General features: G+C 41.8%; 15 protein-coding genes and 1 non-coding gene across 30 annotated transcripts; 7 read left to right on the plus strand and 9 right to left on the minus strand.

Annotated features, from left to right (window-relative positions):
- Positions 1-22,872: 22,872 nt before the first annotated feature.
- LOC105394699 (cytochrome P450 6B5-like) lies at positions 22,873-24,789 on the plus strand. Its single transcript, XM_048622629.1, has 2 exons — positions 22,873-24,326; positions 24,559-24,789. The coding sequence occupies exons 1-2, from the start codon at positions 22,919-22,921 to the stop codon at positions 24,783-24,785; spliced, it is 1,635 nt and encodes a 544-aa protein (XP_048478586.1). The 5' UTR covers positions 22,873-22,918; the 3' UTR covers positions 24,786-24,789.
- Positions 24,790-24,980: 191 nt separating this feature from the next.
- Positions 24,981-31,425, minus strand: LOC105394698 (ecdysone oxidase). Of its 2 annotated transcripts, none has more exons than XM_038115232.2 (4): positions 31,275-31,425; positions 27,224-27,402; positions 26,890-27,020; positions 24,981-26,785 (listed from the first exon to the last, which is right to left on the minus strand). In XM_038115232.2, exons 2-4 carry the CDS (start codon positions 27,396-27,398, stop codon positions 25,163-25,165), a joined length of 1,929 nt encoding a protein of 642 aa, XP_037971160.2. In that variant the 5' UTR covers positions 27,399-27,402; positions 31,275-31,425; the 3' UTR covers positions 24,981-25,162. The 2 variants fall into 2 exon arrangements, with proteins under 2 accessions (XP_037971160.2, XP_037971159.2); XM_038115231.2 differs by lacking the exon at positions 31,275-31,425 and adding an exon at positions 29,623-29,718.
- A 2,435-nt stretch (positions 31,426-33,860) lies between these two features.
- On the minus strand, positions 33,861-38,157 carry LOC105394695 (ras-related protein M-Ras). The gene is made up of 6 exons (XM_011566602.3): positions 38,017-38,157; positions 37,812-37,891; positions 36,534-36,687; positions 35,920-36,073; positions 35,281-35,443; positions 33,861-34,733 (listed from the first exon to the last, which is right to left on the minus strand). The coding sequence occupies exons 2-6, from the start codon at positions 37,848-37,850 to the stop codon at positions 34,653-34,655; spliced, it is 591 nt and encodes a 196-aa protein (XP_011564904.1). The 5' UTR covers positions 37,851-37,891; positions 38,017-38,157; the 3' UTR covers positions 33,861-34,652.
- On the plus strand, positions 38,127-72,020 carry LOC119693023. 2 transcript variants are annotated; one of them, XM_048622622.1, is made up of 7 exons: positions 38,127-38,259; positions 64,420-64,572; positions 65,462-65,616; positions 65,968-66,169; positions 66,434-66,580; positions 66,987-67,139; positions 70,873-72,020. In XM_048622622.1, the coding sequence occupies exons 1-7, from the start codon at positions 38,193-38,195 to the stop codon at positions 71,823-71,825; spliced, it is 1,830 nt and encodes a 609-aa protein (XP_048478579.1). In that variant the 5' UTR covers positions 38,127-38,192; the 3' UTR covers positions 71,826-72,020. The 2 variants fall into 2 exon arrangements, with proteins under 2 accessions (XP_048478579.1, XP_048478580.1); XM_048622623.1 differs by lacking the exon at positions 38,127-38,259 and adding an exon at positions 45,299-45,582 and having other exon boundaries at positions 70,873-72,019.
- Positions 53,203-54,556, minus strand: LOC105394694 (acyl-coenzyme A thioesterase 13). Its single transcript, XM_011566601.3, has 3 exons — positions 54,383-54,556; positions 53,975-54,162; positions 53,203-53,652 (listed from the first exon to the last, which is right to left on the minus strand). Exons 1-3 carry the CDS (start codon positions 54,464-54,466, stop codon positions 53,496-53,498), a joined length of 429 nt encoding a protein of 142 aa, XP_011564903.2. The 5' UTR covers positions 54,467-54,556; the 3' UTR covers positions 53,203-53,495.
- LOC105394697 (beta-mannosidase) lies at positions 54,945-60,674 on the minus strand. Its single transcript, XM_038115230.2, has 12 exons — positions 60,473-60,674; positions 59,984-60,130; positions 59,559-59,707; positions 59,218-59,411; positions 58,759-59,011; positions 58,267-58,429; positions 57,663-57,788; positions 57,148-57,322; positions 56,159-56,732; positions 55,949-56,078; positions 55,360-55,745; positions 54,945-55,233 (listed from the first exon to the last, which is right to left on the minus strand). Exons 1-12 carry the CDS (start codon positions 60,624-60,626, stop codon positions 54,991-54,993), a joined length of 2,694 nt encoding a protein of 897 aa, XP_037971158.2. The 5' UTR covers positions 60,627-60,674; the 3' UTR covers positions 54,945-54,990.
- A 718-nt stretch (positions 72,021-72,738) lies between the features above and the next one.
- On the minus strand, positions 72,739-78,799 carry LOC119693052. Of its 3 annotated transcripts, XM_048622625.1 has the most exons (13): positions 78,641-78,799; positions 78,187-78,242; positions 78,071-78,096; positions 77,390-77,399; positions 77,117-77,215; positions 76,788-76,902; positions 76,343-76,464; positions 75,785-75,887; positions 75,266-75,358; positions 74,719-74,864; positions 74,291-74,383; positions 73,923-74,082; positions 72,739-73,572 (listed from the first exon to the last, which is right to left on the minus strand). In XM_048622625.1, exons 1-13 carry the CDS (start codon positions 78,660-78,662, stop codon positions 73,466-73,468), a joined length of 1,152 nt encoding a protein of 383 aa, XP_048478582.1. In that variant the 5' UTR covers positions 78,663-78,799; the 3' UTR covers positions 72,739-73,465. The 3 variants fall into 3 exon arrangements, with proteins under 3 accessions (XP_048478582.1, XP_048478581.1, XP_048478583.1); XM_048622624.1 differs by lacking the exon at positions 78,071-78,096 and having other exon boundaries at positions 77,390-77,452; XM_048622626.1 differs by lacking the exons at positions 77,390-77,399; positions 78,071-78,096.
- Positions 78,800-79,200: 401 nt separating this feature from the next.
- LOC105388383 (protein deltex) lies at positions 79,201-88,659 on the plus strand. Its single transcript, XM_048622768.1, has 11 exons — positions 79,201-79,434; positions 79,656-79,878; positions 80,862-81,010; positions 81,591-81,792; positions 82,044-82,361; positions 82,518-82,657; positions 83,961-84,063; positions 84,567-84,781; positions 85,096-85,304; positions 85,766-85,874; positions 88,374-88,659. The coding sequence occupies exons 2-11, from the start codon at positions 79,680-79,682 to the stop codon at positions 88,584-88,586; spliced, it is 1,857 nt and encodes a 618-aa protein (XP_048478725.1). The 5' UTR covers positions 79,201-79,434; positions 79,656-79,679; the 3' UTR covers positions 88,587-88,659.
- Positions 88,660-91,421: 2,762 nt separating this feature from the next.
- Positions 91,422-91,494, minus strand: Trnak-uuu. The gene has a single exon. It is a non-coding gene; the product is annotated as a tRNA-Lys (tRNA).
- A 7,538-nt stretch (positions 91,495-99,032) lies between these two features.
- LOC105393750 (microtubule-associated protein futsch) lies at positions 99,033-163,237 on the plus strand. Of its 7 annotated transcripts, none has more exons than XM_048622638.1 (20): positions 99,033-99,088; positions 118,704-118,758; positions 119,610-119,721; positions 120,292-120,399; positions 120,848-127,056; positions 127,134-128,166; positions 130,258-130,475; positions 130,905-131,247; positions 131,840-131,932; positions 132,618-132,802; positions 133,178-133,283; positions 133,733-133,851; positions 153,391-153,495; positions 155,409-155,484; positions 155,902-155,949; positions 159,202-159,297; positions 159,387-159,480; positions 160,321-160,453; positions 161,859-162,010; positions 162,413-163,237. In XM_048622638.1, exons 1-20 carry the CDS (start codon positions 99,057-99,059, stop codon positions 162,534-162,536), a joined length of 9,441 nt encoding a protein of 3,146 aa, XP_048478595.1. In that variant the 5' UTR covers positions 99,033-99,056; the 3' UTR covers positions 162,537-163,237. The 7 variants fall into 7 exon arrangements, with proteins under 7 accessions (XP_048478595.1, XP_048478597.1, XP_048478598.1 ...); XM_048622639.1 differs by lacking the exon at positions 99,033-99,088 and adding an exon at positions 102,629-102,939; XM_048622640.1 differs by lacking the exon at positions 155,902-155,949.
- A 125-nt stretch (positions 163,238-163,362) lies between these two features.
- On the minus strand, positions 163,363-166,478 carry LOC105393319 (E3 ubiquitin-protein ligase MARCHF2). Of its 3 annotated transcripts, none has more exons than XM_048622645.1 (7): positions 166,199-166,478; positions 165,961-166,068; positions 165,705-165,801; positions 165,419-165,516; positions 164,955-165,175; positions 164,190-164,420; positions 163,363-163,857 (listed from the first exon to the last, which is right to left on the minus strand). In XM_048622645.1, the coding sequence occupies exons 1-7, from the start codon at positions 166,292-166,294 to the stop codon at positions 163,569-163,571; spliced, it is 1,140 nt and encodes a 379-aa protein (XP_048478602.1). In that variant the 5' UTR covers positions 166,295-166,478; the 3' UTR covers positions 163,363-163,568. The 3 variants fall into 3 exon arrangements, with proteins under 3 accessions (XP_048478602.1, XP_037971127.2, XP_037971128.1); XM_038115199.2 differs by having other exon boundaries at positions 164,200-164,420; positions 166,199-166,476; XM_038115200.2 differs by having other exon boundaries at positions 163,691-163,857; positions 164,195-164,420; positions 166,199-166,475.
- A 142-nt stretch (positions 166,479-166,620) lies between these two features.
- LOC105393330 (eukaryotic translation initiation factor 6) lies at positions 166,621-167,906 on the plus strand. Its single transcript, XM_011565069.3, has one exon. The coding sequence runs from the start codon at positions 166,731-166,733 to the stop codon at positions 167,466-167,468; it is 738 nt and encodes a 245-aa protein (XP_011563371.1). The 5' UTR covers positions 166,621-166,730; the 3' UTR covers positions 167,469-167,906.
- A 4,180-nt stretch (positions 167,907-172,086) lies between these two features.
- Positions 172,087-191,026, minus strand: LOC105393339 (ubiquitin carboxyl-terminal hydrolase 30 homolog). Its single transcript, XM_048622350.1, has 9 exons — positions 190,578-191,026; positions 190,198-190,370; positions 181,983-182,154; positions 180,835-181,010; positions 180,001-180,082; positions 177,541-177,689; positions 175,947-176,081; positions 172,726-172,901; positions 172,087-172,320 (listed from the first exon to the last, which is right to left on the minus strand). The coding sequence occupies exons 1-9, from the start codon at positions 190,846-190,848 to the stop codon at positions 172,173-172,175; spliced, it is 1,482 nt and encodes a 493-aa protein (XP_048478307.1). The 5' UTR covers positions 190,849-191,026; the 3' UTR covers positions 172,087-172,172.
- Positions 191,027-191,037: 11 nt separating this feature from the next.
- On the plus strand, positions 191,038-203,563 carry LOC105393761 (GATOR complex protein WDR24). Its single transcript, XM_048622349.1, has 18 exons — positions 191,038-191,662; positions 191,779-191,895; positions 191,998-192,113; positions 192,379-192,485; positions 193,066-193,279; positions 195,060-195,148; positions 195,607-195,766; positions 196,850-197,025; positions 197,454-197,594; positions 198,057-198,129; positions 198,616-198,767; positions 199,128-199,264; positions 199,789-199,941; positions 200,351-200,439; positions 201,346-201,503; positions 202,315-202,417; positions 202,730-202,870; positions 203,407-203,563. The coding sequence occupies exons 1-18, from the start codon at positions 191,563-191,565 to the stop codon at positions 203,533-203,535; spliced, it is 2,355 nt and encodes a 784-aa protein (XP_048478306.1). The 5' UTR covers positions 191,038-191,562; the 3' UTR covers positions 203,536-203,563.
- Positions 203,564-204,443: 880 nt separating this feature from the next.
- Positions 204,444-224,531, minus strand: LOC105395308 (ras-related protein Ral-a). Of its 3 annotated transcripts, none has more exons than XM_048622348.1 (5): positions 224,374-224,531; positions 212,777-212,962; positions 209,185-209,345; positions 208,157-208,331; positions 204,444-205,027 (listed from the first exon to the last, which is right to left on the minus strand). In XM_048622348.1, the coding sequence occupies exons 2-5, from the start codon at positions 212,927-212,929 to the stop codon at positions 204,908-204,910; spliced, it is 609 nt and encodes a 202-aa protein (XP_048478305.1). In that variant the 5' UTR covers positions 212,930-212,962; positions 224,374-224,531; the 3' UTR covers positions 204,444-204,907. The 3 variants fall into 3 exon arrangements, with proteins under 3 accessions (XP_048478305.1, XP_048478303.1, XP_048478304.1); XM_048622346.1 differs by lacking the exon at positions 224,374-224,531 and adding an exon at positions 223,830-224,322; XM_048622347.1 differs by lacking the exons at positions 204,444-205,027; positions 224,374-224,531 and adding exons at positions 205,400-207,310; positions 223,830-224,320.
- Positions 224,532-227,792: 3,261 nt separating this feature from the next.
- On the plus strand, positions 227,793-243,304 carry LOC105395311 (GATOR complex protein MIOS). Its single transcript, XM_048622782.1, has 18 exons — positions 227,793-228,061; positions 228,341-228,535; positions 229,129-229,278; positions 229,613-229,762; positions 230,192-230,387; positions 230,957-231,065; positions 231,432-231,588; positions 234,287-234,444; positions 235,431-235,524; positions 238,843-238,975; positions 239,445-239,653; positions 240,254-240,405; positions 240,547-240,685; positions 241,366-241,504; positions 241,940-242,054; positions 242,393-242,500; positions 242,794-242,972; positions 243,191-243,304. Exons 1-18 carry the CDS (start codon positions 227,935-227,937, stop codon positions 243,261-243,263), a joined length of 2,583 nt encoding a protein of 860 aa, XP_048478739.1. The 5' UTR covers positions 227,793-227,934; the 3' UTR covers positions 243,264-243,304.
- The last annotated feature ends 489 nt before the right edge of the window (positions 243,305-243,793 follow it).

Below are 243,793 nucleotides of genomic sequence, written 5' to 3' on the forward strand. Positions count from 1 at the left end.
GAGACCTCGCAAATAGCTGTCCTACACCAGGCCTTAGGGCACAAGGCTATTCAAGCCCAAACCGCTCTAGATGTAGCTCAAGAAAAAAGTGACCTGGTAAAAACAATTGAAGACCTTAAATCCTCCATAAATGAGTCCTCCAGACCTCATCCTTCCACCACCACCGTCCTTTGCCGATATGCCCAAATGAAATGAAGCTTCACGTGACAGGGCTAAGGAAAACCAGGAATGGTGGTGTAATAATTAGCACTAACTCGAAGGAAGACATTGAAAAGCTGAAACAGTCCAAGCAGTTGACGACCTCTGGTCTTACCATTGATGAGCCCCATAAACGCAAGCCCAGAGTTGTTATCATCGGAGTTCCAGTGAAGATGCAGGACTCAGACGTCTTCAAATACCTGTACCACCAAAACCTCGCCGACAAACTCCAGGACACTTCACTTGAGTCTTTCCTGAGCAGCATCCGTATTAAACCCTTTTTGCAACAACCTGTATAAATATCGGCACGGGTACGACTTTATATATAATTAATTATTAAATATTAAAAATACTTTCAAATAAAAATAAATATTTTCGTATCACAAAACAATATTACTTACTTAGTATATTTTTAACAAAGTGGCATGTCTTCACTTTTATGTTTTCGAGTACTATGTTAAAATTTCATGTCATTGTCCGTAGAACGCCCCGCATACCTCAACCCCCCCTCACTAGATTTGACAGATTCTGATTTTCTTCCAGCTTTAGTGACAGCCTTAACGATATTTAATGAACATATAATACCTCTCTTTTAGCATGAAAGGAAAAGAGACGCGCGAATGCGAGCGCAGTAAAATATAACGCTAAAGACTGAAATAAAAACTGTTCCACCCGCGAGTTGCAAATGAACTGGAAAGTGATTGAGTGTAAAGTACCCACATACAGTGAATAGTGAAGTGATGAGACTCTCCACGGACCAGGGGTCACTCTATATTATTATGACGAATAACGAAGTTTTGGAGCGCGAGCCACGACTTTATCTCGTTTATCGCGTACAGACCGGCCCAACGAAGGCCAACGAACGGGTTTCGTTAGCCTTCGTTGCTGCAATCTGCCCTATATTATGTATGATAAATATCCATCGTTGGGATAACCATTGGCGTTCATTGGGCGTTCGTTGGCCCGGTGTGTACGCAGCTTTAAACGACAGCTCTCGTTCGTTCGTTTTTGTCAGTATAGAGTAACCTTCCCGACAGAGACGGCAGTCGGCTGTCCCGCTCCCACGCTCGTTAAGTTTCACAATCACTATTATAATTTTTAATGGATCCAAGAATTTTTAATTGGATCTTGAGCTGGAATGATGAGTTTTATAATCGAAGCATATTTTAATGGCGTGTCAATGGAACATTTTATATTACTTACGTAACTTCAGTGACAATCGATATGTCTAATGTCTGGGCAAGTGTAAGATAAGATAAGATAAGATAGCCATTTATTTTAACTCATTTTTTACATTTACATGCACATACATTAAAAGAAATCCTAATATAATAATTTATACATTTTTTCCATTTCATTCCAAATACAAATTAAATTATATAAGAAAATAAAAAGTTACGTAAGTAAGGGCAAGTGTACGTAAGTATAATTATGTAACTACTTCAAAAATATTAATTATTTGTCCTCAATCCTAAATACTATATTTGTTGCAGTAAACAGGGTGGAAAAGATTGATGGGATAGCATAGATAAAATAGCCTCTTCTAGCTAAAGAACTTTCGAAAATAAATCTTGGCAGAAGGTGTCGGAGATGTAATATAAGTTGTAACATGTTGTTACAAAATATACCCATGTTTACATCTGATCCCACAAAAAACACTTCTCAATAACTGAATGACCGCGAAAAATTGCAATAATGTCTAAAACGTTAAATTTAAGTAAATTAAAAAATATATAGCTAACTATATCGTGGCCCTTTACGGTTACTAGTTGATAAGGTATTAAATATAAAAATAAATTAAAAGTATTTACGTCAACCTAATAAATATTTGCGTTGTTTTATTATGTTGTAATATAGCTACGCCGCCGTAGCGGGCCGGTGACTCGTGGCGCTGCGGAGGCTCCACGCAGCCGGGCTGAGCAACTACACACGTCGGCGTTCGTTTGTACGGATTGTATCGTATGTAATAAACTCCATCGTATTAACCATGGTAAATACGATGGGCTTTATCTGTTGTTCATGTATGAATAATGAAATACAATATAATTATAAACGGTAAGCCAAGCGATATTCAATATGCCACTGCGAAAGATAATAGTTTCCTGTTGTGGACATCCAGGGTGGACCCGCGCTCCTGTAGTGGGGCGTGATGGGTCGTGATGATAATAATGTCAGTGCAGCCAGTAAGTTTAGTGACAAAAACTATTCGGAATATCACCGCCGGTGTCGTGTTTTATTCGGTAAAACTAAAATGAACTCCCCCGGTCGCCGCGTCCGTGTGGTCCTTGTCGGGTACCAAACTGACTGTGACAAAGAAACACTAGCATTTTATCTGGACGCAATATTTTTGTAGAATAACAATTGGTCATCAGATAACGTGTCACGTGTCGGAAACAAAAAAAAACATTTGCTTTTATTTATAAAGTAAACGACAATGTTGCAAAGAAAAGCTGAAACTGTAAGAAAAAATATATAATATACAACGAAACGTAGATATATGTAATAATATTATTGATCTTGTTGCTTCTCTCGGATCATGTAATAAACTACTCCCTCAGGGCGCGTCTTTGAGATCACAATTTTCATTAAAATTCCAATGTTAGACAAATTCTCTGTAAGTAAATTTTGCTTTATTTTCTTAACAGACTCGAGGATAAGAATCTTAAAGAGTAACAGATTAGGGTTGGAGCAGCTATGGTCGTTAACACATGCATTAGAGAAATAAACACATAAATACGTTTCAGACAATACCTACGTACTCAATCTACAGCCAATAAATTATGCGCAATTCAATCAAATCAGCTGCTATAATAATATTAAATTCAAAGTTAGAATGTAACATCTTCCCTTCAGTGAAGCATTGTTATAATGATCGCCACGCATGGCTGGACCGAGCGCTCAATATTATTCTAGAGAGTATTGTTGTTATTGGAAATTCAAATATTCCATTTGAATAGACTCGTATTCGTTAACTTGTTATTTCCATAACAGTATTTTATAGAGACCTCTGCGTGTGCTGTGTAATCAAGACATGGACGAAGCGGCCCGACACCCAGCAGGCGAGCCCCAGGTGCAGAAAAATAATTACAGACAGATGAACACACATAATAATTATAAATACATCCATTTAATTATTGTTATGAATAACTAATACTTTATAATACCTTCATAGGCTGCTATTACACGACGCAGAATGAAGGTGCTGCGGACAATCCTGCGAGGACTACGTAGTCTGTAGTATCGATCTAGTATATTTAACATTGCTCTAATCTGTTAATTATTATGTATAATTCAATACATAAAAAATAAAAATTTATAATAATACACAAAAACCACACTAAACTAAGCTTAAAATATTTCCTTGATTTGTTGTTTCTGTTTGGTAAGTATTTGTCTCACAATGGCAAACTAAGTAGGCGTTCTGCTGAAACCTCCCGAGTTTAGCCTGAATAATGGATCGCTCGTACTAAATTGAAACCTTTTTCTTGCGATCAAATAAAAGTGCTTCTGATTTCTTCAAACAATCGTTCACAATTTTCAAAGAAAAGCTATCAAATATGTATTAGACTCTTACCCTTCTATCGATACCGAGAAAGTATTCCTTATTCCGCTTCTGTTAGAGATCTACCAAACTGTGATTTATACAAGGAGCCATAACCGAGCCGTGAGCCGGCGTGAGCTGTAGCATTTAAGCTAAGTCAATAATCACGAGATACTCAGCACTGGGTGGACCATAATTAGAAACGAGCGATCAAGCCAGCACCATTTAAACAACATACATAATTTTATTACAACAATCAGTGCAAAATAAACGTATCGATAAACAACACCACTACTAAAATAACACCTCTTCTACCATAGAGCGCTTATTTCGAATTAGTGTATTATAACATGTACTGTTGATGTGCCATATTAAATAAATAAATAAATAAATAAATTAGAATGCCATTATTTTTGCTATTGGGAACTTAATATTCCTTCGTCATTGAACTTAATCGTATTAGCTTTATACACAGTGTTGCAAAAGTGGTACTTAGCCGAAAAGGGGTGACTCATGGGGCTGAACAACTTTTTATACGGTTTTTGGAAGTTCGAAAATTATAAAATCTTGCGTAGGTATTTTGTGAAAACTTGAAAAATAAAATGGTTTGGTAGGTGTTCATAAAATTGTAGGTATTGCTGTTCGTTAGTCTCGAATTATTCGTGAAAGTCCAGGGAAGGTTTAAAATGTCAAAGCCGCTGTAAAATGTCCGGTAATTCCACGGGAAACCTTTTAAGGCGAAGCGAGGCACGCGGTTAAAATATAATAAAAAAGGGAATTCAGACTGGACACAGACATAAATTTGATTTTATCGAAGCGCGCCTCACTGGGCACTCTCTGTCGCCCGGCGGCGGCGGCGGCGGCGGCGGCGGCGGCGGCGGCGGCGGCGGCGGCGGCGGCGGCGCGGCGGACGCGATCACTCGATCCATCAGCCACTCACTCGCACGGAGCAGAGCCACTACAATAAAATATAACGAGATATTTCAAATGCAATCACGCAAAATGTTAAATCTGAAACTGCAAAACGGGAACTCTATTATGTTGTTATTTACGGTTTTGCGAAATTGGAAGTATTGATATCGGCCGAAAAATGTACACAGCTCGTCACACAAAACACCATAGCTAGCAGGTAGGCCGTAGGTACATCAACATTACTAAATAATCATTTAAATTATTTTGATAATGATCATAATATTATTGTTTTATTATGAAGGGAAGGCTTAATCATGGCTAGGTCCTCTGCTTCTAACAGTGGCTAAGCTCATCTCAAAAATACTAGATGAATAAAAACATCGTGATATCGGTCCACGCAATGTACCAACTGTATACGTATGTCGACCAGAGACGAAACCATACCGCGATGTAGAAACCGGCCCCACCACGACATCTATCGGTGGGAATGCGCCACTTTTACAAATGAGCTCCGGGTACAGCTTTTGTTACAAGAGTAATAAAATAATAATTAAAAAAATTAAAAAACCGACTTCAAAAAAACCACTAAAATGTAAGAAATAATTTAAGGTTTACACAAATTCTACTCGTATGAGACAGTACAAATATACCTAAGCAGGAACTGTTCTTTTTTGATGTTGGTGCGGTGACAAAGTAATCTGAAGAAATATGGCACCAACTTCAAAAAAGAACAGTTCCTGCTTAGGTATATTTGTACTGTCTCATACGAGTAGAATTTGTGTAAAGCTTAAATTATTTCTTACATTTTAGTGGTTTTTTTGAAGTCGGTTTTTTAATTTTTTTAATTATTATTTTATTTAATAGTTTTTAGTTTATTTGTAATAATTTTCAATCAAAAGTAAGGTGCAAATGATACCAAAAAGTCCTACTAATCAATACGAATCATTCAAGCCTAAACACGAAGTAGTTGCTATATACCGTTGAGGAGTTCCCCTGACTGCCTTCCGTTTCCATCATCAGATCAGCTCAAGGTCACCATCATATTTTTTTTGTTATAAGAACTATATTTACGTTCTTAATTTCATTAGAATCGGTTAATATGTGCCCAAAATGGAAATTCATACCCTGTTTTTACCCCTTTACCCACCCTTGGGGGTGAGATAAAATTCTGAAAAAAAAATGGGACCACTTGGGAGCTCAACCCAATACAACAAAAAAAGAATTTTCAAAATCGGTTCATAAACGGCGGAGTAATCGGTGAACATACATAAAAAAAAATATAAAAAAAAAAAAAAAAAAAGATCCCGACGAATTGAGAACCTCCTCCTTTTTTTGAAGTCGGTTAAAAAAACGATAAGTATAAGTAGGTAAATTTTAAATGAGCTAAATTCTATAACTATAAGTGTCAGGGCAAATTTTAGAATGGTTTCTTCAGAATGGCACTCAAAATACTCTACATGTCTTAATTTATTTAAATTAGAGGAAATATTACAATATATTATTATGAGATAGTAACTTAAGCCTAATAATAAAGAATGTTACAAACTAAACTACCTATATAATTATATATTATTAAATTTAAAATTACTGATATTAAAGAAATTCATTGTGTGAGCGCGGGCGACATACATACATTATTTAAATAATTAATGAAGTTAACATTCTGTCAAAAGTAGCGTTAATTGGGTCTTTTCCACGTCGTCACTGGGCGTCGGCGTCGCACTCATCGCGCGCTGATTAAGGCTTTTACGGCCGCGTAATGAGCTAATGAATTACTTTACATATGGCGGGTATTCGCGATCAGAGTATGCTCGGTCCGAGTCCTGTTCGAGTGTTCTCAGACAACGTCTGAGATCAGGGTTCCCCTCATCTCGCCTAATCTTTATTGCCCTAAACTCGTTTCGCATAACTCGTAAGGTCTAAACTTTTTTGGTAGAATCATCGATTCGCCAAGACTTATGTGGCATAAGACTCGTTTCGTCTAAAACTCTTTTGGCACAAACTTGAAACACCTAAGTCTCGTTTGGTCACATTGTTCGTATTGGTATAATATTGTTACTCCTAATATTATCTTAATCAATAAATATTAAGTATGTTGTAAATGTACAAATTGTGGTATTTTTCTCCTACATCCCGAAAATCACGATATTGAATGATCAAAATATCGAAAGTGAATGACCATTATAATGATTACAAACGCCATTAAACCCCATGGGATCGAAACCTAAAGATAGGTGCGACGACGAGCAAAGCGAGGAGGAGCGTGTTAGGTGCACATTATCGTCAAAAGCAAAGCGGAGCGCAGCGAAGCAGAGCGGAGCGTTTCCCACATAGCGGCCACAATACAAGGCACCAGTTTGCGCTATGTAGGGAGGCGCTCCGTCAAAGTTAAGGCCAAACGAATATTATTACTTTGTATAACCTATGCCATAGCATTATTAGGCTATTCAAGATTTGGCCATACCATTATTAGGCTTAACAAGATTATGCGAAATAACTTTTTACTAAAAGAGATTTATGCCATACGATTTTCGGCGAAACGAGACTTTGACCAAACGTTACTATGCAATATGAGATTAGGCAAATAAATCTTAGGCCAAAAAAGGTAGAACCCTGAGATCAGCTATAGCTACACGATCGCGGCCACTCCGAGCATATTCTATTGTATTCTCTGTGGAGGTGTTGGTACCTGCACCTGGCTCTCTCGAATGGAACCTTTGTGCATACCTATCCCCAAGGTCTAAACTACCTTCTTAAGATTGGACCATTTCCCACCACGCTGGTCCACTGTACTTCCTTCACCGTAAGAGAGAGCGCTCAGCGAGCATAATTTAAGTTTGGTCCACTGTTATCCTGAAGCTTCACAACAATATTCTTTTGTTTTTGAATAGGTTGGCCTTTGCATCAATATTATGGCATGGAGTATTATCAGAGTAGTAATGTCACGGTTACTCCCAAGTAGTCCCAACCCAAGCTCCCACTAACCACACCGTTGCATTTCTCATTGCTCGTGAGTGTAGTCATAATACAAATTTCTATCCGAATATTTAAATAAAGAGTGGAATGGCACCTCGATTCTCGACACAAGGGTTTTATAACCAAAATATAAACGCTTTATACTGCCAAATAACTTTTTATCCTCATTTTATGTAAGTAGGTATGAAGGTTTTTACGACAGGGCGGAAGTTTCCCCCATCATCCTAGTTTGAAATGAAAAATATTTTTTTTACATTGTAAGACCTTGACCCCTGAACGGTAAGTTAATTCAGCTTCACTCACGGATGATCCAGTTCAGTTCAGTTCAGTTCAGTTTCTTTATTGCCATAAATTACATGTAGGTTGCTTAGATGTATGTACAAAACAGTGTAAATTAGTTTCAATGTAATTTTACCGCTTAGGGTGTAGCACAATATATTATTTATATTACATATTTTGAAAAAAATAAAATTAAGTTTGTAAATAAGTACATAAATTTTAGCACCATAAATAAACTAATTAATTTACAATTACATCATCTAGTTGTCTGAAAAGGTCAGACAAAAGACAAACACTGAATAAATATTAAAGTTTAAAATATAGCTTACAATGCGACATAATTTCATAGATGCATTTACATTTTAATAATAATATAATCATGTTAAATAATGAAATAATTATTTGTATTTACAATTTACATTACATTACATCAATTTATACAATAAAATCAATAAAAAAATTATATATACTTAATGGACAACATTTCATTTTCTTTACCCTATATTTTTATTAGCTATTCGTAAAGTTTATTAAAAATTAGAGGACCCGTATTTTTTTATTTTGTATATACATTAATTTTTGCATGTTATTTTTAACTTTAAAGTTAATTATTTTAAAACCGGAAGTGTCGTCACATATTAGGCTCAATTTTTATTTTTGTCTATTGCCTTAGTCTCGAAAAAAAAACATAAATGGGCAGTTCTTCTTTTTAACCTACATAACTGTGTCTCCACCAGTTGTGAGGAAAATATCATGAGTTTTACAAATATTTATTTATTTATTTATATTTCAACGTGCATTGTACTAAAAACACAACGGCTGTGCGACGTTTACAAAAATATAAATTTATATTTTTGTATTTAAAATTACGTTACAGAGTGGTAAATCCGCGTGACAGAGGTGTATTTCATACGAATCTTGGCTGTCTCCTGCCACTTCATCCTGCGTATATTTCATAATGTTATAAAAAAAATATATGACGAGATAAGATATAAAATTTTATTTAAACTCCAGAAGATATTACTTATTTAGTAAAACAAAATATATATTTTTAAAATATTTCTGAAATATTTAAAAAAATTGTTGAAAAATTGTCTCTCACTACCCAATGTTTTAGTAGTTACACTCTGTCACGTAGGTTGCCATTTAAAATATTTGTTTGAGCCACTCGTCCTTATTGCCATCGATCAGAGTTTAAGATCTCCTTTTCCCCCTTGGTAAGATTTCCCCTTAGAGATCCAGACACCGCGTATCGGCCACCCGCAAAGTGTGATAGGAGGTGCGTGTGTTTATTCGGCGACAGCTTCGTCACGTAGGTAATTGTTAAAATAAAATATATTTAAATTATTATTTTGTTATTTACTCATTGGTAATAACGATTACTTTGCAATCAACATGTGAATAATACATTTTATGTTACTGTTTAAATACTATTCGACTTTGCAATACATTTTACCCCTCTTTCACACGACAAATCTGTCACATTCTTACCAAACACTCCAACCTGAGGATATTCATCAACGAAAAATTGAAGAGAAACTACACGTTTTGGTTAAAGTACGAAGCGAAAGGAACGTCCAATACACTTGCGCTGCAGTAATAAAAAGTTTCGTTAGTGAAAAAGGTGATTTCGTGCTATTGTTCTCAAGAACAGACGATGAATGTGGTAGACTGTTTAATATGGTGGAGATTGATTTATCGGATGTTTGATGATTACATTAAAGTCCTTCCAGCTTCTAAGGTAATTAAAAAAGGAAAAAAAATAGTTTTTCAAGTTCTAAGAGCCACTTCTGTACTTTCGAAATATGGCTGATTAAAACTTTATGAAATTACGTAATTTTTCGTTATATTACTTAAATTTTAGGTTGTCGAAAATATTATTTGTGCAGATAAACATTAATGTATGTAGTTGGAACAAATTTGTCCTTTAAGTTCCTGAAATACGGATATTTCAGTCTCCAGAGGTTCTCAAGTTTGATTTTAATTAGTTATACTAATTATAAAGATATCTCCAGTTAATTCTTTGACTAAATTGAAACCATAATGATTTATATGTAAGTTACTAAATTATTCTTATTAAATAAAACTGTTTTATTCCAAAACCCTGCCTAATATTTAATAGAATAACAACTCTGTCACATCGTTTACCACTTTGTAACGATTGGTGTCTCCTGGTAGTCAACTTATTTTTGGTCGTTTATATATTATGTTATAAATAGTACAACTTTGGAAAAATCATATTAAATTTAGTCATTGATGTTAACGTCTATGCTGTAAATTTTTTACTGTAATTAGCAGCGAAAAAATATTTATAACAAAAACAAGCTTCATTTTAGCTGAAATTGTGACAGAGTGGTAATAACTACTTAATAAATATTTTGTTATTACTAAAAATCCATTCCTTCATATGTTTTTTAAAATGGTATTTTGTTTATTAGCGTATCAAAAAAGTTTCATTTCAAACGACGAAGACTATCTCGTTAAAAAAAAATAAAAGATAATGTGACGAAGGTGTAATTTTTTGTGCCTTATCCACGTATTATGTCCTTAAAATATTGAAAAAATTGGTAAACTACGCGGCCAACCACCTTTTTCGATAGAATAGACATGAAGCTATCATATAAATGATAAGAGTTCACCAATAAGCTATAGTTTTTTTTTTCGAATTTGGGATAATTTTTTACTCATTATGTAGGTTAAAAAGAAGAACTGCCCAAATGACACTGACAAGTGACATTTAAACTTTGTTTACATGCCAACCAACAAATGGGTCATTTTCAAATGACATTGATATTTCTGATAATACAAAGTACCTACTTATCATGAAAAAAAATAAGCAGAAGCATTTTTTCAGCTGTGTAGGCGGTGGCATGCTCTGGGACATATTATATAGAGGTCATATCTTAATACGAACTAACCATTTTATATGATAAATAAAAAAATAGTCCGAAAGTGTCAGGACAGAATTTGTGAAAATGACCCAAATAAACAACAACATCACGATAAAACGTCAACGTCAATCAAAAATGAAAGTGACAGTTACTTTGTTTTTAAATCTATAGGCTTTGATCATCAAAATGCATCGCACCTGATGCATGACGTCATCTGCACTTTTTTACTATTTTATGATTTTCTCGAAAATGATTCATCCAAAAAATACAAAAACATTTTTTTTGTGGCCTTTAGAGCTAAATCTCGAAATGGTTTTCGATTTATAGCAGCTTTAGTTTTTTGAAATTTTTTTGATCCTTTCAAAGAGTTCGAGCACCCCCTATAACCTGAATTTCATACCGAAGTTTGTAACGGTTTCCCACTTAGAGAGCTGGATAGTAACTAAATGTATTTCGTTATAGTACTTACCTACCTAGGTAGACATATTTTAAAAGATATATAGGTATCTAGGTACTCAATATGGGAAAGGATACAGTCGCCTCCGCGAGCTGGCACATTCATCAAACATCTCTGCGACAGACAGACGACGGCGCGCGCTGTCTCGAGCTCCTCAACACTTTGCATTTCATTACACCATCCGAGATATCGCTTTCACATTCAAACACATGCCAGTACAAGATTGAATACCTACATAGTTACGGAAGACGGCGAAAATGAGTACTTATCTAAAACGTGCTATCGATTCTCTGACAGCGTAGATGCACATTTTGAAGTTGTGGCAAATAGTTTCAACGTAAATAACAAAATTAAGTACTCAAATAACAATTTTATTTCCTCTTTGCATATAAGTTATGTTGGTACTTAACTTATTTACTTGTTGTGTACAGATAAAGAATATCCTATCTATCGATTCTCATTTTATTCATCGGTTCTTTATAATAGATAGGTACTTACATACTCGTATTACAATGTAATTTTCCTATCAATCATGTGTCTGTCTCTGGGCGGGGAACTCCGCAACTACCTACATACTAGTACCTACCACTAGGTACCTCCTGTATACAGCCTCCCTCCAGCCGCGGCGTCACTCTCAGTTACAAGACCATCAACTTAATGAAAATATTTATTGTTTTAATTTAAACTTGAGGATAGAAACTTACATTAAAGTTTAATTTGTGTTTTTTTTTAAATTTATTTAGTAATCGAATTTTCCAGAATAAGTTACAAGGTATATTTTTTATTTCTATAATAATTGTGCTCTACTTCTACAGTGACGACATCTGAGTATTAGTTATGCGCAATCTATGTCTATTCATCCTTTATCCTATTATGAAGCCTGAAAGTCGTTAATTTTAGAAGGACTGTAGCCACTTGTCTGTACAACACTTCAATATGTCCGCCACAAGCGACAACTTGCGGCTAACGACTTCGCTACTGTGTGACACAGTTCCACTAGCAAACAGTCATACGGGTAAGTTAATTTTAATTTATTTGGCATGCTAGAAAAAGCTTTATTTATGATTTAAAATTTTATTACAAAGATGCTGCAGGAGTATCACGAACTAATTAATACCAACCAGAGATAGTGGTTTACTTCTCTAAGATACCAACGGACGAACGAAATGATTGACTCTCGCTCGTGTAGGGCGGACAATTTGGCTGATAAATATATTAAATAATACTTTGTATACCTATGTATTTTTATACTAAATAGAAAAATACTGTTAAAATGTTATCAAAATATAGGTGATGAGCCTACAAGGTGAAACTCGTATCTATTGTCTATGTGTGTATTTTATGAATAAAATAGTCTGTTTAAAAACGTCAACCAACGACTTTCATTAGAGGTTATGGGCCACCAAATTTTGCAAAGAAAATTAAAGTTATAATGTTAATTGAAGAGTTATTGTTAGATTGTCGGTTTATTTTACGCGTGTGACATCAGAGAATCAAGATGAGCTCAAGTTTTCTCGCTAGTGTACCAAAGCTCAAGGGTCGTGAAAATTATGACGACTGGGCGTTCGCCGTTCAAAACTTGCTAGTTCTTGAGGACACGGACAAGTACCTCAAGCAAGAAGGAGCGACGACAGATGAAGCACAGATAGCAGCAGATGCCAGAGCACGCGCTAAATTGATCCTGACTATTGACGCATCATTGTTTGTGCATATAAAGGAGACGAAGACAACAAAGGAGTTATGGACAAAACTAAAGGCTCTGTTTGATGATTCGGGCTTTTCAAGAAGAATAACCTTGTTACGTCATTTAATCTCCATTAGACTAGAAAAATGTGAAAATATGACCAGTTACGTTACACAAATTGTAGAAACTTCGCAACGATTAAGTGGAACTGGATTCACAATAAGCGATGATTGGGTTGGGTCATTGTTACTGGCCGGTTTACCAGATATGTTTATGCCAATGATCATGGCAATCGAGCATTCCGGGATGAAGATCACCGCAGATTCCATAAAAACTAAATTGTTAGATATGGAAAATGGCGACTCATTCGAAGTGAACGGAAATGAAAACTCAGCATTCATGGCGCCAAGTTGGCAAAAGAAGAAACATGGTAAGGTTGGCAACAATAGCAAACATGGCGGACCGACTCCGAATGTCTATGGCCCGAATACGTTAGTGTCAAACTCAAATGACAGAACCAACAAAACAATAACATGTTACAAATGTAAACAAACTGGACATTACATGTCTCAATGTCCACTGAAAAACGACAAAACAGAGAAGAAAAAGCAAACAAATACATTCAGTGTTGTTTTTCTGAGCGGAAACTTTAATAAGTGCGACTGGTATGTTGATTCTGGAGCCAGCACACACATGACTGCAAACGAAAGTTGGTTGACAAAACGAATGGACTCGAGAAGTTTACCTGAAATCACAGTAGCAGACAATACAACAGTGCCAGTGTTATGTGCCGGCGAAGTAGAAATCACGACGAGTTACGGTTACGAGGTCACTGTGAAGAATGTATTGTGCGTACCGACACTTGCGACGAACTTGTTATCAGTTAGTGAATTGATAAAGAATGGAAATAGTGTTGTGTTTGAACCCGACCGATGCCTGATAAGAAACAGTTTAGGTGATATAGTTGCTGAGGCGGAACTTGTCAATAATGTATACAAGTTAACCGTGCAAAATAAAGCCTGTTTGTTATCATCACCAACAACAGATGGAGAGACATGGCATAGACGGCTTGGGCACTTAAACAGTACAGACATGAACAAGATGAAGCAAGGTTTAGTCAGTGGAATGAATTATCCAGACAAATTTGTGACAAGTAAGACTAGCTGTCAAGTATGCTGTGAAGGAAAACAGACAAGATTACCATTTTCCACTGGTACACGAGCCACAGAAATGTTACAGATTGTGCATTCAGACATCTGTGGACCGATGGAATGCAAATCAATAGGTGGTGCAAGATATTTTTTACTATTTGTTGACGACTACACCAGAATGACCTTTATATACTTCCTGAAGTGCAAAAGTGAAACACTGACTTGTTTCAAAGAGTTTAAGTCAATGGTGGAGAACTATCAAAACAAAAGAATAAAAATATTGCGAACAGACAATGGGTGTGAATATTGTAGCAAGGAATTTCGAGATTTTCTGAAGCATGAAGGGATTATTCATCAGAAAACGAATCCATACACACCAGAACAGAACGGGCTTAGTGAAAGGAACAACCGGACCATCGTGGAGAGAGCTAGATACTTACTTTTCGAAGCAGAATTGGACAAGAAGTTCTGGGCGGAAGCGGCTAACACTGCCGTATACCTTAAGAACAGGTCTATAGCTTCAGGTATTGAAAAGACTCCATATGAGATGTGGTTTAGTAGGAAACCTGATCTGCAACATTTGCGTGTATTTGGGAGTACTGTGATGGTGCATATTCCTAAAGAAAAGAGAACAAAGTGGGATAAGAAATCCACGAGACACATACTTGTTGGTTATTGTGACAATGTCAAGGGCTATCGAATTTATAACCCAGTAAATAACCAAGTTTCTACAAGTAGAGATGTTGTTATCCAAGAGAAACCCAAGCGACCAGAGACAGTGACTGTTTCCCTAGAGTGCACAGATTCAGTGGGGGAATTAGAAGAGGAATCTGTGGTGAAACTGGGACCTTTGAATGACTCAAGTTCTTCTGAATCAGATAACTTGAATGTTGAGGCAGAAAACATAGAGTCAGAATCTTGTGGAGAAGATCTGAACATAAGACAAGACAGTTCAGTGCCGCAGGATACAGAAAAAGCTTCAGAGATACCCGCTACACCGGTTCAAGAAGTACCAGTAGTAGAGAAGCGACAAAGGAGAAAGCCAGATAGATATGGTTTCGCTAACATGTGTGCTACAACAGGAGATGACGAACTGACATATGCAGAGGCTATCAGTGGGCCAGAGCGACAGATGTGGTTGCAGGCCATGGCAGAGGAGCTGCAGTCATTTGAAGACAATCAAGCGTGGGAAGTTGTTGATACTCCCAGCAAAGCGAGTGTAGTGCAGTGCAAGTGGGTGTTTAAAAAGAAATATGATTCAGACAATAAAGTGAGATATCGTGCACGGCTTGTGGCCAAGGGTTTTACCCAGAAGGCTTGTATTGATTACCAAGAGACCTTCAGTCCAGTAATTAGGCATTCAAAGAAGCGATATATTTACAGAAATTAAAACTTGAAATAATTGGTTCTAGTACTAAAATTGTTATGTATAATGATAGCCAGAGTGCATTAAAGTTGGCAAACAATGATCAGTCACATAAGCGGTCCAAAACATATAGATGTTAGGTACCATTTCATAAGAGATGTTCTAAGAAATGAATTAATTGAAGCTAGGTATTTGTCAACAGCTAACATGCCCGCTGACTTGCTAACTAAAGGTTTGCCAGGTATTAAACATTATAAATTTATGAAAGATCTTGGAATTGTTAATTTAGGATAGCCAAGACAGAGCTGAATACTTTGTTTATCATTATATGTTGAAATGTTAAGTTTATGTGTAGTTTTGCCTCCCCACTGTTTGTAATTTGCTGAAAATTTAGTTGTTTTGATAAAGTGGGGGTGTTAAAATGTTATCAAAATATAGGTGATGAGCCTACAAGGTGAAACTCGTATCTATTGTCTATGTGTGTACTTTATGAATAAAATAGTCTGTTTAAAAACGTCAACCAACGACTTTCATTAGAAATACATTATATCACGACTTATCCATGTTTAGAAGAATGAGGCCACGGGTTACATTATTCAAATATTCATAAACCCAGTATAATAAATGTAAAAGTCACTTAGCGGTTTTTAATTGCTTGGAAAACTCTTGCAGTAATTCCACCAAGTCTCCGGGAGGAAGCTACTTACCTTAATTGCTTAATTAGTCAAATTAGTGTCTTACAATCTGAATAAATTCCCAAAGAGAGATATTGATGGATCATCGCACTGGAACGGGGAAAGTTTGATTGATTACATTAAAGAACGGTGGTGTGATGACGAGTGTGGAAAGTGGCTATTACAGTTTCGTAGCTTTCCGCGTTTACACTCCACTATTATACTGCCACTGGTGAAAAAAGTTAAGGATTTTTTTTAAATGAGAAGCGAACTTCACTACAATTGACCCACTTCTACACTGAAATACTTATTAGGTTCATAACTAAATAAGTAGGTACTTAGTGAAAGAAACCTTTCATGTTGAAGGGTGCCACTTCGCAGGCTCATTTAAGTACGCAATTAATATTGTATCAACAATCTAAATGAAAAGCGGCTCATCCGCGCCGCCGCCGCCGCCGCCGCCGCCGCCGCCGCCTCGTGAATAGTTCAAAACTCCGGGCACACGGTGACGCAGCTCAGGTAAATATTTGCCCGCCCGGAGATTATATTTGGCAACTACTACATCTTATTACTTATGTATGCGTGCGGTTCACTCAGACACTCTGCGGAGACCTGGCAGATAGGAAATGACAAAGGAAACATATTGTGCCGTCTATAACTACCTACATTTTTGTATAATTTTATTATAAGCCTGATTTCTGCACTGGTGACTGCAACTGATTATTAGTAACTACCTATGTATGTTATGTAGAAGGCTTACATTGCTGAGCTTGCTGTATAGTACACATTTACATAACTTTTGAATATATCTATTTATACAAAAGTACATGAGACTATGCTGCCGACACCACTCGGGTATATTATCATAAATACGAGGAGGAGATTGAGTAATCAGATTCTCTATATTATTTGAACTCGATATCTCTTTAATAAAACGCTGAAAAGTAATTTAACGAAATTCGATCTGAACCCTTCTTCCCCTCCCCGCTCCCCCCACACGGGGGCATATTTACGGGTTTATTTCATACGCTTTAAAAGGGAAATAAAATAAAGCCGTACGAGTGCGCAAATTATACTGTAGGTAGGCGGAACAGTAATTATCGAAATAGTCTTTTATTACCCTGAAAACGTAGGTACATGTAGACGTGTATACTTACATATTATTTTAAGGACCTCTCTTAGACGTGTGAACAATTATTATACCTATTTAATAATTTGACGGGTCTTAAATATTAAGTAGAGGGAGATTTCTTCGGGAGAGCCTCACTCCTAGGAGACGCGTCCCCAGGTGGCGGATAGGGGCACGCCCGTCTACTTCTGTAGCAGGGTAGGAATGAAATAAAATAGTTCCCGCGGACCAACAGGCCGGAGAGGGACACTCCGTATGAAACCACTCAGGCTGCCAGAAGCCTTGGGGTACCCCCTAAACATACTGGCTCTGCGGGCACGGACGCACAGATGGCAGCCCCATCGCCGTGATCGGGGTGCTGTGGGCTAATCACCTGCACACCTTTAAACATGAATTGATTATGAAACCTGAAACGAGAAGTGAAGATAACCGGACTCCCTTAACGACGACTTTTGGCATGAAACAACGGACACGGATTGGATGTTGGAATGTCAGAACCATGACACGCCCTGAAGCACTACCACAAGTGGTCAAAGTTATGAGGGACTACAACATCCAAATCTTAGGTTTAAGCGAAACGAGATGGAACGGCTTCGGAGAAGAGTCTGCAGACAATGGAACTACACTTCTCTACAGCGGCAAGGAAGACGAGGGCGCGAGCAAGGAGTATGGAGTTGGTCTACTCCTGAGCCGCAGTGCGAGGAACAGTCTACTTGATTGGAAACCCGTTTCTGAAAGGATAATACTGGCAAGATTTGCCTCACGGGTGCGCAAGATAACTGTAGTCCAGTGTTATGCTCCGACGAACGCAGCGTCAAGCGAAACCAAATTAGAGTTCTATGACCTACTGGAAGCAACTCTGAAATGTGTGCGTAAGCAGGACATCGTCGTTGTCATGGGCGACCTGAACGCGAAAATGGGCTCAAACTGTGTTGATCGCACACACTATATGGGCCCTTTCGGAGCCATCGGAGAAATAAACGAAAACGGAGAACTCTTCGGTGAGCTATGTTCAAACCACGGTCTTGTTATCGGCGGAACGCTGTTCCAACACAAGGAGTGTCACAAAGTCACCTGGATATCCCCAGACGGTGTAACACGCAATCAGATTGATCACATTGCGATCAGCCGCACCTGGAGATCATCTCTGTTGGATGTTGGTAACCGCCGAGGAGCTGACATCGACAGCGACCACCATCTTGTTCTGGGCGAGGTGCGACTCAAGCTGGCTACTCCGTGTCGCAAGTCTGAAAAAGCCTCCAGACGTTTCGAAGTAGAAAAACTGAGAAATCCTGTACACAGAGAGCAGTTTCGGATATCTCTTCGAAACCAATTTGAGCTACTGGAAGAACTCGAAGACGAACAGATGGAGGAGTCCTGGAGTCGTATCCGCACGGCGTTCACAAAAGCTGGCGAGGAAGTGCTTGGGTACTCAAATCGGAGGAGAGAAGAGTGGATGTCTGCAGAACTGTGGCAAGCCATCGAAAGCAGACAGCTCACAAAAGCCGAGATGTTGTCCCGTCCTGGAGCATGTTCTGCAGAGCTGCAGGAACGTTACCGAACACTCCGTTCGACCATACGGAAGCTGGCACGACGCGACCGTAGAAGAGCAGTCGATGAACTAGCCGACCGTGCGAACTCTGCTGCAAATCGGAAGGACATGCGAGAACTGTACGAAATTACAAAACGCATCAACGGACAAGGCACCCGTAAGTCAAAAAGGCCGCTTAAGGACAGTAATGGCAGACTCCTATGCACATCTGAAGAGCAATTGGGGCGATGGACGGAGCACTTTAAAGCAGTGTTGGACCGCACCCAGGCAGAACCTACACCTACTGGAGATGTCAGTGGAAGCGACAAACTGCTGGATATTGAGACGACTCCGCCTAGCTTTGCTGAAATAGTCACTGCAGTTAAACAGCTGAAGAACGGTAAAGCTCCTGGTATAGATAATATCCATGTGGACATGCTAAAAGCTGACGCCCCAACAACTGCCACCTTACTTTATCCCCTTCTTACCCGAATTTGGGAAACTGGACTGGTGCCTGCCGAGTGGAAGCAAGGCCTTCTAGTGAAAGTCCCTAAAAAAGGGGATCTATCTCAGTGCGATAACTGGCGCGGCATAACTCTACTCCCGTCTGCCGCCAAAGTTTTAGCAAAGCTATTGCTCAACCGCATACTGAATAAAGTAGCACCCACTCTTAGAGAAGAGCAAGCCGGATTCCGCCCCGGCCGCTCCTGCGCCGACCACACCAACACCCTGCGCATCCTGATAGAACAGTGTGTCGAATGGCAATCCGAACTTTATCTCGCGTTCGTAGATTTTGAGAAAGCCTTCGACACCGTGAAGTGGAGCGCGCTGTGGTCCAGCCTGTACCGCAGAGGAATACCGAGCGCCATAGTCAGGATAATCCAGTCGCTATACGAGGGTAGCACTTGTAGGGTTATCCACGATAAAGAGCTTGGCGCACCTATAAATATTACCGCTGGCGTAAAACAGGGTTGCCTTCTTTCTCCACTACTGTTTATAATTGTGCTGGATGATGTTATGCGGGATGTGACCACCAATGTCCAAGGAATCAGTTGGGGAGCAAGTGTTCTGGAGGACCTCGATTACGCGGATGACATAGTGTTGATATCGCCAACACTAGCCCAGTTGGAAGGAAAGCTAGAGAAACTACAAACTGCTGCTGGCCAGATGGGCTTGCGAATCAACCGACAAAAAATTGTGGACATGCGCGTAAACCCGACCGAGACCGATCCACTTGTACTGGATAACGAGAGCCTGCAGTCTGTCCCTCGCTTTGTGTACCTTGGCAGCACGATCACAAGCCAGGGTGGGGCAGACGAAGATGTCGCAGCTAGAATAAATAAGGCGAAAGCTGCCTTCGCACAATTAAGATCGGTGTGGGACTCCAACGTACTCAAGCGTCGCGTGAAAATCTCCCTCTTCAACTCCGTGGTGAAGTCGGTTCTGCTGTTCGGTTGTGAAACGTGGAGAGTGACTAAGGGATTGATGAACCAAATACAAGTGTTCGTCAACAAATCCCTGAGGTCGATCCTCCGCATCTTCTGGCCGAACACAATCCGCAACGCTGACCTGTGGAAAGTGTGCAAACAGTCGCCCATAGAGCAAGAAATCGCATTGCGAAAATGGAGATGGATCGGTCACACTATAAGAAGGGGAGCCGATAACATGGCAAGCATCGCTTTCGAGTGGAAACCGCTAGGAGGCCATCGGAGACGCGGTCGCCCCGTGCACACATGGCGGCGCACAGTGGACGGCGAGCTGCGAGCGCAAGGCCTGAGCTGGACGGAGGCCAGAGTGGTTGCTGAGGACAGGACGGCGTGGCGCACTCTCGTGAAGGCCCTCTGTACCACTGGGGTACCTTAGGACGACAACAAATATTAAGTACGGCTCATTGTTTACAAGTGGGCCCCGGCCGCGGGCTGCACTACACCGCGCCTCCGGGCCCACACTCCCCGCGCTGGGACCTCAACCCAAGGGTTTGTGTACATTGCACTTACACGCCGTATTTATTTTAACACTTACCTAAACACAAATAATTTGGCACGTATATTATGTACTTATATATTTAACATTTAACTGGTAATTTCACAGGATTCTTTTAATTTTAAGACTGAAGTAAAAGCTATAGTCAAGCCTCGACCCTTTCACACTCCACATTCACACAAAGACTGCGCCGCGCGGAGTAGAAAATAATCAAACCCAGAAAATTACAATTTCTTTTCATAAAAGCGACAAAGCGGCTATATGAGAAAAACCATTATCATGGGCTTAAAGTTCTACTATAACCATATGTTTTAAGTATATACTATTTAACAGTAACTAATAAAAAATATAACTTTAAACTTTCATGCTCTTCATAAGTATATGAAATTTCTTGGTTACGTAAGATTGAAAATGTCTGGCCAGTCTTAGGTCACTAAGCTGTGTGCTAAGTCGGGGCTCAGGTCCGCCGGCACTAATCCCGGCCGGGAACCGACCCGCACGTCCGCGCCGCGGCCGCCGGGGTCGCCGCTGCACCGACGAGCTGTGTTCATGTGATAGGGTACAGTGATTTCAGCGAGTAACGGTGTTTAGTTATGTATGCATACCTTCTTATAGATAGATATAATCCCCAGAGGAGTAGTCAGAAGTGACTCACAAGCGAGCCACCCGCTTTTTGCTGTACATTTTACTCAGGTGATAGAGGTCGCGAGCCGTATCACCGCATTTCATTTCTTTTAAGCAGTTTCTATGTAAGATCATAGCTTTATGTTGGTTTAATTTAGTGACTGAATATACTTACATACCTACCTAATATAATTTTCCTATTCCAGGAACATGTCAGCGAACTACAGAGGCAGTCAGAGCGGCGGGGGCTGGGGGCACGCAGGGGCACGTGAATCGGCCGGAAATCTGATCGGAAACGAGCGACGACGCCAAACAACGGGACCAGGTTAAGGAAACAAATTATACCGGTAAATAAATACTGATAAGTTTTCTTTTTGTAGTATTAGTGATAGTTAGTAATTAGTGTTAGTTGCTCTGTAAATAATGAATTGCTTATTATTTCGTTCCGGTTATCTTCACCAGTCATCCGGTGACAGCTACCGGCATCGTCGGAGCGCTCACAAACAAGGAAGGCAGCGCAGCTAGGTCACGGTAGGTACTCGAAGGTACTTCGCCACAAATCACTGTCGTGGGTTGACAAAGGATAATCTCGGGACAATCGCATAAGAAATAAAGGAGCTCAAAGGAAATATAGACGCGAATATATGAAGCAATTTGAGGGAATGGCGCAGACATGTGTCACGATCCAACGACCCGATAGTTTAGTGTAGTGGTTAGCGGCCTGACTACCGTGCCGAATGCCGGGTTCGATCCATGGGGCAGATATAACTTCAAATGCTACTTTCAGGTGTTAAATATTTGTGCTTTGTGTATCTCCAACCGGTCTACCTAACATGTAGAGTATATTATGGCAATATGCGTTGTCATGCAGTGGATTATTACGGGCATTTGCGTTTTATATCCGAGTTTCAGTCCGTTGTTTACACATTAGTATGATTTGCCTACAGGACTTTCTTATTACAAACATTGATATAAAATTTCGCCAGTAAGTATATCTATCAACCTGTGTACTGTAGCTATAGGTAGGCACTTAAATAAGCAAAACGCATTTATCGAAGTACTATGATAAAACGCATATTTATCGCAAAGATTATGCAAAATCTTTAACCTCTATCACGTTTCAAGACATATAATCAGATTTTCTTATTTATTATTATCTAAATAAAATTATGCATAATAGGGAAATTTTTAGTGATGGGCCATGATAGGACCCTTGGAGTGGACTCATTCAAGAGTTCGAGAGACCATATCGGTACCAATCCAGGCATGTACCGCGACCATCATTTGAGTACAAATGTACCGGTCGGGGAGTAGGTACATGGTCGGTCGGGAAAATGTGTTCATATAACTATTTATATTGCATGGATGATTCCTATCGGGGCTTTAGGCTAATATATCAACGTAAACAACAGCCACAAACATATCTTTAAATGCCTACTTACGAAGTACCTACACAAAGGAATATAAAAATAATCACGTTTGAAGACTGCGTTCATATAGTCAGTCCTGCTGCGGCTGTAGCATGGCGATCCTGACGGCCCTGCTGGCGGTGGCGGCGGCGCTGGTCGCACTGTACGGCTGGGCCACGCGGCACCACCGCTACTGGGCGCGGCGTGGCGTGCCCTGCTCCCCGCCGCTGCCGCTGCTGGGCCACTACCGGGACTTCGTGCTTCAGCGGCGTGACCTGGGCGGCCTCACGCTGGACCTGTGCCGGCAGCACCCCGCCGCGCCCGCGCTGGGGGCCCTCCTCGCCACCGAGCCCGTGCTCATCGTGCAGGACCCCGCGCTGCTGCGGCTCATCACCACCGAGTACTTCTACCACTTCAGCGCGCGCGAGCTGGCCGACTTCACGCACCACGAGGTCCTCACCCGGAGCCTGTTCTTCACGGCCGGTGACGCCTGGAGGGTGCTGCGCCAGAACATGACGCCGCTCTTCACCTCCAGCAAGATGAGGAACATGTTCCCGCTCGTCCAGAGATGCACGTATGTGTTCGAGAAAATGCTGGACGAGGAGATCGCGAAGTCGCCACTCCAAGAAGTGGGGTCCTTGGCGTACCGGTTCACGATGGACTCGATCTGTGCCTGTGCTTTCGGGGTCGAGTCGAATGTTATGGGCGATAATCCAGAAAAAAATCCTTTCACTAAAATCGGAGATGATATCTTAGAATTTCCGAAATGGAGAGGGTTAAAGCTCGCCATAAGGGCGGCCTGGCCTTCCTTCTTTTACGGTATGGGTCTGAAACTGTTTCCCACCTCTATCGACGAGTTCTTCCGGTCAATGCTACAGCGCGTGTGCATTGAGCGCGGCGCCGGGCCCTCGCCGCGGCAAGACTACGTGGACCTGCTGCTCTCTCTCAGGAAGAACAACAGCATCCGCGGAGACAGCCTCGACAACATGAAGGACGCCTCCAACAAGATCCGCCTGAACCTGGAGGCGGAGGAGGAGCTGCTGATGTCGCAGGCCATCGTCCTGTTCGCCGCTGGCTACGAGACCACGTCGCGGACTATGTCGTTTCTTCTGTACGAGCTGGCGAAAAACCCCGACATCCAGGAGAAGTGCCTGGCAGAGGTGGACGCGTACTTGTCTACCCGAGGCGAGGTGCAGTTCGACGTGACGACGGCGCTGCCGTACCTGTCGCAGTGCGTGGACGAGGCGCTGCGGCTGTACCCGGTGTTCGCGGTGCTGACGCGCGAGGTGGCGGCCCCGCTGCGCCTGCCGCTGGGCGGGCGGGGAGCGGGGGGCGCGGGGGGCGGGGTGCTGCTGCCGCGCGGGCTGCGCGTGCACATCCCCGTGCTTCACTTACACACGCATCCCGACTACTTCCCGGAGCCCGAGCGGTTCCGTCCAGAGCGCTTCTCCTCCGAGGAGCGCAGAAACATCCGCTCGCACACTTACTTCCCCTTCGGCGAGGGACCCCGCCTCTGCATTGGTGAGTTATGTTGCTTTGTTTTGTATCATAACATAAATCATATAAATTTACATTGCATCGCATATCAAAAACGTTCGTGGAATCCTGTAATCTGTTACGGGTGGCCTGATTTAATCCTATAGCCTATCATTTCATTATCATGCACGTGATACCTACTTATCGGTCACCATTCATTATCATCACTTTTGTTTATGAATTAATTTTTATTTGTTCGACGGTTGTCTGTCGTCAGGCAAGCGGTTTGCGTTGCTGCAGCTGCTGGCGGGGCTGGTGACGGTGCTGAAGTCGTACCGCGTGTCCCCCGCGCCCCCCGCGTCCCCCGCGGCCCCCGCGCCCCCCGCCCCGCTGCGCATGAAGCCCGTGTCTCTGACGCAGCAGGCGGAGGGCGGGGTCCCGCTGGTGTTCACGCGCCGCGCCGGCTGGCGGGGTCGGGCATTCAGTAAGATGGGGGCGGCCTGAAGTGCTGGAGATAGCACTGAAGCTTTGCTAGCTAGTGTGTTCGGAATAAGTAATTGTCATTTATGTGACCAATACCAATAAAACAATGTAATCAATGCCAAAACCTATACTTGTACCGACGCTTAGGTACTTCCAACAATGAATAATGGTTATGTTAGGTAGGTATTAAAATGTGTGATAGTGAATTAAACAATATTTTGTATCTGATTATTTCCAAACTTATTTTATTATTGAACCATTCACTGTTTCACGAGGTAGGTACCTGCTTACGATGATGCAACAGGAAAAGCAATACTTAGATATTTTATTTTATAAATTCGGTAATTCTCCAAAACTAGTTCAAATTGTACACTTACTTTTATACGAAACATGGGTACCTAAACAGTCTCATTCGCATCATCTTCAAGAACGAGATCAGCTATTTTCTCCGCGATGGCGAGCACCATGGCCTCGGTGTTCCCGCGGGGCAGCCGCGGCGCCAGCGAGGCGTCGGCCACCCGCGCCCCGCGCACCCCGCGCACCCGCCCGCGCGCGTCCAGCGGACCGCCCAGCGCCGCCGACCCCACCGCGTGGTACACCGAGTACGTCATGTGCCGCGCGTAGCAGCGCCAGTACCCCGCCCCCCCCTCCCCCGCCGGGTCCGGGCAGCCCGGCAGCCGCAGCCGCAGCAGCCGCGCCCCCCGCGCCGCCCAGGCCGCCGTCTCCGTCAGCTGCTCCACCACGGCGATGGCGCGCAGCATCTCCTCCACGTCGCGCTCGTCGCTCAGGTAGTTAGGATAGATGAGCGGCCGGTCCCGCGGGTCGGCGCTGGCGAGGCGCACGCGGCCCGCGGAGCGCGGCTGCAGCAGCACCGGGCTCACCACCAGCAGCGCGTGCTCCACGTTGGCGTCGCTGAGCTGCTCCACGACGTCGTCGTTGAACCCGATGGCGTTCTTGACGACAGGCTCGATGCCGGGGAGCAGCCCGCGGTCGATGTACGCGTGGATGAGCTGCGTGGTGGGCAGGTCGCAGCCGGGGCCGGGGAGCAGCCGCCGCCGCTCCACGTCGTAGCAGCTGGTGTTGAGGAAGGCGGTGACGTCGGTGACGCCGTTAGTGGCGAGCTCCCCCGTGCGGCTCGCGAGCCACTGCGCCCCCTGCGCGCCCTTGGCGGCGAACACGAAGGGGTTGGGCGCGGGCAGGCCGGGGCCGGGGTCCACCTGCACCAGCAGCAGCGGCAGCACGTGGTCGCGCAGCCCCTCACCCACCGGCAGGTCCGCGCGCACCGGCACGCCCAGCGCCGCGAGGTGCTCCGCCGGACCGATACCCGATAACTGTAGGATCTGCGGAGTCCCCACGGCGCCCGCGCTTAGAATCACCTCCTTGCTCGCGTACAGTTTGAGCTGCCGGGGGGCGAGCGCGCCGCTGATGACGTTGATGCCGCGCACCACGTTGTCGTCGTCTATGACTAGGGCGCCGGCGAGCGTGTGCTTGGCCACCTTCAGCTCCTTCTTGACTTCCTCGTCAGCGAGGTACCCCCGTGCGGTGCTCATGCGCTCCCCGCCCAGCACGTAGCCCGCCACGCGCGACACGCCGATCTGGGACTCTGCGTTCACGTCGGGGTTAAATGGAAAGTTCAAAGATTGTAGTCCCTCGAATATCCTGTCGTGCCAGGTGTTCTTCGTCTCCGGGAAGAAGTCTACCTGCATGATGCCGGTGGTGTTGTGGAAGGGCCTGGAGGCGGGCGGCAGGCGGGCCAGCGCGGCCTCCTGCAGCCCCTCGTACTTCAGGTAGTAGGGCTGCATGTCCCGCGCGCCCCACCCGGGGACCCCCCACGCGTCGTGGTCGGCGCGGCCCCCCCGCACGAACATCATGTAGTTGATGGACGAGGAGCCCCCAAGGCAGCGGCCGCGGCTGAAGCGGCACTGCTGCCCGGTGGAGGACAGGCACGACACGTAGTTGGGCACCGTGGGGTACGCCCAGTCCACGTCCGAGCCCAGCAGACCCATCGCCGCGCCCGGGATCTGTGCAGAAATAACGCCGAAGTTGATCATTCCTTTGTCAAATTGTTCATCTTGATAGTAATTTTCTAGCAATAGGTTCGTTTACAAGCAGTGGTATGTGTTACCCGGGTGAGCAGCGTGGGGTCCCCGCCGGCCTCCAGCAGCAGCACGTCTCTCCCCGCCAGCGCTAGCCGCGCCGCCACCGCCGCCCCGCCCGCGCCCGCGCCCACCACGATGTACTCGAACTCATCGCCGTCTGGAACAACATTGTGATTCTGATCATAATCGCTACGCCTCGTTTACCTTCCGTATCTCTATTTTTAAGCTTATATACAGACCTTTGAGTCTGATATGGAGCGTTGAATACCTACGTGGAGCCTGTATTCTGTCACGTCACTTTAATGAAACACTTATGGTAAAATTAGGCACTTAATATAAGTCTGGCATCATTCAGCGTACCTGTGAGCTTGGGAGCGTAGTCGTCGGGCCAGGCGGGGCCCTGCGTGAGGTCGTCGGCGACTCCGCTGACCACCTGGTCCACGGCGCCCAGCAGCGGCCCCGCCGCCCCCGCCCGCGCCCCCGTCCCCGCCCCCGCCGCCGCCCAGCACCACGCCAGGCACAGCAGTAGCTGCATGCTCCTGCAACACGCATAGGTACGTATAAATACATTATTATGTCGGTCTTAAAAATAAAATGCAGACTGATAATCTCTGCTTCATTTGTTATGATCCATTTCCGTTTTCATGACTTTAATAGATGGACTGTACCTAACTCTATCAGGCACTTTCTAGTGCACTCTCGAATAAAACTAAAGTCCAACTTATTCTTTATGTAAAGCTGTCAGTAGGCACAAGTGTTAGTCCGCAACTGCGAGAGATTCAACCACAGCTAGCTAACTATATAGAGTAACTAGCCAAGTACCACACAGCCTTGGGCTTGAAATTAATTAAATCGTCATGATTTACTTAGGTATGTTTAGGGTTCCTTGGTATACGAATCTCTCAGAAACTTATAAGTTCCTACCGTAGCCAGGCGGGCCTGAGGGCGTCCCAAAATATATGTACCATAACTATTAACATTTGGCATAACAAAATGGCCTCAGTCTAACAATTAAAAATACAGACTTAAGTGCACCAATGCATGCTCATGCTACCCACTCGTACAACAAAATAACAAGACAGTAGGTACCTATTTACAAATAAAAATGTTTTTCTGAAAAATATGTTAAGTAATTATAGGATTTTAAATATTTATGTATATTTACTTCCTCATTAATATTATAATTAAAAATAAAAATCTCCTTACACGTGTACCTAAATGTTAATTAAAATACGAGTTAGGTTATAGGCATGCGGACTCGCATTAGGCAACTCGACACGCATCTTTGTTTCAGATAAATAATCGTACCAACTGAATAATCTCATTAGAAGTAGGTATTTCATCGATATGTCGTAAATATACATTATAATTCGGCATATTACAAAACAACGAGCGTTTTTAAACTGACGACGCCGTATGTAAACGGCGAGATCTTACAAATTGCCTGCGACTGATACATTAAATAATAACTTTTCAATGTAAAATTATTCATGAATTTTCACTTGGTATAATAATTATTCCAAATATTTAAATCTGTGTTTAGCTAACTATCAAATATATTCTTGGAGTAAGATGGCAAAAGCCTCTCGAGTCTTTAGAACCTAAACCTGAAAAGATTCCTAGCTGAATGTTGTTAGTACTTACTACTTTTACCTAAAGAGAGAATATCTGTAAGTATTCCTGCAACTTTAGAAATAAGTACTTTCTTGAATTTTCTTATCATCTTACAGTTTCTTCAGCAGTTATCTACCTGGGTACTATAATATAAGTTTTTATATTTTCTTACTTTTAATTGAAAATTTTATTGAACAGGGAAAATGAACTCTTCTGCGATCTTGAAGAAAAGTTTTTAGAGGAATAGCTTTACAATTAGTACCTATCTAAGTATAACTAAAGCATAATTACTTAAAAGATTTTTAGGTACTTATTAAAAAGCACTAAGGAATTTCTTGCCATAAAATAGGTAGGTACCTGCATATCAAGATTCAAATCTTCTAACAGGAAGCCACTCATCAGCCACACTCACTGATCAGGAGGCTACTAACTAATGTAAAATTTTCTGAAATACAAAAAAGCACCAAAATACTTACATTTTTATTAGTAGGTATTTAGATAGTTTTCTAATGTAACCTACCTCTAGATAAGTATATACCTACTTGCTACGTGGCCAAGTGTTGTTCCCCGGTGCAGCCGCGGCGTTCATTTTTCATTTGCGCCCATTGTCTGTAATTATCCGGCCTGGCTCCCCCCCCCCCTCCCGCGGGGACTTTTCCCCTAATTGTTTTCTGTTCTGGATGCCTAATTGGAATTTCAAACTTGGGAAAGCACCTTAGAAGCGTAAAAAATAATCCAAAGACGGTATTACTTGTAAAGTATAATTGGAAAAGTTAATTTTCCTGAGTCGATTCTTTATAAATAACCGCTATTTTACGAGGCACCTCACCGCACAAGAACAACACCGATATTATCTAGAACAATTGTGATGTAGATAAGTACCTGGACAGGTACAGTGGAATTGTGCACTAACTGAAGTCATTCTCATCAGTCAGCACTTCAGCAGCCAACAACACGTTTATCAAATAAGATCAGAGGTATCGGTACCTACTCTGCTGACTGCTAGACGAGGCATATCCCGAGGACTATAAGTAGGTACATCCAACCATTTAGAAACTGACGCAAGACTAAAGCAATACTGTGAACTGCAAACGACCACATAAAATGCAGATAGCGTAATTAGTGAAACCATTGAAACCACTCACTTCATTCAGGTGGCGCCATCTAGCGAGTTTTCCCAGAGACGACGCTGTCGGGACTCTACCTTGCGAATAACGAAGTTATGTAGTCGTTGTTGTTGTGTTGTTCCCACTTACTCTAAACAAAGATTTATTTTACAACATAGAAAGAATGTGTAAAATTCGGTGTATCGTTTTAGACACAGTAGAGAAAACTATGATTGCACGGCAGCTTTCGTTTATTTATTTATGCCAAACTATATATAAGTAGAGTAACCCTCTACCCACGGGCGGGTCCCGCGCATTGTCCGGGCCTACGAAGCTGAGAATAATAGTTACGCCTCCTCTGCTGTTCTATGACTTAATTATGCTTGCAATGGTTGCATATTAGGCACATTGCTGCTGTTCTCATTTGATTGTCGATCACACACACACAACAGTGTGTGTAAGCTATATTTTAAACTTAAATATTTATTCAGTGTTTGTCTTTTGTCTGACCTTTTCAGACAACTAGATGATGTAATTGTAAATTAATTAGTTTATTTATAGTGCTAAAATTTATGTACTTATTTACAAACTTAATTTTATTTTTTTCAAAATATGTAATATAAATAATATATTGTGCTACACCCTAAGCGGTAAAATTACATTGAAACTAATTTACACTGTTTTGTACATACATCTAAGCAACCTACATGTAGGTAATTTATGGCAATAAAGAAACTGAACTGAACAGTGTTTCTTATATCGTTTGCATAATGTATCAACCGTACACATTTATATATTTTTGCCATGTTTCACTGTTATTAATGCGCCCATTATCAGCAAAGGTGCAATGAACGCAATTGTTGGTAAGATTATTTCATTATTTTGCTGCGCAGGTAATTTTCTTATTTGTTTTTTGCATCATCAGCACATGATACTAAATGTTATTTAGGATAGACTTTCTGAGAACATGTACATAAGAAGGCACTTAGGACTTACTTAATGGATTTTTGTTTCCTAATCACGTAGGTACCTCTACACCTACCTAAGTACACAAACAGTTTATTATCCCAGCGTTCCTCCCCTCTCCCCTCATCGCGCTCACGTCCCGAAATCACCGGACTAAAGAGTGATTACTTACCTGGGGCCTGGGCATACATTGTGGAATGTATAGGATACATATCTGTGTATGTATTATAAGTTCAAAAGTTACACAAATATTACACAACACCGGCTTATTAAATAACATCAACTAATCACCCGCACTAACAGGACTTGCACAACGCAACACAGCAACAAGGATTTAACTGTAAGTGTCTATTTAATTCAAATAAAAATTCAAATGAAATTTCAGATTATTCAAATCAGTACCTAATGATAATGAACACTTGGTGTAGGTATGTAGATGTGGTTTCACGATTTTGTAGAGGTGGTCGAGACCGTGAGGTTTTATTCCCCGCTACAAGTGTTATCTATTGTCTAGTAATATAAACATATTATTATGAACAGGTGAAACGTTAATGACGTAGAAGATATACTCGGTACAAATTATAAAACATATTTTGTGCCTACAGTAAAAAATTACTGAAATTAATAAGAATTTACCTAAGTATAAGGTATACAATTTGTGTTCCTTGGTTATTTTTGTTTTATGACATTTTCATTTTGTGTGTGTAATATGTAAATTAACTCACCAAGAAACCACACGTCAGAACTTCAGCATTGTATGGGAAATACTTCCAGAAGTAGGTGCCTGCTAACTCAATGATAACAAACTTTACATCACTCGTGTAAATAAAAAATAAAATATATCTAAAGAAAGCTAATTTACATTAAGTAGGTATAAGTACTGAGTTATCAGTATTTATAAAAGTATTAGTTTAGGTATTTATTGCTGCCTGCACATTTGTATGACGCATAAGTGGCGACATCTAGCGGCACCAATCTACACTGCAGTAGCCGCAGCGCCATAAAACCCGTTTTGTTTTCACTGAGAAAAGACGATGACATAAACAAGACCCAAGATAAATAATAAAAATAATACCTCACCTCAGAGGTATTTTTGAGAGGCAACTACACTGCACTCTCTCCCAAGCACTAATTTTCCTACAAAATGATTTGAGCTCACATTCTGGAAGTTAATATACCATTCTGTATGTTGTGATCGTACTCATTTAATAGGAAATAACTTGTTTCAATGAGGATTTATCAAATAATACACACATTTCATTCTACATTTTATTGTATGTTACATTTACATACAACATATAAAACATACATTCAACAACAATACATCTATTTAATATTATAATAGTATCTCATACTATCTTTGGTAGACTATGTTTTGAGGAATGACAATAATAATATAATATAAAAATCTCACTTTACTTTCTAATTGTAAATACTCTCTTTGGAGCCATCTTTGATGCGGATCAAAATATAATTTGTAGTACATAGCAATACTGAGCTGAACAATACAATCTCTTTTTAATACGGGCTTCGGTGGGTGGTGGTGCTTCATCCATCTCTACCGGCTACATCTTACACATAGATTAATCTAAATAAATTAGTAGAAGAGACCCCTTGCAAGAGACTAGACAGAGAATGTTCATTCTAAACATGTTCTTACCACAAAAAACTAGGTACACGCTAAACAAAATGTTTAACAGTGTCAAATACTGTATAGATCCATTTGTCAAATACCGTTACAGTGGTTACACCTCCTTTATTTTTTGTGGTAATAAATACTAAAACATACATAAGATTATTCTTTAGCAAATAAAGGGCTAATAATCAAATAACATCGCTGCCAATGTTAGAAAAGCTAGCGAATAGTGAAGCCATACATATTACGTATTTCTAAGATAGAAATTATTTATTTTAAAGCTACACATAATTTTCATTGTGCCGGTATGGGGTCATTTGTTGCCACTTATAAGTAAATTTAAATAAACTAGAAGCTAAACGAGCGACGAAATTATTCGTAGGTGAGAGCAGAGTGCTACAGTGCAAGTGTCGGGGCACCGCCATCTTGTGGCCACTTTTTGTACCTCGAGGAGAAAGTTTTGCGTTTTGATCCATTTACTTCTAACTAGTATTCTGCTTTTTGTTTCTCACAGTGACCACTTGAGGCGCTGTTCCTGCACGTAAGAACATACTATTTAAATAATCAACACAATTTAATAAATCAGGTGATTTCAGAATTCAATTCAATCATTAATTTCGCCTGTTGTTGTCTAGCTCAACTCATTCCTTACTTTTCTCTACTACACTAGGTACTTTGACTTTAGCATTTTCCACTGAGTGCATCCTTGCGATACATTTCTAATAGAAGCTTAACTGCAATGTAAAGTAATCTATCGATTATTTAGACAGTCGGGGCACGCCTCCCGTGCCCCCATAGTTAGGCCAAGCGCCAACTAACTACAATATAATTTACTCCACAATAACACTGACACATTATATTTATATAATTTCAATTCCTTTCAATTTCGTTAAAACTTACCCTTGTATCGAGTTGCAAGTAGCGATCGCAGATCACTCATCAAATGGACAACATTTCATTTTCTTTACCCTATATTTTTATTAGCTATTCGGAAAGTTTATAGAAAATTAGTGGACCCGTATTTTTTTATTTTGTATATACATTAATTTTTGCATGTTATTTTTAACTTTAAAGTTAATTATTTTAAAACCGGAAGTGACGTTACATATTAGGCTCAATTTTTATTTTTGTCTATTGCCTGAGTCTCGAAAAAAACATAAATGACACTGACAAGTGACATTTAAACTTTGTTTACATGCCAACCAACAAATGGGTCATTTTCAAGTGACATTGATATATCTGATGATGGAAAGTAGGTACTTATCATGTAAAAAAATAAGCAGAAGCATTTTTTCAACTGTGTAGGCGGTGGCATGCTCTGGGACATATTATATAGAGGTCATCTCTTAATAATAAATAAAAAAAATAGTCAGAAAGTGTCAGAACAGAATTAATGAAAATGACCCAAATAAACAACAACGTCACGATAAAACGTAAACGTCAATCAAAAATGAAAGTGACAGTTACTTTGTTTTTAAATCTATGGGCTTTGATCATCAAAATGCATCGCACCTGATGCATGACGTCATCAGCACTTTTTTACTATTTTATGATTTTCTCGAAAATGATACATCCAAAAAATACAAAAACATTTTTTTTGTGCCCTTTAGAGCTAAATCTCGAAATGGTTTTCGATTTATAGCAGCTTTAGTTTTTTGAAATGTTGTCCATTGCATACTAAATTACAATTTGTTCATTTATCATCGGCCAACAATGAAATTAATTCGTCGTTCACATTAATCTCAAAATAATTTTATAATCTCTAGTATTTTTTTGTAGGTACATATCTTTGTATATTGTCTTTGCTAAAACAAAATACATTAAAGCTTTATTATTCCTACACTACATTCAGATCAAGGTATGATTTACGTATATTTGTTTAATAATTCTTACATGGGCATAAAAATATAATTATGAATAATATAATATTTGTGCAACATTTATAATACTTCTGTAAGCTTCTCTATAATATATTTTTGTATAATTATAATGTAAATGACTTTGGTTCTGCATCTAGCGTTCTATAGTAACAAAACGATGTTAGTTACAGCTTGTACTTACAATACATGGCTACTGCACAGCGGCTGTGGTCTGACTCGCACAGTCGTGTCTCACACTACTGCAACACAGATCTACGCCTACAAACTATAAATACGTTAAATAAATGCTTCGCATTGGTAAATGTTTCCTATAAATAAACACGTATTATGCCTAAATCTAAAAGTGCAGATACGACAAATCAAGAACCATGTATTATAATGCATGTTTTCCATGGTATTCTTTGAACAATTTATAGTTGTGCCTTCAAAATCAACTCACGTTGGACGAGTACGATCGCCTGGTCGGTATGAACACGATGTTGTTCACAATCGGAAAAGATTTAAAAACCGTAGCGCCACATTTGACACTCGTCTTGTCTTGCATCGCACGTGTGCACCGTGTGGTGGGCAGTAAGAGCGGTGGTCGCTCACAGGATGCTGCACGTGTGGCACTTCATGCGCGGCTTCTTCACCTCCTGCTGCGGGTGCGTGCGGATGATGCGCACCAGCTGGAGACACAGACAAATATAATTAAATTATATTTTATATCTTTGTACCAAGAAATTCAAAGGTACGTGTCGCTAGATATCTTGAATCTGAGATATAATTTTATTTATAGCTGTTAGTTTATAAATTATACATAATATTGTTAGTAAATGAGTAAGAATTGAATTTGAAACGCGTAATATCCGTAATAATGCTTTTCAATCAGTTTATGTGAAGTCCCCCGACCTGACTTACAGCGCCATCGATTATTTATAAGAGGCAACTGTACAATGCAAGGTTTAATATGACAATGTCAGTCACGCCGCACAGAGGGCAGCACATGTCACGAATTCAACACCCACCGGAACTTCGCAGATTTTCACAAAATTCGCTTTTTGGGCGCTCTCGCTCACCACTACAGCGCTCACCCTTACTTTACGAAATCTGTATGTATCCTACTTGTATCATAGTTTCGGTCGCGAACCACGGCTCTATCTCGTTACATGCGTCGGATGGCCGTGTGTAAGATGTCCCCACACATAAGTAGTATCATACGATAAGTGTCTGTACCTCGTGGAAGGCGGCGTCGACGTTGAGCGGCGGCTCCTTGGCGCTGGTCTCGAGGTAGGGCGCGTGCAGGGCGCGGGCCAGCGCGCGGCCCTGCTCCGCCGACACCGCGCGCGCGCCCACCAGGTCCACCTTGTTGCCCACCACCAGCATCGGGTATGTGTCGCTGGGGAGGACAGGTTTACAATATTTACAATTTGCATAATAATAGGAAATAATAAAAAACACAACTAATACATTTAAAAAAACAGTACAAAATACAGCACAAGGCCTAATTGCTTTAAGCAATCTCTACCAGATAACCATTGGATGGAAGATATACCTAATATGGTATTTAGAAAGAAAAAATAATAATTGATAGCTTCTATACGTTCTGCACTTCAGAACATTGCTAGCAGCATTTAGAACAGTTCACGTCACGTCGAGCCACAGATTAGGCTTTTTCGCCGTGGTGAAAGAATTGGCCAGTTACATTAGCTACCATTGCTCACAGAGCTGAGGGTGCGCCAAATGTATATGTATAAGAAGCTGGTGAAATGTCATGATGTCACTAGAGGAAGCTTGCTTACTTCTTAATGATACAAAACCAACTTGTGTAGGTTATTAACGAAGTACAGAGAAACTAGAACTAGGTGTTCATACCGGTCCTTAACGCGCAGTATCTGCGTGTGGAAGTGCCTCACGTTGTCGAAGCTCTGGCGGTCGGCCACGCTGAACACGAGTAGGAACCCGTCGCCCTTGCGCATGTACTGCTCGCGCATCGCGCTGAACTCTTCCTGCCCCGCCGTGTCCAGCACTGGGGAGAGAGAGACAACAGTCTGTTTGTTACACAGGTCGTTTACATAGGTCGTGCGGCTAGTCGCTGATAGAGAACAGTCTTTTACACAGGTTGTTAATGTCGAGAGACTAGTCGCTTCACAGATTGTCTCAGATGGAAGAATGTAACGCTATGTTTACCTACCTACATAGCGCTTTGCAGTAGCTGGCCAACCACATCCAATAATAGCTATAAGTTCTTTATTCAAAAGATAATAATAATACATTAAAACCTTATTATACATCAAAATAAAAACATAAATAATAAGTTCTATGTATAATACACTTGAGATCAATGGAAATGTTCCAGTGACATAGCGTGAAGTTGGTTGTTTAGTAGAGCCAGGTGCAGGAACTTGAGGTGTCCTGTGTGAACATGGAGTATGGAATAGTTGGTTTTATAAATAACACACAATTTATAACAACAGATATAACAGTACCATCAAGTATGCACCATTGTCCGTCGACCTCCGTGTGCTGTATGTAGGAGTCCTCGATGGTGGGGTCGTAGTCCGTCACAAACAGCTTCTGGAAGAACTGGATAGTGAGCGCGGACTTGCCCACGCCACCGTCGCCCACCACCACCAGCTTTACCTGCAGGACCACAGCACCGCATGAGTACCATTCACAACACAACATGGTAAGTAAATTATAAGTACATGCTAAAAATTTATAATGTACTACAGAAGTTAGTACTTGTTATATTGGGTTTAGAATAATTCCAGAAAAGAATAATTATAATTATTTTATTATGATTGATTCAAGCAGGAGCAAGTTACTAAGTTGAGTAGTACCTATATATTTATTATGAGAAGTACTCTTGCACAATTTGTAATAATGGAAAATAATTTGTGTTTATTTAGTCTCTAAATGATTGATTTACCACATTGAAGACAAAATTAACCAATGATGAATTGTTGTGGATGCAAATAAAGAATGAAAATGGATATCTCTATGCATTGCAGACATTCAAATTTATGATTACAATTATTACACTTAGGAAAAACATTCAAGTTATCTCATGCGTTTATGGGATGGAGTGTCTACAATAAAACTTCTATAAATCAGACGTACAGCATCACAATCTTTGAATATGGACATTTCACATCAATGCTGAAATAATAAAAAAAGCACTTAATGCAACTTGATAAATTATTATTTTTATAATGCAGAATATTAAATTATTATTTTTTTCTTAATAACTTAAACCTAGCTGTGAAGTATGACTTGTCTATTCTGAATGATATTCAATACAGTTACCATTGCCATGTGGGTGTCCTAAAACCATTGCCCATTATAAAGTAATGGCTGCACATTCACTAGACCACCTTAGCACTTACTGCATCCTGTCTCATTGCCTAACATAATTTGATATTGCATGACAACAGTTATTGGTTTGTGGCTAAATTTGTACCAACACAAGGTCTATAATTTATCCACTGTCATCCAGTCATTCATCACCAATGTAACTAATTATTTAAGTATCCAATAAAGAAATTTGAAACACTAAACAAGAACATCATAGTACAGAGAGATTAATTAGTCTCTACATAGAGCATTTATCAACTGCTGGTTTCTTCACTCACTGTCTACTATACTCATCCTCCAATCAGCTGTTACCATACGCAAAGGTCTCTTGAAGCTATAGCAGCAGGATATAATAAACATAAGCATAAATGGCAATAAATGTAGTGAGTAGGTGAGTGTGTGTGGGGTACCGTGGGCAGGTTCTCGTTGGGAGGCCCGGGGCGCGTCATGGCGCCGCCCGCCGCTCCGCGCGCTGCTCATCCGATACTATCTGCAACAACCGCCATCACGTCAACACACATCCTGCTGTTGGTATGCCCAGTCTTTCCGAGCTGCTCCCGCGAGCACCATTGTGCGCGATTTCTCACCAGTTCACACCGTCAAATCACAACTTACCTCATTGTAAGATATCTCTGGTTTATTGTTTAATGCACAGGGACGGATAGGTTGTGTTGTAAATGCGAAAATCAATGAAAACCAACAAAAACATGAAAAATCCCCACCCAGTTCCGTCGTTTGACTGACGCCGTGAAGTTGCCGCACTTGCTAGCTGTCACGTAGACGTCAACGCCATGGCTGCCAACTGCGCAGATGTAAAGTGCGCGAAAATGCAGGAATATGATTTGCCGGGGGATTGGGGTAAGTTTATTTTTATTTTTCCCCTTGACTTGACTTCATCTGCTTAAAGTGCTGAATGGTAGCATTTTTACAATATTAATTAATGTCGACGACGAGTCCGATGCTGAATAACTGGTGTTGTACCTTTATGTTTAGTTGCTCTTTCTGTTAAACACCATATAGAAATTTCATGTGCAGAGCTAAATAAGTATATAATAGTATGTACGTACAGGCCACCTACTGGTGATTTTATTACCTTTGAGACTGTCATGGAGGATGTTCTAAGGTTAGCTTCTAATAGTAAAAAGGAAGTAAGTAATAGTGTGTGGTGACTTTAATGTTGACCTATTAGGTGACTCTCCTAATAGGTCGAAATTATTGTTACTTTTTAAATCATTTAATCTTTTTAATGTTTTTCTGGAACCAACTAGAATTACACCCACGTCAGCCACTTGTCTAGATAACATATTCTGTAACTGTGAGTTTAAAGACAGTAGTGTGATTAATTGTCTGAGGTCAGACCACAGTGGCAGACCATTACCTTAGTAAACACTGACAAGACAAATAAAACTAAGGTGAGATGCAGACCGATTACTACAAAGAAAATTGACAATTACTTGAAGAAACTAGACGAAAAACTTCCGAATGTTAAATTAGATTGCAATTCTAATGAGATGTATAGTAACTTGTTTAAGATAATAGCTGATGAGTTTGAGAGTAATTTTGAAACGAAGGAAGTTTTGATTGACAATAAAATTAAATTTTGTGACTGGGCTACAGAGGGTATTCGCAAAAGCAGGGCGACATTATATGATCTGTATGAGATGAAAACATTCATACTCCGACCTGACTTTCAATCTTATGTGAAGAAATATAGCAATATGTATAAATGTGTCTGTCACTGTGCGAAGACAATTTTTATTAATAACAAGATTAAGGGCGCCTTCAAATTAGTCGCTAAGTGTCGCGCGGCTGCAGCGCTGCTGCAGCGCTGCAGCCGCGCTGCTGTCAAAATCCATATGAATTTTGTAATTTAAAAGATGCGCGACTGCAGCGCCGCAGCAGCGCTGCAGTCGCGCGTTAATAATTTATATGGAATTTAGACAGCAGCGCGGCTGCAGCGCTGCAGCCGCGCGACACTTAGCGACTAATTTGAAGGCGCCCTAAAGACTCTGCTAACAAATCTAAGGCCGTTTGGACTATCCTTACTAATATTATAAATGCGAAAGTAACTGTGTCTGTCTGTCTGTCTGTCTGTCTGTTACGCTTTCACGCCAAAACTACCGAACGGATTTGAATGAAATTTGGTATACATATGGTCTAGACCCTGGGAAAGAACATAGGCTACTTTTTATCCCGAAATTCCCACGGGAAAACTTTTTAAGGCGAAGCGAAGCGCGCGGGAACAGCTAGTTATTAATAACGAAACGGGGAAGAATCGAACACGCGAGACAAATTTATCTTTGAAGGTAGGCAATTACATTATAACATCGAATGACGCGGTGGCGAGGGTCTTTGAAGAGTTTTTTACGAACATTCCTTTAGAGACTACGTGTAACCTGGATTCTTCGGCTGCAGCAGCTGAAACCCTGACGAAGGAGAACGCACCTTCAACCGATAAGGAATTTAAATTCAGATATATTAATACATTAACTATTATAAAAACATTTAAGTCATTAAATATGAAGAAAACTGAAGACTTGTGGGGAATGTCAGTTAAATTTGTTCTTTCTATTATTAATAAAATCGCCCCAATTTTGGCTAACATCTTTAATAAATGTATCGCTGAAGGTGTGTTCGCAGATCTTATGAAATTTAGTAAAATTATACCTCTATTCAAAAGTGGGGATATGGAGGACCCTGCAAATTTCAGGCCTGTCTCGGTTCTTCCAGTTTTGAGTAAAATATTTGAGAGGGTCATACTCAGTCAGATGCTTTTGCATTTCAATGAAGCTCGATTGTTTCATTGCCAGCAGTATGGTTTTACAAAAGGCAAATCAACAGCCGATGCCGGTACTGCGTTGATTAAGCACATATTTGACGTCTGGGAAGACCATCACGATGCTATTGGAGTCTTCTGTGATCTGTCGAAGGCGTTTGATTGTGTAGACCATCAGACTTTAATTTCGAAACTTAGATACTATGGAATAGGAGGAAAGGCTTTAGATTTGATATCTTCATATTTAGACAAGAGACAACAAAGGGTCGATATTAACAATACTAAATCACAGGGGGCTCATGTAAAAATAGGCGTCCCTCAAGGATCTATTCTAGGACCATTTTTATTCCTCATTTAAATTAATGACTTGCCTTTTATGGTTGAAAAATTGACTAATATAGTTTTATTTGCTGACGATACTTCTTTGCTTTTTAAAGTTAAAAGAAGAGAAAATAATTTTAATGAAATTAATTCAATTCTATCTGACATACACGATTGGTTTACCGTTAATAATCTTCTATTGAATTCTAAGAAAACGAAATGTATTAAATTTACACTACCGAATGTTAGACAATGCGATACTAACATTATTCTAGATGGGAATAAATTGGACCTAGTTAATGATACTGTCTTTCTTGGGATGACTATAGATTCAAAGTTACAGTGGGGACCTCACATTGAAAAATTGGCTGGAAGGTTGAGCTCCGCAGCTTTTGCTGTACGGAAAATTAGACAACTGACCGACGTTGAAACCGCCAGATTAGTTTACTTTAGTTATTTCCACAGCTTATTATCGTATGGCATTTTGCTTTGGGGTAGAGCAGCTGATATTGAAACTATATTTGTATTACAGAAAAGAGCCATCCGCTCTATATACAAACTTGGTTCCAGGGATTCATTGAGAGAACTATTTAAAGAAATTAACATCCTTACAGTTCCATGTCAGTTCATTTTTTTCAATTTAATGTATATGTACGAAAGAATATTTCAACTTTTGATACAATTGGCAGTAATCATGACATTAATACTAGGAACAAGCACAAGCTGGCTTTTCCAGCGATGCGTCTAGCGAAAGTTAATAAATCGTTTTTAGGATACTGTATTAGATTTTATAATAAGCTTCCAACAGAAGTTACTCAAATGCCAGAGAATAAGTTTAAGTGTTACATTAAAGAGAAACTCTTTAAAAAAGCTTATTATAAAATTGATGATTACTTAGAGGACGTTAATGCATGGCTGTGATAAATAGTTAGCTCTGCTCATATTATTATAATTACTAAGCTTATAAGTATTGTATACTAACTAGTATTAAGTCTTTTTTTGAAAAGATGGCTCAGGAGTTTCTTGCCTCCGTTTTTCTCCTTAGACAGAAAGAGCCCCCCTTATCCGAACGGAGAGTAGTTTGTAAAAATTGACGTTCATCAGAAAATTTTATATTTTTACGATGAATAAAAAATTTTGAGTTTGAGTTTGAGTTTTATGGCCAATCTCCGCACTTAGCTTTGCCGGTTATCGGCTGTGTTAAGAGGCAACGCGACCGCCATGGTATTTTATATATTCCAGGTAGGTATTTTCTGCGTCGGTGTAAGTGCCTGCAATAGTTCAATGATCGACCGAATGGCGTAGTGGTTAGTGACCCTGACTACTGAGCCGAAGGTCCCGGGTTCGATTCCCGGCTGGGGCAGATATTTGTTTAAAGACAGATATTTGTACTCGGGTCTTGGGTGTTGATATTTATATTTAGTATATATCTATCTATCTATGTATTTGTGTAGATATATCAGCTGCTGTCCGACACCCATAACACAGGTTCTGCCTAGCTTGGGGTCGGATGGCCGTGTGTGAGATGTCCCCACATATTTATTTATTTATAATGGAACTTCGTAACCTAGAAAAAGTTACATAAATCTATCCCTGTTTCCATGTCCGTTAATCTAATACCTCTACATGATGTTAGTGGTAATCGACTAATCCCTGTCGTGATCCGGGCTGGGCGCTCCTCGCTCGGGGGTTGCGATGATCGGCGACGGGTGCCGTGGATCATTCCCGACTCGGAGGCTGTTTATCACAACCCCATCCATACTGCCTCACCCCTCGCTGGCTGCGCTTGTAGAGCATCACGCGATGTAGAGGGATCAGGCTGGTATTTCGTCACTTTGGTGGTTCTAGCTTTCAGATTACCTACGTTAGCTCGTGATTCGGAGATTGCATGATTTCTAGGCTTTTCAAATAATACTTAAGTAGGTACTTAGTTACTTAATCTGATAATAATTATGAAAATGTAATAATGTTAGGTAGTTACTTAGGTTGGTAACTAATAGGTACTTACCTACCACTTAGCGCTTAGATGAAAATTGGGTACATACTTAATACCTACTTACCTTAATTTGTGTTTTATCTGTAGCCACTGTATTTTTACCAAATCTGGTAATACCTTTCACATATCTCACCTACGGCAGGCCCCCACAGACGGGGCTGTCCATAAATAAGTTTGTCACTCCGTCCCATGAAACATGCATCTACACGAGCCTCACCTGCCCCTCGGGCACAAATAAAACTCCAATTTGTTCACAACATGCGGGAATATTTCAAAACATCTTGAAAAATCTCCCGCGATTTTCGTGATAAATTTGACGTTTTCCGCGAGGCGTGAAATGGGGCTTCCGTTTAAACCGATGTTTGAATTAGGAATGAATTTCAATTTGTTTGAACGAACCGGAATCGGATTAGGAAAGAGCGCTTTCTGTTTCAGTGCCATTATTATGAATGAACATACAGGGTGAGAATTATTAAAGATCCAGGCACTAAAATGTTTTCTAATTTTATCTAAATAGAACCATAATGACATAAGTAGAATCTTAAAAGAAAACATAAACACCTTGACATACCTTGTGTCTAGTGTCAGCGACTCTATAGTAGTAAGTATTTAAGATTTTAAGTACAGTGCCACAAACTTATCTGTTCCGGTGACAGCTCACGTAAATGTCTAATATTTCTTCATTCCATAACTTTTTATGTTTGCCAGTAGTGGTAATTCGCTCTTGCGGTTTTATGGAACCCATCTAATCTTTATCAATATGTAATTCATTAGTAAGTAATCAGATATAAATCAATTTAGTTCGCTCTCACCGGAACAGATAAGTTTGTGACACTGTAACTGGGTACCTAAGTACATAAATAACACAGAAAAGTCACCAAAAAGTAGTCAGTAAGTTAGTTTTAATTATCGACCAAACCCATAATAATATTTAATGAAAACGTTGGCTTGTGGAAAAGCTCCCCCTTAGGCATCAGGTACCTACTAGTACCAGTGGCTACCAGTGGGCACTCTGATAGCATTAATCCATTTCGTCGCCCCCGATCAAAGCGAGCCGCGCCTCGTACGGTTCTATTCAAATGATTTCTATAAGTAGGTACGGAACTTGCACAGTCATTTGGCAAACTAAAGCTTTCAATAGTTTCAATAGACAACAATTACAAATAGGAATACACGGACCTACTATCGCCCAACCTATCGAGTTTATTACTATTTCCTGATATATTTTTTTATTTAAAATACCCATGTAACCCACCAAAGCAAGCAGTCACCATAGGACTGCAACAACAACAAAAAATATACTTAGGTAAAATTGGAAGAATATAAGGGATCCAGACCTCAATATCTTGTAAGTTTGTACCAGTAAAGCTATCTTCGTCATTGTATAAGCATGTAGGTTTATACCGTGGGTCTATAAATGCTGTCGGAAGTAAAAAGCTCGACTTCGCAAGCTGCACGCACCCGCTGACCCACATACCGCGTGGAGCCGCGGCGAGCAGGGAGCAGCACGGAAGCTTTCACTACTGCAGTAACCTGGTTTAGGTAAGACTTATTTACTACTCACAGAGTGAAGTTATCGGACGGGGTACTGAAGCACACTGAAGGCTCCCAGCTTTGTTATTTCTACTTGTCTTTCAGTTATTATAATATAAAGGGTGATTTCCAATTTGGAATATTAATCATGAGGCGAACAACCGTAAAAGGTCTGGGAAAGGCACAACCGTAGCACTCGTAGTTAGGTGGGTACCACAGGTCTATCCATTATTGTGCAATTTGCTCAGTACTACAGGTATTGCTCAATTAAGTATAAGTATGTTGTATTGCAATGTTTTTATTTCACTAACTTTTCATTATGCAAATCTAATATTTTTAGCTATCGATGCAGCCCTGGAACTTCCATAGCGTGACTTCGCGTGGTTATAGGGGCCATTGCATTTCGCGTAACAACTCGCGAATACAACCCCAGAGGGTGAAGCTTTCACCGCAAAGCCCGGGCTTTTATAACAACCTCCCTTATTGTAACCTTGTACTTAATAACGTACTTTTGTTAACGCTTCGGCAGTCACACAGGTGGCGCATAAATAAGGAATGCCTGGACGGAGCTCCCCTCAGCATTCAAGAGCTCGTAAATTCACGCTAAGCAGAATAAGCAGGGCAGATTTACCAAGAAATATGTAGGTACCTACCTGCCTACGTAGTGTAGTACGGTCGGTCATTTTAACTTTTTACGCAGGTATGTAGGTAGGTATCATTACCTAGATAGATAATTTAACACGTAGTTAAAAGTTAATTTTATAACTACCCGAAATTCTACTTAAGTAGGATTAACTTTTTAATCTAATGAAAATTATTCCCCTTCGGAGAAGAAAACTATATGTGAAAAAATATTCAACACACATAAGACTTTAGAGTGAGTTTAGAGGTACATTTTCTCGTATCACCCGTAGCAACGCGGGACGCGTGTCGGGAAATCAAGATGGCGAATTGGCGGGATTTTCCGAGGCTGTGTTTCCCGCGCTATTGATCGACGTCCGTCCGTTCTGAAACGCTATTTATCGGATCCTTTCGAACGTGCCTAGTTTGCAGTGTTTACTATTGAAATTTATAATATTTGTATTTATTATGTAGTTATTATGTAAGAATTATAACTATTTACCTAACTGCAATCTAGGTTTCTCAATAGTCTTTTCACATGAGACGGAAATCTGAACTAACAAAAGATGTATAAGTACTTTAACTTGAATGAATAAATTTTCTAACCGGCACAGTATCTGCTTGACAGGTCGCCAGCTAGGGACCAGCCGGGCCGGTGACTCGTAATTTGCAGTGCGTTCTGAAACTGAAACTGCGCATGTTTCCCGTGAGCCGGCGGCGGCAGTCGGCGGCGTGGGTCGTTGCCGGCGTCAGTCCGCGCCGTCCCGCCAACGCCACGCACCGTGCGTCGCCAAATTCTACAACCTTCCAAAAACAAACAATCAGATAAATCCCCACCCTGCTTCCGTGTTTATTGTGTATTTTTTTGTGCTGTGAGGTGGTCGGTGGCTGTGCAATCAGCGTCGTGTTGACAAGCGGAGATGCTGAGGGGCCGGTGAGTGTTGTGATGGTGGTGTTAGTTAGGCGGCGCGTGTCGCGGTTTACTTACCATTGTGTCGCTTTGTGAAGGGAGAAGCTAATTCGTTTTTATTATTCTACTTTTGGTATTCAATTAGGTAGGTATGCAGTGGATCTTTGTAGCTGTGTTGTGGGAGGCTGTAGTGTAGATGTATAATAGATACCGTGCGTTACATAAAATCCTGCGGTAGATGTTGGCCTGATAAATGTGGAGGTGTAAATAAAGACTACAATGTTTCTTATTTTCACTATAAGTATATCCAGGAATTAATGTAAGTACCTAGTTACCTACAGATTTATACATTCCATACCCAGTTGTAAATAAAGTTAGCCCAAATAGGAAAAAATTACAAAAAAAATCCCTTTTAACTGTTATTACTTTTTGTAAACAGTGCGTTATTAAATCACGCAAAGTAATAATTACCGTTATGCCTATAGGTACCTAGACTACCTAGTTGTACTAATACAGCTATAGGAAGGAACTATATTACTATTGGGATGGAATTATTCAAAGAAAACAATACAAGTTCTCATCATTTAAACTCCAACGTATACCTAATAACCTCTGCCCGTGTGACCGACTGCGTTCCACATCCCAGACATATTCATTAACAGTTAATACTACATAATATAATAAGGAGGCTGATGGGTGTTCGCTGTGGTCCATAGATAAATATTTAACAAACTACTGACACCCTAACTGCATCACAAATCCGAACCGCCAATACTACTGATTGGTAATGAGAGTGGCGCCCACCGTGGGGCCGGACCGCGCTCCCATTACATTGATATATCGTGTCGTGTCTCTCTCTGCTCGCTGCAGCCACTTCATCCCCTCGCCACTGACGAACAAATACACCAAACACCAGTATTTGTTACATTTCCGGTCAATCCACGTAAGTTATATTGATGGATTAACTAACTACTTAACTAACACCGGTTTTAGAGAATTTGATACAAATCGATACGCGACTAGTTATTTGATGCAAAATCCTAACTTACATATAATATTATATCCCGGAATTCCCACGGGAATTTTTTTTAAGGCGAAGCGAAGCTCGCGGGCACTGCTAGTACATAATTATTAATGTATTCGTATTTTATGTCCTTTGTTATGCAACATGGTTAGCTTTTGGCACAGTTCTGAATGAAAATCGATGTTGAAGCCTGTTGAATAAATGTAAAGCGAAGAGCTTCTTCTCCTTCGTGTTTTGCCGAATCCCGTGGTTAGTAATATTGCGCTAAAATAAAACGAAAAGCTGTCTTTTTTGTTTCAATCTATACCAAAGGAGTAGCTTATGAGTTATTATATAAAATCTATACATTACACGGAGCTACACTGCAATGAACAGACAGACAGACTACCTACTACCTACCTAGGCACTCGTACGTAGATAGCTATAGCATCCTTATACTCGAACTCTCGTCTCAAAATTGAGTAACTAACTGCAGCATCCGCTCGATCATAGCCAGATTCCAGGAATCCTATTGTGTAGTAACGAGTACCTAGGTACATCTGCAAGTAACTATGTACCTACTCGTATATAGGCTAAGTCAGTAAATAGGTATCATTTTGTGCTACGGCGCACTTAGGGTTACTCGGGTAGGGGCTACGGTAACTCTACAAACCATTATCCTTTTAGTTGATGAGTGGTTTCATCCTAACTAGCTGTTCCTGCGCGCTTCGCTTCGCCTTAAAAAGTTTTCCCGTGGGAATTCCGGGATAAAAAGTAGCCTATGTTCTTTCCCAGGGTCTAGACCGTATAATGTATACCAAATTTCCGTATAATGTATTATTATTATTTATGTAAGTTAAATAGGTTAAAGTCCAATCACAATAACATCCATCTACTGCTCGCCAAAACAAAAGAGAAACCCGGAGACTACAGAAGAGGATTTCAATAGATTCTTCGAGTCACTTGGTCATAGATTTATTGTCGGAGGGGACTGGAATGCAATAAGAACCTACAATGGGGATCACGCCTCACCACAACACGAGGACGTAACTTAAAAAGGAGCATGGACTACCACAAGCTTAACGCCCTGACAACTTGTGAACCAACATACTGGCCCACTGACCCACAAAAACTCCCAGATCTGTTGGACTTCTTCATCTACAAAGGCGTGCAGACTCACTTTCTGTCAGTAGAAAGCTGCCATGACTCATCCTCGGATCATACACCAGTCATAGCGACTCTGAGCTATACCATTATTGAACGTCCCGTCAATCCGTACCTGTGCAACAATCACACAGATTGGGAAAACTTCAGGAGACATCTTAATGATAACTTAAATCTCAAACTTTGTCTGAAAAGTGAAGATGATATAGATACTGCCACCGAACATATCATAACATCCATTCAAAGAGCAGCATGGGCAAGTACTCCATCCCAGAAGGAATCATCTAATAATAAAGCACACTCCAATCTTCCGTTTATTGTAAAGCAGAAAGTTTTAGAAAAACGTAGACTTCGACGCATTTGGCAGAATAGCCGGCATCCAGCAGATAAACGGGAATACAACAAGTCAGCTGCAAGCCTCAAAAGGTTTCTTGTGGAAATAGAAAATGAAACATTGCAACAGCGCTTGGAAAACTTGACAGCCAAAACTCCAGCAAAAGTTGAAAACTCCCTGTGGCAAACTGTCAAATCAAGAAACAAACCACAACTGGCTCAACATCCCCTAAAAACGGATCGTGGCACGTGGGCAAAAACGGACCCCGAAAGAGCTGAAGCCTATGGCTTATTCCTAAGTGATGTGTTCCAACCGAACAGCAGCATGGGAACAGAGACATTAGATGAAGAAGTTAGAAAGTTTCTTGAATCTGACCTACAACTCAGTCTGCCCTTACAACACTGCACACCGACAGAGGTCCGGAATACAATAAAACTACTGGAACTAAAAAAGGCACCAGGATTTGATCTTATAACAGCAGAGATACTAAAACAACTTCCTAAAAAGGCAATAGTATTCATAACCACACCGTTCAATGCTATATTGAGAATGTCATACTTTCCTCGTGTATGGAAAGTTTCCCAGATAAAAATGGTACCTAAACCTGGGAAGCCTCCGCACCTGACTTCCTCGTACCGGCCAATCAGCTTGCTACCAGTGCTATCAAAAGTACTAGAAAAAATTATCAGTGCTCGATTAAATCAAAGCCTTAAAGACGCCAGTACTATCCCTGACCACCAGTTTGGGTTTAGAAAAAACCATGCCACTGTTGAACAAGTACACAGGGTCTGTGAACACATTAGGGAAGCTCTGGAATGTAAGAAGTACTGCTCAGGAGTATTTTTGGATGTTCAACAAGCCTTTGACAAGGTTTGGCATAATGGCCTGCTGTACAAGTTGAAAAAGTCACTGCCCCACAACTTGTACCTACTACTAAAGTCATACTTAGAACATCGCATATTTTATGTCAAGATTAATGACTCAGTCTCAGAGTTCTACGAGATCAATGCAGGAGTTCCTCAAGGCTCAGTGCTGGGACCGTCGCTGTACCTACTCTATACTGCTGATGTGCCTGAATCAGACAATGTGATGACCGCTACCTTTGCAGACGATACCGCTGTTCTTGCTTCGGATGAAAATAACAATTTGGCATCTGAAATTTTACAGAGCCATTTAGATAAAGTTAATGAATGGATGAAAGATTGGCGAATAAAGGCTAGCGCAACTAAGTCGAATCATGTCACATTTACCTTGAGGAAACAAGACTGCCCTCCAGTGAAACTTGGAAACGAAGTGCTCCCCCATCAATCTACTGTAAAGTACCTGGGCTTCCACTTAGACAGGAAACAAACTTGGAAATGCCATATTCAGAAGAAAAGAGACGAGCTAAATCAGAGATACCGATCACTGGAGTGGCTTATGGGTAGGAAATCTAGACTATCACTCGAAAATAAATTGTTGATTTACAAAACAGTCCTGAAACCCGTGTGGACCTACGGTATTCAACTGTGGGGATTTCAAAACGGAGTACTCAAAGCCATAGTAAATGCACCCTGGTTCACCAGAATGGATGAGGTGCATGAATATTTGAAAATGCCTACCGTGAGAGAGGAGGTTGCAAAACTTACAAGAACCTACCGAGACAGGATTGTAAATCACCCAAACAAACTGGCCACTGACCTTACCAGTAATGTACCCACCAGAAGACTAAAAAGAAAAAATATCTGGGATAACATAGACCTATAATACATTAAGAAGGCAACCTGACAATGGGAGGGTATGCCTGCAAAGCCAAATAAACAATGAAATGAACTGCTTATGGTTATATTAAACCGATCGCAAGTTGGCAAACAAAATATGAAAAAAAAAAAAAAAAAGTTAAATAGGTAGTTAGTTTGTATTTTTCGTTTTTATCTTAGATATGTTTTAGTTTAGGTACTTTCCACATTGTTTTTTGTTTAAATTGTTTCAAGTAGGTACTTATAGCTTTTTATTGTATTATAGGAGTTTAAAAACTTTAGTTTTCCACCAAACAAAGGTTGGTTGGAAGAAATTGCTTCTTGGCAATAAGCCCGCCTCTGTATATACTTACTACTTTTAAGTCCATTTTTGTAACTATTTCTATTATTATACAATAAAGTGTTTATAATTAAATAAATTTCATTCAAATCCGTTCAGTAGTTTTGGCGTGAAAGAGTAACAGACAGACAGAAAGACAGACACAGTTACTTTCGCATTTATAATATTAGTTAGGCTAGGATGGTATATAAGGTATGATAGGATAGGTGGTTAGAATTTTTATTTGATTGTATGAGAACCACTCCCATGTTTACATACATTTCTCACTAATGTCTCCTTTACTGATATGAGGCTAAACGTTTCGTAGCCCAGGTCTAGGGACTTCCTATACTGGGGGTGAACGACCCGTGCCGTGCCTGGGGAAGCTTCGTATTTGCGAAATGCTGCCCTAATATTAGGGCACTAATGTCTTTATTTCAATGCACTTGCTTTTGCTATTTGGCAAGGGGACCGATCATTAAAATCGTTTGCTAACAGTACTTTGAGTCACCGTAATAATGTCTGTTTTCCTATAACCAGAGGAAGTCAGGAACAATTTGCTGACGCGGAAGGGAAACGTGAAAAGTGTTTTGAGTCGTGCGGACAGCGGCCCGGCCTGCGCCCGGCCTGCGGACAGGGATATGAAAAATATTAAATTATTATTTTACCATAACGGGATTTCCGGTAGACATGTTGGTTTTAATAATGGCTTATAGTTTCGGTTGGTCATGCATGCAGACCATTTAATTTTAATTGGTGGTAGTAGGTACCAGGAATAAGGATATGTATTGTAAGTACCTACCTAACTATATGTAAGTACTTATAACACCAACTCCAAACTGTAAATAAACGAAGCCAAACTCTGATGCTTTTGTTTCTCAATACAAGTGAGTATTCATTTGTGCAATGCACATTATAGGGGAAGATGACTCCTAGATCTGCAACAAATCGTCACAAAGCAAGACGTATAGCCGCGCGCGTCGACACGGGCGCTGAGCTCGATCCAATTTGCACCCCCGCGCCCTCTGCAGCCCTGGTACCTCATCCGCACCAGCCGACACGATTCATTCAATTTTAAACTTTAACGGAATTGCGTTGCTATTGCTAGATTCCTGTCCCACCCCTCCGTTAGCGGAGTTTTCGTTGTGAATTTAAAATACAAGTGTGTTTGTTTGAGGGAACTCCGACAGGACCTACAACACGATTGTAAATTACAGTGACTTTTCCGGTTCAATGAAATGTAAATAAACAATGCCCGCCAGCACCGTCGCTTCAGAGCTTTTCATCACAGCCGCTCACTGAAAACTTTCAAGTGATAATTCAGTTTTTCTCGAGAGATTAATGGGAATTCTTGGACAGTTTGAAGATGAAAAATTCATTAAAACCGTCAAGAAACGAGGCACGGGCGGGATAAATTCTGCTTTCATCTCCGCACACAATAACTCTCGAGAGCGCTATCAAGTCAAACGCTTTTTGGTGAGCTAGGTAGGTAGCACGCGCGAAGCATTTGTGAATACAAATGGACGAATCTGCAGTGTATTAAGACGAAAATAGACGCGGTGGAATTTCTGTTTAGATTTTGAGTGATTCAATCTGTTCAACCTTCCTATAGGATAGGTTACTATTACTAGCACTACACATCAGTCAGTTGCTTGAAGCAACAGCACTGGGCGTATCTACATAAGTACTTTTACCTATCTACTATACAGTGGTAGTTCCGAGTCACTTATCTGATTCCCTTGGGATTCCAATCGAAGCTAAAATTTTTACTTTCTAAGTTCAGATCCGAAATTTCGACATAAAGTAGGTACCTAACCTATATGAAAACCCAAGTTTAAGATGCTGTACCCAAGCATTTCCTATCTCTTACATTTCTATACGTATGTAGGGAGGTAGCTTTGATAACGTAACAAAAGTTTCCTCTCCGTGCCGCAGCGACTGTCTGTAGTCTGTCTGAGCGCGGCGCGTGACGAGACTCACAATGTCTTCTGCCATCCTAGTACCCGCTAGTAGCTACTCAAACTTTACTTCTTTCTTGTTCTTTACTTCCTTGACAAACAGTAGAGTTTTCTGGCGAAATTCCTACCTACGAACAAAAAGGCCCTTTCATATTATTACGGTATCTCTCTAAACCAAACTGAAATCATTCATGGATGTTACTTACCTGTAAGTATAAAATTTCCATAATCATTGACACAATACTTTTTATTCCTGATGTGAACTAGGTACTCCTATTTTAATTAAAATGAATGAACTGCGACTACAGACTACAGAGTCTGCAGACATCTGTACAACGAATGAAACGTCCGGAAAAAAGTAAACAGCGATTTTAATTGAGTTTGAGAGAGTTAATTAAAGTGCAGCGCCCGGAGTGGCTCGCTCCTGCCGACAGGTAGCCGGGCCACAGCTGGGTTCTATATGCTGTGTTATTGGCTTATTGCGTCATTTGAGAAATGTTTACATGAATACGTAAGATTTGGGATCCAAGTCGGGCATAGAAAACTTGCAAATGATAGGTCTGGAAAAGATTAATCACATCTAACAATCTTATTTTTGCTGAAGTTTCATAAGACTAATGGTACCTACCTCTACTCGTGAGCCCGTGATCTGTCGAGCACCATCTGAGGAGATAACTGCCCCCCCCCCCCCCCACGCTCACCCCTTCCACCTACCACCCATCCCTCCCCGCGCTCACTATTCATATTACGTAACCCCAGCACAGAGATCCTGCTACACGATTATAAAACCACACTCGAAGCAGAAAAGGTCGTTTCAATTCAACGCGTAATAGCAGTGGTCAGGTTGTAATTGCTGTGGCAAAATACGCGTTACGTGTTTACGTTAGGGTCCAAAATTACTAGTTTTATACAAGGCTGCCCGGTGTTAGCTATAATACCTGAAAATGCATGCAATATTTCATATTTATGGCGTTTGAGGGGCTGAATAATGGTCAGCCGCGTCTTATTAACATTCTGTGTATAAATATATACATATAGTGCGGCCCTACTAGGTGCTACTTATACTAGCATGTAGAAATTATAAGCATACCTTTAGATTTTTAGATTAATAACAGGCTTTTCATACAAAAGATATTTTACATCAATTCAGTTAAATGAGCTTTAATATGCACATTTAAAAAATAAATACTCACTAAATTATAAATAATATAAAGTTTAAATATCATGTTAAATCTTAACTTAATCATCACAAAATATTTGACTAACTATCACTATGGTTTCTTATGTAAGTACTTACCTACATCATCAGTAGGTAATATTTTTAAAATCATTCACATATTTAAAAATTAGGTAATGGAGGATCCTACAACATACTTAAAAATCTTTGTTATTTGTTTTCTAATAGAATTAATAAGTAAAATTAGATACCAATGTACTTGGTGTGCCGGCCGGCCGCTAGCACTTTGTTGTTGTCCTTATTTCTGACTTCAACTTCTAGGAAAGCTATTTTCTTCCCAGTTTTCTTGGTGATTGCTTCCACCTCTATGTTGTCGCCTTCCCGCGCCGCTGTGTAGTAACTGAAATTATATTATAGTATAAAGAATATATTTAAATATTAATTTTCCAGCAAAACACCAACTATAACATTTAAAAGTTTTAATATTTAGAATGGTACACATAATATTTATTTTTCTAAAGCTACAGCCTGTTTAATATGTATTAGATTTTGCCAAGCTCAAGATACAAAAGCTTTTCTTTCATAAAAATGATTTTAAAAATATATTTAGTTAGATGTGTAGGCAATAAGTCCAATTTGAGTGAAAATCTAGGTACTTTCCCTTTTTAGTTCAGAGGAAAAGATAATAATTTAGTGAAATGCTCCATCTCTCTCACTCTCACCTGACACTGAGGTCGACGGAGACACCCCGGGTGTCCACAGTCTGGTTGGTGGTGAGTGCGTATGTGGACACAGCATCCACGATGTGCGCAATGAACCCCCCGTGCAGGGTGCCCCGCTGGTTCAGGTGCTCCGGGCCCACGCGGAATTCTGTCACCATCCTGCCCTCCCCACAGTGAAGCACTTTCAGCTGGAATATACGAACTCAGATATAGTTTAGTTACCCTTGTGGTATCGGGAGGAATAATATATAAGCACATAGTTGAATACACGTGAAAAGCTTTCTATATGTATAGCTATACTATATGTACACATATATAAGGAATTGAAGGTGAAGTTCATAGAACAACTTGGTATGGTTATGTAAATGAAGCACCCTGATAAACCCTAAATAAATAAGCATTGATTACCTTTCTCAAATGTTGATCAAAGCATTTCGTAGTTGCGATAGCTTTTGTGAACAACTCGGCCACTTTAGCACCTTTGTCGACCATTTCTCACACTTCCTATGTCCGCATTCACTGATCTTTTCAAAATTTGTTTACCGCAGCGGCAAAGCAAAGATGTACGAAAATCTGACGAAAAATCGGAAAATTTTGACACAAATCAGCTGTGCACTGTGATATGATGTCATTTTGACGTATCAAATGTCAACGGTGTTGCGTAAACGTCAGAAAAATTTCATTTGTGTTATCTGTGTCACAACCAAATCATTATTCTGAGCTCTAAAATGGTGTGATTTCGGGAGTCGGGACTTCGGGACGGGTTCCTTGTAAGTCGTGCACACTTGGCAGACTTCCATGCGCCAGATGTGTATACAGCGCAGCGCGCTTCTGGAAATGGGAAAATACTCACCGCTTGCCTAGACGAATCGTGTTTTTCACATCATAATCTCTAGGTTCTCAACATTTATTTCGCCCTACACTATTTAATATCTGTAATATGTATTAATTAAAATCAAACATAAAAACCGTAACAAAACACTTTATTCCCATTCACACTAGCCAACATCATAAAACTACGAAATCTCGTTCAAATAATACTGGTACGTGATAGCCTTCTGTAGCTCACTCGTGGTGATATTCCCCGTGGTGAGGAAGGCGGTGCGCAGGTAGGGCTGCGTGAGGATGAACCCGTTGTCCCGGAAGCGGCCCGGAGCCGGCGCCTCCAGCCACAGGAACAGCACCACGCGGTCTGTGACGATGTGCACGATGTGCTGCGTCTCGCCAGAGTGGAGGCGGATGCGGTGGGATACCGTTATCTGGGAAAAGATAGAATGGTTCAAGTTTCAAATTGTGCGACCGTTTCTGGTCAATATTTTACGTTTAATTCGATTTTTATTTGATAAAAAGGCGTTAACTATCTGCAATCATGTTTAGGTACTTACCTGTATAGTTGGCTTTTGCAACCCCACAACATCCTTCAGCGGCACCGGGAAGACATAGTTCATGGGAGACCACGCGACGCCTTCGGCCTTCAACGAGAACCTCAGAAACACCTCCTTCTTATTCTGCTTCCAGAGGTCCAGGGTTATGTCCTGTTTCTGAGCGCTCAGCGGCTTAGCGCTTACGGTATAGGTCTTTGAGTCTACAGGGGTGAGGCTGGTCCAGTTGAAGACCTCGACCAGCAGCTGCCCCGCCAGGAGGGGCACGAGGCGGTCGTTGAGGAGGTACACGTCCACTTTCCCGGTCAAATGGAGACGCGGGGAGACCAGGACAGGAGCGAAGAATGACTTCGCGAAGTAATGCAGCATCTTCCACTTGCCTCCGTATTCTGGAAGGAGTTGGGGTTTATAGATTTTTCAGTCTTGAATCACTATATATATTTTATATCAGTGCTATGCTCTATAATCAGAACTATAATGTTACGTGTCATAAAACATGTAAGTAATTAACTAATGGATGGAAAAATCTCGGATCGTCATTTGTTTTTATGTGCGGGATAGCTAATCGATTGAATAGTTATTCAGTCCTCACCGATGCCGGACCAGGAGGGCGCCTGCCACACGTCGTTGAGCTGCCAGTACAGCGCGCCCATCGTGAACCACGTGGCCTGGCTCTGCCGGTAGAACTCCGTCTCCGTCTTTATGGACATGGCTTGCGATATCTGCAAGAAGTCATGGTGGTTTACTACAAGGACGAATGAATGAACCTGGTGAAATACAATGATGGTTGTAAATGCCTTACCTGACTGTAAAAAATGAACTTCTCGAAATACTTGGTGTCGTTTTTAAACAGCTGCAAGTGTCTGTTCATCTCGCTCTCGATAAAGCTGTAGCCATTCGGGCTGTGTTGTCGGTGCGCCATGAACTCACTGTCTAGGCTCAAATCCTCGGACTTATTCGTTGCCGTCTTTAGCGTTGTGAGAGACGGGAGGGACTGGAATCCGTATTCCGAGGCAAAGCGTGTAAGAGGGTAGATGTCGAAGCTCCAGCCATCCGCTAAATAGTTGTAGTAGTGAGTGTCTCCGTAGTTAGGGCTGTAAGGGTTGGCCGCGATATACCCTTCTCTTTCCGACTCGAGGCCGTTCGAGGGGCTAGAAACGACATATCTTCTGCTCGGGTCTAATGAATGGACTATGGGCTTGATGGTGTCGACGTACAGCTTGATGTACTCCGCCTTGTATTTGTCGAACTCGCTGGGGTGCGTGTACCAGCTACCGCGCAGGGCCACTTCGTTCTCGTTGTTGCCGCCCCACAGGGCCAGGGAAGGGTGGTGCTGTAGGCTTAGCACATTCTGTTCAATTTCCACTCGGACTGTGCTGTAAAAAGGAAGGACACTCTTGAATGCTATCGAGACATTTCAGTCATTATTAGTTGAGCTGAGCGTAGTGTACCTACACGAAATCTGAATAATTTGTGAGGGTTCTTTCGATAAGATAGTCCGACCACTTGATCCAATTTAACTTTACGATACGAATAAGTACTATTGCCAAATCTAAAGTGAAACAACCGCAGTTAACAGATAAAAATGCCAGATTATCATAATAAAGATTTACTTATAGAGATCTCGAATCCATAATAAATAACAGCCTTAGGTATTATCGAAATCACTAGGAAAACGAAATCAAACTGCTTAGGCCCTCTAGCGCAACAACCCATACAGGAGAAAGATTAAACAGAAAGTTCTTTAGCACATAGACAAACAGGTTAGCAGGCAACTTGTACAACACTCACTCTAAAAACTCCTTGTCAGTGGGGTACATGGAGCAGGCGAACATGAGGTCCTGCCACACCAGCAGCCCGAGCTTGTCGCAGCGTTGGTAGAACCGCTCGCGCTCGTACACGCCGCCGCCCCACACGCGGACCATGTTCATGTGCGCCTCCACTGCCGCCTGGAGCAGGTTGTCCACTGCCGGGGGATATGGAGCACATTAGAATACATTGTGAATTTATCTGCTTCATCATTAGCTCGTAGTTGGTCACTGCTAAACATAGGTTTCTCCGCTGAAGCGCCACAAGACTTTATAGTTGGCTATAAGTGTATTCCGTCACTCACTACCGAGTCTACCAACTACCTTATAGTCAGGGCGTCCCAAGCCGCATTTCATCTGCACCCGCCTTACTTTAAAATATAATCGTGTATAAGACCATAAGATATGGTAAAATGTACCTATATAAAATAAAGTTCTTTAAACATTTTCGTGTACACATGGGACCCTCGAGTAGGTACAATAAAAGTAGGCTGATACCTCTATCCTCATCTCCGCCGAGCTCGGGCAGGATGTGCGCGGGGATCCAGTTGGAGCCCTTCATGAACAGCGGGTAGCCGTTCACCCTCAGGTAGAACGTCAGCCCCGTCGACTGCGTCATGTTGCCTGGAACATAACACTCCGTTAAACAATACCCCGTCAGAATACCCGTGAAATTACCCAGTCTGATAAAGTCCCTCCCTTCCGAAGGGTCCTAAAACCCTAAATAATAAATTATTTTCCTTTTATTCTTTTGGCCCGAGTGACCTAATAAAAAAGGGATGACCTTTTCGTGTAAATGAACAAAGTCATTGTTTATTAATAGGTCATTACATTAGGTACCTGAGCAGCACTCGACTCGATGCAGAGTCCAGTCATTAGACTGAGTAGCTAATTTGGCGGTAACTAGCTAATTGCTTGTTATGGGCAGAAATACCTGTGGCCTTCACCTATCTGCATTTAACCTTTTTTTTCGTAGACAATTTTTTCATAATTATTAGGTACTCATACAACCTTCCCTTAACCTTCCAGATGTAAATTTAGTTGCGAGATGAACTTAGCTGATAAAATTCCACTGTATTCACTTAAAGATGTGAGTACCTACCCAGCACTTCAGCGATATCCTGCTCCACGACCTCCACCGTCCTAAACCCGACGCGGACGCTCTTGGAGCTGGTCTCTTGTGAGGAGTTGCTGCTGAAGGTCACGGTCAGGTTGTACAGCGGCTGCGCGCCGTAGCCGTTGGGCCACCACAGGCTCACTACGTTCTGTATAAGAGGGAATTTTAGCAGTGAAAGTCTAAAAAGTTGTTAAGAAACTGTTTCAAATTGACCTATGGATATATAAGTAGTTGTGCTATCTTTGTAAGAACAGACGGCCTCAAAATTTAATTGTCCAACGATTTGATGACCTGCCTTTGTTTAAACAACCCACAGTTATTGTTAATCTTAAAAATAACAAGGGCCGGCTTACATTTTGATATAGACGTTCAAAGTCTAAACCAAAACATAGGCCGGCACATCAAAATTTGATGATACCTAACTCTAACCACCGATCACCTCGAGTTAGGCTACATACTACATAGTCACTACCTCACCTCACTGACGATCATGTCGATCTCCGCATTAGCCGTCCCGTCACCCCTGGCGACGAGCGTCACTTCCTTCGCCACAGTGACCGCCCCCTGCGCGCCCAGCGCCAGCCGCGCCAAAAGCTCGCCTGTTTCTTGCCGCCCAGCCAGCTCCAAGTAGACCTTCACCCGCAGCCTCCACTGCTTGTCTTCTCTAGTGATCTGGGTGGTGACGGTGCGGATGATCGCGCTGTCGTAGAACTCGATAAACGCTGATTTCCTGTTGTTTGGAATGAAAGGATAGGTACTCAAATGAAAACATACATCACATCGGTACCTAACTAGCTATGTCACTGTTAATCGTTATCATTAACCTTTGGCAGGTTATGTCGGCACCTCGGTTACCTCGCAATTTACCTAGGCCTTATATCTCCCATATTCATTCTCTACCCTAAGCTAATCAGCCTCCACGTGACCGGTCCTCACCAGAGTCCCTGTCCGGGCGCGGCGGGCCCCCAGTCCCAGGCGAAGGAGGCCTGCATCTTGCGCAGCTGGTTGGCGTGGCACTCGCCGCGGTACACTCCGGGCACGCACGCCGGCGCCGCGTAGTGCCGCGCCGAGCGCCGCGCCGCCGCCAGCACTGCTGACGCGAATGATACGCGGAGCGTGTTCAGGCCTTCCTGCAGATGCACTGGTGGTAAGGAGACTAGAAGACGCTATAGTTACAAGCGAAAAATACCAGGATCATAAGAGATTAATGGTCAGGATTGCAATCAAATAGGGTCAATTTAAAACCTTGGACGTTGATTATGATTAGATGTACTTACCTTCAAATAAGGCTTGACGTCGAACACGTATCTGACGAACATGTTGTTAGTGGCGCCCACGGGCCGGCCGTTCAGCTCCACGAAGGCCACGGTGTCCACGCCCCCCAGCACCAGGTTAGCTGCACGAGTCGCCAGGTGCTCGGCATGCACTGCGGACACGCGTCATGATGAACATGTTATGGAATACTAGTGCCATGTACTACTGAGACTCTTGATTTCTATGATTCTTAGAACTTTGATATTACCCTTAGGTGATAGCTACCCTTATGTATGCTCTCATCTCAACACCCTACGACCGACTGTGTTAAAGTCATAAGGCGAGAGCATACCTATATAGAGGTAGGTAGCTGACACCTGGCAGTAAAATTCAAATAAGTTTTGATACTTTGATTCTGAATCGTATCTTTGTATAAGGATGCTCATACCTTGGAAGTTGGTGCTATATGTGAAGTTATCGTAGCTGACCCATCTGGTGGCGACGTCATTGTCCTGCCACAGCAGGTCGGGGAGCACCCCCGCGCGGCGCAGGTCGGAGTACACGCCGCCCGGGACGCGCCCCGGGACCGAGATCGCTGGAATGTGGAACTGGTTGAGGTTACAGGCTAACGTGGCGTGGGACGCCCGCGGCACCGACAGGACAGGACGGATTGTGACGCTTCTTGGGTAGATGAAATGATGATGATGTAACATTTGTTTATCTACACCTACCTACATCTGTTAGTACACTAAGCTTTAGTCCCATCATTTCTTCGCCAGGCTAATTAACTAGGTCATCATCACATAACTATCTGATTTCTCACAGAAAGCCATTTAAAAAAACAAGTAAGGTAATACTTAGTTAGTTACTGTTTTATTTTATCGCAACCCAACAAAAACAAAAATCCCTGAGCTAATAAAATATAGTAAATACTTACACCCATTCTGATTCTCGACCACCCACTGCACATTCCCACTATCCGAGTCCAGACTCAGTTCGAGCATCGAGCCGTGCCCGGCCGAGCACGCCGCAAGCACCAGCACGAACCAGCGCATGGCTGATGCGGCTCCGAGCGAGGAGTGTGGTCCCATCAGCAAAGCCGAGGTGTCTCTCCCTTGCGAGGAGTGCGGTCCCTAGCGCCGCGCACTGGACACTGCCCGCGTTTGTTTACAACAGCCGCGCCGTGATCGCGATATCACTGTCTCTACATGGCTATAAGCAGTTACTTAATGACACATTGTTATGAAGCCACACACACACATTGAAAGAGATAGGATAGAAACAAAACCATACCTACAAAGTTAATAAACTTGTGGTAGTATCGTAAACTTCAGCGGTTACTAATCTATTCATTAGCCGAATCGAATTGTTTCCCATACTTTACGGTACAATACGAGTATCACGAAGGAGTTGAGATTTCTCGGCGGGCCTGAAGGAGCGATAAAGCAGATTTATGTTCCCGTATCGACCGTCTATCCAAGTTCTAATCCAGTTAGTGCTCGGAACTAAGCATGTGGGGAAGTTGTTGGGAAATCTCTGTTTATATTAGTTATGTTCTGCTATAAAACAAGAAGTTTATCTAAGGTAGAAACGAAATAAGTTACTACCTGACTAGGTACTTAATTATTATCTATCCACTGAGCAAGTCATTCCCTCCCCACAACATAGTGCCTAATTGGACATTTCTTTTCGCTTAAATAATATTTACATGTTGTACGAAAGATAGTTTGTACAAATAGACCCCTCGAAGTACGGGAGGGCCGCAAATACTCAATAAGCAATACTTATAGCGCAGGAAGAGGGGCGGCGCAAGGAGCGTGCCCTGGGGAGCCCCGCATTTGATTACGGTACATATGCAGCAGTCGGCGACGGCGCTCCGAGGGGAGCCTTTATGGCTAAAATGCATTTCTCCGGCGAAAAGTCTTTGATGCTGAAAGTTAGTGGGGTGACGACGCTGTTAGGCGGGGAGATTATTGTTTACGATGCATTGGTTATGCGGAGAGCGTTCTACAAGACTCTTGATATTTTGGATTTTTAATTTACTCCGCTGTGGTATTTATACAATACAATACTCTTTATTTGCACCAAAATAGAACAACATACAAAAAAAACTTTTAAATAAAAAGTTATACCTTAAACATTTCGAATTTTAAATTCAACTGTAGCAAGTATGCATATAATGGAACGCAACTACACACATGGATGCCCCACTACGCCTACACAGCCGCACGCACACTACTACACGCGACGAGCGTATATAAACCGGCTGCGCGGCCGCAGTATTTCATTCGATAGCCAGCTGGCATTGAGTACGATAGCTCCGCAGTCTGCTCATTGTCAGGTCGCTTCATCTGTGCGATAGCTCCGCCGTCCTCAGATGTTAGCAAGCTAGGAGAGCATCAGGGTGCGATAGCTCCGCAGTCCGCCCTAGGTTCTATGCTAGGTTACCTATCTAATACTTATACCTACTCATGTTATTTAAGTTTAGTGTGTTATCATACAATAAATCTACAAGTCCTATGATATTGGAGTTTTCATTCATAACCACACTACAACTGGCGCCCAACGTAAATATCAAGCTGTAAGATTATAATCCGGAGAATAACGAAAATATCTAAGAACCAGATCACACTACAACTGGCGCCCAACGTAAATATCTAAGAGCCAGCAGAGGACACTACAATCTGGTACATAAGGAAATCATCACGCCAGATTACACAATCTGGTGCCCAACGGAAATATCTAAGCCAGGTTACATCACAACCTGACTGTCAAGAAAATTCAAGCAAAATACAATCTGGCGGTAAAAGGAAATAAATCGCCAGACTAATAAACGCCAAACGATTTCTACATACTTAAGTATTTGGAAATCACAACTATACAGACTACAATCGTCAGCGACCACCGATTATAACATAGTTGAAACGAACAACTATACGGAATACAATCGTTAGCGTCCACCGATTACTACATAGTTGAAAAGCACAACTATACAGAATACAATCGTCAGCGACCACCGATTACTACATAGTTGAAAGGAACAACTATACGGAATACAATCGTCAGCGTCCACCGATTACTACATAGTTGAAAAGCTAACCGCAGAAAGAAAATCAAACTACCCTCAAATCTAGAATATCAGTCATCATGACAGAAGATTAGTCATTTACCGTCGACAGTTAATTTTGAAAACTGACGCTAGACAATACAAAATAGGAGTAGCTTTACTCCAGGGGGAGGGTGACAATCAAAACCCAGTAGAATATGCAAGTAGGCTACTTACTAACGCTGAACGCAACAATTCTGTCACATTACTCACAGAGAAAGAAGCCCTAGAATCATATGAGCTATATCGAGAGTCCGTGGATGAAGGAACAAAAATTGTCACCACAACTGACCACCAAACCTAAAAAGGCTAAAGACTCCAAAATGCAATTACAAAAGTCAAGAAAAGAGCTAGCGATGACAAACTACCAAGCCCATGAATGCAATCAACCGCACGGCAAGACCAAAGGAATCTACCAACTGATTCTGGTACTCTCTCGGGACGATATACGAGTACCAGAGGGGGAGAATGTAGCAAGTATGCATATAATGGAACGCAACTACACACATGGATGCCCCACTACGCCTACACAGCCGCACGCACACTACTACACGCGACGAGCGTATATAAACCGGCTGCGCGGCCGCAGTATTTCATTCGATAGCCAGCTGGCATTGAGTACGATAGCTCCGCAGTCTGCTCATTGTCAGGTCGCTTCATCTGTGCGATAGCTCCGCCGTCCTCAGATGTTAGCAAGCTAGGAGAGCATCAGGGTGCGATAGCTCCGCAGTCCGCCCTAGGTTCTATGCTAGGTTACCTATCTAATACTTATACCTACTCATGTTATTTAAGTTTAGTGTGTTATCATACAATAAATCTACAAGTCCTATGATATTGGAGTTTTCATTCATAACCACACTACACAACTATTTTTTACTTAAGTATATAAATTAATTCAGAAACTAGATCCATAGTTATTAAATATTTTTTCACAATAGATAGGTATAAGTATGCATTGTTAGATGCTCTACAGATTATTGATTTGATTGTACCTGGCCAGCCTTCCTCCGTGGCCCCTCGTTGTCTAATGAGCGCAGTTGGTTTTTAATTAGAGGGGTCTGGAGTCTGGCGGCGGCGGCGGGTGCACGCAATTGACTGTAATTTACCGATGCACCTGTCTGTACGCATTAGCAGGACAAGCCAAATAGCAAATAGCGCTTAGCCGGAGCCGATACAGACAGTTTCACCACTTTTATGGATACGTAACGGATTACCTACGACTAGAAGTCAGGTTTTCCTCCATTTTCAAACGTATCAGTAGACTTACGTTACGTGGGATTTGTTTTTCAATTGTTTTGTTTGGCTGGTGGTTTCTATTCTATTCTCTGTGGGGATGTAGGTACCTGCACCTGGCTCTCTCGAGTGGAACCTTTGTGCATATCCCCTAGGTCTAAACTGCCTTCCTAAGATTGGACCATTTCCCACCACGCTGGTCCACTGCGGGTTGGTGGGTTCACATATCTAGAAGTGCTAGATCTAGATATGCAGGTTTCCTCACGATGTTTTCCTTCACCGTCAGAGCGATGGTATACATACATTGTACTTAACTTAAAAGTTGTTGTTTTGCTTTAGTTGGCTGGTGGTTAGAAAGTAGCATATAAATGTGTTAGAGATAAATGTAGATGACATACCTACATGTCTGTCTAAAAGAACCTTTCTACGAAAAGACTACGTCCTACGTCCAGTTTTCCTTCAATACGCACGATAAGTTCGCCTGATAATAATGATCTAATAAGCCCTGGAGCACATCCCCTAAACATGTCTTTCTTTGGTTCCAGGTGAGATGTGGCAGTGGATGGAGGGCGGCGGCGCGGCGCCGTGCGCGCGCGGGAAGCACGCGGCGTGCGTGCTGGGCAGCGCGGTGTACGTGCTGGGCGGGCGGGGCGCCGGCGGGAACCTGCCGCTTAGGGACTTCTGGCGGTATCATCTGGGTTAGTACAATATGAGCTACTACTGCAGGGTCAGCCAGTGGCACCATGCAGCCATCTCTTCGTAAATATAAAATGCGTGATAAGTAATATAAGTATTTTCTATTTAGATTCATTGCTAAAATAAACTCAGACTGTAGCTGCTCTCAAAATACAATCGTCTAACTACCTAGCTAAATATAATATTTGCCGAACACACAATGACCCGCAGCCCGCAGCGTGTTATCTAACAATGCGGTGGTAATCTGTCAGTTTACAAACAATTAGCTCTCAACTCTTCACTCGCGCGTTTCAACGTCACAGCGACCGACAGGCTCGAGGGTGCTTCACAACCAAGGGTTCTCCCAGCCCGCCAGGCCAGATGACACGAATTCACTCAGCAATTAGGTCGAGAGTCCATCGATCACTGCCTACACCGCACATTGGATGAGGCATTATTGGGTCGTGCCTTATCTCTGATACTAGGTTTCTGTTTATTGGCTCGAGATGTCATGAACTTTGCGAATATTGGAATATTATTTATGTTCACATACGTAACTTGTGACCTCTTTCTCTCTTAGCACACACAGTCCTCATTATTTTATAACTTGACTATTCCTACTATACAGGGTATTGCAAAAAGGGTATACTAACCCGAAACCTACATGTGCAGCATTTTATATCTAAGCCCGAAAATGAAATCAGAATTTGCTGCACATGTAGGTTTCGGCTTAGTATACCCTTTTTGCAATACCCTGTAGAAATAGGATGAAAGTAACTAGTTACCTACCTACCAAAATCTAATGTTATCTGCTTACAATAATAATCTAATGTCCACGAACTGCACGAGTTAACGTCACATCCAGACATGCATTCCGTATAATACGTAACGTATTCCCCTCGCCGTCCGCAGCATCAGGCGTGTGGGAGCGGCTGGACGGCGGGCCGGCGGCGCCGCCCGCGCTGCAGGAGCACTCGGCGACCCCGCACGAGGCCTCGCTCTACGTGTTCGGCGGGGAGGTGGGCGCGCTCGCCACCGAGACGCCGTTGTGGGTCTACAACACTGAGGTGAGACACTGGATGAAGGATGGTAATGTGGGAATTGGGAGACAGGAACCGATGGGAAATATGTATACCTATAGGAACTTTTGGGTCTAAATAAACACGCTTAAATGGACTTCTGGAGCAAAGATTACATAGATAGGTTGCCAAAATTGTCTAGAAGAGAAGAAACGCTGAGGACAGTATCGTAGCACTTCTCCGTGTTCTTGTTCAGTTGTGGATACTTATTTAAGTATAACTAGGTACATAATAATGCTCTTCATTCAAGAATATCGGTGATGCATGTTTCAATAATCTGACAAATCGTTCCTGTACTTGGTGCAACCCTATCTAACCCATCTGACCAATGTTCCTCAGACTCGTCTCTGGCGCAAGCTGGCGGGGTCGCCCGCGCCGGTACCGCGACGGGGGCGGCGCGCAGGGGGCGGCAAGCCGGCGGGGGGCGGGCCGCGGGGGCGCCGCGGACACTCCGCGCACGCGCTCAAGGACTGCCTGCTCGTGTATGGAGGCTACATGGACCTGAAGGGCTCCACTAATGAGCTATGGGCTTTTCACTATGGTGAGGATCGCAGAAATTTGATTAAACGTATTGGTTACTGTAATACATATAAATGATATTGTTTGATACGCCTCTAAAGTGGGCCCCATAATCCAGGGACTATCTTACTATATACAGCTTTCTGCTGGAAACCAGCTCTTGGGCCTTGAAAACCTCTCTGAAAACTAGCATCACACCATGAAGAGAAACCAGAGCTCGAGAACCATTACCGTTTCTAAATCTTCCCAACTTCCCCTATGTTACTAACTCCCTTCTCCTCCCCAGAGTCAGAGTCGTGGCACCAGGTGCGCACGGCGGGGCCGGGCCCGGCGCGGCACCGGCACGCCGCCGCGCTGCACGACAACAAGCTGTACGTGCACGGCGGCCAGTGCGACCTGCGGGAGTGCGCCGACCTGTGGCACTATGACACCAGTGAGTCTTGCAGCTGTGATATAATCATACCATAAAATGGCTCAACAGAACTCTACGATAGTAGTCACGCTGCCGTTGACACCATGCAGCAAGTCTTACACTCGAGGGAAATAAGAACTCCATGCCTAATTGTTAGGAATTAGGAATTCATGACAGCAATGAGTGATATCACCAGGGGACAGTAATTGAAGCCAATAGTGCCAAATTACACATCTCTCTTCTTCGCTCCAGCAATCCTACGAGTATTAAGACCTACACACTAGCCCTCCGTCCCATGTTAAAGCCCAGAATTTCATTTTGAAGTTGACAAAGATGTTTGCCATATAAATAAATGTGCTCCTAGGGGTTGACTTGTGTGACAGTCTATACGAATATACTGACCCAGCACCCCTTCACCTTCCCCCAGTGTCCCGCGTGTGGAGCCAGGTGCGCACGCCGGCCAAGCTGTCCCCGGGCCCCCGCTCGGGCCACGCGGCGCTTCGGGCCGGTGCGCACCTCTACATCTTCGGCGGGGAGAGCGCCGCCGTGCCCACTAATGAGCTCTGGAGGTTCCACTTCGGTGAGTAGGCTGATGGTGCTTAGAGCAGAGCTTAACATGGTAGTTTTTCTTGCAAGCTTTTTTGCGAGGTTTCCATTACTAGTTATTATTCTGTGCCATTGGTCCAAAACTGTTTTTCCGTTAAAGAGTAACAAAACATCCATAACTAGTTGCAAATTTCACAGTTGGTAATAGTATTGTGCAACTTCTAAAAATATTACTTACATTTTTGTTTTGTTTGTTTACAGTGCCAAAAACTTGTCTGTTCCGGTGAGAGTTCACGTAAATGTCTAATATTTCTTTAAGTAATTCACTCTTGTGGTTTTAATAAACCTATCTAATCTATATCAATATATAGGTAATTCATTAGTAAGTAATAAGATATCGATCAATTTAGTTCGCTCCCACCAGAACAGATAAGTTTGTCGCACTGTAGTATCTACCTGTATGATTCACTCAAAAGTTGACGTCACCTTGATAACCCACTGTGGGTACTCCCTACATTCTGATCTACCCATCCGATTGTACCTAATTAACCACCTGCGCAGTACCTACATTATCTTTCCTGATAAGTACTGCGAAATACAGTTGTAAACAAAACAACTTACTGAGTAACAGAGGTATAATAAGGATATCGTGATATTTGTTATCACTGTTTGTTAGCGCTTGTTGTGGGATCTATAACTACAATTAAATACGTGTGTTAAAATGGGTGTTATGTGTAATATACTGGTTAATCGAACACGAGATTTTTACACACCCGGTGAACCAGTTACTGGCATAGTTAAATATGCCGTGGACGAAGAGACAACGATTGAAGACATCGTCTTGTCATATGTCGGGAAAGGACACTGTAGCTTTAGCAACGACAGCAGCAAGTACTACGGCACAGAAGAAATATTCAGAATGAATATCAGTATCCTGCCGAAGGACAAAGCCCAAGACGATACAGTAGCCCTGCCCGCCGGCGCCTACGAGGCTCCCTTCCAGTTCACCACGCCGCACCACATACCACCCACCTACAAGGACTTCAACGGAGAAATAAGCTATAAACTGAAAGTGAAATTCATAAGGCCAGGCACATTTAAGACCAACAAAATGTTCTACATCTCCATTAATATTAAAAGCCAAGCGAACCCAGTAGTGCCTCAGGAACCCATAGTTTACGGAATAGACAAGACATTAGTCACAATGTTTTCGTCGGAGAAAACCCGAATAAATGTACAGGCTGAGATACAGAAGTGTTATTTGCGAGCCGGCGACGCCGCCGAGCTGAGGCTGGCGGTCACCAACGACTCCCGAGTGATACCACGAGTGCAGGCCGGCATTTATGCAAAACGCACCTATACGGCAAACGGTGGTCAAACTAAAAATTATGACGAATACTTTAAGGCATGTACAATAAGACCACTGACTATACCTGATCGCGGTGTGTCAAACTTCACCCTGAGCGTGCCTTCTACGGCGGACCTGTTCACGGTACAGAACTCCAGGGTCGTAGCTAAAGAATACTTCGTGAAAGTGCTTCTGAGACTTCCAATGCCCTACATCAATGCATCAGTAGATATCCCAGTAGTGATTTCTGGAGCTGAGTTGGCAGAAGACAATGAGCTGTCGGCAAGCATGCCTTCAACGTCGGCCGGGCCGTCGACTGAAGCACCGCCGACGTATGAAGACACTATTCATGACACCGTACCGACTTGCATGAAGAAAATGCCTCTGTAATTGTAAAGAGTTTAATTACGATTTTATACTGAAAATAACAATTGACGAATAAATTTATATTTTTTGTACTTTTTCTCGTGTGTTTCATTCTCATCCATCCGCAGTATCCGCACCCATCCTCTCATAATATTGGAGTTTTACCAACCATTAAAACTCTTCTTATGTTTCCAATGACGTCTTAAATCCATTTAGGAGAGAGGAAAGAAAGAAAGAAAATACATTTATTTAGTGCTGCAAAAATACACCACGCACACAAAAATACAATTAAACAAAGAAACAAAAGAAAAAAATACACACCATATAAATACAGTATTGTGCAAATTAATGTGAACACAAGTGAAAATTTGAAAAAAATACATTTATTAGTTCTAAAATAAAAAAACCAGAGATATATTAATACAATTTAAGTTGTTTTAACAGAAAATGTGTCTTCCTTGGCTTTTATAACTTCTTCAAAACGTTTTGGCATAGAATCGACATGATTTTAACAGTTTTCTGATATTTTCTGGTCTAAAAAACTTGTATGGATTACAGCCTCTATCATTTTAGTTTTTCTTGTGCAATCCGTTTTATGGAGCCTAACTTTCACGATGGCCCACTTATTTTCAATGGGATTAAGTGCCGGTGAGTTCTCTGGCCATCCAAAGGCATGATATCTAGTTGTCCTTGAAATATTTAAATATAATATTGGACACGTGGCATGGAACCCAATTTTGTTGAAAAACTTATTGACCGTTAGCATCAACTTTTCTTAGTTTGGGTCTGTTATTCTTATATAGGTACCGGATGACTTGTGCCCATCGAAGGGATGATGTACTCGCTAAAATACAGTGACTTGCTAGAACAGAGATTAGAAGTTGAACTAAGAATATTTTATGATAACGGTCAATAAGATTTTCAACAAAATTCGGCTCCATACCACGTGTTTTTGATGATGATGATTATGCTTAAATATTTCAAGGACAACAAGATATCATGCCTTTAGATGGCCAGAGAACTCACCGGCATTTAATCCCATTGAAAATAAGAGGGTCATCGTGAAAGTTAGACTTTGTAAAACGGATTGCACAAGAAAAACTAAAATGATAGAGGCTGTAATCCATACAAGTTTTTTAGACCAGTAAATATCAGAAAACTGTTAAAATCATGTCGATTCTATGCCAAAACGTGTTGAAGAAGTAATAAAAGCCAGGAAGGACACATTTTCTATTAAAATAACTTAAATTGTATTAATATATCTCTGTTTTTTTTATTTTAGAACTAATAAATGTATTTTTTTTAAATTTTCACTCGTGTTCACATTAATTTGCACAATACTGTAAATAAAAAAAGAAATCCGATATATAATAGCTGGCCAGTCTGTGTTGGTGGTGCACCAGTGCAGCGCCAAATAGGTACATGCAGCGCTGATTTTCAGCAGGGACCCTTTACGTGACATAAATACAAAATAAGTTAATAAATTAAGTATGTAGTATTACTGTAGGGAAGGATATAAAATAGTAGTAGGATAGCGCACCGATACAAACGACACCGAAAATTACCTACCAAGAAATAATCTTATTTCTATCACAATGCCAAAGTAAAAGTTTTACGAGTCATAAAGCTAGTCCGATATCATTCCGATACATAAAAGATTCAGTAAGTTTTACGAGTGCCGTAAACGGAGAACATCCATTCATATCTTACGAGCTTCGGGATGCGATTTACGAACTTCAGACGCACATCAATCATTCAGACAGACAAATCTAGGTCACACGAACTTAGTTTTGCCAGATTGAATCCGAATCGGATTGTTATTATCTCCTGTTGTATCTTGTTTCATCTGGACTTCGCTGTTTACATAGCGTGCCGTAAACGTTATGGTATTAAATAACGATTAGAGAGATTAGATTTAGAATATCAATGTATGAACTCGCCAACCAAGCTATAAAGGCAGTCGAGAGTTTCGAGTAGGTCACGTGCAGGCCCCCTATCATGGCCGATAATAGAATACCACAATTTATCATGTACTATTGTTTCTCGGTTGCAGCGACGGAGAGCTGGGAGCGCATCCACCAGAACCTGTCGTGGCCGTCGCCGCGCGTGGACTGCCGCCTGCTGCTGGTGCCGGGGGCGGCGCCGGGGCCGCGGGGGCGCGCGGGGGGGCCGGGGGCGGTGGCCCCGCGCCCCGCGCGCCCCGACCCGCCCTCCTCGCTGCTGCGCGAGATCTCCAAGCTGTCGTCGTTCCACATGCGGCGCAACAACCGTGCGTCCTACTCCGTGCTGGACCAGGACTCCACCGAGAGCCTGCACGCGCCGCCGCCGCCGCTGCCCAAGAGCCTGTCCGCCTACGTCATCGACAAGCGGCAGCCGGGGGACGGCTCCGAGCGGGGCGCGGGGGGCGGCGGCGGGGGCGGGGGGCGCGGGGAGCTGGCCCGGGAGCGCATCTCGGTGCCGGACTTCGCGGACATGGTGCTGCCCGCGCCGGCGCTGTCACCCGCCGCCGCCGCCAAGCTCGTGTACCTCGACTCCGACGAGGAGGAGGACATGAAGCGCGAGCTGCGCGAGATGGAGCTGCTCAAGCGGCAGGAGGGCCGCCTCAACGAGTACACGAAGGTCGAGCGAGTCATCGTCGCGATCCCTAAATCCGCTTCCGTAAGATTCACGAAGGAGCCGACAGTGGTGACCGCGGAGGACGAGAGCGAGCTGTCCACGTCGGACTACGCGAGTGCGGAGCGCGTGAACCGGCTGTCCGGCACCTCGTCCCTCGGGTTCTGCAACCCGCACTACCTGGGCGGGGACGTGCGGCGGCTGGGCGCGGCGCTCACGCCGGACTCGGGCGTGGCGGGCGACATCGAGCTGCAGGACCTGAGCGAGCGGGCGCGCGGGGGCGGGGGCGCGGGGGGCGGGGCGCTGGTGTTGCTGCTGGTGGGCGGGCGCGAGCCGGCGCACCCCGCGCTGCTGCAGCGCCCGCTGTCCATGTGGACCTACCGCCTGCTGTAGGGGACACTATAGGGCTAATTTCGAATGTAACTTCAGACACAGACCGCATAACCGAGGCATACTTCGATGAAAAACAAATCGCTGAAAAGAGGAAGGTTGCGGGTGAAGTAGTCTTGTTTTCATTGGCTCGTTCAAAGCCTAGATATATGGTCGGTGCCTTGAGATGAGCCAATAAGAAAGCCAGTCCAGTCCAAACTATCGATTCGTATCGTATCTATCTACCGTAATCCAATATGATTGACTCAAACTAATCAGTCAAGATGATTGGGGACGGCCATTAGAAGCCGGGTACTCCCGAGCGTTTGTAGGATCGTTCCAAGATCTCGTAAACATAGGTCCAGCTATAGATATTATAGGTATAGTATAGTGTTAGGTGTTAGTGTGGGGGGACTACGGCGGGGTTCCGTCCAGTGCGGGCATGTGCAGTGCGAGTGATTCTGTCCAGAGTACAAGGGGGAGGGGGGGAGGTACGCAGAGTGCCAACTACTCAAGTATTCACTAGGTACTTGTATCGTTCATTAACCTCATGTTTTAAGACTCTTGTCATGTGTTTTTTATACTTAAGTATTAAGTTGACCTGTTTTGTAATAATTGTTTTGTTACAAGTTACCAATCACTGCTATCTTTCGCTAAGACTGATTACTGTAGTATTAACTGTAACTGTTTTTAATACTTTTGTGTTATTTGTTAATAGATGTTCTTATTTTGTTATTGACAGTAGACTATTCCGAACGTTTTTGATAATTTATTGAACTTCTTTTACGTTCTATCAAATAACCTACACAGTACAATGCTCGAGATTAATTAAAAGTATTTCTGTGGCTTTCCTTGTTTTACTGCCGACCTTACACACATACCTTTACATTATGTTACTGTTACAAAGGTTAGGGATTGATATTTGAAACACAGTAAGTACTTGTCTATAATATTTTATTATCAGACATTTACGTCGTAACTTATTCCAGAGGTTGGAACAACCCTCCGGGTATATTAAAAAGGAACAAACCCTCTATTCTTACATCTATCTGAACCAGATTAGTGATAGTCAAAAAAACTATAAATTTTTGTCAGTACTTAATATACTTAATCATTTCATTAGATGTATTTCATGTAGTCAGTGTATAAGTAATAATTTAATTTGATGTAGTTCATATAGTTAGTGTATAAGTAATAATTTCATTAGATGTTATTAGGTGTTAATTCGAATAATTTAATGATGATGCAACCATAAAGTACAGCATCTAACCCATCAAACACTTTACTACAGTCAAATATCACTTTACTAAAAATAGCCAAATATAATTATAATTTTCTGATTACTATACCATGATTTTCTACAATAATTTAGAAAGGGACATCAACACCCATCCGATTTATTACAGGATGAGTGTCAAGTTAGTCAAATAGGGCGTATTTGGCGCAACCAAGCGGTGTCAAAACGCAAGTGCGTCAGCACACTATCGCTTTGAAGATCACCTAATAATATATTATAAATCTAAAATATTATTGCTATACATGATGTGTGCAATACAACTCTTCTCTGGGACCTAACTAATACGTGTGAGTGTTACCTCGGTGCCGCGTGCCTACACCCGGGTACACTACAGGGTGGTGTGTAGGTGTGCCCTACAGGGTGGTGCCTACAGCTCGGGCGCGTTGGCGGTGGCGACGGGCTCGAACTTGACGCTGAACAGCGCCTCGCAAGCCGCGCGCGCCGCCATCTTGCGCGCCTCCTTCTTGTTGGTCGCTGCAACGGAAAGTAGCACATTCATACTTTGTAAAATGTAGCATGCGTTCTAAGATGTTTCATTGACAGATCCTTAAGTCTGGTAAGTATAGTTGGTATTCCCTTGAAAATGAACAAATTAAAAGTATGGATTTGACAGCTGTCATAGGGATCATTCAATATATTACAAACTATAGGGTTCTTGGCCATAGTGAAAGGATGGCCCCAGTCAGACTAGCGTCAGTTGTGCACTTGGGAATCCGATTATTTTAGAATAAGTATGCAATACTCTGGAGCAGTGGAAATCCCTTCTTCGAGCCCAACGTCCCCGGTGTGGGGTAACAGAATTTCATCATCATCATCCAACTCACCTTTCCCAATATACGTGACGCTGTCCACATCGACGGCCACGGTGTAGATCATGTTCTGCGGCTTGTCTCCCTCGGCGGACAGCTCGCGGTAGTCGAGGCGCGGCCGCATGTACGTCAGCAGCATGCACGGGTGCATGCGCGCCGCGTTCGACGGCAGCACCTGGCGACATGGTGTAGTGGTTAATAGTCACTCTGACTGATATGACGAAGGTCCCGGGTTCGATTTTCGACCGGGCAGATATTTGTTTAGGGGCAGATTGTTGTCCACGAAATACTGTATCTACGTATTATATATAAGACCTATTACAGGCCCTAGTTTGGGGTCTGATGGCCATGTGTGAGATGTCTCCACATATTATTATTATTACCTTGGGCTTGGAGACCTTGGGCGGGCGCGCGCGGGCGGGCGCCGCGGCGGGGCCGGCGCCGCTGTCCCCCGAGGCGGCCAGCTGTTCGGATACCTGGGAGAAAGCAATAAAAGGTTTATTTCATGTTCACATCGGTTTTAGAACTCCTTCTGTGCCCGTGTTGTTGTCCTAAGTGTACAACGCGTGTGGAGCTTAACTATTTTGCCAATTTTATTGGCTGGAGCTATAAAATACCCATAAGCAAGTAAACATAAGCATACAAATAAGCATGCCGTAAATTTATCAGGATAGTAATCATCTGCTCCTTATGCACTAAATGGATTTTAATGGCAACACTAGGTACTCTGCAAGCTAGACGGCAGAATTGCTCGTGACTTGGCTCTCATGTGAGTATTGTCTCTAGTGCAGTAAAGTAGCTGTGTACTCACGGAGGTGTTGGCGGGCTTGAAGAGCGGCACCTTGTGTCCCTCGTACTCCCACTCCGCGAACAGCTTGTGCAGCGCGAACGACGCCAGCTGGATCATGGGCAGCGCCTCGTCGTCGTCGCCCTCCGCCGCGCCCGTCGTCGAGCCCGCTGTGGACCGGATATTAATTTGGAACGTTTCTTTCAAAGTAAATGAATAGTTTATCAGTGTCGAGATTAATTAAATAGAAATCACAAGCAGTCTATGTATCTACCCTAGGATATTTGAGAACGACGCTAGACATATCGTACGATATATTGTTATGTGGATAAATACAAAACAATTCATTTTGTCCAAATGGATAACTCCGCATTTGCTACAAAGCTAATATAAAAGATACATAAGCGATCATTATTTATTAAAACGTTTGGTCTGGTGGAGCCTAAAGGTAGCTATTTTATGAGACTTGCACTTTTGCAGGTTAAATAGTATTAGTCATTGGTGCAAATAAATCAAATGTAGTTATTATAATAATGGGCGTAGTGTACTAATACTATGTTGTAGGTCTCACCGTCGGCGCCGAGCGCCTTGGTCATGCGCTTGATGATGAGGTCGCGGATGGCCTGCTCCGCCGCCGCGTTGCGCGCGGACAGTTTGTTCTCACCTGCCGACCGACATAGCTACATAAACTTTACATTTATATAGGTAATTAAAGTAATTATCATTAGAAGAATCATGAAGGTAGATAGAAATGGCGGCCATTTGCATCTGCATTTTGGAAAGAATCATAGTACGTCATTTCCTCAATAGACGAAAACGAGCAAGCGATATAAAGCGCGTCAGAAAAACCCAGCCAGGGTTTCACTCGAGGAGACTCCTATCGTGCATAATGTACAGGTTGTTGCGAAAGTGGTATAGTAAGCCCAAAAGGCGGTGACTGAAATGGTCATTCTGAACAAATTTTGTTAAGGTTTGTTTATCTCGAATTTTCAAAAGTTGTAGAAGAAAAGTTATTCTGAATGAACCTCTGAGCTCTTTCGGCTTCCTATTCTATTTTTTTATGGAACACCCTGTGGTAAGTGAGTCTCACCGTATCCCTTGTAGGTGCTCCCCTCGAGCGTGAGGTCCGCGCAGAAGCCGGGCGCCGCCTGCGGCCCGTAGTACTGCTGCTGCGCCGCCTCCACCTTGAATTGCTGGAACATGACACGACACGTCAAAGTGAGGCTATTCAGGTGGTCAGCTATCTATCTCAGCAACGGTAATGTGATGGCTGTTGGAGGGCATTTATAACTGGGGATTACGCGCCACGTTCTAAAGTTTGTATGAATGAAAACAGTTACCGTTTTACTTCTATCATAACCTTACTTTGACTGCAAGTCAAAAGTTTTATTATAGTTCCACTTTGAATGCGAGAAAAACCGAGATTGGGTAAGGCCGTCGGACACAGTGTTGCGGCGTTCCTAGGGAGGGCCACTGCCCATCATTGGGCGACTATTGTTTGATGATGAGGCTGATACTAATAAATCCTGTTCCATTATGAAGCCCAAGATTATGTATAATATGACGAGCAATTCTGGATTTAAAATGCAGAGGAGTAAGAGTGCCGTCAAAAGACTTCCTCTGTGCCACTAGGCACGGTGGTGCTTACGTTGGCGAGCTGGTCGCCGCGGATCATCTCGTTGAGCACCATGAGCGCGTTCTTGGGCGACAGCAGCTTGCGCAGGCTCTCGTTCTGCCGCCGCCGCCGCTCCTTGTTCGAGATCTTCTTCACTGCAGGACCAGGGGAGAACAGTCAGGGAGGTGGCCGGAAGCAGGGGGTGGGATGAAATGAAACGGCACAAATGTGGCCCTGCTTAAGTTTAATAGACAGTGGTGTTCAATTATAGTTTTTTGACAGCATGACGATAATAGGCTACTTAAACACATTGCACTATACTTGAATTTTAGTTACATTTGCTGCAGTTCCTATTGCATCTGATTCTCTTGCACCCTAAAAACAGTCAATATTTGTGGGGTTTACTTATAAATATTGTACTCATTACACCTAGAGCCTAGATAATCAATTTATAGATGTATGTGTACGTGGTGCGTACCTCCCATTAGCTTGTTCTTCATCCAGGCGGGGCGCGGGGCGTCCTCCCCCCCCGCGCCCGCGCCCGCCTCCAGCCCCGCCGGCCCCACCGCCGGCTTCATGTCCATGTCCTGATCCTGAACAACATATAACACATTACATAATGTTGGGTACACACAAACTTGCACCAATGAACAAATGCCAATGAAATCAGTTCGGTGAACACCAATAATAATACATTCCTTCAATTTCCTTTTATGTTGCTAACTCAGGATTACTACAAATATTGACATCAAATCGTGTGTTCCCAGCAAAGTGTGGAATATAAATTATTTCCTTAGTAATTCTGACCTGGAGGAAGTTATTCTGTGTCTGCTGCTGCGGCGTGGGCGGCGCGATGGGCGCCGGCTGCTGCTGCGGGGTGTACATCTGCCCATACTGCTTGGTTTGCTGGACAACAGACAACTTGCATATTTCTTCACAATATTTAGCAAAGAACAACATAACAAAACATGTGGAAGTCTACAATTCACTAGCAATGTGTTATATTCAAGCTTGGTAGAAACTTGTCTAACTACTCAACTGTACTGGCCAAGTAATATTAGACAAATTAATGGGACTTACATTGTTGTAGCTGGTGGTATGAATGCGCAGTGTGGCCGGGGACGCCGCCGAAGACGCCCCGAGCTGCGAGGTGAGCCTTGTGGAACTGCGCGCTCACTCACATACACACACACTCTCACTTTTACTACATTCACACATCATGTCATTCATGCTATGGGAGAGAGCTCGCAATTTCCATTACAATCCGTTTTCCTGACATGTTGCTTACCCAGTACAAATGTTTTCAATAAATTAGTATTAAATTTTTCATGGACTTGCTGGATATAAAACTAACATGTAAAATTTATTTTCAGTCTAAACCTATTGCTGAACTTATGCTGGGATATGACAATTGTACTGAACTCACACCTGCCAGGAATCCAGAGTAACTTACTGTCTACTTAAGTCTAGAGAACCCCTTATGTGCAAGAGGCAGGGCTGGCCTCAGGACCATAAATTATTCTCAAAGAGCAGCTACCCTCTGAGAGGCGCCCACCCACAACTACAGCACCACAGGCAGAGGACATTAACAATTTAGATCTGAGTGCATCAATTTACAATGCCTTTGGTGGAAGCCCAACATCGTGAGAGGCAACAAGCTCTGGAGTCAGTGCTCCGGTGCAACACCCCTCCCGATGTCAGTCACTAGTTGTCAAGGTGTTGGCACAGTCAGAAGGTATCTGGTGACTTTGCTGCCAGTACCAGGGCTCACGGGGGTCCCCATTGCGCTGTGATAACATATACAGTTCATTAACAACATTGTTAGAACATACTTATTAGGTTGGGAAGCATAATTACAATTTATATGAATTGTTTACCTCTCCCGCCGACACGAACTGGCCTGAGTTGAAGCGGCCAGAGTTGCGTGTGTTGTCTGAAACATGAGAAACATCATGAAAACAGCCTCTGAGCATAAGTAGGACTTGGCATGGACAGGTCAACAGTTACCTATCATAAAAATAAAAAATCTATAAAAACAAACATTGTCCCAGCTTGACCAGCTTTTGCCGGCTAACAGTCATGCATGATTGACAAAAGTTGAATGCACTGAGTTATAGCGAAAATCAATAATGAAAGCCGCAATCTAATAATAACGAACGAATTTATGACGAAAATTCGTTGTATATAGGTTGGTCCTATGAAAATTACTTGATAAACTTAAAACTTGCCAAGCATCACGGTGGAAATCGAAGGAAATACTATTACAAATGACTAAAACAAGAGTTGAGTTGATGGCAAATCAATAGCCGACAAGAATAATTATGTACTTACAGTTTCTGTTATTAAAAGACATTATCCCAAATAGTATCTAAAACTTGATCCTGAAATCCAAGTATAGCGAAGTCGTGGTAAATTTTCTTTCTGTTTTTGATCACAAAACACAAACAAAAAATTGAAATTCCTGTCGGTCAAAACAAAATGGCCGCAATGCCACAGCCCACAGATTAAGGTAGTAATGACAAAATTGACAAATAAACATGCCAATAATCAGTGTTGCCAGTGTTGCCACCCAGTGTTGGTTTTAAGGCGCCGACACATTAGCGGACGCGGCTGTCAGCCGCGACTGATAGTTTGCATGGTCTTTTGGGACAGTTCGTGCCAGATCGCTCTCGGACGCTACACTACGCTGTTCAAACTATCGGACGTGGGTCGCGGACGTAACCTTGGCCTGACCTTAAGATCTGGCACGAGGCACGAACCGTCCGTCCCGAAAGACCGTGCACACTTATCAGTCGCGGAAGACAGCCGCGTCCGAAAATGTGTCGGCATTTTACTCACTCACAGACCAACTCGATTAGTTTTGAAGATTTTCATTTTAAGTCTGTGGTAAAGTTTGCTCTGTTTTTTTTTACAAATGCTAATTATTTTCAACAAGTGGTTTATTTTATTTAAAGTAAAGTTTTCTAGCTTTATTTATTAATTATTACTGAATTAGATTGAATGTAGTAGTTGCTAAAGTAAAACATGCAGCCTGCAAGTTGAAACCCTACTAGAAGAAGGATGAAATTCATACAAGAGAATATGTGTGAACTACTGGTTTTGAGTTGTTATCATCGTTTAAACATGTAAGTAAATAGTTATTAGTTACACTGTCTTTAGTCTTACTATATCCATCATTAGCTAAATAAGGTCATGTTTGCTGTTATTAGCGGATGTAAACAGTCGAACACGACTCCAATTCTAAAGTAAACATGGACACAATGCTATCATTAAGTCACTTGTTTCTGACCATTATGTAGCAGTGGCAGTTCATGTGATTCACTATCCTTGCTTGTGTTACTTACAGGTGACAGTATAGAGTTGGGCAGCGATGTCGTCCGTGCACTGCGTGGTGGTGTGGGAGTGGCAGTGCGGGGGGCAGTGGCTGCCGCACTCGCCGGGCGTGTCCCGCACGCTAGAACGCGCGCACGCCAAGAAGCTGACCCGCGTGGTGCTGGCGGACGCCGAGCCCGCGCTGCGCGGACACTACGTCAACCTGCGGACACTCACACAGTCCTCCGACAATCCAGGTTTGTTTCTACACTTTTCCGCAGCTCTTGAGATCTGAAATGTAAATTTTGAGACAAATGTGTGATTATTTGTCTCCAAATCTGCTAGAAAATGACTATTCCCTAGAATCATGTCAGAACATGTTAGAAGCGTCCGTAGTCGAGCGGATCTCTGTGATCGTAACTGATCACTGAGGTTAAGCTAAATCTGGCACGGTCAGCCATTGGATGGGTGACCGATTTCAAGTGGTTCTTTTCTGGACGTTTCTGTGCTTCGGACGGCACGTTAAGCCGTGGGTCCCGGTTGCTGCTTCGGCAGCAGTCGTTAAGCCTAGTCAGAGGCCTTCGGGCAGCTTGAAAACATCTGACCATTGGGTTGCCCACTTACCGGACAACTCTCTCAGCACAAGCTTGCTTGTGTTGGGGTCCACCAACCCACACTTGGCCAGCGTGGTGGACTAGGCCTAAACCCTTCCTTCATTGGAAGGAGACCCGTGCCCCAGCAGTGGGAACGTGATGGGTCAATGATGATGTCAGAATTTTACATTGATAGTCCTATGATTGTTAAGCACTTCTACAGTAAAGTTTGCTTGCAATTATTTAGTAACTACAATGACCAAACTTTTATTAATTGGATTTAGATCTCATTTCTACAATCATATAATACAACATTTGGTCAGGCTGACAAACATGCTTGTGTAAAACATTCTGTCAATTCAATTCTCATTGTTCCATTGCATGGATTGTTATTTACCACAGATATAGCATACTACAAGCCAGTGCTGGCTGAGAAATCTTCTTCTCTCTTCTTTCTAATGAGCTGGCGACATACACTAGAGCTAGACTAGACTAGGGTATGGTTTGTCACCATGATGAAAGTATTAGCCAGCTTGATTAGATTAAAACTAGTAAGAATAGTTATTGGAACTGTGTATTATATTACCCCTAACAGCTCTTCCGTCTCACCATCTATTCCATCTAACTTCCACACATGTATTATCTAGACGGTGGCGAGGGTGAGTCGGAGTGCGCGGTGCGGCGCGCGTGCTACAGCGTGCAGTCGGCGGCGGGGCGCGGCGCGGGCTGGGCGTGGAGCGCCGTCGCGCCGCCCCCGAGGCGGGCCGACCTGCACTATGAACCACTCTCCATGGAGGTAAGCACTTGGATATTAAACACTACACTATAGAGACTGACAACTCCGTTAGTGCCAATCTCGCCATAGTGGGTTAGAGCATAACCAGGGATTATTGGTTGACTTTTGACACATTGGTTAAGAATTTAATATGGAGATGATGTGTGTTAGTCACACACAGTCAGAGAGCCACAAAAACAAAATTGTGTGTGTAACTATAATTGATGAATTGATCATTCCCTGGCTACTACATATCTAACTTGTGTATCTAACCAACTTTGGCGAAATTAGAGCTAAACGTTATAACTCACAAAGAAGGTAGCTTTGGTACAATAATATTGATAATGTATGGTATGTCCATGTAATGGTAAATTTTCTAAATTGTTCTATTAGTTTGATTCTCCAGTTTTCCCATAGGATTTGTGTAAGAAAAAGTAGCCTTATGTCTAGTCAATCTCTTGTCTAACACTCCATCAACCAATTAGATCAATATTGGTTCATTGGTTAATTCACAAAGAGCTACAGAGTTACTTTCCCATTATCAAAAAATTTTGAATGCTTGACTCCAAGTACTATTTTGTTATCACACCTCCCCCCTCAGATCCAGTGCCACCTAGAAGAAGCATGGTCGATCGGCAGCGACGCAGTTTCCTTCGAGGGGTGGTCGGCGTCGCTGCAGCACATGACGGCGCGGCGCGGCGGCGCGGTGCGGCTGCTGAGGCGCGCGCCGCAGCCGCCCTACCCGCTGGCCCGGTCGGCCGCGCCGCCGCCGCCCGTGCGGAGGCCGCAGGAGCATGTTGAAGGTATGGATAGATTTGCAGACCATACTTACACTGTTTTTTATGGGGAAAAAAACCAAGTGAAACTTTGAGAGCACCAGCGAGTGTGTCTTTCTTGTTCTGACCAAGTACATTGTTGGGGAAAAAAAAATTGCGACTGAACCAACAAATTGTCGCCTAAGGCGCCATCTGTAATTAGCTTTTAGTTTTTCTCCCCATTTTTACTACATTCAACTATTGCAAATAAAATTCATGTCAATTATTCTTTTCTACAGCTCGTCGCGTCCACATTCCACAACAGCACACCGGCTCCAGTGTGCACTCTATCCAATCTGTCCGTTCTGTGCAATCTGGACATTCCATACAATCGGCTCACTCCATTCAATCGGGACACTCGATACAATCTGGCCATTCCATCCACTCTGCACACTCTATGCAGTCTGGTCACTCTGTACATTCTCAACAATCTGGGCACTCGGTGCAGTCGGCCCCGGCTGCTACAGTGAGGAGTAACAACACGCATCGCAGCGAGTCTCCCAAGGACAGGAAGCCCGGGCTCGCTAGACAGATACTTCACAACTTGAACATATTCAGTAAGTAGTCTTCAGGACGCGCGATTTGATTAATAAGCGTACATCCTGATGATATATGAAAATAATAATATTTGCCAACCTCCAGTAGTGGAGAGGCACTTGAAGAAGAAGAAGAAGAACCGAAATCACATTTATCCAACTACCCCCCCTCCCCAGACCACACGAAGGCGTCGGCGAGCTCGGGCGTGTCGGACGGCGCGTCGGGCGACGAGCTGTCGGACGAGCCGCGCGCGCGCCGCCACAGCGTCGACACGGTCTCCACCTACCTGAGCCACGAGAGCACCCACACTGACCAGGTGACTAGCCGTGTACCATACACTTAGTATATACTACGCCAGTATATACTAACCCCCTTATTCATAGAAAAGTTACAATACGTTTTAACTAATAAACTGTTTTGTCCCTCTCTGTCATAGAACAAATTGTTCGTTGTCGGAGAGGGACAAAACAGTTTATTAGTTAAAACGTTGTGTAACTTTTCTATGAATAAGGGGGTAAGTCTATGCCGTGTACTAGTATACTACAGGGTGTTGCAAAAGTGGTATACTGACTCAAAAGGTTGTGCATGGGATGACCCCCGAGCAACCTTTTTTCGGCTTAGTATACCAATTTTGCAACAGCCTATACATTTGCCAGCGAGCTAAGCTCTCCAACATTTCAACATACTCAACACCTCAACATCATGCGAAAAAATAGAATGCTATTATCCGATAGTGTTCATAAATACAAGAGGCAAATGCCCTTTGTTATTAAAACCTATTGTTAATAGTTAGAACAATGCCTGTTAAAATACAGCAAAAGTTTTAGAATAAACAAATCTAAACATCCAAAACATCTATAAAATATAAGTTTAAGCACCCAAATATTACATTCACTTATTTATTGTATTTCGATAGTCGTAAACGTGTCAATAGCTCGCCCAATAATTATATTATCAGTAAAGAATATACTGGGCAATAAAAATGAAGTGTCTGGAGTGCGGGGAGGGCTCCAAGTGTCGTTGTCACAAGAAATACGAGTCCAAAGCCATCAGCATCAAAGAGCCAAGCGCACGGAAACCTAAGAAAGTCACTTGGAAATGTAATCTATGCAGTCAGAGTCAGGTCTCGCTGCCTCCGAAGCTAGAGATATCTGTCGATGAGATTCTGAATCGATTCAACTCGCTGACGGAGGAAGTATCGGAGTTGGTCCGAGACATTCGCTCGATCTCGAGTGGGTTGGACGAGTTGAAGGTGACGTGCCGGTTCATGAACAACCAGCTGAGAGAGTTCACGTATGATCTGACGGGAGTGTGCGTCAGTAAGGATGACGTCGTAGTCGCTGACGAGGTATTGTGATTTCTGCCCCCATAGATAAGTGAAATAAATGTATTTACGTAAAGGGTTCAAATTCTGTAACTCTTTACACTGCCACTGGATAGGTACATAGTTTACTATGTTTACTATGTACCTATCCAGTGGCAGTGGAATAATTTAATTTTGTGTGTATATGACAGATTTGATGCTACAAAGCTAATTGCTACTTCCATTTTGTTATCCAATTAAAAGACGTTTGCGTATCGTTAGTACAGTATTTAACCATAACTCTCGCCCCCTACAGACGGCATCAGTGGGGTCTCTCCTGAACTGCAGCGCGGGGTCGGACGACGTGTTCGAGTGCCGCGACGAGGACCAGCCCGGCGACGAGGACGGGGCCATCGTCGGTGAGTCCCTTCATCATCACCAGCCGGCGTCATCTACTGCTGGATATAGGCGTCGGCCAAGGAGCGCCACAGCAGTCGGTCTTTTTCCTTCAGAGTCTAGCTAGATGCTACGGGCAGTTGCGGATCTAAGGTAGTCGGTTCAACGGGCCAGAAGACGTTTCAACTAACGTATACGTAGTTACGTAGTACTCGCACGTACATACTAGTAGTAGTAGTAGTGTACGTACTAGTAGTACAATAAATGTGGTTGGATATGATTGTTCATTGGATTGATTCAGGAATCCGAAACGTTCGCGATATCACAGCATGGTGAAGTTACATACCTACGCATTAAGTTTCGAAGGAATGTGCTATTGATTCATTACCATTAGACTCCTGCGGCAGTCCGATGTTGAAGAACATGATCCTGAAGCAATTTGAAAGTGGTGTTGTTGGGCATTGATTTTTTACTCTGTTACTTTTACCAATTCTGATCCTATCTAACATGAAAACATCTCCCCCAGGTATCGACTCGGCCTCAGCCTCCCTCTCCGTCTTCGTCCGTTCCGTCTCCTGCGTGCAGTGGGGCGCGCTGTGCCCCGCGTGCCTGGCCCCCCTCGCGCCCCCCGCGCCCCCCGGCCCCGCCCCCGCGCCGCCCCCCGCCGTCGCGCTAAGATGCACGCACACGCTGCATCTGCATTGTTTGAATAGGCTGTTGCAGCAACAGAGGGCTAACCAGGTTAGTGGCATCGACATATTTGCCTAAATTAGCGGTATTTTTCATGTTAAATCGAATGGTCTATACCTTGTTTCACGGGGAAAGTCATCTTACAAGACCCTTATTACATTCGAATAAGGGTAGTTTTTGTTTGTATCAGATGTCTTTCCCCGTGAAACAAGGTACATATAAGTAATTCATACATTAAAATGGTTGAAACATGTTACAGCTTTCTTTATTGATAGGTACTATAGGTCCCTAAAATTGCATTTATTCCCTATTTTTTCCATTCATTGGCATAATTATATTTTCTAAAACCTTCCTACCATCACCAGGAGCCGCTCCGCATCGAGTGCCTAGTCTGCGGGCGCGTGTACCGCTCGTCCCCTCCCCCCGCGGCCCCTTCGCCCCCCTCCCCGGCGCCGGCGGGGGCGGCGGGGGGCGCGGGGGGCGAGCAGCCGGCCGGCAGCATGGCCTGGGCGCTGCAGCCGGGCGCGCTGCCGGTGCAGCCGCCGCACCATCATCACATACTCGTCACTTACAAGTAAGTTGCAGTGAAGAAGATAATAGTAACTCGCTACTTTGTAAAATATAGCAAAATTTTATTAAAAAATTTATAGTTTTAAAACGTAAACCAATTTTATTTACCAGGAATAAAGATCTGTCAATGAAAAGTCATAGGGCTCAACATATGCCAAATTTTACGTCTTATGACTCTCATAGCTAGGGCATATTTCCACTGCTGCTGGTATAAACTATGTCTTGCATGTGAATTCTTACTCTCCTGCAGCTATTGCGCGTGACGCTCGACAAGACGCTATAAAAGTTACTGTCAACTTAGTCACACTTGGCCAGAAAAGCGAGTTCGATCTCATTTTTTATGCCGCTGCTATTTTTTGTCAATTTACTAATAATATTCTGTCGACAGCATCCAGTTTCCTAAGTAGACGTTAGAGTTTTTTTTACTATAACTATACATAACTAACGTGCACATGTATGTGTCAGTTTCCAGTCGGGCGTGCAAGGCGCGCGGCACCCGGCGCCGGGGGCTCCGTACTACGCCGTGGGCTTCCCGAGACACTCGCTGCTGCCAGACACGCCGCAGGGGCGACAGGTGAGGGGGTACACAACACATGTACAGTTCTCCCATATTAATAATGCACATGCAAATCTTCGCAAACTGTCGTATTCCCGGAAACACCCGAATCATTGAATCGTAAGAGCCTTAAACAATGCACTTGGATTTTGCACCTTATTCGAAAGAAATAGGAGTCAATATCATGTGTCACATAATCGAAAACAATTCGGGCTGTCGGCGGCTGTCACCAATCAGTCAAAGGTCCTTCAGTTCTTTGGAATTATATGTATAGAGCTGTTATTACACATCGTTTTTGGTTTTGTTTTCAAATGTGAATTTCATTGAAACTTTAATAAAATTATTTTTGATGACGCCTTATTATGAAACAAATTAAAGAATAAAATATAATGTCACATTGATAGACTTCACTATGTAAATAAAGCCACACCCAAAAGACCAAGTTTGTAATTTTAATATTAATGTGAAATGATCAGTGCTGTAAATACTTTTGAACTGAGATTCATCCATCTTTACAAATCAGCTTCAGCACTTGGAAAGTGCTGTAACATTTTCGAAGTAAATTTTAAATTATGACAATATTATGAATTATCGAATCAGATTTCGTTATTGATAAATCAATATATCTTTTAGCACCAAATACACAATTCTACTAAAATTGCATGAAGAAAATGCACTTAACCACTCTAAATACATATAGTTTGCTAACGCTCGGGAATACGACCGTTACCGAACAATGACGAAGATTTCTATGCGCATTATCAATTTTGGGGAACCGAACTACTGGACTGTCTGTGCTAGCCGTGGGCTTCCCCAGACACTCACAGGTGAGAATAATAGACCCCTAGTTTATTACGGGGAATTATAAAATGAGCGAACAAAAAAAAAACTTTGCGACTGATGATGACATACTGTTTTAATAACTTGAGCGGTATGAATTTGAGTAAGCGAAAAATTAACTAAACTGACGACGAATATTGGTTTATAATAAAATCCAGAACGAGCTTACAAAAAGTGGATTGTGATAAATCCATTTCAGATATAAAAAAATTATCCGAGTGACTTCATTACTAAGTGAGCGACTGGAAATACAGAGAGGGCAACTTCAATATTAAGATAGATTCGATTTTTCTAAGTGAGGTTATACTTAGCGAACTACTAAAAAGTTCACTTTGAGCAAAGTTTTGTATGCTGCTTTATTAATGATTATTGGTTACTGATATTCTGTTTGAGGGCTTATGTTTTTTATTTTGATACGCTTTTTAATGAAAACTACAGATTTTTAAATGCGCGTTTGGACTGCCAAAAATTATCGTGCGACTGTCCCGAATTTTTCAATAGATATGTATGCAAACACGTTTTGGAGCTAGCATTTCGGCTCAAACTAACAACACCGCCACTGGAACCTCTCTCATACTCTGGCTCCTCATACCTATCAATGTTTCTTAGGCCGAGTTTTTTGATGCGTGGTCATCTTTAACCATTAGTCAAGTCACTTGACCATGGATCAAAAAACTCGGCCTTAGTATTAATAAGAAGTTTTTTTTTAGTTGACTGAGGCGTCTTATTTTATTTTTTGTTCATTTGATTGAAATAAATGCATGCATATTACTTTATTTTTACGGAGTACATTGTTTTATTTAATTACCCTTATATTTCAATACTAAAATTTCTCAACTAATAGAATAGTGTTTCTTCAAATAGTTATGTCATATTATTTTTATTTTTTAAATGTGAGCTCATTATACTCTGCTCATTAGTGTATTTTTCAAAGTGGTTATTGTATTCGAAACACTTCATTTAAGATAAAATGCCGCTCAGTATAAAAAATACATTTGCCAAATATTGAAAAAAATGCAGGACGTAACGTTGACACTCAAACAAATATTAGGTCGCTCAAATATTATGAAGCTGCTCATTTTGTATTTTAAGTAACTCAAATTAATGTTTGTAAGTTGCTGTTCTGTTGATTTCTCGTCACTCACAGTCAGTCGCTCACTTAGTAATTCTATAACCCAAATTAATTAATTTTGACACTTAGAACTGTAATTTACAGTCACTCGTTTTATTACTACCCGTTTATTACTGGACTGTCTACGCTAGTAATAATAATACTAAGCAAGAAAGATTTTAATGTTTATTTGTGTCGAATAGGCTTAGAAACTGCTGGAGCGTTTTCTCTTTGATAATTATCCCCGAGTGCTAGAGCTTAGACTCTAAGCTCTAGCGGGCAACCGCATCTCTATAACTGTAAACTGCAAGAAAGAATGTCTGTAAACGGTTTCCTGTACGAACAAAGGCCTAGCTCTAAGGTTTACAGACATTCTTTCTTGCAGTTTACAGTTATAGAGGAGGGGCTATATTTGGCGTCCTCATAATAATAACACACTGGCGCTCTCCTAATTTTTTGCAGTCCTGAAATTAATATTCACCAGCTTGGTAATATATAAATGCTTCTGGACCTACATCCATGTTTAAACCATCCATATCCCACATATAACCCATCTCCACCCCCAGGTCCTCTCCCTGCTCCGGCGCGCATGGGAGGCCCGCCTCCTCTTCACGGTGACTCGCTCGCAGACCACCGGCCGGGAACACGTGGTGTCGTGGCGCGCGCCGCCGCCGCCCGCCTGTCGCCAGCATTACGAGCCGCCGCGACGCCCCGCAACACATCTAGCCACGACGATTGATGCGCTGAGGAGCCTGCTGGAGACTAATGGGAACTGTTAGTATGGATACCCATCTTGCGACCACGATTGATGCGCTGAGGAGTTTGTTGGAGACCAATGGGAACTGTTAGTACGGATACTACGGATATGTTCTTGATAAATTGTAAAGACCTTGCGGTTGCCCGCTCTAATTAGACGTGCCTTAATTTACCCTATAAGCACAGCACTACGAGCCGCCGCGACGCCCCGCCCCCCATCTGGCTACTACTATAGATGCGCTGAGGAGCCTGTTGGAGACCAATGGGAACTGTTAGTACGGATATGCTCTTGATCAATTGTAAAGATGCGGTTGGTTGCCCGCTCTAATTAGACGTACCTTAATTTAACCTATAAGCACAGCACCGAGCCGCCGCGACGCCCCGCAGCACACCTGGCTACTACCATAGATGCACTGAGAAGCCTGTTGGAGAGTAATGGGAACTGTTAGTACGGATACCCATCTTGCGACCACGATAGATGCGCTGAGGAGCCTGTTGGAGACCAATGGGAACTGTTAGTACGGATATGTTCTTGATCAATTGTAAAGACCTTGCGGTTGCCCGCTTTAATTGGACGTACCTTAATTTACCCTATAAGCACAGCACTATGAACCGCCGCGACGCCCCGCCGCCCATCTGGCTACTACGATAGATGCGCTGAGGAGCCTGTTGGAGACCAATGGGAACTGTTAGTACGAATATGTTGTTGATATATTGTGAAGACGCGTTTGAAGAACCGTTCGGCCCGCCTTATTTAGACGTATCTTAATTTACCCTATAAGCCACTTGTAATGAAATAAATAAATAACGCCGGGAAATGAGACACAATTAAACTGTATCCTATTTTGGTTAAAGAACCAGTAGCAAGCTTTACGGACGTCTCAAAACATCAATACAAATCAGTTTGTTCAAAAGGTTAGTGGCGTCACTTATAAAAGCTAATCGAGGTCTGCGATTTGCGGTTTCAAAATTTTATTGATCTAGATTTAATAATTTGCTATAGAATAGCGCCATCTATCGGAGCTAGCGTTAGCTTAAAGCAAACTCATACTAAATGTATCACTCCCGCGCCAGAGATTAGTTGCGATATCAACTCCATCTTGCGGACAGCTATTTTCATTGACATTGCAGATCAATATTTACATTTATTATTATTGCCCCTAAACAACGTGAGGGTAAATCAGAAATACAAAAGGATTGTATTTCTTTACACCATAGAGCTCATTATTAATCTCGAAAGTATAAAGATTTAAATGACTCGAATAGTGCATTTTTGCTTATATCGAAAAGCAAGTTTTTTACATGATAACGGTATTAGTGAGTAATTATTATGTACTTGGTACATTCCTTAACAAAGACTGGGTCAGTAGTATCTGCATTTATATGCATTATATACTTGTATGAACGGGAACGAAATGTTCGTAGAGTAATTATATTGATACGGTGATATGAAGGAGTCGTAGAACGCCGAGTCTTCCTTAAATCTGCAATCAAATATCACAAAAGTTGATTATAGCGTCTTCCTAATTATTATTTATAAATTACGTGATAATTATAAGAGTTAAACTGTATGGGTAAAGCATGACAAATTATTTACTATAGTACTTAGTGGTACATATTTAGTTTATAATATATTATTATGTATTGAAGGGGCCAATTCAGCATCGTCTACCAAATATATTTTAGTAAATTGCAGAATTGACCCCTCCGTCGCGTAGTTATATTTTAATTTGTTCATTGAGGCTTTGTTAGACTTGTCCTTTTTCATTGTTTATGTAATTTGTATTGAAAACAATAAAATAAACTTATTCAAGTATTCATATAAATATAGAATACGTGACTCCAATATTGGTCGCTTTCCATCCTTTGACAGTGGAGCGTATGTGACAGTGCTTTATGAGGCGCTATGCCAATATGCCATAGACCTACTACATGCGCTATGCATAATATTAATAATCCACGTAAGATCTCGATTCAAAATGACATTTATAAAGGTAGCTAGAGTTTTGTATATAACAGACTGAGTACCGAATGTATTATACAACTGTTTAAACAAGTATTATATTTATTGTTTACTTTATACAGTTATTTTAGAGTAATTAATTAATAGTATCTCTTGTTGTGTCACAAAGGTTATGTTAATATAGTGAAGGTTGCTGGGGATAGCCCACATTTGTGCCAAAAGGGAAGGTGTGATGTTCGTGGAGTAATCCCCAGCTAACCACGAGTATGTCTTGCCAGTACTAATTTTAAATTATACTGTTGATATTATTATTATTATGTAGTTGTATTTAGATAGATTAATTCTGAAGATGGCATAGAGACGATTGAATTGTCTAATCTAATCTGATTGAATCTATTGAGTAACGAATGTGGACACCTCAGTTCCTCATTCATCGTTGTCTTTGTGTCTCATCTTCAGATCTCTAGATTAGTTTAGTTATATGTAAATATATTATTATAGTTAAATATTATCATGTGCCTTACTATAAGTGGTCTTCCAACGAGTAAAATGAACTTCCATTTGTTAGTTGTATAAGTAGAGGTATTTAGTAGTAAATTTAAATATTTGTTAAGATATTAAATATATTGATATATTTATAGCATTGTTTTTATGATAGTAATAAGTAACCTAACTTATAATAGTGGCCTTACATTTTTTTTCGCAAAATGATACAAACCGAGCCACGATTATCGAATAGAGATGTTATATTTTAAAACAGACTTCATAACCTCCTTAATTAAACTCATATAGGTACTTAAACAATATTTCCTTAATTTTTATCAGGGCAAGAGTAATTTACTCCGACACTTATGATGATTCTAAACTTAAAAACATTCTGAAACAAAATGAGCGCCGCCCGAACAGGGACTTGAACCCTGGACCCTTGGATTAAAAGTCCAATGCTCTACCGACTGAGCTATCCGGGCTCATGTACTTCCGTCTCAAATTATCAGTCGCGTTCCGTGGCTGGAGTCTTGACCTTGTGCCAACACGTGTGGCGATAAAAAACCAATATTTAATTTACCAATATGTAACCAAAATTTGTATTTACATTCGTCAGTTACGGTATCGATAACACGGTTCCTATTGGAGGGCATGTTTAAATCTTATGTGAACTAGGTACCAATATCTTAGGTATTTCGTCAGAACTTTTTCCTAAAATATAAACCGAAACTAATTAGTCATAGGTCATGATGAGTGTGATCTATAAATAACGTATAGTCAGCTTCATTATCATATTCACTGTTAGACCAAGTCTAACTAAAAAACGAATCCACTATTAACCAAGTTATTTCTGAGTCAAGTCATCATACATTTTAAACCAAATACTCTTTTCGTGAAGTCTAATCGTACATGTTATGAGTACTGTTATTCATCAGAGGACATTAGTCCATTCAGTTCAAATAACGAACTTTGTAAACTAAGATTTCTGAGACACCTCTGTCCCCAACCCTCCTTTAAGAAGGATCCTTATGCTTTTTAGTTTGATACTAACTGACAAGCCAGCTAGAATTAGTTCCACTGATTGCACATGACCACTTTCACACATCTACTCCTCATGATGAGGCAACAGGTCGCCATCTGTGCCGCATCTGGCCGCGCCGTGACGCGCCAGATATGGCGGTGACCACTGCGGCCGGTCCGAGAGCCTTATTCAGACACATTAGGCACAAATTAGCCAACGAACGTAGCTAGACACGCTAGTTGATATGACAGTACAAAGCACTTGCTTTCTGTTATTTGTCGTAATGTCGTGGCTAGAGTCCGACAACGGTAACCTTGCAACTGAAACAAGAGGCAACACCAAAAAAAATATTATTAAGTACGACAACTATTGATCTTAGTAAGTTCTGCTACTCTCTCACTGTCGTCGTACGTCTTATTCTTCTTCATTCATGTTATTAGTTTTAAAACTCCCATATTTTACTGGTTGCAAAGTTATCGTTGTCAGACTGTAATGAGTGACGTGAGCTCTGTCTGCTCTTCGTCCTACGTGCGTGTGAGTCGGCTGAAGTGAAAATCAGCGACATTATCACTGTAGTTACCATTTTGGTTGCGAATGCGGTAACTAGAAGCGCCCTAGAAGGAATACCTGCAATGTACAAGTGTTGTAGTATAATAACATCACATGCCTGCGTGCGTTTCCTTTTTGCTGATGCTTTAGGTAATGCCGAATGTCCTGCATGGAGGGAAATCTATCGCTATCTTTCAAATGGGTGCGTATTGAGACGTATAAAAACGAAATGTATAATTTCACATTAATAACGTTCACAACATATAATGAACGTTACGTATAACAACAAAATCTATATTTTCATAAGGTATAAGATTCAATTGGTATAACGTACATTTTATATAATATCAAAATATATAATACTTACGAGGACTAATATCAATTCGTATAACATACATTACGTATATCGTTTAAAATATATACTATCATTTAGTATAAAGTTCATAAAACATACTAACATACAATAACATAATCTGTGTTTAATTACCAAACACCGTCAAACCCCCTAGCACCAAAACCTAAAGATAGGTGCGACGACGAGCAAAGCGAGGAGGAGCGTGTTAGGTGCACATGTTCGTCGAAACCAAAGCGGAGCGCAGCGAAGCGGAGCGGAGCGTCTCCCCACATAGCGTCAATAATAATAATAATGCCAAAACCCCTAGTACCAAAACCTAAAGATAGGTGCGACGACGAGCAAAGCGAGGAGGAGCGTGTTAGGTGCACATGTTCGTCGAAACCAAAGCGGAGCGCAGCGAAGCGGAGCGGAGCGTTCCCCCCACATAACATCAATAATAATGAAAATACGATACAATACAATATTATATACTTTTTGTGCATTATACATTATGATAATTATGTCCGTTGTAGAATATATGTTATAAACGTTATGCATTTTAATCGTTATATCAATTGAAATTATACTTTTTGAACGTTATTCTTTACGAAATTATGTATTTAGTAATTATGCCTTTCGTTTGTTATGCACAGTGATCGTTATACTTAATAAATTTATATCATATGGGCGTATACCTTGTGAATGTTATACCATTCGTTTTTATACCTCGTATTACTTACCCCTTTCAAATACATTCAAATTCCAACTGATTAGATTATGAAAGTTGAAGGACTAAGTCTTGTTAAGATCATCAGGCAACAATAAGAAGAAAGAAGTGTATAGACTTCCAGAATTGAGGTTCTTTGGACTAGTCTCGGCACCGGGCGACACCCGAGCGCGATGTGAAGGCGAGCCGGCACATCGCACCCGCCAACCGTGACATGTACCCACTGGCTGTGACATGAGCATCACACCACCCCGCTTAATGTAGCTTTAGGTACAACATACAGTATGTATGGTATAGAGTACACTGGAAACTCCCTTTTAGGGACAGTATAAAGTGAAAGGCATAGTCAAACTTTTTTATATGTATGGGACAACCTACATAACATACCTATAGGTATGCATAAGTTGCTTAGATGTTTGCATCTTCGATCATGATCGAAGGATTGCATTCATAGCCCACTGCCTCCTCAGCTACAACCTCGGTGGTTATCTCGTTTGCTGTAGGTAACTTAAGTAAATTAAGTATAGCCGCTTGAATCTCTTCAAATCAGACGAAATAGAAATTTGTTGTCGTTAGCCGCGATATCGCGACTTCGGGACACAAGATTCAGGAAGCATAGCTCGTTGCCATATACGTCTCTAAATGGCAGGAAAGATGATTGTATAGATATGGCTATGAATACGTAAATGCCCAACATTGGCACAGATACGTCATATAACATAAGTGCTCATGGAACAAGAAGATAAATGCAGTTATGGCACATGCAGTTTATTAAGATAAATATGTCTGCAATCACGCGAGGGGCAGTCGGCATGAGACAAGCATTAAGTAATTAAAGCGCAGTTAGCGGATGATCACCCTGATGCCGCGCCGCCATCATCAATCACTCCACGCTGCCTGCATGGTCACCAGTACTTGATTGCAGCAAAAATACCTAACTACTTAGTGTATGTAAGGTAGGGTCCCTAAATACCTAATTGCCATCCCCTATCGCAGGTTCAATATCATCGGGCTAATTTCCGTCTAAAGACATGGTAATACGGATACATAGGTGTTCAGTAACGCAAGGATTCCATTCCCTTATTGTGGTATCAGGTCCTTTTGCTCTAACCCTCCACCACTGAGCCGCACCTGAGTTCGGCCAATGCGTAACTAAATGAAGTAATTAACACTGTAAATTAATTTAACAAAGATTGAGATCTCAGCGTATATCACGCCGCAAACCAGGCCGATAACACGAAAGCTACATGAGCGCTTTGATATAAATCAGTCAACACAAATTAATTTACCCTGTACGAATACTCACGTATCTTAATTACGATCGACAAGTGCAGCCTATCGAATCGGTCCCTTGACATCTACATAACTCCCGATAAGAGGGAATGAATGTAGTTGATGTAGGTTGTGTTGTGTTTTTTCATTAAATTCGTATCTGGCAATGACCGGTCCCTTGTGTGGCGACAAACCGCCCTTGTGCCAGTAACGGCGAGGGTCGCGCCACACTCGCGCGCACTCACAGCCGGCTCTACTGTGCAGAATCAAAGTAAGTACAATATGCATCTAAGCAGGACAGAAATCATGGCATGAATGTACCTACATCTATTGCATCTTCATGTATTGACAAGTGTGAAAATAATTAAATCTCTTCCCAATTAGGTACCTCCTAAGTGTGGTGTCAGCTGCAGTGAGTGTTCGGCGCAGTGAGTGCGGGGCGCAGGGTGGTCGCGGCGAGGCCTCCCGGATTCCTGCCGCCGCTCAATCTGTGATTCATATTTAAGGTATTGTTCGCATGCTGCTTTTAATGTGTCCACTAAATTTTACATTCTTAAAGTTTATATGTGAAGGCTTTCAGTCGGCACTCCTTCAATTTATGGAGATGCGTAGATATTCATCATTATTTGAGTGGAATATATTGCGTTTATTGGCTTGCGGCCGCGGCCTGTCGCAAGCTGCGGTGTCGCTGTCAGTGGTTGTCAGTGCTAATGTGTACTCCATATAGAGTGAGACGTAGAAGATTTACCGAGTAAATCTGCCCTTTTAAACCCGCATGAAACATTCATGCGAGGCCGCCGCGCCGCGCAAAAACCGCCGCATAATCTAACACGATCTCGCTTTACATTCTTAATGGAAACCCTCCAGCTAGACCAGACCAGCTCACTCCATTGATGAACACATTTACATATCTAATTCTGAATTAACACATAATCCGATGCAAATACATACGAACAAACGTGTAATTACAACAAGGTATAGTTTTTAAATGTAGTTGATTGCATACAGTGCGAGATCAACTGTTTTTTATGGAATAGTTGGAGAATTGTCCATTGAATTGAAGCCAGGCTCGAGTGTTGACTTGGATTATATTTAAATCTGGTACTAATTGTGCCTGTATAAGAAGTGAGTAGACGCCTCCACCCCCACTGGCACGTGGAAGCTAAGTTAACTACTATATGTACATTTGCGGTATTTATCTTCAAATACCGGTAGACTTCCCGATTGACTGAGAAATTATTATTCTCTGTACTGTATTGATTTTCATGCATATTATTTACTTGCTGCATTCCTTAATTATCCTAATGTATGCTGGCTGATGATTAATTAATTACTTACTGGAGTATTTAATAATTAGAAACACTGAAATCATGACTAAACCATCTGTGTTCTCGGTCCCAAACGCTATCAAAGCTATAAGTATTCATTACAACCATATTAGTACATAACTCGCTTGTTTTACCTTATGTAACGAGACTAAGGAGAACAGGAAAACTTATTTGTAGAAATATTAGCTGTTTTTGGTGTAATTTAGCGTTCATCTGTCATGGAGTCCGACTGTGGCTTCTGGCCTTGTTTTACATTTCCAAGAACCGAGACTACTACTGATGACTGACCTTTAACTCGTATAATTGATGTAAAGAAAGTAAACTTTTAGTATTTTATCTCAAAAGCGTTTTTACCAATTCGGTTGCTATTTATTTACAAGGACTGTCGCCAGTGATAAATAATTCAGAGTAGTAATTAGTAGCTCTCTCTCAGCACGCTGTGTTCTATTGAATTGTTAACAGTTTCCCAGCGGTTACCCTGATAACAGCAACAGTGAAATATTGCCCAAAACCATTAGCGGATTATTAAATAATAAATCACTTTCTATTAATCGGTGAGGGCAATTCTGCTACATATCGTTACAATTGATAGTTGCAGATGTGTTGTGTGTAGCTCTCATCCACAACCTTCCCTTCGCCTTAACTATTTGTCTGGCTTGGACCCTCTAAGATGAAGAAAGGTTTGACCAAACCCTATGCAGCTTTCCGAATACCAACAATCCCCACACAAACACATCATTAAAATGCGACACGAATAATATTAAAATCTATTCTATCATCAAAGGTTGTTCCTCAAGTCACTAAATTTATTGATTAGCAGAATAAGCCCTCGGGACGAAGCTCGCAAGAAGGCTCCAAACAAAAGTGAGAGTGGACGAAATGCTACTTGACAGGAAATAATTGTAGCAGCGGCCGCTCCACCGCGCTGACGGCGATTAATTGCTAAAACCACCTTTATCCTTTGAAGATAGAACCTACCTTATAAATACTTTCGCGTTTTTAGCAGACAAAACTAGACGGATTATTCAAAAAGTATATTAATTTCTATTGCGTTATGGCTTGTATTTTATGTAGCGTGATCTCGTCGTGCGATGGTCGATCTGGCGGTCACGAGGGCGCCGCAGTGACAAATGGTCCTGTGATGGACCGTTCTGTTCCGTGAATGAAATCTTATCTATTGTTTTGTGCCGCGCCGTGCCGTAACTTGGCGATGTCTAACTGCTTTCATCAGTTTAAGAAGTTCATAAGTCATTTAGAAATCGAGAGGTTTGTAATTCATGTTCATATAATTAGAGGTGATGAGTGGAGGAGGTATTTATTGGCTCTGCCCATAGCTCGTGTATCACCAGGGATATGCAGTGGTCTTCAGTAGAACCTCGAGGGGCTCCAACTGCAGAAGGAGTTAGGGATACTCCAATATATAGATATCGATGTAGCTACTCCAGGTGATGACGCAGCAGATGTTTGACAGGGGCCAGATATTTCATGAAAATGGGTTCAGCTGTTTAATAATAGTCATGTCATTTGTCTTTATCTACTGGTAGTTTTATTACCTTTGTAGTATAGACCATATTATTATACAGTTAGTTGTAAATGTGGTACTTACAGTAAAGCCTACGCCCGAATTACCCTTTGAGCTTACTATTCGCCCTCTATCGGCCTTTTTGCAACACCCTGTAGATCCTAATCTTGTTCGTCCTAGTTAATGCAACGTCACTTGACACCAGCGAGGATTTCCCGAAGCTGCGGTCGCCCGGCGTCCCGAGTGTAAGTGATATTGCTTACACTTTGCGCAACGCTTTGTGGTACCTACGTTCCAAAATTACGACATTGCGATTGAAATGTTTGGCTAGTCCAAGTTTTCCAGGTTTACTGCTGGTGGTGAAATGAACTTACATTTACAATACAATACAATATAACTTTATTGAACAAAACACACAACATACATTAAATAACAAAAGAAGTAATCTCAATAGGCGGCCTTATCGCTACAAGCGATCTCTTTCAGGCAACCTTTGGGTGAATTATAAGTACTTACAATGTTTGTGTCTATAGATTTTTCTTCATCTTTTCAACTACCATTTCCTTTCAACACGTTTTTCTTTCGTAAATGGCACTATCAAACAAATCTATGTCGTCCCTCTGTTAGCCACCTGTAGTAAATATAAATATCTACCTACTTTTATACCCAGTACCTATCAGGTAAGTAAATAATGTATGATACATGGCGATTGTTTACTAGTACGGTCATGGTGCGCCCACGCCGCGCCGCCATTATACGAATCAGCGCGGCTCATTGTGTCGTATTGTATACAGAATATTGCTTATAGCCAATTCTAAAATAATCGTAATTACTTCGCATCTACGACGTATTCGGTTTTTAATGATTGCCTTGATTTTTTTCCATGTTTCTTGCGTTTTATTGACAAGATGGCTGATGAAGAAGATTCTGAAATAAACAATTTTATTAGTCATTCTCAAAATTATGTGTATATTTCTTAACAGTATGTATTCTTCAGCATTGTAGTAAGTATTTCTGCAGATAATTATGTGCATCCGAAAAAGTCGACCCACCCATTAAAATATAAAATTATGATAAACGTAATGTGTTTTTAATAATTACAATATAAGGCTGTGAATGCATGGTTAGATCCAGGGAGCTGATAACTAAATATCGGCGTGAATTTAATCCAGACGCTTTATTAGCTGTAAATACTCTTAAATATGTTGTAAATTTTCATATTTTATGTGTTTATAGGGTCACGGTTCTAGCGTTGTGCCGCTGCCGGCCGCCGCCACGGCTGCCGCCACTGATGCCGGGACGACCGACAGTTAGAACTGAGCGGTAAGCGAATAAAGATTTTATATGTGTTGTAGTCTAAATACTACTTATACTTAGTTTTTTAGGTTTACTACTTACTGGAAGTGCTCATCGCGCACCTACCTAACGTACCTACCTATCTCCCGCGTGATAAACTTAGGAAAGAAAGCAGGTTGCAGTTGATTTACAAATATGGTAGAAGCCGCAACTACTCTTGGATTAATATTAAGTAGTAAAAACTCCTGCCATAACTAAATACCACACCATAATATTTATTATAGCAAAATCACCTAATACGAAATTGAACAATTAAGTTATCCTTGACTAGTTGGTCTCAAAGTGACAAAGTTAAGGTAATGAGTGGTGCGTGGGCGCGGTGACGTCACCACGCCGCCGCCGCCGCCGCCCCGCTCCGTACAAGGCGAGACTCCTCGCGGCCAGGTAAATGATCATGTACCGCAGTATCAATAATCCGCCTTATTGGATTCATTTTGTATAGGATGGTGCGCCAAGATGTGTGTTTTCGTGCCACCATATACATAATAAAATACATAACATAACATAAATCACTTATAAAAAGGAAATATTTGTCTGTAAAAAATATTTGTAAGGAATAATTTCAGTGCTATAACTGCCACTGGAAACCTGATAAAGATGATGCGGATATACCGCATTCGTTCAGAATATGACAGGAGCTATGATTGGACCAGCTAGTTGTGTTATCCGCTTGGGCAGTCTTCCAGTCTAATAAGAATCAGGGTGATCGCTACAGCTGTTAAAAGTACTTGATGAGGCTCCAGGTTTATGGTGACCCTCCCTGTCCGCTGAATTAATGTCTGCAATTATGATTTTAATGAATGTCGACTGTTGACTGGCGGCGCGGTTCGAGTCCTTTTCGGATTTTGGCAAGACCGGTGTTTATTTTGGTGTTGAATTTTCAAGGGCTACGTAAATTAATTCGCGTAAATTTTCATGCAAGTACACTTTTATTTTCGTAATAATATGTACAATATACATACATACCTATATGTATGTATTTATACAAAGTACGTATCTACAATATACATATGATGGAGAAGGAGTTAGTAATTTAGTGGGACATTTACGAGCTGTAGTGTTAAGGCTTGTTGCGCGTGGGCCCGTGTGATGTAGAGGTGATACAATAGGACGCGTGATGTATAGGACATGCTGGCTGACGGATGCTCCCTGGCTGGCTGCTACATAATGTGCAGCGGTGCAGCCATATTGTCTTAGCTGTGGGCTCTACCGCTGCCGCTGTCGAGCAAAAAAATATCGAATAATACTTTATTTTGGTAGGCCTGTTCGTAGACGACGGCGATAGTAAAATAGTTACCTACTCAAATCCATTTACCAAAACTACCTGTCTTGTCTATAATTATTATTCCCACCAAGTTTATATTGCAGGAAGTAGTTTTTTAATATTTTTCAAAAGTCGCAATGAAAAGGGTCAGCTATTTCGCACCTACACCGCAACGACCAGGCTAGTTTGTGTTATGTTTCGACGAGGGCTTTTTTGAGCTTTTTATCAACAAAATGCGTCAGTTTGCCGCGTGCCCCTTCATATCAAGTCTACAACATCGTTTTATAAAAAAAATAAGAATATCGTTTTGAATTTATATCAATAAGTAATGAAACATAATATTTTGATTACAAATATTTTTATTTCAAAGTTTTGGGCGCGCGTTGAATTCTTTACTATGAAAAATCTGACCGCTGCCGCCGCCGTCGCCGCCGCCGCGCCCGAAAACAAAGATAACGGAACAGGCTAGGATATAGATATAGATATATCCAACTTTGTGCATTAAATTGGTACAATTTAGTCCAAATGTAATGAACTAATGACTCAACGGCCGAGATTTAGTCGGAATGTTTATATTATGAATCACCCTGTAGATGGCTATCGATTTCTTTGGCTTCAATAATGTTTAGATAGTCAGTACGTTTGAGTCACTGCTTTCATTGTCTTAGCGTTGTGGTAATATGTATTTATTCATAATTTATTCGCTTTTTCGTATACCGTAGTTCGGCGTTGATCATTACAATCACTACACGATTGAGTGTCTCTATGCAGTAAACTTTTTGGCTCAACCTGTATAATAGATTTTTGTTTTGTCTATAATATTAATTACCAACAAATAAAAAAAAATATTGAACATACCTTACTTTAAAACCAAATTGTGTATCTAAATAAATTTTCTACAATTTTACATACGAAATATTATATCCCGCGAAAGGGCGTGAAAACTATGACGTCACTTCTCACCCAGCGACATCACGACTACAGCCAATGTAAATAAGTGTGCAGCAAGAAGTGTAGTTATGGCAGTGAATGAAGTCATGAGCGTAGGAGCCCGGTGGCCGGCAGAGGAGGCGTCATGCGAGCCTGGGGGTCACTCTAAATTACGAAAAACTAAGTTTCCGAGCGATACTGCGCGGGCCACGACTCTATCTCTTTGCAATAAACCTGTCGATTGCACGACAGTTCTTGTTCGTTCGTTTTTCCTCAGTATAGATTAACCCTCCTGATGCATCGGCCGCGACTATTTTAGGAATAGACGATATTATTCTCCTTATTGCGGATATCGATGCGAGCAGTGAAGTTGTGACGGTGAATGTAGGTGGAAAAGTATTGGGATGATTAGATTTGGTCATATTGGGATTGTTAGTGTTAATTCAAGAGGCTAGACTTGTGTGTGCTATTTTTCTAATGAATTTGTTTTGTTTTCTTGTGTTGTTTGATGATTTTTGCTAGTCTTCTGACTTCTTGTTTTTATCCACCTTGGAAGTTAAGAAACACAGCTTGCATGTATACCTACTTAACTTTTAATGCACCATCTCGTGAAATGGCCCAATAATCCGAGGCTATAACTACAGTCTCGTCTTTAATAACAATGGTATAATTTCGCCTTGTAATAAATTTTAAGGTAACCCGTTATGCATGTGACCCATTTCGCATTTCGAGATCGGTTTTCCTCATCGTCTACGGTGATTCAACCATGGAGTTGCATTACATTTTGTTTTGACAATATTATCCATCCGGAAGTTATTTAGGTTATTCTAGTATATATACTAATGAATTAATTAGATACTATTGATTTCTACTAGAATATTAGATAAATGGCTTAGTTCCAGATTTGAAAGGTTGTATTTGGGGTTCGTAATCCAGTCGTTATGTTAAGTGTGTTCCTGTAATATCATCGAATGCTTTTAGAGTGCGATGTAACAATCCTAACGGAATTCTCTAAGTGAGCGCGGCGAGATCATAAAACTCTCGATTAGATAATAAATTCTCATAATGTCACCTCCCGTCGCTGTCGAATTTAATGGTCAATCTTGTGAAAGTAAGTAAACGGGTAAGCAGGCGTTATCGGAGATAAATAAATAAAATATACTTAGGCAGTTTAATTAGAAGCGTAGGAATACTTTCTCGGAATGCAGGCGATAAATGTAAATGTTTGTAGATGTGCGCCGGCGCAGGGAGGGCGCAGGAGGAGGCTGCGGCGGCGGCGGCGGCGGCGCGCGCGCAGGCTGCGGCACCGGCAGTGCTCGCCCGCCAGCCACCCGCGCCGCACGCCACCGTGCTCGAGACACACGCAAGTCACCGCGCGCGACCACTACGAAACGAAACGACCTGCAACTATTAACACCCCTACAACAATAACAACTTATTTAATCATACAAAAATAATAACTAACGCTTCGCTATAACACGTGTGAGACGCTTCCTAACAGTTAAGTTTATTTAAAGGTGATACAAAAACGAACGATAACAAACGAACTGTGCACTGGAAGAAAGTAAAGGTTCCGAGAGTTTTAAATGTTAACGGGCTCGTGACGCCGCCGAGGGACCCGCAGGTGAGTCACCCGATCCTCCTCGTGTCGAGCCTCCGGGAGATAAACTGATAATTTATGGTCCCGCGCCGCCGCCGCCGCCGCCGCCGCCGCCGCTCAGCTGACCGTTGCGCGAGAAGAATGTAATTTTTTGACAGCTACATTCCCGGCCTCCGTGGGCGCACATAAATTAAGCTTATGAACCGTTCTCGGCATAAAATTAAAGGAATGTTATTTTTGTTGGTACTCGTCTTTGTCCGTACTAGCGGCTCGGGGCTGGTGTGAATAACCCGCTCCGGCGCCTCGGCCGCTAGCTGCGAGCTCGCTGTTTGCACACCTGGTGCCTGGTACAGATTCCTATGAGAAGCCACTCCGAACACCTCTCCACTATTGTCTCAGCCTTCACTCCCATTATCACCTCCAACGACATTAATTAAACATTCTTGCCGAAGCAAATACATATAGTTTAGTATTTGATTTAACACCGTTCACATAACAGAAATTTGTTTTTACTACTTGGTGGCTTTAGTAAAATGCTATTTGCATCAGGTAAAGAGTTTAGATTATTATTATTAGCCACATCATCTTTGTTTTCATAATATGTTTGTGTTTCTGCATTGATATCATTAACACTACATTCAGCCTAGTTAGTTTGTTATTGAAAGGGTCGTCCATGTTTTATTCCATTTAATCTAAACATAAGCTGATTCATCGAATTCATTCAATGATTTAAATTTCAATAACTGCAAGTCTGCAATGCTTTCCTTTACATGCAACTTTTCATGTTTTGTTTCGATCACTCTGAAGTTTTTCCTATTTGAACCATATTTGAACTATCTTAATTTCTAAGTTTCTTATCATTAATCTTGTTATACTGTCTAGGTCTAAAGTATATACAATCAGTAGGTATGCGTGCCGTATCCTCCGTCGCTTGGCCTGCTGCTGCTGTTATCTCACGCGCTGGTTTGGGCAACCAGCCGCGTTGCCTCATGCTGATACCGCGGCCGCGACCACGGCACGTTATTTACTGTCCACCACGAGCCGTGAGAAGGCATTGATTTCATTTCTACACAGTTTACACATTTTAGGATGAAATATATGATGTTTCAATATGCCTATGTTTCAATTTGAATTTTTGTGATTATTGTATCATCTGCCGTGTTTTTATAGCACTTTTTACACTAGATGTATATTCTCTCAACATTAATTTTCTTTTAGATTCACAAATTCATGACGTTCATTTCCGTATATCAGAATCTCTATGTTTGTATTACTTCGAGTACTTATGTAAGCCTTCTTGATAAGTATACCTAGTATGATATTATATTGTATTTATCTGAATTACCTACGCATTTCTAGGTTTAGGTGTCTAATTAAATATGTAGCTTTATAGCTCAATAAATATTTCCACTTTTATGTTGTGCACCTACGCAGCCATTATTGAGATGACATCAACTAATAGCCTCCTCGCCGCGACTTCACTCGCGCCACTGATCTATACTGCGCTTATCTTCTCTTATTCATCAGTAGCTGAGTGAGCGAGTAATTCTCCATATCCTTTGACATTACATTCTTCACCTTCAGGTTGCTGAGTCAAGCTTCCAATACTAATGTATGTGGGCAGATATTTGCACTTACGATGCTCCTGGAGGCCAATATTTCAGTTGCGGTTTTGTAGCCTTGTTCGTTTTCAAATGAACCCAGGCTCGTAGGTGTCGCGTGTTGTGTCTGTTCCATTAGCGAGGCATGTCGTAGGTTTCGCAGTTAAATCTATTTTGGATATCGCGGAAGCACTATGGGCTCTCATTCCTAGATCTAGAAGGTTCTAGTGGGCTGTTTGGTCTTATTCGCGCTTTATGTTGCTCAATGTCTTCCGTGTTGCTGTGAGATCCACCTGCACAGTGCATCTAGAATAATCTAGATTGCATGCTGTTCCTGAAATAAAGGTTACCTCATGTTGCAACGCAAGGTTTACTGCATTAGAGCGATAGTGTTAAATCGGTCGGTGATGTTTATCTGTGGCTAGAGTTTGCATGAACTATACATTATTACCTTCATTCATATTTACATGTTCCTGCTCTAGATAAGTATTAGGTAAAAACAATGAAAGTATGTTTATGTTTAGTGTTTAATTTCGTTTAATAACATCCATACGTATGACACAACATAGTACTAGTAACGGGACAGTCTGTACAGATTTATAAGTACTGTTGAATCAAACCATTATAATTAACGATCGTTTGTAAGAGCGGCACAAAGCCAGCTGATGCACCAGATAACATTATCTCAGCGCGGAGATGCACCGGAGATACTCGGAATGACATTACTGATACTGATTGTTTGGTATGTATGTACCTTTGTATATCAACAACTATTACTATACTAGGCTAGTAGGAGTTCATATTAATAAATATAATTATCTTAGAAGTAGCTGTAAGTATCGGAGAATACCACTGCTATGTCCCCTGTTGTGTATCAAAATGCCTCTTCTTGGTTAATCATATTGTGTGTCCCTTGATATCTGCTTCCTACAAAATAATACCACTTCCTAAAAAAACTCTTGTTGAACGAGTCTGTAGAAAAGTCGCAGTCAGTATTTTTGGTGTGTGCTGGTGCTGGACACCGAATAAAGAATTTTTATCTTTTATCTTTATCTTTATCAGAGGTAGCAGGCTGCAGCGGTCACCACAAGAGAAGCTCTTCTAAGCTTATCTGTGACAAACACTAGGTAGTCCCGACTGCCCATGGCGAGGTTCCTTTCGTGCCTCCGAGCCCTCCTCGGCCGACAGTCGTGACCGCGGGGGCTGCGTGCGGCACGTCTCCCATGTCACTTGTTGGTTTGGCTTTACTATTGTTGTTGCTGACTCGATCGTGGTCTGGCCTAGTCATCGAAAAATACACGCATATACAGTTCTCCCATATTAATAATGCGCATGCAAATCTTCGCAAACTGTCGTATTCCCGGAAACACCCGAATCATTGAATCGTAAGAGCACTTGCATTTTGATCCTTGTTCGAAAGAAATAGTAGTCAATATCATGTGACACATAATCGAAAACAATTTGGGCGGTCGGTGGCTGTCACCGATCAGTCAAGGGTCTCAAGGTCAAGATCAGTATTACTTTTGTGGAATTATAAAGAGCTGCAATTACACATCGTTCTTGTTATTTTTTTCAAATGTGAATTTAATTTCAACTTTGATTATTTTTGACGATGCCATATTATGAGGCACATTTAAGAATAAAATATACGTCACATTGATAGACTTCACTTTGCCAATAAAGCTACACCCAAAAGACCAAGTTTGTAATTGTAATATTATTGTGAATGATCAGCGCTGTAAATACTTTTGAACTGAGATTTTAATGTAAACATTTTTATTTATGTGAAATAATCAGTGCTGTAAATACTTTTGAACTATGATTTAAATTTTTTAATGTAAACCTGTATTTGAAATCCATTTCTCCTTATAATATAAATCTTGTGTTACTCAAACCTTCTTTCATCCATCTTTACATCAGCTTCAGTAAGACACTTGAAAAGTACCTACTGTAACATTTTCGAAGTAAATTTTAATATTATGGAATATTATGAATTATCGAATCAAATTTCGTTACTGATAAATCAATTATCTCTTTTAGCACCAATTACATAATTCTACTAAAATTTCATGAAGAAAATGTACTTAACCACTCTAAATACATAATAGTTTTCTAACGCTCGGGAATACGACCGTTGCCGAACAATGACGAAGATTTCTATGTGCATTATCAATTTTGGGGAACTGTACTTTAATGGCATGTATGTAAATCATTCGAGTTTAGCGGTTTAGGTACTGCTAGTCATAAGTCATTGATATTATTGTGGATCCAGAGCCTTCTTGCAAACTTTAAATGATATCTGAGGACTATATAGCTAGTAAAATTCGTCTAAAACACAGAAAAAAGTTCTTAAATTATTTATTGCTGGAAATCAGCATGCGCTGGCATAATTAACCTCGATCTCCAAACATTTACCTACTTTTAATTGCTTACTTTCAAATGATGTCTCGCTACTTACTCATCCTACCGTTTGAATGTAATGTTGTAAAAAAATTGTCTTACCTTCTCAAGAAGTACGTAGATATGAAGTAGATCTACTATTGAAGTTTCTATTATTGAAGACAGCTGAAGACATAATATATAATCATCATCAGCATCCTTCACTGCTGGACATAGGCGTCTCCAAAACTTGATGGGTTAGGCTCTAATTTTCTGTTTGTTTACGTGCTCGGTCTCAGATTATCCATTAACAATGTTTACAAAGAAAAGGATTCGCTCCGTTTGTTTTGGGTGATTCATGAATTCTGTTTACCCCGAAAAGTGATTGTCTTCTAATTAGCAAACTCCAATATGAATAATTTTAGCGAATGAGTGTATTGTTCTCGTCCAACGTTTATGTTTGCTTATTATTGTTTATAATTATATTTATTGTACCTATAGGCTTACTAGTTTATTTAATCAATAAGCGTTGCATCGTCAAACGCTGGCATTGGCTGCGATTTGTTTACATATTTTATGCTATGTATTCATGTACCTATAACTAGCGACAAATAAATACACTACTTGATTATTTGCCACCCGACTACATTTATGTTAGATTTGTCGCAATAAGTTACTACTGTTACGCTTATTGCGACTCTTATTGTTTGATCTTTGCTTCTGGGATTATAAGTAATATGTGCCACATCAACATCCCATCCCACACTCTGCACTTTGTTGTGATGTGAGGAAAAACAAAAAAATAAACGTTGCGCAAAAATGAATAAATAATAATTATATATAATTATATACCAAATATAGGGTGTGCATAATATCTGTTAATGTAGCATGGGCGACAATGAATATACCTAATTATTATAGGAACACGTAACTTCCTGGAAGCCCATGCTCAGAACAAGCCACTCCTCACAGAGGACAGCCTCACACACGCACTGCAGTGATAAGGAGCCGGGACAAACAGCTTATCTTTACGATGTACTTAATTACATTCTTACATACACACACACACTTGTTTATGAAGTCTACGTCTGTCTATCTAACACTCGTTTGTATTCTGTTTACATGCTATTAGTATTGGGATGGGTTTTATGAATATATATTTTCCGATGGCATGTATTAATGCCTGATTAGCATGTTAGTCTCTGTTTCGTATTTACAATTCTAACGCTGTGTTATCATGTCATGGAAGACTCTGTCATGAGTTACCTAGCAGCAAAAACATATCAGCAATTAAAACTATTACTATAACATAACAGAAGCTAAAGTTACCGTGTTTTGAGAATTGTACCAGGAAGGCATGGAGTGGCGGGTGTGGGGGAGACGCTACAATAACAATAGTGATGGAACTTGCTGCTTCATCAGTCCTGCTTCCCTGCAGCTTCCCAGAAGCGGTCTCAGCGACCTTTGATTTGCTAGGGCAGGGCAGGCTATTCTCATCATTGTAGCAGTGTATAGTTTCTACGGAACTCCAAGCCACAACGTGAGAGTATACCGTTTAAAAAAGTTAGGTATTAACGAGAGTGAGAGTGATAAAAGTATTGGCGTAGGTACTTAAATATTAATTAGGTATTACGGAATATTCTAGTTTGATCGGTGTAAGCTGTCTCTTCTTGACGATTTATATATTTTTATATCTTTTGGCAAAATTAAGACATTGAAACATCTCTAATTAAGGTTTTATTTGTATACTGATTTACGAGAGAAATCTTCAAATATCGCGTTCATAAAATCTCGGCTTTAGAGGATTGCCGTATTTAGGAGGAAGACCATCTAACTATATTATTTTTACACTTTATAATTATTTACCTAGCACTGCCCACACGCAGCCTACCTACCTAGTACTTACTAGGCAGGTATAGGTGCCTCTAGCTAGACCAACATGGGAACTGGATTCACACTCCGCTCATCGAGCGTGACCGTGATAACTATTAAATTCACTAAAATAGGTTTTTATTGTTGCATAGCCACGGTCTGCCACTACTCATGAGAAAAACAATTATTTTAATTTTGATATCAAAACTAACTTTTCGTATAAAATTACAAAGGTAAGAATGAATGGTAATAAACAGCATTCTTTGCTTTAGTATACAATGGTCATCAAATTAACAATGATTATCATGCTGGTTTAGAGAGTTTAGTATTCAAAACAAGTGAATAATCAAACAAAGCGGCGGTTTAACGGCGGAGCGGCGCGGTTGGTACAAAAAAGAGCTCATTTCTCAGCATCCATAGTGCCCTCGCCGGCCGCAAACCAGTTCCCTATCATATACAATATGCACTGTATAATATACATAATATACACTAAACATGGCGATTATACAGCCTGCGACCACAGCGCGGCAGTCCGCAGTGTTGTCGATCGATATTTGCCAGCTGTTTTAGACGAACATCGTTTATAGCGTTGTAATGAAATTACTCGTAATCTCTGTTTCCTTTCTCCAAAACTCGTAGCTCTCATTTTTGCGGGTGGCATTATTGCGCGCTGTATATGTATATTTGCCATTTCGTGACCATCCATATAGTCCTTCAACCTTTCAGCCATCGCTACACAACGTTGCTACGTTAAATCAAGTGCATATGATAGTTTGTATGCAATGCACTGCACTTCTTGATGAAGCTCTTCCCCCATCGCTACTACACCCCCCCTCCTGTGTAGTCAGTGCCCGCGCGCCGCCGGCCACGAGTTCGTTGATACTGCGCCGGCGCATCCTCGCTGCATGCGCGGAGACCCCTGTGAGGCCTGTGTACACTGTACAGGGTGCTCTTTCTATGATGCATAGAGCTTATTGTTTCGATTTTTAGGTGCATCACTAGGTGTAGCGCTATGTTATGTGATTCAATCTGTCATTGGTGCCTATGGACGGAAAAATATTGTTAATTTCTTCTTAAGGCTGTCGGTGACGAAGACTAGAGCTGGACCGATTAGCCACTCAGCTTAGCATGATCCGCTGACATCCCAGGTTGCATTGCAAATATCGTATACGTTTGATACGTCAGTCGTCACTCGGGCAGGCGCCAGGGGTCCACCCCATTTTATTTATGATAATGCAGAATTACCCAAAGACAACATTATGACACTACCAACTCTGAAGCAGAGAAGACAACCATAAATTATAAATATTCGTAGACTCGGAGTGGGTGGGGTTGGGGTATCTATGTACCTAGTGTGTACTTTCAGCTTCATTTGTGTGATGTTCTTTTCTCGTTCCTATGCTACGATTAGCTCTACGCTTATTGGAATTTAATTGGTAGGTAACTAATGTCGATTTGATTGGAAAATCATTCGTCGACAGTGCGCCTAATTTTAATTATCAACTAATTGTTCTTGACCTCAAAAAGATTAGTCTGGTGAATTCATATAAAGTTTCTTTCAATTGAGTAGAATTTATCCTATCTTTGTTCAATATATACCTTTCCAAGTTTCCATGTGTAACAGTCCAAGATTTTGCCTTTAGTTTATAATCTCAGTTAAACTTCTGCGGTTTATTATTATTTTCTGCCAGGAACTTACTGGGCAACCTCGACTTAGTGTCGCGGCATGGACAGGTTCCAGTTATTGTTGAGTAAAGTTGAGTTGCAATTAATTAAGGCTTCCATTTATTCATGTAAACTTTAAACTCTGTTATTTAGTGTCAATTCGTGATTTACCGACCGCGGCCTCTATAATCTGGTTTGCATTTACAAGATCTTAATTTACGAAATTAAAAGGCCGTATTTTTGGGTAAATTTTCCTCAGCTGTCGAATTTCCAAGAAATTGATGTTTGAGTAATTTGAGAAATATTGACTTGATAAACCGCAGTCGGGCAGCGACCCCACAAGAATTTGTAGAGACATGCTGGAGGCGCGACATTCTTTCCGTAAAACTGTCGTATTCGCAGAAATATTGTCTTATTCAATAATCAATTGGTATTAGCTTGGCAAGGATATGATTCAGCCCGGGAACTCTTGGAAGTTCTTCTATATACTAATTATTATTGAAACAATTTTTTACCATTCTCAATAGCATTATTGCTATTATGATGATTTGATGAATGTAACAGTTGTTTATGGCAACAAGTGCAGGGCTCGCTGTCCCACATAGCTGTTCCATTTCCGTCAGTATTGTCTCGCGCCAACTCATCGAAGCAAACAATTGATCAATCAATGCATAAACAATCATATTTATCATAACATAATGTTCGGCGACGAACCCGAACGACTTGACGGATTAGACCTTTTAGTTATATTTTTGTGCATTGGTATCCTGCAATACTAAGATACCTTTCACAATCACAATGAAAAACCTTTGAAAGCTATAGAAAAAGCATAGAAACATTTCCAAATAAAATATCACTCCCAATTTCAATCGAACATCCACCCAAAATAACTCACGTGATTTATTAACTTCTGCATCTGGAAATGCAAATGAGGCAGAGAACACGGCTCCATAAATCTCTTATCGAATATTAGAAGCACCAGCAAGTGTGTCTGATGAGCCCCGGCAGCCATTGATCACATGGAGCAGCAGGTGACACCGGGCCGCGTGGGCGGTGCTGGTGACTCAAACCCGGCAAGCCTCAAGCCGCTACCACTGTCAGTTGCCGTATGCTGGGTTTGTGAAGCCTGTCGCATTGTGATTGACAGAAATTGATCGATTTCTCAAGAGGTCATGGTTATAACTCCGTTAGGCTATGATGCTTTGCTTATTTAATAAACGGAATCAGATATGGTTTTCTTAGACAATTTCATTGAGATTTCATCCATCCAAATGTTAGCTATAAATCTATTGGATTCCTCCACCTTCTACTCTCCATGTGTTAGCTTATGCATGCGCATATCTTAAATAACCTTCAAGTCAAATGAGATGCTCCTCTTTCATTCAAAGGACCTCTCAGCAATTATATCTGTGGGCCGCGACAGTGTTTATGTCACCCAGTAGGTGCCTTGATATCAGCTGCTTATTCAATCAATATTTTAAATTGATTACAAACCTGCAGTTGATCAATCAATAAATGTATAATTACAATGCTTTTCTCAGTTAAATTATGTCATCTGATTTTAATATCTGCTTGCAAAACAGTATGTCATCCATATAAATGGACTCAACTACAGTTGTTTGTCATTTTGTTTAGTAATTGGTTGGTTTTTAAGCTAGAACGGTTTGGTATTTATTTTTGGACTAGTTACCTCATCCTTTCGTCTTTTTGGTGTGTCCTCGAGCTTATTGGAAGTAAGCAAATCACAGTAGAACCTGTAGTTGGTTGCTGTATTATATTGAATTAGAAATTAATTGTATTTTTAAAGAACTCTCTTTTTCTTCTTTTGTTATTGCTTTGTGATTACGAATTATCGGTACGCTACATACACCTGTTTTCTATCAATGCCAACCTTGTAAACACGAGCCTACACAATCATCAATCTAAAATGCACTGCCGCAAAGTATTGCATACAACAATAAGCTCTTCAGGCTCTACAGCCCTTGAAAGCTGTCTTAGTGATGTTGGACACGTATCATTAACTGAGTCAAGTAATGGATGGCACGGAGTGACTCAGCCAGGGCTCCCCAGTAGTGGAGGTTTACTCTATACTGACAAAAGCGAACGAACGAAAGCTGTCGTGCAATCGGCACGTTTAATACAACGAGATAGAGTCGTGGCTCCCGCAGCAGTGCTACGAAATTTAGTTTTTCGTCATATAGAGTGACCCCCTGGAACCAGTCAGGCCGGGGTCAGGGCGCGTGAAGTGGACAGGTTCCCGCTCATTCATGGGTATTGTGTTGCGAGGGACCTTGACTTGTGGAGCTATTTGTGGCACCGCATCATGTGCACTTCTGGACCTTAAGACGCTTAAGATATGCCTTTGTTATTAATAATACATATAAAATCCTAACTAATATTATAAATGCGAAAGTAACTGTGTCTGTCTGTCTGTCTGTCTGTCTGTCTGTTACTCTTTCACGCCAAAACTACTGAACGGATTTGAATGAAATTTGGTATACATATGGTCTAGACCCTGAGAAAGAACATAGGCTACTTTTTATCCCGGAATTCCCACGGGAAAACTTTTTAAGGCGAAGCGAAGCTCGCGGGAACAGCTAGTATATAATATATAATAAAACCTAGCCCAAAAAAAATTAATCAAACAAATCATCAACGTTCAACTCATCTGCAGGATGTTAAGTGCTTTCAAATATCTACCTTATGCATCTATGGAATACCGTGTGAAGTACCTAATACAGTTTATGTTTAAATGTGGCTGACGTCACCTAGACCTCTTCTGCTGCCTCTTCTCATTGATGACGTCACGTGCCAGCTGTTCGCTGCAAGGGCATCAGTCAATATTGATAGTCAAATATTTCGCACGACGAGCGACGAGGGAGCGCACCGTGTCACTAGGTCGTTCATTTGTTTCAACAACTTGCGATTTTCTTCGGTAATCTCTGGAAAGGATAACCTTGTTAAGAATGCAATGTATGTGTATTGGTTGACCTTTAATAAAGGTAGACGTTTAACTTTAAATACTCCCGCAGGTGGTATAAAAGTTCACGCTATGTTTGTTTATTTTTACTTTGTTATGGGCTTTTACAGCCATTATGTTCGTTGTGCTGTGGTTCCTTGTCGTTTTAATGTATTTTCTCTGCTGGAGATTATACATTTAACGTTGTCTGCGGGCCTTTTAAATGCCTTTCAATCTGCAGAGAAAGCTGATTGTTTTCATTCACCTTAGATTTAGCCTTCACAACCGTAAAGATGACCAGGATTTGTATGTAGCGATAACTTTCATTTACTTTCTCACATCCTGTCCGCAAAATCAGCCAACTTTTCCGCAAATAGTAAGTTAATCTTCACGAGCATCTCGCTGGTTCCGTGCGTTGAATATCAACATGAGATTACTGCCGTGTTGAATTGAAATCCTTCCTTAAAACATTGAATAGTAAAAGTTTTGACCGGGTTCCAACAAGGCATTGATATGTATTGTATCTGGCTGGTGTAGGCCAGTTTGTTTACAGCCTCATTTGTAAGTCGGAAGAACTCATTGACAGTGGGCACGCGTGATTAGGATGGACAAACATACGCGCTGTAGATGTACTCTGTTTGTGTATGTTTTCTCACGCATGTTCTTTGTTTCTCTTTGATAAAGTTATTGTTTTATATTAGATTATAGTAGGTAGGTAAATCAAATTTCTAAGAACAAATTGGGTATACTTGCTGGATTTTTAACTTAGGTACAAAAATGTACTTTACTTAGACATAAAACACTTTAATACTTTAAATGTATTCTATGTCTAAGTAAAAACCTTTTTGAATCGCTATCGGTGGTCATTGATCACATGCAAAGATTTATGATTATCTTAAAAATACAGAAACATATTTATTTAAACCAAGATTTATGTCTTGCCGATGCCTCTAAGGGCGCCTTCAAATTAGTCGCTAAGTGTCGCGCGACTGCAGCGCTGCTGCAGCGCTGCAGCCGCGCTGCTGTCAAAATCCATATAAATTTTGTAATTTTAAAGATGCGCGACTGCAGCGCCGCAGCAGCGCTGCAGTCGCGCGTTAATAATTTATATGGAATTTAGACAGCAGCGCGGCTGCAGCGCTGCAGTCGCGCGACACTTAGCGACTAATTTGAAGGCGCCCTAATTCAACATTTTGCATTTCATCTTCCCATATACAGCGATAGACACAAAATTGAATGCAAATCCAAGCGATTAATCTATGGAAATCAGCCATTTAAATTCGTCTAAGTTATATAACGCCAAACCTGTCCGATGTAGTTAGAATTTTTGTATGTTTAGTCATAGAGTATATTCATTTTTGATGCAGACATATTGTTATGATGTATGTTTGCAAACCAGCTACTGTTCCTTGGTACTGTGCTATAGCTGTTTTCTACAATAAATAACAATTAGTTATAACAGGTTTAACAATTATCCGCATTGTAATTGATCTTGTTCCTCCCCCATGTATTTACACCGACGAGCATGTAATTTGCCACATTGTGGACGCGAGGCGGCCTCTGCCTGAGCACCTGACACAATGTCATTCCCTGCGGACACAAAAACTCCCCCAGGTATTCCCATAGTGGAGCCACTCAAGCACGGCTTTGAGACACGGGCCCGCACTTTGAATATACAAAGTATAGGATCGGCTATGCTGAAAACGATTCTATTACGTTTCGCTAGGGTTGGGGACAGGAGGATATTCTTGAAACCAGAGTGATACCACTCTAATGGGCCAGGACGCATTCCGTGCATACCCGCGATACCCCTTTATCGACGGTGTGTGACTCACGGCCCGACTATTCGCTATTCTCAGGACAGACATCAAAAGTTGGAAACACAATTTCAAGGGTCCTTGGATAGGTTTGATATTTTGCCTCAGTTTGCTTGATAGTCCTGAACCATTGATGATGACATGAAATAAGTAAATTAACTAAGTATTGTTACTATCATTGAGTAATGCTGTATATGCCTCATAGAATCCATTTACACACATGTCTGATAATCCTATCGTTTAAATTTGTTGTAATGTCTACAAGGCAGCGCCTAAGTGTCTGTAAGTATTCACAAATCACATGCTACGTTAAGTAACGTGAAAAAAGCCTGCTGATAATCTTCGGCTAATCTCCATTTCGTCACAGCCTAGTCCAGTCCGTGTCACTTATCTCCTCCACATGGGGCAACGTCTCCGCCGGTGGTCAGATAAGCAACAATACGGCAACGTGAGCCGCTTCCTATTAGCGTCTGATAAAAACTGGCGTGTTGATGTTTCTCGTGCCATTTATTGGGTCCGAAATATTTTGGCCATATTTGAATGATGGCATGATTGATTTATTTAACCCTGTTAGGTGCTTATGGCTAAAATTTATTTTTATGTTTACAGATATGGGTTAGACTCTTATTTAAAAAAAAAACTTGATTCTAAAATAAACAACTCAAGTGGTTACAACAAAGCCATAAATTGAAAGGAAACTATTATTGCGTCCTAAAGTTCGTCGTCTATCTCCAAATAATTAACTTATCTCCCACCATTATAGCTATCCTACTAACCCATTTCTTTCTTGGTTCTAAACCCACTCTTTTAAAAACCATTTTCCTTTGTCACTTGTGATCATTGCACGTATGTAGTCTTTTGAAATTTGGTTATCCTGGCAAATGGCATCCATTAGATGACGTCATGTGTTTTGGTCATCTTGCCCAAAAACGAGTAACTATGTTTAAACTTTGTGATTCTACTGAAATTGCTCCATTGTTTAGGTAAAGTGATCAAAGTTTTATAAGTGGTATTTTGGGGATCATATTTGGCGTTAGGGGAGGTACTAGTTACTAACGGGAGGTGTACTGTGAAACAAAATAGCTTGCTAATCTTGTTTCCCTATACAAAACGTTTGATTGAATTGTTAATCCATTGCTGGTTCCTGCCGGCAGTAGACTAGACACGCTTCAGATTGTGTTCACCAATTTACTTACACGTCGTATCACATCAATTTCAATTAACAGTAATTGATGCATATTTAATACCCCTAAATCGACGTGTCAATTTAAATTTAACCAACCTTCAGACGGCGGTCACCGAGAGAAAAATAATTTCGAACCAGTCGGTAAAAATGACATCATAAGCACCTGAATTTCTCGTAATGCCAATAACAGGCAAGGTGGAAGTCCAGCTCCTTTTAAGGCTCGTTGGTCGATGGGGGGCAAGGGCGGCGGGTCCGGTCTGCCCATACACGGAGCGACCTCTCCCGCAAGGCCTCCGCAGATGGTCACCAGATGGCGCGGTGATCCTGGACGATTGATTTGAACCTCGCTCTATGAGCTTATTTATTTATAGTGCTCGTTATTGATACGCCAATTACCAGCCACAGATCTGATTGACTTGTTAACGTGCTATGAATAGATGGTGTTATAGTTGGGTCAAGTTTTTTAGGGTTCCGTAGCCAAAATGGCAAAAACGGAACCCTTATAGTTTCGTCATGTCCGTCTGTCCGTCTGTCCGTCTGTCCGTCTGTCCGTCTGTCACAGCCGATTTACTCGGAAACTATAAGTACTACAGTGATGAAATTTGATGGGAATATGTGTTGTATGAACCGCTACAAAAATATGACACTAAATAGTAAAAAAAAGAATTGGGGGTGGGGCCCCCCATACATGTAACTGAGGGATGAAATTTTTTTTTTCGATGTACATACCCGTGTGGGGTATCAATGGAAAGGTCTTTTAAAATGATATAAAGTTTTCTAAAAAAACATTTTTCTTAAAGTGAACGGTTTTTGAGATATCAGCTCTCAAAGTCGTAAAAAGTATGTCCCCCCCCCTCTATTTTTATAACTACGGGGTATAAAATTCTAAAAAAAATAGAGGTGATGCATGCTAATTAACTCTTTCAACGATTTTTGGTTTGATCAAAGTATCTCTTATAGTTTTTGAGATAGGTTGATTTAACTGTAATTGCTGCTACGGAACCCTTTGTGCGCGAGCCCGACTCGCACTTGGCCGGTTTTTTTTACATGAGACGGAGACAGAGGATTTTTAAAAGTTACTTAGGTAGGTATATTGACTTGATTTATTGCAACAATAAATGCAACAGCAGGTAGGTTATTACCTAGGCTCCCAGTTGGTTGTAAAGCCATCACGAATTCCTTCCCCGAGTGTGTTTCGATGTCCGAGTGGTGTTCCCGCGACTCGGCAGTGGGTTGGTGTGAACATATTGCTAATGCGTGCCATTCGTTCTAGGTGCGCAATACCTGCCTGTAGTTATGCCCTAATTAGGATTGTCGTGGGAACTTTATTGAGTTTAGCGCGTATTACTTAGTTGCAAGTCCTTTGCAAACTATTTTATAACAAAGTAGGTATACCCTTTTTTAATAGAAACGACCTAAATGTACCTATCGAACAACACACCTTCACAACTACATAATGTGACTAAACAGTTTATGATGAGAAGGTCCCCATTGAACAATTGACCACACATATTACATTGAGTAGCATCATCATTACATGTGAAGGTACATCAGGAACGAGGTCGACTCAAATTGTTCTTTAATAAAAATGTATGGTGCGCATATAAACAATGTCATCCAAATAGTAGAGGTTGCCGGTGAAAGGCGGCTGCAGGCGGGGGCGCCACTAGTCTGTATTATTATTTTGCGTTAAACTTGCTGGAGAGCTCTTGTATTATCTTAAATTTAACTCGTTATTTTAAGGGTCTCCTCAATCTCCCCATATTCTCTCCTCATTATATAGTCTCCTCATAGTCTTCACTTCTACCCGCACGGACCTTCTCTAGCTAATTATTAGTCGTCGTACCTGGTCGCCTTTTTCCACTGAGTCCCCAAAAGAAATTTAATTACTTGAATGAACATGATTGAGATCCTGCCTTTCTATCGTAAGCACTATCCATCTCCAGCGCTTCAATTCAATTTACTTGAATTTCTTGATTATTCCTATTAACATTCATTACTTACAACCATAGACTATGTTATGTAGATACATTGTGCAGGCCTTTGATTAACGAACATGGCGTCGACATTGACACACAAAATTACCTGAAAATAGCTGTAATCTACCGGAAGCACTTATACAGTCAGATCTATGGACATTGTTGCATGTTACTCTGAATAAAAGAAATCTAAATTAATTATGTGAAACGAAACGACTGAAAAAAACTAGCTCTCGAAAAAATATCGTAACTGAAAGTGTTCTGAGGGTAGTTTCCACATGTGTTTTATTTATTTACTAGTTATTTAAATAAGTTTGCTTGTTGTTTCAGAATGTCTGAGGCCGACGTGTCGCTGATCGGCGACGAGGATGTCCTGCGACGCATGGTGAGTCTCCGTCCCTTACACTACATCATCATCATCATCAGCCAATGGCTGCCAACTGTTGGATATACCTAGTAGGGCTCTAGCGAATTGGGTGGTGTGAATGGGGAATGAAAATTGGGCTAAATGCCTTTTCATTCGACTTTTTCATTTCCTATTATGTAACTACTATAAATTAGATATTTTCATTCATGTTATCTTTTCCTCGCTGTATTTTTATAATTCATTGTCTACTTTTTGTATTCGCTCATGGTTACTGGTATCATGTCTGTGAAGTCAACATGACTAGTGTTTAAGGCGCTATGCGTGCGTTCAGTTCCAACAATATTTGATACACAGTTAGGTTACTCAGTCGTTACACATTATAATACATACATGATCATCATCAATCTAGCCTGTTCTTCTTCCCTTCCTAGAATATAAAGCTCTTTTACTTTCCGAATAGGCTAATCCCTATTTTTAGTAGATTTTCATCAACAATTTATTCACTTTACGACGAATAAAAATATTGTTCTCGGGTCTTGGATGTGCCCGTAAAATGGCAATAGGCCCGCCCCCTATTACATTGGGACTAACATAACACTCTGGCGAAAAGTAGGTGCAGCAATGCACCTCTGCCTACCCCGCAAGGGAGTACATTAGTACAAGGCGTGAGTGCGTATATAAAAATAATATATAATAAAAAATTATAGTTTTTTTTGCCTCTACGTCTATTACAGACGACAAATAAGCCAACTGGAGGAATTCATGACAATAATCAAGTTTGCAAAAGTTAGTTATGTCTATACGTACTTTCATATACCTACGAATATCATCTGACCCTTCAATAACACCCCTCGTGTGCTCCATTCCAGTGGCAGCAGACGGAGGACTTCGGGCGCAAGAAGGAGATCCGCGCGCACATGTACCGCCTGCGCGAGCAGCGCCTGCGCAGCCTGTACCAGCCCGAGCCGCCGCGCGGGAAGGGTAATGCACCTTGCGTCCACGCCGTAGGGCTCACACTGCAGTGCAGCCTGGACCAGCCCGAGCCGCCGCGCGGGAAGGGTAATGCATAATGCACCTTGCCATCGCGCCGTAGGGCTCACACTGCAGTGCAGCACGGCGCAAACCTCGTGGAGACAGCTGCAGGAATCACTTTGCAAAAGGCTGCAAAGATTTCCCGAGTGATTCTGAATACTACTACCTATACTATTTTACTTGGTCAAGTTTCGAAGTATGTTAAACGCTGTTTCTTTTAGGTATATTAGCCACACAGTTTGTAGACTAAGTACCCCACCTTTATTAATGTGTGTAAATATGTATTTCCATAATTATCTATTGTCATATACAGCACCACAGTGGCACCGTTTATCTAGATTCCTATCTTATGTATCTCATCCCAACTTATTATTCCATTATCCCGTTACGATACCTCCTGAAACCTAGTGACCTATAATTAAGCTTTCTTTCCTTGTTAGCACCCATTGACTCTGGCTTCTTTAAATCTCTCAAGACAGTATAATTATGTATATTTATGTATACGTATACAAACCTCAGGCCCGGCCGTCCACCACGGCAGTTCATTCGCGGACCAGAGCTTCGCGTCACTGAAGAGCAAGGAGGTGCGCGACGCCGCCTCCCCGCCCCACGACTACCTGCGACAAGGTTCCAACCGACCCACCTGCGCTACCGTAACACTACTAATAGGCTTCGTAACTGCAACCTTGGCATACTGGCCCGTGTGGAAGAAGGATGAGGTTGTTGAATCTGCTTCTGTATGGTTCGGTATTCTAAGGTTTAAAGCGTACTAATCGGTTATGATTGTAACGGTTTTTTGGTGGTTATCGTAGAATGAACTGAGGAAGCTTCTTATTTATTAAAGACTGTAGTATTCAAATTTGTTGTATGCTGGATCTCGGGATGTTTAGACACAAGCTGGAAACTGGCGGGCGGACAGCGAGGTATAACGGGTGTGGACGTGGACGCGGCTAACACTCGTCTAAACATCCAGAGATACATCTTTTTCCGTCTAGTAACCACCAAAAACCTTCTGCAATCTACAGTCATAAAACCTCGCTTTTATGCGTTATTAATATTATGTTTTCTTCAACAGACCTGAAAGAGCTCTCTAACGCTGGCTGGAACGTGGAGTCGGAGAACAAGACAAGTGACGACGGACACACGAAGATCCGATCGGTCCACGCGGACATCGAGGGGAAGTACGAGGTGGAGGGGGGGCGGGGGAGGTTCGCGGCCGCCGAGCAGCAGACCGAGGCTGTCAGCGACTACACAGAGGGCGCCACCAGCGTGCAGCGCCGCCGCGCCGCCGCCGCCGCCGCCTCCAATGAAGAGGTCGTCAGACAGACGGATGACGGGACGCATTTTTCATCCCATAAGTCTTCATCAACTTCTTCCAAGTTCGAAGAAGTCTCGTCGACCACACGCGAAGTGCCATACCCCGCTGAAGACTACAGTACGCGTCAAGAAGCTCGAAGCATTGACAACGCTGAGTTTGAATCCCGTCAAAGTGAGATTAAACAAAACAGCTCTAAAGTTGAAAGAAACGTTAAGCAGTCAGAGAAGATTGTGAGTTCAAGTGACAAGCAAGTCTTCTTGGAGGGCGAGCTGGTGTCGAAGAAGGTGGAGTACCCCGAGGAGAACCTGAAGGTGGTGACGGAGACGCGGCTGCTGCCCGACGGCTCCCGGGTCACTTCTACACGCCGCGAGTACCGCGCGCCCGCCCACCACCAGCAGACCAGCCAGACTAGGGCGGAGAACAAATACTCTACTAGCGAGAGGAGGTCCGATGTGAGGGAATCGTCGAAGGTCGTAAAGGAGTCTAGTGATCATAGCTCCCGTGACGTGAAGGAGACTCGAAAAGTTGATGAGTATCAAGACACAACTGATTTCGCAAAATCTAACAAACGTGTTGAAAAGTCTGATGTGTCTAACAGCAAGCATATTGATGAGGTTTCTACTAAGAACGTGGACTACCACAATGCGAAGAACACTGACTACTCGACTACACGTGACGAAAGCTCGACTGTACGCACTGACCGTCGCCACGACACAGAGCAGACGCGTCGTAGTCAGTCGAATACCCGCGACGACAACCAAGACATTAAACAAACACGCTACATCCAAGACGAAACCACTAATCGCCAGGACAAGAACGTCGAAGAGGTTTTTGAGAAGAAGACCGTATCCGACCTGTACCAGACGACATACCAAGCTGACTACCAGAAGAAAGTGAGCAACGACTGGAGTCCGTCGCAGCAGGCGTGGGCCAGCAGCCTGCGGGGGGACGCGCCCAGCCGCGGGGGCTCCCCGAGCAAGGACCGCTACTCCAGCCACTCCACCATCACCGAGTCCAGTAAATACGACAGTAGGGCCACCAGCCGCTCCAGCATCAGCCCCGACAAGAGCTACCGGCAGCGGCCGAGTGCGAGCCCGGAGAAGACGAGCTTCAAGCCGAGTGCGTGGCCTGACAGGAGGTCGTCCCGGCCGCCGTCCGTGCCACGAGACGTGAGACCCAGCGCCAGCCCGGACAGACGAACCCCGAGTCGTCCCAGCACTGACCGCAACATGTCGCCCGCCAAGTCCACGGACACGTCGCCGCCCCGGTCCAGCCCCAGCCCGGACAGGAGACCCGCCCCCCACCAGCCCGCTGACACGCCGCGGGCTAGTGCCAGCCCCGACAGGAAGCCGGGCTACATGCGCCCCACGGCAGCCAGCGCGCCCAGAGACACGTCTCCCACTAAACCGAGCAAACCGGCGCAGAGCCCTGAACGAAAGCCTTACGAGATGAGGTCCACAGTGTCCAAGGCCCAGGAGGACCATTACAAGTTCGTGGACGAGGAGACGAAGACGTTTGTGCGCACTGACTCGAAGCGCTCGGACATCTACCGCGGCACCTCGTCCAGCCCCGACCGCTACTCCACTCCCCGCGAGAGCCCGCCCCCGCGCGCGCCCCCCCGTGACGTCACCGACCACTGCCGCTCCCTTTCCCCCTCCCTCACCCCCACACTCAAGACCTCCCGCTCCCCCTCCCCGCCCAAGGGACCCGTCACCTTCGAAGACACAACCATCAAAACTCGCACCGAGAAAACAGATAAAATTACGTCTCAAACTAATGTCACAAGTCAGTACGATAAATCTGAAGATTTCAAACGCACGTCGGTTGAAAGAACTGTTCCAAGTTCTCCTAAAAAGTCGACTCCGGTGAGGGAGTCTTCGCCTACTAAGTACGGCACGTATGACAAGAAACGTCGCTCTGAGGACATTGAAGAGTATTCCTCAACTACAGAAACTAAATCCGATACACTGACGCGACGCAATAACACCGTGAGGAAAGAAAACTCCGAACCGATCACTCCAACTAAGAAATCTCCAAGAGAGAGCGTGTCTCCCGTCAAATCTCCTGCGAAAGATAAATACAGACACACCACTGACTTCATCTCCACCGAGAGAACTGTTGAAGATATCAACAAGAGGAAAGAGCATCCGCGACAGCTGGTGACGCCATCTACCAGCCCCACCAGGAAACCGAAGACAGTAGAGAAAGCGCCATCTAGCGGACTAAGCTCCCCGACGACGTCCGTTAGCGACTTCACGTACTTCAGCTCTTCACACAACAACACCATTGTCACAGACCTCGATGACCATTTCTTCACGGAAACAGAGAAATCCGAGACTAGCTCGGTCGTCACCAAACGACCGGAGACTCTGGACTTCAAGCGCTCCCCGTCACCAACTAAAATACCGTGCAGGTCGCCTTCTCCTGACAAGAAGTCGCCTGTTAAAGAAGCCATGCCACGAAAGAGCTCTCTAAAGAAGAAACCCTCATTTGATACCTTGTCACCATCTGAAAAGCCTCCTTCTACCTTCAAAGTGTCTCCATCCGTTGAAACTGCAGATTTTCCTGAACACAAAGTGGTTAAAAAAGATCGCCCGGACAAACCTGAGGACAAAGTGAAGCCGCCGTTCGAACGTCGCGAGACGTACGAGGAGCGATGCCGCAAGATCTTGGGCATGATGGAGGACGAAAAGAAGCTAACTAAAACAGATAAAACGACCACCAAGGTGTTCTCAAATGAGCCGGAGTCCAACATCAGCTCCCCGAGCATCTCCCCGTGCCGCAGCCCCGCCCGGGGGGACTCCCCGATCGCTGCATACACCGACAGTGACATCAACACTAAGAAAGTTTCAGATTTCATCAAGAAAGAGACAGAAGAGACTGTTAAGACTTCGCGTCGTGACAACTCTTCAATAGAGAGGAAATCCAAAACCCCGACTCGTGAGTCCTCGCCCACCAAACTCAAGGATATTATCGACATCAAAACGACTGTCAAAGATGACGTCACCATCAAATCTGAAGATAAAAGTACTCATAACGTTAAAACTGAAACTGTTGATTCAAATACTTTTGATAGAAAGGTCACCAGGTCATCGCCCTCACCTTCTCGCAAAGCTCCCGAAGCTCCTAAAGATACAACCGTAACTACTGAAAAAACAAACAAAGTCACTTCTACAACTACAGACCAGAAGTCTACATACTCTCGTCAATCCCCTGGCACACCCTCTTCCAGATCGGTATCTCCCACTAAGAAACAAGAAACCCGCAAATCTAGGACTCCATCTCCTACCAAGAGAGTTACTAAAGTGGAGGAAACAGTCGAGTTTATAACCTCGGAGCAACAAAAAGAGGCTTTAGACAGGGTTGAGAGGTGCTTGAAGAGACTGTCACCAGCAAGAGACATGCGTAGCCGCTCCTCTAGCAGGGAAAAGAGTCCGGGGAAAACTACTACCAGTCTGCAAGACCTCGATATTGTATCTACAGTCATAGTCGAGGAGAATGTCAGCACTACAGATAAACTATTGTTCAAGGAGGAAGAAGAGACTGTTAATGAGGTGAAGGAAATTAAGCCCAAAGAAATCCAGGCACCTAAGGCTGTTGGCAAACCACAGTCAAGGAATACCTCTCCAGTGAAGAAACAAATTCCTAGCCCTAAAACTCCCGAATCGCCAACTAAATCTAGAAGCATGTCGCCCAGGAAACCTATATCTCCTGTAGAGAGACCTTCCTCGCCACAAGTGCCTAAGGTCAATGGCACTACAAAGACAAGAGAACCTATAAGTAGAAGACCAGTCACTGTGAGTTCTCCAACAAAAACTGAGAAACCCAGCATTCCTAGCGATGTCAAGAAGTCTGGAATTCCTAAACAAAATAGTTTGACTTCAAAAACTACCACAAAATCTACAGTGTCAAATAAAACTCAAACTAATGTGACCAAATCGTCGCCGAAAACACCAGAGTCTCCTGAGGCTAAACGAGAGATTCCTAAAGGTAACAAAGAAAATGTCAGTCCCAAGAAGGAAGATATGAAATTCACTAGAACACCTAGTGACAACACAATTAAAACCAAAAAACCTTCACCACAGCGCACTAAATCTAAACCAGAAATCCAAGTCACTGATTTGTCTTCAAAGTACAAACAAAACGTTCAAAGCAAGACGCAAAAAACCACAAAAGAAACTAACAGTTTCGCCAGCAAACCGAAGTCCGCTACAGCGTTGAACACTCAAGTCGACGAGAATGATGTGATAGTGAACGACGTGGAGCACGCCAAGTCTTCGCGCGAGAACTCGCCTGACCGCATCTGTCCTACTCCTGTCCAGGATGACATAGGTACCCCGCGCTACCCCGACGAGGTCAGTGAACCCGACGACGAGTTCCGCCGCCGCACGCACCACACCATCCACGAGACTGAGTCCCTAGTCGACGACATCATCGAGATATCAGAGGAAGAGGAACTCTTCACCAAGAAGGTTGACAAGATAACGCAATCCGATGAGTGTCTGTTGAGTGTTAACGACAAGGTCTCCAAGTTTACCAGCAAAATTGAAAATGTCACAAAGCCTAAAGAGAGCACTGCCACTTTCAAAGATACAGAGAGGCGCGTGCACTCGGACTTTGATGAAAACTTGAAGTCGGATGAATGTCTGCTGTCAGTTTCCCAGAAGGTTTCCAAGTTTGCAACATCAAGAGCTGACACTAGAAGTCCGTCTCGTAACATTGTTGATGAGTACGATAATCAGACCACATACACGGATGATTATTCCAAGCGCAGTGTGAACGACAAAGCACATTTCTTTGTAGAGTCAGCGGAAAATGTGACTGCTCCTAAAACTAAACCTGCTCAGAAGGTGGAGCGGCCAGACCTGACTGATGTGGATGACTCACTCCGCACCGACGACTGCCTGCTCAGTGTCTCTGATAAAGTTAACAAATTCGTCAAAACAGCTGAACAGTTCTTGAGTGAGACCACAGAAATAGAAGACAAAGAGAGAAGGATTCGGGAGCAACACGAAAAGATCATGAGAGCCATGGAATTTTCTGATGACGAAACTGATAAGAATCCGATAGATAAACCTGAAAAACCGCGCGAACCTTCCGAGGAGATCGGATCTTTCGCAAAGACAACTACGTCGTCACAGGCTAAAACAAAGGAGTACGCCAGCCCTAACTTGAAGCCAACAGAACGTCCTCCGGTCGTCAAGATCACCACCCTGCGCAGCAGCGAGGCCGTCAAGAAGGCTAAGGCCATGTTCGAGAACATCGCCACCACACAGAAGACCACAGAATCAACCACAAAGTCCACCAAGTTGACGGACATCGGAGTCATCAAGAAGTCTCCTAAAACTGACTCCACAACTGTTCTCCATCCGTCTTTAGAGAATGTGTTAGACACTGATGATGATGCGGAAGTGGACAGCCCCCTGGTGAACGGCAAGGGAGATCACACAGTGGTTACCTCGAGCCGTCCTCAGGCGAGCCGAGTAGAGGACCGGCCTCGCCCCAGCCCCGCGCGCCTCGCCCCGCGCACCCCCGACCAGCCCCGCACCAAGTCTCCCGCCAGGCACTACTCCGACACACACAAGCTCGGAGTAGCCCCTCCAGACACTGTCAGGAACAAGTCCCCCATGCGGACCAGCACGGAGACAACCAAAGCTCTCCCGAAGCAGCCAGCCGACGTGCCTAAACCCAAGGAGGTGGTGGAGAAGCCGGGCTACCTGCGGGCCACGACCACCAGCCAGTTGAAGGAGGAGACAAGAGAACAGGTGGAGCTGGTGAGCACGCGGCGCGGCAGCGGCAAGTTCGGCGTGGAGCTGCGAAGGACTAGTGCGGACCGCGGGGACCGCCGGGGCAGCGCGGACCGCCGGGGCAGCGCGGACGGCAGCCCCGCCGCCGAGCGCCACCGCAGCGACCAGCACCAGCCCTGCATCGAGGACATCTTCGACGTGCCGCTCCTCGAGCAGATGGTCAGTACCTGCGCGATCCTTCTCCTCGCATCCGTAGCTATAACTATCCTCCTCGCTTACTAAATGTTCCGTTTCAGCTGGAGAAGGTGGCGGGCTACGAGCAGCGGCGCCGGGTGCGCGCGCAGCTGCGCCTGGCGCGGCGGGGGCCGGCGGGGGACGCGGGGGGGCGGGGGGCGCCGCGCCACGCCTCGCCCGACCGCAAGCCGCAGCGAGTGACGTCACCGGACCGCAAGCCGCAGAGAGTGACGTCACCAGACCGCGTGAACAAGGAGTCGCCCAAGACGCTCCTCAACGGCTTCACCAAGGAACCAGCCACGAAGGAACCGCTCCCGGACAAGCGGCAACGAACACGCAGTCCCGAGAAGAAGCCCGCGTCCAAGCCCCGCAGCCCGGTCCGCCATCCCAGCCCCGAGAAGAAGACCAGAACCACCTCGCCCAGCAAGGTAGCCAGTCCGAAACCGAAGACAAACAGGTTCAACGAATACGCCTCCGCTTACATGAAGAAAGTCGGTCTGAACGAGGCTGACAAAAAGGCAGAAACTAAAACTACTAAAACTGAAGCGCTCGACATAGAAAAGACGCAGCTAATCGCGAGTGATACTAAAGTGACTGAAACACACAAGTCGGAAACTAAGAAGGAGTCGTCAACAATATCTAAGAGCTACACGTCTCGCACGTCGTCTAAAGACTTGATCCAAGCGGTGCAGGTGAACGGCAAGCGCAGCCTCTCGCCGCAGCCGGCCGCCCCCGCCCCCGCCAGCCCCACAGACCGCGTGTACCGGCGCTCCCCGAGCCCCGACTTCAAGCGCCGCGACGCCAAGCCCAAAGAAACCCTCATTAAAACCATCGTGGAAGACAAGAAGTCCGACGAGAAACCCTCCTGGATGATCAACAGGAACTTGAAGAAGGCGAGCGCGGAGAGCCGCAGCGTCAGTAAGAAGACGGTGACGGAGGAGCGGAAGGCGCGGGGGGGCAGCCCGGCGCGCGGGGGCGCGGGGGCCGGGGCGCTCGACGTCATCACGTCCAGCTACGGGATTGGTCCGCTGGGTGACGATGGACGGCCGCTGTTCGGCATCAAGGCGCTGAGGAATGGCGCCTCCAACTATCAAGGTAAGAGATATTATCTAAGTTATTAGGTATTTAAGGGTTAATTAGAAGTATAACATAGGAAGCTAAAATACCTACATTTTCAGTCGACAGTGGCACGTATATTCTTAATATGTAGGTATGTAAACTGTTTAATTTACATAAACATTACTCACCTTTACATTGACAATTGAAAATAATTGAAATTGTATTCTTATTTGTTATGGGCTTCGAATTACATGATTCATGAAAGTGATAAGACAATGTCGTAAAATTAGAGATGAACTGTTTAGTGATTGTGATAAGGTAATCTTACAAGCGCATTTCCACGAAACCGTTGATATTTTTATAATACTGAAGTACCTAGGTAGTTTAACTCCACGAAATTTAATATTGTGAACTTATCAAGACGATTGAATATCACAATAACACGATACGAGCAGCGATTACACCCAGTAGAGCAGGCACGCCGTCTGCAAACACAGATGGCTTCACGTTACATACACAACAAAACAATCACTTACCACGTACCACCGAAACTCACCTCTACACTTGTGGCAGTAAGAGCGAGGCACAAGTTACAGTAAATAAGTAGTAATTAGTTAAAGCTAGTGGTGGACAGCTGAGTCACCGCCTCGTGAAGTGGAAGGAAAGTGGAGATTCGAGTTTGCGTCGCGCGGACTGCGAAAGTGCAGTCGCGATATTAAAAGTTGCAGGTAATGTTGGCCATTATGTAAATATTAAGTAATGAAATCTGGGTAAATAATAAGCGCATAATGATCGTTTGTATTGCTGCAAAAGTTAAGAAATATTTAAGTAAAAGTAAGATCTTGCAAATAGCATACTAGGTAACTAAGTTAGGTCTCATTCAAATCTACCGTTTATGCTCTAGAAAACATAAAATATTTAAAGCTACTGCAGTTTATGAAATCATTATAAAAAGTAGCAAGATCCTTTTCACAATGGCCACGTTTCAGCATCGCTTTTCATTTCGTCGGATAGCGCACCCGCCCCGCTACTGGAGAAAGGCTGCGGTATCGGACATCACAGCGATCAGTAGCACGCGGGCCACATGAAGTGTAGGCTGGTTGTTGTTGTGTGTAGCTATAGCTCATTCAGTATACGATCGTAAGTGGACAATCGTTCGTGGGTCATTTCGTGAATTAAATTGTGTTACCGATTTATAGGATTGTGTCGCCGCGCGTGTGATTGAAGTGTAGTGTAAGTGATTTAGATAGGTATTCATTTGTTGTCATGAATTGTACAATTTTAATTAAGTAACTTATAGTTACCGTGTTAATATAGCTAAAGAATGCTATCTCTTACATTCCTTAGGAAGCCAATTTTCAGGAAATTATCAGGCTAAACATGTAGTTATTCTACCACACCAGTAGGACTCTTTATAATATTATCATGTTGTTTGTATTGTACACAGGAACCAATTGTATAATGTTTCATCTGATAACGTAAACAATTGAAACTTGAATTGCACTTACTTCTTACAAGCGTGAAGTGTGTTATTATGAATTATGTTATTCGTATGACATAACGAGTGCGTTAATGCACTGGCGCTGACGTACTTACGTCTTCAACTATGGGCTACGAGGTACCTTATGTTTATGTTAAACAAAAAATAACAATACAATTAGTTCAGTGGAGCGTTCGTTTACGTGCATCGACTGTTTATTTACACAATAGGCTGCGCCCAGTTATTCGAAGCCTATGAGCACAGTTTGTAGCTTTGTATTCGATGCTTTAGGATTTTAAATTCGTTCCCAATTTATATCTGCTATTTAAAAGGCCCCATAACTTTTGCAAATATATTATGGCAAAATAAAACCATAGAAAAAACGGTCAGAGCTGGTTTCTGTTTACGATCTAAAGTCCTTATTTACACGCTTTAAAGAATGTGTGCCAAAGTTAATGTGGTAGTGATATAATTAGGAGAGATATAGGTAGATAGAGTTAATCTCTTGCTTATCGATACTTCTCCAGCACATCGTAAGAAACTAACAAATAGCCAGCTTTCTTTCTGTATACGGTCATACCTTTTCAGCTTACCGACTTTGCACACACTCATTAAAACAAAATCATAACTCTACCCTCCCCCCACAGTCAAAGGCACGGTGGTCCGCTCAGAGTACCACAGCCGCAACGGCGCGCCCCCGCAGGGCTCGGTCTCCGTGACGGCGTACTCCAGCGACCCGGCGCAGCTCGAGCGGCTGCTGGCGAGCCAGGGCGAGCGGCCCAGCCGCCTGCACGGGCTCGCTGCCATCACGACTACGAAGAGGTTCGGGGGAAACACGGGCACGAGTATTAGGGAGGCGCATAGTGTGAGTGGCTACATCTTTATAAAGAATATTCAAGTATAATTATATTTAATTTTAAGTAAGTATATGCTTTATCCTGTGTTCTATACAGTAGGCCGAAAGGGGGTCATTCTGAACAACACTATGATTTGACTTTTGTAAATTTTATAATAAAAATGTACCTACTCCTAATACCTTAGTACCCTTACTACATTATCATAATATGACCTTTTCAAACGAACCTTACATTTAATTACAATGGTAATGGTACTCAGCTGTTTACAGCTACAGTTTGATATTGCCAATTTGTCATTCATAAACATCCTTTTACTGCCATAACTACTAACTCCCTTACTGGCAACAGTCACAATACTATTGACAAACTCGCATAGTTTACCGCAAAACTGTCCATCCATTTCTGTTTCAATAACATTAGGTACCTTTGATCAACAGAAGGAGGACCGCGCGGCCATAGAGCAGTTTACTCACCACGACAGAAAGGTCTCCGACACGCGCATAGAAGACATCACCGATAGATACGACACCACCACCTACGCAGAGGACCGTAAAGAAGACAGAAGAATAGCCGAAGAAACACGCGTTCAAGAACTAACAGCTTCTACTGAGAAGAAAGTGGATAAAAGAGTGAAAGAGGAGAGGAGTCAGGAGAGAGAGGAGAGATATAGCAAGAAGGTGAAGGAGGAAGAGAGAGGCAAGATGGAGCGCCGTGAAGATCGTAAGACGGTGCGACAGAGCTCCGTCAAATCGCTCACGGAGAAGTTTATCAAGAATGCAAGTGAGTATACTTGAGCTTAATTATTAAAGTGGCTTTTGAGAGGCAGTATAGTTGAAGAGTTAACTTTCAGTATTTAACAACTGGACATAAATTATAGAAGTTTACGAGTTACATGTCTTGATTATGCCATATTTTAGGAATATTGACGTGACTTTCTAGACAATGCAATAAAAGGCCGCCAGTAGCTATTCTATAGAACTTCAGCAATAGGCAATATTTCCGTTATTGCTACAAAAGAAAAGTGAAACTTGTGGTTTTCACGCTGACTTTAATATTGCTTTGTGCGGTCACAAAAGATGTAGCTATCCGGCTTTTAAGGAATGCGTTTAAACCAAAATAGTTGGCTGAAGATTTAGTGTTTGAATTTTGTCCGAAATATGGCAATAAACCTCCTATAAAATATCAGAATCCTAGAGTCAATATTATCCCAGTAAGGATATAATGATTTCAAGTGAGTTGTCAGTCAAGTGCATTCTGCTGCTGCTGAAGTCCAGGTTACATTCAGAAGTTCTTTTCTCCATTTCCTTATATACTTTTAGTCTTATTATGTTATACATAATGTGTATATCTAACAGCCGTATGTAATGTGCAGATGATACACCCCGGAGCGAGCGCGCCGCGTACCCCAAGGCGGGGCTGATCCTGCGCACCTCCACGCTGAAGGACAGCGTCACTAGCGACCCAGGTACCACGTCATTACATACTGCCTTCACTAGGACTACAGGGAAGGACCCACGAGGTTTACAGAGTAGCATTATCCTCCTCCACCCAAAGGTTGCCTGGAAGATAGCTTTTAGCGATAAAGCCGCCTATTGCGTTGTTTCCACTGTATTATAAATTGTTATTTGTGTCCTGTTTAGTAAATAAAGTTAGTAAGTATTCTATTCTATTATTATGAGTGACAGTTCTCTTGCCAGATCAATATCTTAGATCATTTATGATCTAACGCCAATAGGTATATCCGACAATCTAAGCAATTTTAGTTAAAGGATCAACTCCGAAGTCGTAGTTTTATTATTTTGTTATGAGAAGGTATACGCGATGTCAGGAGTATTGATCTCGGGTCGTTCATTAGTACATTACCACCCTGTAGAATGTAGTCCATGTCTTGCTTCAAGTTTAGCCTCGTTATTACAATCATAGTTACCATAGTGTAACATATAACACCAGCCGCATGCAACATCGCTCATTTTGTTTGCTGATAGTCGGAAAGAGTCGATTACATTATAATTCCGCGTTAGATTTGAGCTGCGTGCAAGACACGCACATATACAAGTTATGTCATCAATATTCTCATGCATGTCTACGCTAATGCCGATAACGTAATATATTTACTAAATAAATGTAACTATATTCTTATTGTTTCGTAGAAGTGACGCGCACAGACAGTTCGAACAGCCTGGCCTCCTCGGACGGCGACACGGCCGTCACTCCCCGCGCGCACGGCGACACGGTCTCCTCCTCACTCAGAACACAGTCCACACAGAACGCGGGGACTAAGACTACTACGAGCAGTAGGACTACGCATGTCACCGTGGAGACGCAGGGGAACCAGGTTGTGTACCTAACTCCTTATTGTGGAGATATAAGTGTAAAGATAGCCTATATAGCCAATATTTAAATCTTCTGAGTATTTAATTACCCGAGTCATCTTATATAGTAGAACGGCTGATTGATTTAGGCATGTCAACTCAATACTGAATCAATTTCATCAGCATTCCCAATTTTCCAACTTTAATTATCTTATTTACAGGTTCTATAACATGTTCTATAATATGTTCAACACGTATACCTAAGTACCTTTATTTCCGTCAAGCATTATCTGAGTTCTTAATATTTTATCACCGTATAAGTGTGTTTTTTTTATCAAAATCTATCCATAGTTCCCAATATACCATGTTTTTGATTAAAGTATATTTCTGTCTACTAGACGGCGTCATCCAAGCGCTCGTCGTCTGGCCGCTCGTTCCTGGACAGCAACGCGAAGGTGTCTGGAGTACAGGATATACTCAGCCGCATGAGGAATGCTGATATCGGTAAGCGGACCATTAAATATACACTCGCGAGCTATGAATAATTTCCAGAGACAATAGCAACAAATTCCTCCGCAAAAGATTAGGTTCAATGTTGTATTGAGTGTCATTATATTCCATTTCACGGGGAAAGTCAGATGTCTTTCTCCATGAAACAAGGTATAATGGGGAAAGGAGCTTCTAGCTCTTATGAAGCCACAGGGAGAAGCTTGTTTCTTGCAACCCTTTCTGGGAAGGACAAGAGTACCCGAGCGTGGCCCACTCCAGTAAACCTATAATACATGTCCCCCTACTCTCAGTTCAGCCAGCATAGCTGCAACTTGCCCTTGCACCCCTGAGCTATGATAAGCGTGTTACCCATAAATAAATTCTTCTTCTCCCTCGTGCATAGGGTAATATTACCCCAGTGCTATGCTAAGGATGATGTTCATAAAGTGTTCCCCCTGGTGCAGTGATCGAGCCGGGCGACTCGGCGTCGGACGCGGAGGCGCGCGCGCTGCTCAACAAGTTCCTGGGCGCCTCCGTGCTCATGGGCGGCATGCAGGGCTACATGCAGGGGCACCAGCACCAGGTACGTACCAGCACATGCAGGCAGGCAGACATACAGCTAGGTCTGTGACCACGGATTACACATTGTACTAAACAAGGTACTTATAGTCAAAAATTGAGAGGACTAACTGTTCATGTGCCAATCGCGTGTGTGGTGTGGATGAACCGTTTCAGACTCGTATCTATTTCTATAGGTAGCAGGCCCTACCCAGGTACGCAGTGGTGTGCAGAACCGACACGATACACTATGAGATGAGAGAGCAGAGGTGGAGGGAGGTGAAGTCGTGATGATGATGGTTGAGCCTAGAACCGGATATATCAATAACTAATAAAAAAAATATATCTGGGTATTAATTTATTACATCGATCTTTTTAGCGCAATTTGCGTGATCATCATTTACTCGCCAGATAGTGATGACAGTCTACAATAAAACAAAAAGCACTCAACGAGATATAAATTATGCAATGTTTAAGTTAAAAGTGCTCACTTCAATACTTTCACTCTAAACAGTAATAAGTACTTAGTCATTATTTGTTTTTAGGCAAGCACAGATTAGACAACAGCGCACAATCAAAAGAACACAAAACATAAACACTGCGCAATAATACATAATCAACGGACCGCGGCAAACACTTTCTAAAGCCCTACAGTGAGTAGTTACCTCCCATTGCACACTTACGCGGCACTTGTCAATGGTTGAATAATTATAATTCCCGTTTCATTCACGACACTCGTAGATAAGCTGCTTATAAACAAGCTGTCAGTCAAAAATAGCGACCGGTAGCCACTCACACTAGTGTTGTGTGTGTTATTTTGGCCCGGTGATGTGTGGGACAGGCTATGGCAGTCGCCGCGCCGCTGGCTAACATTCAACATCGATATTCAAGAGCTTTATCCGAAATATCAAGTGTTTTCTTGGAAGTAAACAAAAGAGTGAGCTTGATATTGTTTCTCGGATTTGAAACAATACACAAATTGAAAGAGTTATAATAACGTTAGGTCCCATGCGCAATACAAAGATAGTTAGGTTAGGTTAGGTTAGGTTAGGTTAGGTAGCCGTAGGTAGGTATGACTCTTTCAAAATGAAATTTATTTCTGAAAGTAATTTATCGCGCTTGTGTAAGTCACAGTCACCTTGTCTCACAGTTAATTGACGTTTTAAATCAAATAACTCGCAACAAACACTGTGGTATATAATAAATTATTATATTTTCGTTGCTTTTGTTCAACATTATTGTCTATTTTATTTAGATGCCTAATTAATTTGCACCCGAATGAAGGATACATTTATTAATAGGGAATCATAGAACCTAGACATCCGACCTAGAATCTAGACACATCTTCTACCATGTTTCATGTCACTTCTCTTATATGAGATACAATTTAACAAATCCAATTTTTTTTCTATGAAAAAATTAAATGTCTGAAATGTCAATAAAACTATTGAAAACTTCCTGCATCTCGATGCTTAAAACCACATAACGATAACAAGACTATAAGAAGCTCTTATGTAAGTGCAGTAGAATAAACGAGCCGCTATTCTATATAAATAAACTACTTATGTGTGTAAACCGGCGCCCGCACCGCTATGTAATACATAATAGTACATAACACACGTGCTAGAGCTACTTCCAAGTGTCTGTCCCGTAGTGGCCGCCCCCACTTCCTCTATGTGAGAGAAAAACAGACCGTTAGCGGTAACGCAGCGGAAAATTAGATCAAGTTTACAGTAACGTTCCCGGGTAGTTGTTACACTTGACGCTGGAAGCGAGTGCATGATGAATTAATGATTGAAATATAACTGGAGGCGTGTTTTTTTTCTAGTTTTATAGGAGCAAAGCTGTTTGAATGGGAGAGACCTGTGTTTCTAGGAGCCTTTTAAAATGCCAAAGCTTAAACAATCTTTCATTTATCATCTTCTCATCCATGCGCAGACATTGCTGGATATAGATCTCTCCCAAGAGAGCCACAGTAGTCTGTCCTCGGCATTCCTCATCCATCCACTACCTGTCACAGGTCTGTAGCCCGACGAAGTCTAACTCAAAACGCAATATTTTTAGAGAAAATTTCGCAGTATCTGAGAGTAAACTAACGTAAAATGTGTTTGTATCTTACGCACGATTCTAAATCTAAATTTACGAATTGAAAGTACCCACGGAATCTCACAATAACCTGTCGATATGTGTATTGCGGACCTGCCAATAGCCGATCCCGATACCTGCGCGCGCGCAGACGCGACCCAGTTCCACAGTTTACGTTACTGATATAGGGAATATACTCGTACGGGTTATTCATACTTGTGCCAAATTGCGTTACCAATATTAGCCAACTAGTGACGAGTGCTGAAAGTTAGTGATGGCAGCCACTGAAATACCTTTTAACCCTATTAGTTTAATATAACAAGAGACTTACAAATTTGTTTTGATAGGATAGGCTGTTTTTTGATATACAAGATATTCCTCTTAGTCCCATAGTCCATCCTTACAATCAAATGATTGCAAAATCTTAATGAAATGAGACCCCTGCGGCGAAAATAACTAAGATAAGAAGCTTATAAGATAAGAGTTACCAATAACCATGAAATTCATGAAACAGAGCTTTCAAAAAGACTTAACATAAAATAGTTTTATCAATATCCAAATGAGCGTCACGATGCTTTGCTTTAGATACACGTCTCCTTTTGCAAATTAGAGATTTTTCTCCGCCGAACGAGGTAAACAATGAAAGCTTCAGGGGCTCCCCGGCGCGCTATTGCCGTTTAAAGCCACCGCGGCGCGCGGAAAGCGACGAAAATCACGCACAAAAATAACATCTCGACATTTCACCCTGCGCCGGCGCAGAGCGGCCTAACTCCTTGCGATACCCACGGGAATTTGAACCTTTTTGACTCGGATTAGTTGAGGAGTAGGGGCGGGGTTGCTGTGCGCTGGTGGCGGCTATATCTGGGCGGCTGACGTCAAGCCGCGGCGCGCAGTCGCTCGACACCGTCGCTGGAGTGCGGAGCGCTCAAATTCAAATTAAATAATAAATAAAGAAATGATTTAGACGAAACATTCAGAAAATAATTCCGTTAGTGACGTAGCAAGTGACGTTCAGGATTGCACGCCGTTGCGTTTTTAGGTGAGTGGGATTTAATAATAATTTTATTTAAATTAATCGTATGTACTTATATTTTTCATGATTTCAGTCGTCTTGAAAAGATTATCTAGCTTGCAAGTTTTTAATTTAATCGCCACTTCGGCATTTAAGAGGTTCAAGAAACGGGTGTTTGTTCATAATTCAACAACATCAATTCAGTGTTCGTACCTTTTTTATTTAATTGATAATTTAATCTGTACTTAGGGCAGTGGGTGTCTGTATTTCAATAACTACGTCGTATTAGCAATAAAACTCCTCATTTGATACTTGTCCACTGACACAGACCTTCCTGAAAGAGCCTCGACCTGTGTCAAGACGTGCTAGCGGAATAAAACGCTACGTTTGTGGTATCGGTTACCTGCTGCGAATTTTTTCCTTAGTATTATATCTACAGATATCGGTACAAAAGTTGAAAAAAGCTACGGGTTCAAATGCTAGGTACTACGGATTCTCGTACATTCGTAATGAATTCGTTGTATGTTACATTGCCTAGTCGTGTGAAGTCGTGTCATTTTACTAGCTCGTGGCCCGGTGACCTACCTGCGCCGCCACCTGCCCGGCTGACATTGTCCATCCGTCATCACCTCCTCACTCCGCAGACTCATCACTCATCACCCGTCGCGTCAGGGTGACAGTGAGCTCGGGCGAATTGCGACGCGTTTTCTATTCATCATCGTGATGAATATAATTATTTATTTATTTATGTGTAAAATTTTTATGATGGTCTGATCATTTGGAAGTTTAATGAGTCTATCGGTAGTTAACTATAGTTAGGCTATTCCTACCCTATATTCACATCAAGTAACTAATATGACAAATTTAATATATTTTTGTATAAATGACCACGTTAGGCTATTTATTGCTTTAAATTTAACTGACGAAAACGTTTTTTTCATATACTCCATGGAAGGAAGCTACAATATTCAATATGAATAGTGCCGAAACACAATCAGTACAATTATTAACTACCTAAATAAAATTAAGAAAAACCTCCCAGATTCATTCCAGACGTAGAGTACTACATTCAAAGCCCCTTTTCTACTGTTTACTTCCATTAATCGAATATTTGGCCTAAATTGGTCCTGACAATTTAGGCCAAAGTTCTGGTAGTAAAGCCTGTAACTGAACCATGGTCGACCTTCGCCGTCCACCTTCACATGAGGATGAAAGAATTCCAGCGTCCCGCGGCGCCGCCGGAGTTGTGAAACCACCGCGCACTGCCAACTAGTTATTATTATTGTTCCATTCTTCGCATATTTGTGAACGCCTGAAGCTTTCAGCTCGACACACAAGCTCACCATGATGATGAAAAAATATTTCTTTGGGCACTGAAAAATATACCTAGTAAGAATTATAAATAATTTCAGAATTTTCATGAGAAATTTACGGCTAAACATTGTTTATCTTAAACTTAAGCTTAAGCTTGCTTAGTGTGGGGCCACTATAATTAATTTCAGTTATAAACATAAAATTTTGTAAAATTGTAAGGGCAAGGTGTATCTTAAAAGATACGGTAATTATAATTATGTTTTTGTGTTATATGGATAATAAATCATTTAAATTTTTTGAATTTTGAATCTAATCCGGTAATATCGAACCCATATTTTTCAGCTGCGCCCACTGACATAAACGGAGATATACGAGTACCTATCTATTCAGTTTTCAGGTCTTCCTGAAGTTGTTAACAGCCCCTGAAGAGTATTCCTATAACAGTCCGAGAAAGATAGGTTAATTTAGTTTTTTTAAGCACTCATTATCTATTAGATTATGGTTAATATGAATGATTGAAACAAATTACCAGCCTATAATGGGACTCCTGTTTAGCAAATGGCGTGCTTTCTATCCAATGCTGAATCAATCTTCATTATCTGTAATCTTACTTGTAAAAAGTTATCATGTTACTCACGTACGAAAATTGGTACGCTTTCTAACTTCTCCTACATTAAATTTTCATATAAGAACATACAGAATCAGCACCAGGAATAAACGACTATCCTTATTGAAGTTGCTTATACAGAATATTTAAATATTTTATCCAGTAAAGTATCTTTAAATATTTTATTAAAGTAAATTCAAGTTCACCGACTCATTTTTGATTGGATACTTATGAATGTAACAGGTTGCAACATAAAAGTGATTCCATTAAAACGTACACAGTGTTACGGCACGTTCTATCTAATTGTTGCTTACTATAATTTCCATAAACAACATACACTGGCATTAACAAGGTGGTATAACCTCCTGACGCCCAGCCGTTATTTTATTTTTTAGGACTATCTGCCCACGGTCCTCACACAAGGACTATTGCGTTTACCTAGCTTACTGCCCAGAAACTTAAACGTGAATAAATGTCGCAAAAATTATTATATAGTGTTCCTAGTAGTATGTACGGTTAATGCATTAAAAAAGGAACCAGTTTCAATAGGTTTAAATTCGAAAATCATTAGTCCTCATGTGAGGACCGTGGGCAGTTAAAAAAAGTTTAATTTATTGGTAGGAAATATATTTATAAGGTTATTTGTTAGAAATAACAAAACTTATGAAATAAGAACCACTTAGGAACACATTTAACACTTTAAATCAGTCTCACATAAGTTTAGAACTTATATTTATTCTAGATAAACTCTTACACTTATCAACTATTATAATTATTGGCAGTGGCGGATTAAGAGCATCGGAGGCCCTAAGCACAAAGGCTGTGTAGGCCCCTAATTTAGAACAATTTGTTCCTTGACAAAGAGTGACAGTTCAATAGCTAAAACGACCTATAACTTTTCTATAAAAAAAGGATGTAAAACATTAAAAAAAAAATTGCTTGCCTTGAAGGCCTACGACACGCGCAAGTATCACCACCGTTACAACTGCGCAGGTAGGCCGAGCTAGGTTTCACACGGCACAGTTAAGATGGTCGAAGAGTTAAGTACGCACAAGCCTAATTTTTGTCAAAATCGTTGGCGTAGAATCTGGAAACAAGGTTTCCCAATGAGGAACTATTTCTTCTACTGGTAGGGCAAAACACCCAGTAACTGACCATGTGCCAGTAACTGACCACCTTCCTCTTCAACTCCAATAAATAAGAAATATAGCCAAGCAGGGCCATCTAGTAAATATCCAGTCTATTTCGTGGTTCATTAAGAGCATTACTGATACAAAAGATTTTGCCAGCCGCCAACAGATGGATAGTGAGCGATCGAAAAAGTTCAGTTGTCGCGCGAACCGAGTAAATTGCAGTTGTGACTAACGTATTTGTTAAGGTAAGTGAATTTTTTGATCGTAAAATTTACCATGAAAAAAATTGGAATCATTGAAATAAAAAATTATACCATATAGATTTAATTATAAAGATTACGTTTTTGATAAGATTCAGCTTGTTATTTCCCGTTTGATTGTTTTTAGTGGGGTGGACAGTTACTAGACGACAAAACAGCGATTTTCCAATAACTGACCACCTATGTCGGTTATTGGGATTTTTGGTTGAAGCTAAATTTAGGCAAAATAAGAACGTAATATTAAAGCTCATATGTGCCATTTTCTTGTGTCAAAATATGAGCATTCTATCTTCACTCCTTCCATTTACTGACATAGGTGGTCAGTTATTGGGTAAATTGGTGGTCAGTTACTGGTATTATTATTTATGATATTATATTTTTACAGCTTTCAGCGAGATGAAGAAGCGCCAAGATAGCAAAAAAGTATAGAAAAGGCAATTCCACTTGTCTGAGACAAACTAGGATCAACAAGACATTCCAAAATAATTCAGGGTGACATGCAAGCATCTTTTAAAATATAGAGAATTCAAACACAAAGTCCAAGTTTGTTCCAGATTCGGTATTAGCTGATGAGGAAGATAAAAACGCTAGTGGAGCATACTATCAGCCTAGGATAATGTGGATTCTCCAGGATAAAGACAGATGTCACCATTTTTCCTTAAAGATAATCCTTGGAGCAGTCCCTTCAAGAATGCAAGACCAGGAGACAAATGGCTTTCACCATCTCACTCTATGAAAAAATACTCAAATGCTATCTTCATAACAGCTGAAGGCGTACCTAACCAATGCCAGCGCTTGTGAACCAGATGAAATTGGTGCCCCGAGCACAAAAGCACTTGGCGAACAAGACCTATCACACCTACCAAGATCACTACAATGCTAGCACCCTCAGTGCATGCCGGTGCACCAACACGCCCTTCAATGGCATTATGAACGGCCAGCGGATTTCAAACAGAACGGTAAAATTGGCACACAAGAAATGGGGCATTCTTCTATAAGTTGTTACCACGACCAACACCCCAGCCATTTGGAACCGATACCACAGCTATCCGGAATCCACTGGCAACGCTATACCATCATTGGCGGACACATTAGTCCAGCAGCGGAAAATGCAGAAAGTACAGCGATGTTCTGCTTCAGTGACGCCTCTTCAACGAGGCAAAGATTCCCTGTCACCCTTGCAGAAATGACTACTTGACTTTGGCCAAATACTTACCTACGAAAGCACGTTTCAACAGCATCCTAAATATTCCAGTTGAATCCTCAAAAAAGTCATTGAAATCCCGTTCGTCAAGGCACCCATCTTTGTATCCTGAAAAGCTAACCCCCAATATCTGATTCGGTCACAATTACAATGGCTAGCCTCAATGACTCTTTTAGCCGCACTGAAAGTCTCTGGGTTGGGTTTCAGCAATAATGAAAACCATCTGTCTCTGGTCCTACATCCTTGAAAGGACCGGCGGGGAAAGGGCCTACTTTTCCGGCGGAGAATTTATGTTTCCCAGGCCGACAATACAATCCACCACGATTCCTCCTCCTCATCAGTTGATACCGAATATGGAAAAGACCGGATTTAGCGCTTGGATTCGCTACTTTATATTTAAGAAAATGCTCGTTTCTGGCACCATGAATGCTTCATGGGCTGATCCCACTCCCACTGATCCTGGCTTGTTCCGGATAAAAAAAATCGCCCTTTCTGTGACTTATCTGAAGGTACTACATTGGGGCCACTTAATCTCCCTGAAAGCTGTAAATTTAAAATGCGTGTTCACTATGTGCATGTGTGCTTATTCCTTTGTTTTAAGTATTTAACAAAAATGCATAAACTTGTGTTTTTAATAAATAAATCGTTGATTATTAGGATAAGATATCATTTAAATTATGCATTAATCTGATTAATTAATCTAATGCACTTTTCAGTTAAGAAACCTTGAGCAAAAGTGATGTGTCACACATTAAAAGAGACCAGAGGATCGGTACTATACATGAAGTAATGAAATAAATAAATAATAATAACATTTAATCATAATTCAATTTTTAAACCATTTTAAATTGGTGGTCAGTTACTGGTAGTGTTGCCCCGAATAGTGAATTGGCCGAATACCGAATACCGAATATTCGGCGACGCTGCCGGCCGAAGCGCCGAATATTCGGCCGCCGAATATTCGGCGCTACAACCTGTTTTTTTTGTTCCTGCAACTGCTTTGAAGAAGTCGCTACAGATTATATGAGAAATGCTAATTATTAGGAGGAATGCTGTGGCAAACGAGATGAATTTTTATTTGATAATAGTTCGCCTAGATCGGATAGCCGATCCTTACAAGTGGTTTTCAGCAAACAAAAAACAATACCAGAACCTTTTGAAATTTGCAAAAACTTATCTTTCTTCACCTGGAAGTAGCATTTATAGTGAGAGGTTATTTTCTGAGGATGGTTACAATGAAAAACGCAATCGTGGGCTACCAAAAAATGCTGAAATGCTCGTTTTTATCCAACACAACTTACTACTGATTCATTTTAAGTACTAAAACGTTGTGATTTTTTGGAAATAAATACACAATTTTTATTAAAATAACAAGTCATTTTTTACATGATTTACTATTCGGTATTCGGCCCGAATAGTACGCACTATTCGGCCGAATACCGAATACTGAAAAAACTGGCCGAATAGGCCGAATACCCAATAGTTGCCGAATATTCGTGGCATCTCTAGTTACTGGCATCGAGTGTGGTCAGTTACTAGATTTTAGTGGTCAGTTACTGGGAAAATCACTACTTTTTGTTTGCAAAAATATATAAAAAAATGAGTAACTCCTACATATTTGCTATTTACTCAGGAATGTAGCTCTGTTATTCTAGTTTCTAAAACAAAAATCAGATTTAATAAGCGATAAGAATTGAGCCCGCTACAGATAAATTACTGGAACAACTCCCTTAAGGTGGTCAGTTACTGGGTGTTTTGCCCTATATTTTCAATGTTTGCAAACAACTAGAATTTTTTCACTAGAAAAAAAGTCTAGTTGCCTGCTATTCCTAAAATCAAACCGTACACGATCTAAGTGGACAAAAAAATTGCTGTAAAATTGAAAAAAAACATTCACATGTTAAACTACTCAAGGATTTAAGAGAAGACTCTAATGAATGGCAAAATTATTAAAATTTCAAACATGTCGAAAAATGCGCAAGCCGCGCTTCGGGGTTGGCGCGGTATATACAGTTTTACCACCCATTCGCACAGTATTTCATGTACAGTACAAGCCGGCCTGCCCCCCTACTCATGAAAGGCAATGTATTACGGCTGTCTTGCGTACTCAACATTTAAAAAATCATAACTTCTCTTCAAAATCGATTTTACAAAAAGTAAAAATACGTAAATTTTCATCAAGATAAGGCCTTTTTTAGAACCTAGCAGTAAGAACCAAATACCTAGAACGTAGAATTTATTTTAGATTTTGGCCGAAAAAGCCATTTTTGGCCTTTTTGCAAGTTATCTTCTAAATTGTAGGCATTACTTATATTATTGTTTCTAGGTTCTCCAAATAGGCATTACCTAGCTGCGTTCAGGAGCATAATGTACCTATCGCAAAATGTAACGCGGAGATCTGATTTTATTAAGTAGTATTTTTACTTTTTGGAGAAACGCCTCTGATGAAAAGTTATGATTTTTTTAATGTTGGGATCGCAAGACAGACGCAATACATTGCCTTTCAAGAGTGGCACCACTGTGCAGGCAAAACTGTGGTGATAGGTACTTACGCGTGTGGTAGGCCCTTTACCAACCACACTCACGGTATTCTGTGTTTAAGCCGGCCTGCGCAGGCAAAACTGTGGTGATACTTACGCGTGTGGTAGGCCCTTTAATCAGAGCAAACTCATTACATCGGACATATTATAATTGTGGATGAATAAAATGTAGGTATAAAATGAAACAGGAGCAGAGGATGGGGGCCCCTGGAGGCCCGGGGCCCCAAGCACGTGCTTGTCGTGCTTATACGTTAATCCGCCACTGATTATTGGGATCAATATAGGAACAAAATAAGATAAAATGAAAGGCTCAGCTAGCAGCTTCTGGATATCATCATCACAAAATTCAAATTCTACGGGTTCATGGTGAGTCATTTATGTCATGTCATCGTCCTCCGAGAGATCTATGTCCGACATAGCTAAATCTGCTTCAATTTCTTGGATTTCGCATTATATTCTGTAAAAAACTACATAAATAAGTATATCTAAAATTATAGTATAGCGGTCCAGAGTCCTCAAGTGAGGACTAAACGTTTATGTCATTGAGGACCACGGTACTCAGACAAGTGCTAATGTAAATGGATGATCATAGAATATTATTTAGAACCTTAATTGATAAAATATTACTATTCGTCTCTTGCTAATATACTTAACAATAAGGTTTTATTAAAGTTATTGTATTAAATGATTAGATTACATAAGTAAAATTAGATCACAACTTACTTAGTCGACGGTGGCCCCGCCATGGTTCCGTTTTTTGACGTTTTTACAATGAACGATTGATTATGCTCAGATGACACTTAAGACAGCTGTCAGTGATGGAATGTTAAATCCATTGATGCAATCCCAAAAAATAATGGCGGTAAATTCAAATATGGTTCAAACACAAAGTATTCGTCCTCGGAGAAGGACCGTGGGCATTTAGTCCAGAAAAAATATGTTATAGCTTGGGCAGTAACAACTATACTCGTTAAGTACTCACAGAAGGACCGTGGGCATCAGGAGGTTAAAATAAAAATATACAAATTACAGGTACCTTAACTTGTTGAATCCATTCTGAATGCTTATTTAGTTTAATTAAGCCGATGCTGTAACTAGTAGTAGTGACATAAGTAGTAACCGATACATGAGAGGTTATTCATAGTGTAGTGTAATTACAAAGCTATTATCTCTTACTTTAATCAAAATCGGAAGTAATCAAAATCGCTTGTACCTCCTACTAACCACGAAGTAACATAAGATCGATATAGAATTCCGATATCCAAACCATACATCGATCGTCTAAAATGCCAATTTATTAGAGAGATCATAAAAGGCACTCGAACTATTAAACTGAAATGGGTCATTGATAAAAACGCAATAAATATGTAGTAGCGTCGATGCTGTGCCAATGAATGAGATGTGGGTACAGAGCGACCGACGCGCGCCACTCTTGTAATAATTATATCGGAATCAAACACAAAACATGAAAACCCTGACTGACTCCCAAACTAGGTACTTAACCCTGTATCTTGTAGCGGCAGTGTTCTCAATTTACCATCGAATACTTTATAAAAAAAATACCAAAATTCAAAGGTACCTAATAAGAGCATCGGTCAATAATGCTCTAAATTAACAGCTCTAGAATTACTAGAATTATGTATTTTTATTTCCTTAACATCCACTCTATATTCATAAAATAAATAATTCAAAAAGTAACTGTAACATGAACTTCATCGTCTCCATCAAAACCAATACCATCCACTTCTGGGCAACTGGACCTGGACACATGCCTCCTTAGGAAGGAACGCCATATATAACAATCGCTTTTAATTAGTACATTTTACTCAGAATGATCAGTGGTGGTCAGTCTGTACCGTGCTAGGTCTCGATCAAGCGTCTCCGAGCCGCCGAGGGCGTTCACTCGCCGCTAATAATACGCCGACACTCCGCGAGATACACACGCACTCTCACAACTAGGTCACAGCATGTGAGCTGGGCTGGACCTAGCGCTTCCTACATACCCTAGAGCCTATTTGTCACATTATCTGCACTAGCTAACGATATTTAACAACTTGAGGCTAGCTCCACCTTTGTAAAGCGAAAACAGCGCCTTGAGACAAAAAAAGATTTTCCAAATAAAGGAAGAAAGCTTTTAAATTCAAAAGCTCCGACCATGAAAGCTGTTTTTACCGAAAATTGCGAAAGTTCATTCAATCGTCATAACCAACAGCTGAACTGAATGTAAAGTGTTTACGGCACTAAAACAAAAATATACTTCTTTGTCGCGGGAAAGCAATAAAATAAACATGTCGAAGACTGCGAAGATCATTAGCGAGGCGCGTAAAAGTGTAATGTCATTGGCTGCGCGCTTTGTTGCAAGTTGACATGCGCGCGCGCAGTGACGCGAACTACGGGTATATTTAGCGGCCGCCTGCTCGAACTACTCTTCCTGTTCACGTTAAATCTAACGATAAATCATACTCGTGGCTCTCGTTTTACGAGGAACTACATGCAAAGACAAGAGAACATCTTGTCGGTAGTTTTGCCAACATATTGTGGTTAGTGTTGCCCAAATTCAGTCTTGGTCTTGCAGTCTTGGTCTTGTTCTTGCGTTTTTGCAAGACCAAGACCAAGAACAAGACCGCGTATTTTTAGCAAGACCAAGACCAAGACTGACCGTGCAAGACTTGAGCAAGAACAAGACATAGCCTGCAAGACTCTTGCGTCTTGCAGAGCGCTATTTCACTGAGTAGTTAGGTGTAACAGTTCGGTGTATAGGTAAGTACGCTTAGGAATTCTATGAGATGCAAAAAACTGTATCAAAGAAAATGAAAAACTGGACCTATGCGCATTACGACTAATACCATAAACATAGCGAATAAAAAAATATCTATTAAAATCAAAAAGTAAACTTTAATAAATAGTAATAGACTAATAGGTAATTGCAAGACTTGCAAGACTCTTGCTGCAAGACCAAGACCAAGACCAAGACTGGGAGCGCAAGACCAAGACCAAGACCAAGACCAGGTGTATTGGCGCAAGACCAAGACCAAGACTGGCTAAGTCTCGTCTTGTTCTTGCATTTGGGCAACACTAATTGTGGTTGATTTTATATTTGGTGGCACATGTTATTGTTAGGAATCCCCTGCCTTTTATGGCAAACTTGTACTCCAGACCGTTTGCAGACGTGCCAAAAAATATTGCATTGGATGATCATGAAAATATTGTCTCGTCCGTCCTCTCGGTTGATGTACGTCTGCGTATAAAAGCCGCCTCGTCTATTTCCACGCATGATGTGTAGTTGTCTTGCGTCTCTCCTCACACCTGCCGAGTCCACGTGCAGTCCACTGTTTACGAGGATCTGTCAGCACCACACGAGGGCGGGGGCGGTGGAGGGGCGGGGGGGCAAGACAACTGCCAGCAACAACAACCCTGCACCTGAGTATTGTGGTACTTCTTCTTTACGATACCACATACATAAGTGTTCATACAGTTACCTACAACGAAGATTGATAGTTTTTGTTCAGTAGCGCTGCCAGATTGACGCACTACTGTATAAACCCGTACGGTGTAGTAAGTTGGTAATTTTCCGTGTTAAATTTTAAAATAGACTGATCGTACTGTACAAAAGATTTGCTACTCTATCCCACTATGACCAGATAAGGAGATTTGGCTCGTGCACAGCGGAACTAATAATAAACGCATAAAGTGATGTGCTTCACGAAAGTGTTACGCAAAAAGCTGCGTTCTAAGATTCTTTTGTCAGCCTGCGAACAAATAAATACATTTCCTATTTCCGTTTAGGAAGAAGCTGAAAAAACTGAAGAATCTACGATTAGAATAAATGTATCTGTATCTATCAGTACATGTCGTGGTCAATAGGAATCGTGATCGTGCTAGTGTCGGTCTACTTTGTAGATAATGATGCATATGTATCGGATATGTATCGGAGCCACCGGCCACTGCTGACACACTTCTTTCTTTATTTGCACTGCCGTCCATCACGCATCACGCAACATTGAAATACAATGAAAATAAAAAAACTTTTTATGAAAATAATTTCTAATCACATTAACATTAGTCCCCGATTACCAAATTTTACCATCTCTTACTTGTCAGTCTCTAACTAGTCTTAAATATTATTTTTAACTTGAAACAAGCATATTTTCTTAATTACTATATTCGTAAAAGCCTAGTATTTTCTAAAAAGTCTATACCTATGTTTGCACACTATCTGGCATGAGACGTGGTGTATATTCGTATTTAATTAACGCTAATAATATCTCTCAGTTCCGTCAGCCGGTGCCGCTTTCTGCGCCGCACGGGTACCTATAGTTCGGTTTAAACAACTTGGTAGTCCTGAAGTTGGCAGCGAATGCACTTTTGTACCTTTCAAGCATGTATTTGTCTAGGGAAACCAGGTAGGCATCTATTACATAAATTGACTTATTTATTTTTAACGCGTGACTTTCGCCACATATTTTTGCATTAACTGCACTAAGTAGCTCCGCTTCATCAGGCAAATTTAGAGAGGTTCTTGTTTGTATTGCCCAATATTTTCTTTACACGAAGCTATGCCTTTATAAGTTTTAGTTATAATACTACAACTATATAGTATTATGCCTCCTAAACACTAGCATTATGTTTACTAGCAAGCAAAACTATGATTAATGCGAGTAAAGTGTTACAAATGGTAGTTTTCTCTCGGCCGCAGTGAGTGTGCAGCGATGCAGCTCAGTTCCTTGAAGATGGTGTCTGATTATTCCGCTAACTGGAGTATACTTCGTCAGTGTGTTGGGCTCGCTCTAATATGTCTTGATTCTTCATTTAGATAGTAGTAAACAAACTATTACCAACCTACCTATACCTAGTTACAGTACTGTCAGCTGTAAGTGTACAATTTTGGGGCTGGTGGTTGTCTGGTGAACCAGTGAACCTGTATAATCGTTTGCAATAGAATCCAACAATCATGTAAACAAATATGGCGGGCTGACATTGACAGCGTATTGTTTATGCCCATAGTGATGTCATAGTGTTCTAATTAGATTAAATATATAAGCCATAGACTATAAAATAAAACTGATTATATATAAAAAGTGTTTATTAAAAAAAAATTAAATCTTCGTCTTCGTCATCATCACTATCAGAAGTGTCGCCGGTGACCGTAATTATAAATGGAACCACTGTGTCATCGCTTGCCGTGTCTAAAATGCCGTCGAGCTTTTTCATTTCTTCCTCTTCCTTTTTTCGTTTCGGTTAATTATATTAAGCTCTTGAAAAAAATAATTTATTGTATTCAAATAATATTAAATTAAAATAATTTATTAAATTAAAAATAAAAGATAACTTCAGATTACGAACAACACTAACTTTTCAATGACTTATAGAGTTCGATGAGTAAAAAACTAAGATGACAGCTTGTCAAATACTTCGAAATTGTTACGTTGCAAATGTTTTAACAAATTTAACTTATAAATACAAGTTAAACCGTGTTGAAGATAATGTATAAACAATGGTGCGTACGTTGAAATCAGACTATGTTCATAATTGTTCGTCAAATGTATGTGATTACGGAGTAATCGTGACAATTTGGTTTGTTTACATGATTGTTGGATTCTATTGCAAACGATTATAGGTACATTACTCGCTTCAAAAATATACAAGTAGGTACTTATAGTGCTACAAACTTATCTGTTCCGGTGAGAGCGAACTAAATTGATCCATATCTCATTACTTACTAATGAATTGTATATTGTTAAGGATAAGATGGGTTTATTAATACCGCAAGGGCGAATTAATACTATGAGCAATCTTAAAATCTTATAGAATGGAGAAATATTAGATATTTACGTGAGCTCTCACCGGAACAGATAAGTTTGTGGCACTGTAGTTGATTTATTATGTCAGAATCATTTGACACGTCATGTCATCATCGGCACAAACGATCTGTGGTCACAACCGGCAACCGGCGCGGCTTCAGAGCAGCCGGCGCCGAGATGATCTCGAGATAGCCCCAAGTGGCCGGTCGCCGGTCGTCAACTGCCTAAAGTGCGACAGCGAGTATTAAGATCCTATCGTCCGACGCAAACATCCACGTTTTATGAACACGATAAAGAACCGGCAGCGACGGTGCTGAAAACTGGTTCACAACATGCATTTCGAAACTTGAACAATTTCGTGGATTTTATTGTCCTGGACGCGACATTGCATGACTATACATACAGTGTAGTACACTAGAAAAAGTTTATAGGTAATAGCCAAAATTATGTAGTAAACGATGACTAATTATACTAATTATAATAAAAAAAAAAAAAAAATTCAACTTTTAAGTGATGTGCTGAGTACTGACACGAAAACCTCGTCAAAATTGCCGTTATGATGACAAATGCCCTCTCGACTGTTCCGAAAATAAGCACAGGTTCACATGGTCACGGTCACGGCTAATAATCTTATTAATATCTCAATTACAGAATTAAGGCCAATTCACCTCATTCTCGCGTTCATATAGGCAGCTCACTGCAGTGGTGCCTACAGGTATAGGTAGGATGTGTTGTGTGTGCAGTGTGTATCACCTATATCTATACGTAAAATGTCTAAAATTTTTACCTATGCACATTTATACATAAGAAAGCCGAGTTAAATATAAACAAAACAGTTTACCCAGCGGCCGGCGGAGGTGGCCTGCCAACAATGTGTACCAGTGAACTTCTGGCGGGAATCGAACCTGCTATATTTACACCCCCTCTGGGACCTTAGCTAGTACTGATTTTTTTCCTGTGTCACAGAATAATACTTTGTAACAAAAGCTCATCAGTGAAGTAGTTTGAGCTAGTAGTCGATTGAGTTGAATGATGCAGAATGGTCGCAGTTTGTAGCGCAGTGATTGAGAGCAGCTGCGGTCTGCTACGGTGGCCGCTGCGGTTAGTTCATAACTGTATATTATAACCATTATATGCACCGATAGTCTCATTGCCCCCACCCCTCCATGTACCCCCGCGGGACAGATGATAAGTGAACACCTGGAGCATGGCAACACCACGCTATGTGTTGTCAGCCGGGAGATTATGGACATGGACTAAGACGTCGGCGCGGCGTCGGCTGTGGAGATAGATCGGTGATTTAAACTGTTATTTGTACAGATTAAGTTTATTTGGATATTCGATAAACTTAGTATAGCGTCTACGAAATAAATAGATATGCGTCAGGATCTGCTAGGCGATCGGCCAAGTTTGTAACAAATCTTCCCGTTTCTAATATCCGTATTTAATATTCTAAATATACATTTTACAGTCACCGTAACATTTACCGATGTGTAAACAGACATACAGTTACAACATCCGCTGGTTACTTGTCGAGGCGATGGGCCAGGTACAAACCATGTAACTACTAGCAGTGTCATTAATGAATATAAAAATCATGCTGCGGAAAATCGCCTCCGCGCAACATAACATTTTCAATTTGACAAACGTTTCACTTTCGCTCACTTTCATCCGTGTAAATGAGCGTGACCGAGACACTTGGAATAATGAATAATGTGACAAAGGTGACACGGTGCGTCCCCCGGGCGGCGGGGCCACTTTGTCACAATACCTACAATGCAGGTTCGTGAGGCAGAGGTAGAAGTGCTGGTACGTGCCTGATTGTGACTCTAGCGGACATTACGGACACGCGTGCAGATAGCGACCGAGAACTATCAGCTTACAGGTGTTTCTGCAAACATTTAAACAATGTACCTAACATTAGTAGCTTAGCCCGCACAAATTAACTTTAATAGTAACTACCTACATATACGCAAACGCATACTTAATTTTAACTTAACTAGAAAATATGCTTAGGATTAATTAATGTTTAATTAATGACTTTTTTTAACTTTTAATAAGTGTAATTGTGTACTACCATCGTTTTCCTTGTTGACTCGTGTAAATGCGGCGTACGTGAGAGGATAACATTGTACCTACCTAAGTGAAAATAATTTTGGAAATTAAATAGCTAGTCGTGGGCTAGCTAGATAGGTAAGTACTACACTGTTACTTCTTTGTACGTACTCGGAGAGTTTCTTTTCTCAAATGAAAACTTGATTTTCGAGACGAGTGTGTTTTCCGTCGACAAGTTTTTGCTGACATCGAGATAAGTAAAAGTGCTAAGTACTTGTCCGTGGCCGATCGCTATCGAAAATAAACGGCCGTAAAGAAACAAAAAACGGACATTCAACACCGGTGGTGGTATGGTACTTACAGTAAAATAATAAAATAATGTATTATTTCTTTAAAATTAATTTTCGCACTTTTTACGCTTTCGGAAAGAAGCTCATCAACTTTGTGTCCAACAGCTGTACAAACATGCTTCAGCCGTAAATTGTCTAGATACAATCTAGACTCATAGTCATAACATTATTATCACTGGGACGTGTCCGGATTGGAGCGTGGCCCACAGTTTGGCGCTTGGCCCCTCACTGAAGACATATTACAAACAATGACATGAGATGATGGCGCGAGATGATTCCATCTCAAGTTGGCTAGTTGCGGAACCTATTTCTAGCAAAGTGTAAAAATAAACACGCCTTTTAAGGCGTTCCTCTGCTGGCCATAACTATATGTGAATTTTCTAAAAATAAGTTAGTACTTACTTATGTTTATTTCTTTAGGTGGACGAGATATACAATGAACTATCTTGTTTTTGTAGGTCATTCGCAAGATTTCCAAATAATTACCGGGAGCTTTTAGGCTATCATAAGAATACTATGTATTCGTATTTAGTACAACAAGTTTAGTTATGTTTATGATACGTGAGTAGCTTACGGATGGTCAGAGTGGTTTTTAAACCGCGAGAGTTGTAAATTAAAAATAGTGTTCAGTCCAAGGGCGGCCGAGCTTTTACTGACAAGGTCTTATCCACTACGAATACGAGCTTTTCTTCTAGTTTTCATTATTTATAGACGATTATGAAGTTTCCTCGCGGCCTCGCCTGTCTTGTAGTGAGTACTAGGTAGTTTATGAGGCACTAAAATCTGTTAGATAGGTAGGTAGGTAATACAAATGTTTATGTGAATATAAATAGGAATTGTTTCGAAAGGAATATTTATTAAATGTAAGCGATAAAGCGTTGACTCTTTTACTGCAGTTTTATAGACTGACAAACTTTTTATGACTGAATTTTGTAAGCGTTTATTTTTACGCTTAGAGGATTAGGAATTAAGAAACTTTTAAAGTATTTCCTATTCACATATGAGGCAAAGCTCATGTTGACATATTTTCACTCTGATTTCGATTTGATTAATTTCAGTGTACGTAGAAAACAACCTATCCTGAAAAAAATAATCAGAGTTTGTAAAAAATACTGAAACGTGACGTTTACCACACTTCAGGTTACATTCTGCTGACTCTCACCACACTTGACCCATCTAACAGTCCACCCTGCTTGTCCCCAGGAGACCCTCGGCTCGGCGCCCGCTCCCCCGCCCGCGCGCCCCGCGGCCCCCCGCGCGCCCCTCGACGTAGACCAGTGCTGGGACGAGCGGCTGCTGAGACAGCAGGTCAGTACTCCAGAATCATGTGGCTCATCTCAGTTCATAACACCACATCTCTAGGGCAAAGACGCGTTACTCTAATTGAGAGAAAGCATTGAAGGCTGAAAGAAGTTAGCCTTGCAGACTAGACTACAGACACCGACTCTTTTGATTTGATTTATCAAGAGTTGACTTCCATTTATAGGTGTTTAGGTAAGTACTACTAAGTACCTACATTTAAACTGCATACGATGATTATTTAAAAAAAGTTTAGGTGAATTTGCCCATTATTACAAACATTTTACTTAGGTAATCATGGTTTATTATTTGCCGGAAGTTATCGTCGCGGTCAGTCATATAATAATTTAATAATATGTAGATACCCATGTAACTGCATTACGCGCAGTCGTTTAATAATAATCAATGATTCGCCAAACGCCAGTAGGTACATAATGCTATAGGTACAATGTCATGAGAAGAGTGAGCTTAATGGTGCGTTGGTGCGTTGGTACAATGGTGATAGCGACTGGCGAGTCGCTAAATGTAGGTATAGGTTAAATACAGAGTTCAAGAATATGTAATCGGTTACTTAAATATCTACATACTCATAAGCTCACTAACAAAAGCTAAACTTTTACCTTACACTGTGCCTTTGAATGCATCTCTGTCTGACGATTGAATTGGAGTAGCAAGAACACGCTAAGAAACCTAATTAGCGTAGTCCACTCTAAATAATTAACACAATAATAACTTTTTGCCAAGTAGGTAGGAAAAGCTTTTCACCTCCTGCAGTGAGTATTGCCTATTGTAATGAAAAACTTACATCCTGGTGAAAGGTAAAGCATCTGAATGAGAAGGGCATTGATGAGTGAAACTGTACATGAAACTTAGTTAAATTTAATGAATTTTAAGTAGTAGGTATCTAAACTGAGAATAATTGCCTACATAGTCTCGAAAAATAACGAACAACTTGAAGCCATACCTCTGGGTAGGGAAATTACCCTTTTTTTTCGATCTATCATAAAAGTTAAGGTAATACTGCGATCTGTGTGTTTCTGTGTTTCTCGTGTGCATGTAATTTACTGCCTATAAATTACATAAACAATCAATCAATACCTACGTAATTGAAACCTGAACACCATATTGAATCCCTATACCGTGCGTCACTGATACCAAGAAACCCGAGTGGACCACAGCGGTGCTGTACCGTCGCGCGAGGCCACGCCACGAGTAGAGTTTCAGCCGGCTCCCACGGGCGAGGGGGTATTCTCGCTATTCGTATGATACTATATCAATTGTCATTATGAGCTCACGCAGCGTGGGAACTTGTTGTGCTACAATTTTACGAAGAACTTTGTGAAGTGCTGCTGTACTCAAATCAAACAGTAACATTGTAGTTTCCATCGATTATTTATCAACCTTTATGAAAAGATTAGCGTACAAATTGTCATCTCATCACAATAAATTACAGCAGCCTTAAATATATGTTTCACGTATTAAATTAAAGTGACCAGCCATTGTGAATCCTGGATTATATTCATAGTTCATAACAATGACCTACACATATACACTAACTAAACTAACATAAATTCCTAAAACTATTATGTTTGTCAACTTTAACTAATAATAGATAAAGTGGGCTAGGTCACTTATTGTTAGAAGCGATAATTTGGGACAAGCACTTCCGTATCCGCGGGACCGCCGACTGTGACCAACGTCAATGCATCTCTAGGTACTTTCTAATAATTAATTTTGCCATTATGATTGTGAATAAGCATCTAACATACGAGTACCACTAAGTTCAGATGATAATATGAGTGCTTGTGGCATTGGCTAAATTCAACTGCCGTCCGATCTATGACCACTATGTCCGTCTTCTTTATTAGCACTTAATTTCGTATTACGGTTTTGTTTTAAGATGTTGCTTTGTTAATTTCCAGTTGGAGGAGTGTACGGACTACGAGCAACGTCGTCGCCTGCGAGCCCGGATCCGCTCCCTCATGGCGGAGCAGGAAGGTAACTATCTGTCTTCCTCACTCCCATTGGTTACTTATGACTAAAGTATTTACAATTACTCCCTTTCATTATATTTATCACTGTCACCTGTACAATTCGACGGCGCGAGAACTATACCCCCATGAGCATGTCACATTAATTGAACGGTTTTGAATGTTACTCATTATTTTTGAAGTCCCTCATATTGTTTCCATCACATTTTACAACGACTCGAACGTACAAATTAATAATCAACGAACGATACCAATTTGGAACCAATATGTTTAAAAATAGCCTATTGAGAAACTCAAGTTCAAAGTGAAATTGTAGTTAGCCGAGGACAGACTTACACAAGACTTTATTCTCCCGAGTTCTCGCGTGGTCGCGTTGTGCAGGCGTGTACCTGAACACTTGAAGAGCTGTGGCTGACGGTTGCAGCGGTGGCGTCGGCGGTGTCGGCGGCGCTGGGCCCCGGCGAGGCGTGCGGTGAGTCTCTGCTGCTGCCGCTCCTGCAGGGGCTGCTGGGCGGGGGCGGGCGGCGCCTGCTGGCCGGGCTGGGCGCGGCGGGCGGCGACGTGGTGGCCGACGTGCGCCGCAGCCTGGCCCGCCTGCGCGCCGCGCTGGCCCCCGCGCCCCCCGCGCCCGCCCCCGCGCAGGCGCAGGCGCTGCTGTCGCTGGCGGACCGGCTGGACGAGGCGCTGGACGCGGCGGACCGGCTGGACGGCTGCCGGCGGCGCCGGGGGCGGCGGCCCCGCCAGGCGCGCCACACCGTGGGGGTGTCCCGCGAGGAGCTGCAGCACGCGCGCCGCCTCGTGGACCGCGACCTGCTGCTGGACCCCGCCGCCTACAGCCCCCCGCGCGAGCCCCCGCCCCCCGCCAGCCACGAGGCCACGCCCTCCGCCGCAAGCGAGCCGCGCGACGAGCCGCCCCCGGCCCCCGCCGAGCCCGCCCCCGCGCCGCCCAGCGAAGTGCCGCGCCGCGCCCCCGCGCCCCTGCGGCCCGACTTCTTTCGCCACTCCATAGCGGAGCCGTCCCCCGCGCTGCCCCCGCAGCTGCGCGCGGACCGGCGCCCCTCGCAGGGCGGCATCGCGGCCATCGCCAACAAGTTCAACGCACAAATCGAGAAGGAAAATATCCCGCCCCTCCCCCGCGCAGCCCCCACCGCCCCCCGCAGCGCGCCCCCGCAGCGCCAGTCCTCGCGGGAGGACAAGACCCGCGCCACGTTTTTCCAGCCGCTTCCCCCCACCTACAACTTTGCCGCCCCGGCGCCCGCGGGGGCAGGGGCGGAGGAGGCGCGCGCCCCCGGCAGGTTCAGCAGCGGGCGGCGCGCACGCATGAAGAGGGCCAACACCATCGACATAGTGCGCGCGCACGCGGCCCCCGCGCCCCCCGCCCCCGCCTCGCCGCCGCCCCCCGCGCACGTCTGCTGGAGTCATCGTTTCGGGGACATCAAGAATGCGTTCGAGCGAGCGGAGAAGGGTTCGGGGATGCAGCGCGCGGTGGCGGCGTGGCAGCGCGACCCCGCGCCCCCCGCGCCGCGCGTGAGCCGCCGCGCCGGGTTCGAAGCCAGCCGGGACCAGGAGTACAAGCCCCGCGTGCCGTGGGCCCCCGCGTCGGCGCCCTCGCCCCCCGCGCGTCCCCCGATCGTCAAGCCATTTGTAGCGCGCCCCGTCCCCGTCAACCAGTTCTCGCACGCCCCCGCGTCCGCCTTCCAGCCCGTGTCCCGCGCGCCCCCCTCCCCGCCCGCCCCCCGCGCCCCCTCCCCCGCCTACTACTCGGCTAGGAGCGTCAACCACCCGCCGCAGAGCAACGGCCTCGCCCCCCGCCCCCACGCTGCGTCCCCCCCCGCCCCGCAGGCCGCACTATGAGCTGGCGCGCTCGCCCAGCTACCAGGCGCCGCGGCCCCCGGCCATCCCCCCCTACCGCCCGCACCCCGCCAGCCCCCTCCCGTACCAACCACCACCGTACCAGGCGCAACCACAACTCTCTAATGGGCAAAATTATCAAACTCAACTGTCGAACGGACACAACTATCAATCCCAACTGCCTCAGGAGCAAACCTATCAACCGACGTCGTATAACGGTCCAAGCTATCAACAACAAATTGGCAACGGACAAAACTATCAAACGCCAATTTCTAACGGACAAAACTATCAAACGCCAATTTCTAACGGACAAAACTATCAAACCCCAATTCCTAACGGACAAAACTATCAACCGCCAATTTCTAACGGACAAAACTACCAAACAATTATTTCGAATGGACAAAGCTACCAACCGCCTCCTTCCCATGAACAAAGCTACCGAACGCTTCCGTCGCATGAGCAAAACTACCAAACCATTATTTCGAATGAACAAAACTACCAATCGCCTCTTTCCAATGGACAAAGCTACCAAACATCTCTTTTGAGTGGACAGAGTTACCCGACGCCCCCGTCCAGTGGACAGAGTTACCCGACGCCCCTGTCCAGTGGACACAGCTACCAGCCTCCCCCCAGCGCACACAACTACCAGGTCACATTCTCAGATGTACCGACCTATCCAAGCCAAATTTCAAACGGTCAAAATTACCAAACGCCACTTTCTAACGGACAAAACTACCAAACGGCTTTACCAAATTATCCAACGGCTATTTCGAATGGACAATCGTACCATGCCGCCGAACAAAATAAATATCAACAACAACTTCCAAAGGAACCAAAGCACCAAATGCCTGTTTCAAGTGAACAAAACTACCAGCAGGCTTCATTTCCCATCGAAGATACTTACCAAAGGCAAGTTCCAAAGGAGCAAAAGTACCCTCAGCCACAGCCGTGTAGAGAGCCGCAGCCGCCCCCGGCCCCGGCACCCGCCCCCGCCTCGCCGCCCCCCGCGGCCCTCCCCGTGCAGAGCCTCGCCGCGCCCGCGCTGGTGCGCCGCGTGGACAAGATGGCCGCCGACTCCGCGCCCACACTTGACGCGCAGAAACTGCAGATCGAATTCTACGAGAAGAAGGTGCTGTCCCAGCGGCGCACTCCCCCCGCGCCCCCCGCCGCGCCCCCCGGCCCCTCGCCCGAGGTGTCGCACGAGCGGCTGCCGGACGTGGTGCTGCCGGGGGCGGGGGCGGGGGCCACGGAGCACGCGTGCCCCCCCGCGCGCGTCATGCGCCCCCCGCCGCGGCAGACGGCTGTGCGCACCGCCGGCGCCCGCACCCGGCACGAGGTACCGCCGCCCCCCGCGCGCCCCGCCCCCGCCCCCGCCCTCCAGCTCACGCGCACAAAGAGCATGCATTTACTGGCCCTCCCGAAGCTGTTTGAGGGGGGCATCGGCGCCGACCAGGTCGTGGAGAAGAAGCGCACCGTGGAAGCGTACTTCAAGGGATCGGGGGGCGCGGGGGGCGCGGGGGGCGGCGGGTACGCGCTGGCGCGCAGCCGCACGCTGCCGCTGCAGCTGCTGGACGAGGCCAACGCCGACGACGCCTTCGAGGACCTCGTGTCGGCGCTTGCGTAGCCCCCCGCGTGAGTTGTGTGCGCGTGTGCTGCCCCCCGCCCCCCGCCCCCCGCGCCGCATGCCCCCGTGTACATACACCGCTCTCACCGACCATGCCCGTGTTCTACTAATAGCTTTAAGTCTCGTTGTCACACTGTGCTGTTTATTTCGCTGTTATTCGTGTTTATGAAATGTTTTTTTATCAATAACTGTTAGAGTAGTAAAACATAATTCATTGCAAAACTCTAATCGAATTGATATGATTTGCAGAGGAAGAAGAAGTAACGACTGTGACATCGAGCGTGCGACGAGACTCAGCCGAAAAATCTGTTAGCAGTAGCACCACTACCACTAAATCGTCTAAAGGTACAAATATTTATGATCATGCCTATCATGTTATTCGTATAAAAAAAAATTGTTTCCTTTTTTTTCAAGAAAAAAATATCTGTTTACAGTGATCGAGAGTATGACGCGGCCGGCACCGAAGCCCGTCTCACCATTTGCCAAGTTCCGGCAACTCGAGAAACAGAACTCAACATCAAACCCCAAGTGAGTGACGAGCAATGCTTAATAAAGCCACGACCCAATGTTATCACTGACTCTAAAACACCTGTCAAAATAAATACTCCCCCAAATATTACTCCCAAAAAACGTGCGAATAGTATTTGTACTTATTTATATTAAAACGGCGTTGTTACCTACCTACCCAAGTATGTATACAACTTATCATAATATTGTATTTATCTTTTGGCAGCCATAACTGTGGATTCGAATATGGATAGATACAAGTAAATATTATCAAAATAGTGATATTTATAACATATTTATTTTATTAGCCGCTTCATACAAAGTTTCATGAGCTTCTCATTAGTGTTACCATTTGAAAATAATTGAAAATCACTTAACAGGACACTAGAGAAGTACACATTGTAAATAACCAGCGTCCGCGGTAACTCACAGCGATCTACGTCCATGTAGCACATCGCACTACATCTAATAAATAATGTTTGACACAAAACTAAGATACAAACTTATACAATAGCTGTTACTACATCAACATGACACCTTAGTTCTTAACAAATTTTTTTACAAATTGACAAACAATAATTAATACTAGTTACTTCTGAGGAAAATGAATTCATCCTCAATGAAATCATACGTTACCGTTTAAGTTTCAACTAAACAGAGGACACGAGCCTTAGGAGGGTGTCTTAAAATCAGTGCAGTAAGGACGACAAATTACACTATCGTATCATCTCTTGAATTGATACCACTCAATTCAAAACTGGCTCTTTTCCGCTCATTTGACGTTAGTTGAGTACAGATTCATAAGTGTCAGATAATTTGGCTGCGAGGAGGACACAGACTAACGTTGCGTGCCGGTTGTAGCTCGCCCGCCACGCCGCAGAGCCCGGGCTCTCAGCCATACTTCCGGTTCACGGACGCGGCCCTGCAGAACAGCGCAGCCACTATTAAAGAGCGCTTGCTGCAGTGGTGTCGCGACAAGACCCGGGACTATGAGGTACACATCGCCTCTGCACACCAACACTTCATATCATATTATACACGTCCCCAATACGTTTAGTTCACTAATTATAATATCGTCTAAATAAAAATGCTAGACTTAAATAAATTTTAATTGTATTCATAAAGTGTTATGGTATAAAATATATGTAACTATAAATTTAATACCAATTGCATTTCAACCAAACTTATTGGGAACTGGTAAACACCACACTTTATAAATTAGTACATATTTATTTTTGATTTCTAACTTGATAGTAACCACTATCTAAATCGGTGCTATCCAAATTATGTACGTTTTTTTTCGCTTCGAACATACTTTCTTAATCTTATATGTTAGTAAATTTACATAATAAATATGTTCTGATTTTAATGCAGAGGCTGAGAAAGTATAGGGCTAACCATGAAGTAGCATGGAGACACGTTAGCACGTATATTTTAATATCAAGAACTTAACACGAATCACCCATCACATCAATCGCTTATCTATGTACGCTTCATTATGGCTGCTATTTACCTGTTTATAATATTCTGCAATCTTTATCTATTTCCCTAACACAAAACGCCAACATTATATTTGTGGTATATCTACTTAGTATATTTCCACCAAAATTTATAATTCATTTTAAACTATCATTGATTTACCTACTTATTAATTTTAAATACAAGCATGTTTTTTGTGATTCCACAGCAAACTAAAAAAACTACAATGTTTGTGTTAACTAGTCTTGCAAAATGTGTGCATGAGAAAAGTGTGTGTTTTAAAATAGAAGTGATCTTTTTATTCGAATACATTATATTGTATTATTAGTTGGGTTCTTGTTACTGCATCTGAATTTCTTAAAAGGAACCTTTAGAAGTGATCAATATTCAATAATATATTTCCTTCCTAAGTTTATACCATATCCCACCATGCTAGTCCACTGTGAGTTGGTTGAACTGATTTTAGATATCTGCATGTTCCAACTCGATAATTTTCTTCATGGTTAGAACCATGGTATAGCCGAGTGAGTTACGATCGGAATAATAACTTCGATTTGAAAGTCAGTAACAAAATTATGATTGCACAGGATGCTTACCTAGATGGCATTTACCACCTGCACAGATTAAAGTAGATATTATAAATATAAATTGAAGGATTATGGTACGTACTACCTACCCTGAAACTTAGAGGTGTCAAAACTTTGGTTCTGGTTACGCACTTCTTTTATCCAAGTCGGCACCTTAGAATCACCCGTTTACCCTTCAAATTATGGGTTTTTAGCAGACTTCTATGGATAGACCCACCTACCTAGGAAGTAAGAAAACTTATATTCGGCGTGTCATAGTCGACTGTAAATAAAAAGAGGGTCTAGAAGACCTTAAAAAATGTCACCAAGATTTAACTAGCTTATCGTCCGCAGAATGTGAAGCTGGAGAACTTCTCGACGAGCTGGGCGGACGGGCTCGCCTTCTGCGCGCTCGTGCACCACTTCCTGCCCGACGCCTTCGACTACAGCCAGCTCACGCCCGACAAGCGCCGCCACAACTTCACGCTCGCCTTCAAAATTGCTGAGTGAGTATTGTTTTGTGCCTAAACATTGTCATTTTGTAAGTACCCTTCGTTAACCACACCACCGTTATGTTTAAAAGATTCTCAGATGATTTTTTTTATTTATTTTGGTACAAGAGCTTCGTGACAAAACATTGTCTAGATTGCATAGTGTCGTACTTTGGGAGAGGTCTATCCAGCAATTAACTGATATAGGCTCAGCTCTAATTTCTCCATAGTCGGTTAGATTGTAAACAGGGATAGGTAGATCAATTATACGTCGTCTCCATATTAAATTCTTGACAGATGTCTCAAAAGTCAGGCAATAATCCCTGATTATGCTATGGAGAAATTGGCACTAAAGATGATTACAAGATCACCAAATCACAAATTGAAATGACTAATTCGTAATTTCATCGTTTACAGCGAGAAGGCGGGCATCTACCCGCTGCTGGACGTGGACGACATGGTGGCGATGCGGCGCCCCGACTGGAAGTGCGTGTTCACGTACGTGCAGGCCATCCACCGCCGGTTCAAGGACCAGCAGTGACACCACCGTGCCACCACACTGCGCAACTTATACATAAACTCTTTTTGAAGTTATTTTTGGCCGTTTGGTATAAAAGCTTTGTGGTTTTGCGCTACATAGTAAGCGCTGCGTAATGTACGATAATGTACGATGTTACCAATTAGAAATCTCTAAAAAACAGTTAAAAAAGAAAGGGTTTTTGTAGAAATATAGCGTTTGCAGACCAAATGTATAAGGGCGTTAGTTGGCATTAGTTGAACGCTTTGTCACAAAACATTGTAATTATTTGTATATTGAAGGAAGTCCAAAGAGCGTTTATTGTTGAATATAGCTTGTTCGTGTTGAAGTTTGTCAGATGTTTATCGTCCGCCGGCTCGAGTGCTCCAGCTCGCTATCTCATTATTACAGTCCTATTTATTTAATCTCAAGATGTATGTGATTTTTTATACTAGCTTGTAAGTTCGACTAACAGTCATTGCGATGCAATCTAATGTTAAGTGTAGTTTATAGCATTTTCTATGTGAAACGATGTTCGTCTAGCGACTAGCAGACTCCGACGCACTGCACCGCAAGGATCGCTTTTACTTATTACCCGACATAAGGAAGTAGAATCCTTGTACTTTCTCACAGTGTACAGTTAATTTTGACTATTATTCTTTACTAAGTTTAATATTAATTTAATGACATTGAAATATTTATCTTTATAATAATAACAACGGCAACTCACAATAATCGCCTACTCATAACTATGAAAATTAAGTACCTAAACTTATGTTTATATTACTGATAGAATATTATTTAATTAAATAAACATTTTATATTAACAAAAAAAAACACTTGACTAGTATTTTATCCCTTTTTATTTCCTGTAACCTCTTTGAGTATAAAATTATGGTTGATTGCTATGACACTGGCACCTACACTCTGAGAAGTGTGCCTCTATCAGAACGAGCACGACGCAGAGTAGAACAACCCAGAACAGCAGTGAGAGCGCAAATAAGATTGTTCCTAGATACATGGCAGCCGCTGACAATCCCGTTTGTTTACTGACCTTCACGACAACGCCGCGTCCTCTAAGGCACGCAGGTAGTGAAGAGCAGTAGTGAGCCAGGCGCGGGGGGTCAGGGGTCCGGGAACATCATGAACGGGTCTGCGACGTCGGTGGCGCGGTCGACGCCCCCCGCTGCCCCCGCGCCCCCGTCCCCCGGCCCCACGGCGGGGTCGCTGTCCCCGCGCAGGCGCACGCGCACGTGCAGGGTGCTGTCCCGCCACGCGCGCCACGAGCCCTGGTGCTCCTGCACCTTCAGCAGCAGCCACGTCGTCAGCAGACCGTTGAGAGCTCCTGTAGTAGAGAGGGGAAAAAAGTTAAGAGGGTTATGTCCAGTACATTAATTTACAAATTACACTAATGGGGCTATCTAAAGCCGTATTTCGATTACGCGCGGTTGCCGCGTGAGCCATGGGTGACCGCGGCAAACCTGCGTTTAACCTGCGCTGGCCAATATTCGATGGTTGCCGCACGCAGTCGATATATACGGCTATAAGTAGGTACTTAAAAGTTTCCTTGGCAGTAGGACACTAAAGCAATTCCCTAAGGAAAGATAAAAGACTAGCAAAATCACGCAAGTTAAATTAGTCCCTCACGCAACGGCAAAAAAAAGCAACCTCAAAAACCTTGCCTCACCAATGACGCCAATAAGCAGCGAGGACACGAGGTTGGCGGCGAGCGCGGACCCGCCCCCCGCACGGGCCCCCGCCTGCAGCAGCCGGTCGGCAGCCGCTAGCGCGCGCGCCGTGCCCAGCAGCGACCCCGCGCCCAGCGCCGCGCCGCGCCACGCGTCCGCCGCCAGCGCGCGCCCTCGCCCCGACCGCGCCCACTCCACTAGCGAGCGCAGCCATGACCATCTGCGCAGTGGGGGTTACACACTTTATAATTACCTATGTACTTACTACCTACTTACCGTTTGAACAGTGAAAAGTACTTGACTACGCGAATTTGTGAGTCGTAAGGCGCTGAAACCTACCTACCTACCTACTTGTGGATACCTAATACTAGTACATGTGGGTGTAAGTCATCATCGTGCAAAAAAGGCCCCTTTTCACTGCTCGAACTGTGCAAAACTCGCACTTCGAATACAGTGTAGTAGTAGTATCTGGTAAGACCTATTATTATTATACGGTATTGGATTGTGATAAGTAGGTTGCTATCTAGTCACAAACAACACTCCTTCACAACTAGACGTAGACAGACAAGGAGCTCAATTCTCGGGGAATCTTCTGAGGAGCACCACAATAGGTAACTACTAAGTAGGTAGGCAAGCTTTACAGAGTTATCAAGAAGTTACGTTCATTGCCTACAGAACATTTAGAAGTTAGTGAAAAAGAGTACCCGAACAACACTCCTCAGCCCACTACCAAACCACAGCAACCTCAACTCACTTATGGCTCCTGGTTACAACGTAGTGATGCCGGCACAGCTCGCAGTAGGACGTGGAGGCCTGCAGCAGCCAGCGCTCGAGGCAGCTCCGGTGCACGGCGGCCACGGTGCCGCGGCACGAGCACGGCCGCACCAGCCGCTCCGCCGACTCGCCGCCGAAGCAGATGCGGCAGATGTTTTCTGATGCGACGCTGCTCACCTGCTTCGGTGCTAAAGCTGAGCCCTTCAAAAGGGATTATCATTAATTAGAATGCAGGCATGTATGTTCGATTAATGGAATCAACAGCACATCACTATATGTATGTACCTACATAGACAGCTACGCCGGTAATGGATAGTGATATCGTCATGTCGTGGTCCGTGCATGACATGGTTTAGTGAATGGAATCACCAGTACAACATCACTATAGGTAGGTACCTACATAGACAGCTACGCTGGTAATGGTGCACGGTAGTGTCGTGGTACCTGGTTCTGGTTGTTCAGCAGCAGCGCGCAGACAGAGCCGAGGATGGAGGTGGAGCGTCCCGGCGGCGGCTGCAGCGGCGCGGGAAACACCAGCGACTCTAGGTACACACATACAGTTAGTTCTTAGAGTCTTATCGTGGCGCTCTACTGGGCCGCGAAAGTCGCACAGTTGCAATCGACACCTCAAGAAGAAATTAGTACTTACTTATTATCAGGGTATTATTCATCCATAATAGCAATATTGTATGTTGTTAGTACTTACAATTTATATTCGAAACGCTCATACCTGTTGATGAAAGTCCTGAAGAGACTCTGCAGGTAATGACTGTTTGTTGCTCGATGGACCGTAGCTCTCTTTCACAATGTTCAATTAAGGGGGTAGTCTAGAAAATAAATGCAACATTAGGTACATACCTGAAGGTAGAATACTTATTGAATATACGACAGCAAATAGTTAACGATTACAATAAATACCTAACTTAGAAATCTTACGCTCGAATTATGGACTTGAGTAGGAATGCTTACATGAAGTAGGCACTTACGGACAGTCGGTGTCGCGAGGAGCAGGTGGAAACGGAGACGCTCATGCTGCCGGAGTGCTCGGGGCTCCAGTACATCAACACAGTCTGGCCTTCGCCCGCATCGCAACCCTGCATCATTATTGTGTTTTCATAAGTGTAAATATCGCAACCCCCAGACTCCCAGTTTTGAACAGGGAAGTTTATTCATTTATTAGGGTAGTTTGGTAACTAACTAAAAACATTTGAGAAACACACTGACCTGAAATAATTCTGTAAAACTACACCTTCTATGGAATTGGAAATTTAAACGTTGTAGGGTTTCATGAATAGTAGTTTTGTAAATTGGTTGTTTCATTATTACGAAGTGGACCAACTACCAATATGAGAGCTTGATTTAGGTTTTTCATTCATTTTTCACATTGCTGTAGGAGGCTGGAGGTTACTTTATTGTTTTACATATTTGAAGAAAGTTGTTTGCATTTTTCCGTGCTTTTTCCTGAAAAGTTAAACATTGCATGTCAGATAAAATTTGTTTATTATTTCTGTATGTGACACTGAAAAAACTGTTATTATTTTTAGGTTAAAGTAAAAATATTTCTTTCGATATTTACCGGTTTTTAATATATTTATTTTACTGGTAACAAAAAGGGTCGCATTGATTTGACTTTGACAGATGTCAATGTGACAGTTAAAACAAAGTGTTTTTTCCTCCATTTCCCAACACGTGAAGGTGTTTTTCTGTTGTGAAATAGTGATAAATTGCGAGGCTACAATAAATACTCACACAAATCATGGCAGTTCGCGTCCAATTTGAGAATAATAATGAAGTCGGGGTGTTCAGTAAACTCACAAACTCGTACTGCCTAGTCGCCATCGGCGGGTCGGAGAACTTCTACAGTGTGTTCGAGGCGGAGCTGGCGGAGGGGATCCCCGTGGTGCACGCCAGCATTGCGGGCTGCCGCATCCTGGGCCGCATGGTGGTGGCCAACAAGCACGGGCTGCTGGTGCCGGCCGCCACCAGCGACTCGGAGCTGCAGCACCTGCGCAACTCGCTGCCGGACGCCGTGCGCGTGCAGCGCGTGGAGGAGCGGCTGTCGGCGCTCGGCAACGTGGTGGCGTGCAACGACTACGTGGCGCTCGTGCACCCCGACCTGGACCGCGACACGGAGGAGATCCTGGCCGACACGCTGGGCGTGGAGGTGTTCCGCCAGACCGTGGCCGGCAACGTGCTGGTGGGCTCGTACGCGGCGCTCAGCAACCGCGGCGGCCTCGTGCACCCCAAGACCACCATCCAGGACCAGGACGAGCTGTCCTCGCTGCTGCAGGTGCCGCTGGTGGCCGGCACCGTCAACCGCGGCAGCGAGGTGGTCGCCGCGGGGATGGTCGTCAACGACTGGTGTGCATTTTGTGGCATGGACACTACCTCTACAGAAATTTCAGTGATTGAAAGTGTGTTCAAGTTGAATGACGCCCAGCCGTCCGCCATCACATCCACAATGCGAGCATCACTCATAGAGAGTATGTCATAAGATAGGACATTTACTTTAACCAAATGTTGACTAAAATCTATGTGATAGCTGTAATTTTGATGTTCTATGTGTGATGCTGACCGCCTCATATTCAAATTATAAAGCATTTTTATTAATCAATATTGTGGTAAAAATGCAAACTAATTTCATCCTTGGATTCTCATTGTTTTCACTGTTACAATGGTTTAACTGTCCAAGTTTACCCATGAAATAAATCCTAAGACTGGACAATAATTTGAGTCTATACTCTGATGTATCTGTGACTACAAGTTCAAAATTTCTTGTGAAATAATTAATTGGTTCCTGTACCCTTGTGCAGTATACATTTAAATATTCCTGTAAGAAATTCATGTTGTGCACCTCACCAAGGAAACTATGTGTTTAATACTTATGTAAATAAAGTGTTTATGGGTATTAAACTAAGATTTTTATTACGAATTATTGTGTTTTGATTTAATAATCCTTCTCCCTATATAACTCATAATAACATGCAGGAAGTAAGTAACAAATATATAAATACTAATGTCTAACCTTCTCTATCTTCACTAAAACTTCCAAAGGAAGAGTTCAACTAGTAAAAACATAATTTCTTCTGGCTAGATAAATATTATGCAATACTAAATCATTTCAATTTCACAACATATGCCTTTGTTCCCAGCCAGTCACACCTCAACCAGTCACACTGTTACTCGTTGGGAATTTTATGTTCAAAATTCCCATCAGTCCACACTCTGTTACTCGTTGAAACACCCTTTTCCTTCATTCCCAACGTGTCACATACAACTGTAACACTGTAACTAGTTGGGACTATGAAAATAAAAATTCCCAACAAGTCACAGTAACTTGTTGGGATTTTCAATGAAGAATTTTCCACCATAGATCCACCGATTATAGAATAGAATACACTTTATTTGTACACCCCAAAAGAATAATAAAATATACAAGTTGTAACTTAATTTGGATGCGGAAAGCTAAAGATCACATCCAGTGGCGTGCTTTGGGAGAGGCCTACGTCCAGCAGTGGACTACTATAGGCTAAAGATGACGAACCTAATTAGGGTACAAAAGGCGGTCTTATCACTAAAAGCGATCTCTGCCAGACAACCTTTGGTTGGAGGGAATAAGAGATTAAGGTAGATGGCGCTAGTAAAACCTCATCAAGTCTTTTGAGCCAATTCAAGAGTCCAATGGATCCAATTCCACCATATGCGATAACTATAATTACTACATGGCTGTTATGCAAATTAGTAATATTAAGTTTTAACTAGTTTAAGTTTTCCGAATAAAATAAATAAATAAGTACGTAGGTAAGTACTAGATCGGTGTTGGTCCCCATAATTTTCGCCATTATTTTGAGATCATCTGCATCTTCCGTCTATGTCCGAGGCGCGCCCGCGCGCGGGCGCGCGGCCGCGGTGTAAGCGCCAGATCATCATTAATCTGAGGTAGGTACTTCGGAAGTACCTAATTATTTCTTTATGGTGAAGCAGAGCAGATATGAGTCGATAAGTAAATATCAAACTGCCATAAAGTCACCTCCACGCAAAATTTGGGAACTGAAAGTTTTCATTTTCTCTATTATTTTGTGGCTACTGCTGTACTACCCACCCAGTATCTATCTATCATTCATAGAAAAAAAATGATTGGATTTTACAATTCGGTTTTGATTTTATAATTTTATTGTTAACTAGTTTAATAAAACTTATTTGGTTGTTCGGAATATTTTTTTCTATTTTCATACTTTTTCAAAAAACGAGAATAAAAAAATTCGTAATGATAAATACTTATACAGTGTGTTGTTTTTCGGACCCAAACTTTAAGGGTTTCTACGAGTAATATCATCGAGAAAAAACCCCCATCGGGTCCGAAAAACAACACACTGTATAAGTCACAGTACCTATCACTGGTTAGGCATAGGTCATCATCATTCATCATCACTGAACAAATCTTAACGAGTAACGGGAGAACAGTTGGGAATTTTCTAGTTTATGTTCCCATCCAGTTACAGTGGCTGGTTTGGAATTCAGAAATAAATCATTCCCAACGAGTAACACTCCCATCGAGTAACACTGTGACTAGATGACACACTTTTCATGAAGAATTCCCAACTGTATACAGTGTGACAGGTTTGATGTGTGACTCGATGGGAACAAAGGAACAATGGCATGCTTTGCTGGTCGGCCGCCCCCTCCGCCGGCCAGAGCCGAGTGTCAATGATTCACCTCGCCTTGTAGCAGTTGTAGCCCATACACATACCCAGGCAGTGCGCATAGTAGCTTCGGTAATGTTATATGCTCCCCAACTTTAATGACTAATAAAGAGTAAGGGCGGGCGAAGAAGCGACACACACTAGTTTTATTTACTCTATGACGGATATATAATCTGGATATAGTGCCGCCGCTGCGCCCGCTGGCTCCGTGGGCTCTGGATGGGTCAGACAGCAGCATGAAATTCACCCACTAAAATTAATATAGGTGTGCAAAAATCAAAGGAGTTTTTAAATATAATACACTTTATTATAAACATGAGTCCAAATATCTAAATTGCCACATCAGTCCCCTTGGAAGGTCCATCTCACCCCTTTGCGTCTAATCTAGTCTACATAAAATATTAATCAAAATTAAAAGAACAATACATACAACATAATTTATAATTAACAATTTTGAAAGCAATGCTGACTATAGACAAAAATTAAGCCAAGTCAATAAATATTTACAGTCAACCCAGTCAATCATTTTAAAGTAGAGGTTTATCCCGTGCCGAAAAACAATATTAAAATGGCGGACGTACTCACGTGCTGTCTCACTCTACTCATAGCTCTGTCTCTACTACTCTCTACACCGCACCCTACACCCACTTGCGCAACCGCCGCCATTTTTATAATGTTACTTTATACACACTTGATATACTTACATAAAAATAATACAAGTACAATAAACTTCAACGCCTTCCATTACAATTTCAAAGACTATCTACAGAATCCTCCGACACAAACATTTTATGCTCATTCCAACTACTTATTTACACCGTCTCTCAACACAGAGGAATATAAAAATAAAGGATTTAAGAAATGCATTGGTTGATGGTTTGCTAAGCCGGGATTATGACTATTAGGACCCTGATCCCTGCCTGAAGCCTAAACACTTCGGATCTGATTATAGGCCAAGCCTCGTAGGACAGTTACCTACAAGAGTTTACGCACAGTAAGAAGTATTAATTTAACATTTAAGTGTTTAGTTCACTGGAGTCTAGAAAATGATGAGAGTTCAATATTGAAAATTCAATCACATAATTAACAAACATCTGACTCATCAATAATCATTTAAGTATTTTTATGTATTTAAAATTCCCTACATCTAATTCGAACTACAACCTATCTACAACTATTGGAATACTGTACACAGGAGTTGCATTGTGCAGTTTCGACTTGTTAAATTCTTGGCATTTTATTTTAAGTTTACATAAATAGATAGTCATCCAAAGTTACCTATCAATCGTATTGAAATACATAATAATAATATGTTGTATAGATCATTCACATGGCACAAAAATCCCTAATTCACAAAATAGATTCAAAATCTTTATTTAAAATGCTGTGTTGTGTGGATATGTGACGTTATAGAAATGCTGAAATAAGAGCCTTACGAATGCTACAAATAGGTAGGTATGTTAGGAAAATTTCAGACTTTTGAAATATTACTCGTAATAGAGATAAGAAAAAGTGACACGCCGGAAAGCGGTTTTGAGCATTTCGATAGCGAAATTGATGAAAACCTTATTTTATTCTTATAAAAAGTGAATGAAGGTATTAGCTTTAAGGAAAACATTATAATATTGTTTTCGAGACAAAATATTTATATTAATAAATGCTATGACTTATACACACAGCCAAGTACAGTGCCCGGTCGAGAAATGACTTATTTACAAATTATACATAAAATTACACAGCTATCTACTATGTACTTATATCTAGGTAAACATTACAATACATGTAATAGAAACGAAATAACCACTTAATTCACGCAAGTGTAGCTCTTTAATTTGGATTTATATCAGTACCTACACAATACTACTCATAGTATGTATGACTGTTATTTGCCTAAAAGTTTCTATCACCATCTTTCACTGAGTATTTTCTAATTGCATTATTTATGTAACAATTAATAATTTTGTTCAATTCAAGAACTGTGAACGTATTCATACACCATCAATAACTAAACGAAAACCCGTACAGACGTCGTAACCGACAGTCCAACTGTCCTATGGCCATCAAACACCATGCCAAGTTCCTAACAACACTGGATGAAAGAAAGCCATGCCTTCTTCATCTCAGAAGACATCATAGAAGACATTTAGAGATACAAATATGTATCGTTCATCCTAAGACAAGTAAGCAGACGATTTGGACACCAGATTCCATAATGACCCTTAATAATCTGTACATCAAATTAACTAGAACAAATCTTCTCCTACGCTAGACCAGACCCTTACGTCTGCCGAGACCTTTGTTTCATGCGGATCCAGGGTTGTAGGTATCCATGATAGATGCAGGTGCCAGGGTCAAACCGCAACCGGTCACTAAGGCCTCCACTACACGTGGGTCCCTTATGTCCTTCCGGAGCATCCTGGCAGAAAAACTCTCAGGTCCCAGTGTCTCCTCACAGTTGCATCAGTTCCGTGCGCCAGGCTAGCCCCAGCCTGGGTCTAGAAGCTGGCTCCAGGCCCGGTGCTGGCGCTCAGTGCCCCGGGCGCCAGCGGCTTGCTGCGCTCGTAGAACAGCATGTACGCGGCGCAGCGCAGCACCTCCTGTAGCGACACCTCGTGCACGAGGGTGTCTGATGTGTACCACCATCTGCAAGTAGAATGGATTAGCAAGAGGAATAATGAGGTTCTGATTCAGATACGTGTAAATACCTCCTCTATAAGCCGATCACGCTTCCTGTCAGTAGCTTACGGAAGGTCAGTTTATATAGTTTCTGAGTCCAACTAGAGTAAGTCAGATCTACTTGCTTTATGCATCGTAAATGAAAAGATCAAGACATCGCTTTAAAGGAAAACATTGTGAGGAAACCTGCACATCTAGATTCTAGATATGTAACCTAAGCATTGTATGCATTCAAAAACTACGATAAGGTTCGCGACCTATCACGTGACTACAAATGTACAGCGAAAAGCGGGTGGCTCGAGTAGCCTCTGACTATTCCTTCTGGGAGTACAATTTAGCTTATGCATGTATGTATGTAAATAAACCGCTCACCTCTTAGCCTCAAACCCGTTCCCCCTCCTATACGTGGCGAAGTGCCCCGACCTCGGGCCGCCGACATGGACCACGGCGGCGGCCAGCGAGTACAGCGCGCGGTCGGGCGCCGCGGGGGGCAGCGCCGCCGCCCCGCGGACCACGCGCCCCGGGGCGAAGGATGAGAGGTCCACTTGCTGGGGAGAGATGGTGGGGAGAGGTTAGTGTTTGGAGTGTTTTGTTTTAGAGCAGGAGAGTGAGGTATTATGAGTGACTTTTTGTTTGCAGAGCCAAGATATTGAGTATTTTTTATTGTGCGAAGAGCTAAAAGAACAAGAATAACACAGAATGAATGATGACAGCCATCTTTTTGGCATTACATATCCGTCAGATTCCACTTTGTCTCGGATTCTAGTTTATTCTAGTTTAGGTGCAAGTTTCAGACTGATTTTAAGGGTCACTTTTACCAAACTCTAAGGGCGTCTTGCACAACAAAGTTAAATAAAATTAGAATAAGAATAAGAATAATATTTATTCAGAAAACTATAGGTAGTATTTTAAAAATAGGTCAAATCTGGTAGGTGAAATACTGCTCTGAACTAGGAAATAACAGAGTTTTTCCTGTGTTTCAGATTAAAAAGATCTTACATAGAAGAACTTAAGCATCTAATTAAATAATCTTAATTACTAAACATCTTATAAAAAAGTTTAAACAAGGCAAAATTATGTAAAAAAAGAATGTGCAAAGTAGAAATAACATTGTTTGCTGAATAATTGTATAATATGTACAACGTGCAGAGGTGACCGTATCATCATTTATTAGTAAAGTGGGTTAAGATCGATAGGTATTAAGTAGGTACATTATAAACTTCTTCCTCAAGTCTGTCTAGATTTAGTTCAATAATTGTTTATGAGTAAATTAGCTTAGGTACGGGTTAATTATTATGGTTAGTAGGACAGTTCCGTGAGTTCTAATACCTATGTAGAAATAATCTAGTTCATTAAATTAAGATATAAGACAGTATATAATATTACACATGAATAAGTTAAAATTTTGACTACTTAATAAGAGGCGCCTTCAGACGTCTTCATAATTAATTGACGCAATGTAACGTTTTTGGGCTATAACCTTAGCTGGGCATTCGGCATCTCCCGTCTTGTGATTGCAGGGCTTGTTGAAGTGGAGGCAGGTTGCACATTTTGGCGGCTCAGCTTTTTTGGTGCATTCACTCTGCACGTGGCCTCTCTCCCCGCAGTGGCCGCACGTAGCGACCGTCTCCCGGCACGACTTGGCCGCGTGGCCGTACTGCTGGCACTTGTAGCACCTGGTCACAATTGTGAAATCTTTTACAGGGCAGGATGACCAGTTAAGAAATACTCTTCCTTGGGATATGAGGGCGTTGCGTATCGGTGCTGGAACTTCGATGATAAAATTGCAGGTCTTAGCATCTCTCTTACCAGATTTATGGCTTAATTTAATGCTGTTCATAAAGGACTCTTGTGTAGTATCCTGGAGTTTGTCAGCGAGGTTTTGGTGGTAGAGGTAGTTGAAGACGTCTGAGTCCTGCATCTTCACAGGAACTCCGATGATAGCAACTCTGGGTTTACGTTTATGGGGCTCATCGATGGTAAGACCAGAGGTCTCCAACTGCTTCGACTGTTTTAACTTCTCGATATCCTCCTTCGTGTCAGTGCTGATGATGACACCTCCATTTCTCGTCTTTCGTAACCCCGTGACATGCAGCTTCATGTCGTTGGGACTAATAATTGTCTGGACTAGAGATTTAGTGTCTTCACTTGATTTATTTCTGTCACTAGGGTAGATAGCTATGGAACTTGAGTGGTTGGGCTGGATATGGGGCAATGGGCCTTTTTTCAGGATATCGGCGAAAGTGGAGGTTCCGGGATGAGTTTTTGGGGCTTCACTTATAATGCACTTAAGGTCTTCGAGTTTTTGGGACAAGTTATTTTTATCTTGAACAGCGTCCAGTGCGGTATAGGCTTGTCTAGTGTTCTGCCCCAAAGCCTGGTACAGAACCGCTATATGTGAGGTCTCACTTCCTACTTTCCGGCATAAATTGTGGATTCTGATTTTTTGGTCGGTATTTAGTTTTCCCTCGGTAGCAATAGCGCAGATAGCGTTTAAACAACAGTCAATCCTGTTCATGTAGTCCTGGATCTCTGGAGTGGACAGTATTTGGGCACATTCCCTGCGTGGACTCGTCACTGGCTGCGGAGCGGAGGGCGCGGCTGCAGGCGCAGCCGGCGGGCTGCGAGGCGTCGACGCACTCATTTTATTGTCTATAGTGCATTTATGTCAAGAGACATTATTTTTTTAACACATTTAACAAATCTAGTTCACGACTTTGCAAGCGATTATTTAATTTATTTATTTGCCATGTACGTCTGTTCTCGATGAAGGCCGATGAAGAATGCCTCAATTAAATACACTCACGGGCAATGAAAAGGTTCCACTAAGAAAATCACCAAATTACTCCTAAACGGAAAAGGCTAGCTTAATGGGGTCTTCTGCAGCATTGAAGTACATTTAATTAAGCATCAGGATATTACCAACTAAAAACGGTAAGATTTTGTTATTTTTTAAATTAAATGTTTGTAAAAATTGAGGTCGTTTTGTGTGTGGAACCTTTTCATTGCCCGTGAGTGTAGTTTGTCTCTTAAAATTAAAATTAAATCTATGACAGTATAATGTCAGAGCAAGAGGTCATAGATTTAATTTTGATTAACTTTGTTGTGCAAGACACCCTAAGGTGGAATTTCACCAAACGCTAAACGTATTTAGTAGCTTGTCAAACGTTTGTCAGTTGGTACAAAATGTATTTAAAAATTTGACTTAAATACAATTTTAAATACGTTTAGCGTTTGGTAAAAGTGACCCTAAATGTATTTAAAATTGTATTTCAGTCAAATATTAAATACATTTTGTACTAACTGACAGACGTTTGACAGGCTACTAAATACGTTTAGCGTTTGGTGAAATTCCACCTAAATATTCATCAATCAATCTTCAGGCTAGCCACCTGCATATATTAGATTCCTGGTGACCCCCGTCCCCCCACATACCTGGCTGGCGTGCGGCGCGTGCGTGTAGGGCGCCAGGCACAGCGTCCCCCCGCCCCCCGCCCCCCGTCCCCCCACATACCTGGCTGGCGTGCGGCGCGTGCGTGTAGGGCGCCAGGCACAGCGCCCCCCCGCCCCCCGCCCCCCGTCCCCCCACATACCTGGCTGGCGTGCGGCGCGTGCGTGTAGGGCGCCAGGCACAGCGTCTCGGGGAAGGCGACGTGCTCCCCGCGCTTGGTGAGCCCCCCCGCGCCCCACTGCACGCGGGCTATGTGCACGCACAGGCACTGGGGCAGCTGGGGACAACGTACGGAAGGTATTGTAAGTATGTAATAGCACGTCAGAGAAAAGAACGCGATCTGTGTGCGTCAAAAATGAAAGCGCTCTGTGTGCGTCTAAGGGCCGGCGCGCACTGCCGGCACGGCATGGCATGGCACGGAAGTTTATGCAGTGTCATCCCACGGTGTGCTGCGTCATCCCGCGGCATTCAGTGGCATGCCGTGTCAAAGCCATCTGGCATCCATCAGTTTTGCATAAGTTTCAACCTTATTTCAACTAGCTAGCAATCATAATTCCTCGATCCCAAAGCGACGCACAAGCCTCGCGGCATCCTGCGGCGTGCCGCGTCATGTTGCAGGATTCTACGACAAGTCGCGGCATCGTGGCATCGAAATAAAGTAACTTGAATTCTAAACTGATTGAAATAAGGTTCAAAATAACTTCATTAGTAATAAAAACCTCTGCCCTGCCATGCCGTGCTGGCAGTGGGCACCGGCCCTAAAATGAAAGCGCTCTGTGTGCGTCTTCAATGAAAACTAAAGAGGTATCTTGCTCTGACTATAATTGCTCATCACAGCGGTACCATTAGCCAACAAACCTCTTACATGGCTTTGCTTTTGTTCCAGGACAAGTCTCTTCTGCACGGGTTCCGCTCATCTGGCATAATCTTTATTGACCAAAACTCATTTCGCATAACTCGTATGGTCTAAACTTTTTTGGCCGAACCATCACTTTGCCAAGACTTATGTGGCATAAGGCTCGTTTCGTCTAAAACTCTTTAGGCACAATCTTTAAACACCTAAGTTTCGTTTGCTCAAATTTATGTTCGTCTATACCTATGTATAATCTTGTTTCTCCTAATGTTATCTTAATAAATAATATATTAAGTATGTAGTAAATGTACAAATTGTGGTATTTTTCTCCTACATCCCGAAAATCACGATATTGTATGATCAAAAAATCGAAAGTTAACGACCAATATAATTATTACAAACCCCATGAGATCAAAACCTAAAAATAGGTGCGACGACGAGCAAAGCGAGGAGGAGCGTGTTAGGTGCACATGTTCATCAAAACCAAAGCGGAGCGCAGCGAAGCGGAGCGGAGCGTTTTCCAAACAGCGGAAACAGTACAAGGCACCAGTTTGCGCTATGTAGGGAGACGCTCCGTCAAAGTTAAAGCCAAACGAATATTATTACTTTGTATAAACCTATGCCATAGCATTATTAGGCTATTCAAGATTTGGCCATACCATTATTAGCCTAAACAATGTAATGCGAAATAACTTTTTACTAAACGAGATTTATGCCATACGATTTTCGGCGTAACGAGACTTTGACCAAACGTTACTATGCAATACGAGATTAGGCAAAAAAATCTTATGCCAAAAAAGGTAGAACCCTTCTGCACTATATACATTTCATTCTGTTACAGGCTACTTAAGTCGGTTAGCGTATACAAATAGCCACTACGTACCTTCCCGAAGCTCACAGTCCGGATGTGCTGCGTGTGCAGCTCGTCCCCCGCCCCCGCGCCCCCCGCACCCCCCGCGCCCCCCTCCGGCGCGCACTTGCCGCACCGCACGCCCTTCACTATCTCTGGAGCTGTGAACGCTCGCAGCAGACCTAAGGATATAAACAAATGTCACGTAAAAATACAGAATTAATAATATAACGAGACGTCGCTATAGTTGTTAAAAACAAAGGGCTCAAAGATAGTTAACCTGTTCAAAGGGTGAAGTAGCAATTTTCGGACATAGATGGCTCTGTCATCGGCCTTCCTGTCCACCTCTTTCATATTGTTAGTGCATCAGGCAGTAGGATGACCCAGGTTATGTTTGGCTGTCCGTTCTCTACACTCGATTACAGTTCCCCAAAATTGATAATGCGCATAGAAATCTTCGCCATTGTTCGGCAACGTTCGTATTTCCCGAGCGCCAAAAAACGATATGTATTTAGAGTGGTTAAGTGCATTTTCTTCATGCATTTTTTTTAGATTTATGTGTTTGTTGCTAAAAGAGATATTGATTTATCAGTAACGAAATTTGAGTCAATAATTCATAATATTGTCATAATATTAAAATTTACTTCGAAAATGTTACAGTACTTTTCAAATCTCTTACTCAAGCTGGTGTTAATATGGATGAAATAAGGTTTGAATAGCAGAAGGTTTATATTAGACGAAGAAATATGGATTTCAAACATAGGTTTACATTAAAATCTCAGTTCAAAAGTATTTACAGCGCTGATCATTCACAATAATATTACAATCACAAACTTGGTCTTTTGGGTGTGGCTTTATTGGCAAAGTGAAGTCTATCAATGTGACGTATATTTTATTCTTTAATGCCTCATAATATGGCGTCGTCAAAAATAATTAAAGTTGAAATTAAATTCACATTTGAAAAAAATAACAAGAACGATGTGTAATTGCAGCTCTTTATAATTTCACAAAAGTAATACTGATATTGACCTTGAGACCTTTGACTGATCGGTGACAGCCACCGACCGCCCAAATTGTTTTAGATTATACTCAAACTCAAAAATTTTTATTCATCGTAAAAATATAAAATTTTCTGATGAACGTCAATTTTTACAAACTACTCTCCGTTCGGATAAGGGGGGCTCTTTCTGTCTAAGGAGAAGAACGGAGGCAAGAAACTCCTGAGCCATCTTTTCAAAAAAAGACTTAATACTAGTTAGTATACAATACTTATAAGCTTAATAATTATTATTATAATAATATGAGCAGAGCTAACTATTTATCACAGCCATCCATTAACGTCCTCTAAGTAATCATCAATTTTATAATAAGCTTTTTTACAGAGTTTCTCTTTAATGTAACACTTAAACTTATTCTCTGGCATTTGAGTAACTTCTGTTGGAAGCTTATTATAAAATCTAATACAGTATCCTAAAAACGATTTATTAACTTTCGCTAGACGCATCGCTGGAAAAGCCAGCTTGTGCTTGTTCCTGGTATTAATGTCATGATTACTGCCAATTGTATCAAAAGTTGAAATATTCTTTCGTACATACATTAAATTGGAAAAAATGAACTGACATGGAACTGTAAGGATGTTAATTTCTTTAAATAGTTCTCTCAATGAATCCCTGGAACCAAGTTTGTATATAGAGCGGATGGCTCTTTTCTGTAATACAAATATAGTTTCAATATCAGCTGCTCTACCCCAAAGCAAAATGCCATACGACAATAAGCTGTGGAAATAACTAAAGTAAACTAATCTGGCGGTTTCAACGTCGGTCAGCTGTCTAATTTTCCGTACAGCAAAAGCTGCGGAGCTCAACCTTCCAGCCAATTTTTCAATGTGAGGTCCCCACTGTAACTTTGAATCTATAGTCATCCCAAGAAAGACAGTATCATTAATTAGGTCCAATTTATTCCCATCTAGAATAATGTTAGTATCGCATTGTCTAACATTCGGCAGTGTAAATTTAATACATTTCGTTTTCTTAGAATTCAATAGAAGATTATTAACGGTAAACCAATCGTGTATGTCAGATAGAATTGAATTAATTTCATTAAAATTATTTTCTCTTCTTTTAACTTTAAAAAGCAAAGAAGTATCGTCAGCAAATAAAACTATATTAGTCAATTTTTCAACCATAAAAGGCAAGTCATTAATATAAATGAGGAATAAAAATGGTCCTAGAATAGATCCTTGAGGGACGCCTATTTTTACATGAGCCCCCTGTGATTTAGTATTGTTAATATCAACCCTTTGTTGTCTCTTGTCTAAATATGAAGATATCAAATCTAAAGCCTTTTCTCCTATTCCATAGTATCTAAGTTTCGAAATTAAAGTCTGATGGTCTACACAATCAAACGCCTTCGACAGATCACTACAGTACAGTACAGTTACTGGTTCTTTACATATAGTATATATGTTAATAAATAAATAGTATGTAATCTCACCGGCGAGGCTGTAGTTCCCGGTGAGGCTGGGCGCGTTCAGCGGCAGCGAGATGCTGTCGAACTTGTCGTAACGCACCGGACTCTGCACACACATACAAACAACTTCATATACAAAGATAATATGGAATGCTTAATAATAATGTCCTCCTAGCCGAATTTCGACTACGGCGGCCAATCTCATTTGAGATCAGCCATCTACGCAGGAGTAGATTATAGTGCCCAAGTGTGTGCGCAGTACACAGGAGCACTCTCTGTTCCATCACTCTCATAGCCCAATGGGACGGATTGACCGACACGACTGGAGAGAGCTAGGCGCAGGACCGACTGCTTTTACATGCCCATCCGACAGCATGGATCGTTTCACTGTTTCGGACATCAGGTGATCAGCCTTCTATGTCCTAACCAAACTTAGAACCACAATTTAGAAACACAAATTGATGGTCCCACCCGGGAATCGAACCCGGGACCTCTGGGTCATGAAGCGAAGCTTCTACCACTAGACCACAGAGGCAATATGGAATGCTTACGGAGTGCATGAAAGGAGCCTCCCAGAGGGACGTATAAATAATCCTTCTAATTGACTAGCTAATCCTTACAAAACTGTGACCAACGCTAGTATAGCTCTAGCATACGTATGCCACCGACACGCTGGCTTGATTATTTTCAGGAGCTTCATTTATTAGGTGTTTCCACTTTCTCAAGTAGGGATTCAGGAATAAATATTGCTCTGCTAGGTGCTATTATGCTATATAGAAAACATATCAGTTTATTAAGCCCAAAAGTGAACAAACAATTCACAACTTTGCCTTGTCTCTATTTATAGACTTAATATACCTTAGTATTGCACTGCGTGCACTGCAGGCGCGAGGCGAGCGTGCCGTGGAAGGGCGGCGGCGGCGGCGGCGCGCGCGGCACGCCCGCCGGCACCCAGCGGCGGCCTACTGACGACAGGTGGCAGAACGACCGGGACACGCCCTTGGTCAGGCGGCGCGGCTCCATGCTTAGCGGTTCTGGGGGAATATGTTTGCAGGTTAAGTGTAAGTAGGTTCCTTGAGGCACGCACCTAGAAACATACCCCGTATTCATAGAAAATTTACAGGACGTTTTAGCTATTGAACTGTTGGATCCCTCCCTAACTCAGAACAGATTGTTCTTTGACAGAGAGGGACAGTTCAATAGCTAAAACGTCCTATAAATTTTCTATGAATAAGGGGGATAAATTGGAAAAACTAAGCAAGTGAAAAATTATCGTCACATCAATTCGTTTTTTGACTGGGTGTGGTCTATGTATTTTTATTCTAGTTGTCTACGTGTATACCTGAGATTGTTTATTATGTGGCTAGTGCTTGCATAAAGTGCATTTTTCAGGAAACAAGATAGACAGGCCTGCTTGAGGCAGCTTGAGGATATTCTAAGGTGATAGAAAGTGATTTTTTAACAAATTTTGTGAGGTGCAGTTTAGGCTAATGTGCTGATTACTGACCAAATTACCACTTACGGCTAGGAATATCTACATCTGTACCTAAAAAGATAAAATATTGTGAGACAACGTAACGGTTCATTAACCATAGCTTATGTAATAAATAGTACTCATAACAAAGGGAAGTATGTAACTCGATACACAAATGCATTGAGATCTAACCAGATACAGTTTCCTGTCTTACCTCGAGTGTAAAGACTGCTGCTTGATATATTGGAAAAAGGACACTTCCTATGTTGTTATTTGTATTTTTTTTAAATATATTATTATCATACAGGATATGTCATAATAATAAATTATCATAAAGGATTTATGGATAACTACTTTATTCAAACGAAATCAACGCAGCGGCGCTAGAACATTTTGGAAAACATTTTGACAGACGAACATTTTGGTAAACGACAAACATGCATGAGATCTCAAAGGATATTGATGTGGGAGGGAGCATAATTTGCAAACATTATCTTCCCCTTTTCATTGTATAATCTTCCAAGTCCCTTACCAGGATCGGCGAGCGCGGGCTCGTCTGGCGGCGCAGCGGAGGCGGGGCGCGCGGCGGCGGCGGAGGGCGTCGGCGGGGTGGAGTCGGCGCGCCCGGGCGGGGGGGACGCGGGCGACGCTAGTGCCGAGTACGCGCGCCCGCCCAGGCCGAGGGCGTCGGAGAGGCAGCCCGGCTGAGGGGGGAAAGGGCAAATAAGAAATTTATATTATATACTTAACCATCTTCTTTCATCAATCATTCTACCTTACCTCATTCATCATCTTGATTCGGAAATGGAGGAACGATCTATTAGAGACAAAAACATAGTGATAGCTGGAATCCCAGAGTCTTTATCAACAATTTCCTCAGAAAGACAAGAACACGACAAAGGAGAAATATCCAAAATTATGTCAGCAATTTTCTCCGGGTGTCTGGCACCTAAACCATTAAAAATTATACGACTGGGAAAAATTGATGCAGGAAAGACCCGTCCAATCAAAGTATGTTTTGACTCTGCAACTACTGCCAAAGAAATATTAAAAAATAGATCTAAAGTTGATGCAGTTAAAATTTATTCGGATCAGTCACCATATCAACAAAAATTTGTGAAAAACTTACGTGAAGAATTACAAAAACGGACCCAAAGTGGTGAAAATGATTTGACTATCAAATACACTAGGGGTGTTCCTAAAATTGTAAAAATACAGTCAAAAAACTCCCACCAAGTTGCGTCACAGACACTTCCAAAGGTATAACCTACGAAATCGCTAAAACCTATACAAATATAACATCTAACAAAAAATCATTAAAATTTATATACCTAAATGCACGCAGTTTAGCAAAGCCAGGAAAAATTGATGAACTTAGATGTGTTATTGAAGAATTACCAAAAATTCATGTAATAGCTGTTACGGAAACTTGGATAAAAAGCGACGAAGAGGCTAAACGACTAAATATCCCCAATTATACACATTACTATAACTTTAGAACAACAACAACTGGAGGTGGAGTGTCCATCTACGTTCATAACAATCTTAAACACCATTTCCTAGAACAAAAATCCGAAAATGACAACCACTATATCTGGATCTATATTAATAAGTTCTCACTTAACATTGGAGCTGTGTACAAACCAGAAAGAACTAATGACACGGACTTTCTAGAAACATATGCATATTTTCTGTCAAAACGGCGAAGAGTCATCGTTCTTGGAGATTATAACTTGGATCTACTGACAAATGGTAAACCTGTGAAAGACTACAAGAAAGTTGTTAAAGAAAATGGATTCAAAATACTGAATAAAATAAGCCAGGAATATTGTACACGAGAAACTTCGACGACCAAAACTATTCTCGATCACATCAGCACAGATCTCAAAGAGCATAAATTTCATATGACTATAATTGACTCGTCCCTATCAGATCACAAACAGATTTATCTGGAAGTTCATAACTACAAACCTGTACCATTGCAAAGAGTCCAATATGAAGCCATTGATTACCATAAACTATATACACATATTAAAGATCAGAAATCCGAACTAGATTGTCCCGACTATAAAACAATTGAAAACATTATAACAGAAGCATTGGTTGGTAGTAAAATAATCAAAAACAAGGTACAAAACCCACCTAAAACCGAATGGATTAATAAGGAACTCATTAAAGGAATAAATGAAAGAAACGTAGTCTGGCAAAATATGAAGGCAAATCCGGATGATCAAACACTGAAAGAAGATTTTGTGAAAAAAAGAAACTTAGTATCTAATAATATACAATCTGCTAAAAACAAGTACTACTATGAATCTTTCAAAAAATGCACGAAAAGTCCTAGAAAAATGTGGCATCTTATAAACTCACTCTCGAATAATAAAAATAAATCAAACCTTAATCCCACCAGACTTGTTACTGCTGCAGGGGTTATCACAGATGTTAAGGAAATATGTGAGCATTTTAACTCGTTTTTTGCAAACATAGGTTCTGTTTTGGCCAATGATATTTTATCAAAAATGCCATGTAATTCTGTTCCTGTTTTTGATACTGTGGAAGCAAATATCGTAACTACACTCTTTAATCCCACAAGCAGTGACGAAATATCAAAATTAATAGATAAACTTAAACCAAACACAAGCTCTGGAATCGATGGAATAGGACCAAAGGTAATAAAATGTGTAAAGGATCTCATAGCTGAGCCATTGTGTAGAAGCATAAATCTGTGTCTTTTGGATGGAGTCTTCCCGGACTCCCTAAAACTTGCTAGAGTAGCTCCAATCAACAAATCTGGTAAAGTAACAGATCCTGAAGATTATCGGCCTGTATCAGTATTACCGACTGCATCAAAAATATTTGAAAGCATAATTTATAACAGATTAGAACAACATTTAATATCTATTGACTTTCTTTTCAAAAAACAGTATGGTTTTCGTCCTAAATCTAATACTCTCTCTGCTACAACAGACTTAGTAACGACGATAAAACTAAATATTGATAAAAAAACATTGCTTTGGGTATATTTATCGATTTGAGGAAAGCTTTCGACACCGTTAGCCATGATTTGCTTTTGATGAAGCTAAGGAATGCAGGTATCACAGACCGTGCTTTAAAAATTCTTGAGTCCTACCTGACTAATCGACACCAAGTAGTTAAAATTCAAAATTGTCAAAGTGAATTAAAACAGGTGACCTATGGTGTTCCGCAAGGTTCTATCTTAGGGCCACTCCTATTCCTTATCTACATCAATAGTATAAAAGATATTGGGCTTAGTGGTGACATCACACTTTACGCGGATGATACATGTCTTTTCTATTTTGGTAGTGACATTGAGTCCATAGTAGAAATAGCCCAATCTGATCTCAACAAGTTAAATCAGTGGTTTCAAGATAACCTTTTAACAATGAATACATCAAAAACCACATATATGATATTTGCAGCCAAAAACAAAACTATTAATGAGCATAATCCTCTTACAATAAACAATGAAACCATTGAAAGTAGCAATGAGGAAAAGTATCTAGGCCTGATTCTTGATAATCGTCTCACTTGGAAACCCCACTTAAAGAAAATAAAAGCCAAACTTACATCCCTAACAGGAGCATTGCGTGGCATTTCCCGCTGTCTTCCAACGCCAGTCCGCTACATGATCTACAACTCACTTGTAAAACCACACATTGAATATCTCATTGAAGTTTGGGGATCTGCTGCAAAAACTAATTTACGTTCTCTGCAAACTGGACAAAATAAGCTTGTAAAAATATTATTTGGTTACGACTATTTAACAGAATCAGCTAAAATATACAAAGAAACAAAAATTTTTAACATTGCTCAAACTTATAAATATAATACCTGTGTAATTATTCGAAAAATCCTTACAAAAGACATTCACACTCAAATATGTTTCACAAAAAAAATGCAACTGCAAACACGCGCAACCCGACAAGCTAATAATATTTACATACAACGCCACAGAACCAATTACGGCACGAGTAGCATAATAGCCGAAGGAGCTCGTATGTACAATAAATTACCTAAAGATATAAAAGAAGCAAAAACACTAACAATTTTTAAGAAACTACTAAAATTGCACATTTTAAAGGACTTTTCGTTACTTAATAAATAAATAAAATAAGATTTATACCAGCCTATCCTGGATATATAGGTATTTTATATTAATACTACGTCAGATTTCTATTAATACTACATAATACCATGTTAAGAAAAAAAAACTATTTACATACTTACATATTATTTCAAGTGTAAATTCATACATACATATAATATTATACCCTATTTATAATATGAATTTATATTTTAAATACTTAGCACAAATTTTATATAACGCACTGTAGTTTTTTTTTTTCATTTGTATTCGCCATAATCGCCATCAATGTAAACACCACCTTAGCAAACATTTCTTTGTTACAATCTGTTTATGTTACTTATTTTAGGACTACCCTTCATTTAATAATTACGCCTGCTGTTAGTATAGATAGATTTAGTACTTAGAAAATAAGTTGTTTCTAATATAAGTGAATTTGTTATTCTTTTTGAGAAATAAATGTCTTAAACCGTAAACCGTATTCAAGTAATTGAACATTTATTAAAAGTAAGGCTAACTCCATACCAAATATTATTACTAATCTATTATCCTGTTATTACTAATCTTACTCTATACAGTAATTTTTTATTTAAAGCTCTTGATAGAGGTGTCCAAGTCGACGCAATTTATACCGATTTCCAAAAAGCGTTTGACAAAGTAGATCACTTTCTATTACTACAGAAACTAGCTCGGAATGGTATAAGAGGAAACCTGTTGGAATGGTTTAAATCATACTTGCACAACCGATATCAAACTGTCACAATAAATGGGTATCAATCTGACAAAAAACTGGTGTCGTCAGGAGTAGTTCAAGGATCGATATTAGGTCCCCTTCAGTATGCATTGTTTATTAATGAAATAGATCACTGCTTCCAAAACTGTCAAATTCTATTATTTGCTGACGACCTCAAAATTTTTAAAATTATTGTATCTGAGGATGACTGTTTGGAAATTCAAGAAGATCTAGATAGATTTGATGAATTTTGTTCAGCCAATAAACTTCAATTAGCACACCACAAATGTCAACAAATATCCTTTACTCGCAACAAAAAGGTAATAACACAATCTTATAACATCGGTGGTCACCTGCTCCAAAAAGTATCCTCAATACGCGACTTAGGAGTAAATCTGGACGAAAAGCTCGTATTGAGCGATCACATCAATAATGTGTGCACCAAAGCTTACCAGATGTTGGGCTTTGTGTTACGTGTAAGCAAAAACTTTAAAAACCCAGGCACTTTAATGACTCTATATAAAACCTTAGTTCGTTCCCAACTAGAATATGCATCAATAATCTGGAATCCATTCTATAATATTTATTCTGATATGCTAGAAAAAATTCAGAAAAAATCACTAAAATCTATTCACTACAAACTTACAAAAACTAAAATGAGTTATGAAAACCTACTAAAACACTATAAAATACTAACTTTAAAATCAAGACGTCTTATTAATGATGAAGCAATACTTTATAATATAGTTAATAATATTTATGACTGCCCGGACCTTACCAATAGCATTTATTACCAGGTACCTCGCTCAGCAACGACCCGCCGTCCCAACAAACTGTTGTATACAGAAGTCTCTCGTACCAATGCTGGACATCGAGCTCCTATTAACCGGATATGCCAATCTCACAATGACAACTTTCTGTCAGTAGACTTGTTTAGCGTATCAAAAAATCGTTTAAAAAATATATTAAACGAACAATTATGCGGGTAACTCGTTATTTTGAAAAAAAATTATCTTTAAATTCTCATTTTGAAACTTAATTCTTTTTGTAAATAAGTATTATATATTGTTATGTACCTACTTAAGACTGCAAACTTTTTACTGTATACAAAAATCTTTATTCCATTTGATTTATGTTGAGTGTGTAAATCCTTATCTTTGATCGAGTATCGTTAGTCTATTTACAAAAATATTATGTTCTTAGTGGTAAACATATAAGGTAATAGACTAGTTATAAGATTATGTTTAGCTGTTAAGTTTCATGGTGTCTATTACTGTCGTTTATCCAATAAATAAAATAAAATAAAATAAATATGATTAAAATCGGTTCAACCAATTTGACGTGAAGAAGTAACAAATATACATACATACATATACACATACTCACAAACTTTCGCATTTATAATATTAGTAGGATAAGAGGATAAATGGGGAGGGAAATTTTAGACAGAAAATTAAATAACACCAGGCTGTATAAGATAGTGCCCTTAGCCCTTTACATCTAAAGGAAATATAGGCGCTCTATTCAGGATCTTCTCAAGAATACGGATACAACCTGCTGCAGGAGGCGCCGCTCACGCGCGCCCTACGCGTGCTAAACGACACCGCGGATATTGTCGATATATTCACCGTTTCCCTGAATGAGTTCACAAAAGTAACATTGGCTGTATTATGTAATTAGTTAAGTTTTTAGGGTTCCGTAGCCAAAATGGCAAAAACGGAACCCTTATAGTTTCGTCATGTCCGTCTGTCCGTCTGTCCGTCTGTCACAGCCGATTTACTCGGAAACTATAAGTACTACAGTGATGAAATTTGATGAGAATATGTGTTGTATGAACCGCTACAAAAATATGACACTAAATAGTAAAAAAAAGAATTGGGGGTGGGGCCCCCCATACATGTAACTGAGGGATGAAATTTTTTTTTTCGATGTACATACCCGTGTGGGGTATCAATGGAAAGGTCTTTTAAAATGATATAAAGTTTTCTAAAAAACATTTTTCTTAAAGTGAACGGTTTTTGAGATATCAGCTCTCAAAGTCGTAAAAAGTATGTCCCCCCCCTCTATTTTTATAACTACGGGGTATAAAATTCTAAAAAAAATAGAGGTGATGCATGTTAATTAACTCTTTCAACGATTTTTGGTTTGATCAAAGTATCTCTTATAGTTTTTGAGATAGGTTGATTTAACTGTAATTTTGGTTAATATTTGCTGCTACGGAACCCTTTGTGCGCGAGCCCGACTCGCACTTGGCCGGTTTTTTTATAGTTTATAGTTGTTTGTTTCACTGCACTACTGCATTAGAATAGTTCTGTAATAGTGGTGTAAGTATTTTGTAATAATAAATAATAAATAAATAATAAATAAACATTCTACCCCATTTATGACTATATCATGAATACGATTGGAGTTATTTGAAAAAATAAAAAATACCGGAAAAATACACAGTACCCTGACCTGATATGACGAAATACATAACGATAGACAAGGCTATAAGCCTCGACAATATAATAATAAAGACTTGGTTTCGACCTTATATTTACAAGAAAATTTGAAGATTACAACGAAAGAGAAGGCCTTTGGCCTCGAACAAAATCACATAGAAGACAAAATTAAATAAGACCAGGCTGTATGGGATAATGCCCTTAGCCTTTTCCGTGAAAAGGAAAAAAAATAACCAAAAAAAAAAAAAAGGAAATAAAGATTTTTTTTTTAAAGTACTAAGGGTGAATTCGTCCAAACATCACGTTACACGAGAATAACTATACCGGAATTAAAATTATACGCGAGTAAATATCTAGGATAAGTACATTTGCATTCTACCAAGTTATACCATGATTAAATTGAATGAACGAGGAACGAAACTGAAATGCAACTAAAATAAAAATAGCTGCGTTTCAAAGCATGCAATAGAAATGACATGCCAACTTAGTTTTAATGGATTATAAAAGTATGAAATTGTTTATGTTTTAATATTTTATTCGCTGTTGTTATTCTGAGACTTTGCCTTTTAACGTACTTTTGTTTATGTTTTGACAGATGTGTTTATATGTCATTATGACGGTTTTCTAATCAGCTGATGTGCTGCCGCCATTACAAAATTACTCTCGGATAAGCTCGTTACACGGTCAATTTTGGCGGTATAACATTTTATTCTTGGGATAAGCTAGTTATCTTGGTTTCAGGTTTGGTAGAATGCAAAATCTGCTTACTCGCGAGTAACTGGTACTTTACTCGTGAGTAAAAAGTTACTCGACGTTGGTCGAATCCGCCCTAAGTAAAGTACTTTTATTCTCATTTTATAGGGTAGTGGGTCTTTTCGTGGGTGGCCATGGCCACACACCTTTCTTGTACTTTTGCCATCGGATCTGGTTCGGAATTCTTATGTATTTGTGGGTTTTGTGGTCAAATATTGCTACCAGTAGATAGGCATTCAATTTGTGCTTATGATGATTATTGGAAGAACCAGCAGTGTGAATGATCAGGAAGATTTTATCAGATTTAGCTTCATGGGGCCCGCACTATGTTACCATGTCAGCCTGGATAATTAGAGATAATTAGATGAGCACACATAGCTGTTTTTAATTGTTTTGCACTTTGCCCCAAGCAACATTATTTTGCAATTTGTAAATTTTTAACACACCTATTTGAATCTATTACTTCCTTTTGGCAAAATATCAAGAATTCAAGATGACATTGTTAACTTTCCAAGAAGAAAATCTAAGGTATTTATGAATATAGGTCAACAGATAATGTAAGTAATTGAAATATTTAACAAAATATTTATATTTTTAATTTTACCGAAAGCTTCTATGAAAATTTAACATGTAGCATATGATTATTATGTTAGGATAACATCTACTTTGCCAGTATCAGGGGCACTATAAGGCACACCAAACAATTCCTTACCTTCTTGGCCATGGCGCTGATCTCCTCGTCCACGCAGGACAGCAGCACATGCAGCAGCTCGTGGGCGTCCTGCTGCTCCGCGGGCACCACCCAGCCCGCCCCCCGCAGCGCCTGCAGCACCCCCAGTGGGCACACCGCCGTGCCGCGGGCTGACTCGTGCGTGCCATTTACCACTACACATGGAATAGGAAATTAGGTAAGGGTGTAAACTTTAAGAAGCTTAGATTAGCTTAAGGAAGATAAAAGTTAAGTAGTTACAAATTATAAGTAGCTGAAACACTTTAAAGAATAAAAATAGTATGTATCTGCATCTTAGACATAAAAGACACAATTTTATCTCTTTCGCAGATAAGCAATGGGGTCAATTTCCCAACACTCACCTTCAATCACCGTATAGAGCGTGGTGATCATGCTGTTGTTGCCGACGTTCTTGGCGTACTTGCGCAGCCACTCGATGAACACGGGGCAGGCGGCCAGCGCCTGCAGCAGCGTGTTGAGGAAGCAGGTGCGGCCCAGGTTCTGCAGCCCGGCGATCTGCCCGCGCCGCTTCCTCACCCGCGGCGCGCCGCCCGGGCCCCACAGCACGAAGGCGCCCACCACCACGGCCGCCGTCACCCCCGCCGCCACCAGGATCCTGTCTCCACCGTCCATGGTGGAGAATATACCTAGTTTCTTTGAATGAACCTCAACCTGCTTCACATACTAAGAGGGAACGGTTCGTTTTTAGTTGTTGTTGCATGAATGAAAGGAAATGGTGGAGTTTAACGCAAATACGCGACAGTATTCAGTAGATTCCACAATAATCGAATTTTTCACAAAGCAAGCACTTGCCTTGACAGTTGACAGAATCGCCAATGACAGGATATTGACATGTGTCAGGTGACATTCGTTTCGAACTGTTTCGAACATAGTTTATAAAATTTTATCAATCAGAAAATATGATTTAATAATATTTCTTACTTTCTTACATCTTCATCACGACTATCAATCTTCAAATTAATGATTATTTTAAACTTCCGACGGAAAAAGACGGGTTTTATCATTTAAATTTGGATTCAGGATACTCACTCAACGACTAAACGACGGCGATAAATACTTTCAAAACAGTTTGACAGTTGACACAGATTGTCATTGTCAGTTGTTTTTTGACAAACAAAACAACAATTTCGGGCAAAAGTCGAGCCACTGAAATGGATATTATTTCTATTTTATCTCTGTAAAAGTGCAGTTGTGGTCGTAACCGGTGCAATTTAATTAAGTATTGCTTGGGCGGTTGTCTTTCCGGTATGCTTATTGCTATGAAAAATATGATGTTAAGTATTTTGTATATCCAAGTGTAAATTGAACATACACAGTAAATAAACGATGATTCCTTCGAATACAATTTGTGTGTCTCAAGAAGGACCAGCCAATGCTCTTGCACTCAACAAGGACTGCTCGCAAGTGGTCATCGCTGGGCGAAATGGTAAGATTGATTTTAATAACCTATACTTAACCAAAACAATAACTTTCTATCTATGTACCTACCTACTTGCTAAAAAATTAAAAATGCCAACATTAAAAAAAATCTTTAATTTCCAGTGTTCAAAGTGTTCTCTATTGGAGAGAATGAGTTTACAGAAGTTTGTAATCTACGAGTTGGGAAAAACTTAAATCTAAATTTTTCCTCCATTGATGTTGCCTGGAGCCACATTGAAGGTATGAATACAATTTTAGTACTCCTAATGCCTTTAGTTTATTATTATAGCTTGTGATTTTTCGATGATGTACTATGAGCTGAGTTGACTGTGTTACTTGCAGAGAACACAATAGCGACTGCGGCCACCAACGGTGCGGTGGTGGTGTGGAACCTCGGCCGCTCCGGGCGCTCCAAGCAGGAACATGTGTTCTCAGACCACAAGAGAACTGTCAACAAGGCAAGTAGCTGTAACAGTACAATACAGAAATAGTTAGTTCGAAATAGTAGATAAGATTTGCAGCTGAGATTGCTGTATAACCTCCATAAGAAATTATTGTTTTGACATTATATGGGGTAGATTAGTATAAGACAATAATAGTGAATGTGGGTAGATTGAAGATCTTCAGTCTGGACCTTCCATGAGCCTAACCTGTGCTGCTCATCAATTCTGGGTGCTAAATGTGAGTGTGTAATAGTCGTTGTAATAAATGGATTGTTTGCAGGTGAGTTTCCACCTGACGGAGCCGGCGCTGCTGATCTCCGGCTCTCAGGATGGCACCATGAAATGCTTTGATCTTCGAATGAAGGAAGTGGCCAGGACTTTCATGAGGTAAGTGACGGAAGAAGTAACACATAATTACCAAAACACATTCAAAATTAGTAGAAAGAAATCTCTAACTAGGTCACAAGTGGCTAGTGTAAAAAGTGAAAATATTGCATCATGTACCTACCTATATATTATTAGCTCTGATTGGTAATAATTTTATTTTCTTATGACAATTCTGTTTATCAACCAGTCAGTCTACTTCATTATTTTGATGAGTGCTTTTGCCTGCAGCCATCAGTCTTTGGTGTCTATGAGACTGATATTATAAAGTTGAAAGTTTGTGAGTGTGTATGTATTTTTTATCATTCATGAAAAAACTGCTTGTTTTACGCTGTTACTCGCGCGTAGTAGCGCGAGTAAGTAGGCAGTTACTACTACTACTGCCTACTGGGAACACAGCCCCCACTGAAAACCTTTTAAGACAGAGTGAAGTTTGCAGGTAAAGCTAGTGTATATCTTCCACCCATTAGTCTTAATATCAAACTATTTGCATTGCGGTGGCAAACCTACATCTTGTGCTGACTGTACACCCCACTAGGGTGGCATACATAAATCTTTAGCTGACCGTCCCCCCCACCCCCAGCAACACCGAGTCGGTCCGCGACGTGCAGTTCTCCCCGCACCAGGCGCACCAGTTCGCGGCGGTCTCGGAGAACGGCTCCGTGCAGCTGTGGGACGTGCGGCGCCCGGAGCGAGCGCAGGCGCAGTTCACCGCGCACTCGGGGCCCGTGTTCGCCTGCGACTGGCATCCGGAGCTGCCGTGGCTGGCGACGGCTAGCCGGGATAAGACTATTAAGGTAAGAAGAATATAATAGAAGACTAATTTATTCCTATTAACTAAACAAGAAGAACACAAATAACAATTTATACAGTGGATATAACCCAATAGACGACCTTATCGCTAAAAGCGATCTCTTCCAGGTAACCTTGGGGTAGAGGAGAGACTTAAAGAATAAGAAGATGTAAGGGTGTTGTGGGTAAGAAGTATGAGTCTATATGGTCCGATTAGACACACGGTCCATGTGCACGCATTGTTCACCCTCGTCTGTCATGTTGAACTAAAAAAAGTGTAATTTTCATACACCGCTTTGTCCTACGCAAATTAATGTTATGATGCAATATGACGGGATGTGGATGTAGTATGTAGTACATACTTTGTAGTCCTGTTGGGCTAATACATATAAGCAGATGAAGAAAAGCAGAAAGCATCTTCAAATACATACAAAGTCTCCTTAATTTAATTCATCATCATCAGTCTTTATGGCCCACTGCTAGTTATAGGGCTGCCTTTTGTATACTTACACTAACTTTTTCCTCCTGTATCACTCATGTCATCTGACTATCTATCAGGGATCTGTAAGTCATCATTTAGAATTAATAAATCGCACATAAAACGAAATCGTTAATATTCCCGTGATACAATGAAACCTAAATAACTGTAAACCAAAAAAAAAAAAAAAAAAAAAACACGCACTCACGCCTTGTACTAATGTACTCCCTTGCGGGGTAGGCAGAGGTGCATTTCTGCACCCACTTTTCGCCAGAGTGTTATGTTAGTCCCAATGTAATAGGGGGCGGGCCTATTGCCATTTTACGGGCACATCCAAGACCCGAGAACAAATATATGTGTTTAAACAAATATCTGCCCCGGCCGGGAATCGAACCCGGGACCATCGGCTCAGTAGTCAGGTCACAAACCACTACGCCATTCGGCCGTCTACGCCATTCGGCCGTCTACGCCATTCGGCCGTCTGTAAACGACTGAACAGATAATTATGTATGTGGATACCACAGTAGGTAACTAGTGCTCTTTAGTACACACACAAGGCACTCATTGTGTCTGGCAATCAGCCAAATGGCTTACACGTGGAAATGTAACGTTTGTAAACAAACAAATTGAGACTAATTTTAGATAACCAATAGTGTTCACTGAGTTTAACACAATTACATATAAAGTTGCATATCTTTGTATATTTGAAATGTGGAAAGCGGCAGAACTTAATTATTGCAAAAAAAAATAATAAAGAGGCTAACCCCACCTAAATAGGTACAGACTAGAAAGCTCTCTGGTCTGCCATGAGGAAGGCCGAGGACAGCTGCGAATTCAGTTATGTGATTCTTTTATTTTGATTAGAATTATTGAATGGAAATATAATTCAAATAAATGCAAGATAACAAATTTGCATATGACAGAGTTTATCTACAAAACTAGGGCGTTCGATAACTCGTCTGGGACATGTAAAGTCGAAAATGCTATGATTTACCTACTGTTTAGTGAAGTTGATGCTAAATATAGGTATGAATGAGATAATACGCTGTATTAAAAGCAAGACGGTCGGCTTGGTGATGCTTCTTCACAAAGTTTTCCGAATTCGGCATTGTCTTAACCATAATTTTTCGTCCGTAATTGATGTGTTGATAATAATAGGGAAAACATATCCATAATGTATAAACTAAACGTAGGCCAAAACCAATTTTTATACCTAAAAAAATCTTAGGACATTTTCTTGATTTTCGAAGTATCTTGTATTGGAACTATTTTATTTATAAAACAGCTACTTATATTCTGTATTCCAGGTGTGGGACATCTCGGCCAAGCCGACTCTGGAGCACACGATCTACACCATCGCCTCCGTGGGACACGTCAAGTGGCGCCCGCAGCGGAAGTATGAACGCACTTTTTACACTCGTCTTTACCAGTTAGCAATCTATTGATGGAGCTTGGCCCTTTTAGTCTAATTCGACCGGCTTCGTATCTAAAGTTGAAGATTCAATTTACGTACTCATTATAGTTTGTTAACCAAAAAGAAGAGGTAGAAAATATACCTTCATATAAATAGGTTTAGGATTTGACCATTGGGATGCCTTACTAACATTGATTACAATCTTGTTAGGCACGACTTCATAAATAGATGGAGATGTTTAAGTCAAGGGAATACTTTTCAAGTGTCTTTTACTGCTATTCTATGTTGATCAATCATGGCAGTACATATATCATACGACCCTTCATATATCAGATGTTGGTTCGCTCACCCACCGCCGCAGAAGTCATACTAGCCACTGAGGTTGCCGTCATCGGATCACGATGAGGAGGACATCATCATTATATGCACCTTCTCCTCAGATACCAGATCTCCTCCTGCGCGCTGGTGCTGGACTGCGCGGTGCACGTGTGGGACGTGCGGCGCCCGCACGTGCCGCTGGCGACCTTCGCCGAGCACCGCGACGTCACCACCGCCATCGCCTGGCGCGCCTCGCCGCACGCCTTCCTGTCCACCAGCCGCGTGAGTACACACAGCACGTGACGTCACCAGCCGCGTGAGTACACACAGCACGTGACGTCACCAGCCGCGTGAGTACACACAGCACGTGACGTCACCACCGCCATCGCCTGGCGCGCCACACCGCACTCTTTCTTGTCCATCAGCAGAGTGAGTACAAATAGACTGTTGAAAAACTGCTTTTAACGCCCTTTGTATAGGCAACAATGTATGGGCTTCCTTCAAGACAATTTGTACACCCTTAATAAGGGTAGAATATAGCTGCCCTCTATTCTAACGAATATCATTGTAATTACCTATATACAAGCAAATTAATATCTTTATCTTTATAAGACTGGGATTGCAGACCCCTTAGTGACGTCATTCACTTCAAGGTAATCCTTCCTCCCTAATGCGCGAATTACACAGAAAAGCGGCACGTTCTAAAGTATACTCAAGCGGCGCGCAGGCACGTCGTTTCGTCGCCGCTTAAATTTTATATTGAAACGTTTTTGAAGCGGGAAGATGCCTGTGCCGCGCCGTCGCCTTATGCCTTTTCTGTGTGTTTCGCGCCTAATGTTCATCGATTCATAAAGCCACACAAACAAGAGACAGAAGTGCTCATGCAATAACACATCTGCCTTCTCCTTTTGATAATTAAAGACATACCTACATAACATAACATACTTTGAATTTAAATATCCCTAATTCCAGACCTCGAGCTGTTAAAAACAGAAACACATTTCATCTACCCGCTTGTAAAAGCCTAAGAGCTCAGCACGATCCTTTCATTCACATGAGACACCTGTACAATAATTTAAACAATAGACTTGACATTTTTGTGGGTCTCAACCGTTTTAGATCACAAATAAGAAATATGTTTGAAAACTTACAAAAGGAAAGCTAAATCAGTTAAATATATATTAATACCACTGAATATTAACAGTACCCTACTACGCTTTAATTTTAAAAATGTTGTCAACACACAGTTAAGGATATTGTTACTAGAATGTAAGACCTTAAGCATGTTACTTATCATGTAATGTTTCATATCTGTAGTGTGATGCAAATAAATAAATAAATAACAAAACCCGCTCCCATCCCCAGGACTGCTCCCTCTACTGGCACCGGTGGCAAGAAGCCGCTCACCCGGTCCTGTGGGGCACGGGGGCGGGGGCCAGCGTGTCCGCGCGCGGGCAGGTCACGGTTGCCGCCCCCGCGCGCCCCATCCCGCGCCCCGCGCCCCGCCCGCGCGCCCCGACCTCGCGCGCGCCGCCGCAACAGTAAGTGGGGAGATGAGTGTGAAGTGTGGAGGTGTGGGTTTGGTAGTTGGGTGGTTTTGTATCGACTGCAATAAAAATCTGGTTTGAAATTGATAAGCCCTAGAGTTAGATTAGTTTGTATGAAGATCCGGGCACGTTGTATGCATGTAAGTGTCGAAAATGTTCACATTTATGAGACTTCAGCTAACCTTTTTTCGTAAGCTTCGATTGGCTTCAACGAGTTTTCCCGTAAGGATACCGACATAAAAAGTAGCATCTAACTCTCCTATGTCTAATTTATACCTATAGCACGCAATACAGAACAAAATCTACCCAGTCGTAGCGAAAAACTACAGCCACTTCGCTATAATAACCTTGGTAACAATCATTAAGTGAGTGGCTGTCACATGTGCAATGTTCGCAACACTAAATTCGCACACACCCCACAGTCGCAAGCAGCCTATAGCCGGCGCGCTGTCGGCGGCGGCGCAGGCGCAGCTGGAGCGGCTGTTCCCGGCGGCGGCGCGGTCGGAGCTGGCGCGCTGGCAGCTGCCGCCAGATCCCACTGTGTACTGCGCTAAGAATTATAGGTGAGGAGGATGAGTGTAATGTTTGTTAGTATGAATATGCATCACCCCACTGTGTACTGCGCTAAGAATGATAGGTGAGGACGAGTGTAATGTTTGTGAGTGTGAATATGCGTAGGTTTCACTCGCAAGTGCTGGTGCGCTGGTAGCTGCCCCCCGACCCTACTGTGTACTGCGCCAAGAATTATTGGTGAGGAGTACGAGTGTAATGTTTTTAAGAATTAATATGTTTAGGTTTCGATCGCGGTAGCACCATTGGCGTGTTAGCTGTAGGTAGCTTCACAGTTCCTTGTGATCCTGAGACGTTGAGAGAGCTCGTAAACATTCACTAGTTATAAGTGCTTAATATACAACCGTTTCTCCTCGGCCTTTCTCACCCTCTCGCTAAGGCCGAAACGGAAGTGCTGCCATAATGCCAACAGTATTAACGACAGTCTTCCTGACCTCTACCTCTACAATCCGCAGACTCCGCGGCGCGGCCACGCACGAGCTGGCGGAGCACAACGCGCGAGTTGCGAGGCACTGCGAGAGACATCTGGTAACTATTTACACGACAACTTAAAACTGGAACTCCGAAACATACAATTAATAAATAAACCGGCTATTCATTCTTTCAAGACTGACAGTTGGTTAGTTTGGCAAAGCACAAATTGTAATCCCAGCCTCGCAGCCAATTTCAGGGACATTCAAGTTGTTTGGACCGAACTGTACCTTCACATCACATGATTCAGATTCAATGACTCCATTAATACATGCATAAAAGTTGTACTTAGTACACTCAGGTAATAGTATAATTGATTTAAATGTTTTTGTCTACGTCGACAACTATGGTATAACCCGTTCTGGACCACCGTCATATAATTAACGCAATGATCCTTTCAGCAACAGAAATTAGTAAGTGATCCAAACTACAGCTAGTCATCATGAAAGTTAGAAGTCACTCAACGCCAATCTTCAGTCACATTTTCCAACCTAGAGCAAGGATAGAGTTCCTATCACAATGAACAAAAATCCATATTCACAGACAGCGCACCTATGGGACGTGATCGCCGTTCTATACTCGAGCGGGGGCGGCGTGGCGCGGGGGGCGGGGGCGGAGGGCGCGGGGGGCGCGGGGCGCGGGGAGCCGCCGCCGGCGCCGCAAGCCGAGCCTGATCCTAAGCCGGTGCCTAATAGGTGAGTGGTTGGGTTAATTTGGCAGGCTTTCCTGGTTGCAATGCACATTTTGTTCACTCTGAAATTAGAACAACTTTTGCAGTTTTATAAATACGATGCAATATTGCGTGATTTGATAATTTGTAAATGCTCACCCCTAACATAAGCTATGTAGTTACAAATATTATTATGATAAAATCAACAAATCAACAAATGTAGCACTATTTCAAACCATTTATGAAGCCTATTTTTTTCGGCAACGACACTTATTGAATTTTTGTTTTATCCATGGCCTGCATCTCTAATTTTTCTCTGTGACACCTTAATTTTTAGTTTAAAAAATGATCTCCTCTTAACCACTACCACGTCTACCTCTTCCAGTGCAGTAGAAGAAGAGCCAACAATGCAAGAGCTAGAAGAATGGGCGGAGACGCAGTTCCACAACAGCGGCGTGCTGGGGCTGCCCACGCACAGCATCTACATCCCCCCCGCCAGGAGGGGGCGGAGGGGGGATGACGGTGAGTGGGGGCCTGGGGGCGGCGGGAAGGAGAGGAGATGATGGTCAGTAGCCCTAGCTACAAGTTCAGATGATAATCAACAGATGGCGCTCGCAACTCAAGATACAGAACTTGGATACCAAGAAATCTGTATGAAATCCTACATCGTGATATCGAAGCTTCTCAGCTACACTGCTATACATACAAATCCCCAACGCTAAGCTAACCGGGCAGCTGCCCGCCAGGCTACACCACCCGGCCTGGTCGGAGGATCCTCCCTTTGCCATGGGGAACCGCCAACACCTCCAGTATCTCCATAGTTCCAGGGTAGCCGGGTATGGGATACTTTACCTCAGCGAAATACTCTTTAGTAGGCACTCACGACCCGCACTATTGTTTTCAGTCAAACGCACTCAAAACTCATTGTTATCAAAAATCGGGGGCACACCTATGTTCCTAATGCTATGAAGCAGATGATATTATATTGCAGTTTGTTATTGTTACCTACCAGGCTCTCATAACAGGCACACTATCTCTCCCCGCAGACCCGAATGGCTGGGTGTCGGCGGCCTCCGCCCACTACGTGGACGTGGACGCCGCTGATTGGACGCTGCCCGAGGAGGCGTTCCCCCTGCGTGCCCCGCCCCCCGCCGCCGCACTTTCCACGCAGTGTAGCAATGAGGATGATACACAACAAGGTAAGTTTGGTGTGTGAATTTATAATAGAGAGATGCATGTATGAGCATAAGCTCTCTTTATACTGGGTGTTGCAATAAATGAAAATCACGAAAAAAAACCTTTTTAATAGAAACTTTGTTGGTCACATGACTTTTTACTATAGTAAACGAATGCGAATTCACAAAAAGGTGTTCAGAATGACCTCGTGAGTCACCCCCTGTCGGCTTGGTATCCAGCATGGATCCCTTTTTGCAACAATTAATGTTTGTATATATTTGTCGAAGCATATGTTATGCTTATGCCGATATTTCTGATCTAAGTACCTATATCTGATATCTGAGGTCATCCATCATGTTGGATCATATCGAAGACGAAGGCCAGACACCCTAACCGCCATATTTATTTATAAGTGACGTTGTCTATGCGCAGGCACGAGCAGCAGCAGCGGCACGGCGGCGTCGCCGGGCGCCACCAGCGCGGACTCCGCCGCCAGCGCGCCGCACTACCACCACCACCACGTACGTACAGTCAGACTATCCATGCATTGAAACATTGACGGTTCGTCAGTTTGACAAAGTACTTAAATGCAGCTGACCGTACACCACAACACTATGGATGGGTTGCACCATTTAACTGTAACTATTACAAACGTCAAATCTCTTGGCAAGACAGATCAATCTTCAAGAGATTTGACATCTGTAATAGTTAAAGTTAAATGGTGCAACCCACCCTAAGTATCCACACACAGTACAGTAACCTTATACATGCAACCCAAATTATTCTCTTATTCGACATAAAAGTTCATGCTACACATTATGTGTAATAAGTGTCAACATGAATTCACGCAACACCCTAATACCTCATTTATTTCCCTACATTCTGTTCCCGCGAGTTTCGCTTAGCTTTAAAAAAATCGTAGGAATACCGTAGTAGCCTATGTATCAGCTAACTCCAATGACAAAGGAATAAAGAGAGGACTTGGCATAAAAATCGGTACTTAAAAATATATCGTCGTCTCTTTTTAACTTATTGGTGTTATCCTACGTAAAAAAGGACAACAGTAGTTTTGTCTTTGCCTAAAATTACAATATTGCGACCGGTCGCCATGTTGATTGACATCCAAACACAAGGTACTTCAGCTGTCAAACAATTTGTTTGTTTACATTTTTCAAGAAAAAAGCCGCCATTTTAATTGAAACCAAAGTTTAAGTAGGCGCATTTTTTTCGTGGATATGCCAAGTCCTCTCTTTATTCCTTTGTCAATGGCTAACTCCATACAAAATTTAAATCGGTTCAGTCGTTTTGACGTGAAGAAGCAACAAACATACACACATACTCACAAACTTTCTCGTTTATAATATTATATTAGTATATTTTTCTGCAGTACACGTGTAATAAGTGCAAAACTGTTTCCCCCCCCTCAGCTGGAAGAGAACCTGGTCCACTCGCTGGCCGTGGGCGGGGTGCGCGCGCGGGCGGCGCCCGACCTGCGCCCGCTGCTGGCGGCGGCGCTGAAGCAGCACGCGGCGCTCGGGGATGTGGGGACCGCGGCCTCGGCGATGCTGGTGTTGCAGCAGCACAGGTAGGAAAGTAGAGGGTTCTAGAGGAGACTAGACACCGGGTGGCCCCTGCTGGCGGCGGCGCTGAAGCAGCACGCGGCGCTCGGGGATGTGGGGACGGCAGCCTCGGCCATGTTGGTGTTGCAGCAACACAGGTAGGAAAGTATGGAAAGTTCCAGAAAAATTGGGGAAAAGCTGCAACGCTGAAGCAACTAGCTTTGGAGATATAGGGACAGCTGCGTTTACTATGCTGCTGTAGCAACACAAGTTTGGCTTCTAGGAGGTTCTAGAGGAGACTAGAGACCGGGTGCTGGCGGCGGCGCTGAAGCAGCACGCGGCGCTCGGGGATGTGGGGACGGCGGCGAGCGCCATGCTGCATGTAGGATGGTGGAAGGTTCTAGTAGTTCCAGTGTGGAAAGTTCTAGATTATTAGAGACGCAGGCTAGCCAAGGCACTAATGGTGCTGCAGCAACACAGGTAGAGGCTGGTAGACTTGTTCTAGGAGGTTCTAGTCATTCCAGTATGGAAAGAATCTCGTGGATCTACCTATATCTGGAATATTCGTAGAAGGAGCTTGCTCAGCGCGGCACTGAGGCAGCATGCGGCCTTGAGATATGAAGAATCGTAACGTAACATGCTTCTAGAATGTTCTACAATATTTGCAAGAGAAGATGCTAGTTAGAGCTCAGTTCTGGGATATGTTAGGTTGGGTAATGTAGGTGAAGTGCTAGGTTGCTCTATCTATACTATGCACAAAAATCATAAGGCAAGTCTAACATAACATTCGCAGTCATAGATCTACAAAAAAGTATAAAAAACGTTATTAATTTCCAGATCGGACTTGTTTCCGTACATCGACGAGCCCACTCAAGAACAATGGCTGCTCGGCTACATCGAGCTGCTGCACCGACACAAACTCTACAACGTCTCCACTGAGGTTAGTACAAAATATTTAGTAGGTACTTACTTCTCTAAACTGTGCTATACCCAAAAGCAAGAGGAGAGAGTATACCTACATGATGCTTAGATATACAGATGTTGCGCTGACTGAATGTTTCATTACCCTAAGGGCTTGTTTCACAATGTCTGTGTTATGGCTACGTGTGGGATATAAGACATGCTGTCACTGTCTAAAATATAATTACAGCGAGTGACATCATATCTTTTATCCTACAGGTTGTTACTACCCAGACATTGTGAAACAGGCCCTTAGTCTTGTAAATGTTGTTAATATGAATATAATTTCCAGGTGATCCTAGGCGCATGGCTGGGCTCAGTGCGAGCTCTCTCTCAACAGTCGACGTCTGTGTCCGTGGTGTGCGCGCGCTGCGGCCGCCGCGCGCCCTGCGACCGCTGTAAACAGCCCGAGCTGTGCGCCGTGTGTGTCCGGGTATGTATATAGACTATATAGCTTTATTATCAGCAATAGCAATATGGTATACTTACCTGCAGACCAAAAAGCTATTTATTTCGTGCATGTGAAAGGAACCTCGAGAGAAGCGTAAAATGGAATGTACTTACCTTGCATACTTTTTACCTACATACCTAGTTAAATTTTAAATTGGTGTCATCACAATCTCTCAGTCCAGTATCAGTGTTGGGTTGAAATAATCATAGATTTGAAGCTCTAAAAGGACTGCTATGTCATTGTTATGTAAGACCATAGAAAGTCAACAGTACTATTTGCTATGACCTTCCCTTGCCCTAATGTTAATCTTTAACCATTAGTATAATAAATTCGATCGCAATTCTTGCTCAAAAGTATTCTAAGTGCAGTGAAAGTTCTTGCACACCAGTTTAATAAGTGCTAACACTACTCTTGCACACTAATGTAATAACCGCCATTACAACTCTTTCACACGACTGTAATAACAGCAATCACAACTCTTGCACACGAGTGTAAAACCTGCAATCACGTATCCTCAGGTGGTGCGCGGGCTCTACGCGTGGTGCCAGGGCTGCTCGCACGGCGGCCACCTACATCACATGCAGCAGTGGATGGAGAAGCACACGCTGTGCCCCGCTGGTTGTGGACACCGCTGCCAGCTACCGTGAGGACAGTGGGGGAGTAGGTAGAGCTGCCGTGAGGTTACCGCCAGGGTCCACTAGGTACAACTACCGAGGAGCGTGAGTCTATTGGTAGACTATACATGGTGGCGTGCATCCATCACTCTGGACTCGACCTAGTGTCAAGGGTATATGGTAGAATAACTAACTACAGGAGGCTGTGGTATTCATGTGTGTAGTGGTACTTTCCTAAAATCTATACCTGGAAAAAACTTTTAAGTACCAATATGTTTGAGTCATACCGTGAGGACTGGTTGCTTCTCGACGTAACGTGCCTTATTACTCTTATCAGCATCACATCAACTATCTAGAATTGAAATGAGCAATAATTATTAACCTTGTCGCTAAAAGAGAACTTATTCTTGGATCAGTTTGATTGCTTAAAAAATAAATACTTTGACGCTGATGGCATTTAGGCCCGGGTCTCCTATTTACTCCGTAGGTCGCGTCAAGTGTCATCGCCGTAGGCCGCGTCGCGATGCTCACTACATCTACGCGCCAACGTCGGCGTGTGAGGGAGACCGCATCAGTACATTTCTATAGTGAGCATTGTGACGCGGCCTACGGCGTGACGCTGGACGCGAACTACGGCGTAAATAGGAGACCAAGGCCTTAGCGACGATTCAACATGTAAATAATAAAAATATGGGATATTGTGAATCAAACTCATCATAGTAAATATCTAGTCGCTTTTCAATATTTTAAGAGTGAAGTTGTATATATTGGGAATACTTTGAACTAAGGGGAAAAATAAGAAATTGTATATTTAGATACTAAGTGATGAATTTTATATACAGACTGAACGTAAAATAAGTTGTCATAATTCTGTTATACTGTCTAATTTCTAATCGTTTTTACTCAAAGTTATATATTTTAAATGAAAATAAAATCATAAATGAACATATTTAAGTAAAAACATTTATTAATCAGCCTCATATTTGAATACATATCGGTTTAGAGGAACGGGGCTAGGCCAACGTTACTTGTCTATAATCCATGTGAGAGAAGATAATAGTAATTTTGATATTCTCAAATCAAGTTGGCCCAGCCTCGGTCAGCTTCCAAACGCACAGCTAATGATAATTATAACTGCGGACGGCTCGTTGTGTCAAATACCGTATCGCGAAGAGTAATGCTCCCCTATCCCGTGACAACAAAATTACCGAAGACATAGAGGTAACAAAGCCATTATTCACTGTGACCAGTTTATCTTTATCACACAGATTTATTTTAGGTTTAAGAAACTATAAATAATAATCATTGTTTCCCAATAAATTTTGTTGTAAGTGTTGTAAAGCGTTGTTGTCTCTACCAATGAGTCAATGGGTAGGTACGGTATACTGGTGATGTTAGTGGTGGTCTACAAGACTCGGCAGCAGGGCGGCTTGGCGCAGTGGTACTTCTTGCCAGTAATCGGCTCCTCTTCCTCGTCCCCCCCTCTCTTCCTTTTGGAGATGTTGCGGATCAGCTCCACGAATATCTGCCAGAACATACCAATAGAATATCGTAAGCTTTGAGCAATGCATGCTGTGTGTCATTTTAAATTTTAGCACATGGTTCACTGCAAATCAAGGGATCTCTAACTGCAAATGATAAATATTAGAGACCGAATTATTGGCAAGTGATTGGTATTTAAATGTTCAAATTATAATAATAAGCAGCCAAAATATGCCATGTAATATGTGTGATATTTTATAAAGCAAAAATAATTATTACTTAGATATAGAATGGGTTACACTCACATTTAAAATCCATGTTTTAGGCAGGACACACAAACACACAACCAGACTCAAACAACATTAATTCCCCATTCCTTGGATTAAAACTAAAGATAATGAAATGAGACACATTATTCTGCAAACTTGTATATTTCTTGCAAGTATTTATTTCCTTCAAGTATAAATATTTGTTCCGATCGATAGTGCTTTCTGCTAAACAATGAGACACAGGAATAAGAATAGAATAACAAAACTATTGAATTCATACAAATTACGAACGGAAACGTTGTGAGTACAACTTGCATTGATGCGGAGTGCAAATATATCTAAATTCTAGCATTCTTACTTACTAAACTAGAGATATACATATTTTATAGTACACTATATTTTATTTATGTTGGCAGTTGAGTTCAGTTAAAAACTAATAGCAACATAACACACAGGACTTCATTATGCGATGCAATAATATGTAATTATTTTCAATTTATGATATTTATTAAACACATTTGCGTAATTTAGAAGTAAATTTGCCAATCCAAAAGAGCTCTTGCAATAGTGCATAATGCGATAAAGTACTCAGTATTAAAACCTTATGGTGGGTTTACATGGGTGGCTTTAGCCGCCCGTGTAAACGCTCCAATAATAAAACTAACTTCCTCGGCATCAGTGTCATAAGTGACATACATAATACACAACACAAGCCCTCACATGACACTGCTATACTTAAATATTTTATAAGTAGAGTATACACCTTACATATTTCTCTCACAAATATTTATTAAAGGCTACCTAAATAGGTATTCTACACAATAGTTCGTATATCTATATCGATTGACTGCATTCCCGTGATGATTTCTGGTCAGTCTTCACTCTAAACACTTTATATTTAAATCTTATAGGTCAGCAAATGTGCTGTCTCTTTTATCAAGTAAAGGAGACAAACTTGGATTTGGTAGATAATATCGAGAAGCGTTTATAAGGACTGCATGTAGCATAATTTCAAACTTATTGTATTTATGTACAATTAGCACTTATTTTAACAATAAATATACACCATCCTTGTGTAATTACAAAACCATCCTATTTTATAGCTATATGAGTGTAATTGGCCCCCCATTTTAATTAATTTATGGGTTAATATCAACATCGGACACGGGAGGGGGGCGTTGTTGATAATATCAAAGTCTGCATTAATTTTACTTCATGGAATGAATTATGAAATGGAATAGGTTATATAAATTTAATTTCTTAGCAATGTTCTTATTTATTGTCTATGGATTGAATGGCGAATGTCAGTACCGTTTGTGAAATTAGACGTAAAATATAATTAAATTAAGAATTAACATAAATAAGACGCGATCCGCGCGGTTCCATTCGCAACAACCACAAGTTCACTTCACTCCCTTCACTTGCACTACACCAGACATCTAAATAGTGGAGATGGTAAATACTTTTTAATAAAATCTACCGAATTCGAGAAACACAGATGAAAATGGAACCGCGGGGAGGCCAGCACCGGGCGATGGCGAAAACCTTTCATTTAACGAAACGATTACATAATAGCCACATCTTACATCTAGTTCAGTGCCTCAATCGTTGGTGCGACACAATTGGGAGCGAGAAATTAATAGCTTATATCAATCTGTAATGTAGCAATCCGTGTTTAAAGTCTGATATATCATAGTAAATATGATACAAACATTTTGAATCATCTAACATAGTTAACCAGCTAACTCTCGGTGAAATCCAAACTGACAAAAAATATTTATTGGCTTGCATGATATCAGTTATTAATTTCCGCCGCTATCCCTTATACTAATAAACCTGGCATTCTCAATATCCATTCCATAATACAAAGCACAGAACAGCCATTCCGAAGCCAGGTTTACAGCCACGGCAGTAAAGCCCACTTCACACTACGGCCGGCGCGCCTAGAGGATCTGGCACTTGAAGCGCTTGCTCTTGCCCTTCTTGACCTGCCCGTTGGAGGCGCGGCTGTCGTCCGACTTGCGCGACCGGATCTCGCGCATCAGGTCGAAGAACACCTACAACCGACACCCGGGACGTTACAACAAGCGATGGAACAGTGTGAATGGGTCTCATAATGGTTTTTGGAACATTGCACGGTTGTCTATGGGAAGTGAGGTATTTGGGGCATTGTCATAATAGATTTTAATGTGTTACTACATAAATGAAAACCCTTGATTAAATAATAGCAATGGTAAGGACAAATAAACCCATAGCATAGCCCCATGAACATAGGTGAGGCATCAATAAAAAAGGAAATGTCTATAGGGTTATACCTTCACAGAACTGCTGCTATCTATAACAGATGTGGTGACCGATAAAGATGGTGAATCCTATATTCTGCACAGGAGTGCAGTTACCTTGTCGACGTTGTCTCTTGTCTTGGCACTGTCCTCCACAAGGCACACTCCAGGCGCCACCACTATGTAGCATATATTCTAGCTCCACTATGTACCGTATGTCCTAGATATCTTGTCCACGTGGTCCCATGCCTCCACAAGGCACCCTCCATACGCCGGCACTATGCACCGTATGTCTTAGAGCACCCAGTATACAGAACTGCAGTTACCTTGTCCACGTTGTCGCGTGTCTTGGCGCTCCACAGGGCACGCTCTAGGCCCCACCACTATGTACCAAATGTCCTATAGCACCTAGTACACAGTACAGTTACCTTTTCGACGTTGTCGCGTGTCTTGGCGCTGGTCTCCACGTAGGGCACGCGCCAGGCGGCGGCGCGCTCAGAGCCTATGTCCTAGAGCACGGGGTGCAGTTACCTTGTCCACGTGGTCCTAGGGCCTCCACAAGGCACGCTCTAGGCCCCTGCACTATGCACCGTATGTCTTAGAGCACAGAGCTGCAGTTACCTTGTCGACGTTGTCGCGTGTCTTGGCGCTGGTCTCCACGTAGGGCACGCGCCAGGCGGCGGCGCGCTCGGTGCAGGCGTCCAGCGGCACGCGGCGCTTCTCCTGCAGGTCCGACTTGTTGCCCACCAGCAGGAACGGAATGTTCTCGTCGTTCTTCACGCGCAAGATCTGCTCCCTGGAGATGAGGATGTTGTATATTTAATTTGACATCCAAAGTAATTTTAGAAGAGAAAACATTTATTCACTAGCGGACACATGATGTTATAAAACCGTAAAGTTTAAAGAAATGCAGTTTTCTTTTGCTTTTGTAGATGAAAACAAAGATGAGAGGGAAAGATAGCATTGGATGTGATCATTGGCAAGTTACATACATTGATAATTGGTAAGTAGTTCCGTCGTCTGTCGTAGCGTTAGTGTTGCATACAATCGTTCGCTTTTGCTTCTATGGTGGGATTTATGTAGAAAACCGGTTGGTCTAGTGGCTAGTCACACGGGGTTCGAGCCCCGGCCATGGCAGATATTTCTACTCGAGGTCTTGGGTGTTAAATTAATTGATTGAATTGTGAGATAGCTCTAACCCGCCTACCAAGCATAGAGATTATGACCTTCTAGTCTGGCTCATATCCTGCAGTGGATTATCAGTTTATTACGGCATGTGCGTACCCTACAGTCGCCAGAAGATGGCTCATTACCTGAACTCCTGCGTGGCATCAAAGCTCTCCGGCTCGGTGATGCTGAAGACGCACAGGAACCCCTCGCCGGAGCGGAAGTAGTTGTCCCTTGCCCTGGGTCTCCACAGGGCGCGCACCAGGCGCCGGCACTATGTCCCTATGTCTGCTCAACAGAAGATGGCTCATTACCTGAACTCCTGCGTGGCGTCAAAGCTCTCCGGCTCGGTGATGCTGAAGACGCACAGGAACCCCTCGCCGGAGCGGAAGTAGTTGTCCCTTGCCCTGGGTCTCCACAGGGCGCGCACCAGGCGCCGGCACTATGTCCCTATGTCTGCTCAACAGAAGATGGCTCATTACCTGAACTCCTGCGTGGCGTCAAAGCTCTCCGGCTCGGTGATGCTGAAGACGCACAGGAAGCCCTCGCCGGAGCGGAAGTAGTTGTCGCGGATGGCGGCATAGTCCTCCTGCCCCGCCGTGTCCAGGATGTCGATCTGCACCTCCTCGCCGTCTAGCACCACCTGGGGAGGGGAGAGAGGGGGGTTTTATATGCTAGTTTACATACATAGGTCATAGACAAGGCGAAATGTTTTTTCATCGAACACATCGTAAATCAATAATTAGGAAGCTACTCTTCTAAAACTTACTTCTACTTTATGAAAGAAGAGGAACGGAGCATCTTTTCAAAATAGAACTAAATTAATTTTATGAAAATCGTATATCGACCTAAATAGCGGGAATCGGATGTCGAGACATCGACGTACAACGTACCTGGCTTAAAAGCTTTTTAAAGCTATGTTGAGATAAAGGTATATTTTTTTTTTTCTAAAACTACCAAAGTAGATTACCTTATACATAAGTTGATTATTATTATGTACCGGTGGCGAGCAGAAACAATGGAGTTATGGTTCTTATATTAATTACTCATCGACCGTGATTATGTTATTGCATTTATTGCACACAATGAAGGCGATAAGAGGAGAACATTACGGTACTACGAACCAAATGATACATGAATTCAAAAGCTTCTATACCTACACACTTTCAAAATATCATCATGACATCGTATTGAAAGTGAAACCATTTTGAATGACAATAAAGCCGAAGGTCGGGCAATTTCAGTACAATTATTGCACATGAAAGACCTTGAACGCCCCACGGTCAATAAAAATAATTATATTGCGATACGATACTAATCTACTTTTAAATTTTTGTTTACATTTACTTCGATATTATACGAGTATAGGGCTGTTTTTGGTGCAACCATTTAGTTCATCAAATTTCAATTGGATTCTTCGATAGAAACACCGCATTTAAACATTGAATGCTGACTACGCAATATTGCATACATACATACGTACCAGTGATAAGAGTTACCATTGGTATTCAAACGTTAAGGATTAAAAAACAATGGTTTTGTAACACATCGAATTTGCCTTCGCGAGTTACTGATAAGTAGGTGCTTTATAGGTACTTGCAAAACGGAAGCGGCTAATACGTTTTGCATGTCACAGCGTATACTAGTATACCCTAAGTACAAGAACAACGACAACACTGTTACAGTACTTACAACTATTTTACGTAGTGAGTTTCTCTAAACTTCATCTTAGCGTGTCGCTGACAAACACAAAAGATACACTAGGGTTTGTCACTGTGGTCAGAGGATTCGTCAGTCAGATCAGATTATTGTCAGTCGCTGATTGCGCCGAGTGCGTCGGAGATAAATGAGGGTGCTACGTTACTCGAGGAGGTTCCTTTCTAATACCTCATCTAGACTAATAATGGTTGGTCTGGCGACAATTCGGTAACTAAGGCGATTCGGGAATCGAACTTAGTGCTTTGAACTCAATAATAGTGAACCAAAACACACCACGCAGTGGAAAAACAGATATTTCTAGAAAAATATGTTTACCATTCCAGAGTTCATGACATAATTATATGTAACACGTAATATTTATCGTACCTGTTGTGTACGAGTTTTAAACACTGTGATTATGATTATAGAGCATCATCTTACAATAAGGAAAACCACAGATCTAGCCTGCACTATTGTACCATAGAGTGAAATAGGTATGTTTGTTAATAGCTAAAAGTTCTTATACATGTATTCTACTAGCTGTTCCCGCGCGCTTCGCTTCGCCTTAAAAAGTTTCCCCATGGGAATTCCGGGATAAAAAGTAGCCTATGTTCTTTCCCAGGGTCTAGACCGTTTGTATACCAAATTTCATTCAAATCCGTTCAGTAGTTTTGGCGTGAAAGAGTAACAGACAGACAGACACAGTTACTTTCGCATTTATAATATTATAGTAAGGATAGCAAGGATGTTACCGACCGAGACCGTTTTTTATTCTACATCGATACCTATTCATATAGATTTCATGTCTTCAGCATTTATTGGGCAATATTCATGTAATATTATTGAACGAAAGCCGGCGCCGAAGACAGTTGCAACACACAGGCCCAGTTTTTCACGTGAGTTAATCTACATAGCAAGAACTTTAATCCTACTAACAGCCAATCACAGCACTGCATTTTATACCCAACTTATGCTGAAGTTGATGATCTCAGATGTGAAACTGTCAGGCAGTGGCTTCTCACGAGCTAGATGAGTCGACAGCCGCGGAGTTATCTTTGACACGGATATCAGCCACACTCTAAACGTTTACACAATCAAACCGTAACGAATAGCTGTTAAACGCTGCTGTTCTGCACTTTATGATACTTTATGTTTAGGAAATATCTTTACGCTATGAATATTGGGCTCGGATACATTACTGTACATTTATTAACCCTAAACAGGCGCGCTACAAAAGTAATACTTACGGAAGTAATGCTCAATATTTATAAATAAAGGTTACTTTTAAATAAAATAAACTGTTACTGTCAGAGATAAGGTTACTGTCTCTAGTTGGTAACTGAGAGCACACACCACACCTTAGAACATTACTACTTCTTCCACCTAACGTATAACACCCCTTATTCGTGCAATATCTTCTCTTAGTTGTGGCTGAACTCATTTTAAAGACTAGAGAATAATAATAAATCATTCACGACCGACAGTTGTCCAATACGAGTCGTGTATGTTTTTGTGAGACAAGTCATTTCGATGGTGTAGCGTTTTCCTTTAGAAAGTGTGCTTCACAAGCGCCGTGCTCGCGAGCGTGATGGGATCCGCACTGAGCGTCGGTTAATTGTTGTATAAACACTCTAACACATTTTTTGATATGCTGCTTTATGTGTATGGTGTCGAAGCGAAGAGGCTACAACCCAAACGAGTTAAGTTGCCACCTGGCTGACAAGAACCAGATGTTATGTTAACTAGCTCGGGGCACTTGGCTTAACCCCTGGCTCTTTGTCGCACAGGTGCCAAGACTGCCAAGTTAAGTCACCGGGGTAGCAGATGATTGTCCGTTATATCCGTGTCCGGGCTACAGGCATGATAATATTTAATATGATGTCTCTACTCTAGCCATTAATTTTAACAGGTGTTCAGAGATATCATGAATATTTTCATAACCCTATATTGTATATGTTGCAATAATTTATAGTGTAGGTTAATTTGCGAATTTGATAAACTAAACTGTAATATTTTAGTTAGTGTGTAGTATATTAAATAATCTACATTCCTTTTTAACATGTACACTGCACCCAATCTTAATCTCTGTTTCCCTCCATCCAAAGGTTGTCTGGCAGAGATCGCTTTTAGTGATAAGACCGCCTTTTGTACCCTAATTAAGTTACATTTTGTTAATTTTATTATTCTGTTTTGGTGTACAAATAAAGTGTATTCTATCTATCTAAACTATATAAATAACTATACCAGTCCCCTGATAGGAACTGTACTGCTTTTAATACCGTCCTACAGCTTGCCATACTAGACTTCCATAAATGACACAAGCTACATGTAACACCGTCTTGGGCGATTTCCCACCATTCTCCTCCTCCTCCTCACCTTTTTCCTATAGCTATCCGCCTTGGTCGGCTCGTAGTCCTCGACGAACTCGTCGTACATGAACTGCAACGTGAGCGCGGACTTGCCGACGCCGCCGGAGCCCACCATGATGACCTTGTGCAGCGTGGGCGCGGCCGTCGCGCGGGGCGCCATCTTGCGCCGTCGGCCGAGCAGGGACGGGCACTTCTGGAAGCACGGGGAGTGGCGGTTAGCTGCTTATTTATTTAAACATTTTATTGTAAGTAAACAATACATATTTATAAACAAAAAATAAAGTGTCAGTAGGTATTTTGACAAAAGCGGCCTTATTGCCAAAAAGCTCTCTTCCAGCCAACCCTTGATAGTTGGAGAGGTAAGTTGGTGGGTAAGAGTATAAATGGATGGATATATTGAACAGTGGGAGGTATAGTGGTGATGATGATGTTGGGATGGTATACAGCGAGCGCTGATTTTATCAGTGTATACCTATTAAGCAGTAATGTCCCATCACCCAACCCTGACGAAATTCCATCCTACTGAGACACTTATTGTTAATTCCTACTTAACATAGGGACAGAAACAATATTATGATCTGAGGGAGGGAGTTTGTTACATTCGGTCTTCGTGAAGTTATGAATAAGGAACCAGACAAGACAACCGGCTCATTAACAATGCAAAGTGCACCCAATAAATACAAATTAACAATCAATAAACCATTTGTACATGGAGCAACTAATGACAGCATCGCGTGGCTACCAGCTATAATACGCACATTAGGCATTTCAGATTCGTTTCCAAACATACACAAACAATAATGATATTTGGAGTAGCCCTGACATCGCGTTCGCGGCAGGAAGGTGCCTTTCACATTGTTTACTGTTCTTCTGCAACAGGCTTACATTCTTGGAATAATCTTGCTAATTCAATGTTGTTTCGGTGACATTGAAATTCATATCTCCAGTTTGTAAAATGACTTGAAAACCAAAAGTCAACGCTGTGCGATCAGGTGAATTAGTATTGCTTGCAGTTGCAGAGCGAAAATAAACTATACAAAACACAGAATCTTAAAATATTTTTAAAAGCACACACTTCATCACAAAGATAAGTTACGTTCAGTTTTTTATCAGCCGCTTTCTCGCAACAATCTGCAGTTTCATATCAGTGACCGATAAGTGTTGCTGACGATGCACACCGCACGCCTCGCCGACAAACGAAGTTTCGGGGAGCTGTCGTGCAATCCATACTTTTAATGCAACGACATAGAGTCGTGGAAAGCACAGCATAGCTCCTAAATTTCGTATATAATCAAGCAAGAATAGTTTCGAAGTTGACTGCGATTGCTGCGTGCCCAGGTCTATCCTCGGTGGCTCGTGACAACTGCCACTCGCACCGCAAATTGAAGCAAATTGCACGTAAATTACATAATAACGGCGATACTGATCATGTGTAATCGCTAATTGCTGACTAATGGCCATTTACTGATAGAGGGGAAATGCAAAGCTGCCGTGTAACTGTAGTTTTCTACCGCGATTTCAATAAAGATACAACCGGCCTAATTAATTATGTATAAAAGATAAACGAAGTTAGAAAATGAACACGATTTAACCATTAGGAAGCAACACTTTCGATCAAACCAGAAATCACAGCTCATAAAACCAATTCAGCCGTTTCAGAGATAAATATAAACACGTCAATATTATAACACCCCTCTTATTCGGTCGTTGTCCTAGGGTCATAATAACGTTACGTTAATCTAATCTTACTTCTATGGGTGCCCGGCTAATGAGTCGAGAGCACATGACGACGCATAAGCCTATTCAAATTATCACACGCACAGACAGACATGACAGCAGACATCGTAGTATTAGGGAGTAGAGGCACAGAATAATAACTAGTATCTAGGTAGAGGTAGAGGAAATATGCAGAAAACATAGTTAATTTGCTAAAAAGCGAGCTGCTTATGAGGAAGGCGAGGACAGGGTCCCTCGGATGAGGTCTAGCGATGCTCGTGTGGTATGTATGGATAACTGTAAACGATATAGGTCATGTGTACCTATGTATATCATTAAATAACTACAATGCACAATGCCAACCTATATTATGTAAATGATTATGCTATAAAAAGTATGTTATCGGTCACATTAGTATAATATCAGATAATCATCAGGTTTTTTATAAAATTAATGCAAGTTTCTCTCCAAAAATAAATTATACCTAAGTTGGTTTTGTAGGAATTATAAGTACACAATATGTTTGAATCTATTCATTTTTCTATTAGAATTTAGTAGTTACATTTCACGCCATTTTGATAATTATGAAGGCAGTTTTTGTCCTCTTATACATGTTGCCTGAACACTTATAATAATGATGTAGAAAGTTGTAGTTAACAAGTACACGGGTGACGGAGACAATGCAGGGGGATCAACCCCGTGACCCCGCGCATTGCTGTGCACTAGCGATTAACCTCTGCGCCGCCGGTTCAGACTTGTCTTTGTTATGTTTTTGAGCAATATACCTATCTACTTAACAAATTACAATTTTATCATGCAAATGTATTATCAAAGTAGCCATTATGATTATTATAGTTTTCAACTTTTCAGTATGGACAAAAACTACACTCGCGAGCAACCAAATCGACTCAAGCCTTGACGGCGCAAACATACATTAATACAAGTAAAATTATGAATAGAAATAATAAAAATGATATGTCATTTAAAAGCTTAAGATGTCAGCTTTAATTTGATATCATTATTATTGAAATCCATTCATCATTTTTGAAATAAATGATGTCTGAACGCAATTGTAGGAAAAACGGGAATTTAGGAAAAAAGGGTATGGGTATCGTATTATACAAATTAAACAAAAAATGTTAAGATAAAAATTTATTTATTTAAATCAATACTTTGTATTGCCCCCTCTTGCCCTAATTACAGCCTGCAGCCTGTTTCTCATAGACCTTATCAACTTTTTGACAGTTTCCTGAGGAATGCCGTCCCACTCCTCTAATAAAGCTGTCTTCAGCTCGTCCACGCTTGCAGGGACTGGATTCCTGGCCCGAACTCTTCTTTTGAGCTCGTCCCATAAGTGTTCGATGGGATTCAGGTCAGGACTGAGCGCAGGCCAGTCCATCGTGCGCAATTCCTTCTCTCTCAGAAACTGCCGACTGACTCGTGCCGTGTGGCAGCGGGCATTGTCGTGCATTAGCACGAAGTCTTCACCGACAAATTCTGCATAGGGCACAACATGACCGAGTAGAATGTCGGTGATGTACCGATCAGCTGTTAACCCGCCTCCTCGGCCGCCTCCAGGCACGAAAACAAGTGCGGTTTTTCCCTCTAGAGAAATACCAGCCCACATCATGCAGGAACCGCCGCCATATGCTACTGTTTCAGCGAAACAACATTGGGCAAATCGTTCCCCCGGACGCCGGTAGACCCGGCCTCTCCTGTCACTGCCATGCAGACACACTCTGCACTCATCAGTAAACAGGACCGACCGCCATTGCGCAATGCTCCAATCGAGATGCTCTCGAGCAAACTGAAGACGCGCTTGTCGGTGGCCTGCAGTCAATTTGGGGCCTGATGCAGGTCTTTTTGGTGTCAAGTTGGCTTCCTTCAAGCGTCTTCTCACTGTCCACTCGCTGACAGCCACTTGTCGTACACGTCTCAGTTCTTGCTGCACATCAACGCCCGTAAGGTGTCGATTGCGCAGCGAGGTTGAGACAATGAAGCGGTCGTCTCTCTCTGAAGTGCAGCGGTGGCGGCCCGTTCTTGGTCTTCGATTGAAGGCACCAGTCTCTTGGAACCGTCTGTATACTCGGGATACAGCAGACTGGCTCAAGTGGAGCTGGGCAGCGACTGCTCGCTGACTTAACCCTTGTTGCAGCAAGGCAACAACTTGAGCAGCTTCTTCTGGTGTGGTATCCATGGGTTTGCGAAAACAAGGAATACAATGCAACGAGATGTGTACCGGTCAACTTGCAACAAGCGACTGATAAGGTACACCGGATGTGGAAAGGTTTTATAGCGGGATCAGGTAGCGCAAGGCGTGGATTCCTAATGAGGTAATTAACACTGACGGGCAATTAAAATGCGTCATTAAATCTGCGCTTAGTTTTTTTTTATGGTATTGATCTTAATTGAAAGCCTAATTCTTCAGCTTTCGAATGACATATCACTTTTATATTTACCATTTATCGTTTTAGGAAAATCAATGTATATGTGCGCCGTGAAGGCTTGAGTCGATTTGGTTGCTCGCGAGTGTATTATGTAGCAGCATTAGATAATAGACCAAACCTATATTACAAAGATGACTCAATTAAACAATAATAATTATAACATAAAAACAAAAGCCGACGCCAGCCAGGTACAGCTAGCAAAACAATGGACTACAGTACAGATACCATCGGTACAGTCAGCGGCACAATGGACAACATTTCATTTTCTTTACCCTATATTTTTATTAGCTATTCGGAAAGTTTATAGAAAATTAGTGAACCCGTATTTTTTTATTTTGTATATACATTAATTTTTGCATGTTATTTTTAACTTTAAAGTTAATTATTTTAAAACCGGAAGTGCCGTCACATATTAGGCTCAATTTTTATTTTTGTCTATTGCCTGAGTCTCGAAAAAAACATAAATGACACTGACAAGTGACATTTAAACTTTGTTTACATGCCAACCAACAAATGGGTCATTTTCAAATTACATTGATATTTCTGATGATAGAAAGTAGGTACTTATCATGTAAAAAATAAGCAGAAGCATTTTTTCAACTGTGTAGGCGGTGGCATGCTCTGGGACATATTATATAGAGGTCATCTCTTAATAATAAATAAAAAAAATAGTCAGAAAGTGTCAGAACAGAATTAATGAAAATGACCCAAATAAACAACAACGTCACGATAAAACGTCAACGTCAATCAAAAATGAAAGTGACAGTTACTTTGTTTTTAAATCTATGGGCTTTGATCATCAAAATGCATCGCACCTGATGCATGACGTAATCAGCACTTTTTTACTATTTTATGATTTTCTCGAAAATGATACATCCAAAAAATACAAAAACATTTTTTTTGTGGCCTTTAGAGCTAAATCTCGAAATGGTTTTCGATTTATAGCAGCTTTAGTTTTTTGAAATGTTGTCCATTAGAGTGCTAATGAGTTCTGTCTGTGTGTCAGGGCGCAGTTGTTAGTTGCAGCGAGGAATAAGGGCATGTGCGATGGGAATTAATAAAAACTGGGTCGCGGCGCGGGGAAATCGCTACAGCATGCGTAAGCCAACTCTAATCGCTGTGAAATACGGAACTACGAATTGCTTTGTTATTTAGGCTGTATTTAATCATTTCGTATGAATAGCATTGGCGACTGGAGATAGCAAGTTATCGGGCTTTCCTACCTAAAGTCTGGACGATATATGCGTATTTGAGACGTAACAGTTCAACCAGAAAGGGAAGTAATCTTGTGAAGATTTACTCCGGAACTGGATACAAAAAGAATAAGATGCAATTCCGCTTTCGCATCTTTCTCTTTGTTAAGTATTTACCTAGTTGCTACGTCCAATATAGCTACGAGTCAACGTCACAGGGAATGAATGATTTGAAAGCTTGTTTTTTTTTTTTTTTTTTTTTTTTGTTGGGTACTCACATGTAGGTACAGAAACTACCTGTACCTGTACCTACATGTAAGTAGGTAATAGGTATGCAAAGGGCTACGCAGTAGAATATGTGTTAGTGTCGCAATTATCTGACCACAAGTCGCAGGCTGCGGTTCCCACGGCGCTCAGTCGTATACCCAACAAACTGTCTCAACCGCTACACGGTGGATCTACCACCATGACCCGTGGTGACCTCTATGTTCATCCATTAAACAGTGGTCAACTGTGGTCGTGTCGTCACTAATGCCATAATTTAGTTTAAAGAAACCGTGTCACTGAGCATTCAAAATGTGGTAGGTAGGTATATGAAACTTTGTCAAGCCATTTTGCCAAGCCTTAACAGTCAGTCAGCGTCAAATATGGTAGACCAGATGTGACACATATGGAGGTGGTCAGTTGATTTCCTAATTTGTAATCTGACAGGATACCATTTAGCCGCTCACGAATTTATAGCAATACGCGACTAGGTATATGTGTACCTATATGTTTTTATGGCTCACTGGGTAATATGCCTATGCCACAGGATACATAATCAGTTCTACATACAACCTAGAAGTTTACCTGGGAGTTTTGCAAATCAACCACCTGCTAACCAGTGAATATTTTTTATGAACTATTTAAAAATTTAAATTGATTATACTGTAAGACATTTAATATTAGTACTGCTGTTTTGATGACTAAACTATGTTTTGATGCACATTTCCAGAAACATGGAATAGAAAAACTCTATATCAAAAAATTATTGTAAACATCATCATCATCATCATCAGGTCCTGGGATCCCTAATCAGGGACATAGGGCTCGAAGTGTAGATTTCCACTCTGACCGGTCCTGTGCCATGCCTTCGACTTCGTGCCAGCTCATGCCGAGGGCGGCTGCCTCCTGCACGACAGTGCGACGCCACGTGGTTTTTGGCCGTCCCCTCTTTCGCTTGCCAGATGCAGCCCACTTTGTCAGGGCGATTTTGGGTGGATGGTCTTCGGATCTCCGCAGCGTATGGCCAATCCAGCTCCACTTCTTAAGCCGGATTTCCGAGTTAATCCTCCTCTGGTTGGTCAGTCTCCATAACTCCGTATTCGAGATGGTTCGTGGCCAGAATACCTTTAGTATCTGTCTAAGGCATTTGTTGACAAATACTTGTAGCCTTCTTGTTAGGTCATCTCTTACGAACCACGTAAACATAATAGAAGATTAGTCATAGAATGATTCAGAAGCTAAGTGAGAGAACTCAATGATGATTCATGCTTAAAAAACTGAAGAATTTTAGTGATGGCACTAGATCAATGTTAAGTGCCATAAAAATCAAAAAGGAGGCATAGGGCAAGGAAACTTGTGTGATGTGATGAGTCACATATCAACCAGAGGTACTATCAAGTGCACAAATTACCATGATAATTGCAATCAAATGAAGCACATGAATAAATAAAGGGTTTTGTTTAATATTCTCTAACAAAAGTTATCTTATAAGTTTTGTTGCTGAAATTCATAGTAAACAACATACAACGGGGTGATTCTCAAATGACGCGATTTAGGTATGTCCAAGCCATAAAATACATGAAATTGATAGTTTTATACCAGGATGTATTTTTTTTTGAATAATGTATCTTGTGACCGTTTTTATACATTAGTAATGTAATGCATAAATTTATAAAGAAAGCGACAATGATTTTTTAAAACTCAATATCATAAGTTCTTTGGCGCGTCCTTCACTTGATTTTATTTTTAGGTCAAGAAAAAATCACTTTTTAAAGTAAAATAAGCTTATGATTTATATGTTATCATTATAACAGATACTTATGGTAACTGTAAATTAGGTTTCTATTCACTCTTAGGTTTAGTTTTCAAAAATATAACGCTTCAATTTTGTCCGAGAAAAAAAACTAACTTCTTTGGCGTAACGATACCGTCTTCCTACTCTGCGTTTAAACGATCACCGGACATAATCACCATGCGTCCCTCACCCTTCAGTCCCCCACTATCTTTCTTTTACCAGGAGTAGAGGAGCGTAAGTTTACGGAGTATGACGAAAAATATTTTTTTTTGCGCCATAACGGGTTTTGGTCAGGTAAGTGCCTAATTTCTTCGATTGTTACTTTCATGCTATTATTTGTTTTTGTCGCATACATATTTTTGTCCACGTATGTCTATTCAAACAGTATGCACGTGTCACTAAGAGGTTCCAATTGTACATCAGCTTTCTGTTAAAATAATTTTTAAGTGATGATTTCTAATTTCGTTGGCAATAATTTCTTTGGATTTCTTTGGCATTCTGCGCCAACGAAATTAGTTTTGATACAAAGAAATTAGTATTGAGTATGAAACACCATTAATAACGCTAACTTTATGCATTCAATGTCTATTATGGTTAATTCTCTCATCATCATCATCAGCCAATAATCATCCAATGGACATAGGCCTCTCCCAAGGAGCGCCACAACACTCGGTTCTCGGCCTTCCTCATCCAACTACTACCGGCTACCCACCTAAGGTCGTCAGTCCAGCGGGCAGGAGGGCGTCCCACGCTGCGGTTTCATATTTTGACAGCTATGTTGGTAACCTTAGTCCTCTGACGGATAACCTAATTTCTGATACGATCCATCAGGTTTCTATGGAGAGCCATAGCACGCTGAGCGACTTTAAATCGGTAGACCAGTGCTACCGTCAGTTTCCACGTCTCAGCACCATACGTCATCACTAGCTTCTAGCTAGCTAGTCTTCAGGCTCTGAGGAATGGACGAGGAGAATATGTGACGAAGTTTCCAGAATGCAGCCCAACCCAGTTGGATGCGCCTTACAGCCTCCTTGTCCAAGTTGCTTCTGCCTAGCCGAATAGTCTGCCCAAGGTAGACATATTCATGCACAACTTCGATTGTTGCCTCACCAACGACGACCGGCTCTGGTTTCATGTGAGCATTGTACATGACTTTCGTCTTGTCCAAGTTCATACCGAGGCCTACACGTCGGGAAGCAGCATTTAGGCCACTTAGCATCCAGCTAAGTTCCTGCAGATATTCTGCCATAATAACGATATCGTCCGCGAAGCGGAGGTGTGACATGTACTCGCCATTTATACATATGCCATGTCATCTCCAGTCCAACGTCATAAAGACATCCAGTGAATTGGTGAACAGTTTCGGAGATATCACATCCCCCTGTCTCACTCCATGTTTCAGTTGGATAGGTCTTATCTTGTGGTCCTGTACTTGGACAGTCATAGTAGCGGCATTGTACAGACACCTCAACACCTCGATATAGCGCCAGTCAATTTGGCATCTCTGCAAGGATTCCAAAACTGCTTAGGTCTCGATGTAGTTGAAGGCTTTTTCATAGTCCACAAAGGCTAGATACAGAGGCTGAATATACTCTTCGGTCTTCTATATAATCTACCTTACTGTGTGGATGTGGTCTATTGTACTAAAGCCTTTTTGAAACCCAGCCTGCTCCGGGTGCTGAAACTCGTCTAACTTTTGGGCAAGACCATTCGTGATAACCCTTGAGAACAGCTTGTATACATGGCTTAAAAGCGAGATCGGTCTATAGTTCTTCAGATGGGTTTGGTCACCCTTCTGAAGAACTGTAGTTCTCTCTAGAAGCTGGTGTTGACAGCTCCAATTTGGTGCAGTGTAGGACGTAGGGTCGACTTCACCAGACATCTCCTCTCCAGCTTGAAGTTGATATTCAAAGTGCCTCGGAGAAGTCGGTGATCACTCCCAGTTTTAAACCTATTGATCACTGGGACATCTCTGAATGTGTGCCGCTTGTCAGTCATAATGAAGTCTTTTTCGTTTTTCGTCCTACCATCGGGGCTTGCCCATGTCCACTTCCTCTGGGGCCGATTCTCAAAGAAAGAATTAATCAGAAAGAAAGCCCCTCCCTTTCCACGAAGTCTACAAGCATTTGCCTTCTCTGGTTTCTGATACCAAAGCCATGATATCCTACCCTCGATTCGTCGCATTCTTGTACTCCCACTTTGGCGTTGAAGTCCCCCATCACAACGGTGTATTGGGTCCTAGAGATATACTCGTATATTACTTCGACTTCTGTGTCAGAGTGTCCCGAGGTTGGTGCATATACCTGTACGACCTTCAAGGAATATATACCTCTCGGTTAGTTTAAGTACTAGGTACGCTACCCGATTTGACACACTGCTGATCTCCACTACGTTGTTGACAAGGGTCTTGTTGACGAGGAATCCTACGCCACCTTGGGACAGTTGGTCGCCCTCCTGATGGTAGAACATGTGGCCGGACTCCAGGGTTATCGTGTCCTCGTCCTCTTTACACTTTTTCATACCGGTGCCGCTGCTGCCCATCGCCGGCCTATGGGATTTGGTGTAGCTGTTTTTGGATGGTTATACCACCATCATCCGGTCGCCAGAGCCTGTTATTTAGCAGAGTGCACCACGGGCAGGTGAGGTTGGCAATTGGTTCATTCGGATGTTGAGAACCCCTGCACCCTTACGTGATCAGGTTAAAAACAAATAAAGATATGCGTGATTTTTAGTTTTGTTGTGTATTATTTGCAATCTACGTATAAAACTACTTTTCTTTAAAGTAATTTCTAATTTCTTTGTTCTTAAAACTAACTTCTTTGGGACCTTTTATAATTTCTTTGGTGTGTTTTCTAATTTCATTGGTGCCAATCTAATTTCATTGGCCCAAAATTGTTTAAAATCGCTGTAACTTTGAATCGGCTCGATAGATTTCAGGGCCAATAAGAGATAACTAAAGAGGTCTAAAGCCTCTACAATATGTGGGGTATAATATTCAAATAACATGAAAAAAAAATGCGCCAAAGAAATTATGCTTTTGGAGCCGCTTTTGGAGAATCACCCAACGACATGATACAAAATATGTAAATATTCTGCTACCGGAATTGGTAATTATGATTTTCAGATAAATGACTCTACAAACTTCATAAACAACAAGAAAGTTAATAAATCAATAAATGCAGTGAGATGGCATCAGATTGATCATACATGTTACATGCGAGTAACATAACAACTATCATTAAAAAATACTGCACAGCTGTTATTGAGCTAAAAACTACCACATTTCACACATGAGTGGTTGAGAAAAAGAAATCTTTGGTACAAGAGACAACTTGCGGGCTGCGTGTGGCCTGGCCTGAATACAAATGTGTCTTTGTAAGAATATAATAGAAAATGCAAGAGGTAATTGCTACCAGTATGCATTATGTATAGCTTGGCATCATCAATATACTATACAGGTAAATACATAATTGAAGATTTCATGACAAAGATTATGAATAGCTTTTTGTTGAAGTGAAGGCTAATTAATAATCTTTTGTCACAACAATCATCAAGAATAACAAATGTTTGTATGATTTCTATGAACTAAAACATGAACACAATTTTTTTATTTAGTTATTTTATCAAACTTATAAAGGATCAAACCTTTTGTTCTTCCAGAAACGTAGTAGAGAGCTGGTAAGCGAGGGCAGAGAACATCACTGGGCCCTCGGCGCTGCCTCCTCGCGGGAGAGAGCTGAGAGCCGCGATGTGCCCATACTACACTGACACTGACTTAACAAGAGAAACCTTCTGTGGCTACTGCAGCACTTCACTAGTCACTGATGGGACTCCAGCTGCACTATGTGGGGTGCCGCGTAACGGGTGCTATTGTCATGGAAACGCACGGAGACGCGTCCGTGAGTCAGAGAGTGACTCGGGAGCGACCACACGCGTCGCCCGGTGCCGCTGACTGATCGACCTAACTGTTCTACAGAACACCACCGCGGCGACGATCAACAAGCGTTCACCACACAACCAGGTCGGTAAAAGTGGAGGAGCACGTGAGAATACCGAGACAATACGCGAGAAACTGTGGGAATCCGAGAGGCGTTGCCATTGTAGTAAACAATCACGTCACGAGCCCGAAATAAGCAACACACACACGCAGGTTATGCGCCGCGTCTTTGTAATAGAATGCCTGACTTACCAACACAAAAAGCGGCGTCTGATGATCGTTAATAACTGGTGTTTTTGAGGTTTTCAATATATAGATTTCACTTTTGTCGTAATCACACAATTTCCCCCAGTATCACAATCTCAAAACTGTCAAAAAAAAATGACGAAATCGAAAACATCAAATTTGGTAAAAAAAAGTTAAATAGCGACATCTATGTAAGGACATAGAATAATAATAAAGTTAAAGTAACCTTTGTTACGTATGCAATAAGATTTCAATTTGATTATCATTTTAAATTAATAATACCTACCATGGCACAGATTTCTTCTGTAGCAAAAATATTGCTCTTTTTGAGGGTAAAATCATAATAAAAGTATGCAGTTATAATTTATCGAATTCACATAGTGAATCATGCTAGGTTAAAATGTCTACAGCAAAGCGAGAGGCCCTTATTATTCTGAGGTCTTCCGTGATTTCTTTTCGTCTGTATAGTCATAGAGTAACCTTGTAACCGATTACAGTCCATTATAGTGCCACAATCTTATCTGTTCCGGTGGCGACTTCGCTGTGATCAAATCCAGTGATGCCATCGATAAAATTTTGCCTATTTCTGGTTTAAACGACAATGCATTTCTGCTATTACCTATTGTTATAATTAGGTACATTCATAAGTACTTATAGATAAATCAAAATATAGGGTCGATAGTAAATGAAAGAGGATATAATATATCAAACGACATTTGTTGTATGGAAAATTTGTCCACGGCGAACAGAAATAAAATTAGTTCTGATTATGTTCTGATATAGTAGATTAAATCTAGATTACAATGGTATAGGTAATATACAGGGTGGCCCAAAGAGTGACGTCCAAAGGAAAATGTTTGATTCCTTAGGTCAAGGGGTAGCCAAATCACCCCCATGTATGTTCAGCAATTTTTAGTGGTTTAGGAGTTATGATTTTTTTTCCAATTTTTCTACGAAAATCGACCTCAGTGGATTAATTATGTTTTATTATTTTTTGGATAACTTTTTAAAAGCATTTTTTATTTTTGTGTCATCCTCTTAAGTTGTTCTTTTAACCATAAAAGTTTCAGCTTCCTAATTGTAATTTAAGTTAGTTATTTTTTTATCAAAAGTTCGAATTATATCATCGAGCTAGACTGCTCTGAATTTTCTACTTGAAATTAAAAATTGAAAAAGATATCCTCATGGTGCCTTATTAATTTTAAAAACTCCGCAAGGTTCCTAAATTACATAAAAATAAAAATAAACTATTGCTTAATAGGGTATTATTTGCAGAAAAAAGCCTTCAAAGGTACCTGGGTGGAAATTACCTAATTAGTAAATTGTTTCAGAAAGTTGAAATATTCCTGTTATGTCATTACTAAAGACTAATTAAGTTAGAAAATGTATCAAATTAAAGAGAAAATTAAATTATTTACTTTTTTTAAAAATTTAAGTTACATTTTTGAATGTAAATTCTTAGAAAAATGTTTTAGTCTGAGTAGTAAGATTTATGAGATATTTTTTTAATTAATAATAAGTAAATAAACTCTAATAATTAGTTTACACATTTACTCACAATAATTTTTCAAAATGGCGACCTCCCATAGCAATACACAACCTACATCTACGCAAGAAATTTTGTTTAAGTCGCCTATACGCTTCTCTGTTTCATTCAGATGTAACTTTTTGACAGATGTCACATTTTTGAGAAAAGGTACTTTTTTTACATGTTTAACCTTTTGACAAATGTCATATTTTTTACATTTGTCACTTTTTTGACTTAAAGAAAATTTCTTGCGTAGATGTAGGTTGTGTATTGCTATGGGAGGTCGCCATTTTGAAAATTTATTGTGAGTAAATGTGTAAAATAATTATTAGAGTTTATTTACTTATTATTAATAAAAAAATTATCTTATAAATCTTACTACTCAGACTAAAACATTTTTCTAAGAATTTACATTCAAAAATGTAAAGTAAATTAAAAAAAAAGTAAATAATTTAATTTTCTCTTTAATTTGATACATTTTCTAACTTAATTAGTCCTTAGTTATGACATAACAGGAATATTTCAACTTTCTGAAACAATTTACTAATTAGGTAATTTCCACCCAGGTACCTTTGAAGGCTTTTTTCGGCAAATAATACCCTATTAAGCAATAGTTTATTTTTATTTTTATGTAATTTTGGAACCTTGCGGAGTTTTTAAAATTAATAAGGGACCATGAGAATATCTTTTTCAATTTTTAATTTCAAGTAGAAAATTCAGAGCAGTCTAGCTCGATGTTATAATTCGAACTTTCGATAAAAAAATAACTAACTTACATTACAGCTAGGAAGCTGAAACTTTTATGGTTAAAAGAACAACTTAAGAGGATGGCACCAAAATAAAAAATGCTTTTAAAAAGTTATCCAAAAAATAATAAAACATAATTAATCCACTGAGGTCGATTTTCGTAGAAAATTAGGAAAAAAAATCATAACTCCTAAACTACTAAAAAATGCTGAACATACATGGGGGTGATTTGGCTACCCCTTGACCTAAGGAATCAAACATTTTCCTTTGGACGTCACTCTTTGGGCCACCCTGTATGTGGGTCGTGGGAATAACGAGATACGACTTAAAAAAAAACTATTAATTATTATTTTTGAACACTTAATTTAACATTTTAAGTAAATAGAAACAAGAGCATGCAATTAAAAGAAATTCAGACAGTGTGCAAAGGTTAATTCATCATCATCATCATCATCACGACCCATCACGTCCCCACTGCTGGGGCACAGGTCTCCTTCCAAAGGCTAATTGCCAAAAAGCAATTTCTTTCAGCCAACTCTTGATAGGTTGGGAAAACAATGAAATGTCATAAATCATCATTATTTCGTCTAAAATCGCTGCAGGTGCGAGAAATTCTTCTTGGTATACTGCATAAGATTTAAAGTATCATGTCATGTCCTCACACCTGTAATCAAAGAAAAATAAAGATTATATATTTTTCATCACGAGTATCACGACTATTCACGACCCATCCCGTCCCCACTGCTGGGGCACGGGCCTCTCCGCTCTCGGGAAAATATTTAATAAAATTACATGGAGTATATGGGTAAAATTATTCGTCATATTTGGCAACACTAACCTGTAGCCGCTGCAACTCGTTCTTCCAATTTTTCAAACGGAATTAAAGGCGCCTGAATATGTTATTCTTCCTGCATAAAAGCCAATATATATAGTACTACTTTTCTTGCATCACATTACAGAGCTTTTGGCATTATTTCACCCAGAAAATCACAAAACAAATTAAATAACGTAGCGTCAGCCTCTTCGCAGAAATTGACAACTCAAATAACGCACAGAGTCTGAAATGACGTTTGACAATGACGTCTCGTTAGTTGCACATTTTGACCACCGGAACAGATAAGATTGTGGCACTATACCGTTGCGTTGCGACATGTTTCAGAAAAGTCAAAACAAACATGAAATGTCAAATAAAACATTAAAATTTCCAAAAAATCCAATTTCCAAATAGAATACAAAACTTGTAGAAAAACATTTCTTTGTATTGTAAAGTAATTCTCAATGATACTATCAAGATGATATCTGGTGCTAAATATGACGTTCTGTGGTCACCGGTGCATACTGATAAGTTTATTTTATGGGGCTCCGACATAACCTTGTATGAAGTTGCTCCCCTGAAAGATATTGAAAAGAAATCAACATGTACGTATCGTGACACTATCAATTATCTTGATGCTCGTGTGTCCCCAAAACAATAATATGAATGAATGGTTCAGTTTGATAATTTACATGGCAACTTTTATTCTTTTACATTTATGATGTATCCAACCCGCTACAGATTCCCCTGTTATTTACCTAAAATGTTAGGATCACAGTTAGAGAAAGACATAAATAGTTACTCATAATATATTACAGTAAGAGAAAATATAACAAAAATAAAAATAAGTATATCTACTTACCTATCTAATCTATGGATTTCAGGTGTAAAGATATCTCCAAGCACTGGGGCGACTGTGGTCGCGTCACAGAGTGCGGGTGGCGTGCGCTGTGTGGACTTCAGCTGGATCTCAGGACTCGCTGACCCGCTGCTGGCCCTCGGACACACCAACGGACAGGTCTCCCTCACCAGCCTCGGACAGAATACTGAGCAGAATGACCTTGTTGGGAAGGAGTTTTGTAAGTTACAGTCGTCGAAATACAATAGGCCCGTATGGACAGCTCCAAAATGTAGGGATGACAGCTGGTGTCAAAGCTAAATCATAAAAAATCTAAACAATAAGTAACTTTTGGTAGATAAGATTATGTATCTTTTTTTGTATTTCATCAAGTAAATCAAGAATAATTAGCAAATTTGTGTAGCTGTCCAAACGGGCCTATTATATTTTGATGACTGTAGGAGTATTACTGTTCTCCTAAGACGAAAGAGCCCCTCTTATCTGAATGGAGAGTAGTTTGTAAAAATTGATGTTCATCAGAAAATTTTATACTGATGGTAGGTCCAGACTGAAGATCTTCAATCTACCCACATTCACTATTATTTGTCTTAACTAATCTACCCCATATTTCAATAGACTACACAGAGCTTTTTTTATAAATTTAAATATTAGTTAGATAATACTTAAAAACTAACTAAATTCTCCACAATAAGAATGGACTCTTTTAAGGTGCACATCAAATTATTGATAATACACTTCGCATGTCCAATACAATTTGTCAAATTTCTCATCATGATAAGCTAAATATGTTAATATGTGAAATTAATCCTCCAGTGCCGCGCTACCCGCGTCTCTGCAACTCAGTCTCCTGGAGCCCTACTGAGCCGGGGCTGCTGGCGGCCGCGCTGGACAAGCACCGCAGTGACCACTGCATCCTGCTGTGGGACGTGCACCGCGGGGCGCCCGCCGCGGCTGGAGGCAGTGGTAAAGTGTGGATTCTAAGTAGTATGATTTGGTGCTCTAAGATGTCATGGTGTGCAGTGGCAGATGTAGCAAACAATGTGAAAATAGTAACTGATAAATAGTTCACTCACCTGATAAGTACTTGCAAAGATGGCTTAATTTCATGGTTTCTTATATCTGCAGTCCATAACCATCCACTGCTGGAAATATGCATCTTTCTACTAGCATCATAAGTCCACAATTGTTGTAATTGTGGACTGGATATAATTAAATCTGCTTTATGCCACACGCCACACTATATCTGTACTCTCCAACTAACAATCCACCAACCTTCACCCCCAACCTCATGTTCCAGAGTCCTCGTCCACCCCCCCGGAGGCGGCTCGTCCGCTGGCGGAGATGGGGCTCTCGGAGACGGCGCACAGCGTGTCGTGGACGCACGCCTCCAACCGCACCCTCATTGCCTCCATGAACCAGCGGTCCATCAAGATCTTTGATTTAAGAGGCTAGTTGTGTTTGTGTTCTATTTTATTCATTTAACTGTGTATTTGGCGAAGTCTCTTATAATTCCTTATGACGATAAAGTAATGGGAAAATATTCTGTTCAATTTAAAGACATTAAATACTTTTATTAATAAATGCGGGTAGGTATATTTTAATAACAAAGATGATTGTACGTGGTAAACGTTTCAGTTTTTGCTCGCTGATTCTTGTGGTAATTCGGTTTTGCCTCGTTTTCATTATCGAATTAATTAATAATTCAGAATACTTATGTATCTTTACAACAATAAATTGGAAAAAATAGTGGAAGAATTCGAGTCGGAAAAAACTTGCCTTAAAATACGGCAGTGCTTAAATTGCAGTTAATTTTTTTCTTCAACACAGCCAGGAATTTGTCCTTTGGCAAATATTTTACTTCCCCTCTATTCCACAGACCTATCCAACAAGGCAGTAACCGTGGCCACGACCCGCGCGTGCTACGGCGCCGCCGCCGACCCGCTGTGTCCGTGGCAGCTGGCGTCGCGCGGAGACAGCGCCGTGTGCGTGTGGGACCTGCGGCGCCCCGAGCGCGCGCTGCTCACGCTGCCGCAGCCGCGCCCCGTCGCCAAGATACTGTGGTGTCCCACCAGGTGAGTCACTGTCCCACCAGGTGAGTCACTGGCTCAGATGAAAGAAAGAAAGAAAGAAGAAAGAAAATTTATTTATTTCTTACACACACAGAAACAACACATACATTTAGAAGAAAAGGTTAAAAAGTAAACAAAAAAAAATAAGTTATTAAAAGCATGTATGTTGCTTCTCGGTGCTGAAATGGGTTCTAGTTCAGCTTGATGCTATGGCAGGTATGCTAAACCACACCATAGCGCTGGTTTTCAACTAGAACCCTTGGGTGAAGTCACGGACTGACTTGACTCACTGAGATGAGTCACTGGCTGAGGCGAGCTAGGTCTGTGTCAGTAGGTCCCGTCGCCATGATACTGTGGTTAGACCAGATGAGTCGCCAATACACTGGCTTAAAATAACTGAGGCATGTAATCCCAATGATATCAGAAAATAGCTTCTGTGGCATACAAATCTCACCTTATGTCCATGAGCAACCTATAAAGAGTACCCTTCCAATTGAATCACGAACCTCACAAAAATTGTACATGAAGTCCCATACTCACAAACCCTATAACCTTTCTCATCTACATTCCAGACGCAACCTGTTGCTGTCCTTGCTCCGGGACTCCAGCAGTCTGCGGCTGCACGACATCCAGCAGGCGCACAGTGCGGGGCGCGCGGAAGACGACGACGAGGATGAGCTGGTGAGATTGACACATTTACGGAAGTAATAGCCACAAGTTTAGTGCTTCTCATTCTATGTTCTGTAATAGGCAAAAACAAATAACTTACAAAGAGGGCGAAATCACATTGACAGGTTTTTTTTGGAACCAGCGAGTTCCTTTTTCGTTTGAAGGTTTTTACCTAATAGTCACAAATAATGTGGATTTATAGGTACAAATACAAATCAAAATACAATCAACATTTGTGTTTCTTAAGCGTCACATTCAACAAATGAATTTTATCAATACGTTATTTGTGCGCGGCATAGGCTTGGAAGCCTTTTGAACTTCACAAGTCCGCATTTTGATTGAAATTTTACTATGAACTTAATCTTCTCCCCCCGTCAGTCATCCTCCCCCTCCGCCGTCGAAGCCGTGGCGCCCGCATCCCAGGCGGCGGCTCCGGGCGTGGTGGAGCGCGCGCTGGCGCCCCCCGCCGCGCAGCCGCTGGCCGGCGCCGCGTGGCACCCCGCCGGCCCGAGGGTGCTGGCTGTGGCGCTTAATGGTGTGTGGACTTGTGATCGTTAGCGTGTCGGTGATAAATAAAAGAGCTGCAGGGCGATCACGAAAAACATAGCTAACGTATAGAATCGAATGCGAGTAGACTTGGATTTGACACCGTGGTGACAGGATTAGCTAGCTAGCCATCGTGCCTGAAGGATCCACCCAGCGTATGTCTCTTTGGATACGCTTTGTGCGTAGTTTCAGATTAGGCAAATATATAGAAATTAACAATGAACTTAGTAGTATTAATTGGCACTCAACATTTGCTTCACTTAACTTAGAGGAATGTATAACTGAGTTTTATAAAATACTTAATGGTCTGATTGTGCAATTTATCCCCGGCCGCGTGATGCGTGCTTCCAATTCATTTCCAGTGTGGCATAGTAAATCGCTAAGGAAAGTATTAAAAGAAAAATGTAAATATCACAAGCGTTGGAAAAATTACGGGAATCCATTAGATTATGAAAGTTATAAAATTTTAAGAAAAAGAGTGAACAAATTGGAATTGGCTTGCTATAGAAGCTTTATTAATTATTCAGAATCTAAAATCAATAATGATCCTAAATTCTTCTGGACATTTGTAAAATCTATTCTTGCAAAAAATGGGTTACCACAAACCATGTACTATAGAGGAACATCTGCCACTGAAGGGAAACAAATCTGTAACTTATTTAGCGACCATTTTTACTCCGTTTTTGAAAAACCCAAATCGGTACCTCTAAATATAGATAACCTGGAGCCCCCTTCTGATACTGTTATCGATTTAAGCTCGATTGAAATATCGCAATCGCTTGTCTACAAACATCTTAAATCAGTAAATATTAATAAAGGTGCAGGACCAGATGGGATTCATCCAATTTTCATAAATAAATGTGCATCCAGCCTTGCTCTGCCAGTCACTTTAATTTATATTAAATCTTTACAGGAAGGATGTGTCCCTAATATCTGGAAAGAGGCATGGGTGACCCCCATACCTAAAGGAAATGTTAGTGAAGACATAGAAAAATATCGCCCCATTTCAAAATTATGTGTACTCGGTAAAATACAAGAAAAGATTGTCACTGATAAATTGTCCTCTGTTGTTTATCGTTATATTGACCCTAATCAACACGGTTTTTATAAAAATCGGTCCGTTGAAACCAACATGCTAACATATACTGAAACCATACTTAATTCCATGGGTGAAAACTGTCAGGTGGATGCTGTGTATACTGATTTCGCTAAGGCATTTGATAAAATATGTCACAATACACTTTTGCTTAAGTTATGGAAGCTCGGTATACACGGCGATCTCTTTAGATGGATAAAATCATACATTGAAAACAGAACTCAGGCAGTTGTTGTAAGCGGTTACTCATCGGAGCTTAAGTTTATTTGCTCAGGAATTCCGCAGGGTTCTCATTTGGGCCCTTTGTTGTTTATTTTGTATATAAATGATATAACTAAAAATATTATTAATTCCCATGCTTTATTATACGCTGATGATACCAAAATTTTCAGAGTCATACGTGGTAGCAATGACTGCATATTATTGCAAAATGATTTAAGAAACTTTGAATTCTTTTGTAGCAGTAACAACTTATTCTTAAATACTGATAAATGTTGTGTTATTACTTTCACTAGAAAGAAAAAACCCTTACATTATAATTACATGCTTAACAACAAGGGCCTAACTAGAGTTAATGAAATTCGCGATTTAGGTATTATTATGGACTCGAAATTAAGTTTTATACCTCATATTGACAATATATTAAATAAAGCATACAAACAAATGGGTTTTGTCTTACGCGTTGCTAAGCCATTTAAAAAGGCTTCTACATACCGGCTTCTATATAATAGTTATGTCCGCAGTCGTTTAGAGTTTGCGTGTCCTGTCTGGCACCCGTTCTATGCAAACCATATCGATAGGATTGAACGATTACAAAAGAAATTCGTTAAGTCACTTGATTACAGAATGGGTAATAACTATACAGATTACGAATCATCAGCTCAACGATACAAGCTAGAATTATTGAAACACCGCCGGGACTATATTGATGCCATTTTTCTTTTTAAAATCATTAACTCAAAAGTCGATGCCCCCGCACTATTACAAAATATAAACATTCGTGTACCTCGAAGGCGTGAGCGCACATGTTGTAAAAAACATTTATTCAAAATAAGTAAGTGTAAAACCTGTTATGTACAAAATAGTTTTATAAGACGCTCGTGCAAATTTTATAACGATGTGTTATCTGATGTAGATATTTTTTCAGCCTCTTTATCTAAGTACAAAAAACTTGTTTCCACTAAAATTAATAAGATGCCGAATGTAACTGATTAAAGCCTAACTTAAATACTAACTTTTCGATCTTAAGCTTATTATTGTTATAAATACTTTATTTATGGGACTATAGGTCTAAAATATACTACCTAGTTATGTTTACAGATAAATTGTATGACTGTTTGTCTCTAAGTAAATAAATAAATAAATAAAATACGAATCCAAAACTTCACTTATCGCACTGATCATTTGATGGCTTCTAAAAATGATTCTTTTGAAATTTATATCGTCGTTTGTTGAACTTTAAATCAGCAGTTAAAGAAGTAAAACATAAGTCTGAATGATCAACAGATTTTTGATTGACCCTCTTTACTATTATGCCACTGCCTGTAAAATATTTAACCTTTTAGGTTTAAAATGTAAACCCTCTTCCCAGGAACCCTGTCGGAGTGCGTGGTCCGCGAGCGCGTGGTGGCGCGCTTCTGGCCGGGGGGCGTGGCGGTGGGGGGCGCGGGGGGCGCGCTGCGGCTGCACCCCGCGCCGCGCGACCCCGCCGCCGCCATGCGCCGGAGAGCGCCGCAGTACGGGCTGCAGGTGAGCGGGGGCGGGGGGCGGGGCGGTGGGGGGCGCGGGGGGGCGCGCTGCGGCTGCACCCCGCGCCGCGCGCCCCGCCGCCGCCATGCGCCGGAGAGCGCCGCAGTACGGGCTGCAGGTGAGCGGGGGCGGGGAGCGGGGCGGTGGGGGGCGCGGGGGGCGCGCTGCGGCTGCACCCCGCGCCGCGCGCCCCGCCGCCGCCATGCGCCGGAGAGCGCCGCAGTACGGGCTGCAGGTGAGCGGGGGCGGGGAGCGGGGCGGTGGGGGGCGCGTGGGGCGCGCTGCGGCTGCACCCCGCGCCGCGCGACCCCGCCGCCGCCATGCGCCGGACTTTGTGGGGAGAGAGAAATGAGCCATGATGATAATTTCTTGATAGGGTGTAGCACATCTTTAGCTGGTAGCATAGATTATGTGATTTTGTGTACAAAAGGCCTATTAAGGGTCACAAGAGGTGATAAAAGAGCGAATTCAACGGATAGCTTTTGTCATTGACGTTTGTTACTACTCTTTAAAGCACCCCGTTCACTTCACGCACCGCACCCGAGCCCAGAGCCGTACCATTCCGTGGACAAATCCGTCATCGCCCACACACTACACGAACCCCGACTTGCAGTCCAGTCGATTGTGTTGTGAACTTTATTGAGGCTTTCACAAGGCACATAACCTATTTGTCACGCGGCGCTCGCGTACCCAGTCGGCGAGGGCCGCGCCGTACCGCGCCATACCGCCAGCAAATCTGCGGATTGGTACGCTCGTGAATGGGTCCTTTACAGTCTTCCAATGCGGAGACAAGACAAGCGGAAAGGGGATGATTTTTAAAGAGACGAATAGAAATTCTTTATTCACACATCTTGTCGCGGCTTGACTTATCACTCAGCATTGGTGATTAGTGGGCTTTCTATGTATAGACGAAACAGCCATTATTTTACTTAACTTTTATGAATGTCATTGCAAGTATTGCAACTACATATAAGTATGTTTTCCAGCCGGAGCTGTGGCAGAACGCGGAGCTGGCGGAGGACGAGGCGCTGGGCACGCTGTGGCACTTCCTGTCGCTGTCGCGCTCGCTCGTCGAGGACGGTACTACATTACATAATGTTTCTTCTTCTTAGTTCCCGCTACCCCTCTGAGGAGTCTGGGACTAACACCCCAGCGTGTTTTGAAACTATACAAGGCCAGAACGCACCCATAGTGTACTAGCACTGTATAGTTTCAAGTGAAGAAAAAAAATATTTTACTTGAAAATATACACGATTTGTGCGTACTAATCGCGTATACTTTCAAGTTGGGATTTACTGAATCATTCTTGAAAATATACATTGCTATTACGCACATTGCTTGATTTGCGTACTTGTCGAATATAATTTATACCTACATGCTGATTCTGATTTACTTAACTATTTCGGTAAATGTACATGACTACAATTTACTTGTTGTGCCTGTCATACCTATAGAATGTTAATAAATAAAGATGAACAAGCTCTAATTTGATTGATGAATTTATATTTATAGCAATCATACTTGCATACTTGCAAGATTACCAATATCCTATTATTTATATGAATTAAGAGTAATAGGTACCTACTACGCTCAAGAGAAATGAAAAAGTTCCAGTGACGATAGCTCTTGAACGGAAAAGACTAGGTTCGTCGTCGCCGTCGGCAATATTAAAAGGGTAGCAATAAAACGAGTGACTGTAAATTACAGTTCTAAGTGTCAAAATTAATTAATTTGGGTTATAGAATTACTAAGTGAGCGACTGACTGCGAGTGACGAGAAATCAACAGGACAGCAACTTACAAACATTAATTTGAGTTACTTAAAATACAAAATGAGCAGCTTCATAATATTTGAGCGACCTAATATTTGTTTGAGTGTCAACGTTACGTCCTGCATTTTTTTCAATATTTGGCAAATGTATTTTTTATACTGAGCGGCATTTTATCTTAAATGAAGTGTTTCGAATACAATAACCACTTTGAAAAATACACTAATGAGCAGAGTATAATGAGCTCACATTTAAAAAATAAAAATAATATGAAATAACTATTTGAAGAAACACTATTCTATTAGTTGAGAAATTTTATTATTGAAATATAAGGGTAATTAAATAAAACAATGTACTCCATAAAAATAAAGTAATATGCATGCATTTATTTCAATAAAATGAACAAAAATTAAAATAAGACGCTTCAGTCAACTAAAAAAAAAACTTCTTATAAATACTAAGAAACATTGATAGGTATGAGGAGCCCTACTACTCATCGACACTGGTAAATAAGTGCGGGCTTGGACTTATTGGGCCGGCCCCGTTTTCTTTTTGTCCAATGGGTATCATTTTTGCTTCCAGTGGTGGTGTTGTTAGTTTGAGCCGAATTGCTAGCCCCAAAACGTGATTGCATACAAACTATTCTAAAAAGTCTATTGAAAAATTCGGGACAGTCGCACGATCCTTTTTGCCAGTGCATTTAAAAATCTGTAGTTTTCATTAAAAAGCGTATCAAAATAAAAAACATAAGCCCTCAAATAGAATATCAGTAACCAATAATCATTAATAAAGCAGCATACAAAACTTTGCTCAAAGTGAACTTTTTAGTAGTTCGCTAAGTATAACCTCACTTAGAAAAATCGAATATATCTTAATATTGAAGTTGCCCTCTTTGTATTTCCAGTCGCTCACTTAGTAATTAAGTCGCTCGGATATTTTTTTTATATCTGAAATGGATTTGTCACAGTCCACTTTTTGTAAGCTCGTACTGGATTTTATTATAAAACAATATTCGTCGTCAGTTTAGTTAATTTTTCGCTTACTCAAATTCATACCGCTCAAGTTATTAAAACTGTATGTCATCATCAGTCGCAAAGTTTTTTTTTGTTCGCTCGTTTTATAATTCCCCATATTAAAATACATTTAACAGCGCATCAAAATATTATTATAACCAACTAAAAACGTAAATTTCGATCAAAATTCTAAATTAAATGTTTTAAAAAATTGGGGTCATTTGGTGTTGACATTTTGCAACTTGGACTTATTGATTGCTCGTGAGTGTATTACCATAAAATAACAAGTACAACTTTCAGTATTACCGTATAGACCAAAATTTTCATCAAGTTTTGGGGAGCCTACCCTATCTATTTATGGGTATTAAATATAAAAACCTACTACCTAGTAACTAATCACGTAGGTATAGTTTCAAGTGCTCGCATCGCACCTTGGCACTTGAAAATATACACGATTAGTACGCAGTGGTAACTGCTGCAGTATATTTTCAATCCATAATTTTGGCCCAACTTACTTGAAAATATACGCGATTAGTGCGTAATGGCCTTGTATACTTTCAAGTAAATCATGGCCCCATTTTAATTTGAAAGTATACGTGAGCAGTCCCACCCTCTGCGTTCTGGCCTTGTATAGTTTCAAAACACGCAACACCCCACACATACTGTTTATAACATAAATACTCTTTATTGCACACAAAAAGATTCACAAAATAGGAAATTTACAATAGGCATTTTAAATAAAAAGTAATCTCTACCAGACAATCAGACTACACACGACTACTAGTGCCACGGAAATCAATCGAAGCAATCACAATTTCAATAAAACTCATGCGATAGCTTGTCAATTCACATTTCTATACCACAGTTTTTACACTCGTCTCCTGGCAAGTTGCATCAGGAGCTTAATAACAAGCACCCGGGCGTGCTCACATGATACTTTTATCCCGGAATACCCACGGGTTTTTTTAAAGCAGAAACAGCTAGTTTTTTTTAATATAAAGCAGCTTGCAGTTAAAGTTACAGAAAAGAACCAACCTAAATCCACATAGCTCTAAATCCTGTATCACAGTTTTCACACTCATCTCCCCCGGGCGTGCTTATGTGATACTTTATATCTTGTGCTACATAAAAAACCAGCTTGCCTCATTAAATACTTTTTGCTCGCTGGGCAACAGCTAGTTTCTATAAACATCAGCATGCAGTTATGGTTACAGAAATGAACCACATTTCTTCAAATCCTCTACCCCTCTTTTCACACTCATCCCCCCACACAGGAAATTAACAAAAGGCGCTCTTATTACTAAAAATAATCTCTCACTTATTTTATATCTTATTTTATATACTTACTTTATATCGTGTGCTACTTTAAAAAAACCCAGCAAGCCGTTATAGTTATAAAAAATCTTTAAATCCTCTACCACAGTATTCACACACATCTCCCTACAGGTTGCATCCGGAGCACGGACAACAAGCACCCGGGCGTGCTATTAGGATACTTCTTATGCTGTAATTCCCACAGGAACTTTTTAAGGCGAAGAGGAGTTACAGAAACGAGCCAACCTGAATCCACACTTCTCTAAATCCTCTACCACAGTTTTCACACTCATCCCCCCACAGGCTGCATCCGTAGCACGGACAACAAGCACCCGGGCGTGCTGACGGTGGTGGCGGGCGAGGGCGGCGGCTACCGCTCCGAGTGCGTGCCCTCGCTGTTCCCCGACCTGCCGCATCGCCGCGTCACTATATATAGGTGAGTGCACGAGTCCCTATACTGCGAATTAACTAAGACGCTCACACATGGTTATTTGGACATCATAATCCGCTCTTAATCGGTCATTGCTGGACTTAGCCCCATTTTCTCTATAATCGGTTATATAACCGACCAGGGATTGTTTCATCAATTATACGTCATGCCCATATAAAATTCTTGACAGATGTGTCAAAAGTCAACCTTAATACCTGGTTATGCTCTAACCGACTATGGAGAAATTGGCACGTAAGGACTTTACTGCAACAAACTTAATCGTTTAGGCTCATTTTAGCGTGCAGTGATCATTGACTCGATGCATTAAGTCATAGTAAAGCAGTAAAGTCTACTTGCTTACCCGACTGAGCTACCACCGCTCCAGATAAAATAATAAATAGGCTTTAGGGATTGAATTTTTTCTACTGAGTGAAGTATCAGTTACGTAATAACTACACAATAATCCGCCCCCCAGATCAGCAGAGCGCACGCGCGCCCTCCAGCTCTGCGGGTGGGGCTGGGGCTGGGAGCAGGCGGCGGCGGGGGTGGAGCGCGCGGAGGCGGGGGGCCACCCCGCCCGCGCCGCGCTGCTGGCCGCCGCGCATCTGCGCCTGCGCACGGCGCTCGATGTGCTGGGCAGGGCCAGTGACCCGGCGGTTAGGGTCGCTGCGCTCGCGTTTGCTGGTGAGTGGCGTTTGATATATTATTTACTAGATATTCCCGCGAGCTTCGCTTCGCTTAAAAAGTTTTCCCGACGGAATTTCGCGATTAAAAGCCTATGTGTTAATCCAGGGTGTCAGCCAACTCCATACCAAATTTCATTAAAATCGGTTCATCCGTTTTGACGTGAAGAAGACATGAACACACATACTCACAAACTTCCGCCTTTTTAATATTAGTAGGATTCGATTTACAAGTATTGTCGGTGGTCATACGTGTAATATTAGTCTACCACCAGGCTCGGTCACTAAGGAAAGGAGAAGAAATGGAGAAGGAATAGTTTGAAAATTATGGTACCGGATCCAGCTTTATACGGATACTGCTGCCGGTAAACAGCAGTTTGTTTTCAATGTATATTTATAACGGCATATATTATACATGAGACTTTTCCCTCAATCTTTCTTTGACCGTATAATAATGTTTAAGATCTGACTTGTGTATAGCTATTCACAATGTATTGCTGCATGAAATATTATTATCTGATAGTTACAAGTGTGTAAGTGTGTGTGTCAGTACCCTACTAGACAGTGTATCTAATTCCTCACTCCTCCCCCCTCCCCGCAGGTCTAGGCGAGGAGCGTCTGTGGCGCGAGACAGTCTCCACGGCGGCGGCCGCGCTGCAAGAGCCCTATCTGCGGGCGCTGCTGCACTTCCTGGCCGCCACCGCCCCCGCCGCCGCCGCGCCCGCGCCGCCCGCCGCCATGGACGCCGTGCTGGTGAGTGTACCCCCGCCCCCGCCCCGCCCCGCGCCCGCCGCCGCCGCGCCCTGGGATTTCTCCCGTGCCGCGCCTAAAAAGGGGACCTAGAAAAGCTTTTTATTTTCCTGCGTCTTGACTACCATTTTATTGTTATTTCAGAATGAGACAGAGATGCGTCTCGAGGACCGCGTGGCCTTCGCGTGCATGTACCTGTGCGACACGCGCCTGCAGCAGTACCTGCGCGGGCTGGGCGCCGCCCTGGCCGACCCGCCCGCCCTCAGCGGCCTGCTGCTCACTGGTAACCGCTCACCCTAGTGTCAGCACCTGCGGCCTGCTGCTCACTGGTAACCGCTCACCCTAGTGTCAGCACCTGCGGCCTGCTGCTCACTGGTAACCGCTCACCCTAGTGTCAGCACCTGCGGCCTGCTGCTCACTGGTAACCGCTCACCCTAGTGTCAGCACCTGCGGCCTGCTGCTCACTGGTAACCGCTCACCCTAGTGTCAGCACCTGTGGCCTGCTGCTCACTGGTAACCGCTCCCCCTAGTGTCAGCACCTGCGCGGGCTGGGCGCCGCCCTGGCCGACCCGCCCGCCCTCAGCGGCTTGCTGCTCACTGGTAAACACTCACCCTAGTGTCAGTAGATGCAGAGAGTAGATGCGGGCTGTCTTCAATCGGACACGGTGGAAAACAAAGGTATATATTCAGCAGTGGGCATCCTATGGCTGAGATGATGAAAAGGTTCAACTTTATTCTTCCTACGCGAGGCCAGACTGCCGCCGATATAACTATCATCTTCCTATCGTTTTATTAACAAACACTATACTAGGACTAAGTTTTGTCACCGTCAAACGTGTCAGACTAGCGTCAGTGACTGACTGACTACCCACAGGGTTCATCGGACGTTACATACATAAGCACCATTAACAGGTCACTCTATACAGCTATCACGAACCTTTTTAACCCCCCCTCTTCCCGCAGGCATGTCGCCAGCGGGAGTCTCCCTGATCCAGCGCTGGGTGGACGCGACGGGCGACGTGCAGTCGGCGGCGCTGCTGGCGGCGCGGTGCCTGCCGCCGGCTGCCAGGCGGGCGGACCCGGCCAGGCACTGGCTTGCTGAGTGAGTAAAGACGTATTCTTCACACTATAGAAGTCTACTGCTGGCCGTAATACTCTCCCAAAGCACGCAACTGGATTAGATCTACCTGTATCAGCCTCCTTTTGCAAATGGACACCCAATCAAGCTGGAGTATAGCCAAAACCACAGTCAAAATGACAAAGTGGCCAAAAGGATCCAGATTAGACCTACAGTCTTTGATCAGTACAGTACAATACAACAGATCCAGAACCAACCAACTGTATAGCATATAAAGCAAAATATAGCTATTTCGACTAAACTTCATTCCCTTTTGTTATTTGTTTTTTCTGACTGTAACGCTATCTAAAACGCTTCGTTTGCTGTAAACCTTTGAATTTATCAAATGCCTCAATCATTCGCATCCGCTACAATTCTACGACCCCTGCTGAGTGTGTCTCTTTTTCCTCCTCCCCACAGATACCGCTCTCTGCTGGAGTCGTGGAAGCTGTGGTACCCGCGCTGCGCGGTCGACACGTTCGCCAGGGCGGGCGACGACCCCGCCGCGCCCGACCAGCTGGGCGGGAAGAGACAGGTGTGTTGTGTGCGGTTGTAAATATAGATGATTTCAAGTGAGAGGGAGTGTGTTGTGTGAAGTTGTAAATATTGCTGATTGCAAGGGTGGAAATCCTTCAAAGTTGGCTGGTTTATGGAAAATGGTTTTGATATGTATGGAAAATATGAAATATTTGCCTATCTGGCCTAAACCTAATAAAAACTTCCAATAACTATGCCTTTAAATAAAGCGCATTTTGGCGATAATTCTGTTTTTGAATAAAATAATTAAGACTGATGTGTATCCTGAACTCATGTAGGTAGGTACCTCAGTTATGTAAACCTCAATAAGTAAATAAATATGAATGTCCATTGCAGGTCTGTGTAGCGTGCAGCTACTGCGGCAAGTCGGTGGCAGCGCCGCCCGCCCACGCGCGCCCCCGCCCCAGCGTGGCGCGCCTGCCGCCGCCCACCGCCAACATGAAGGTATGTGGCATCATCATTATCAGCCCGTCGTCTGCAAGGTCCCACAACACTCCGTTTATCCTCATAACAATCTGCGACAGTAATCAAGATTTTGCGCTGAAATACTGCAAAACAGTCACAGCAGATTTTAACAGTCATTTTGTGTTCGTGTTCTACGGAACATGTCCACCCCAACGATGATTCTTCTGCTAATACCTTTTTTAATCTTGACAAGACTTTTACTGAATTCTTCTCATATGGAATAAGGTATGCATCAGTATCCTCCAACCACTAAACAAACCACTTCTCCACAGCAAATTTCCTCCTGCCCGCATTGCCGCAAGCCGCTCCCCCGCTGCGGGGTCTGCTCCCTGCACGTGGGCACGGCGGCGGGGGGCGCGGGGGGCGCGGGGGCGCACTTCGCCGGCTGGTTCACGTGGTGCGTGGCGTGCCGGCACACGGGACACGCCACGCATCTGATGGAGTGGTTCAAGTGAGTGTGCTGTTTGATTATATAAATTTGGAAAGTGTAGATGTGATGGAAGATTGTTATTGGTTGTGTTGAGGTTGTTTTTTATAAGTTATTAATTTAGAATCTGTAGATATATCACACGACGGCGACGTTTCGAATTTTCAACGCCGATCAGTAAATGCTTTCTTAGTGCCTTTCAAAGTCCTCATTCTTCACTCAAAGTTACACTTATATTCCAGGACTCACACGGAGTGTCCCGTGAGCTCGTGCACCTGCCGCTGCAGCACGCTGGACCCGCCCGACCGGCCGTAGCGCCCGGCGCTGACTCGGGGTGGGGGGGATGATGATGATGATGATGATGATGATCGGCCCTAGTGAACTGCTGACCCTGGGTGATGGTAATACTGGTACGAGTTCTCGCGTAAATTACCTCAATTATGAAGAGATTACCGTTTTCTTCTATTAACTGTGTAGGTGTACAAGTTTTATACTTACAAAAACATCCACATATACATTCTGCATACACTTGCAATCAAAAGTTACATAGAAAAGGCGCTACTAAATTAAAGGAATTAATGTAAACCTGTACCACGTTTACTGAATATTTTATATTAACATCGAGTTTGTTTTTAAAAGTTTCTGCTACGGGCGCCGTTTTCTACTTTTTCAGGTAAATTTTACGAAAACTATAGTACTGGTATGTTTATCTCACTAGTCGCCAGCGTGCGTCAGTTCACTAGAGTCATTTCCACATACTCATTTATTGACTTGGTAAAAAAAATCACATTTACACTTTTTACACACGTAGTTAACGGCGGAATCATAGAGCTTCAGGGCTCACT

This window comes from Plutella xylostella, chromosome 8, assembly GCF_932276165.1.
Source record: "Plutella xylostella chromosome 8, ilPluXylo3.1, whole genome shotgun sequence".
NCBI classification, from domain to species: Eukaryota; Metazoa; Arthropoda; class Insecta; order Lepidoptera; family Plutellidae; genus Plutella; species Plutella xylostella.

Bases quoted from the DNA above. Each gene is read 5' to 3' on its own strand.
- LOC105393750 (XM_048622638.1), top strand. From the start codon at position 99,057: ATGCCGGGACGACCGACAGTTAGAACTGAGCG. The intron at 120,400-120,847 runs GTTCCAACCGAC...TTTCTTCAACAG, and splicing joins CCACGACTACCTGCGACAAG to ACCTGAAAGAGCTCTCTAAC. The intron at 153,496-155,408 runs GTCAGTACTCCA...GTTAATTTCCAG, and splicing joins AGCGGCTGCTGAGACAGCAG to TTGGAGGAGTGTACGGACTA.
- LOC105395308 (XM_048622346.1), bottom strand. From the start codon at position 223,883: ATGTTCTCTGCCCTCGCTTACCAGCTCTCTACTACGTTTCTGGAAGAA. The intron at 212,963-223,829 runs GTTTGATCCTTT...CCGTGCTTCCAG, and splicing joins CGTTTCTGGAAGAACAAAAG to AAGTGCCCGTCCCTGCTCGG. The intron at 208,332-209,184 runs GTAATGAGCCAT...CCTCATCTCCAG, and splicing joins GACGCCACGCAGGAGTTCAG to GGAGCAGATCTTGCGCGTGA.
- LOC105394697 (XM_038115230.2), bottom strand. From the start codon at position 60,626: ATGGGACCACACTCCTCGCTCGGAGCCGCATCAGCCATGCGCTGGTTC. The intron at 59,412-59,558 runs GTAAGTACATCT...GTGCATCTGCAG, and splicing joins ACGTCAAGCCTTATTTGAAG to GAAGGCCTGAACACGCTCCG. The intron at 55,746-55,948 runs GTGAGGACTGAA...AACTCCTTCCAG, and splicing joins GCCCTCCTGGTCCGGCATCG to AATACGGAGGCAAGTGGAAG.
- LOC105394695 (XM_011566602.3), bottom strand. From the start codon at position 37,850: ATGACGCGCCCCGGGCCTCCCAACGAGAACCTGCCCACG. The intron at 36,074-36,533 runs GTACTGTTATAT...CTCTCTCCCCAG, and splicing joins ACAATGGTGCATACTTGATG to TGCTGGACACGGCGGGGCAG. The intron at 34,734-35,280 runs GTACAGACACTT...CTGTGTCTCCAG, and splicing joins TCGACGCCGCCTTCCACGAG to CTGGTGCGCATCATCCGCAC.
- LOC105394694 (XM_011566601.3), bottom strand. From the start codon at position 54,466: ATGGTCGACAAAGGTGCTAAAGTGGCCGAGTTGTTCACAAAAGCTATC. The intron at 54,163-54,382 runs GTAATCAATGCT...CGTATATTCCAG, and splicing joins TTGATCAACATTTGAGAAAG to CTGAAAGTGCTTCACTGTGG. The intron at 53,653-53,974 runs GTGAGAGTGAGA...ATATAATTTCAG, and splicing joins TCCGTCGACCTCAGTGTCAG to TTACTACACAGCGGCGCGGG.
- LOC105393330 (XM_011565069.3), top strand. From the start codon at position 166,731: ATGGCAGTTCGCGTCCAATTTGAGAATAATAATGAAGTCGGGGTGTTC.
- LOC105388383 (XM_048622768.1), top strand. From the start codon at position 79,680: ATGTCGTCCGTGCACTGCGTGGTGGTGTGGGAGTGGCAGTGCGGGGGG. The intron at 81,793-82,043 runs GTATGGATAGAT...TCTTTTCTACAG, and splicing joins GCCGCAGGAGCATGTTGAAG to CTCGTCGCGTCCACATTCCA. The intron at 84,782-85,095 runs GTTAGTGGCATC...TACCATCACCAG, and splicing joins AGCAACAGAGGGCTAACCAG to GAGCCGCTCCGCATCGAGTG.
- LOC105394698 (XM_038115231.2), bottom strand. The intron at 27,021-27,223 runs GTACGCTGAATG...ATGTTGTTCCAG, and splicing joins CTACGCTCCCAAGCTCACAG to ACGGCGATGAGTTCGAGTAC. The intron at 26,786-26,889 runs GTAACACATACC...ATTTCTGCACAG, and splicing joins ACCCCACGCTGCTCACCCGG to ATCCCGGGCGCGGCGATGGG.
- LOC105393339 (XM_048622350.1), bottom strand. From the start codon at position 190,848: ATGGACGGTGGAGACAGGATCCTGGTGGCGGCGGGGGTGACGGCGGCC. The intron at 190,371-190,577 runs GTGAGTGTTGGG...TTCCATGTGTAG, and splicing joins GCTCTATACGGTGATTGAAG to TGGTAAATGGCACGCACGAG. The intron at 177,690-180,000 runs GTGAGATTACAT...TTATATCCTTAG, and splicing joins CGGGAACTACAGCCTCGCCG to GTCTGCTGCGAGCGTTCACA.
- LOC105393319 (XM_048622645.1), bottom strand. From the start codon at position 166,294: ATGAAACAACCAATTTACAAAACTACTATTCATGAAACCCTACAACGT. The intron at 166,069-166,198 runs GTCAGTGTGTTT...ATAATGATGCAG, and splicing joins GTTTTACAGAATTATTTCAG to GGTTGCGATGCGGGCGAAGG. The intron at 164,421-164,954 runs GTGAGTTGAGGT...CCCACTGCGCAG, and splicing joins GTTGTAACCAGGAGCCATAA to ATGGTCATGGCTGCGCTCGC.
- LOC119693023 (XM_048622622.1), top strand. From the start codon at position 38,193: ATGGCTGCCAACTGCGCAGATGTAAAGTGCGCGAAAATGCAGGAATAT. The intron at 64,573-65,461 runs GTTAGTACAATA...CGCCGTCCGCAG, and splicing joins CTTCTGGCGGTATCATCTGG to CATCAGGCGTGTGGGAGCGG. The intron at 65,617-65,967 runs GTGAGACACTGG...AATGTTCCTCAG, and splicing joins TGTGGGTCTACAACACTGAG to ACTCGTCTCTGGCGCAAGCT.
- LOC119693052 (XM_048622624.1), bottom strand. From the start codon at position 78,662: ATGTCTTTTAATAACAGAAACT. The intron at 75,888-76,342 runs GTAAGCACCACC...GTCATGTTCCAG, and splicing joins GCGGCGACCAGCTCGCCAAC to CAATTCAAGGTGGAGGCGGC. The intron at 74,083-74,290 runs GTAATAATAATA...CCATGTCGCCAG, and splicing joins CCAAGGTCTCCAAGCCCAAG to GTGCTGCCGTCGAACGCGGC.
- LOC105393761 (XM_048622349.1), top strand. From the start codon at position 191,563: ATGATTCCTTCGAATACAATTTGTGTGTCTCAAGAAGGACCAGCCAAT. The intron at 195,767-196,849 runs GTGAGTACACAC...TCCCATCCCCAG, and splicing joins CCTTCCTGTCCACCAGCCGC to GACTGCTCCCTCTACTGGCA. The intron at 202,418-202,729 runs GTTAGTACAAAA...TATAATTTCCAG, and splicing joins TCTACAACGTCTCCACTGAG to GTGATCCTAGGCGCATGGCT.
- LOC105395311 (XM_048622782.1), top strand. From the start codon at position 227,935: ATGATATCTGGTGCTAAATATGACGTTCTGTGGTCACCGGTGCATACT. The intron at 240,406-240,546 runs GTGAGTGTACCC...TTGTTATTTCAG, and splicing joins CCGCCATGGACGCCGTGCTG to AATGAGACAGAGATGCGTCT. The intron at 241,505-241,939 runs GTGAGTAAAGAC...TCCTCCCCACAG, and splicing joins GCCAGGCACTGGCTTGCTGA to ATACCGCTCTCTGCTGGAGT.
- LOC105394699 (XM_048622629.1), top strand. From the start codon at position 22,919: ATGGCGATCCTGACGGCCCTGCTGGCGGTGGCGGCGGCGCTGGTCGCA. The intron at 24,327-24,558 runs GTGAGTTATGTT...GTCTGTCGTCAG, and splicing joins GGGACCCCGCCTCTGCATTG to GCAAGCGGTTTGCGTTGCTG.